At 45.0% G+C, this 287704-nt stretch overlaps 4 protein-coding genes, 1 long non-coding RNA gene and 3 other non-coding genes across 37 annotated transcripts; 6 read left to right on the forward strand and 2 right to left on the reverse strand.

Annotated features, from left to right (window-relative positions):
• The first annotated feature begins 8937 nt into the window (after positions 1-8937).
• On the forward strand, positions 8938-56882 carry CSE1L (chromosome segregation 1 like). Of its 6 annotated transcripts, none has more exons than XM_077948400.1 (27): positions 8942-9059; positions 18855-18939; positions 20046-20191; positions 21002-21097; positions 24241-24383; positions 27162-27263; positions 27335-27480; positions 28144-28234; positions 29461-29568; positions 30967-31059; positions 33048-33215; positions 33329-33458; positions 34857-34922; positions 35390-35592; positions 36700-36784; positions 38256-38317; positions 43401-43537; positions 44663-44766; positions 47339-47436; positions 48566-48716; positions 48857-49065; positions 50051-50148; positions 50243-50328; positions 51343-51424; positions 53748-53894; positions 54348-54579; positions 56274-56514. In XM_077948400.1, exons 4-27 carry the CDS (start codon positions 21013-21015, stop codon positions 56361-56363), a joined length of 2916 nt encoding a protein of 971 aa, XP_077804526.1. In that variant the 5' UTR covers positions 8942-9059; positions 18855-18939; positions 20046-20191; positions 21002-21012; the 3' UTR covers positions 56364-56514.
• Positions 56883-70667: 13785 nt separating this feature from the next.
• Positions 70668-152272, reverse strand: STAU1 (staufen double-stranded RNA binding protein 1; the record flags this gene model as incomplete). The annotated part of the gene is given in 14 exon segments (NM_001266308.1): positions 70668-72187; positions 73092-73177; positions 74746-74868; positions 75397-75716; positions 75953-76028; positions 77600-77746; positions 80647-80790; positions 81919-82131; positions 94113-94211; positions 110567-110732; positions 112541-112679; positions 124835-125123; positions 134042-134112; positions 152154-152272. Coding segments are annotated over 12 exon segments (1734 nt in total). The 3' UTR covers positions 70668-72171.
• A 44980-nt stretch (positions 152273-197252) lies between these two features.
• On the forward strand, positions 197253-221030 carry DDX27 (DEAD-box helicase 27). The gene is made up of 21 exons (XM_001099400.4): positions 197253-197378; positions 199082-199228; positions 200416-200475; positions 200730-200892; positions 202418-202458; positions 202579-202665; positions 203909-204014; positions 205890-206063; positions 207358-207508; positions 210175-210274; positions 210436-210577; positions 211805-211958; positions 212709-212790; positions 212896-213073; positions 216145-216251; positions 216432-216534; positions 219156-219250; positions 219346-219469; positions 219859-219946; positions 220584-220658; positions 220781-221030. Exons 1-21 carry the CDS (start codon positions 197286-197288, stop codon positions 220797-220799), a joined length of 2289 nt encoding a protein of 762 aa, XP_001099400.3. The 5' UTR covers positions 197253-197285; the 3' UTR covers positions 220800-221030.
• A 1781-nt stretch (positions 221031-222811) lies between these two features.
• ZNFX1 (zinc finger NFX1-type containing 1) lies at positions 222812-256051 on the reverse strand. 7 transcript variants are annotated; one of them, XM_077951976.1, is made up of 15 exons: positions 255509-256051; positions 253994-254112; positions 253296-253396; positions 247418-249226; positions 244026-244157; positions 242622-242770; positions 241016-241165; positions 238181-238295; positions 234501-234748; positions 232916-233055; positions 231983-232137; positions 230838-230983; positions 229590-229700; positions 228403-228498; positions 222812-226618 (listed from the first exon to the last, which is right to left on the reverse strand). In XM_077951976.1, exons 3-15 carry the CDS (start codon positions 253354-253356, stop codon positions 224174-224176), a joined length of 5757 nt encoding a protein of 1918 aa, XP_077808102.1. In that variant the 5' UTR covers positions 253357-253396; positions 253994-254112; positions 255509-256051; the 3' UTR covers positions 222812-224173. The 7 variants fall into 7 exon arrangements, with proteins under 7 accessions (XP_077808102.1, XP_077808104.1, XP_015004279.2 ...); XM_077951978.1 differs by having other exon boundaries at positions 247418-247872; positions 253296-253404; XM_015148793.3 differs by having other exon boundaries at positions 253296-253404.
• On the forward strand, positions 255815-265498 carry LOC107000371 (uncharacterized). 19 transcript variants are annotated; one of them, XR_013400021.1, is made up of 7 exons: positions 255815-256202; positions 256592-256696; positions 258260-258345; positions 258677-258725; positions 259798-259916; positions 262239-262333; positions 265279-265498. It is a non-coding gene; the product is annotated as an uncharacterized LOC107000371 (long non-coding RNA). The 19 variants fall into 19 exon arrangements; XR_013400023.1 differs by having other exon boundaries at positions 265226-265353; XR_013400031.1 differs by having other exon boundaries at positions 256128-256224.
• LOC114670685 (small nucleolar SNORD12/SNORD106) lies at positions 256426-256516 on the forward strand. The gene has a single exon (XR_003720381.1). It is a non-coding gene; the product is annotated as a small nucleolar SNORD12/SNORD106 (small nucleolar RNA).
• Positions 258092-258182, forward strand: LOC114670683 (small nucleolar SNORD12/SNORD106). Its single transcript, XR_003720378.1, has one exon. It is a non-coding gene; the product is annotated as a small nucleolar SNORD12/SNORD106 (small nucleolar RNA).
• LOC114670684 (small nucleolar SNORD12/SNORD106) lies at positions 258460-258549 on the forward strand. Its single transcript, XR_003720380.1, has one exon. It is a non-coding gene; the product is annotated as a small nucleolar SNORD12/SNORD106 (small nucleolar RNA).
• Positions 265499-287704: the final 22206 nt, after the last annotated feature.

Raw genomic sequence — 287704 nt, forward strand, 5'->3', positions numbered from 1 at the left:
ACCAGTGTTTAGGATCTACATAAATTTGATTCGGGACATAGTTCCATACACAAGAGTAAGAGACTAACAGTATAATTCCCCAATAATTAAACTAAAGGTATAATTTTCCAAATCACTTATAGTAACACAATAAATTCTAACTTTTTTAAAAAATAGAGATGGGGTCTCTCACTATGTTGGCCAACTTGGTCTTCAGCTCCTGGGCTCAAGTGATCCTCCCACCTCAACCTACCAATGTATTGGGATTACAGGCGTAAGCCACTACATCCAGCCAATTCTAATTTTTTAAGTCTAGGGTCTGGCATGGTGGGAGGATTGCTAGAAGCCAGGAGTTTGAGACCAGTCTGGGGAATGTAGTGAGACCCTACCTTTACAAATAATAATAATAATAATAGCCAAGCATGGTGGCACATGCCTGTAGTCCCAGCTACCCAGGAGACTGAGGTGGGAGGATTGCTTGAGCCCAGGAGGTCGAGGCTGCAGTGAGCTGTGTTTGTGCTACTGCACTCCAGCGTGGGTGACAGACAGCCTGTCTCAAAAACACAGAAACTAAAAAAACTTCTGGCCACAAAGCAAAAAGTTGCATAGCCACGGTAAAGATTTAGTTGGTTATAAAGTTGTGGTATTGCCAATTTAAGCTAATACTTCGTTTTGGAGGTTTTATACACAGTATTTTTGTTAGGGATCACAATTCTGCAACCTCTGCTCCAAAAAGAATAGAATGAGTGTTCTTAAAGGGAGCTTAACTTCTGAACTCTTAATGATTCATATCTGTGCATAGAATCTGTGATCCCACATCCCAGGTGGAAAGCAAGCAATCTTTCCACCTCAGCCTCCCAAAATGCTAGGATTACAGGCAAATGCCACCATGCCCAGCTAGGTTTTTGCTGAGGTAACAACCTCTTATCTCTTGTCCCTCCCTCCACCACAAAAACCACAAACAAAAAACACTTTTTTTTTTTTTTTTTTTTTTTGAGACGGAGTCTCGCTCTGTCGCCCAGGCTGGAGTGCAATGGCCGGATCTCAGCTCACTACAAGCTCCGCCTCCCGGGTTTACGCCATTCTCCTGCCTCAGCCTCCCGAGTAGCTGGGACTACAGGCGCTCGCCACCTCGCCTGGCTAGTTTTTTGTATTTTTTAGTAGAGAGGGGGTTTCACCGTGTTAGCCAGGATGGTCTCGATCTCCTGACCTCGTGATCCGCCCGTCTCGGCCTTCCAAAATGCTGGGATTACAGGCTTGAGCCACCGCGCCCGGCCCAAAAAACACTTCTAACAGCTTCCTTCTTCATGGCTGTCTTTGGCAATGTTTCCATTTTTTTTTTTTAAGAGACGTGATCTTGCTTTGTCACCCAGGCTGGGGTGAGTGGCCTCATTGCAGCTGACTGCAGCCTCAATTTCTCGTGCCCAAGCCATCCGAAGTTCTTTGTTCTATTACGTGGACAGACACAAAGGGCACGGCATTTATTAAGTTCTGTTAAAGTCTTCTCTGCCTCTCTCGTGTCTGTATTTATGTGGCCCATATCTTCTATGTGGTTGAGTTGTTCCCCTTGTTTATCCAGTATTGTGATGATCTTGATTCCTGCATATTGAGACTCAATGGCTAAACTGAGGATTCTCCTTGTACTTTCTAGAGACTCAGCAGCAACTTGGTGAAGCCTCAGATGAATTCTCTTTTGATTCAGGATCTTGCTGTGGCTCCCCCAGGCTGGAGTGCAGTGGCAGTGGCACCATCATAGCTTACTGCAGCCTCAAATTCTTGGGCTCAAGCAATCTTCCTGCCTCAGCCTCCCCAGTAGCTGGGACTACAGGCACACCTCACTATGCCCAGCTAATTTTTAAAAATTTATTGTACAGACAGGGTCTTGCTACATTGTCCCGGCTGGTCTCGAACTCCTAGGCCCAAGTGATCTTCCCACTTCAGCCTCCTAAAGTTCTGGAATTTACAGGTGTGAGCCACTGGGCTCAGCTCTGAATTTCTTCTAATGACAGATTATCCATGATGAATCAAAACTATCAGGCATGGGCCAGGTGCGGTAGCTTACACCTGTAATCCTAGCACTTTGGGAGGCTGAGGCAGGCAGATCACTAGAGGTCAAGAGTTCATAACCAGCCTGACCAACGTGGCAAAACCTGTCTCTACTAAAAAATACAAAAATTAGCTGGACACGGTGACACACACCTGTAGTCCCAGCTACTTGGAAGGCTAAGGAACAAGAATCACTTGAACCTGGGAGGCCGAGGTTGCAGTGAGCTGAGATCACACCACTGCACTCCAGCCTGGGCAACAGAGCAAGACTCCTCAAAAAAAAAAAATTACTTGGCTAATTTTTGTATTTTTAGTAGAGACTGGGTTTCACCATGTTGGCCAGGCTGGTCTCAAACTCCTGACCTCAGGTGATCTGCCCGCCTCTGCCTCCCAAAGTGCTGGGATTACAGGCATGAGACACTGTGCCCAGCCTCTGAAGACCCACTTCTGCCTACCTGTCACAGGCAGAAAGCAGCCCTAGGTTCCTGCTGCCCTCTGAGAGAGTCCTGGAAGGTACTCTGTCCTTGACCTTTGGGCCACATTCCATGGACTCCTGGTAAAGTCTCACTTCTCCCTTCCCTTCCACCAAAAGAGGAAAGAAGGAGAACTTAATGGCTGGGCACAGTAGCTCATGCCTATAATCCCAACACTTTGGGAGGCTAAGGCAGGAGGATCACTTGAGGCCAGAAGTTTGAGACCAGCCTGGGAAACAGTGAGACCCCATCTGTCCCCCTCCCCATCTCCCCACCAATGAACTTTCTCCTGCTAGCTTTCCATATTGATCATTTTTTGACTCTTGCTATTTCAACCATTCTTCAGCCTTTAACTCTCACAATAACCTGCATAAAGTAGGTACTATTATCATCATCACCAACACCCCTCCTTTTTATAGAGAGGTACGGGCTCAGAGAGGTTGACGAACTTGACTTAGGCCACTCAGCTGGATTCGAAGCCCGGCAGCCTGGCTCTAGAGCCTGCCTCTTAAACACTGCTTAGATCTAGCCTGGTACCATGCTTCACACCTATAACCCCAGCTCTCTGGGAAGCCAAGGCAGGCAGATTGCTTCAGCCCAAGAGTTTGAGACCAGCCTGGGCAACACAGTGACACTTTGTCTCTATTTATTTATTTTTTATTTATTTATATATTTTTTGAGATGGAGTCTGGCTCTCTCGCCCAGGCTGGAGTGCAGTAGTGCAATCTTGGCTCACTGCAACCTTGGCCTCCCAGGTTCAAGCAATTGTTGTGCCTCAGCCTCCTGAGTAGCTGGGACTACAGGTGCGTGTCACTATGCCCAGCTAATTTTTGTAGTTTTAGTAGAGATGGGATTGCGCCATGTTGACCAGGCTGGTCTCGAACTCCTGACCTCAGGTGATCTACCCACCTTGGCCTCCTAAAGTGCTGGGATTATAGGAGTGAGCCACCACATTCAGCCTTGTCTCTATTTAAATAAATAAATAAATAAATAAATAACTGCCCTGCTCCACTTCCAATGTATTTCTTCCACTTCAACCTTGATGCTCTTTTCAGTCTTGCCCTGGAGAGGAAGGGCTGCTCTGATGTGCTGGAGAGCAGATGGACAGTGGTAGATAATATGGGGCCCTGGCTCCTGTGTACAGAGAACACACTTAGCACAGGACTAACATTTGCAGGCTTTAGGGCAGAAATACAAATGTCAGCTCAGATGCTCTGAGGGTCAACGTTTTAAAGCTCTATGTAAAGCTTTTGAATAAGACATTCTGTCTTCCTTCCTTTATAAATGTACCTTTGAAAAGATCTGGAAGAGCAGGTCAAAGATGGAATTCTCAGGCTCCTCAGAGCTCCACACCAGAAAGCAGCAGCACCGGGTGGCTGGCCCAAGACCAGCACCTTGCTCTCTCCACCTCAGGCTTCACCCTGCACCACAAGGCTTTGCATGTGTGCATGAATGCCCAGCCCTGTCCAAACCCCCTGCAAACCCCTTTTTGACCCAAGTCACCCTTCCAGCATGCGAGTGCTCACAAGCTGCTGTGCAGCCCGCCTCTGAAGAAGTGACCCAGGCAAGGGTCTCCACAGGCCAGGGGCCTATGGGTCGGGAATTCCAGGGCCCTGTGCAACAGCAGCGTGGTCTCAAAGGGAGTGGCATGTGTTCTAGATGTGCACACCCATTCGGCTCACAGACAGGAGGGAGCAGCTGGAGGAGGGCCAGGATGAAGCCCTCTAAAGCAGGGGCATGGCAAAGGTCTGCAGGCTTGCCCAGGTCTAAGGCAGGTCTAAAAATCCCACTTCAAGAGATGGAAAAAATATAATTTCCCATCAAGAAGCGTGAAAAATACACTTTTAGGTCAGGCATGGTGCCTCACACCTGTAATCCCAGCACTTTGGGAGGCAGAGGCGGGTGGATCACCTGAGCAAAGGAGTTCAAGACCAGCTTGACCAACATGGTGAAACCCCGTCTCTACTAAAAGTACAAAAATTAGCTGGGTGTGGTGGTACATGCCTGTAGTCCCAACTATTTAGGAGGCTGAGGCAGGAGAATTGCTTGAACCTGGGAGGCGGAGGTTGCAGTGAGCCACTGTAATCCCAGCAATTTGGGAGGCCAAGGTGGGTGGATCACTTGAGCCCAGAGGTTTGAAACCAGCCTGGGCAACACAGAGAGACCCTATCTCTGCAAAAAAAATTTAAATATATACATTTAAAATTGTTTTAATTAAAAATATATAAAATAAGGAAATAGAGGACATAAATAATATATTAGCTACAACTTATATCCTAATAAAGGAGATTTCCTGTTTTGTATGAGTAGATTTTTTTGTGTTTTTGAGACGGAGTCTCGCTCTGTCACTCAGTTGGAGTGCAATGGCGCAATCTTGGCTCGCTGCAACCTCTGCCTCCTGGGTTCAAGCAATTCTCCTGCCTCAGCCTCCTGAGTAGCTGGGACTACAGGTACATGCTACCACGCCCAGCTAATTTTCATATTTTTAGTAGAGACGGGGTTTCACCACGTTGGTCAGGCTAGTCTCAAACGTGTAGATTTTTGTAACATGTAAACATATATTTAAACAGAAATAGGCCAGGCGCGGTGATTCACGCCTGTAATCCCAGCACTTTCGGAGGCCGAGGCAGGCAGATCACCTGAGGTCAGGAGTTTAAGACCAGCCTGGCTGACATGGTGAAACAATCTCTACTAAAAATACAAAAATTAGCTGAGCATGGTAGTCGGCGCCTGTAGTTCCAGCTACTTGGGAGGCTGAAGCAGGAGAATTGCTTGAACCTGGGAGGTGGAGGTTGTAGTGAGCCAAATTTTGCGCCACTATACTCCAGCCTGGGTGACAAAGCGACACTCCATCTCGGAAAAAAAAGAACAAAACAAATTAAAGTGCCTCCATTTTAAGAAAGATAAGAAACAACAATCAGATACTTCTCAATGTTTAGCTGTTAACACTCTTCTGCATCTCAGTTGGGCTTTAAAAGTGAGATTGAGACATAAGACTTGTTCTTTCCCAGCATAACCAAATGTGTCCATGCCTTTCTGGATCCAAAATAAAATGAAAAGTTATCTTCCTCAAGGAGCACATCATAAACAATGTGTCTTTTCAGAATGTCTTACATTAGACAGATTGGGATTTTTTTTTGTTTTTTCGGGGGGGGGGCGGTTCAGAATCTCGCTTTGTCGTCCAGGCTGGAGTACAGTGGCACGACCTCAGCTCACTGCAACCTCTACCTCCCAGGTTCAAGTGATTCTCCTGCCTCAGCCTCTCAAGTAGCTGGGATTACAGGCGCCCGCTATCACACCCGGCTAATTTTTGTATTTTTAGTAGAGATGGGGTTTCACCATGTTGGCCAGACTGGTCTCAAACTCCCGACCTCAGGTGACCCGTCCTGTCCTCCCAAAGTGCTGGGATTACAGGCATGAAGCACCGCGCCCGACCTAGACAGATTGTTTTATAAGGGTTTGGAAAGAAAGGAAACTACATGAATGAGTACTTAGTCTCCTGCTCCTTGAAGTGGATGAATTGTTTTCTTTGGTTTCCAACACAGTCTGTTAAGAGTTGTAGCAAACCCCAAGTGTATGTGTACGTAGTAGAGGTGGGGTGGGGAGGATTCCCAAGGGAATCTTTAGCTATCACCATGCAGAGCAGAGAAGGAGGACACTCAGCCTTTCCGTGGCTCTCACCTGCATCATTCTTCCAGTGGCTGCAAAGGGCGATAGGCATTAGGCGAAGACACCCCCTGACACCACGAGCGGTGTCCACAGACATGACTGTTTGGCACAGCTCGAGGGTTTTCTACAGAAACTGGCAGAGATGCTAGACAGACACAAGATGCCAGCCAGCCTCGTTTGTGACTGGCTCTTTTTTTTTTTTTTTTGACACAGAGTCTTGCACTGTCGCCCAGGCTGCAGTGCAGTGGCCCGATCTCCACTCACGGCAAGCTCCGCCTCTGGGTTCACACCATTCTCCTGCCTCAGCCTCCCGAGTAGCTGGGACTACAGGTGCCTGCCACCACACCCAGCCAATTTTTTGTATTTTTAGTAGAGATAGGGTTTCACCGTGTTAGCCAGGATGGTCTTGATCTCCTGACCTCATGATCCACCTGCCTTGGCCTCCCAAAGTGCTGAGATTACAGGCGTGAGCCACCGCGCCCGGCTGTGACTGGCTCTTAGAGGTAGAAAATAGTAAAGTCATCAGGCTCATTCTCCCTAGGACTAGAGGAACATGTTAATTATATTAAAGCATATTAGTGGGCTGGCGCCGGTGGCTCACACCTGTAATCCCAGCACTTTGGGAGGCTGAGGCGGGTGGATCATGAGGTCAGAAGATCAAGACCATCCTAGCTAACACGGTGAAACCCCGTCTCTCCTAAGAACACAAAAAATTAGCCGGGCGTGTTGGTGGGCGCCTGTAGTCCCAGCTGCTCAGGAGGCTGAGGCAGGAGAATGGTGTGAACCCGGGAGACGGAGCTTGCAGTGAGCCGAGATCGCACCACTGCACTCCAGCCTGGGTGACAGTGCGAGACTCCATCTCAAAAAAAAAAAAAAAAAAAAAAGCAGATTAGAATGATTAAGATGATTACTGGTACTATTGCTGCAATAGTAAAAATATATCTTTTTCACCAATGTCTCTCACTCATGTACCTTTCTCCATAGACTTCACTTATTTATATATGGTATTTCATTCAACATGCAACAAACATTTATTGAGCAGCTACTGTGTGCCTAGTGCTGGGGGTACAGCTGTGAATACCATCAATACGGGGTTGGTGCGGTGGCTCACCCCTGTAATCCCTTCTCTTTTTTTGAGATGGGAGTTTTGCTCTTGTTGCCCAGGCTGGAGTGCAATGGCGCGATCTCAGCTCACTGCAACCTCTGCCTCCTGAGTTCAAATGATTCTTCTGCCTCAGCCTCCCAAGTAGCTGGGATTACAGGCATGCGCCACCATGCCCGGCTAATTTTGTGTTTTTAGTAGAGATGGGATTTCTCCATGTTGGTCAGGTCTCAAACTCCCAACCTCAGGTGATCTGTGTGCCTTAGCCCCCCAAAGTGCTGGGATTACAGGCATGAGCCACCACGCCTGGCCCTATCCCAGTGCTTAAGGAGGCTGAGGTGGGAGGATCACTTGAGGCCAGGAGTTTGCCTGGGCAACATAGTGAGAGCTCATTTCTACAAAAAAAATTCAAAATTAGCCGGGTGTGGTGGCAGGCGCCTGTAGTCCTAGCTACTCAGGAGGCTGAGGTGGGAGGATTGCTTTAGCCCAGGAGGTCCAGGCTGCAGTGAGCTATGATTGTGCCATTGCACTGCAACCTGGGTGACAGAGCAAGACCCTGTCTCTTTAAAAAAAAAAAAAAAAAAAAAAGAAAAGCCCTTGCTGTATAGAATCCCTTAGGTTATGGATGGGGGGAGAAGGGCAGGGGTTTAAGAGGGGAGAGGCGGAAGGAGGAACGACAATAAACAAAGAAGAGACAATTAGTTGGGGAGTGATAAATACCATAATGATATCATGGAACTAGGGCTACCAGATCAAATACTGGGCACCCAGTTCAATGTGAATTTCAGATAAGCAATGCATGATTTTTAAGTATAAATATGTCCTATAAAATATTTATACTAGAAAATTATAAATTTTTTTCTAAAATTCACATTGACCTGGGCAGCCTGCATTTTATTTGCTAAAACTGGCAGCGCTAAATTGTGTTCTGGGTGATGCTGTGTGGGCAATTTCAGACAGGCCTCTTTGTGGAGGTGACATTTGCGCTGGAATCTAAACGTAAAGAAGGAGCCAATAATTCAGGGATCTAGAACATCCCAGCACAGGGAACAGCAAGTATAAACGCTCTAAAGTGGAAATAAGCTTGGAGCTTAGAGGAACAAGAAGAAAGTGGGGTGGCGGAGCTGAGTGAGGGTGAGGAGGAGGGAAGCAGAAGGTGATCAGGGCAGGCAGGGACCAGATTATGTAGGTTTGTCGGCTGTAATGAGTACCAAAAACTTACATACCAAGCCAGGCGCGGTGGCTCACGCCAGGAATCCCAGCATTTTGGGAGGTCAAGGTGTGCGGATGACTTGAGGCCAGGAGTTCGAGACCTGCCTGGCCGTGTCTCCCTCTAAAATAGAAGCTCCAAGAGGGACAGGAAGTTCTCCTGCGTCTGAGACCCTATGTGCATGACCTTGAATCGATCAGCATTGAACAATTCCTACGTGCCAAGCCCTGACATCAAAATAGGTCACAAGCCAGCAGCCGCTCGCTGAATCTGCGTTCCTCTTTGGAAAACGGAAACCGTGAAGCCTGTTGGAATGGTCAGAGCCAAAGGGCATTGTCACTTGTGACATCAGCGCAGAAACAGAGCGGGGTCCGGATTGGCCCTTAGAACTTGGGTGGGGACAGAGCATTCCTGGCCCCGCCCCCTGCAGCGGGCCGCTCGCGCATGCGATCTGGCCTCAGCCTGGCTGTCGCGCCATTTTGCCGGGGTTTGAATGTGAGGCGGAGCGGCTGCAGGAGCGGGTAGTGCCAGCTACAGTCCGCGGCTGGGGTTCCCTCCTCCGTTTCTGTATCCCCACGAGGTGAGGCGCGGGCCGTGCACGGCCTACCAGAGTGTCTCTTGGGCCCCAGCTGAGGAAGGGATGAGGCGCTCCCGGTACTTCCGAGCGCTAGGGAGTGAGAACCGCGCCTCTGGGCGAGAGCGGAATGTGGGCCCGGGGCTCGGGCGGTGCGCTGAGGCAAGGTCTTCGCCTCCCTAGGCAGCGCTCGCCGCGCCTCGCGCCGTCCTAGGTCTCTGACCCAGGCCCGACGGCTCCGGGGCCTGTGAGGGGTGAGGGCAGCTGAGGCGCGGCCTAACGCGAGCTTGCGGATTGCCCGCCCTTTCCTCTCCATCACGGCGCTGATTGGTTGCGCCGCCGCGTCTCCGCTCGGAAAGGCTGCTTCTTATTGGTCGCGCTCGCGTGTCCGTTCTCTGCGACGGGGGCTTCCAGCAGCGCGAGCTGAGTGTGCGGCTCCGAGGCCTGCCCAGGCGGGGACTGCGGACGCGTGGAGCTGCGGCTGCCGCGCGATCCCCCCTTGCCCGAACTCTAGTGAAGCCCCCGAACTCACCCTCTCTAACCTCTGTACTTGAATCCCTGACTGTAAAACGGGCATCGTGATCTCACTTTGCTGAATCGTTTGTGAGAATTCTAGTCGGTACACCCGGGACATAGAAATCCCCTGTAACAGGGGGGTTCCCTCATTCTGGGAGAAACGCTGTGCCGTGGTGGTTCGGAGCATAGACTTTGGAATTATATCGCCTGGGTTCATTCCAGACGTAGCCTCTCTCTAGGGGTGTAACTTGGGGCTGGTCACCTTAGCTCACTGAGCCTCCATTTCCTTAGCTGCAAAATGGGTTTAATAACGGAATCTACCTCGTAGAGTGGCTTTGAGGATGCTCTGAGTTATTTACCGGGGTTTACAAAGGTTGCCTGGGAGCTGATGGTTGTTTATTCATCTCTCCCACACATCTTTCTCCTTAGCCAGTATGGTTTTCTGTTTTCTTCCATATTCCAGGCTTATTCCGATTTAAAATTATTTGCACGTTCCTTTTGTTTGCTGGGGAATTACCAACATCATTTTTGCAAGGCAGGCCCCCTCCCAAGTTTCCCTCACCTTAGGCCTCCGCTAACCAACCTCTTTTCTTTTTCTTTTTTGTGAGAGGGAGTCTCGCTCTGCCTCCCAGGCTGGAGTGCAGTGGCGCGATTTCGGCTCACTGCAGCCTCCGCCTCCCGGATTCAAGCGATTCTCCTGCCTCAGCCTCCCGAGTAGCTGAGACTACAGGTGCATGCCACCACACCGGCTAATTTTTGTATTTTTATTAGAGACGGGGTTTCACCATGTTGGTCAAGCTGCCTAATCAACCTCTCTAGGACCCTTCTCTCATGGCTGTCCATCAACATCACCTGGTTTATTTACTTCATAGCATTTACTAACAATTACTTATTGCTTACTTGTTTATTATCTTTCTCAACTGCTAGAATGTAAGCTGTTTGAGAGCAACGACCTTGTCTGTCTTGCTTACTTCTCTCTCCCTGGTGGGTGCCACCTCCCCCTCGCCCCCACCGCCCCTGTGCTTGCCACATGGTAGATGCACAAGTATTATTCTTCCTTGGAGGCACAGAAGAGGACCCTTTACTCTTGGATTCCACCAATTGTTCTTTTTCGCCTCACCTTGGACCCACATCGTCAGATCTTTGGCCTTTCTTTGTATGTCTTTTTTTTTTCTTTTTGGCATGCTTTCAGAGGATCCTAATGGACCTAGTCGCTCCCCTCCTACAACCCTTTATCTTTCACTTCTTACCACCAGTGCAAGGGAAGTCTCTCTCCCCTTCTGATTACTTCTGCTGGTTGGGGTCTGGGATAGGATTGGATGGATGCAAGAGCAGTGCTCTAGTTTTGGAATTAATTTGTTTATTTAATAACTTTATTGAGCATCCACTTAATCTCTGGGAATATAGTGAAAAAGCAAAAATGGAGAGGGTCCCTTCCCTTGAGAACCATGTATTCTCGTGGGTGAAAGAAAAAACATTAGATAATTTCAGATAGTGACAGAATTATGTGACAGGTGAAGAAGGCTTTTCTGAGGAGGTGATATTTGGGTAGAGACCAGCCATTACAAGGTGAGGGGCAGAACATTCCAGGTAGAGAGAATAGAAGACTCAGGGATAGGAACCGGCTTGGAATATTGAAATATTTAAGGAATATCTTAGGTTCCTAGAGTGTTATGTGAAGAAGGGAGAAGTATCCAGGACCCGGATCATAGAAGGCTTTGTAGGCAATGTAAGGAGTTTGGATTTGATTCTAAGTGGTATATTCCTATGATTAGAAAGCAGAGGGTAGGTTGAGGTGTTGGGATATGTTCTTCATATATGGGTGCCAGATAGTTTTCATTCATTGGATCTCTTTCCGTATTCCCAAATTTAAGGCCTCGGGAATGGTTCTCTAATGTGTTGAGGACATATCTAAGAAAAAGGCAGATATCTTGGATCAGCTTATGTCACAGATGTCTGTGAGATGGCTTTGGAAAACAAGGCTTTTATTCCAGAAATCTCCACCTATAACTGAGGGCCTATGGGAAGATGCTAGACTTAGGTCTGGCCATTCATTCAACAAGAAGAACTTGGAAATTTAGATGTCAGGCATAACTGATTTATTGTGATGCTTTTTTAAATTTTTAAATTGTGTATTGATAGGGATTTCCAAAGATAGTTCCGTGGAGAAAGAAAAGTATCACCCTCTCATTTAAAGGTGATAAAAATGAATTATTCTCTCTCTCTTTTTTTTTTTTTAAAGACACCATCTTACTGTGTTGCCTGGGCTGACCTGGGCTCAGCCTATCCTACCTCAGCCTCCCAAGTAGCTAGGACTACAGGCATGCACCACCACACTCAACTAATTTTCATATTTTTTTGTAGAGATGGGGTTTCACCATGTTGCCCATGTTGGTTTCAAAATCCTGGACTCAACCAATCTGCTTACCTCGGCCTCCCAAAGAGCTGGGATTATAGGCATGAGCCACCCTACTTGGCCAAAATAATTTTTTGTTTCTAGTTTGAGTCATTTTTAGATCAGTAACACTTTTTGCATTTATATATTGCTAATATTTCAGAATGTCAAAGTACCTTTACTTGTGGTCACATAAGATTAGACCTTGATCTTGTTGATAATTATGAATACCTGCAGAATGTTCTCTAAAAGTCCCTGATTTCTCTCATTTTCTCAAATCAAAGATAAGCTTAGAATTTGGTTTTATAGACTTTATCAGTAAGGCGATATAAAAAGGATTTGTTGACAAATAGTTCCTTAAAGAAAATTTCCAAAGAATAAACTTTGGGAGGCCAAGGTGAGTGAATCACTTGAGCTCAGGAGTTCTGGACCACCCTGGGAAACATGGGAACCCCGTCTACAGAAAGAACACAAAAATTAGCCAGGTGTGGTGGTGCGTGCCTGTATTCCCAGCTACTTGGGAGGCTGAAGTAGAAGGATGGCTTGAGCCCAGGAGGCAGAGGTTTCAGTGGGTCAGAATTATACCGCTGCATTTCTCCAGTCTAGGCAACAGACCCAGACCCTGTCTTAAAAAAGAATATTAAGATTCTGGGATCTATGTAGTATTTTAACTTTGAGGGATTATAACATGCATATTTATGTAACCCCTCACTTTTTCTAAAACTTAAAAATAGTCCCACCCTAGCATCTCAACTTAATCATTTTAGGTTTCATTCTATTATGTGGTTTTATTTATTTATTTTTATTTTATTTTATTTTATTTTTAGAGACAGGATTTCACTCAGTCACCCAGACTGGACTGCAGTGGCAAGACTGCAGCTTATTGCAGCCTCGACCTCCCAGGCCTCAAGCGATCCTCCTGCCTCAACTTCCCTAGTAGCTAGGACCACAGGAGGGTACCACCGAGCCCAGCTAATTTTTAAAATTTTTGTAGAGACAGGATCTCACTATTGTTGCCAAATCTGGTCTTGAACGGTCCTTGGGGTCAAGTGATCGTCCCATCTCGGCCTCCCAAAGTGCTGGGATTACAGAAGTGATCCATCTTGCTCAGCCTGTTGTGGTTTTAGAATCTAAAAGGTCGTGTCCACCTCTTCCTGTTTGACACAGTCAACCAACCAAAATAAAGATGAAGAATAATATTTTTGATGGAAACATCAAAGGTATCTAGCTTTTTAAAATAGTACAACAAATATATAATAGGTGCTCATCACTATTGTAAGACTCTAGGGAGATAGCAGTGAACAAAGCACAAAGTCCCTGCTATCGATGGAGTTTGCAATCTAGTGAAGAAAGAAGCACAGTAAATGACAAAAGAAGTTAATATGCCTGATAAAATGTACTTGGAAAATAGTAGAGTAAGGGCATGGAGAGTAACTGAGGTGAATCCTCTTTTAGATAGGATGGTGCAGCAGGCATCTCTGAAAAAAAGATGACATTTGAAAAGAGTCCTTTCAGGCCAGGCACGGTGGCTCATGCCTGTAATTCCAGCACTTTGGGAGGCTGGGGCGGGCAGATCACCTGAGGTCAGGAGTTTGAGATTAGCCTGGCCAACATGTTGAAACCCCATCTCTACTATAAGTGCAAAAATTAGCCAAGCGTGGTGGCATGCACCTGTAGTCCCAGCTACTTGGGAGGTTGAGGCAGGAGAATCGCTTGAACCTGGGAGGCAGGGGCTGCAGTGAGCTGAGATCACGCCATTGCATTCCAGCCTGGGTGACAGAGCAAAGACCACTGTCTCCAAAAAAAAACAAGAGAGTCCTGAATGAGAATGAAGTAGGCAGTGAGAACCATGTAGCTTTCCATGGGCAAAGCTCTGCAGGCAGAGGGAACAGTAAGTACAGAACCCTGAAACAAAAGTGAAAGCACTGGCATGTTTGAACAGGTAATACAGGATAAATCTTTTTTCAGAGACAAGAGTCTCACTCTGTTGCCCAGATTAGAATGCAATGGCATGATCATAGCTCACTGCAGCCTTAAAATTCTGGGCTTAACCTATCCTTCTGCCTCAGCCTCCAGAGCAGCTGACACTACAAGTGCTCGCCACCATGCCTGGCTAATTTTTTTTATTTATTGTAGAGACAGGGTCTCACTTGTTGCCCATACTGGTCTTGAATTCCTAGCCTCAAGTGATCCTTCTGCCTCGGCCTCCCAAAGTGCTGGGATTACAGGCATGAGCCATTCTTCCAGGCCAGAACAAGTCTAAAAGTTCACTTTCTTGAGGTACTTTTGAATAAACACATTTAATTGTGGCAATTAAGTTGGTCATTTGTTCATCTGACATTCATGCAACTGAGTTCCCACATTATGTTGGGGCTGCTAATGATTGATCCTAAAGGAATAATCTCCAGTCTTGGCTGGAAGCTCACATTTTTCTGGGTGACTGACATGTTGTGACTTATGCTTTAGGTCATACAACAAATGCTTACAAAATATGTACTGTGTGCCAGATAATGCTGAAGGTCCTGAGCATACAGACAAAAGTCCCTGCCCTCAGGAGCTTGCAGTCTAGTATGTGTGTGAGACGACAAAGAAGTTAAAGATGATTTCAAATGAGGGTAATTGCTAACACAGTAAAACAAGGATGATGTAGATGGTAGTCGTAGAAGGCCTTTTTGAAGAGTTGACAGTGGGCTGAGTGCTGAATGGTGCCCATTATCAAATTAGAGGATGAGCATTATTATGGTCAGGGAGAACTCTTGTGGCCAGTTTGTAGAACAGAAGGCTTTTGTGCCTGGAATGTAGCAAGAGCCAGGAAGAGGTACGACATGAGGTCAATAGATGCCAGATTGCGTGGACTCTGCTGTGGTAAGGGATTTGGTGGTGGTGGTGGTGGTGGTGGTGGTGGTGGTGGTGGTGGTGGTGGTTTTGGAGACAGGGTCTCACTCCCATTGCCCAATCTGGAGTGCAGTGGCCTGATCACAACTCACAGCAGTCTCAACTTGCTGGATCTACAGGTGTGTGCCACGACACCTGGCTATTTTTTTGTATTTTTAGTAGAAACAGGGTCTTGCTGTGTTAGCTCAGGCTGGTCTCAAGCCGGCTCAAGCAATCCACCTGCCTTGTCCTCCCAAAGTGCTGGGCTTACAGGTGTCAGCCACTGCACCTGGCCAGGAATTTTGGTGTTTAATACAAGTAATTATGAGGAATCTAAGGAGTTTTAGTTGAGAAATAATACAAATGCTAGAGAAACATAACGAAGAAAGTGAAATGCAGATTTATTAAGAAGTGTGTTTTTAAAAATCAAGAAAATAAGCCCTGTGTGGTGGCATGTGCCTAGTCCCACCTATTCCAGAGGCTGAGGCAGGAGGTCTGCTTGAGCTCAGGAGTTAGAATCCAATCTGGACAATACAGTGAGTCTCTCTCTCTCTCTCTCTCTCTCTCTCTCTCTTTCTTTAAAAGACAGAGTAGATCTGTGAATCTCCCCCTGCACCCTCCCCAGGCAAGTTTCTAACAAGCTACCTTGCCTGAATCCCCAAAGGTAGAATAAATTTGCGTATGGCAAAGAAAGGCCAATTTTCTTTAACTCAGATACACTGATGTTAATGATTTAACCTGACCACAGCAAACTAACTTTTTTTTTTTTTTTTTTTTTTTTTTTTGGAGACTGAGTTTCTCTCTTGTTGTCCAGGCTGGAGTACAGTGGTGCAGTCTCACCTCACTGCAACCTCTGCCTCCCAGGTTCAAGTGATTCTCCTGTCTCAGCCTCCCGAGTAACTGGGATTACAGGCATGTGCTACCATGCGTGGCTAATTTTTAGTAGAGACAGGGTTTCATCGTGTTGGCCAGGCTGGTCTCAAACTCCTGACCTCAGGTGATCCGCTCCTCTCAGCCTCAGAGAGTGCTGGGATTATAGGTGTGAGCCGCCACACCTGGCCCAAACTTTCATGATTTCATAACCGATCCAACATTTCAACACAGAAAAAAGGAATAGGAAGATACATAGATTAAATCATTGCTTTCCAAAGTATGTTCTATTGAAAAGGGGTTCTGTAGCCAAATAATGGGAGAGACTAGGCAATCCTCCCACCTCAGCCTCCCAAGTAGCTAGGACTACAGGGCCCCACCACCATGTCCGGCTAATTTTTTGTGTTTTTAGTAGAGATGAGGTTTTGCCATGTTGCCTGGGCAGGTCTTGAACTCCTGGGCTCAAGCGATCCATCTGCCTCAGCCTTCCACCAATGGAGACTCTGAATTAATCTATGTAAACCAGTAACTTTGTGAGTTTAAAGTGCTTTGTATTGTGAGTCTCCAGAGTGGGGCAGGATATAATGTGTAGTATTTTCCAAACTTGTGACATAAAAAAACCATAAAGGGTGTAGCCTCTCAATAGATTGTATGTGTGGTTTAATGGGACTTGATTTTCACACCTATAGAGTGGTACACCCTGGATTAGAGGGAGTGATTAGGTAGGTGGTGGGCTCTACTCAGTCAGTCAGAACATTAGCTTCCTGTGATAAACACATTTTCTAATTAAGGGGAAGGACTGCAGCATGTAGAATACAGATAATTCTCTTTAGAAGGTTGGGGTTTCTGGCTGTTGGGGAGTGCCCTGCATAAGCACAGCATTAGATATATTTTCTTATTTTCTGGCTTCCTGCTGCTCAGTTGTCCTCTGGCTGCCCTCTTTTCACATCAGCCTTTCTATTGTGTTGTGAGTGCTTTCACTCTAGGTCAGTCCTCTGTCATTTCCACCTGAGAGGCAGCCTTGGGTAGTAGAAAGAGGGTAGACCTATAGAGTCGGACTGATTTGAATCTGATCTTTATTTATTAACCATGTGTGACTTAGTCAACCTGAGCGCCCTTCTTTGTGTGTAAAATGGTTGTGTGGAATAGATGATACAAAGCCTATGAAAACATCTAGCATCATGTGCCTAGTTCATACATGTGACACCTCCCCCATTCTGCAAACCATTAACAGCCCAAAGGTCCTCTACTCCACTTACTCCACTTTCATTACATTTTTACCCACTTCAGAAAACCTTCGTGGCTTCCCCATACATTAAATCATGGCACTCTTCAGCCAAGTATGGAGGAACCTATATGATCTGATCTTGATCTCCTAGTCCACTATTCTCTCTTCCCATCTCTGTTACTTTGCTCACACAATTTATTTTGGCAGGTGTGCCCTTGTCCTACTTTGCCTATTCAGATATACATATTTTTCAAGGTTCAGCTCAAGGCTTAGGCTCTGGGAAACTCTTGGATGGCCACATAACCCCGTGACTCCCTTCTTAACCTCCTAACATTTAAGGTGCTGTCTTTGTGATTCATTTGGCACTTCAGAGGACACATGTTTCAGAATTTTGGATTTTTTTTCGATGCACGTAGTGTGGATTACACAACATCCCCAGTGGGGCTTGGGGTAGCATCCTGTAATCAAACATATTGATATTTCTTTAGTGAAACAAATTTTCATACTAAGTGAGATAAATCTATGTTGATAGCCTCGGGCAGTTTAGGCTGGTTTTGCTGCCAAGTGAGTTTGCCACAAACTTTTTTAAAAAAACAAACTTTCAGTTTTTTGATTTTTGAATTTCATCACTCTAGTAAAGGGTGTATAGGCCTGCACTTGGCATTTCAGTTGTGTCTTGTCTTCCGAAGCTCCTTCCGTATACGAACAAGAACTTGATTGCATATTGTCATAGACATTTTAAAAATAAATGGGTCCTGGCATGGTGGCTCATGCCTGTAATCCCAATGCTTTGGGATGCCAAGGCAGGAAAATTGCTTGAGGTCAGGAGTTCAAGACCAGCCTGCACAACATGGTGAAACCCTGTCTCTACAAAAAATACAAAAATTAGCCAGGCATGGTTTATTGCGCCTGTAGTTCCAGCTACGCAAGAGGCTGAGGTGGGAGGTTGTGGCTTGAGCCCTGGAGGTTGAGGCTGTGGTGAGCTATGATCATGCCTCTGCACTCCAGTCTGGGCCACAGAGCAAAACTCTGTCTGAAAAAATAATAAAATTATTTAAATTCCTGACTGTGAATGTGTAATAGATATAAGTGATTGTAAGATCAGAAAAGTATGAAGAGAATAAAACTCTCCTTATATCCATCACCTAGATGTTATCACTGTTCTGCATTTTGGAGTGTATTTTTGTTTTCTTCTATATGTGAAGTTTTTTTGCATAAATCGAATTATGATATCCTTGAACTTCTTCCACTGACCTTTTTTACATTTTAAAAAAATTGTGTGTTTAATTTTTTTCTTCTTTTTCATAGAAGCCTCTGGTTAATTTGGTGCATGATTTCCCTGAAAGGGCTCCACTTTCCCATCTACATGTGGCTATGTATCTAAAAGCTGCCTAATAGGATCTAAGCATAAGTGGAGTTTTCTAAAATTTTGTTTGTTTGTTTGTTTTTTGTTTTTGAGACAGAGTCTCACTCTTTCCGAGGCTGGAGTGCAGTGGCACAATCTTGGTTCACTGCAGCTGCTGCCTCCAGGTTCAAGCGATTCTCCTGCCTCAGCCACCCAAGTAACTGGGATTACAGGTGCATGCCACCACGCCAGGCTAATTTTGTATTTTTAGTAGAGACAGGGTCCACCATGTTGGCCAGGCTGGTCTCAAACTCCTGACCTCAGGTGATCCACCCCCCTCAGCCTCCCAAAGTGTTGGGACTACAGGTGTGAGCCACTGCGCCCCCCCTAAAATAGCTTTATTGAAGTACAATTTACATACTATAAGATTTATCCATTTTAAGTGAACTGTTTGGGAAATTTTAGTAAATTTATGAAGGTTATGCATGTGTCACCACAGTCCAATTTTAGAACATTCTGTCACCCCCAAAAAGTTCCCTCAGTTTGCACCTAATTTTATCATCTCACCAACAGGTTGAAGACCGTAAAGCTCCATTGATAAGATTCCCAGGATTTGTGGTCTGTTGGTAATCATGCACATCTGACACTTGTACTTTGTGTATGTGCTGTTTCTATGGTTTTTTTTTTCCATTTTCCTTTTAATTGGGTGGGTTCAGACTCCTTTTTTTTCCATTTTTAATGACAAAATTGTATATATTTACGATATGCATGTTTTGAAATATATGTACACTGTAGAATGGCTAAATCATGCTAATTAACATATATATTACTTCACATGCTTGGGGGGGGCTGTGTGTGTGTGTGGTGAAAGCACTTAAAATATACCCAGTACTTTTCAAGTATACAATACATTTTTTTTTTTTTTTTTTTTTGAGACGGAGTCTCGCTCTGTCACCCAGGCTGGAGTGCAGTGGCCGGATCTCAGCTCACTGCAAGCTCCGCCTCCCGGGTTTACGCCATTCTCCTGCCTCAGCCTCCCGAGTAGCTGGGACTACAGGCGCCTGCCACCTTGCCCGGCTAAGTTTTTTGTATTTTTAGTAGAGACGGGGTTTCACTGTGTTAGCCAGGATGGTCTCGATCTCCTGACCTCGTGATCCGCCCGTCTCGGCCTCCCAAAGTGCTGGGATTACAGGCTTGAGCCACCGCGCCCGGCCTACAATACATTATTATAGTCACCTTGTTGCACAATAAATCTCTTGAACTATGTATTTCTTAGCCTACGTTTTACTAGTTAAATCGGCGTAGGCCATTTAGTCAGCTTAAAATTTGTGGACTGGGCACAGTGGCTCACGCCTGGCAGGCCAAGGCAGGAGGATCGCTTGAGTCCAGGAGTTTGAGACCAGCCTGGGCAACATAGTGAGACCATGTCTTTACAAAAAATTTTTTTTTAATTTGTCATCTGTTAGATGTGAAGTTTTTTGGTCACTTACAAGCATATTCTGTGATTTAGTTTTGTTTAAGCTTTATGAAAACTTCTAGAATCATAATCTTAGCTGTCATCTTCTGAACTCTAGAATTTATCTCCCTAGATGCAAATTCTTAGCACATTGTTTGTAGTATTTGCGATTACATGTTGTACATGAAGGAATTTATTGTTTCTTTAATCTCAGAACTTTACGTGGGATATTTATTTGCTGTTTAAAATTTTAATTTCTTATTGTGGGGCGTTTTTTTGTTTGTTTTTTGTTTTTTGTTTTGAGACAGGGTCTTGCTCCATCACCCAAGCTGGAGTGCAGTGGCACCATCTCAGCTCACTGCAACCTCCGCCCCCAGGCTCAAGACATCTTCCCACCTCAGCCTTCCGAGTAGCTGGGACCGAAGGTGCCCACCACAGCTGGCTAATTTTTTGGGTGGGTTTGTTTGTTTGTTTTGAGACGGAGTTTTGCTCTTACCGCCCAGGCTGTAGTGCAATGGTGCGATCTCAGCTCACTGAAACCTTGCCTCTCGGGTTCAAGCGATTCTCCTGCCTCAGCCCCCCCGAGTAGCTGAGATTACAGGCTCCTGCCACCATGTCTGACTAATTTTTGTATTTTTAGTAGAGACGGGATTTTACCATGTTGGCCAGGCTGGTCTCAAATTCTTGACCTCAGGTGATCCGCCTGCCTCAGCCTCCCAGAGTGCTAGGATTACAGGCATGAACCATCATGCCCAGCTTCAATTTTTTTGTAGTTTTGGTAGAGACGGGTCTCGCCCTGTTGCCCAGGCCGGTCTCTAACTGCTGAGCTCAAGCAATCCACCTGCCTCAGCCTCCCAAAGTGCTGGAATTTACAGACCTGAGCCACTGTGCCCAGGCTCCTAAGGTCCTCCAGTGATTTTTTTTTCTTAACCTTTGTAAGCCCTTTCCCATAGCATTGAATCGTATAAACTTCCTGATGGCTTCGAGCAGTCCTTCAGCTTTTTTTTCTTATGACTATCTTTTTGAAATTTTGGGATTTTTTTTCATCTCCCTTATCATAAAATTGTCTCACTGTTGTTTTGGGGGAAAAAGACACATCTCATTTGCTGGACTCTTGCCTCAATAAATAAACTCTTTATTGCCCATACAAGAAACAACAGATGGATGACTTTCAGAGGGACCCATAATATAAATGGATTTTTTTAAAATGTAAATCACTTTTTCCTTAAGTGACCAGTTACCCAAACCTCATTTTATATTTTAGATCCTATAGCAATGGAACTCAGCGATGCAAATTTGCAAACACTAACAGAATATTTAAAGAAAACCCTCGATCCTGATCCTGCCATCCGACGTCCAGGTAAAGAAAATAAACGTTTTTTGGTTGATTAATTCCTTCAGGAGAGGTGAGAGAAACCTATGTATTATCTGCCTCCTTATAAATACATTTAAAAAAAAGATTGGTTCTCAGCCATAGTTTATATGTGTTACAGCTGCTATACCATGGTGTGTTTCTTTTTTTGAGTAAAATAGCTTTTATTTGGCATCTTCTGGGATTAAAAAGTACTAGTTTAGGGATAAAAAGTACTGACATGTTTAGAATGCTTTGTCTTTGACCTTTCCAGAATACCCACTTAAAACCTGCCTGCTTTAGAGATAAAATAATTAGGGCATAGAAAGGAGAGTAATTGCCTAAAAAGTGATTAAGTGAATGAAACCAAATAATCAGTTACTGTCTTTTAGTTTTCTGTTGGGTTTGATTTAACTAACATATTTTAAGACCTGGAGCTTTTTTTTTTCTTTCTTGAATCTGACCAGATTCCATTAAAAACTTAGAAATAAAATTTTGATCTCAGGTGTTCACAGGACTCAGACGTTAAGTTAAATGAGGGAGATAGGCCAAATAGAGACTGGTAATATCAGGAGAATACATGCCCTGGTTAAGTGGCAAGTGTTTTTTGGAACTAGCTAATTTTGGGGATTCAGACAAGTTTTGCAAGATCAGATTTCCAATTTTGCTTGAAAAATAAGGATATTTATATGAAGTGCCCTCAGTTTTAAATATTAGCAAGTAACTTCAAAAGATTTTGGGGCCGGGCATGATGGTTCATACCTCTAATCCCAGCACTTTAGGAGGCCGAGGTGGGCGGATCACGAGGTCAGGAGATCAAGACCATCCTGGCTAACATGGTGAAACCCCGGTCTCTACTAAAAAATACAAAAACTTAACCAGGCGTGGTGGCGAGCGCCTATAATCCCAGCTACTTGGGAGGCTGAGGCACAAGAATCGCTTGAACCCAGGAGGCGGAGGTTGCAGTGAGCCAATATTGCCCCCACTGTACTCCAGCCTGGGTGGCAGAGTGAGACTTTGTCTCAAAAAAAAAAAAAAAAAGTGAAATACAGTGCAAACCAAACTACTTCTGGGCCAGATACGTCTTGTGAGCAGTCAGTTATTGATCCTTGATGTGGGCCATATTAAAATGCTCTTAACCTGTTTCTTCAAAACTTACCAATGTGCATGCTCATAGAGGATTTTGGAAGGGTTCCATGAGGAAGAGAATGTGTGTTATATATGATGAATAGAATCATGAACATGTTAATGCATCTGTCCTATTCTGGAAAAGTCTTCATGGTTTCTGAGACGGCAAATTAGTTTTTCTATTAGTGTGTAAAGAAGTAATGTGTTCCTGGATAAAGGGAAGTTAATGGCTCTAATCTTCTTAGACTTTCAAAGAAAGCCGTTGCCAACACTATTAATTTTTTTTTTTTTTTTTTTTTTTTTTTTTTTTTTTTTTGAGACGGTGTCTCACTCTGTCGCCCAGGCTGGAGTGCAGTGGCGCAATCTCCGCTCACTGCAAGCTCCGCCTCCTGGGTTCATACCATTCTCCTGCCTCAGCCTCCCAAGTAGCTGGGACTACAGGCACCCGCCACCACGCCTGCCTAATTTTTTGTATTTTTAGTAGAGATGGGGTTTCACCGTGTTAGCCAGGATGGTCTCCATCTCCTGACCTCATGATCTGCTCGTCTCGGCCTCCCAAAGTGCTGGGATTACAGGCGTGAGCCACTGCGCCCGGCCAGTTTTTTTTTTTTAAATAGTGTGTGAGGCAAGGGTACACTATTGTGAGGCAATAGTGTATGAATTCAGGACAGAGTGTAAAAATAATCTGGTGTTTCTGGGAAGTTGGGAACATAGCATTTCTCAGGGATTGAGACTGACTGACAAGACTGACTCAACTAGACTTTTTGAGACTCCTTGAGTGTGCAGAAACATATGCATATGAATATTGTGGTAAGTTGAAAGAAATGAACATAGAAAGGAACAGACTCAAACTCACTTCCTTGGTATTTATCACAATTTAGGAAAGAGACTTGGCAATTTACATGGGTTTTTCCTCAAATCATGTATGTAGTGTGTTGCCTTGTACAAAATGCTGGCTACTATGTGGAAGAAACAAATCGTTCTGTACTCATATAAAACGCTAGTATGTCCCCTCCTGAAGAACATTTTTCAGTTTAACAGTCCTCATCCTTCAAAAAAAACAAGATAAGCACAAAGCAGGGAGAGTTTGAAAATGTCAGTGAAACTCTTGGGACTCAATCAGAAAGAGGGAAGGTGTTAAATGATACATGAAATTAACTTTTCAAAAAATATTAGAATCTTTGGTGTTGCCTTATGAAGCTAAAGATAGAAAAAAATTAAGAGAAACACTGTACTGCCATCACACGTGATAAACCCAGGAAATTTATCCCAGAATGTAATCTGGGTTGAAAAAATATTGGTAAATTTTTTGGATAAATTCATTGCTGGTATTAAGAAATTTTTAGTTTTTTTTTTTTTTTACTTCGACAAAAAGGCTTAGGGCTGGTAACGTAGAATAAGGACTGCACTAAAACTTTTTCAGTGGTGAAGCCTAGCTGTGTGATCTTGAACAAGTTGCTTAACCTTAGTGCCTGGATTTTTTAAATGCTACCTACTTTTCTGGGTAATAGTGACGACGAGATGAAATTTTATATTTATATATATAAATAAATATAAATATATATAATATATACTTACATATATATGTAAATCACTGGACCCATATGGCTAATAATAATAGGATGAATTGACTCATTTGCTCTTCATCACTAGCCTATAGAAGAAATATTAGTACTAATAGTACTAATAATACTCCTTTCTGGAATAAAACATGGGTATATGAAGTCTTGAAGTCACTTAATCTCTCTGGGAAGCAGCTTCTCTTACAGATGAGATGATCATCCAATTAGGCCACTTTATAGGTTTGTGAGAATCATGTGAGTTAACGGATGGTAAAGTGATTTGAAAACTGAAGCATTATATAAGTTTAATGTAACATTATATAGAATCCATTTAATAGAAAAGTGAGGCCCTGTAGACCCACAAATAACCTAATCTTTTCTCTTTTTTTGATATGTATGTGATACATATATTAGGTGGAAAGATTTTTATCTTAGTCATCTAACATGAAAATTCTTTTACAGCTGAGAAATTTCTTGAATCTGTGGAAGGAAATCAGAATTACCCACTGTTGCTTTTAACATTACTGGAAAAGTCCCAGGATAATGTTATCAAAGTATGTGCTTCAGTAACATTCAAAAACTATATTAAAAGGAACTGGAGAATTGTAAGTATTTTGTGAATAATTTAATACCCTGTGTGTTTATAAGGTTTATATAAGCAGTGTTCTTCAAAGATAAGGCACGTGCTTGTAGTCCCAACTACTCTGGTGGCTAAGGCAGAAGGATCACTTGAGTCCAGGACTTCAAGGCTGCAATGAGCTATAGTTACACCACTGTACTCTAGCCTTTTAGTTATACAATGAGACATTGTTTCAAAAAAAGAAAGGATTCAGATATGGATCAAAGATAAAAGGTTCTGTTATTTCATTTGAATTTATATAAATTTGTCCAGCTTCATACCTCAGGTTGCTAGGGAGTGAGACTTGGTCTTAATCTCCATTATGTTTGGAATTTACACTTTACTCACTGCCTAGTGACGAGACATTGTGGGAAGACAGTCTGAATAAATGAAGTGATTTCTGATGTTGGAAAATTAAAGCTGAGAAGAAATCAGATACATAGAAAATTTGCAGAATTTAAAATAATTTAGATTTCAAATTTTTGATAAGGTATTTTGCCCTGTGTCTTGTGGGATATGTGTATGTATGTATTCTAATTTTGAGATTAAACCTATTTTATAACAGGTTTAATGATTAATAAATTATAAATTAAGAAACAGGCATTTTTTCCCTTAGCTTAGGACAGTGGTTCTCAATTGGGGGCAGTTTTGCTCACCAGGGGACATTTGGCAGTATATTTGGAGACATCATAGCTGGGGGATTGCTACTGGAATCTAGTGGGTAGAGGCCAGAGATGCTGCTGTGCATCCTACAGTGCACAAGATAGCTTCATACAACAAAGAATTATCTGAGCCAAAATGTCAGTGATGCTAAGGTTGAGTAGGCCTGGCTCATGATAGAGAAAAAGATGAGGCTTTTTTGTAGTGATAGCAGATGTTACAAAGTATTAGCAGTTGACAGAAATCATCAGTTTATCTAAAAAGTCAACTTTAAACCGCTCAAAAACTTCTTAGAGTCTTACTTTTTTTCTCATTCCATAAAAGAGAAAGTAAATATTGTTTTAAGCCTGTATAATTTCTCAAGTATCACCATGAGTGGTAAAGAAATCTTAGAGGCCAGGCGTGGTGGCCCATGCCTGTGATTTCAGCACTTTGGGAGGCTGAAGTGGGTGGACTGCTTGAGCTCAGCAATTCAGGACCAGCTTGGGCAATAAAGTGAGACCCCATCTTTACAAAAAATATAAAAGTTAGCGAGGCATATGGTGGTGCATGCCTGTAGTCCCAACTATTAGGGAGGCTGAGATGGGGGGATCGCTTGTGCCTGAGAGGCAGAGGTTGCGATGAACTGAGATCATGCCACTGCACTCCAGCTTGGGCAACAGAGCCACATACTGTCTTTTAAATCTCAGAATGTTTAAAAGTCCATCTCTACTGGTAGACATGCCAGCCCTCTCCCTCTATTTTGGTTTGTAAAACTAGTGAGACTTCTAGAATCTCTTTGGGTGATATAATCTAGGATGCATTCTAACTAGTAATGGTCAAGAAATTTTCATAGAGGACTGGATATGGTGGCTCACGCCTGTAATCCCAGCACTTTAGGAGGCTGAGATGGGAGGATTGCTTGAGGTCAGGAGTTTGAGACCAGCCTGGACAACAAAGTGAGACCCCCATCTCTACAAAAAATTTAAAATTAGCCGGGTGTGTCATGTGTGGTGTGCATCTATGGTCCTAGCTCCTTGGGAGGCTGAGGTGGGAGGGATTGCCTGAGTCTGGGAGGTGAAGGCTGCAGTGAGCCAAGGTTGCATGCTACACTCCAGCCTGGTTAACAGATGGAAACCCAGTCTCGGAAAAAAAAAAACAAAAAAAATTGGAAAGATTTTTGTTCTAAAGTGAGAGCTAAATTGAAGCTTTTGAGGATGTGTATGGATTAAGTAGCATATATCTATAAAGATTTTAATTATGTGTCCTGATTAGTTTACATATAAAATGAAAATTTTTTTTTTTTTTGAGACGGAGTCTTGCTATGTCGCCCAGGCTGGAATGCAATGGTGTGATCTTGGCTCATTGCAGCCTCTCCCTCCCAGGTTCAAATGATTCTCCTGCCTCAGCCTCCTAAGTAGCTAGTGTTACAGGTGCCCACCACCACATCCAGCTAATTCTGTATTTTTAGTAGAGATGGTTTCACCATGTTGGCCAGGCTGGTCTCGAACTCCTGACCTTGAGTGAGCCATCACACCTGGCCTAAAGTGGGAATTTTTTTGAGACAGAGTCACTCTTGTTGCCCAGGCTGGAGTGCTTGGCACCATCTCGGCTCACTGCAACCTCTGCCTCCCAGGTTCAAGTGATTCTCCCACCTCAGCCTCCCGAGTAACTGGGATTACAGGTGCCTGCCACCACGTCCGGCTAATTTTTGTATGTTTAGTAGAGACATAGTTTCACCATGTTGGCCAAGATGGTCTCAAACTCCTGACCTCAGGTGAGCCACCTGCCTCGGCCTCACAAAGTGTTGGGATTATAGGCGTGAGCCACTGCGCCCAGCCTAAAATAGAAATTCTTAATTGGCATCAAGGAGTAAGAGTTGTTCACTAATTTGTATGTAAAATATTTGCATTTGGGAGGGAATGTACATTTTTCTGGGGAAAGGGTTCACGCTGTCATCAGATTATTGAAGGAATCTGTGACCCATTCATGTAGAGGGAAACTAAAGACCAAACCTTCCTCTGTTTTCTTAGAAAATTAGGAAATAAAGTTATGTTTTACCTAAAATCATAAGGATATGAATATGGATTTTGGGTTACTTTCTCAGTTACTGCTTTGCTTTTAGGTTGAAGATGAACCAAACAAAATTTGTGAAGCCGATCGAGTGGCCATTAAAGCCAACATAGTGCACTTGATGCTTAGCAGCCCAGAGCAAATTCAGAAGCAGGTAACATCACTCTGCTTTTTACATGGGCTTCTCTGTAAAGCTCTCATCTAATTAATCTTTTCCTCTCCCAGTTAAGTGATGCAATTAGCATTATTGGCAGAGAAGATTTTCCACAGAAATGGCCTGACTTGCTGACAGAAATGGTGAATCGCTTTCAGAGTGGAGATTTCCATGTTATTAATGGAGTTCTCCGTACAGCACATTCATTATTTAAAAGGTATTAATGCATAGATTCATGTTTTTAAAATACTTTTTAAAGTTTTATTTGCTTGTGTAAACAGTTATGTTTTTGTGACTGTTGTCATTCCTTTGAATGTGATCATCCTGGAATGAGTCCTGAAGTTTCTGTATTGTGTTTGTTACTTCTCAACTAGGATATTTATTTCATACTGCTCTATTACCTATGAAATACTTAGTCTTAATAAACTGCTTGATTTCTTTAAAAAGAAAACTGGCTGGGCATGGTGGCTCACGCCTGTAATCCCAGCACTTTAGAAGGTCAAAGTGGGTGGATCACCTGAGGTCAGGAGTTCGAGACCAGCCTGGCCAACATGGTAAAACCCTGTCTCTACTAAAAATACAAAAAAAAAAAAAAAAAGGCCAGGCGTGGTAGTATGTGCCTGTCATCCCAGCTACTCGGGAGGCTGAGACAGGAGAATCACTTGAGCCTGGGAGGTGGAGGCTGCAGTGAGCCGAGATCAAACCACTGCACTCCAGCTTGAGCAACAGCGAGACTCCATCTCAACAAAAAACAAGAATTCCCTTTGAATTTCAGAAAACCATCTATCCGTAGATGTCCAATCAGCATCTATCCTTGAAGACCTAAAGTAAGTACATAAAAAAAACTTGTAAATGTATCTGTTTTACCTTGCTTTTCTAGATACCGTCATGAATTTAAGTCAAACGAGTTATGGACTGAAATTAAACTTGTTCTGGATGCCTTTGCCTTGCCTTTGACTAATCTTTTTAAGGTATGGAATGCATCTAATGCATCTTGATGGTATTTTTAAATTAATGTTTTAAATTGTTTGAATGTTTGTATACATGTTAACAGAATGCTTTGAAAGCTTATTTGATAGATAATGTTTAGAGCATTTCTTTTGAAAAATTTCAAACCTACACAGAAATAGAGATGCTATCGTGAACTCCCATCTATTATGACACAAATTTAATGGTTAGCAACGTTTTATTTTTTCTGTTCCCTTTCTTAGGAATATTGTAAAAGCAAATTCTAAGCATCATATCATTTCACCCAAGTATTTGAGTATGTGTCTCTAAACATATTTTTATTTGACTATGTTTGGAGTTTAATTAATTTATATATTTATACATTATTTTACAGTTTACAGGATGCTTTCCTGAATGTGTTCTTGGCGTTTGCAAGAATCCTATAAGATTTAAAGAAATACATAAATACTTTTTTTCTTTTTTAAAGACAGGGTCTCACTCTCATTGCCCAGGCTGGAGTGCAGTGGGGCATGATTATAGCTCACTGCAGCCTCAACTACCCAAGCTCAGGTGATTCTCCCACCTCAGCATTCCAAGTAGCTGGGACTACAGGTGCACACCACCACTCCTAGCTGCTTTTTCTCTTTTTTTTTTCTTTTTGAGATGGAGTTTCGCTCTTGCTCACTGCAACCTCCGCCTCCCAGGTTCAAGCAGTTCACCGAGTACGCTGGGATTAGAGCCTGCGCCACTGCGCTTGGTCAGTAAAACCTGTTAATTGCATTTAGAATGATAAAGACTCACAATCTCTTAAGTGACTGTATATTATTTAAAAGCCAAGGCCATGCATGGTGGCTCACGCATGTAATTCCAGCACTTTGAGAGGCTGAGGCGGGTGGATCATGAGGTCAGGAGATCGAGACCACCCTGGCTAACATGGTAAAACCCCGTCTCTACTAAAAATACAAAAAAATTGCCGGCCGTGGTGGCAGTCGCCTGTAGTCCCAGCTACTTGGGAGGCTGAGGCAGGAGGATGGCATGAACCCAAGAGGCGGAGCTTGCAGTGAGCCGAGATTGTGCCACTGCGCTCCATCCTGGGTGCAGAGCGAGACTCCGTCTCAAAAAAATAAATAAAAGCCAAATTTTGGAGAAGAAATATGAATAGTCTCAGCTTAGTGCAAGGCTGTTTCACTAAGATCAGCATGCTGGGTTTACGATGCACTAAAACGGTGTTGCTATATTCCTTTCCAAGGCCACTATTGAACTTTGCAGTACCCATGCAAATGATGCCTCTGCCCTGAGGATTCTGTTTTCTTCCCTGATCCTGATCTCAAAATTGTTCTATAGTTTAAACTTTCAGGTAAGTTAATTTGATTTCTTGCTTTTGGTTCTTACTCTTCGATGTTAGAGAGTTTTCTTTCTATTTGATAAGACTTTTTTGCCAGCATTGATTTTTCTAAAAGACAAGGTTTTTTCTGACTCCCCCTATTTATCTATAGTCTTCTGTTTTACGATATAGTTCCTACAGATGCTAATGAGATGTTTCATGGAAAAAAGCAGTATTCTTTTGTATCTGGTAGGTTAGCAAAACCCACCATCCTAACTTATTCTTGGAGAGTCACCCTGTACACTGTTTTACTGACGGCATTAAGAAGCTAGATTTCTGAGGCCTTCCTCTTTGGTTCATTTATATGGGTATTAACATTTGGGGAATCATGTTTTGGTTAGGGGTTGCTGTCCAGCTTATACAAAAGGACTTGTATTGGAAGCCATATGAGGGAGACAAAAGGCTTGAAGTACCAGACTTTGAAAGGGGTAAGAACTAGTAGTATTTCAGAGGAAACATAGCCACAGGGTTATAGCAGGGAATGCCTAGTTACCCTGTTGCTACTGAGATAGTGGCCTCCAATCATTTTTTCTGTTCTTAGCCATTAATTCAAGATTCAGGACCAAGAAAGGGGTGTTAATTGGTACAGATTGTTGCTATACTGCGATGCAAGGAGGACCTAGCCCATTCATTGTTTGTAGCCAGTACCTGGACTTATCTTCACAACATGAATAAACTCATAGTGGTAGGGAGAACATTCCCCAAAAGGAAATTGGGTTGTTTTAGCTAGAATAGGAGATGAACAGCCCAAAAGGACATGTTCCACATCAGTGTTCAGCTGGATAGCAGTTTGAGAAGTTCTTACTTAAATGAGTACTACTGTTATTTCTTGCACCTTTTGAATTCTGAGAAGTCAGGTTTAATGAAGCTCTTGATAACTTGTCTGGCAGGGAGACCAAGGAAAGAGGCATAATCTGCCCTCAGGGGACTTGTACCCTCATTAAGAAGGCAGTACTATGCCACAAGAAATCAATAACTATAAGACAATTAGTTTGTCTGCCTTGGTGGTCATCTTACAATAAATGTAGTTCAGAAAAGAAAGGGGATGTATTAGTATGCACTGAGCTTGAGCTTTGTAAGGAAAGTCTTCATATAGTCTTAGCTGAACCTTGAAGGAAGATTTAGATTAGGACAAGAACTAGAGGTGGCATCATTTATAGCATACAAACAGGCAGAAGTCAGAATGCTTTATACAGCTGCCAGATGTAGCTGGAGCAGAGAATTCTTGTCAGAATAGGTAATGCTCAGGCTGTGAAGCCTGTGTATAAAATGTTTTGTCCACATGGTGTTTGTCCACATGGTGAAGGAACTTATAAAAGTAGTGTTCTTAATATTTTAATCAAAAGTTTCAAGTCAGTGTTTATTCTGTAGGATCTCCCTGAATTTTTTGAAGATAATATGGAAACTTGGATGAATAATTTTCATACTCTCTTAACATTGGATAATAAGCTTTTACAAACTGATGTAAGTATTTAAAATGTTGCCTGAGTGGTCTTTTTCTTTCATTAAGAGTTATTTGGCTACAATCTAGAAACCTATTTACTCTTGCTTTGTTAAAAGATAAAATTTCAATACTATAATAATATTTGATTCTATTTGACGTTACATGTTTGGTATGTGCAGTATACAGAATTACTCTTACCATGGGCCTGGCTTAAGCCATAGTATACAGGTAAGGCTGTTTCATTACATTATTGAAAGTGAGGCTTTAAAGTAGTCACATTGTGGATATTTCATGAAATAAAATTATTTTTCATTGAAGATACTAAGAAAACTTAAAACTCTATAATGGTAGCCCCTTTTTAAAAATCGTCTGGCCAGGCATGGTGGTTCACACCTGTAATCCCAGCACTTTGGGAGGCCAATGTGGGAGGATCCCTTGAGCCCGGAAGTTCAAGACCAGCCTGGGCAACGTAAGGAGACCCCATTGCTACAAAAAATAAAAATAAAATTAGCCAGACGTGTTGGCTCATGCTAATGGTCACAGCTGCTGAGGAGGCTTAGTTGTGAGGATCCTTTGACCTTGAGCCCAGTAGGGCAAGCCTGCAAAGAGCTTTGACCATGCCACTACACTCCAGCCTGGGAGACACAGGGAGACCTCGTCTCAAAAAAAGAAAAAATTTTCCACAGCTCGAGAAAGAGAGAAAATGGTAAAAGGTTGTAATTTGTAAAGATTTCTGATACAGGTTTTATACTGTGTACTTTTAAACATACAACACTTATTCCGTGCTACTCATTTGTTAATATATTTATGACCTTTCCGAAGAGACAAAAGACAAAATATTAAGAATACTTCAATACCAAATAAACTAAAAATTGGTGATTCAAATCAGGTTTGATTTCTTTCTGCGGTACAGAAAGAAATCATTACTATAGTTGTACAACAGATTTTGTCTCAGAGTTTGACTATATTAATAGGAACTTTAAAAGATGTAGCTCTCATGAAATAATTATTTCAGTCCATTGGGGGAAAAACTTCAGAAAACAAAACTTTTCTTCACACAAAAGTCTCAAGGAAATTTTTTGGATAGAATTCTTACAAGGACCTTTTTGCCCAGTTAACTATGTGCTACCTTGTGTCGTTTTACATCCCTATTTATGCCTTGAGTAATCAGTGTGAGGGAGTTTTGGTTTTGGCTTTGGTTTTTGGTCTCCCTCTGATGTCTTCCCCTGTCTCACTCTGTCACCAAGGCTGGAGTGCAGTGGCGTGATCATGGCTTACTGCAGCTTCAACCACCCTGGGCTCAAGTGATCCTCCCACTTCAACCTCCCAACTAGCTGGGACTATGGGTATGCGCCACCATGCCCAGATGATTTTTTTTTATTTTGGGGGCTTGCTGTATTGCCCAGGCAAGACTCAAACTCCTGGGCTTGGCCGGGTGCAGTGGCCCATGCCTGTAATCCCAGCACTTTGGGAGGCCGAGGCCATCCTGGCTATCCTGGCTAACACGGTGAAACCCTGTCTCTACTAAAAAAATAAAAATAAAAAAATTACCCAGGCGTGATGGCAGGCATCTGTAGTCCCAGCTACTCGGGAGGCTGAGGCAGGAGAATGGTGTGAACCCGGGAGGCAGAGCTTGCAGTGAGCTGAGATCGCGTCACTGCACTCCAGCCTGGGTGACAGAGCAAGACTCCGTCTCAAAAAAAAAAAAACACTCCTGGCCTCATGCCATCCTCCCGCCTCAGCCTCCCAGAGGGCCGGGATTACCAGCGTGAACCACTACACTAGGCCAGAATATACTGTTTGAATCTAATACGGAAATATTTTGTAATTCAGCAACTTATTTGAAAGACTTGGTGAAAAGATTGATGGTGACATAGCTGTAGTTTACAATAACTGATTTGATTTGGATTTAATTGATAATGAGTCTAGTTCAGGAATTTCAGTTACTCCTCTTACTTATGTTAGCATTAGAGTTGTATGTTGGAGTTTTTGTTTTCTTTTATGTGAGGATGAAGAGGAAGCCGGCTTATTGGAGCTCTTAAAATCCCAGATTTGTGATAATGCTGCACTCTATGCACAAAAGTACGATGAAGAATTCCAGCGATACCTGCCTCGTTTTGTTACAGCCATCTGGAATTTACTAGTTACAACGGGTCAAGAGGTTAAATATGATTTGGTAAGATGACGGTGGAGAAAAATAATTAAAAGACATTCTCTCCCTATCTTCCCAAGAAATAAGCTGTTGAGTTTTGCTTTTAAAAATATTCTTGTTTTTGTGTTTTGTTCCAGTTGGTAAGTAATGCAATTCAATTTCTGGCTTCAGTTTGTGAGAGACCTCATTATAAGAATCTATTTGAAGACCAGAACACGCTGACGAGTATCTGTGAAAAGGTTATTGTGCCTAACATGGAATTTAGAGGTAATTACGGCAAAGGTATATTAGTATAAATTTACTAAGTCTTTGTTATTTGTAATATATTCAGTCTAATTAATTTATTACTGAATAAAACTTGTATATCATTTATTTCTTATTTTCTAAACCAAGACAGAAGATGTAGTATCTGTAATGAGTTTTCTTGTGCCATGTGAAGGTTTTCTCATGGAAATATTAAATAAGACTTCAAAAATTCCTTTACATTAAGACGATAAGCTACCTGGAATCTCTGTTTAGCGAAAGAATTTGATTTTGTTTCATTTATTGTTTCACTGAATTTTTAGCTGGCTTTGTGTATTTATTTATTTGAGGCAGGGGTCTTGCTCTGTCACCCAGGCTGGAGTGCTGAGTATGGTGCTGGGATTACAGGCATGAGCCACCATGCCTGGCCAGGATTGTGTTTTATATCAAAATAGTTATTAGATCAGTGGTTCTCAAATTATGTCTAGAACAAAATAAGGAAATTAAGGACAATATAGCATGAGATTTTATTTCCTGTTGTGTTTTCATAAAAATATGTTTAAAGGATAAATCTTCTGGCTGGGTGTGGTGGCCCATACCTTTAATCCCAGCACTTTGGGAGGCTGAGGTGGGAGGAACACTTGAGCCCAGGCCAAAATGGCAAAACCTTATCTCTACAAGAAATAAATTAGTTGGGTATAGTGGCATGTGCCTGTGGTCCCAGGTACTCAAGCGGCTTAGGTGGGAGTTTTGCTTGAGCCCAGGAGGTGGAGGCTGCAGTGAGACATGATCACACAACTGCACTCCAGCCTAGGTGACAGAGTGAGACCCCATCTCCAAAGTGTGTGTGTGTGTGTGGATAGATTTTTTTTTTTTTTTTAATTTATATGATAAAAATAGAGATGAGATCTCGCTGTGTTGACCAGGCTGGTCTCAAACTCCTGGCCTCAAGCGATCTTCCCATTTCAGCCTCCAAAAGTGCTGGGTTACACGCACGAGCCACCATGCCGGCCAGATCTGACATTGTCCACTCTACTTATTTGTTGTTGAAATGACTTTAATGAAATAATAGTGATTAAAATTAGGTTGTTGGTTTTTTAATCTTATTTGGTGAAATTTAAAGCTGGCATTCTGATATTGATCCCTAACATTTTTGACAGTTGCAGGTGTAATCCAATTCTGGGGAAATTGTCACATTAGAACAAGTGAGCCTGTCTCACAGTTGTGTGAATTACCTAATACCTCACCTTTCAGGGTAGCATTTGCTGCTCTAGATAATGATTAAGAGTATGTGAAGTAGTCATCTGATAGGAAAGAATTCTTTGCTGTAGAACAAGGCAGTTCTACATACTCTTCTGCATTCTCAGCTGTAAAGTACAGTGACGTCTTTTGGAGTGTTATCTGAAATATCTCTCTCTGTAGCTGCTGATGAAGAAGCATTTGAAGATAATTCTGAGGAGTACATAAGGAGAGATTTGGAAGGATCTGGTGTGTATCTTGGTTTTTTAGTTACTAGTCTTTTAGCAAGCCAGTTTTAAGGTGGTTCTCTTTCTAGTAAATGGGAGAAGTGGGATTGAGCATAAGTGTTTTTTCAGCTGGCTTTCGTTGAGAACTGTTGTCCTTCTTCAGCTTGTCTTAAAAAGCTCTTATATGTGACCTGCATGAAAGTATCAAAAGTTGAATCATTTGTCTATTCTTACATAGTTAGTATTTATCAAAATTCTGTGATTCTGTGACCTCTTTAGTTTCATTTTGATTTCGTATTTCTTGGGGGATTTTTTTTTCATTGTTTGTGTTGCTGATAGCTATTGGGTGGCCGTTTGTGTTTTGTTCTTTTTTTTTTCTTTCTACAATCATAGCCAAATTATTCCAGGCAATTTGTTTTCTTATAAATTGGGTCAGTTTGTTGTTAGTTGTTTTTTTTCCCCATAATATATTTTCTTTTCATTTCATAGATATTGATACTAGACGCAGGGCTGCTTGTGATCTGGTACGAGGATTATGCAAGTTTTTTGAGGGACCCGTGACAGGAATCTTCTCTGGTTATGTTAATTCCATGCTGCAGGAATATGCAAAAAATCCATCTGTCAACTGGAAACACAAAGATGCAGCCATCTACCTAGTGACATCTTTGGCATCAAAAGCCCAAACACAGAAGGTAAATATTTTTAATGTGGTTTTGTTTCTAAAACAGACATCAGTGACACCCACACAAGTCAAAAAGAAATAACGTCTCTGATAATAGAGCCTACTCTGCCAGATAACCTATTAATTCTGATTTAAGATTTATATAATCTCTGAAGATGGCTTTATGTTGATGTATTGAGCACTTAAGTTTCTTATAGACCAGAAAATTGATTATGCCCCACTTGTTACCTTAGCTGAGATCTGCTGTATAAAATATGCTTAACTTAGCTGTTCTTTAATTTTGGAAAGTTTATTGTCTATTAGTATAGTCTTATTTTACGTTTTTACTTTTTTGAGACAGAGTCTCGCTTTGTCACCAAGCTGGAGTGCAATGGCGCGATCTCAGCTCACTGCAACCTCCACCTCCTGAGTTCAAGTGACTCTCCTGCCTCAGCCTCCCAAGTAACTGGGATTATAAGTGTGCACCACCACACCTGGCTAATTTTTGTATTTTTTGTAGAGACAGGATTTTACCATATTGGCCAGGGTAGTCTCCAATTCCTGACTTCATGCGATCCTTACACCTCCGCCTCCCAGAGTGCTGGGAAACAGGTGTGAGCCACCATGTCTGGACAATATAGTCTTATTTTATATTTTATACATAAGCAATTTGTGTTTTGAAGTGTTCTTTTTCTTTTCTTTTCTTTTCTTTTTTTTTATTTGAGACATCATCCAGGCTGGAATGCATTGGCAAGATCTCAGCTTGCTGCAACCTCTGCCTCCCGGGTTCAAGCAATTCTTGTGCCTCAGCCTCCCGAGTAGCTAGAATTACAGGTGCATGTAACCACACTGGCTAATTTTTTGTATTTTTAGTAGAGATGGGGTTTTGCCATGTTGGCCAGGCTGGTCTTGAACTCCTGACTTCAAGTGATCCACCCGCCTCAGCCTCCCAAAGTGTTGAGATTACAGCCGTGAGCTCCTCTACCCAGCCAGTACAGTCTCATTTTATACATAAGCAGTTTGTGTTTTGAAGTGTTCATCTCCATTTTTAACGTGGTTTTCTAAACTTGCCTAAATTTCTAATGTAGATATATACAGGTATTTTGTTATCTTACCATGTTATGAATTTGCTTTTCAGCATGGAATTACACAAGCAAATGAACTTGTAAACCTAACTGAGTTCTTTGTGAATCACATCCTCCCTGATTTAAAATCAGCTAATGGTGAGTTGTGAAATTCTTGCTTTTTTTACAGCTTACCACACTATATCTGCAATTAAAAACATGGCTTCCTATCCTTGTTCCCATTCATTCTTTTTTTCTTTTCTTTTGAGATGGTGTCTCACTCTTACCCAGGCTGGAGTGCGGTGGCGTGGTCTCCACTCACTGCAACCCCTGCCTCCTGCGTTCAAATTATTCTCCTGCCTCAGCTTACCAAGCAGCTGGGACTACAGGCACATACCAGTATGCCTGGCTAATTTTTATATTTTTTGTAGAGACAGGGTTTCCCCTTGTTGGCCAGGCTGGTCTCGAACTCCTAACCTCAGGTGATCCACCTGCGTTGGCCTCCCAAAGTGCTGGGATTGCAGGCATGAGCCTCCATGCCCTGCCTATTATTTCTTTTATTAATAAAATCTCAAATGGTTTCCCCAGGTCTTGTCCATGTGAAATTAATTATTGATAAAATATTGCCTGATTAGGAAGAAAATAGGAATAAGTACAACTAAACTGTAACTCAGTTTTGCTACCTAGTGGATAAATAATTATACATTGGCTTCCTTTTTTATTTGAAAAATGAATTCTTAAAAATTGGAGTACAGTTCAAAGAACTAGAAAATTGATAAATATTAAGGATATCTTTTGGCTGGGCGCAGTGGCTCACCCTTGTAATCCCAGCACTTTGGGAGGCCAAGGTGGGCGGATCATGAGATCAAGAGATCGAGACCAACCTGGCCAAAATGGTGAAACCCCGTCTCTACTAAAAATAAAAAAACTAGCCGGACGTGGTGGCACATGCCTGTAAGCCCAGCTACTCGGGAGGCTGAGGCAGGAGAATCGCTTGAATCCAGGAGGCAGGGGTTGCAGTGAGCTGAGATCGTGCCACTGCACTGTAGCCTGGGAGGCAGAGCGAGACTCTGTCTCAAAAAAAAAAAAAAATTAAGGATAGTTTCTGATGTTTATGAATGTATTCCTCTAGATTCAGATATATTCTTTAAAAAAAAAAAAATTTTTAATGTGGGAAATTTATATACACCTAAAGGTGAAGAGAATATTGTAATACGCTCCTATGTGACTATCATCTAGCTTCAAGAATTATTAACATTTAGTGATCTATTCCTTTCATTTATTTCCCTACCACTGGAATAATGTAAAGCAAATTCCAGCTAGAGAGACATGTTTCTAATTCAGAATAGCTTCACTTCTGGGAATGTAGGTAGACATGCTCACCGATGCATGGTCCAGCTCATTTTTACTCAATTATATAATATGTGTTCCTTTGTCATGAAATAGGCATGAGGAAAAATAAAATTATTTATAATCCTACCAAAATTAATGGCTAAATAGTAAATCATTATATAATTAACTGTGCTTTAATTACTTGACATTTTATCATTTTTTTGTAACTCTGATGATATCACTAATTTGGAAGTAATGATCCTTACCACTTAACTATGGCTTTCTGTTTTTTTAATAGTGAATGAATTTCCTGTCCTTAAAGCTGATGGTATCAAATATATTATGATTTTTAGAAATCAAGTAAGTAGCTTTTTATTTGTTACATGCTGCTTAATCTCTTTAAGAGTTTTATTATGTACCACCTTCTTGTCTACTGTGCAGTCATTTTATATCCACATCTAACAAAATTAACAGTGATTTCTTTATAACTTAGAATTTCAGACCATGCTTAATTTTCCTCAGATGTCTTTTTGCAATTACAGTAATAGAATTGGAATCTAGATACTGTCCACACATTGCTTACAGTTGATTGTGTCTTAAGTCTCTTAATTTACAACAGAGAGGTCCTTCTTTCCCGCTTTTTGTTTGAGATAGAGTCTCATTCTGTCACCCAGGCTGGAGTGCAGTGGCTCCATCTTGGCTCACTGCAACCTCTGCCTCCTGAGTTCACGTGATTCTCCTGTCTCAGCTTCCCGAATAGCTGGGATTACAGACACCTGCCACCACACCTCGCTAATCTTTTGTATTTTTAGTAGAGACAGGGCTTCCCCATGTTGGCCAGGCTGGTCTCAAACTCCTGACCTCAGGCGATCTGCCCACCTCGGCCTCCCAAAGTGCTAGAATTACAGGCATGAGCCACTGCACCCAACTGCCTTCCTTTCCTTTATTTATTTATTTATTTTTGAGACGGATCTCGCTCTGTCATCCAAGCTGGAATGCAGTGGCTCGGCTCACTGTAACCTCTGCCTTCTGGGTTCAAGCAATTCTGCCTCAGCCTCCCTAGTAGCTGGGATTACAGGCATCTGTCACCACGCCTGGCTAACTTTTTGTATTTTTAGTAGAGATGGGGTTTCCCCATGTTGGCCAGGCTGGTCTCAAACTCCTGACCTCAGGTGATGCACCAGCCTTGGCTTCCCAAAGTGCTAGGATTACAGCCATGAGCCACTGCACCTGGCCTCTACTCTCTTATGCTTGTTGTTGGAGAAAACACTCATTTATCTTAGAGAGTTTCTCGCATTTTACTTTTGGCTGATTGCATCCTAATGGTATACAGTCATCCCTCAGTATGCAAGGGGTATTGGTTCCAGGACCCCTGAATATCCCAAAGTTCATGCATAGTTAGGTCCCACATTTGGCCCTGCAGAATCCTCATACATGAAAAGCCAGTCTCCCATATACAGATTTTGCATCCCAGGAATACCGTGTTTTCTGTTTGCATTTGGTCTAAAACAAATCCAGCCAGGCACGGCGGCTTGTGCCCGTAATCCCAGCACTTTGAGAGGCTGAGGCAGACAGATCATTTGAGGTCAGGAGTTTGAGACCACCTTGGCCAACGTGACAAAACCCCATCTCTACTAAAAATACAAAAATTAGCCGTGTGTGGTGGCACACGCCTGCAGTCCTAGCTACTCGGGAGGCTGAGGCATGAGAATCACTTGAACCCAGGAGGGGGAGGTTGCAGTGAGCCAAGATCGTGCCATTGCACTCCAGCCTGGACAACAGAGCAAGAGTCAAACCTGTGTTGTTCAAGGGTCTCCTGTAGTTTATGTTGTCCCTCTAATCCCCATATTTTCTATATCGGTAAATCTGGGGACTTGATTAGACTTAGATTCCTTGGTCGGGGGTGACACAAGAAAGCATCATAGGTATACTTTCTGTTTCATTTTATCAGGATATACACAATATCTGGTGGCCTTTTTTTTTTTTTTTTTTTTTTCATTTTGGCTCAATGCAAGCTCCACCTCTTGGGTTCACGCCATTCTCCTGCCTCAGCCTCCCAAGTAGCTGGGACTACAGGCGTCCGGCAACACACCTGGCCCTTGGTTATCCATTTCTAATGATGTTAAGAGTGATCAGTGGATTCAGATGAAGGAGAACGTTACATTGTCAACACTTTTTAAGTAGCATTTTAAAAATTGAGATATACTTTACATAATAGAAGTTTTGCCATTTTATTTATTTTTGTTTTATTCTAATTTTTTTTTTTTTTTTTTTTTTTTTGGAGACGGAGTTTCCCTCTCGTTGCCCAGTCTGGAGTGCAGTGGCACGATCTCGGCTCACTGCAACATCCGCCTCCTGGGTTCAAGCGATTCCCTTGCCTCAGCCTCCGAGTAGCTGGGATTATAGGCATCCGCCACCATGCCCGGCTAATTTTGTATTTTTAGTAGAGACGGGGTTTCTCCATGTTGGTCAGGCTGGTCTCAAACTCCCGATCTCAAGCAATTCACCTGCCTCAGCCCCCCAAAGTGCTAGGATTACAGGCGTTAGCCACCGTGCCCGGCTTTATTCATTTATTTTTGAGACAAGGTCTCACTGTCGCCCAGTGCACTACTACGATCATAGCTCACTGCAGCCTTGAACTTGTAGGTTCAAGCGACCCTTTTGCCTAAGCCTCCCTGAGTAGCCAAGACTATAGGTGTGTGCCACACCACCTGACTAATTTTTTATATTTTTTACTTAGTTTATTCTTTCCTTCTTTTCTTTTCTCTTTTCTTTATTTTTCTGTCTTCTGTCTTTTTTTTTTTTTTTTTTTTTTTTGAGAGGTAGTCTTGCTCTGTTGCCCAGGCTGGAGTGCAGTGGTATGATCTCGGCTCACTGCAGCCTCCGCCTGCCAGTTCACGCAATTCTTCTGCCTCAGCCTCCTGAGTAGCTGGGATTACAGGTTCCTGCCACCATGCCCAGCTAATTTTTGTATTGTTAGAAAAGACGGGGTTTTACCATATTGGCCAGGCTGTACTCAAACTCCTGACCTCAGGTGATCCACCACCACCTCAGCCTCCGAAAGTGCTGGAATTACAGGCGTGAGCTACCCATACCCGGCCCATTTCTTTATTTTTTGAAACACGGTCTCGTTCTGTCGCCCAGGCTGGAGTGCAGTGACATGACCACAGCTCACTGCAGCGTTGAACTCCTGGGCTCAAGCAGTCCTTCCACTTCAGCCTCCCAAGTAGCTGGAACCCAGGCATGTGCCGCCACGCCCAGCTAGGTGGCATTACTTTTAAAAAATGAATTGAGAAAAACAATAGAGAATACCTGCTTCCCCAGTTAGAGTGTGTTGGAATTTGCCAATCTTAAATGGTATCTATCTCATTGCAGTTTTAATTTATATTTGATTTATTTTGAGTTCAATTAAGCACCTTTCCATTTGAAGGGTCCATTTTCATTTCTTTTCTGTGAACTGTGAATTCATATTCTTTTGCCCATTTTTCTATCTGATTGTTGGTCTTAATTTTTAGAGAACGTGTAGTTTTTCTTCTGATTCTTAATGCCTAGGTCTGAGAAAAAAATCAAAATGTTTTTTCTGAGATGTACTGAGAAAAATGTACTGAGAAAAATGTACTGAGAAAAAAATGTACTGAGAAAAAAATCAAAATGTGCAGTCATTTTATTCCTTTGATGTCTTTGCCCAGTAAAAGTGGTGCCATCTTGCAAAATATTTTAAACACACAAGCAGGAATAAAACAATATGATGATTACTGAAATAATCCTCGAAAATCTTAAAACTCCAGGCCGTATTTATTTATACATACATATACAGTGGAGGTACTCCAGGTGCTCCCTGCCCAGTCAGTGCCTTTCTCTCTATAGGTAATTACTGTCATGAATTCAGTGTATTTTATACCCATGTAAGTGCTTTTCTTATACTTTCACTACGTGTTTATGTTTCTGCAAAAATTATTTAGTATTCTGTAGGTTTTAATTTTTTTTGTTTTTAGATGGAGTCTTGCTTTCTTGCCAAGGTTCAAGCCGTTCTCCTGCCTCAGCCTCCCAAGTAGCTGGGACTGCAGGTGCCCACCAATTTTTGATAGAGACAGGGTTTCGCTATCTTCACCAGGCTAGTCTCGAACTCCTGACCTCAGGTGATCCACCCGCCTCAGCCTCCCAAAGTGCTGGGATTACAGTCGTGATTCACTACGCCTGGCCTAGGTTTTAAATTTTTGTTTATATAAATGACATCATACCGTGGGTTTCATTTTTTGTTTTTGTTTTTTTTTTTTAAAGACAGAGTCTTCGCTCTGTCGCTCAGGCTGGAGTGCAGTGGCATGATCTCAGCTCACTGCAAGCTCTGCTTCCCTGGTTCACACCATTCTCCTGCCTCAGCCTCTTGAGTAGCTAGGACTACAGGCGACTGCCACCATGCCCGGCTAATTTTTTTTGTATTTTTTAGTAGAGACGGGGTCTCACCGTGTTAGCTAGGATGTTCTTGATCTCCTGACCTCGTGATCCACCCCCCTCGGACTCCCAAAGTGTTGGGATTACAGGCGAGAGCCACTGCGCCCAGCCTTTTCTGTTTTATTTTGAGAATGGGGTCTTGCTCTGTTGCCCAGGCTGGAGTGCAGTGGTGCGATCATAGCTTACCTCAGTCAGGAAATTCTGCACTCAAGCGATCCTCCTGCCTTAGCCTCCCTAGCTGATGGGATTACAGGCATGCTCCACCATACCCTGCTACATCATGACTGTTTGTGCTTAACATCGTTTTTGAGTTATTCATTTAGTGCCTAAAGTGAACCACCTACCTCAGCCTTTCAAGTAGTTGGGACTACAGGAATTCACTACCATGCCCAGCTAATTTTTTATTTTTTATTTTTTTAAATAGAGATGGGGTCTCGCTATGTTGCCCAGGCTGATCTTGAGCTCCTGAGCTTAAGCGATTGTTCTACCTTGGTTTCCCAAAGTATTGGGATTACAGACAGGAATGAACCATGATACCCAGCAGGCTTTTCTAGTTTAGACTAATGAATATTTCAAATTTAGAGGTTTTTAATGAAGATTGTTCTTATATTTGTTGCTTTTTGGGGGTGGGGAGAGAACAAAAAATGAGACACAAAAAGGTTAAATAAGTTTTTCAAGAAATATCTGCTACTGATAATTCTTAGGTTTGGTGAAATCTTAGTCTGCTTCTCTGTGATATTATTCTATGGTATGTTGATTTATCTACAAGATGTTATTTATCCTCATAGTTTTGTGCTCTGAAAAGGAGAATTTAGAAAGTGGAAACTGAACCATTATGTGCAAGTAAAAGTTTTGATCTGGGCAGCAGCATCATCTATTAGAGCTTAAAAATAGCAAATTGTTTAAATCAACAGGCCCTTCTCTTCCAATTGTTTTTTACTCAAATATGGAATCATTGCATTTAGAGCATGTATATTATTGTGTTTTTTAGGTGCCAAAAGAGCATCTTTTAGTCTCGATTCCTCTCTTGATTAATCATCTTCAAGCTGAAAGTATTGTTGTTCATACTTACGCAGCTCATGCTCTTGAACGACTCTTTACTATGCGAGGGCCTAACAATGCCACTCTGTGAGTATTTTATTCTAAAGTTTTTAAGCCTGGGATAGGGGCTGTACTGTGCTTCTCAAAGATATCTCTGAATGTTTTCATAATTTCACTAGCAGGAAAACAAATGTCTGCTTTTTATTCATTTATACTGTCTCATTCTAAAAGGATTTGAGGCTGCTTACCAGAATAGCTGCATTATGACAATACAATTAAATAAACTGGAGCCTAGGAAAGTAACTGGAATAAAGTTAACAAACAGAAATGTGTGTCAAAGGATCCTATATAGTAGTTAAAGAAACTCTAGATTTTATTTGGAGTCTCTTAGCAGCCAAGGCAAAGAGGGAAACTTGGGGAGTTAAAATTTTCACAGTGTCTATGAGATTAAAATTAAAGCAAGAGAATACTGTACAATAGTAGTAGTGGTGTTCTCAGCAACATCATGTAACGGTTATTTTCATGTGGCTGTTTGCCTAATGTCACTTATTTCTGAGATATGACCAAACCGAATGAAAGTAATTCACTAGGGGCCAAGAAAATAGCTCTTCTGGCCTGAACTAAGGATGAAATATAGAGGAATGGATGGTCTGCCTGTCTTTCAGGCCACTGTTCAACAGTATTATTTCTTGAAATTAAGCTTTGGGTAAGAGATGGAAAACAGTTCTAGGTTCTTTCCTTCATCAAGAACTTGAAGTACAGATACTCTCAGTGGCCAGTTAAGAGTAGAAAGGACATCCTTTGAGGTGAGTCAAGCCAGTACCTATCTTCAGGCCCAGAATTTATACAGAAAACAGTTCTGAATCTTGCTCCACCTCCAAAAAAAAATAAATAAATGATGGAGACTCCTGAGATTCTGAGTTCTGTTCTCAGTGGTAATAGTTACAAACCAGGGACAACTGTTGCAACATTAGATGTTGTTGGGTTTAGCTGGCTTTTTGGTTCAGTTGTATTTGGTTCTCGATGTGCCTTCTTAGGAGATTAACATGAGCACATGTAAAAAAGTTATTTTCCTAAACCATCTATCAATTGTCAGTGGTGGGAGATGGCTCAGTTTTATGCTGAGAAGGGTGACATAGTGGTTGCCAAGGGTAATCCACAGTGACAAGCTCAAGAGTTGGTAGTGACTGAAAGCTGTTTTTTCATCTATAGCTTTACAGCTGCAGAAATCGCACCGTTTGTTGAGATTCTGCTAACAAACCTTTTCAAAGCTCTCACACTTCCTGGCTCTTCAGAAAATGAATATATTATGAAAGGTAGGCTGTTTCCCTGGTGTGCAGACTACAGGTATCCAATCTCAGATTGTAAGGGTAAGTATAACCTGAGTTATACTTCAGGTTATACGGTCTATGAACCAGATAATGTTTACCAAGGAGTAAGTTAGTTTAGGTATTTCAAAATGAAAAACATTATCTTGTTTACTGTTGACAGTAATCTTTTTTTTTTTTTTTTGAGACGGAGTCTTGCTCCATTGCCCAGGCTGGAGTGCAATGGTTTGATCTCAGCTCACTGCCACCTCTCCCTTCTGGGTTCAAGTGATTCTCCTGCCTCAGCCTCCTAACTGGGATTACAGGCGCGCCCCACCATGCCCGCCTAATTTTTGTATTTTTAATAGAGACAGGGTTTTGCCATATTGGCCAGGCTGGTCTCAAACTCCTGATCTCAAATATCTGCCTGCCTCAGCCTCCCAAAGTGCTGGGATTAGAGGACACTGCACCTGGCCAACAGTAATCTTAATTTGATATGGAACCTCTCATTACAGAAAATGTAGCAAAGCCCTTTTTTTCTTCCCTAGGCTGAGTTTCTTTAAGGCAAAGAAGAGATCATGCAACATTTATTAACTACATGTTCATCTTGGTAGGGGCGAAATGTGGGTGCCTGTGGTAGACTATACAAACCGTCTTCTTACATACTGCCAAGGACACAGGCAGCTGTATGCATCCACAGTCCGGTGTATCCATCCACCAGGCACTACATTAGTTGGGTGTCCTGGTGCCAGCTCTGAATTTAGAGACAGTCTCAGTGTTTTTCACTGTTGAATCCCAAAAGCCTAGCACATTGGGTCATAGGAAGCACTTTTCACAGAAACTCCCTGATCCTTCCAGTCGGGATCAGAAATCCTAGAGTGGCTGTGTGTGTCTGGGTGTATGTTTCCAACACTGTCCTTCCCCCAACAATGATGTGTAATTACTGTTGTTTAATGTCTTTTTTTTTTTTTTTTTTGAGATAGAGTTTGACTCTTGTTGCCCAGGCTGGAGTGCAATGGCACAATCTCAGCTCACTGCAGCCTCACCCTCCTGGGTTCAAGCATTTCACCTTCTTCAGCCTCCCGAGTAGCTGGGATTACAGGCATATGCCACCATGCCCAGCTAATTTTGGATTTTTAGTAGAGATGGGGTTTCTGCATGTTGGTCAGGCTGGTCTCGAACTCCCAACCTCAGGTGATCCACCCGCCTCGGCCTCCCAAAGTGCTGGGATTTCAGGTGTGAGCCACTGCACCCAGCCTTAATGTCCATTTCTATAAGAGCAGCTAACTTTGTGGTCTTCATTACTGTGTTTTTAGGGTATGTAAGTATACACAGTATATAATACCTTCTCTGTACAGCTGTATGAGTGAATGAAATAATTATGTGCCAGCCTAGTGGAGGAGCACCAATTTATCCTCTACCCTTTTAACCCAGGTCAGGGAAAGATTTTCTCTAGGAAGTGATGTCTAAGCTGAGATACGACCTAACCGAATGTTAGGTGTGAGGGATAGGTAGCAATCTGTTGAAGGGTGGATGAGTCTTTGGCTCTGGTAAAAGAGGAAACATTATGTGCACAGTTCAGGAGGCAAGAGCAGATGGCCTTCTATCCTTTCTACCTGGCATGTATTTGGGGCTCTGCTTAGTAAACATTTATTTTGGAAATGTTATTTGTGGAAAGAGCTTTCATATATTTTTAGCTGACAAATTTCTTTTTCTCCCATGCTTCCTATTTTTAACCCATTTATGGTCTTACTTTTGAGCAATATTTTTGCAATTTGGACTCTCTGTGGCTTTACATGTATTTTTAGAATTTTTTAAGGCTCCTAATCTCCCTTTTTTTGAGTGAGGTGGGTAGGCAGTTTTCTCTTTCAGTTTCCTGTAGTGTGAGATCATGTTTCCTTTAGGCTAGGGCTAAACATTTTCTGATGCTGATTTCTTTTTTTTTTTTTGAGAGAGAGTCTCACTCTGTCTCCCAGGCTGGAGTGCAGTGGCATGATCTTGGCTCACTGCAACCTCCACTTCCCAGGTTCAGGTAATTCTCACACCTCAGCCTCCCGAGTAGCTGGGACTACAGACGTGCACCACATACCTGGTTAATTTTGCTATTTTTAATAGAGATGAGTTTCTCCATGTTGGCCAGGTTGGTCTCAAACTCTGGCCTCAAGTGATCCGCCAGCCTTGGCCTCCCAAAGTGCTGGGGTTACAGGTGTGAGCCACCAAGCATGACCTCTGCTACTGATTTCTAAGAGAAAGAGACCCCCAAACAGTTCTCTCAGACTCACCTGCTCCATTCATGTCAGCTCACTGTTTCTTCCTCTTAGCCTCTTTAGTTCATTATTTTTTAAACCTTGAGCCTTCTAGAAATACTTATTTCCCAGCTAAATTTTGTTGCCAACCCCTGTCCTAATTTTAAAAGGAAGGGAAATTTAGATTATTTTTAAATGTGGAGAGCTATCTTGGGGTCGTCTAAGCATCTTAAAATTTAGTTGATGAATTAGTGCGCTTTTTTTCCCCCCAGTCGCTCTCTTATTCTGAAGTTTAACTAAACTCTATTTGTTTTTGCTGTTTTTATATTTTACAGCTATCATGAGAAGTTTTTCTCTCCTACAAGAAGCCATAATCCCCTACATCCCTACTCTCATCACTCAGCTTACACAGAAGCTATTAGCTGTTAGTAAGGTAATAGAGCCAATTTTGAAAGTGGGGTTCCTTTTTTATTTGCTCCAAACTGTTTGGGCCTCAGAACTCTTTGGCATTACGTGAAGCTTTAGAGAAGGTCTATGAATTCTTACTGACGAGCCGCTAATGTACTTTTCTGAAACTGTGGGCATGCTGCTAGATTGGAGACATAATAGCAGTCACTTTTAAGTGTATGCTAGAAGCTTGAATACATTTTCATTCTCATTACAAAAGTAACATGTTTATTGTAGAAAAAGAAAGTGCAGATGATCCAGAATTACCTTAAATAGAGTTAAGTAGGCTTTGCACTAAGATATAAAAGAGGCTATCTGGACTTCCATGAAATGATTATTAAAATTCCTTTGTGTTTTCTTCCTTACTCTTACTTCTCAAAAGGAAAGTTTACTCTTCGATCAAAATTTTACAGATACTTAGATTCATGTTTATTAACACTGTTTTAGAAATAAAATATCAGTTTAAGGCTGACAATTCCTTTTTAGATGCTATTCTTGATCTTATGAGAATTACATCAATTCATAGGAAGTGTTGGAGGGATTTTGGAGAACAGAGTGATTATTGTTCAACTGAGTAAGGGTCTTTGGATTACTTAGGGCCTTGAGGGATGGAGGGGGAAGGGAACCCAAGTCTCCACTTCCCATACGTATACAATCTCATGTTTTGATTCAGATTTGTATGCTAATAGCCTTCCAAGAACCTATTTAAAGAAAAACGGGGTTTTGTTGCTTAAAAAGAACATAAAAAACTACTTGTTTGGGGGATTATCACTCAATAGACATAGACATTGCGGCCCACAGAAGTTAAGGCTAGTGGCATTACTAGGACTTAGTATTTCTTCTCTGCAAGGGCACATGGGTTTAAGACAAGTTACTTACAGCTCTGGGAGCTGAGGTTTGTATAAGCAACTCTGTAACTCTGAAGTATTTTTTTCATAGTGGACTTTGGGCCATTAAAAAAAATTCAGATGAACAAGTACTAGATTGTTGTAATTGGTGTTTTTTTCTTAATTTTGATTTTTAAAAAATAAGATGGCCTCTATTTTAAATGTGTTTTATAAAGGTTAAGTGTGGATTATTAGCATCATTGGCTTTTTTTTTTTTTTTAATTTCAGAACCCAAGCAAACCTCACTTTAATCACTACATGTTTGAAGCAATATGTTTATCCATAAGAATAACTTGCAAAGCTAACCCTGCTGCTGTTGTAAATTTTGAGGAGGCTTTGTTTTTGGTGTTTACTGAAATCTTACAAAATGATGTGCAAGGTAAGTTAACGAAAATTATTTTCTTTGTAATGGAATAAAATTAACATTGCTATAAAATGTAGCCTGCCTAAGCGATGTGGGCCTTTTGTGTCAGCCATTCCTTCTGAAGCTCACAGCTCTGTTTTTACTTTTATCAACAGAATTTATTCCATACGTCTTTCAAGTGATGTCTTTGCTTCTGGAAACACACAAAAATGACATCCCGTCTTCCTATATGGCCTTATTTCCTCATCTCCTTCAGCCAGTGCTTTGGGAAAGAACAGGAAATATTCCTGCTCTAGTGAGGCTTCTCCAAGCATTCTTAGAACGTGGTTCAAACACAATAGCAAGTGCTGCAGCTGACAAAATTGTGAGTCAGGTTTTGGTATAATTGTAATTTTATAAAGTAGCTTGGAGAAACTGGGGATGGCAGATGTTTGGAATTTTTTTATTTAAAATAAATTTAAGGCTGGGGGCAATGGCTCAAGCCCACCACTTTGGAAGCCTCTAGTGGAAGGATCCCTTGAGCCAAGGAGTTTAAGACCAGCCTGAGCAACATGGTGAGACCCATCTCTACAAAGAAAAAAAAGCTTTTTAATTAGCTGGACACAGTGGAGCATGCCTGTGGTCCCATCTACTTGGAGGGCTAAGGTGAGAGGGTTGCTTGAGCTCAGGAGTTTGAGGCTGCAGTGAGCCATGATCTCACCATTGCACTCCATCCTGGGCAACAGAGCTAGACCCTGTCTCTTAAAAAAATGTAATAATAAGGGAAATAATTCCTAGAAAATGTTATGGTATGTTTTATTAGAATTCTATATCCTTTAGTTATTTATATCCATGATGGAAAATTGTAAAAACAGAGCCAAACAGGTTGATTTTAAGAACTTAACTTTGGTCAGGCGTGCTGGCTCACACCTGTAATCTCAGCACTTTGGGAGACTGAGGTGGGCACATCACCCGAGGTCAGTTCAAGACCAGCCTGGCCAACATGGTGAAACCCTGTCTCTACTAAAAATAAAAATTAGCTGGGTGTGGTGGCGCGTGCCTGTAATCCCAGATACTTGGGAGGCTGAGGCAGGAGAATCATTTGAACCTGGGAAGCAGAGGCAGTGAGCCAAGATCACCCCATTGCACTCCAGCCTGGGCAACAGGAGTGAAACTCCATCTCAAAAAAAAAAAAAATTAATAGCTATGTGGGAGGAATTTTTCCCCATATGTTCCAGAAATAATTAAAGAGAAAAGGATAATTAGATTATTACGGTATGAACTCTGTTTTAAGACACACATCATGTTTAACTTTTTGAATAATTATTCCTGTTGGTTAACCATTTGCTCTTGGATCTCATTTCTTACAGCCTGGGTTACTAGGAGTCTTTCAGAAGCTGATTGCATCCAAAGCAAATGACCACCAAGGTTTTTATCTTCTAAACAGTATAATAGAGCACATGCCTCCGTGAGTATGACTGCTTTGTGCATTTATTCAGAAATTTTGTTAGGTGCTCAGAAAAGTGCTGAATTTATATTGTTGATTTTTTTAAATTCTTTAGTGAATCAGTTGACCAATATAGGAAACAAATCTTCATTCTGCTATTCCAGAGACTTCAGAATTCCAAAACAACCAAGTTTATCAAGAGTAAGTAAAATCATCTGGATGTTCTGCAGAAGTAATGAAAGAAAGTAGCTAAAACTCTTAGACTTTATGGTTGCAGATAAACTTTTTATCCATTTTAAACTTTATGCAAAAAATACTTGGCCACGTGTGGAGGTTCACGCCTGTAATTGCAGCACTTTGGGTGGCCAAGTGAGGCGGATCACCTGAGGTCAGGAGTTCAAGACCAGCCTGGGCAACATGGCGAAACCCTGTCCCTACGAAAAGTGCAAAAAAATTAGCCAGGCATGGTGGCATGTGCCTGTAGTCCCAGCTGCTTGGGAGGCTGAGGTGGGAGGATCACTTGAGTCCCAGAGGTTGAGGCTGCAGTGAGCCAAGATCATACCCACTGTACTCCATCCTGGGTGATAGAGTGAGACCCTGTTTCAAAAAAATATATATATTTTAAGGGCCTGGTGCGGTGGCTCTCATCTGTAATCCCAGTACTTTGGGAGGTGAAAGTGGGAGTATTCCTTGAGCCCAGGAGTTAAAGACCAGCCTGGGCAACATGGTAAGACCCTGTCTCTGCAAAATAGCCAAGCATGGTGGTGTGTGCCTATAGTCCCAGCTACTCAGGAGGCAGAGGTGGGAGGATCCCTTGAGCCTGGAAAGTTAAGGCTGCGTGAGCTGTGATCACCCTATTGCACCCAGCCTAGGTGACAGGGTGAAACCTTCTCACAAGAAAAAAGAAAATAGTTTAAGATGTTTGTGTTCTCCAAACATTTAGTGTCAGTCATATTGTGTTCCAGAGGTTGGTTTATGGTTGGATACCAAAACATTTTTTCAATAGAGAGAATGATATAAGGAAATATAAATCAAAGAGAGATGGCATGTAAAGGTCTAGGATAGAAAGGCAAGTTTGTATTTATTAGAAGGCAAGTATTGACGCCACAGCCTTTGGATGTTAATGATTATGCATTGGTTTATTTTGCAGACTTCTCAATTACCAGTTCAGTGTGTGAGTTCTCTGTGTTGATATTCTGCATCTTCTTTCAACAGGTTTTTTAGTCTTTATTAATTTGTATTGCATAAAATATGGGGCACTAGCACTACAAGAAATATTTGATGGTATACAACCAAAGTAAGTTTGTTTTTATTATTTTTTAAAGGAAGACAATGTTTTGACTTTTTTTTTTTAGTACAAATCAGTATCTCTGTCTTATAGATGACGTTGTGGTTCTTGGTATGGAGATAGTATCTGTGGTTTTCAAAATATTCTTAGGTATTGGGTGTAAAGAAAAAGTAGTCCTGGCCCGGCTCACGCTCGTAATCCCAGCACTCTGGGAGGCTAAGGAGGGAGGATTTAGCTCAGGAGTTTGAGACCGGCCTGGGCAATATAGTGAGACCCCATCGCAAAAAAAGAAAAAACATCCTGGAATCATTGTTCTAATCCTCTAGTTAGAGGCCCCTCTACACGCTGGCATTCTCCACAGCCAGTGTTCTGTATTATGTTAAATGGTCAGTGTTGTCTCCAGGAGCCTGCCTTATTCAAACTAACAGCAGAAAACACCACATGTTCTCACTCATAGGTGAGAATCGAACAGTGAGAACACTTGGACACAGGGCGGGGAACATCACACTCTGGGGCCTGTCATGAGGTGGGGGGCAGGGGGAGGGATAGCATTAGGAGAAATAAGTAATGTAAATGATGAGTTAATGGGTACCGCAAACCACCTTGGCACATGTATACATATGTAACAAACCTGCACGTTGAGTACATGTACTCTAGAACTTAAAGTATAATTTAAAAACCAAAAAAACCCTAACAGCAGAATTTTCCTTCCCCCTTTTTAAAAAAATCATGCTAATCTTCTCCATATTGTTCCAATTTTAGTATATGTACTACTAATGCAAACACAGCAGAATTTTTCAAATGAGAAATACTTAGGACCAATAAAACTTTGTTTTTGACTTATCTGTTAGATATGCAAAGAATGTATCTAGGTGGCATTTCCCATTAGGGAATAAAACAATTATAACGAAAATAAAAAGAACAACTATTAGGGAAAATTTCTTTGGAGACGGTTAGATCACTGTACCTCAGTTATGTCTCAAAAATTCTACATTGACTAAAAAATGAATTACTCTGGAAAGCAGACCAGAAAACATGGCTTCCGGCAGTAGGGGATTTTGAGGAAATCTCATGCACTGCTAGTGGGAGCCTGAATTAGCATGATCTTTCTGGAAAGCAAAACATAAGGACTTTTTATCCAGAGCATTAGAATTGCCATACTCTTTGAGCCATATTTCCACTTCAAATAATTGATTCTATTAACACATAAACTGAGGATTTTGCATCATTTAGAATTGTGGAAAGCTTCACTTCTAGCATGTTTGCAACAACATAGAATGATTGGCCAAATTATTTTAAACAGCCATTAGCATTTATATACCTGCAGGTATGTAAGCAAAGACAGTTGGGAAGCTTATAACCCAAAAATGTTAAAACTAGTTGTTTCTGGGTGGTGGGATGATGGGTGATTCTTTTTTCATTCTTTGCTCCTCTCTGCCTTTGTTTTGTTTTGTTTTGTTTTGTTTGAGACTGGCCAGGTGTAATTTTTTTTTTTTTTTTTTTTTTTTTGAGACGGAGTCTCGCTGTGTCTCCCAGGCTGGAGTGCAGTGGCGTGATCTCGGCTCACTGCAAGCTCCGCCTCCCGGGTTCATGCCATTCTCCCGCCTCAGCCTCCTGAGTAGCTGAGACTACAGGCGCCCGCCACCACGCCTGGCTAGTTTTTTTTTTGTATTTTTAGTAGAGACGGGGTTTCACCGTGTTAGCCAGGATAGTCTCGATCTCCTGACCTCGTGATCCACCCGCCTCAGCCTCCCAAAGTGCTGGGATTACAGGCTTGAGCCACCGCGCCCGGCCGCCAGGTGTAATTTTTAAAGAAAAAAGCAGAGAGGTCTAGGAATGGTGACTCACGCCTATAATCCCAGCACTTTGGGAGGCTGAGGCAGGTGGATCACTTGAGGTCAGGAGTTCGAGATCAGCCTGGCCAACATGGTGAAACCCCATCTCTACTAAAAATACAAAAAATCCGCCGGGCATGGTGGTAGGCGCCTGTAATCCCAACTACTCAGGGGGCTGAGGCAGGTGAATTGCTTGAACCCCAGAGGTGGAAATTGTAGTGAGCTGAGATCGTACCGTTCCACTCTAGCCTGGGCAACAGGAGCGAAACTCCGTCTCAAAAACAAAAAAAAGATTATGGCATTTGGCTTCAGGGTAGAGGTGTGATGGGATTTTTTTATGTTTTGACTTTCAGTCTCTTCAGCTGATCAAAAACAGCAGTCTTGTTATTTAGTAATTTATTATATTCATAAGAAGTAACTGAGTGTAAATAACATCTATTTTACTATTTCATTATAGTGATGGTCTAATATTGAGTGGATTTATTTTGCTTTAATAGAATGTTTGGAATGGTTTTGGAAAAAATTATTATTCCTGAAATTCAGAAAGTATCTGGAAACGTAGAGAAAAAGATCTGTGCGGTTGGCATAACCAAATTACTAACAGAATGTCCCCCAATGATGGACACTGAGTATACCAAGCTGTGGTAAGAACTTCGTTTTAATGTTTTTGTAAGTTATAGCTTCCTTCCCATATGACTGCAAAATTAACAAAGCTTAGTCTCTTGGGGGCCAAGAGAATTTTGGTCTGATCTCAGCTTATCCACAAGCTACCATCAATTCCAAGACATGATTTCTGGATCCTTCTGGGCCTAGAATGATCTTGTTTCCTGGTTCTTTTTCAGGGGGATTCATGGACCCCTTTAGGAGTCTGATCTAGGTTATCTCTAAGACAGTTTTATGACAGAAGCCCAACTAAACTGACTTATCTTTAAGGGGAAGAACTGAATAAGCCAAGAAAAGAACCATCTTAATTTCAAAGGTCCCTTTTTCTTGAGACTATGAGTCTGTAATTTTGTGTCTCTGAGTAATTGCTGCTTTTAAGTCTTCAGGGTATTTTCTTGACCTTTTTATCTCTTGCTTTCTTCCATCCAATCCAGGACTCCATTATTACAGTCTTTGATTGGCCTTTTTGAGTTACCCGAAGATGATACCATTCCTGATGAGGAACATTTTATTGACATAGAAGATACACCAGGATATCAGACTGCCTTCTCACAGTTGGCATTTGCTGGGAAAAAAGAGCATGATCCTGTAGGTCAAATGGTGAACAACCCCAAAATTCACCTGGCACAGTCACTTCACAAGTTGTCTACCGCCTGTCCAGGAAGGGTAAGTTCTACTCTGTGATAAATGAAGACTTTAATGGGAGGGCAAAAGGATAGTAGTTGTTCTGGTGTCTGTTTTCATTGGTGGGCATAATAAAACTAAATCTCATTGAGTTACAGCAAGCTTATTTTCTTTAATTAAAAACACTGAGCCCCTTTTTTTCTTGTATTATGTACTACAAATATATATATATATATATATATATATATATATATTTTTTTTTTTTTTTTTTTTTTTTTTTTTTTTTTTTGAGACAGAGTCTCGCTCTGCCGCCCAGGCTGGAGTGCAGTGGCATGATCTAGGCTCACTGCAAGCTCTGCCTCCTGGGTTCACGCCATTCTCCTGCCTCAGCCTCCTGAGTAGCTGGGACTACAGGCGCCCGCCACCTCGCCCGGCTAGTTTTTTTGTATTTTTTAGTAGAGACGGGGTTTCACCGTGTCAGCCAGGATGGTCTCGATCTCCTGACCTCGTGATCCGCCCATCTCGGCCTCCCAAAGTGCTGGGATTACAGGCTTGAGCCACCGCGCCCGGCCTACAAATATATTTTAAGTGAATGGATTTAGGAGTGAGAACAAAGGAGGAAAAATCCCTTCATTAGAAATGTGTTTATTTCCCAGATCGAAGTACTCCATCTGTTATTAAAATGTGGTACCATTTTTTCACTTTTATTTTATTTATTTATTTATTTTTGAGACAGGGTCCCTCTCTTATCCAGGCTGGAATGTAGTGGTACAATTATGGCTCACTGCAGCCTCAACCTCCCAGGTTCAAGTGATCCTCCTGCCTCTCAGCCTTCCAAGTAGCTAGGACCTACTGTACCCAGCTAATTTTTTATTTTTTTATGGAGACAGGGTCTCCCTGTGTTGTCCAGGTTGGTCTCAAACTCCTGGGCTCAAGCCATCCTTCTCCTTCAGCCTCCCAAAGTGCTGGGATTACAAGTGTGAGCCTGGCCACAGTTTTTTTTTTTTTAATTGCAGCATACTCAGAAATTAATAGATCACGGCATAAACCTAATAATGGCTGTATAGTTGCATTTTGTCAGCACTTATTATAGAGTTCTTACATGTTACCTGATAAAATATATATTTTTCAAGCCAGACACACTGATTTATGCCTGTAGTCCTAGTGCTTTGGGAAGCCAGGGCTGCAGTAAGCTATTATGGTGCCACTGCAATCCAGCCTGGGCAACAGAGCGAGGTCCTGTTTCTTAAAAAACGTGTGTGTGTGGTGTGTGTATATATATATATGTATATATATTTTTTCATTGTATTATTACGGAGACTTTCAAACATACATAGAAAGAGCAGAATGAAGCCTGCATGTACCCAGCTTCAATAATTACCAGTATCTTGCCAGTTTTGTTTCATTTGTTTCTCCTTTTATTCTCTGTATTGAGCAAGTCTTAGACATCATATCGTTTCACCTGTAAGTACCTCATTCTCCATCATTAACCAGTAAGGACTTTTTAATTAACCACAATACCACTATCACACCTAATAATAGTAATTCCTTATGGATCTATTCTTTAGACCTGTTTTTGAAGGCATTAAAGCAGTTGAGTTTCTGGAGAATCTTTGGATGGTGATTAATGATTGGCTGCTCTTCCCAGAGCTGTGGCAGCTTTCCCGTGGAAGATGGGGTTTGTATTGGTGCACCAAGATCTCCAACAGCCAGTGTTTGTTTCCCATCTCTTGTAGGTTCCGTCAATGGTGAGCACCAGCCTGAATGCAGAAGCGCTCCAGTATCTCCAAGGGTACCTTCAGGCAGCCAGTGTGACACTGCTTTAAAATGCATTTTTCTAATTGGCTAAACCCAGATGGGTTTCCCAGGAAATCACAGACATCTGAGCACAGCTGCATTAAAACAAAGCAAGTTTTCCTTTTGAACTTGTCACAAATTCCATCTTGTAAAGGATATTAAATGTTGCTTTAACCTGAACCTTGAGCAAATTAGTTGGTTTGTGTGATCATACATTTATGTGGGTGGCTTCTAGTTTGCAACTTCAAGGGACAAGTATTAATAGTTCAGTGTATGGCACTGGTTTGCGTTGAATATTTGCACGGTTTGGATAATCTTAAATTTTGACGGACACTGTGGAGACTTTCTGTTACTAAATCCTTTTGTTTTGAAGCTGTTGCTATTTGTATTTCTCTTGTCCTTTATATTTTTTGTCTGTTTCTTTACGCTTTTATTGGAAATGTGAGTAAAGAATTACTTGTGTTACTTGCCAAGCAGTGCACATTTCATAGTTTTAAATCTCTAACCAGCAATAAAAATCCTAAAATATGTACCTAAGAACATCTTAAGGACAGGTTTTCGGTGCTCTCTCATGCTTTTGTAAACATGAAGAATTTCTTTAAATTTCTCCCTTTTCCTTTCCTGGACTCTATAAAATCCTAATTTCTAAATCATATAAACTCAGATTATTTAGTCTTTTTTAATATGGGGGGAGGGGCATTAATATAGATTTGGGACTTATTTACTAGAATTTTCTATAGCAGTTCCTAGGTGGCAGTGTGAGTTTTGGGTAGGTGACTCCTCTGGGAGAAATGCTCTGCCTGGCTTAATGGGGTGGTGGTTGAGAGTACTTGAGACTGTGGATGTTTGATCTCTTTCATCTCTGCTCTTTCCTGGAGAGTGGAGGTTACTTGGAACTTTCCAAACCCAGACACCTTAGAACCATGTCGTCCAGTGGTGGATCTGGCAAGGATGCCTGGTGAGGTTGGTTGCACTGGCTCCCTCCCTTGGCCTGGCCTATGGAATTGTATAGCATTCGTTTTTGAGGAATGAAGAATCAGTATCTAAATTTTGTGAGGCACAGTTTATTTATGCTGGAATTGTTCATTGTCCATTCAGTGTAAACTGGAACTTTCGTCTTCCAGCTCAAGTGATTTCTCACAGGAGTTATCAATAACCCTCACTCCCCCCTCAAGATGGAGTCTTATTCTGCTGACCAGGCTGGAGTGCAGTGGCACAATCTCAGCTCACTGCAACCTCCATCTCCCAGGTTTGAGCAATTACCTTGCCTCAGCCTCTCAAGTAGCTGGGATTACAGGTATCCGCCACCACACCCAGCTAATTTTTGTATTTTTAGTAGAGATGGGGTTTCACCATGTTGGTCAGGCTAGTCTCGAACTCCTGACCTCATGATCCACCCGCCTCAGCCTCCCAAAGTGTTGGGATTACAGGCGTGAGCCACCGCGCCCGGTGATATCTTTAATTTTAGGCACTTCACTCGAATGGTTTTTCTTACTTTTTTTTTTTTTTTTTTTTGAGAGAGTCTCTGTTGCCCAGGCTGGAGTGCAGTGGCATGATCTCAGCTGATCGCAACCTCCACCTCCCAGGTTCAAGCAATTCTCCTGCCTCGGCCTCCTGAGCGGCTGGGATTACAGGCACACACTACCATGCCTGGCTAATTTTTGTATTTTTAGTAGAGACGGGGTTTCACCATGTTGGCCAGGCTGGTCTTGAACTCCTGACCTCGTGATCTGCCTGCCTCGACCTCCCAAAGTGCTGGGATTAAAGGCTTGAGCCACTGTGCCCGGCCACTTGTTGTTTCTGTAATGTTGCGTGAGAAATTTCAAGCTATCTTATGAACCATCTACTCATTTAAGTGCTTTGTTGTTGTCGTTGGTTTTGACACAGTAATGGGAATACTACATTTTACATTATTACTTTGGCTTAAGTGGTCGTTGGTGGAGATACTGAGATATTACTGGAATCCATTTTTAAGCCACAAACAACTTATGTGGAAAGTCTGGGATGGACAACAGGGAATTGCTGGTGATGGTTTCTGTATGTTTTTCACTCACGTGAGCTCCTTAAGTATTTGGCTTCGCTCTTGCTGAAGCTGCTTGTGAACAGTGAGTCAGTGCCCAGCAGATACCGTTCTGGAGGCTGCTTGATTCAGCATATTAAACTCAGATCGTGTTCCAGACGTTTTCCTTCTTCAGTTCAAAAGGCTGAGTAGTAGATGGTGTGCCTTTTAAAATAGTTACTGAACAGCAAGACTAGTACATTTACTTACTTTACCACAGTTCATTAATTACCATTTTTTTTAAATGCCTTCTACTGAAGTTGCTTATTCAATCATCCAAGACAGTTTTTATATCTGGCTTTAAAGATTTTAGGACATGGTGGACAGAAACTGCTGGAGTGGTTCTTTCACAAGCCTTAGTGACTGTAGCTCAGTGGTGATGCACACCACTGTGATCTTGAGCAAACCATTTGACCTCTATGCCTTTATTTTCCTCTTCTGAAAAATGAGCGTATTACTCACCTTCAAGGTGGTTGTTAAGAATGAGATGGTGCATGTAGAGTACTCAAGCAGAGAACTTATGCAGAGTAAGCACGCATCAGGAAAAGCTGCGGGGGGAGCGGAGGACTTGGCTGGGAGAAGCGTTTGTTAGGGAGCACACTTGCCAACGTGCTGCATCCCTGGGAGGTGAGAAGGCTTTGTGGGGAAGAGCCCGGGCATGGGGGGCCCCACCCACACCCCAGGATGTTTTTACAGAAGGGAAGTATTGCCAAGTTTCTCATCAGAGCTAGGTCCGTTCATTCTCCATGGTATTCAATCATGTCTTTTAACAAGCTGATTTTTAAATAACTGAGTTTTAAAATTATTTTTATGTATTTATTTTTTTGAGACGGATTCTTGCTCAGCCCAGGCTGGAGTGCAGTGGCGTGATCTTGGCTCACTGCAACCTCCGCCTCCTGGTTTCAAGTGATTCTCCTGCCTAAGCCCCGAGTAGCTGGAATTATAGGTACGCACAACCACGCCCAGTTAACTTGTGTATTTTTAGTAGAGACAAGGTTTCACCATGTTTGTTAGGCTGGTCTCAAACTCCTGACCTCAAGTGATCCGCCTGCCTCAGCCTCCCAAAGTGCTGGGAGTACAGGCGTGAGCCACTGCACCTGGCCACTGAGTTTTTATTTTAAATGTATTTTCTTTGTGGGAAACTTGGAAAATACAGAAAAAATATTTAAAAATTAAAAATCATTCATATTCCAACCTACATTAAGCATTTTGGTTCATTTGAGATCATTCTGTATATAGTTTTGTAATTTTTTTTTAACAGTAGTTACTTGGTAAACATTCAGTGGATATATGTGATTTATCATTAGGATATTTCATTACCAGATTATGTAATTGTAGCCATTGTTGAATGTCTTGGAGGTTTTCTTATTTTGTAGACAACTTGAGATGAACATCTTTATGCATCAATCTTTATTTCCTGAAGGTGGAATTACTGAGCCAATTTTCTTGTGCAAAGTTCATGTCAATTTCTTTAACACACCTTTACCTACACTGGGCATTATTTCTTTGGCTGCCATTTTGATAAGCAAAAATGGTATTTTTTCCTTACTTCTGAGGCATAATCAGATTGGCATTTAATCAAGCTATTACATACATGTGGTAAAATTCATTTTTTTCTTTAACTTTTTTGTTGTTGTTGAGAGGGAGTCTCGCTCTCCTGCCCAGGCTGGAGTACAGTGGTGCAATCTCAGCTCGCTGCAACCTCTGCCTCCAGGTTTCAAGCAATTCTCCTGCCTCAGCCTTCTGAGTAGCTGGGATTACAGGCACCTGCCACCATGCCTGGTTAATTTTTGTATTTTTAGTAGAGACAGGGTTTCATCATGTTGGCCACGTTGGTGGTACAGTGACAAGCATAGCTGCTTTCCAATTTACTTTATTTTTTTGTTTGTTTTTGAGACAGAGTTTCACTCTCCCACCCAGGCTGTAGTGCAGTGGCACGATCTCGGCTCACTGCAACTCTACCTCCCAGGTTCAAGCGATTCTCCTGTCTCAGCCTCCCAAGTAGCTGGGACTACAGGTGCGCACCACACACCCAGCTAATTTTTTGTATTTTTAGTAGAGGCGGGGTTTCACCATGTTGGTCAGGCTGGTCTCAAACTCCTGACCTCAGATGATCCACCTGCCTCGGCCGCCCGAAGTGCTGGGATTACAGGCATAAGTCACCAAGTCCAGCTGAGCCGGGTTTACTTATTTTTAATAAAGACAGCGCCTTGCTACATTGCCCACGCTGGTCTCAAACTTCTATCCTCAAGCAGTCTTCCCACCTTAGCCTCCCAAAGTGCTTGGATTACAGACGTGAGCCACAGCACCCAGCACGTGTGGTAAAATTGTCATAATAAACAGGGATTGTAACTGAGCAACAAGTTTCTACCCTACCCCTACTTTCGCTCTTGGAGGCACCACTTGCAACTAATGCTGTCCATAGTTCTCCTATGGGTTTCTTCCTTAATTCTTCACCATTACATTCATCTTAATAGGTGTCTTTTTTTTTTTTTTTTTTTGAGATGGAGTCTTTCTCCATCACCCAGGCTGGAGTGCAGTGGCATGATTCTGGCTCACTGCAGCCTCTGCCCCGGTCAAATGATTCTCCTGCCTCAGCCTCATGAATAGCTGGGATTACAGGCACCCACTACTATGCCCAGCAAATTTTTGTATTTTTAGTAGAGATGGGGTTTCACCACATTGGCCAGGCTGGTCCCGAACTCCTGACCTCAGGTAATCCACCCACCTTGGCCTCCCAAAATGCTGGGATTACAGGCGTGAGCCACTGCACCTGGCCTAAGACAACGGTTAATCCCTTGCTATGAAATTAAGGATTTAGTTTACATTACTACTCCTACCGTCCAGGTTTTAAAGTGTGGTCCCTGGCTTCAAATGTTGCAAGTTCCAGGGGCTTTTTCACTTTATGATAAGAAGGTGACACATCCTCAGCAGAAACTGTAAAGTACCCATATGACCATTCTGTTTTTCACCTTCAGTATTCAATACATGAAATATTCAACACTTTTTTCTTTTTTTGGACATAGTTTCGCCGTTGTCACTTAGACTGGGGTGCAGTGGCGCCATCTTGGCTCACTGCAACCTCCGCCTCCCGGTTTCAAGCGATTCTCCTGCCTCAGCCTCTCAAGTAGCTGGGATTACAGATGCCCTCCACCACACCCAGATAATTTTTGTATTTTTAGTAGCGATGGGGTTTCACCATCTTGGCCAGGCTGGTCTCGAACTCCTGACCTCAAGTGAGCCGCCTACCTGACTCTCCCAAAGTGCTGGGATTACTGGCTTGGCCTCAACTCTTCATTATTAAATTGGCTTTGTGTTAGATGATTTTGCCCAACTGTAGGTGAATGTAAGCATTCTGAGCGTGTTTGAAGTAGGACAGACTAGGATAGTGGGTCGGTTAAGTGTGTTAAATGCATTTTAACTTACGATATTTTCAGTTTATGGTGAGCTTATCAGGATGTGACCCCCATCATAAGTTGAGGAGCATCTGTAATAGCATTTTGTTTTTTAAAAATATTTAATCATCTTTGTCAATGTCTCTTGAATCCTCAGCATTGACAACGAAGATATGTCCCCACCCCTCTGCCTCTCAGGCTTGCTAACTGGTGGGTTCTGCTTTCACTTTCACATTGTTAAAGGAGATGGTGTTTCCAGTTTTCTGTGCATTATCTGTAGTTCCCTTTTAAAAGCTGAAGCTGATGAATACTTTTTATGACAGTGTAAACTGGGCTTAGTGCTGTGTCAAGCAGTGTGCGAAGATTACATTTCCCCTCCCCATGTCTTGACTTCTGCATCCCTCCAGAGAGAATGAATGTTCATAAGGTTAAGGTCAAATGGAATAGAGTTTGCCTCTCATATTTCATCAGTTGCTCAAAGGCATTCCCCATTTTAACTTGTGTTTGGATCCTTTCTCGTGGTGGTTTTTCTGGACTTTTATTAGCTTTGTCATCCTGGGTATTACATGCCCCTGGATGTTCTTTTTACAGTCCTGGCTCGTGAACCAAAACAGTTCTTGGTTTGGTAGGCTGCTAGGGCTCCCATTGGGGCCTCTCCATTCTGGTGTTCCTGGGCAGATGGGCTCCTATCCCTACTGGTCTGTCCCGCTGGTGTTTAGGGCCCTGACTTCCACTTTGCAAGGTCACCTTTCAGGATTCATGTGTATCCACTTTCCTGTGTCAGAAACTCCCTGCTGCTGACCTCCCCCTCCTCTTTGCTGTCATTAATGGCCTCTCATTGTAGGAGATAAACATATGCTCAGCCTAGAATACCACATGATGTTTGTTTTCTTGATTCATTGCTTTTTGCCTATTAGCCTTGTTGTTCTTAAGTAGTTCGTTTTTCTAGTGTGCTGCTTCTTTCCCCTCAATGACCCCTACCCCAAAACAGTGCCTAAATACCATTCATGCAGGCTTTGATTTGAGAATCAAACAGGTTCACACTCTTTATTCCTGAGAAGTACAGAAACTTACCGAATCTCACAGCTGGATAAAGCCGGGATTGAAACTCTGGCAGCTTTGCTTTTGCGCAAGAGGTGGCAGAAAAAAGATCAGCTGTGGTAATTAGGGCCCATGGGGCCGAGCATCATCACCCCGGGAACCGTGGGCCTCGCTGGGCCAAAAATAGTGTGGTCCCTGGGCTGCAAAAGTTCTAAGCATTTCCGGTTTTCTCAGCTGAAGTCTGATTCAGCCTTCAACCGTGTTTACATTTTTCTTGTTCATAAATCCAAGGAACCAGGAAAGAAACTTACTAAGACTCAGAATTTTCAGGCACACATTACAAAGTTGCCAGCACATTTTCAACCACCCACCAGGTGCGCATATTCTCTGCATACAGCGCAGACACCCATCAGAGGTTAGCACAGCAAAAGGGCCAAGTGACTTCCAAACTACAGAGAATCTCAGGCCATCTGCCTTGGGAGGTCTTCTGGCAGCCATCACAAATAGACTGAAAAAGGCAAATCCTACAAAGAACACAGTCTGAAGAAGTGACACACAGGATGCTGACAGACCCTTAGTAGAGATCCTTATTCGAAAGGGGCATCAGCTGCTTGCTAATCCATCCAGGGTCAGAAAGAGACTCCTAGTGAAGCCGCTACTGCATTCTAAGGAGTGGGGACAACCACCAGCCAGACTGGAGCAGCCCAGCTCTGAAGAGAAGGGGCTGTCACCTGATCCTGCCTGTGCCCCATCAAGCTCTGGGGACCAAGCAAAATCAGAGCTCCAGGCACACCTCAAAAATCAGAGCTCCAGGCACACCTCAAAGCTCGCCTGACAACTGATGGAGCCAGTGTGTGCACTGTAGGTAAGGTCGTGATAGAGCTACCTGGGGAAGGATGGAAGACACGTTAAGATTTATGATTGGGGCCGGGCACGGTGGCTCAAGCCTGTAATCCCAGCACTTTGGGAGGCCGAGACAGGCGGATCACGAGGTCAGGAGATCGAGACCATCCTGGCGAACACCGTGAAACCCCGTCTCTACTAAAAAATACAAAAAACTAGCCGGGCGAGGTGGCGGGCGCCTGTAGTCCCAGCTACTCGGGAGGCTGAGGCAGGAGAATGGCATAAACCTGGGAGGCGGAGCTTGCAGTGAGCTGAGATCCGGCCACTGCACTCCAGCCCGGGCTACAGAGCGAGACTCCGTCTCAAAAAAAAAAAAAAAAAAAAAAGGCCGGGCGCGGTGGCTCAAGCCTGTAATCCCAGCACTTTGGGAGGCCGAGACGGGCGGATCATGAGGTCAGGAGATCGAGACCATCCTGGCTAATACGGTGAAACCCCGTCTCTACTAAAAAAAAAATACAAAAAACTAGCCGGGCGAAGTGGCGGGTGCCTGTAGTCCCAGCTACTCGGGAGGCTGAGGCAGGAGAATTGCGCGAACCCGAGAGGAGGAGCTTGCAGTGAGCTGAGATCCGGCCACTGCACTCCAGCCTGGGTGACAGAGCAAGACTCCGTCTCAAAAAAAAAAAAATTATGATTGGATACGGGGCTTGTAGGCAACTTCCAAATTACTTTTAAATTAAAAAACCATCGTAGGCCAGGCACAGTGACCCATGCCTCCTCCTAGCACTCTAGGAGCCCAAGGTGAGAGGATTGCTTGACCTCAAGAGTTTGAGACCAGCCTGGGTACACAGTGAGACTACATCTCTATGAAAAAAAGTTCATAATTAGCTGGGCATAATGGCACATGCCTGTAGTCCCAGCTACTGAGTAGGCTGAGGCAGGAAGATCAGCCTGAGCTTGGGAAGTCAAGGCTGCAGTCAGCTGTGATAACACTGGTCTGAGCCTGGGTGACAGGGATCCTGTCTCCAAAAAGTCCCAAACAAAAAATAATTTTAAAAATTACTGACTGGACGTGGTGGCTCACACCTATAATCCCACGCTTTGGGAGGCCAAGATGGGTGTTAACCTGAGGCTAGGAGTTTGAGACCAGTCTGGCCAACATGATAAAATCCTGTCTCTACTAAAAATACAAAATTAACCTGGCATGAGGGCATGCACCTGTAATGATAGCTACTCGGGAGGCTGAGGCAGGAGAATCGCTTGAACCTGGGAGGCAGAAGTTGCAGTGAGCTGAGATTGTGCCATTGCACTCCAGCCTGGGGGAGGAGAGAAACTCTGTCTCAAAAAACAAAATTACTACTATACATAGACTGCTTTACTGTTGCCATTGCAGACCTGATGTCTGTAGGTTTCAGTGACTGTAAAAGAATGTGTGGATGAAGGGGTTTTTGTTGTTGTTTTTGAGACAGAGTTTCGCTCTTGTCGCCAAGGCTGGAGTGCCATGGTGAAGTCTCAGTTCACTGCAACCTCTGCCTGCCCAGTAGCTGGGATTACAGGTGCCCACCACCACGCCCGGCTACTTTTTAGTAGAGAAGGGGTTCCATCATGTTGGCTAGGCTGGTGGTCTTGAACTCCTGACTGCAGGTGAGCCACTGCACCCGGCCGGATGAATGCATTTTTTAAATATTAAACTTAGGTTAGAAGCACATAACAAAGCAGTACAAATCTCCTACAGTTTTTGCTAGTGAAAATTGGGATGCCATTTAAATTACAAAGTCTGAGGAGAATGTCCTACAGCCTAGTTTCACATGCTATACTTACATGCCTTGTATATATACATTAAACACGTCAGTACAGCACACAAAGTAACACATTCCAAGAACTCAGCACCATAGGAAAGGTTTACCAAAAAATCCAAGAAAACGGCTCTGCTGCCTCTTCAACAAACTCCACCTCCTGTCTCTGAGTTAGCCATTGCTGCTTAAAACAACATCTCTCTTTAAAAGCCCTATTTAAGAACATTGGCCAACTCCTCCACTCTTCCCTCTGCCAATCCTGCTCTGATTAAGTGCGTGACAAATCCAGTATCTATGGATTTGGAATTTCAAATAAGTTTTGTTTTTAAGACTTGCACACAGACATTTAAGCCCTTAAACCAGACGTAGTGATGAATACTGCTTTTTATTGAGGCCGGGTCTCTGACACCCAGGCTGTAGTTGCAGTAGCATGATCTCAGCTCACTGCAGCCTGGACTTTGGGCTCAAGTGATTCTTCCACGTCAGCCTCCCAAGTAGCTAGGACTCCAAGCCCACAGTACTGCCATGATACCATGCCGGGCTAGTTTTTTGTTTTGTAGAGAAGGGGGTCTCTATGTTGCTCAGGCTGGTTTCAAACTCCTGGGCTCAAGCAGTCCACTCACCGTGGCTTCCCAAAAGGCTGGGAATACAGGGATGAGCCACCGTGCCCGGCCAGTGGATGCTTCTGACATGTTACGTGCAAACAAAGCCAGACCTCTCAGGCCTCAGGTTTGCTTCCTGCGATGATCCTATTCTACTGAACTCACACTGATCCCTATAAAAGCAGGCAGCAGCATCATGCTTTTGGGAATGGCCAGTATCTTTTCCTGTTGATCACACCAATCCCAGGTGTCCTCCTAACCGGAGGGATCCAGACTGCTCAGTGTCTGTCACTGAGCATTCACCCAGCAAAGCCACCTAAAATAGCTCAGTGAGCCCTAGGAGGAAACCTAAATTCGAAAGTGATACTTGTTTCTAAACCTAGCCACATTACTCTGGCTTAAGGCGGCCTGAAGAACCAGAAAAACACCCAGCTATAGGTGAAAATACTTACAGGTGAATGTTTTTGTCTACGATTAGCATTAAGATACTTTAGGAAAAAATAATGAGGATGATGATACAAGAACAACAAACTCAAGAAAAGACAGCTATGAGGAAATAACCATTACCCATTAAATTTTCCCTTTAATGACCGTGAGGACAAAGTCATGACAATGCAGTCACCACCCACTTTCTGAAAAAAACAATGCCAATGTGGGAGTCCCAAGCTTGTCTGCCCTGATGACTGTAGGATCCAAGAGAGAGAGAGAGACAATCTCAGTGTTGGAGAATGCACTGAGAACACACAGACGGAAGGATACGAAGAACCCTGAGTATACAAATGCATACAGACAGATTTGTGTAGATACATACACACATAGATTTCCTGTCCGTTACAGGGGTCTGGAAACAACACCCCAGTAGCAGTAAGCCCTCAGAGCATCCAGATCTTGGTTTCTAAATGCTGTCTTCTACTAAAGGGAACCAAGGCTCCTTAGAAAAATGGCTGAATCAGGCCAGGCATACAGTGGGTCATGCCTGTAATCTCAGCACTTTGGGAGGCTGAAGCGGGCAGATCACTTGAGGTCAGGAGTTCAAGACCAGCCTGGCCAACATGGGGAAACCCGTCTCTACTAAAAATACAAAAATTAGCCAGGTGTGGTGGTGGGCCTCTGTAATCCCAGGTACTTGGGAGGCTGAGACAGGAGGATCACTTGACCCTGGGAGGTGGAGGCTGCAGTGAGCTGAGATGGCGCCACTGACCCCAGCCTGGGCAGCAAAGGGAGACCACGTCTCAAAAAAAAAAAAAATTATATGCAGCAATTCCACTTCTGAGTACATACCCCAGAGTTGAAACCAGGGTCTCAAAGATTTTGTATACCAATATTCACATGGGGAAGCAACCCAAATGCCTTTTTTAAATTAATTTATTTTTTTTGAGACAGAGTCTCGCTCTGTCGCCCAGGATGGAGTGCAGTGGCGCGATCTCAGCTCACTGCAAGCTCCGCCTTTCAGGTTCACGCCATTCTCCTGCCTCAGCCTCCCGCAGGCTGGTCTTGAACTCCTGATCTCAGATGATGTGGAGTGCTGGGATTACAGGTGTGAGTCAACCCCAAGTGTCTATTGACAATGTATTGATAAGCAAAACATGGAATACACAGAATGGAATATTACTCAGCCTTAACAAAGGAAGGATATTGACATATTACAGCATGGATAAACCTTAAGGACATTAGGCTGTGTAAGATAAACCAGCCACAGAAGGGCAAATACTGTCTGATTCCATTTACAGGAGGTTCCTAGAATGAAAATCATAGACAAGTGGTGGTTTCCAGGGGCCAGAGGGAGCATAGAAAGGGGAGTTTGTGTTTCATGGGGACAGTTTAAGTTTTACAAAATGAAAAGAGTTATGGAGTTGGATTGTGGTGGCTACACATTATGAATAAACTGTACACTTAAAAGTGGTTAGTCTGGGCAACATAGCCAGACCTCAACTGTACTAAAAATAAAAAAAATTAGCTGGGCATGGATGTGCACACCCGTAGTCCCGGCTACTCGGGCGGCTGAGGTAGGAGGAAAGCCCAGGAGATCAAGGTTGCAGTGAGCCAGGATCACACCACTGCACTCCAGCCTGGATGACAGATTGAGATGCTGTTTAAAAAAAAAAAAAAAAAGTAGTTAATAGGATGGTAAATTTTCTGTCTTACCACAATTTTTTAAACATGCTAAAAGGACACAAAAGTCACTTTGACAGGTCTTCTGATGTCCAAATTTGAGGTAATATGAACATCAAATAAATGGTTGCAATGGATTGCGACCCAAACTAGGAGTCCATTAGCTGACACAACGAATCAATGGGGAGGGAAGGCTTCTCCACACAGGGGCGGGGTGTCGGCAGAGGGAACAGTGGACATGGAGGCTCATGCATGGGCAGTGGTGGTGGATTCAGATGGGAGTTGTCAATGAAGGACAAGGATGGAGGGTAAAGGTTTGGAGAACAACAGGCTGGTCATGTGCTTTGAGGATGCCTCCCCACAAAACACTCCTTGATTAACAAGAGACATAGTGTGACCTGACAGTGGAGCCATCTGCCTGTGTCACCAACGTTAACAAACTGTGCCCCTGGAGTGACATACAAAGAATAGCGCAGCGTAATTTCTGTGGCTTTCCTGCCACAAAAGTGCTGCCTAGGTTTGGTCACCATCAGCCAGACCCAGGCTGAGGATGTACTACAGAGAGGCCTGGAGACTTCACCCCACTAGGAGTGAAACAGAAGCCGAGAGGACTGACGCAGACAGGAGAAAACTAAAGGAAACACACACCTCTTGACAGGGACCCTGGACCCGGAAAGGACAAGATACTGTTAGGAAAGCTGGCGAGATCTGCATGGGGTCCACAGACTGGACGCAGCGTGCACTCCCTGACTTGGGGGGGGTGGGAATATCTAAATTTCGAAGAGAGAGGGAGCCAGAGGGAGACAATAATTTCAGTAGAATGTACCTTTTCTCCATGAAATCACTTTGAAATAAAAATTTAAAAGTTAAAGGACTAGGTGCAGTGACTTACACCTGCACTTTGGGAGGCTGAGATGACAGGATCTCTTGAACCCAGTTGGACCGGCCTGGGCAATGTAGTGAGACCCTAACTCTCTCTTTAAAAAAAAAAAAAAAATTAGCCAGGAATGGTGTCATGTGCCTGTAGTCCCAGCTACTCAGGAAACTGAGGTGGGAGGATCACCTGAGCCCAGTCAAGGCTGCACTGAGCTGTGATCATGCCACTACACTCCAGTGTGGGCGACAACAGGACCCTGTCTTTTAAAAAAAAAATGTAGTAAAGAAAGGCTATATACTGCTGGGCGCAGTGGCTCACACCTGTAATCCCAACACTCTGGGAGGTCAAGGCAGGAGGATCACTTGAGGCCACTGCACCCCAGCCTGGATGACAGAGCAAGATATTGTCCCAAAAAGGGGGGAAAAAAAAAGCTATATTGTAATGTCTTACTATGCAAAGCTACTCATGGAAAAACTCATTAGGCCAGGCGCAGTGGCTCACTCCTGTAATCCCAGCACTTTGGGAAGCCAAGGCGGCCAGATCACTTGAGGTCAGTTCACGACCAGCCTGGCCAACATGGTGAAATCCCATCTCTACTAAAAATACAAAAATTGGCCAAGCACAGTGGCACATGCCTGTGATCCCAGCTACTTGGGGAGGGAGGCTGAGGCAGGAGAATTGCCTGAACCCAGGAGGAGGAGGTTGCAGTGATTCGAGATCTCACCACTGCACTCCAGCCTGAGCGACAAGAGCCAGACTCTGTCTCAAAAAATAAAAATTAAAGAAAAACTTACTGTTTTTGAACTATAATTTTTTTACTGTAATATTTTAAACTTAATGCTCAATTAATTTGAGTGTGTTACCAAAGTTGCCTCAGGCCACCCCTTCTTCAATGGAGTGCCCAGAATGAGTTTTTATAAACAAGTCAGAGACACAAAAGATCACACTGGTCGGCTTCCAGTGTCGCTGCCACCACGTACACTCCCTGCGAAAGTGCATCAAGTCAGGGCCCCAGGCTCAGCTGCTCGAAGAACCTTCAGTCTGGGGGAGGGTTGTGATGTGAGTCACAGGTCCATGAATCCTTTTTTTGTTGTTTCTAAAGATGTAAAGACACTTTTTCTCCTTTCATTGCTTTTATCCTCAAAATGTTGCATTTCCTTCTGCCCTTAGCGTTTTCCATAACCTTCTGATCACTTTCAATTATTCTGGCAGTACACTCATCGGCTGGATTTATAGTGAAACCTTTACAATCTTCTTCCACTTCTTCTAAAATTAAGAAACGAAAACCAACTAGCCCACCCCTCAACCAGGCTGGAACGCATGTCCTCCTCAGTACTCAGTATGGTGAGAGATGAGGGTGCCCTGGGAAGTGTCCGGCAGTCTCCCCTCAGATCCTTGGGGTCATTTCTTTGGGTAGCAATGTCAGGTCTGGACGGGGCCCAAGTCCCTACATCCAGGTACCCAACATGCCTGAGAGGCAGCAACGGTTCCCGCAGGGGCTGGCCCTGGTCCCCCACGACGAGCTTCCATCCCCTTACTCACATCTTCCCTTATTTTAGTTACTGCTCAACAGGACCAAACACTTCATTAGTAGCTGTTTATTGATCAATGGTTTGATATAAAGTTATTTCAGATCTTCAGATTTTTGCCCAGATGGAATCACAAGCATTACAAAGTTTTTTCTTAAAAATAAAAAAAGGATAGGGGCAAGTTGGGAGGGGACCAACCTAGCAGTAGTGGCATTTGAGAATAAATTAACAAAAAAAATTTAGTATTACCATTTATTGGTGACAAACACTAAGTTTTACTTACATTCCATGGGGAGAAAAATTCCAGCGTAAACAATGAATGGAAGCAGTACTTAACTCGCAGGGCTACCAGGCTTTCCATATGGACCACACGCAGAGCCTCAGTGCACACACTTCTGTGTACAATAACACAACATCAAAAGCAACACAGCTGTATAGAGAAATGTAGGTCATTCTTTTCAGCCCTAATGGAGATGTAATTAACAGTATCGAGCACTCTGGAAAATCAGTCTGCAGGTTTATATGGACTACATGGAGATCATATCCTGTAGTGTAGTGAAAGCTAAGTCCTCAAGAGCTGTATGTATAGATACACAATTTTTTTTAATAATCTTTAAAACAGAGATCAAAGTTCATTTAAGTCCTGTTTGCATTAACAAAAATAAAAAAGAAATAAAAATGGAACCAAATGATCATCTAAAGTTTAAAATTCCTAAATTGTCCAATTTATACAACTGTGGGAGACTTATTCAAGGTTTTTGAAAGTCCAGGACTGTTTCAGCAGAACCAGAGGGCACACAATTTGCATCACTGAAATTGTCCTGGGTTAGTCAATTAAATAAAAATATCTAACCACATACACATGGATATGATCTTTGTCGGTTAGATTATTGATAAAGTCAGTCTCAGACAAGTTTCCAAACTGTGCTATATAACTAGATACAATTGAGAAACTCTCAAATGAAAATTTTATATAGTGTCATATCAATCAAAAGAAAATAATGAAACTAAGAATACAGATCACTGTTGGAAGATAAAGCAGTGGTGATGGTGTGGGTACTGCAGGAGGTGGTGGGGCCATAGCACGCTAGAAAAGTTGGGTCACGCTGAGTAGGAAGCATTTGATTTTCTCTGGTGCTTTTAGCTCTGGGGCCGGTCAAAGGCCTCTCTCTGGCATGGCTGTCCAGGGTTTGTCCCAATGTGTCTGAGTGAGCCAGCCTGAGAAAGGGTCATGCTGTTTCTTCTTTCACACAGGGGGAAAAAAAGACCAAACACGGAGGTGCCCAGGGTGTGGATCTGCTGGTGTCCCGGGAGAACCAGCTGGCTGGGCAGCCCTTCTTCCCCACAGGCAGCTGCTATTGCATAGGGACCACCAGGTCACCGAGTGGCCGTCACAACCCCAGCACAGTCCAGCCCGGCCACAGCCGCCGCCTCGTGTCTGTTGTCTTCCCTGCTGCTGCCCACATCCTTTACCCACCGTGTCTCTCGGCCCACTGGAGGTATCAGAAATTCCAAATTTTCAAAGCAGTTTCAGTATTTTCAGTATATATGTTGGGATTTTTTAATGGTTCATGGCCAGAAAAGGTTCAGCACCTCCCACACCTTTAAGGAAGAAAAATGAAAATGATGCTAGTTTTGAAATGTAAGAGAATTAAAGTACTATTAAAAATGAAAAGAAATTGGCAAGCATCAGGAAGTACAATATACAATACTAAAAGCCCCAGTTTATGATAACAAAAGTTTTCCCAGGATATGCCAGTAAATAAAATAAGCAAGGAGAGTGTGTGTATTTGCTATCTCTGCGGGGGGAAAGGAAGAAAATGAGGGAAGAAATATATGTCTATATTTGCATAAAGAAACATACAGGAAAGATACAGGAGAAACTAGTAAAAATGTGATCTATGGGGGAGGCAGTGGGAAGAATAGGAGGGATGGGATGGGGGCTGTCTGAGGAGAAGATTGTACCTTGTAAAATAAAAGAGAGCTCTGACCATGTGAAGGTATGACTGACTCAAAAAGGTAAAAAGGTTTTTTTTGTTGTTGAGACAAAGAGTCTTGCTCTGTCGCCTAGGCTGGAGTGCAGTGGTGCTATCTTGGCTCACTGCAACCTCCACCTCCCAGGTTTTAAGTAGTTCTCTGCCTCAGCCTCCCGAGTAGCTGGGATTACAGGTATTTGCCACCACACCCAGCTAATTTTTGTATTTTTAGTAGAGACAGGGTTTCACCATCTTGGCCAGGCTGGTCTTGAACTCCTGACACCTCATGATCCACCCACCTCGGCCTCCCAAAGTGCTGGGATTACAGGCGTGAGCCACTGTGCCCAGCCTCAAAATGTTTTTTAAAAGTAGAGCTCTCTGCCCAGAGAATTTGGAAACCTTTCAGGCAAAAGGGCCAGAAAGTAACTCAGGCAAATATTTCCCCGCTGAGTCAGCAGATGGTGTGAACTCAACACAAACGAGGGGCAGCCTCCCCATCATCAGTGCCTCCCCTTCATCAGTGCACTCACACAGACATTGGTCCGTTTCCTGTTCTTGGCATCTCTGTACTTTGTTGGTCCAACTCAGACAGCAACTTTAAGATGTTCAGCGCAGCCTAGTGGGGATGGAAAGAAGAGTAAAGCCACAGCCATCACTTGGGACCACAGCATGATACACTGGTTAGGCAGGCAAGAGTTCCTGCTGCCCAGCAAACAGGTGGCAACTTCTTAAACTCTTGTACTACTAAATAAAACTTTGAATTTTTAATTTAAAATACAAATTTAAAAAATACTCAGTTACCTCATTGAATCATAACCTCTGAAAATGTTGTATTTTGCCTTCTAGTATTTTTAGCCTTGTGGTAACCAGACTGTATAAATGTTATATCCTGCTTTCTAACAAAAATCTATCATGTATTTTTCTTTCTACAGAGACAGGGTCTCACTAAGTTAAGTTGCCCAGGCTGGGCTCAAACTCCTAGGCTCAAGCGATCCTCCCAAAGTGCTGGGATTACAGGTGTAAGCCTCCACACCCGGCCTATCATGTATTTTTCTTATTACGTTATCTTCAGAGACACTGTTTTGTTGTTTTGTTTTGAAACAGAGTCTCACCCAGTTGCCCAGGCTGGAGTGCAGTAGTGCGATCTTAGCTCACTGCAACCTCCACCTCTTGGGTTCAAGCGATTCTCCTACCTTGTCTCCCAAGTAGCTGGGATTACAGGCGCCCACCACCACACCTGGCTAATTTTTTTGTATTTTTAGTAGAAATGGGGTCTCACCACATTGGCCAGGCTGGTCTCGAACTCCTGAGCTCAGGTGATCCGCCCGCCTCAGCCTCCCGCAGTGCTGGGATTATAGCGTGAGCCACCGCACCCCACCCAGAGACATTAATTTCATGCATGCATGATGTCCCATCAAGTAAATACACCACAGTTTGCTTAGATTTGTTAATCTGATCAATTCCTTTTCTGAGTTTTCTTTTTTTTTTTTTTTTTTGAGACTGAGTCTTGCTCTGTCGCCCAGGCTGGAGTGCAGTGGCCGGATCTCAGCTCACTGCAAGCTCCGCCTCCTAGGTTTACGCCATTCTCCTGCCTCAGCCTCCCAAGTAGCTGGGACTACAGGCGCCCGCCACCTCGCCCGGCTAGTTTTTTGTATTTTTTAGTAGAGACGGGGTTTCACCGGGTTAGCCAGGATGGTCTCGATCTCCTGACCTCGTGATTCACCCGTCTCGGCCTCCCAAAGTGCTGGGATTACAGGCTTGAGCCACCGCGCCCGGCCCCATCTCAGTTTTCTTATAACAGTAATTTCATCTGAATAGAACACCAAAGCAAGTGGTTTTTACAGCTGCCAGAACATGGACCTGCAGTTCCTTGTTCTGGTGAGAGAGGAAGTGAGTGCAGTCTCCAGGTGAGCTGCAGGATCCCAGTCGCCCCTCCAGACCAGCAGGGAAAAGGGAAAGGTGGACTAAAGCTGATGAGTTCTGATCAAGAGTGAGAAATCAATCCAAGCAGTTATGACAAAAAGTCTTAAAAAATATGAACACTATCAAAGAATTAATTGTTCTCAAAGTCTATGGGAGAATCTTTCTCCCACATTCCTCAGGCTAGTAACAAGCTGAACCAAGGCAGGCTCCACATAAACACACAACTTAACACCCTAATCCCTCACCCAAGGTGTGACATACCATATCATGGCAGGACTCCACATCCTTGCCGATACCATGGCTGATCAGAGGTGGCTGAGAGGAGCAATTGATAAGAGATACAAATTCGTTCTTGTTGTTTTTGGGGAAGTCTTTGTATTCAACCTAAGGAGGAAAAGAGAGCTGAGGTTAGGTAGGGTAGGGAACAGCAAGTATGAGTGGGCTGAAGGGCTACAGCTCCGGGCCCCACAAGCAAGGAGATCACCCGCTCTTCTCTCCAACTCAGCCTGACTGTGGCTATACCAAGACCTGCTCTGTCAGCCCAGAACCTTCCAGGAACCTAGGTGTCTGCTCAGAAGCCCTAGACTGGGAGAAGCCATATCCTTTCCCACCAGGCAGAAGGTGTCAGCATGATGAGTCCGTTCTTTGAAATCCAAATTTACAACACTGCAAGTGGTTAGAAGCTTTGTTTTTAGGGTTGGCTTGCATTTTGAAATATTACTAAAGGATAAAGATGTTTCTCTTACCACATATGCTTACAATACTTCTATACCTCCTTCCCTGCCACCCTTCCACCACTGCTCCCCAACCCATCCCTGATTTAAGAAACAAAGTCCAAAGTTCATTTTCTGAGAGAAGCCAAAGGATGACTGTCCTGAGGCACAGCCATCACAGCTCAAGCCTGACAGTTACCTGGAATCCCTGGACTCTGGAAAGATAGTCCAGTTGTTCAGAGGGTCTCGTGAGAGGTCCATGGGGTACGTGGCCTGAAGAGATGTTATTCTTTAAAATGGTCTCGGCTGTGGGCGAGGTGCCCCCATACAACAACTCTCGGGCTATCATGGCAGTTACCGTGGCCTTGGCAGGATTTGGAGCTGCCCTGGTAAAATCTTTGGTGTGATGTCCTTGACTAACTCCTACAGCCTGGGCGACCTCGGGCACCATGGGAAGAATTCCAGCAGGCAGCTGCTGATGACTTAGGTAAGGCATCCTGAACTCATCCTCTTTATTACCTGGGAGGGACACACACGGTAAACACGAATCCACATCCACAGCCTGGAAAAACGCGATGACACCATCAAACCCCACGCTGGCCCTCCCCTTGCCATGCATGGCGGCGCAGGGAATCGGGGAATGATACAGACACTTTGCATGCAGGACCTCACTGGCTGGACTCCTGCTGTCATTCAGGACCCATGCAAATCCCAGAATCACGTTCAGAGGAAGATGATATTAAGATCACACTTACTAGTCCCATTTTCATCCCCAGAGCCAGGTTCAAAAAAGGTTACTTTTCTTCCATCCCCTGGTTTCTTTATGGGTGTCTTAAAAAAGAAACAAACAAACAAACAAAAAAAAAGGCATGAGCATAAATCAGATCATTGAAAAATTAGCTCCTGCTGTCTAAACCTGCATAAAATCCAATCAGCAATAACTGAGGCAATCGGCAGAAAAACCCTGCCCCACCTGACCACTGGCACGCTGACAGACACCTGGGCAGAGCCTGCCTCCTTCTCCTAACGCACCCTCCTGCCCACACCCCTGCCCACAAAGAGCATCTAACAAAGTGCACTAACCTGTGAATGCTGAGCTGCACTCTGCACCCACAGGAAGACGGGAAGCATTTAACCAGAAAGAGCAGAGATGCTAGACGGTAGAGCCCACCAAAGTGGGGAAAGAAGCTTTCAGACTGAAGCTAAACAAATAAATCAAGAATATTTCCTGGAGCTGATATCCAATTAAAAAATAAGGTGACATTCCAAAATTAACACCCTTATGGGGAAAATGTTATTACCTAAGAATTCTGTCAAACACTACCTCACCTTTCTACGAAGTAACAAAGGACACTATGAATGTCCTATAAGATTCTGAAATGAAAAACTCAAAATCCAAGTCTAAGATCTATACTGGTGGTATCTGGGGTCTCAGTCAGTTATTAACTGGCCACGACTGAAGCTGTTTCTCACTGTCAATACGACTGGCAGACATCAATGAATTAGGCTTGATTTCAAGTTTATCTCACCAGGACCATACAGTGACGGGAAAGAAGATCAGCCTTGGCTTTTGCCGAGGTCCTGCTTACCACTTCTGGCAGACAAGAATTTTTCTTTTTACGTTCCTTTTTTGTTGTTGTTGAGACAGGGTCTGTCGCCCCGGCTGAGTGCAGTGGCATGATCATGGCTCACTGCAGCCTTGACCTTCCAAGGCTCAATCCTCCCACCTCAGCCTTGTAACTCAGACTACAGGCACAAGCCACCATACCTGGCTGATTTTTAATTTTTTGTAGAGACAGGGTTTCATGCTGCTCAGACTGGTCTTGAACTCCTGGATTCAAGGTCTCAGCCTCCCAAAGTGCTGCGATTACAGGTGTGAGCCACCACACCTGGCCGTGAATTTTCCACAGGGGATTATTTTCATCTGATATTTAACTCACATAGTAAAAAAGAAATCCCAAACCTAAACTTTGGATTTGGCCTGTCTCTGCTGTCATACCATCTTATTTTCCCAGAAAAAACTGTCTGTTCCACAATTAACGAAAGCCTAACAGTTATAAATCTTTCACACGGGCTTCATTTCTAGAGTGCAAATCACACTTAGTAACTTCAATCCTAATTACCATCCTACGAATGGAGAGGAGCAAGCTGCCCTCCACAAAGGGTCCCCAGACCACAAAAATACTGACACAATCACGATCTAACCAGAGCCTACTGGGGCCAGTGGACATGCGAGGCCCCTCTGAGCACCTTATGGTCCAAATGGATGAGACACTGCTCAGCAGGACTGCTTGAACTGCCGGGAGGATGAAGCCTTGCCTTGAAGCCTGCCCCTGAAGGTGCCCCAGTTCCCTAAGGTGAGGCGAGAGACCATTTCGCAATCAGAGAGCCCACACACTCACCTTCTCCTCTGACTTGAGTGCTGGTTTGGTGGGCTGCGCCTGCGGGACTTTGAAACCAAGGATCTCCAGCATGTTCTCGGCTGCATTGCGCTTGGCCACCTTCTTGTTGGTGCCCGCTCCTTCTGCAGTGTGGTTTCCAACCTTCACCTGCACAAAGAAGTCAAAACAGACCAGTGCTTAAACCTTCAGAACCACCACCAGGCAGGAATTGGTGTGTCAGCAAAATAACCCAACTATGGTCAGAAGCGAGATAACAGCAGTGCCCCGAACCTGGCCTCCTCGTCTGTGGGAGCTAATTATCAAACAGTCAGTAGTTTGGGAAGCTGGATGTTAAACATAGCTAGTATTAAACCTTTAATTACATAAGCTGATAATTATTTTAACAGAGGTAATTTTTGACTGCATTTTATAATTATCTGTGTTCGAGGGTCTTTCCGGCTATTGCATTTGTACGATGGAAACAGTCTGTGATGGTGAACTACTGCACATCTCTTCTGAGCACTGCGATCGAAAGTATCACGTTGAGAGCTTGAAATCAGCCATAGTGAGACTATTGATACCACAGAAACATACAAATGCTACATATCAAAGATTAAGTTGTTTACTGATTGTCTAAACCTACAATGATGAAAAGGCTAATAAAGCAGGTTAATCTTAAAAGCATGAGAAGTCTGTAGCCATTACATTGTAACTATTACAAAAAACTGAAATATCTTCCCATCTTTGAAAATTATTATCTAATTTAGCAGAGAAGCCACTCATATCATTTACAAATGAGTGATATTACATGTCTTCATTGTTTTTACTTTTTTTCTTTCTTGGGGGAGACAGGGTCTCACTTCATCACCCAGGATGGAGTGCAGTGGCATGATCTTGGATCAATCACTGCAACCTCCACTTCCCAGGTTCAAGCAACTCCCCTGCCTCAGCCACCCAAGTAGCTGGGATTACAAGCGTGTGCCACCATGCCTGGCTAACTTTTGTATTTTTATAGTAGAAACGAGGTTTCACCATGTTGGTCAGGCTGGTCTTGAACTCCTGACCTCAAGTGATCTGCCTGCCTCGGCCTCCCAAAATGCTGGGATTACAGGCGTAAGCCATCAAGCCCGGCCTGTTTTACTTTCTTTCATCTTACCTGTTAACATAAATAAAAAATATCAACCAGCCAGGCGTGGTGGCTCACGCCTGTAATCCCACCACTTTGGGAGGCTGAGGTGGGTGGATCACCTGAGGTCAGGAGTTTGACCTCCCTCCTCCGGGAGATGGAGGTTGCAGTGAGCCGAGATCGTGCCATTGCACTCCAGCCTGGACAACAAAGCAAGACTCCATTCACCCCCACCCCCCCCCCAAAAAAAATGGAGCAAGACTCCATTCACCGCCCCCCCAAAAAAAACTCTATATATTATATATATCTCAACCAGTATTCATGCTAGAACCAAAATCTTAAATCTAAAGTATAGATTTGTCAATGACATGAGCAACACCTTTGCTGAACTGGATAGTAATAAACCATTATGTGTTGTCTGATTTTACGAAACTATCGTTGGTGACTGTCACACTGAAATATGTATGAAATTTACAATAAAGTGTATTATATATGATTTATAAATTGTGCTACACATCCTGTCAGTAAAATTTATAAAACACATGTATACATGTCAGTATAATTTATAACACACATCCTTTGTGTCAGTAAAATTTATAACACACATGTATATATATAACATACATATATTCAGCTCCTTCCACCAAACCACCCTCCCCCAAGAGCTGGATGTTAAACATGTTCCAGCACATCACTGCTTACAACCCCCTTCCAAGTTGATTGTAATAACAGGCACCTGGCAAAACGAAAGCCCAGGTCACAAGACTCAGAGAGTCAAAGAAACCATTCCCTGGCCTGGGACTAAATTCCAACCTAGCCATCTACCAGCTATTTCATCTTGGGCAAATTACTGATGCTCTCAGCAAACTGCAATTTCCTTGATCATTCTTTTCCTACCTTCTGACTGCATAGGTAAAACATACAAGGTCAACTCTGTAAGTTATACATTGCTATACAAGAGATAAGAATTCTGTCTTACATCAGAAAGCACTTAAATTCAAATCACAATTAAGTTAAGCTGCCTATGTGAAATGACCACTTAGCTTTGAACTTAATAAGCTAAGTACAAAGAAATATTCCATACTAATCTGAAGTGTCACCCAATCTAAGGAAGAGGCAACCCTGGATTCCAGACTCCACAAGAATTAGGAGGAAGAGGAACGGATCTCTTGATACTACTTACAAAATTTACCTTTGGAAAAGAGCAATGTCATAAACCTTCAACGAGATGTAATGAAGAAAAACTTCACTCAGCACCCACCACCCCAGGACTCTCTTCTTCCAAATTTCGGTGCAACACACCTACATTCCCACCAGTGCACACAGCAGTAATGCTGGTGTGCAGACATTACATTCACATGTACTAAGTGTTTATTTTAAGCATTAAGATAAACAACTTAATCTTTGATATGTAGCCTTTACAGATTTCTGTGGTATGTTTAAGCTGTCAAATTATTGCAAGCCACAAGGTCTTAATAAGGATCACAGTTGGCTGGGTGCGGTGGCTCACGCGTGTAATCCCAGCACTTTGGGAGGCTGAGGTGGGAGGATCACAAGGTCAGGAGATCAAGACCATCCTGGACAACATGGCGAAACTCCATCTCTGCTAAAAATACAAAAAATTAGCTAAGCGTGGTGGCACGTGCCTGTAATCCCAGCTACTCAGGAGGCTGAGGCAGGAGAATCACTTGAATCAGGGAGTCGGAGGTTGCAGTAAGCTGAGACTGTACCACTGCACTCCAGCCTGGGCGACAGAGTGAGACTCTGTCTCATAAATAAATAAATAAAATAAATAAATAAATAAATAAGGACCACAGCTGCTGGCAGAACATGGCCACAGGATCCAGCCTCCTCATGAAGGTGTCCAGGCCTTGAACCGCCATCAGCCCCCAAGGCTGGACGTGGTCAGAGGAAGAGGCGCCCATCATCCATGCTGACCCACCTGCATCACAAACTCCCTGCGGCGCGGGAGGCCTCGCTCTGTGAGGAGCATGTACTCTGGCTCCTTCTCCTTTTTTGCCTGCTGGATCTGGGCCAGTCTGCTAATCGGATTGATCCCCTGGCCATATTCTGGGCTTGTCTGTGGCTGAGGAACAAACAAGGCAGAAACTCTGTAATGTTATTCATTCCATGAACTTGGTCAACTCAGAGATCAGGATAAGAGAGGAGATAAGAGATTTTGGGTTGACCTAATGGCTCAGAATTACATTTTTTTTAATTTAACATTTTGAAAATGAAAAGATGCTTTGATTTTGTATGATTGTTCTAGGTGGTTTTAAGTTCTTAACAAACCAACATCAACATTTCACTATAACGAAGCATCACTATTACTGCAACGGCTGCTTTTTAACATATTTCAACATATGACAGTAAATGGACAGCAAAAACATAAACCAATATTCCTACAACTCCCCAAAAGTCTGAGCTATGATGGGTTCCCAATTTTCTTGAAAAGAACTCAAAATCCAGAAACCATTTTTTAAAAAAAGCTCAAGCTGATGCCACATGGCAAGAAGAACCTCAGAATCCCAGTTACTTCCTTGTGGCCACCTTTTGTGCCAAGGAACCCTCATTCACTCTGCTGATCAGAGAAGTGACTTCCAGGCTATATTAAGCAAAAAAGGGAAACAAAAGGGTATACACAGTATGCTTTTATGTAAGAAAAATTTGGATCTTGATACAGCACGAAATTACATATACTGAAAATCACAAAGTCCCCCATGGAATTATGTCCCCTTTCTGGGGTTGGGAAAGGGGTCAATATAATGCTTTCACAGATCCATTAGTGTGGTTCAAAAATCCAAAAGAAAAGGCACACAGAAAAATGTCTCACTCCCACCCTCCCGCCATGGGCCTCCTGCCTGGCACAAATCTCCTCCACCTTCAGAACAGCACCATGGTCACTGAGACAGAGGCACTGTTATTTCACCACGTGCCCCACAGACGGGCATGGCGTTCCTGCCCAATACCCCACTGTGATTGCCGGGGCTGTGATGATGTGTGTGCCCATCTGCAGGTACCCCTACTGAACTGGCACAGTGTCCTTATCTTACCTGACAGGTGGCTCTTGCAGCACCTCTAAGGGGTCTGGCAGGCCTGGGGTGTGACACGTTGGTCTCATCCCCTTTCACCTCGGGGACAGCAACCAGCCTTCTAAACCCCCCAACCATCTATAGGTCATGAAAACACCTTCTGTGTTCAGAAAAGTTCTCACCTTGACGATGGGTTTTGTTTTCTTTTTGATTCTAGGCTTTACTCGTTCCACTGCAGGCAGGGGCGGTAACTTCTTCAGCTCCTCAAGAACAGCTATGGCGGCATTTTTCTTTGAAATCTTCTTGCTTTTCCCTTCACCTTCCCCCACAAACTCCCCAACCGAAACCTTGGTCACAAAGTTCTTCATGTGGGGTGGGCCACTCTCCCGGGCCACCTGTTTCAGAGGGAAAGACTGAGTGAAAGCGGACAGACACTTATTAAAAGCTGCAAGGCACACTGGCTGGCACACTTCACACAGACAAAGGGAAGGGGAATCAAGGACAAGGCCTACTAAATGAAATGAAGCAGGGATCATTTCAAATGCTTTCTCGCCTTTCTTCTTACTTCTCAAACTGGTTTATGCTCTTGAGTCTGGTGAGTCCCAAACAGTCAGGCATGAAAGAAGAAGACCTTTTTCCTCCCATGCCCCAGGCTCGCAGGCTGTCCTGAGTTTAGTGTGGTCCAGTGCAACTGGCAAAAAGAAAGCTTGCCCAGCAAAGCCCAGAAACAAATGCAGCACAAATGCTCAAGTTTAATATCTGCTCTGAGCCTCCAGCCAGGACTAGGCCTACTAAATACTGGCTGCTATGTGGCCACAAAAGAGAATGAGACAAATCTCTAAGCACTGATAAAGAGGGATTCCCCGCACACATTAAGTTAAAAAAAAAAAAAAACAAACTACAAAAGAGTGTATATGGTATGGTAGCTTTAGTTTAAGAAAAAAAAAGGACTTTATATAAATATCTACACATACATAACAGACACATGTTTATAAGCTCATTTATGAAAAAAAAAAAAAAAGACAGAGGAAGGATAAAGAAATCAATGGGCTGGACGTGGTAGCTCACACCTGTAATGCCAGCACTTTGGGAGACTGAAGCAGGTGGATCACTTGAGGTCAGGAGTTCAAGATCAGCCTGGCCAACATGGTGAAACCCCGTCTCTACTAAAAATACAAAAATTAGCTAGGGGTGGAGGTGCACCCCTGCAATCCCAGCTACTTGGGAGGCTGAGGCACAAGTATCCCTTGAACATGAGAGGCAGAGGTTGCAGTGATCCAAGATCACAACACTACACTCCAGCCTGAGTTGGACAGAGTAAGACCCTGTCTCAAAGGGGAAAAAAAAAAAAAGCAAGCATTGGGCCGGGCACGGTGGCTCCCGCCTGTAATCCCAGCACTTTGGGAGGCCAAGACGGGCGGATCACGAGGTCAGGAGATCAAGACCATCCTGGCTAGGACAGTGAAACCCCGTCTCTACTAAAAATACAAAAAAAATTAGCCAGGCATGGTGGTGGGCACCTGTAGTCCCAGCTACTCGGGAGGCTGAGGCAGGAGAATGGCATGAACCCGGGAGGTGGAGCTTGCAGTGAGCTGAGATTGCGCCACTGCACTCCAGCCTGGGCAAAAGGGTGACACTCCGTCTCAAAAAAAAAAAAAAAAGCAAGCAACGAAATTAGTTACCTACAACAGGTGTGAGGGATTAGGGTAGAGAGACAGGGGATGAGATGGGAATGCTAGTTTTGACTTCTGGAAGCATTTACTGTTTTACATATTAAATAAATAAAACTAAGTCAACAAAGATGGGAAAAGAACCTAAAACAGCTGCATATTAAAGCGATTACAATCTCAAAATGGACCAAAGACCTACACAGAGGCGCTAACATGCACAATTCTCAGAAGCAAACATGGGCGAATCTTCATGACTCTGGGTTTGGCAACTGTTTTTTAAGATATGAAACTAAAAGCACAGTCAACAAGAGGGAAAAAAAACAAGTCATGCTTAATCAAACTTTAAAACTTTTGTGTATCATGGACATTATCAGGAAAGTGATTACAATCACATAGACAGAAAAATCAGGCTGGGCAGGGTGGCTCGTGCCTGTAATCCCAACGCTCTGGGAGGCCAGGGTGGGAGGATCACTTCAGTTCAGAAGTTCAAGACAAGCCTGGCCAACATAGCAAGACCTTGACCTACAAAAATAAAAACAAAATTAGCCAGGTGTGGTGGTGTGCCCCTGTATGTAGTCCTAGCCACGTGGGAGGCTAAAGCAGGAGGATCACTTGAGCCCAGGAGATCAAGGCTACAGTGAGCTATGATCGCACCACTGCACCCCAGTCTAGGCAACAGAGCAAAACCTCGTCTCAAAAAGTAAAAAAAAAAAAAAAAAAAAAAAAAATCTAACTGACATTAGCCAAGACACTCAAAAAAAGAAAAACAAAGTTAGAAGACTTACACTACCAGATTTTAAAACTTCCTATAAAGTCACAACAGCTAGCGTATGGTTTCGTGTAAGGATAAACAGATCAACAAAACGGCATGAAAAAGACCTGCACATACAAGGTCACTCAATTTTTGGCAAACACACCAAAACAAATTAAAAATCTCTCTTAAAAAAATAGTACCAAAGCAACTAACTAGATACCTGCATGGAGCGGGGGGAAAAAGAAAAAAAGAAAAAGAAAAAAAAAAAATCAAACCATCATCTCTAACTCATACCACAAACAAAAATTAATTAGACCTAGGATCACTTAAATGTGATCCAAACTAAAACTACAAAGATTTTAGAACAGGAGAAAGCCTCAAGCTGTAAGGTTGACAAAGAGTTGAACACAAAATATATCCACCATAAAGACAAAAGAAAGAAATTCCTCAAAATTAAAAACCACTGGCCAGGTGTGGTCGCTCATGCCTGTAATCCCAGAACTTTGGGAGGCCAAGGTGGGCAGATCACGAGGTCAGGAGTTCGAGATCAGCCTGGCCAACATAGTGAAACCCCATTGCTACTAAAAATATAAAAAATTAGCTGAGTGTGGTGGCAGGCACCCGTAATCCCAGCTACTCAGGAGGCTGAGACAGGAGAACTGGTTGAACCCGAGAGACGGAGGTTGCAGTGAGCCGAGATAGCACCACTGCACTCCAGCCTGGGCAACAAGAGCGAAACTCCATCTCAAAAATAAATAAATAAAAAAAATAATAAAATAAAATAAAACAGCTCATCAAAAGACATTTAACAAGTAAAAAAGGGGGCCGGGCACAGTGACTCACACCTGTAATCCCAACACCTTAGGAGGCTAAGGCAGGTGGATCACCTGAGGTCAGGAGTTTGAGACCAGCCTGGCCAACATAGTGAAACCATGTCTCTACTAAAAATACAAAAAGTAGCTGGGTGTGGTGGCACGTGACTGTAATCCCAGCACTTTGGGAGGCTGAGACAGGAGAACTGCTTGAACCCAGGAGGCGGAGGTTGCAGCGAGCCAAGATCACGCCACTGCATTCCAGCCCGGGCGACAGAGCAAGACTCTATTTCAAAAAAAAAAAAAAAAAAAAAAAAGAGGGCTGGGCGCGGTGGCTCAAGCCTGTAATCCCAGCACTTTGGGAGGCCGAGACGGGCGGATCACGAGGTCAGGAGATCGAGACCATCCTGGCGAACACGGTGAAACCCCGTCTCCACTAAAAAATACAAAAAACTAGCCGGGCGAGGTGGCGGGCGCCTGTAGTCCCAGCTACTCGGGAGGCTGAGGCAGGAGAATGGCGTAAACCCGGGAGGCGGAGCTTGCAGTGAGCTGAGATCCGGCCATTGCACTCCAGCCTGGGCCACAGAGCGAGACTCCGTCTCAAAAAAAAAAAAAAAAAAAAAAAAAAAAAAAAGTAAAAAAAAAGTAAAAAAGGGGCCAGGCACAGTGGCTCACTCCTGTAATCCCAGAACTTTGAGAAGGCCAAGGCGGGCAGATGGCTTGAATCCAGGAGTTTGAGGCCAGCCTGGGCAACATGGCAAAACCTCGTCTCTACAAAAAAATACAAAAACTGGCCGGACTCGGTGGCTCACGCCTGTAATCCCAGCACTTTGGGAGGCCGAGGCGGGTGGATCACCTGAGGTCGGGAGTTTGAGACCAGCCTGACCAACATGGAGAAACCCTGTCTCTACTAAAAACACAAAACTGGCCAGGCGCGGTGGCTCAAGCCTGTAATCCCAGCACTTTGGGAGGCCGAGACGGGCGGATCACGAGGTCAGGAGATCGAGACCATCCTGGCTAACACGGTGAAACCCCGTCTCTACTAAAAAAAAAAAAAATACAAAAAACTAGCCGGGCGAGGTGGCGGGCGCCTGTAGTCCCAGCTACTCGGGAGGCTGAGGCAGGAGAATGGCGCAAACCCGGGAGGCGGAGCTTGCGGTGAGCTGAGATCCGGCCACTGCACTCCAGCCTGGGCGACAGAGCGAGACTCCATCTCAAAAAAAATAAATAAATAAAAAATAAAAAATAAAAACACAAAACTACCTGGGCGTGGTGGCGCATGCCTGTAATCCCAGCTACTAGGGAGGCTGAGGCAGAAGAATCACATGAACCCAGTAGGCAGAGGCTGCGGTGAGCCAAGGTCACTCCAGCCTGGGCAACAAGAGCAAAACTCTGTCTCAGAGGAAAAAATACAAATATTAGCCCAGCATGGTGGCATGTGCCTGTAGCCCCAGCTACTTGTGAGGCTGAGGTAGCAGGATCGCTTGAGCTGAGGAGGTCAAGGTTGCAGTGAGGTGAGATCGTGCCACAGAACTGCAGCCCGGGTACAAAGTGAGCTCTTTTCTCAAAAATCAAATAAAATAGTGATTTCAAAATATACATATTTCCTAGCTCTATTCCTAACAAGGCCTAGGAGCCATGGCTCTCCAACAGGAACAAGCATGCTAGCACTCTGTCCTGTCTCTACACACAACTCCCAATTAGAAGGAACCGGAACTTCTTGGAGGAATGGCCAAGACTGTTTCTATTAGAAATTTCTGTTTCCACTGGGGCTAAAGCTAAAGCAGGGAAAGTTCAAAGTGGGGCTAAAACATTTTATTGTATCAGAAAGCATGGAAGTTCTCAAAATGTGAAGAGGGGAGGTACAAAGATTATTTAATAAGGACTGTCTTGGCCAGGCGTGGCGGCTCAAGTCTGTAATCCCAGCCTCGGCGACAAGAGCAAAACTCTGTCTCAAAAGGAAAAAAAAAAAAAAAAAGGACTGTCTCTTCAATAAACAGTGCAGGCACAATCAGACATCCAAATACAAAAAAAAAAAAAAAAGTCCCTTATGTCACAGTACATATGAAAACTAACTTGAATCATAAACCTAAATTTAAGAGCTAAAACTAAAATATCTAAGGAAAATGACTTTAGGTTAGCCAAACATATCTTAGCACACAAAAATTTGATGGCCAGGCGTGGTGGCCCACGCCTGTAATCCCAGCACTTTGGGAGGCCGAAGCGGGTGGATCACGAGGTCAGGAAATGGAGACCATCCTGGCTAACATGGTGAAACCCCGTGTCTACTAAAAATACAAAAAAAAAAAAAATAAGCCGGGCGTGGTGGCGAGCGCCTATAGTCCCAGCTATTCGGGAGGCTGAAGCAGGAGAATCGCTTGAACCTAGAAGGCACTTGAATCCTGAGGTAGGAGAATGGCGTGAACCCAGGAGTGGAGGTTGCAGTGAGCCGAGATCGCGCCACTGCACTCCAGCCCGGGGGACAGAGCAAGACTCCGTCTCAAAAAAAAAAAATGGACAAACTACACCTCACCAAAATTCAGTACTTCCGCTCTTTGAAAGTCACTTAAAATCAAATGACAAGCCACAGACTTAGAGAAAATATCTGCAAAATACTTATCTGAGAAAAAACCTGAATTCAGAATATATATAGAACCTCCAAAACTCAGTAATAAAAAGACACTCAAAAAAACTGACAAGACACGAACCTACATTTCATCAAAGAAAATAGTAAAATAAAAACATGAAAAGAAGCTCAGTATTGCTAGTCTTTATGGAGACATATAAATTAAAACCACAACAAGATACTACTATCCACCTGCTAGAATGGATACTATCCACTCTGTCCACCCAGGCTGGAATGCAGTGGCGCGATCTCGGCTCACTGCAACCTCTGCCTCCTGGGTTCAAGCAATTCTCCTCCCTCAGCCTCCCAAGTACCTGGGACTACAGGTGCGCACAACCATGCCCAGCTAATTGTTGTATTTTTTGTAGAGAAGGAGTTACACCATGTTGGCCAGGCTGGAATGACTAAAATTTTAAAAGCTGACAATACCCAAGTGTTGGTGAGGATGTAGAGCAACTAAAACTCTCTCATATAGTGCAGGTGAAGTGCACAACGATACATGTGGTTTAGAAAACAGTTTGGCAACTTTTTTTTTTTTTTAAACAAAGTCTCGCTCTGTTGCCCAGGCTGGAGTGCAGTGGCATGATCTCGGGTCACCACCGCAACCTTTAACTCCCATGTTCAAGCGAATTCTCATGCCTCAGTCTCCTGAGTAGCTGGGATTACAGGCACATGCCACCATGCCTGACTAATTTTTTTATTTTCAGTAGAGACGAGGTTTCACTTTGTTGGCCAGGCTGGTCTCGAAATCCTGACCTCAAGTGATCTGCCCACCTTGGCTTCCCAAAGTGCAGGGATTACAGGCTTGAGCTCATGAACCCAGACAACTTCTTACAAAGATATTTATTTATCATGTAACTCAGTAAATCCACTCAAGTATTTATTCAAGAAAAATGAAAACATTGTCTCCATAGATGTATATGTTTACTGTAGATTTACTAACAATCACCAAAAATTCAAAACAATACAAATCTTCAACTGGTAAATAGATAAATACCTTGTAGTGTGTACACACCATGTAACACTCTTGGTGATAAAAAGGAACAAACTACTGAAACACAACAGCATGAATAATGACTCTAAGCTAAGTTAAAGAAGCCAGACAAAAGGCAATGTACTCTATTTTTTCATTTATGTAATATTCTTAAAAAGGCAACACTATAGGGACAGAATGAGATCAGTGCTTGCCAGAGCCTGAGGATAGAGGGGAGAGACTGACTGCAGAGGGACACAGGGAAATTTACTGGGTGAGAGATGTTCTATTTTGACTATGGTGCTGGTCACAGAATCATATACACTTATCAAAACACATCAAACTGTGCACTTACACAGGGTGACTTTCACTATAAATTATACCGCAAGAAGCCTGACCACCCCTTCATCCAAAAAAACAACTGATGGGGGCATGTTAAAGGGCACAAGAGCCAATTTAAAGGACAATTTGGACATCAAAATGGGTGACGATAACAATGGTGTAACACTTTGGGTAAAAAAAAAAACAGCAGCAATGCATCTATACTGATAAAATTAACTATAAGAGGGGAGGAAGGAAACTTTTTTCTTTACTGTAGAATGCCAGCCTGGAAATGCAAAAAATCATCATTTTGACATCTACCACAGTGACAATCAACGCCAGCAAGAATCATCAAGATCCCTGGGGCTGGGTGTGGTGGCTCACGCCTGTAATCCCAGCACTCTGGGAGGCCAAGGTGCATGCCTAATCCTAGCTACTTGGGAGGCTGAGGCAGGAGAATCGTCCGAACCCAGGAGGCAGATGTTGCAGTGAGCTGAGATCATATCACTGCACTCCAGCCTGGGCAACAGAGCGAGACTCTGTCCAAAAAAAAAAAAAAAAAGATTGCTGGAACCACCGGGGAGACCTGTGAAGGCCCAGCCTTCAGGAGTTAATTACAAAGTGACATGAAGTGACGCTCTGAGAAGGATCAATATCACTCCCATGGCGATCCTGCCAAAAATGCATAACTAGACCTAATTATGAGTAATCCATCAGAAATACCCAAATTGAGGGCCACTGTACAAAAATAACTGATCTTTAAACGTGTCAATGTCATGAAATACAGAGAAAGGCTGACAAAGTACTGCAGATACTAAAGATACTGCAGAGGCTAAAGAGAGACGTCAGCTAAGTGCAAGGTCTGAGTCTGCATCAGACACCAGAGCGGAAGAAACATTTCTATAAAGGACATCATTGAGACAACTGGTGAAATGTGAATATAGGATGTGTATTAGGTAACAGTACTATAGCAATGCTAAATTTCCTCTACTTAATAGATTGTGGTTAAGAGTATGTCCTTGCTCTTAAGAGATACATGTTGAAATATTAGGAGTTAAAGAGTATATCTGCCACTTTCTGTCAATCCAGCAAGTAAAAAACAGAAAATAAAATAATATGTATATTTATGGAAAAAGAAAAAGCAGGCTGGGTGCGGTGGCTCACGCCTATAATCCCAGCACTTTGGGAGGCCAAGGTGGGTAGATCACTTGAGGTCAGGAGTTCAAGACCAGCCTGGCCAACATGGTAAAATTCCATCTCTACTAAAAATAAAAAAATTAGCTGAGTGTGGTGGCATGCACCTGTAATCCCAGCTACTCAGGAGGCTGAGGCAGGAGAACTGCTTGAATCCGGGAGGCAGAGGTTGCAGTGAGCCAAGATCATGCCGCTGCACTCTAGCCTGGGCAACAGAGGGAGGCTCCAAGGAAGGAGCGAGCAAATATGGTAAAATGTCAACCACTGGTTAATCTAAGTGAAAGTTATACTCATTGTTCTATTCTTGTAACTTTTAGATAGATTTGAAATTTTTGAAGTGAAAAATTCAAAAAATGTCTAGTTAAGATTAAGTGAGCCTACGAAATGGATGTACCTGTTTTTCTTCTTGTTGGTTTTTTGTTTTTTGTTTTTTTTGGTGTCAGGGAGGGAGACAGCAGGGAATGGGGGTAGGAATTCAGCACAGTGGCCAGGAGCAGAGATGTGAGAAGGACCTGGCCTGCTCAAGCACCTGTGGACTGATTTTAAAGAACTCCCATAGGTGCCGTCCACACCCAAGGGTGGAGATTCTGAAACACTTCTTCCCACAACAGTGTTTTTCCTGTCCTCAGGTTAGACTTTGGAGGGACAGGCCAGCCACCCTGACGGCTCATTACAAATTCACCCAGACCCACCCTGGCCCTCTCCAACGGCTTGCATTGTCTGCCCACATCAAGATCCCAGCAATCTAAATCTGGAGGATCACCTGGATTGCATGTGGTATGAGCATGTCACAACTGCCTCCCAATGACCGTATCAATCAGCACCATTACATTTTCTAACTAAAACTGTATGTTATATCAAAAGTCAAATTGGTGGCTGGGCACAGTGGCTCATGCCTATAATCCCAGCACTTTGGGAGGCCAAGGTGAGTAGATCACCTGAGGTCAGGAGTTCAAGACCAGCCTGGCTAACATGGTGAAACCCTGTCTCTACTAAAAATACAAAAATTAGTCAGGCGTGGTGGCGTGCACCTGTAATCCCAGCTACTCAGGGGGCTGAGGCAGAAGAATTGCTTGAACCCAGGAGGCGGAGGATGCCGTAAGCCGAGATCGTGCCATTGTACTCCAGCCTGGGCAACAAGAGCAAAACTCCATCTCAAAAAAAAAAAAAAAAAAAAGTCAAGCTGTATATATTTTCCCAAAAAACCGGTTCCTGTCTTCCCCTATTAAAACACCTAACGCATCTTCCTATATGACAAATTTATTATCAAAAATTACCATGTTCATTTATTCAATAAATGTTTCCTAAACATCTAATACATGCCAGGCAATCTTTCAGCGGCAAGAGAAAGGAAAGACCGGCCGGGCGCGGTGGCTCAAGCCTGTAATCCCAGCACTTTGGGAGGTCGAGACGGGCGGATCACGAGGTCAGGAGATCGAGACCATCCTGGCTAACACGGTGAAACCCCGTCTCTACTAAAAAAATACAAAAAACTAGCCGGGCGAGGTGGCAGGCGCCTGTAGTCCCAGCTACTTGGGAGGCTGAGGCAGGAGAATGGCATGAACCCGGGAGGCGGAGCTTGCAGTGAGCTGAGATCCGGCCACTGCATTCCAGTCTGGGCGGCAGAGCAAGACTCCGTCTCAAAAAAAAAAAAAAAAAAAAAAAAAAGAGAAAGGAAAGACCTTGCTCATCATATTAATGCAAGCTAGTAAGAAATTCCTGATACGTGAGTTAATGAATATAAGTACTCATGCCGGCCAGGCGCGGTGGCTCAAGCCTGTAATCCCAGCACTTTGGGAGGCCGAGACGGGCGGATCACGAGGTCAGGAGATCGAGAGACGATCCCGGCTAACACGGTGAAACCCCGTCTCTACTAAAAAATACAAAAAAATAGCCGGGCGAGGTGGCGGGCGCCTGTAGTCCCAGCTACTCGGGAGGCTGAGGCAGGAGAATGGCGTAAACCCGGGAGGCGGAGCTTGCAGTGAGCTGAGATCCGGCCACTGCACTCCAGCCTGGGTGACAGAGCAAGACTCCGTCTCAAAAAAAAAAAAAAAAAAAAGTACTCATGCCACCAACTACATGCAAGCTGTGATAAATTACTTTAAAAGATCACCACCAGAGGGCACTCCTACAATTCTTTTATGTGACTACTGTTAAGATTCCTGAACACAGTTGAGAGCCAAATCTGAAACCTTAGCAAAAGTGAAGGTGGAGAGGAAGCACTCTGACCCCAAATACCCCAGAACAGAAACATAAAATAGCAATCTCTAAGTTTCCAGAAATCTCAGTGACTCTGGGTAGCAGCAAAAGTGGTAAGCTTCTCAGGAATCCAAGGCTCTGGCCCAAGCCATCAACTCTGAACATGAGGTGACCCGGGAAGCCAGCCAGGCATCTCCCACTCCCCACAGTCTTGGTAACCCTCCCCAACAACCTGTAAAAATCCACTCTCATGATAGACTAATCTGTCAGCAAGGGAGAAAAGCAACACTTCTCCCCTTTCCTGAATCAGGTGCCAGGGGAGACCTCATGATTCCTTGGGATGCAGCTCCCATCTCGTTCCCACTCAACAGTGAGCCCAAACAGCCATTCTGAATGTCACCTGTCTCATTCCCTCCCCAAGTGCATCCCAGCCTCCACTGATGGAGAGAGAAAGGCCAGGGAGGGAATGTAGGGCCAGGTGAGAAGATGCCAGCCCTAGATCCATGTGGGAGCTCTGGACTCCAAGAGAACAGTGTAAACCTGCTCTTGCCTGCTGAGGGTGGAGGGGCAGGAATGAGTGTCAGGGGAATGGAAAGGAACAAACAAGCCCTCACACCTAGGTGGGCCACAGGAGGGAGCCCTGGCAACTACCATCCCACTTCTGGCCCATGGCAGGCAGAAAGGCATCAGCAGGGTGAGGTGAGAAATCATCATCACTCGGCCGAAGGATGGAGCACTGAAGCTGGGTAAGTTTAGGGTGCTAGCACATAGGAGGAAAAGGTATATATCGCCTGTAACTGTAAAGAATACTTCAGAATTATTTTACAGGAATGTAAGCTTCAGATAGGCTTTTTAAGAAATAAGCCACAATCAAGTACATAAATCAAAAGAATCTGCAAAGAATCTGTTGTGGGTCAGATCTTATTTCTAAGGGAAACATTAAACATCCTCTCTTACTGGGCCGGGAACGGTGACTCACGCCTGTAATCCCAGCACTTTGGGAAGCCAAGGTGGGTGGATCATCTGAAGTTAGGGGTTCGAGACCAGCCTGACCAATATGGAGAAACCCCATTTCTACTAAAAATACAAAATTAGCTGGGCATGGTGGCACAAGTCTGTAATTCCAGCTACTCAGGAGGCTGAGGCAGGAGAATCGCTTGAACCTGGGAGGTGGAGGTTGCGGTGAGCTGAGAACATGCCACTGCACTCCAGCCTGGGCAACAAGAGTGAAACTCTATCTCCAAAAAAAAAAATCCGCTCTTACCTCCCTCATCAATTTGGATGGACTATATTGTCTTTTAAGGCAACATATATTAAAATGTATCTTATTTCCCACTTTGCACAGACAACTCATTGATTATTGTTTTTAGAACACAAGGTCTCAACAACAAATGAAGTTATTAAACAGGAATTGAGGGCAGACGCTAGACAATGACAAAAACTGAGTCCTTTTCAAAATTACTCTGAAGAGACCTTTAGGGATCACAAATGCTTCTGAGACTGATCTAAGTGATGAACCAGCCCCTCCAGCCCTCCCTGTCCAGAAGAATACACATGTGAACACTAACACAACCATCTTTAGGCCGCTCAAGAGGTACCCACACCAACTGAAGCCATCATCAACTCTCTACACATCCATGAATGCCCCTTAGTTAGGGGCTCCCAGAAGAAGAGAATAAACACTGCTTCACTGAAGTATGTATCTTAAATCTGGAGGTTCATATTATGTGAATATTACTCCAATGTTATTTAGGGAAAAAAATCACTCTTATGATAAATGCTAACAGGATTTTATAATACAAAGTCCTACATGTAAAATTAGCTTACCTCAAAATTCACAGGCAAGTTCCGTTTAAGTGCAATCTCAAACACTTGACTTATTTCAGATTTATTTAGATTTTCTTCTTCGGATTCTCTTCCATTCACCTGTAAGAATAATTGTTTAGTAGTTAGCTCTTATTAAAATCATCAATGGCCGGGTGAGGTGGTTCATGCTTATAATCCCAGCACTTTGGAAGGCCAAGGCAGGAGGACAGCTTGAGTCCAGGCGTTTGAGACCATCCTGAGTAACACGGCAGTTTGAGACCAGCCTGAGCAACCTTGTCTCTAAAACAAAAATAAAAACAAAAAAACAAAACTTAGGTGGATGTGGTGGTGGTACATGCCTGTAGTCCCAACTACTTGGAGGGCTGAGGCAGGAGAATTGCATGAGCCCAGGAGGTCAAGGCTGCAGTAAGCCATGACTGCGCACCACTGCCCTCCGGCTGGGGTGACAAAGCAAGACCCTATCCCCTGCAAAAAAAGCACCCATAGACATCCTAGCTGCAATGGTAAACCTTAAAAGCACTGAGTCTTGGCTTTATGAATTTAACCAAGGCCACACACACCTATCAAGTGTCACTGAATTTAAGAGGTTAAAAATATGTATGTCCTGTCAAGTTTGAGTCAAATTGTACCTCGTAAGTTCACCATAAACAATCCGCACATAACTGACCTTTGGATGTGAGTCAGCCTGACTGTGGTTCAGCAAGATGTCACTGCTGCTCGGAACAGTGACTTCCAAAAGTACTCCTCAAGTAATGGGAAGCCACACTTTGGAAAAGTCAAAGTACAGACAGATACATGTTGGACGTGGCAAATTCAGATTAAGGCTGTCCACCTGAGTATGCAGGCTTATTTGAACATGAATTCCCTGGAAAACCACTTTTTCTTTCTTCCTTTTTTTTTTTTTGGAGACGGAGTCTTGCCCTGTCGCCCAGGCTGGAGGGCAGTGGCGTGATTTCAGTTCACTGCCACCTCTGCCTCCCGGGTTCAAGCAATTCTCCTGCCTCAGACTCCTGAGTAGCTGGGATTGCAGGCATGCACCAACACGCCCGGCTAATTTTTGTATTTTTAGAGAGATGGGGTTTCACCATGTTGGTCAGGCTGGTCTTGAACTCCTGACCGCATGATCCGCCTATCTTGGCCTCCCAAAGTGCTGGGATTAAGGCGTGAGCCACTGCGCCCGGCAGGAAACCACTTATAAGAGAATGCAGCCAGGCATGGCAGTACACGACTGTTGCCCCAGTACTCAGCAAGCTGACAGTTGAGGATCAGTTGAGCCCAGCAGTTCAAGGCTAGAGTGAGCTGTGTTCATGCCTGTAAACAACCACTGAACTCCAGCATGGGCAACAAAGAGTCTCTATCCCTATAATTAAAAATAAAGAAATAAATAAGGATACGGTGAAACAAAGTACAAAACTGCCATGTATCTCATACTCAACTGCTGTTGGCAACAATACAAGGCACAAACTAATAAAGCCTCCTCAACAAAGGCAGAGATTCCATCTTTCAAACAAGGTTCACTGGTGTGGTGGCTCAAGCCTGTAGTCCCAGCACTTTGGGAGGCCGAGACGGGCGGATCACGAGGTCAGGAGATCGGACCATCCTGGCTAACACGGTGAAACCCTGTCTCTACTAAAAAATTAAAAAAAAAAAAAAAAACTAGCCGGGCGAGGTGGCGGACGCCTGTATTCCCAGCTACTCGGGAGGCTGAGGCAGGAGAATGGGGTAAACCCGGGAGGTGGAGCTTGCAGTGAGCTGTGATCCGGCCACTGCACTCCAGCCTGGGCGACAGAGGGAGACTCCGTCTCAAAAAAAAAAAAAAAAAAAAAAAAAAAAAAAAAAAGTCTTCCAATCATGGATGAGATTAAAGAGAAGCAAGGATCTTACTTCTGCGTGCTGATAACATGGATTTTTTTTTTTTTTGAGACGGAGTCTCGCTCTGTCACCCAGGCTGGAGTGCAGTGGCCGCATCTCAGCTCACTGCAAGCTCCGCCTCCCGGGTCTATGCCATTCTCCTGCCTCAGCCTCCCGAGTAGCTGGGACTACAGGCGCCCGCCACCTCACCCGGCTAGTTTTTTGTATTTTTTAGTAGAGACGGGGTTTCACCGTATTTAGCCAGGCTGGTCTCGATCTCCTGACCTTGTGATCTGCCCGTCTCGGCCTCCCAAAGTGCTGGGATTACAGGCTTGAGCCACCACGCCCGGCCTGATAACATGGATTTTATACTGTGCTGTAGTGATAATAAGAGGAACTAGATAAGCTCAAAACTTATCTAGCAAAGTCCCCCAAAACATGGCAAAAGAGCTGTTTTTCTTCACATTGTTGCTTATTTTGTCAAAGAATTTATAAAGTCCTGCTTCTAAGATTAGAACTATCTGAACAGGAACCCATGGCTGAAACTGCTAAATAGGCAAGGTATAGGACTATCCAAGATGTTACCTGTTGTGGATTTCCTTGTTTATCAGGTATATTCCACCTACAGTCAACTTTTTTTTTTTTTTGAGATGGAGTTTTGCTCTTGTGTCGCCCAGGCTGGAGTGCAATGACGTGATCTTGGCTCACTGCAACCTCTGCCTCCTGGGTTCAAGCGATTCTCCTGCCTCAGCCTCCCAAGTAGGTGGGATTACAGGCACCCACCACCACACCTGGTTTTTTTTTTTTTTTTTGTATTTTTAGTAGAGATGGGGTTTCACCATCTTGGCCAGGCTATTCTCGAACTCCTGACATCAGATGATCCGCCCACGTTGGTCTCCTGAAGTGCTGGGACTACAGGCATGAGCCACCATGTCTGGCCACTGAATATTAAAAGCTGTAATTGGCTGGGCATGGTGGCTAGTGCCTATGATCCCAAAACTTTTTAAGGACAACGTGGGCAGATTGCTTATGCCCAGGAGTTCGAGACCAGCCTGGGCAACATGGTGAAATCCCATCTTTACAAAAAAATACAAATATTAGCAGGTGTGGTGTCACACATCTGTGGTCCCAGCTACTTGGGAGGTTGAGAGGGCAGGATCACCTGAGCCTAGGGTGTTGAGGCTAAGGTAAGCTATGATCACAGCATTCTAGCCTCAGTGACTATGAGACTGTGTCACACACACCAAAAAATGCTATAATTAAAATTAAAATAAAACAAACTCTAGGTTAAATACATATACAACCAAGGGTATAATACTGGATAAATATATTTATTCCAGATGCTTTTTGTAATTCCTTCTATCTATCCTTCCATAATCTTTTCTTTCCAATCTGGTTTCAGTGTATCTCACCTTAGTCAAAACTATTTTCATAGCACTTGTGGTGGTTTGTTAACCTACACATATTTGTTTTGTTTTGTTTTTTGAGACAGTCTCTCACTCTATAGACCAGTCTGAAGTGCAGTGGTACAATCATAGCTCACTGCAGCCTCAAACTCCTCACCTCAAGCAATATTCCCATCTCACCCTCCTGAGTAGCTGGGACTACTGGCATAGGCATCACTCCCAGCTATTTTTTTCAATGTTTTGTAGAGATGGGGTCTCACGACGTTGTTCAGGCTGGTCTTGAACTGGGCTCAAGCAACCCTCCCACCTCAACCTCCCAAAGTGTTAGGATTATAGGTGTGAGCCACCATACCCAGCCCACACTTGTATTTTTGTTTAAATCCTAAGCAGAAAAAGGGTCTACTTCTTTATGAGTGAATCCTTAAAACTGGAAATTTCTTTTTTTTTTTTTTTTGAGACGGAGTCTCGCGCTGTCGCCCAGGCTGGAGTGCAGTGGCCGGATCTCAGCTCACTGCAAGTTCCGCCTCCCGGGTTTACGCCATTCTCCTGCCTCAGCCTCCCGAGTAGCTGGGACTACAGGCACCTGCTACCTCGCCCGGCTGGTTTTTTTGTATTTTTAGTAGAGACGGGGTTTCACCATGTTAGCCAGGATGGTCTCGATCTCCTGACCTCGTGATCCGCCTGTCTCGGCCTCCCAAAGTGCTGGGATTACAGGCTTGAGCCACCGTGCCGGGCCAAAACTGGAAATTTCAAGCAAGGTGCCTTAAAGGCTGGGGTTCTACAGAGGTTGGCTTGAAATTTATAGGTTGGTGCAAAAGTAATTAGCAATCTAATAGTTAAATAGATACTAAACTTAAAAAAAATAATAATACTGTAAACTTGTTCAACAAATGATGCTAGGAAAACTAGATATCCACATGCAAAATAATAAGGCAGGACCCTTACCCCACACCACTAAGAACTCAAAATGGATCAAATACTTAAACATAAGAGCTAAAACAGTAAAGCTCCTAGATGAAAACATAGGGGAAAAGTGTCATGACACTGTATTTGGTGATTTCTTACATATGACATGAAAACTGCAGAAAACAAAAGAAACAGATTAATATTAGACTTCATCAAAATTTAAAACACTCATGCATCAAAGGACACTATCAAGAGAGTGAAGACAAACCACAGAATGGGCTTTGCAAATCATTTATCTCATAAAGGATTAATATCCAGAATATATAAAGAACTACAACTCAACAATAAAACAACCCAATTAGAAAATGGGCAAAGGACTTACATAGGCATTTCTCTAAAGAAATACAAAAATACAAATAGCTGGCTTGGCGTGGTGGCTCACGCCCGTAATCCCAGCACTTTGGGAGGCCGAAGCAGGTGGATCACCTGAGGTCAGGAGTTCGAGACCAGCCTGGCTAACATGGTGAAACCCCATCGCCACTAAAAATACAAAAAATTAGCCAGGCGTGGTAGCAGATGCCTGTAATCCCAGCTACTTGGGAGGCTGAAGCAGGAGAATTGCTTGAACCCTGCAGGCGGAGATTGCAGTGAGCTGAGATTGTGCCATTACACTCCAGCTTGGGCAACAAGAGCGAAACTCCGTTTCAAAAAAAAAAAAAAAAAAAAAAAACCCACAGTAACACACCTCTCACACCCTTAAGGATGGCTGTTACCAAAAGAAATGGAAATAACAAGTTTTTGGATATGGAAAAACAAGAAGCTTCCAGCCACTTATGAAAATGCAAAATGGTTGTGCCAGATTTGGATTTTATTAAAAATAAAACACAAAATGGGCAGGGAGTGTGGTGGCTCACACCTGTAATCCCAGCACTTTGGGATGCCTAGGCGGGGGGATCACCTGAGATCAGGAGTTCGAGACCAGCCTGGCCAACATGGTGAAATCTCATCTCTATTAAAAATACAAAAATTAGCTGAGCATGGTAACGCGCACCTGTTGTCCCAGCTACTTGGTAGGCTGAGGCAGGAGAATTGCTTGAACCAGAGGCGGAGGTTGCAGTGAGCTGAGATCACACCACTGCATGCCAGTCCAGTGACACTCCGTCTCAAAAAAAAAAAAGTAATTTAACAGAAAATGTAAAATGGTACAGTTGCTGTGGAAAACAGTTTGGTAGTTCCTCAAGAAATTAAACATACAATTATTATATGATCCAGGAATTCCACTTCTAGATATACACCCAGAACATCTGAAAGTAGTAACCTGAACACATTTTTATACACCAGGGTTCATAGCAGCATTCATAATAGCCAAAAGGTAAAAACAACCCAAGTGTACATCAACAGATGACTGGAAAAACAAATGTTTACTATTCATACCATAAAACATTCACATTTAAAAAAGAAAGGAAATTCTGAAACATGCTATAACAGAGATGAACCTTGAAAACATTACAGTAAGTGACATAAGCCAGATATAAAAAAACAAATATCCATTTTTATGAAGTGCCTAGACCAGGCAAATGCATAGAAACAGAAAGCAGAGTAGAGATTACCGGGGATTGCGAGCAAGGGAGTGAGGAGTAACTCTTGAATGAGTCCAGAATTTCTATTTGGAATGATGGAAAGGTTCTGAAAATGAGTACTAGTGATAGTTGTGCAAAACTGAGAATATATTTTAATGCCACTGGTACACTTAAAAATGTTTAATACTAAAAAAAAAAAAAAAAAGTTTAATACTTTTAGATGTATATTTTGCTTGAATTTTTTAAAAAGCAGCAACAAAACTGTTTCACACCAAATATTAAGATACTAGAAAAACACAGTATTTGTGCTAACCCCAGATTAACTCATTTTTGTGCACAACAGAATAAAGCTTGAAAGCTGTTTCCTTAAAGAGCATCCAGAGTTTTTTTAAAATAGATGGTCTGTTTAAAAAAAAAAAAAAGGTCCACATGCTAAGAACTGTGCCAATGGGAATGCTCTCCTTATGTGCAGCCAGAACACAATTTGGAAATAAACTAGGTGCTCAGACTGTCATAAGACTTTGAACACCATGTACATGCCCCAGTTTTCAATGTTCTGCTCATTCTATCAGCCCAATTAGGTTTAACTTTTATTTTTATTTATAACCTATTTCAAACATACAGAAAAGTACAGATAATAACGTAACAGGCAATTTCCTGGATTTAACCAATGTCAACAGTTAGGTGCTACTGACATCAGACTGTTTTTTTCTGTTTTAAGAAAAACAATAAGCCATGCACAGTGGCTCACGCCTGTAGTACCAACACTTTTGGAGGCTGAGATGGGTGGTTTGTCTGAAGCCAGGAGTTCAAGATCAGCCTAAGCAACAAAGTGAGACCTTAATCTCTACAAAAAAATTTTAAAATTACCCAGGTACAGTGGAGTGTGCCTATAGTACCAGCTACTGGGGTGGCTGAGGCAAAAAGATCACTTGATTGATTGCCCAGGAGTTTAAGGCTGCAGTGAGCTATGATCGTGCCACTGCACTCCAGCCTGGGTGGCAAAGCAAGACTCCACCTCTTAAAAAATAAGGCAACAGGCCAGGCAAGGTGGCTCACGCCTGTAATCCCAGCACTCTGGGAGGCTGAGGCAGGCGGATCACTTGAGGTCAGGAGTTCAAGACCAGCCTGGCCAACCTGACGAAACCCCGTCTCTACTAAAAATACAAAAAGTAGCCGGGCGAGACTCCTGTCTCAAAAAAAGAGGCAATGGCTGGACGCGGGCGTGGTGGTTCATCACACCTGTAATCCCACCACTCTGGGAGGTCAAGGCGGGCGGATCACAAGGTCAGGAGATCGAAACCATCCTGGCTAACGCGGTGAAACCCCATTTCCACTAAAAATACAAAAAATTATCCAGGCATGGTGGCGGGCGCCTGTAGTCCCAGCTACTCTGGAGGCTGAGGCAGGAGAATGGCGTGAGCCCGGGAGGCGGAGCCTGAAGTGAGCCAAGATCGTGCCACTGCACTCCAGCCTGAGCGACAGAGCGAGACTCCGTCTCAAAAAAAAAAAAAAAAAAGGCAATGAAGTCCATCTCACTATCATTCCCAGGGCAGTTAATCACTATCCTAAAGTGAGACTGCATCTTTCCCAGCCGTGTTTTTAAATGAATATATTTTTGTGTTTTGAAAACTCACATACCTCATTCTCAGAAATTGCCTTTATCATTATTATAAATCCAAACTTATAAGTTTACACTAATGACTGTAATCCCAGCACTGTGGGAGGCCAAGGCAGGAGGGTCACTTGAACCCAGGAGTTTGAGACCAGCCTGGGCAACATAATAAGACCTTATCTCAACAACAACAACAACAAATATTTATTTTTGTTGTTGTTGAGATGAAGTCTCGTTCTGTTGCCCAGACTGGAGTGCAGTGGTATGATCTCGGCTCACTGCAACCTCCATCTCCTGGGTTCCACTGATTCAGCCTCCCAAGGAGCTGGGACTACAGGCACATGCCACCATGCCTGGCTAATTTTTGTATTTTTAGTAGAGATGGGGTTTCATCACATTGGCCAGGCTGGTCTCGAACTCCTGACCTCAGGTGATCCACCCGCCTCGGCCTCCCAAAGTGCTGGGATTACAGGCGTGAGCCACCGCGTCCAGCCAAAAAAAAATTTTTTTAGTAACAATTTATATTAATGAAATGGTCCTTTTCTATTTTATATACATGTATCAAGGTTCCACATACGACTGATAGAAAACTATGGGTCTACTGCTCAGTTCCACACCCTAAGCCAGTGGTTCTCAACCAGAGCAGCACTACAATCACTTGAGAGCTTCACAAGTTCAGATACTGGAGCCTGCTCCAGACAATTGAACTCAAATTTTTGAGGGCATGGCCTGGATAGCAGTTTTATTTATAGTATTTGTTTATTTTTTAAATAAGTCCCCAGGTGACTGGAGTTGCGATTCACTGCTCTAAGCCATTGCTTCCAGAGGAGTATCATTAGGAACAAAGCAGCCAGTAAAATAAAAATGCAAAAACCATATATTTGAAAATGAAATTATATTGCTCTTTTACATAGTTTTTGTTTGTTTTTTGAGACAGGGCCTCAGCTCTGCTGCCCCGTCAGCAGTGCAATGGCATAATCAGAGTTCACTGCAGCCTTGATCTCCCAGGCTCAAGCAATTCTCCTGCCTCAGCCTCCACAGTAGCTGAGACTACAGGTACTTGCCACCATTTTTTTTTTCCAAGTATTTTTGGTAGAGATGAAGTCTCTCCATCTTGTCCAGGCTGGTCTCAAACTCCCGGGCTCAAGTGATCCTCCCACCTCGGCCTCCCAAAGTGTTGAATTATAGGAATGAGCCACCACGCCTGGCTCATTAAAAATTTCCTATTATCCAGACTGAGAAAATGTTCCAACTAGGGAGGCAGCAAATGGTTCAAAACTAATCCACAAAAACCATTCCCACCCAGTAAAATAGGAAAGTTTAGTGAGCACCCAGTCTTGTCTTCACAACACAGGAATTACTGTTAACACTGATTCCATATGTCTAGTTCAGCAATAAAATCCAGGCAACATTAAGAAAGAGGCCAGGTGTGATAGCTCATCCCTATAATCTCTGCACTTTGAGAGGCCACGGTGGGCGGATCACTTGAGCCCAGGAGTTCAAAACCAGTATGGGCAACATGGCAAAACCCGCATCTCCACAAAAAATACAAAAATTAGCCAGGTGTGGTGGTGCACGGCTGTAGTCCCAGCTACGAGGGAGGCTGAGATGGGAAGATGACTTGAGGCCAAGAGGTCAAGGCTGCAGTGAGCCGCAATTGTGCCATTGCACTCCAGCTAGGGTGACAGAGGAAGACCCTATTTCAAAACAAAACAACAGAAAAGAAAGAAATGCTCTGAACCATACTTAACCCTCACAGTATGCTAGGAAAATCAGCCATCACCATTTAATAATGGCTCCAACACTCTTTTATTTTTCTATATCTAAAGCCATTTTACAAATAATTTACCAAATAAAAGGATGACAAAAGCCATTTTATCAGACATTTTAACAAGAACTTAAACACAGCAAACCCAGCTTCTTATCCCAATGTTTCTAATTTGGAAGGCATATATACCCCAAAAAAAAGCAAGGTCCTCTATATGCAACTAACTGCTCATCGCCTGCTGCACCTGCACCTGGGGCACAGCCCACCTGCAGAGATGTCAGATTCCAAGTCCATCTCCAACCGGTTCTAACTTATCAGGACCTCAGATTCTTCATGTACTGGCACTGTCAAAACATACTCCTTTTGAAACAGACTCATAATTCTATTGAAGGGAAAGCAGCCATTTCTTTGCTCTGTAAGTGCAAAATGCTTTCATTTTTGGATTTATAAACACCAACGGAAGGATCAATCCAGTGACTTTTGTCATTTTTATATCTACTTTCTTCCAATCACCTTTGGACACACACCTCCTTGTGCATTTGTTCACTTATTTTGTTAACAATAAGTGGTAAGAAATAAATGTTGGCGGCCAAACATAAAAGAATGTTGTCACGCGTATTTTTTTTTATGCAAACAGGATGGGGCAAGTTCTTGTTGAAAAATGTTGCATGATGAAGTCCTTTATGTTGAATGACTAGATGAGAATACCACATTTCCTTTCCATACATCAGAGAAATAATCACCAGCTGATTCGTGAGTATGGGAAAATTTATGCTAGCATCTGAAGACTCACAGTCTGAGATTTTGCTTAGACAATCTCACCATCATCATTAACGTCTGGAGTGCTGCCATCTATCTGTCTTTTTGTGTTCATCTTCTGATTTGTTAATCATCAGAAATGTCTTCCACTGTCAGTTCTCTTCTCCTTCACATTACAGATGAAAAACAGAAAAATTCTGGATTCTCACTTGGGTTCAATGAAAGCAAAAAGGAGACTCAAAAGATGGTGTCTCCAGTCTTCTTTTTTTAACTTCTTGAAAGATAACGCAATAGACTAGGCAAGGCCATAAGAATAAAAAAAGATGGGCCGGGCGCGGTGGCTCAAGCCTGTAATCCCAGCACTTTGGGAGGCCGAGACGGGCGGATCACGAGGTCAGGAGATCGAGACCATCCTGGCTAACACGGTGAAACCCCGTCTCTACTAAAAATACAAAAAACTAGCCGGGCGAGGTGGCGGGCGCCTGTAGTCCCAGCTACTCCGGAGGCTGAGGCAGGAGAATGGCGTAAACCCGGGATGCGGAGCTTGCAGTGAGCTGAGATCCGGCCACTGCACTCCAGCCCGGGCTACAGAGCAAGACTCCGTCTCAAAAAAAAAAAAAAAAAAAAAAAGAATAAAAAAAGATGGTGTCATCATGACAATTATTTCACTATTATATATCCACCCCAGAGGCTTTATCATTCTTCCATTTTCTTATGATTTTCATCTCATCTGGTATATTTGGGAGTAGATGATGAATAGTATTGAAATAATTACGTGGAATAACAAATAGCAAAATGTTCAAAACGCAGGAAAATTAAGATCCCTAAGATCCCATCATGTAAAGGTTTATAAAAAGGTCCAAAAGGCCCCTATGATAAATGTAAGAAAGAATGAGTTTTGCACTATTTAAAAAATATATATACTTTCTCTCAGTTCTTTATAATACCTCTAAAAAAGAATACAACTCATGTAATATCATTCCTTAAAGAGCTTAAAAAAGCAGCTTCAAAAACGAAAACCTGGCTGGGTGCAGTGGCTCATGCCTGTAATCCCAGCACTTTACGAGGCCAAGGCGGGCGGATTACGAGGTCAGGAGCTTGAGACCAGCCTGGCCAACATAGTGAAACCCTGTCTCTACTAAAAATACAAAAATTAGCTGGGCGTGGTGGTGCACACCTGTAGTCCCAGCTACTTGGGAGGCTGAGGCAGAAGAATTGCTTGAAGCTGGGAGGCAGAGGTTGCAGTGAGCCGAGATTGCGCCACTGCACTCCAGCCTGGGCAACAGAGTGAGACTCCATCTCAAAAAAAGAAAAAAAAAAAAGAGGCCAAGTGTGGTGGCTCACGCCTGTAATCCCAGCACTTTGGGAGGCCGAGGCAGGTGGATCACGAGGTCAGGAGATTGAGATCATCCTGGCCAACATGGTGAAACTCTGTCTCTACTAAAAACACAAAATTAGCTGGGCGTGGTGGCACATGCCTGTAATCCCAGCTACTCCGGAGGCTATGGCAGGAGAATAGCTTGAATCAGGGAGTCAGAGGTTGCAGTGAGCTGAGATCGCGCCACTGCACTCCAGCCTGGCAATAGAGCAAGACTCCATCTCAAAAAAAGAAAGAAAACCTGAGCCAGGCACAAGCATGCCTGTAGTCCCAGATAATCAAGAGGCAAAAGGATCACCTGAAGCCAGGACTTCAAGGCCACAGGGTACTATGATCATGTCTGTGTATAGCCACTGCACTCTAGCCTGGGCAACAATAGTGAGACCCATCTCTGTTAGAAAAAAAAAAGAATAAAAAGAAAACTAGGTCCAATGAACACTGAGGAAACAAGAGGGGTTAAAGTCTCCAATTTTAGGCCAGGTGCTATTGCTTATGCCAGTAATCCCAGCATTTTGGTAGGCCGAGGCAGGTAAGTGGTCACTTGAGCTCAGGAGTTCGACACCAGCCTGGGAAACATGGTGAAATCTCATCTCTACCAAAAATACAAAAATTAGACAGGTGTGGTGGCATGCACCTGTGGTCCCAGCTACTTGGGAGGCTGAGGAGGAAGGACTGCTTGAGTCCAGGAGGTGGAAGTTGCAGTGAGCCAAAATCACACCACTGCACTCTAGCCCAAGTGACAGAGTGAGGCCCCATCTCAAGAAAATAAATAAATTAAATACTTAAGTATGCACCTGTCCCAAGTGAAGATAAGGACTCAAAACCAGAAAGAGCTGCATTTATTCATTTTTACAAAAGTATAAAAAAGTATTTTAAAAACTTCAGGCTGTTTACAGTGGCTCATGCCTGTAATCCTGGTATTTTGGGAGGCCAAGGTGGGCAGATCATTTAAGCCTAGGAGTTTAAGACCAGCCAGGGCAACATGGCGAAACCCCATCTCTACAAAAAAATACAAAAATTAGCAGGGCGTGGTGGCATGAATCGATAGTCCCAGCTACTCAGGAGGCTGAGATGGGAGGATCACCTGAGCCCAGGGACGTCAAAGCTGCAGTAAGCCTGCATGCTGGGCCTCTGCGCTCCAACCTGGGCAACAGAGTGAGACCCTGTCTCCAAAACAAAAGAAAAGAAACAAACAAAAATACATACACACTTACAGCTGGCTCTACTGTTTTCTGAAACACCAACAGGATCACACTGTACACACAGTAACAGCTCTGCAACTTCATCCCCTTTCATGCCTGTGTATGAGATACCACACTCGTACTCATGGGATAAACATAGCCATTTTTTTAACCACTTCCCTAGTAATGGACATTTAAGCTAGCTCCTGTTTTTCTCTATTACAGATACTGTAGCTATGACCATACTGCTCCTAATAGCTCGGACACTGAGTAAAACTCATCCTTCGTTAGCACAAACCTTAGATTAAATAAACAAATAATCCATGCACTTTCTTAACTTGGGGCCTTTGCAGCTGCTGCTCCCTCTCTGGGCATACACTGTCCCTGCTCTTTGCTGATCTTTAGTCTCAGCCAAAATGTCTCTTCCTCTGAAAAGACTGCTCTGAACTCACCACCATTACTCCAACCTAAATGAAATACTTTACGTTCTTCTAATCCTTGTCACTTTTCCATCCTTGTACTAACTGCACTTTTTGCTGATATTGATGTTAATGTGTGGCAGCTCCATTTGACCAAGTTCACAGGAAAAGGGACGGCACTGGCTGTTTTCAACTCAGGGTCTAGGGCAGCGCCTGGCATAGAGGGCCCAGACTATACCTGTCCTGTAGACAGCAAGTGCTGGCTTTACTGCGTATCTTCTAGAGAAGATGCATTGATCCACCACACAATCACATGCTCCACAAATTTGCCACAGCTAACCTGACAATTTGTTTAAAATTATCATTTCCAATGCTGGCAGGCTGTGGACAGACAGGTTGCTTATGGCCTGTCAGCAGGTTGTAAAATGGCACCCTCTTCCTGTGGAGAACTTGGCCATATGTACCACTGTGCATACCCGCTGGTTCAGCAATTCTACTTCTAGGACTGTGGACAAAGACTTTACTGCAACAATGTTCTTCCCGACCCATTTCATAAGAGGGAAAACTACAAACAACCTAAATAATCAAGTCCCTGCTGGAAAACAAAGCAGTGCATTCACTTAGTGGAACACTTTGCAGCCATTAAAAAGTGCTTAGGTGTGTGCTGAATTTGAGTCCTCCAAGGAATTTTAAGTAAATGACGTAACATATTCAAAATATACACGTCAGTGAAAAAAGGTGTTTTTGTTGTTGTTGTTGTTTTTTCCCCAGCAAAGCTCCTCAGAGTTTTCACAGGACCCAGTGAGAAAACAGCCCAGGAGAACATGTCCACAACAACTGCTGCCCTCAGGACTGTGCCAACCAACGCTGCTCTAGTGAGTGAAGGTGGGAGACTCAGAAATACCAATAGGCACTTATCCTTTGTAGCAATACTCTCATCATTCTCATGGAGGAGTCAAGGGGAAGAACTGCTGGGGAAGTGCTGACAGCGCTTAGATCCGTGGTTCTCCAACCTTGACCATACCTCAGAATCACTCCAAGAGCTCACTAACAACATGGCTGGGTATGGTGGCTCATGCCCGTAATCCCAGCACTTTGGAAGGCCAAGGTGGTCAGATCACCTGAGCTCAGGAGCTTGAGACCAGCCTGGGCAGTACAGTGAAACTCCATCTCTACTAAACATACAAAATTTAGCTGGGCGTGGTGGTGAGCACCTGTAGTCCCAGCTACTCGGGCAGCTGAGGCACAAGAATCGCTTGAACCCAGGAGGTGGAGGTTGCAGTGAGCCAAGATCATGCCACTACACTCCAGCTTGGGTGACAGAGGGAGACTGTCTCAAAAAAAAAAAAAAAAAAAAAAAAAACCCAGCAAGAACAATAAAAGCAAAAGCCAGATTCCTGAGTCTTACCCTAGACCTACTGCATTAGAATCCCGGGGTTGGGCCTAGAATTTCTTTTTTTAACTTCTCAAGTGATTGTGATGCACAAAATCCATATAGCAGTGTCCAGCAATTGTTTATCAACTATTGGCTGGAAGTACTAGAAATACCTATTCCATCTGACTCCAATTAAGATTAGCACCAGTCAGGTAAAAAGCTGAAGAGCCTCCAAAATAACTCAAATTCCACTACCTTTTTGGTGTTTTAACAAATCTCACCACTGAAAAGCTCATCCTTTTAACTTCACTAAATCCTCCTCTTTTAGCTACAGCCTCATTTTCTTTGATTTGGTCCTTAGTGGGCCATGGAAACAGATCATCTACTAGAATAGGTGATTACAGTGGAAAATGGAAACGCAGCGTAACGAAAGAAAAACAAATCGTTCCTGTGCAGCCAGCCATGAAGCCCGAGCTGGGTCGCCCTGGGTGGCAGTTGGATACAACAGACCTCAGCAGGCACCCTGCCCAAGGTCCGCTTGGGTCTACACCTCTCATCACATACTTAGCCCACTGTTCTGTGCAGGATCTTCTTGTTCTTTGTGAACATGTTTCCTGGTGAAGAAAAGTCAAATGCTACCCAGAGATATTTTCAGGTGGCATTTCCTGCTGTGATTAAACAGAATTATGAAATCTCAATGTTTTCAATTCACTGGGCTTCTTCTGGCCTTTGTGACTCTACCTGTGATAAGATTCTGCCTGGCCAAAGATATTCACTAATGCTTTGACCCCCTCAATGGCATGGAGTTACTGATTCCCTAAGAATTATATTGCTATTGAGTCACAAAAATGTTAATAATCCTTTTCCTATCATGGTGGTTTTAAAGCATGGTCCCTAATTCTTTGACAATCCCTTCATCATCTGGAAATGGGATTCTCCATATTGTGAATGTACTAAAATCTACTGAATTGTACACTTACACTAGTCAATTTAGGTTATATAATTTTTACCCTCAATTTTTTTTTTTTTTTTTTTCTGAGATACAGTCTCGCTCTGTCCCCAAGGCTGGAGTGCAGTGGCACAATCTCGGCTCACTGCAAGCTCTGCCTCCTGAGTTCACATCATTCTCCTGCCTAAGCCTCTCGAATAGCTGGGACTACAGGCTCCCACCACCACGCCCAGCGAATTTTTTGTATTTTTAGTAGAGACAGGGTTTCACCGTCTTAGCCAGGATGGTCTCGATCTCCTGACCTCATGATCTGCCTGCCTTGGCCTCCCAAAGTGGTGGGATTACGGGCGTGAGCCACTGTGCCTGGCCACCTCAATTTTTTTTTTTAAGTGACATTTTATATCTCCTTCCTTTGAATCTGGGCTCTGTGCCTGCTTGACCTGTAGAACATGGCAGACACGATGCTGTGATTTCTGAGCCTAAGCCTTAAGAAACTGGCAGCTGCTTCCATTTCCCATCTTCTAGGATGCTTACTCTGGGCAACCAGCCACCATACCATGAGGAAGTGTAAGCAATCCTTCCATAGGTCACCCAGGGATGAACTGAGGTCCTGGGGCCAGAGACCCAGCTGAGCTCCTAGCTGACAGCAAGCACCAACTTACCAGCCACACGAGTGAGCCATCTTAAAAGCAGATCTTCCAGCCCCCTGCAGAGTCACCTCAACCAAAGCTGTGTAGAATGAAGACAAGCTACCCTTACCAAGCCCGGCCTCAGTTGCAGACTTATGAGCAAAATAAATGCCTGGAGATGTTTAAACCATCACTAAATTCTGTGACGGTTTGTTATGAGGCAATAGATAACAGGCGCTTCTATATAATCAAGAGTGGCTGGTCAAAAACAGCTTCAGAAAATTCTCTAACCTGGTACCATATATCACAAGCAAAATCTTCAGTACTGAAGACTTCATCCGTACATGTTCTTCACAACTCAATTGAATCGCAAACTTTCTAACGTGTTCACACCATGTCACTCAAAACCATGCCATAGACTGGAAAAGAAGGCAACTGACTTTCTTGTTAAGAAATTTTAAAACGAAAAAAGGGGTAAAAAGCAAGAAAGCTACAGAGCATAAAATCTTGGAGGCATTCAAATAAAAATTATGGACAGCTGTCAACATGCCTTCTTAGAAAAGATAACGTGCAGTGACATCTCCCCACTACCCTCCCACCCTGTCGAAGCGTCAGGGAGCCTGGGCTCCGCTCCTTACCTCCAGCCTCTCCGGTGGGGGCTCATTCTGCAGGATCCTCAATGCTTTGGCAGCAGCATCATGTTTCGCAGCCTGTCTTGTCTTTCCTTTCCCATTAAATTGCTGTCCTCCCACAGAAAGTTCCACTTGATAAAGTAAAGGTGGAACTGGAAATGGGTAAAAGTACCTAGAAATAAAAGGAGGTTAGGCAAATTACAGTCTCAAGTTGATAAGTCACCTATACACTCTCTGGCAAATGTTCCTTCATCACGATCCTACTCACATTAGTGTTTGATGCTAATCACTCTTCATCAATATATCCAGAGATTTCATAAAAGCTTAAACTGGATTAGAATTGCTACACAGTATAAGAAAAGAGTTTTTAGCAATCCAAACTTACATCTCAGGAAACACAATGGCTTAGAAATTATGAGTTTATCATGCTAACCTGCACTGACAAAATCTAAAATGAATTAGGCTTTGGCGGAGACAGACACTTGGTTTGCTCTGCCTTCTCAAACCTTAGCTTTAAATTTGCATGTCTCCAATAGAAGGCTGGGAATTTTAACGCACAAGTCTTTTAGAAAGGACCCTCATTTCAAGAAATCCCAACAAGCTGTAGCCTACCTAGCAGAACCCAGTTTCTCATTCATTTCCCTAGCAGAACCCAGTTTCTTATCCATTTCATAGCTTGTATTTTTAAAATGGCTTTATCCCCCAACAGAGAGCAGGGAAATGAAGAATTCCATTTTGTTCATCATCTATCCACTAATTTTTTTTTTTTTTTTGAGATGGAGTTTCTCTCGTTGCCCAGGCTGGAGTGCAGTGGCGTGATCTCAGCTCACTGCAATCTCTGCCTCTTGGATTCAAGTGATTCTCCTGCCTCAGCCTCCTGAGTAGCTGCGATTATAGGTGCCCACTACCAGGCCCAGCTAATTTTCATATTTTTAGTAGAGACAGGGTTTCACTGTGTTGGCCAGACTGGTCTCAAACTCCTGACCTCGTGATCCGCCCACCTCAGCCTCCCAAAGAGCTGGGATTACAGGCATGAGCCACCGCGCTCGGCCTCCACTAATGTCTTACTACTGCCGGCAAAAGATTTTTTAATCCATGGCATTTTCAGGTTTCAATTAATATTTTACTGCAACAAAGCTATTTACAAAGCGCACAAGTTCAAAAGTCAAAAAGTACCCAATTATCAGGTAATCTACAAATGCTGGGAATCACTGTCTTGCAGGAATCATGATGCTATGGGAATCATGTTTGAATAAGATTCAGTTACACAAAGCAGTTACAAGGGTGATCTTTAGCCAGGCTGCTAGAGGGCACAAGCCACACTGCCAGTGAGAAATATGCTCAGGCCCTTTCCAAGAGCAGTAAAGAAGCACAAAGGGCCGGGTATAGTGGCTCATGCCTTTAATCCTAGCACTGTGGCAGGCTGAGGCAGGAGGACTCCTTGAGCCCAGGAGTTCAAGACCAGTTGGGGCAACATAGGGAGACACTGTCTCAATGAATTAAAAAAAAAAAAAGAGGGGCGGCCGGGTGCTCTGTGAGTTTGGGACTCACTTTGGGAGGCCAAAGTGGGCAGATCATCTGAGGTCAGGAGTTCAAGACCAGCCTGGCGAACATCGCAGAACCCCGTCTGTACTAAAAAATACAAAAAAAACTTAGCCGGGCGTGGTGGCAGGCGCCTGCAATCCCAGCTACTCGGGAGGCTGAGACAGGGAGAAATCACTTGAATCCAGGAGGCTGAGGATGCAGTGAGCCGAGACAGCGCCACTGCACTTCAGCCTGGGCGACACAGCAAGACTCTGTCTCAAAAAAAAAAAAGGCAGGGGAGGGGCACAAGGCACAAGAGTAATTAAGACCGACTTCAACATTTGGCAGGCCCAAACCAAATCATTACTCCCTCCACAATCTAGAGGTACTAGTTTATGTAAAATATCACACATTTTCACCTGTATTTTATGGAGAAAAAAAAAAACTCACACATACCTCGGGGGATAAGCACCTCCTCTCATGTTGTAGTTATAGGTGGACTGCATCCGAGAGTAAGGGTCAACAGGCTTATACATTGGTTTTTTTCCAAGTTTCATGCACAGTGCATTTAGTTCTACAGTAGGAGTTATGCTTTCTACAAGAAAGAATCGACAAATAACTGTTTTGTTCTGATATGAGAATGATACTCACTAAAATAAAATGTAATAGCATGCTTTCTGCTAATCGGATTCATGATACATAAAAGGACCTGGGTCACTGCTAGGCATCAGACAAGGAAATCCAAGAATATGCTGTGATTTCTCGATATTTATATATAGTCAACAGCACAAAATCTACTCTGAGGGTTATCAGAGGAGCCACAATTTAACCCAAGACATTATCAGTGAAAGCTATATGGTACAGCTGTCAGAAATAAGTTCCAAAACACATCAAATTTCACGATTAAAAAATCCCATGTAAATGTCCAAATTATTTTAGTGTTTGAGAATATTTAATCAATATAACCTTGGTTGTACTGATTTACAGGATTATTGGCTTGCACTCAGAAGTATATCTGTACACACTATTGAATGATGCATTTATTACGTTACTAACTGGATGCAAAGCACTGTGCTAAGCTTAAGAAATACAATTCCTGGCCAGGCATGGTGGGTCACGCCTGTAATCCCAGCACTTTGGGAGGCCGAGGCAGGCGGATCACGAGGTCAGGATATCAAGACCATCCTGGTTAACATGGTGAAACTCCGTCTCTACTAAAAAATACAAAAAATTAGTCGGGCGTGGTGGTGGGCACCTGTAGTCCCAGCTACTCAGGAGACTGAGGCAGGAGAATGGCCTCAGGAGGCAGACCTTGCAGTGAGAGTGGCTCACGCCTGTAATCCCAGCACTTTGGAAGGCTGAGGCGGGCAGATCACCTGAGGTCAGGAGTTCAAGACCAGCCTGGCTAACATGGTGAAACCCCATTTCTACTAAAAATACAAAAAATTTGCCAGGCATGGTGGCACGCACTTGTAATCCCAGCTACTTGGGAGGCTGAAGCAGGAGAATCACTTGAACCCAGGAAGCGGAGGCTGCAGTGAGCCGAGATTGCCTCACTGCACTCCACATCGGGCAACAAGAGTGAAACTCTGTCTAAAAAAAAAAAAAAAGAAACAATTCCTGCCCCAGAGGAGTTCAAAGAACACAAAGCACACTTAAAGAGCTACAATACAACACGATGTGCAACTCAAGGTGAAAAATCACTGAGGCGACCGCAACCCAATTCTTTTTGGAGAAGTTACACAAGGCCCACAAAATATTCAGGTATTTCCATTCTTGATATTTCTAATGGAATTTGACCTGTGGTAATACTTGCTAGGAAAATGAGTTCCATTTTCATATACAACAAGTTATCTCAAAATGTATCAACTTCAGAAGATACATGCTATTCATTTTCCAATTTTTCTTTCTCTCAGTTCATCCAATCCATAAACTTTTAAAAACCATTTAAAAAGAAAACCAGCCTGGAAAGATTAGTGTCAGTGCACAATCATATTTAAAAACAACACTTTCATATCAAAAACAGAACACTAGAAATGGCAAAATCTAAATGCACACAAAAATCCACTTTAAAATGCCTCTTTAGGGTGTATATACAGAGAAATAAAAAAGACCTTATTCTGTACTATAATTGGTTCAACTAAATTTAATGCATGAATCAACTCTATAAGAATAACATTGGGGTTTGCACAGAGGGCCACATGAATTACAGATCTCTCTCTTTCTTGCATTAGAATTATATTTTTTACAGAATTCATATAATTGCATTTTAAGTACAGTCTGAATCATTTTAAGAGCAGTTCTGATCCACAGAATTTGTCTGCAATAGAGAATAACCATGAAGAAAGTATACTGCAAAGAAATCAAAAGTAACAAGAAAGATGTGACTGATAACTTCCCAGATTCCTTCCTACATACCAAGATCTGGGATGACTTCATGCATCTGAGGGGGTCTCTGCTAAAACAGCCATTAATGACACAGCCTCCAGGTCACTGATCCCCAACCCTTCACCAGCCACACCTTCTTGATTAGCATACTCCCCTTGCATGGGTCCCTTGTTTGAGGAGATACTACCTGCTGGCTTGTATTTAAGTAATATTTACATTTAATATTACATTTTCTCATTCTTTTTAATTAAGAGACATACAACTGACAATAAGCACTTCTGACCAACAAAATTACAATCGATATTACCACACTGACTTGATGTGACTCTAGATAAAATTTATATTATTGCTAATCTATACAATCTTATCAAAAATATATTTCATTAAATTTTTCGGAAATCTTTGAAATTATTTGGTCACCTGCCATCCTTCCTACGACCGCCTTGACCGCCTTTCCAGACTGTCAGGCGTTGAGGCATCACAGATTGGAAACCACTGCTTTACAATGAGGTTAAGATTCCCAAAAAATAAGCATTTGTCACTGGTTGTGTAGAATCTGTGCTTTCAAAATCGACAAGTTTGTTAAGAAACCATTCGTATACATATTAAATGGTAGTACCTCTAGATACACTTTTGAAAGGTACCTGTTTGGCCCATGCATAAGACCTGGATTCCTTCCTTCGCTACTAAAGGACAGACTGTGGGCTTAGGAAATTTTGTTCCCTCCAAAGCTTTAGCAGCAACTGTGTATTTGATCTTTTTAATACCAGTTCACTCAGCTCACCGGTGCTGATCTCCAAGTGTCAGCAGTACTGTAAATTCCTAGAAATGAAAAGTGTGAGCTCTCAATTCGTGAAACCTGACATTGACTGCAGTATGTCACTTGAACCTTGAACACTTTCTATGGTCACGGTTTAAGAGGCCTGGTCTTATCTTGATAATTCATCCTGTCATCCCCTTCTTATCCTTTTTTGTCGTTTTTATAAACAAACAAAAAAAAAGAGATTGTGTTGTGTATGCACTGCAATTCTTTTTTGTTTTTAGAGACACAGTCTCACTCTGTCCCCAGGTTGGAGTGCAGTGGTGTGATCTCGGCTCAATGCAACCTCCACCTCCTGGGTTCAAGAAATTCTCCTGCCTCAGTCTCCCAAGTAGTTGGGATTACAGGCACCTGCTACCATGCCCGGCTAATTTTTGTACTTTTAGTAGAGACGGGGTTTCACCATGTTGGCCAGGCTGGTCTCAAACTCCTGACCTCAAGTGATCCACCTGCCTCAGTCTCCCAAAGTGCTGGGATTACAGGCATGACCCACCATGTCCAGCCTCAAAATTCTCTTCCAATTACTTCTCATGAAAGAGATTTTGTACACTTGATTTAAACACATAGTAGTACTTCACACAAATTAAGACAATGTTTTGATGCTGCAATGTGTTTGTGGGCTCTTGTTTGAAAGCATAACCACCCTTTTTTTCAATTTTTGAGATGGGGTCATACTCTGCTGTCCAGGCTGGAGCTCAGTGGCACAATCATAGCTCACTGCAGCCTCCAGAGTAGCTGGGACTACAGGCACACACCACCATACCTGGCTTTTTTTTTTTTTTTTTTTTTTTTTTTTTAAAGACAAGAGTCTTGCTCTGTCGCCAGGCTGGAGTGTAGTGGCATGATCTCAGCTTACTGCAACCTCTGCCTCCCAGGTTCAAGCAATTCTCCTGCCTCAGCCTCCTGAGTAGCTGGGACTACAGGCATACACCACCACGCTCAACTAAGTTTTGAATTTTTAGTAGAGACGGGGTTTCACCATATTGGCCAGGATGGTCTCCGTCTCTTGACCTTGTGATCTGCCCGCCTCGGACTCTCAAAGTGCTGGGATTACAGGCGTGAGCCACCGTGCCCAGACCATACCTGGTTAATTTTTTAATTTTTGCAGAGGCAGCGTCTCCCTATGTTTCCTAGGCTGGTCTTAAACTCCTGGGCTCCAGTGATCCTCTTGCCTCAGCCTTCCAAAGTGATAGGATTTAAGGAATGAGGATTTGTATTTTTAACAAGTTCCCAAAGTAATTCTGATGCACCCCAAAGATCTGAGATTCGTTACTTCGGAATTTATCAAATCAACTGAAGCGGCCCGGCGTGGTGGCTCACACCTGTAATCCTAGCACGTTGGGAGGCCGAGGCGGGCCGATAACCTGAGGTCAGGAGTTCGAGACTCGCCTGGCCAACATGGTGAGACCCTGCCTCTACTAAAAATACAAAAATTAGCCAGGTGTAGTAGCACATGTCTGTAATCCCAGGTACTCAGGAGGCTGAGGCAAGAGAATCATTTGAACCCTGGAGGTGGAGGTTGCAGTGAGCTGAGAACACGCTACAGCACTCAAGCCTGGGTGACAGAGTAAGACTCCGTCTCAAAAAAAAAAAAAAAAAAAATTAATTGAAGCTTTTACTTTTCTGATGTTATCGCTGAATATCACTTTATCTCACTTACAAACAATTTACAGGGGAAATCTGGATTTCAGTATGTCTAGGTCATTTAAGTTTGGTGCCTTAAGGGGTGGGGCAACTTGCCTTCATAGCTGATTTTTCTTGTAGGTCTTACTTTTAGGATTCCCTCAGTGCACAGCTCCCACTAAAGGAAAAAAACATAAAGAATCCTTTATTGGCCAGGTGCAGTGGCTCACGCCTGTAATCCTAGCACTCTGGGAGGCCAAGTCAGGCAGATCACTTGAGGTCAGGAGTTCGAGACCAGCCTGGCCTAAATGGTGAAACCCCATCTCTACTAAAAATGCAAAAATTAGCCAGGTGTGGTGGCACGCGCCTGTAATTCCCGCTACTTGGGTAGCTGAGGCAGGACAATCACTTGAACCCAGGAGGCAGAGGTTGCAGTGAGCCAAGATTGCGCCAGTGCACTCCAGTATGGGCAACAGAGTGAGACTCCATCCCAAAAAAAAAAAAAAGAAAGCCAGGTACGGTGGCTCGTGCCTATAATCCCAGCAGGTCGCGCCACTACACTCCAGCCTAGGCCACAGAACGAGACTCCATCTCAAAAATAAATAAATAAATAAATAAATAAATAATCCTTTACTCCCCCCGCGCCCTTGACACTTGACACATCAGGACATCAGGGATCTCCTTTATATATTCTGCAGTTCACCGGGCTACTCATTTAAGAACAAATAACAGTATGACCTCAAAACCCTGGCAGGCAGGAAGGTCAAACGGCAGAAGCCTGCAACGCGGTACAACCCCTGGGTCATCTTGGTGATTGTCTCATGGATAAATGCTGAAGGAGAAAATGCTAAAAAAAAACCAAAAAAAACAAAAAAAACAAAAAAAAAAAACAAAAAAACCACACACACACACACACACACAGTTATTCTCATGAACAGTCTTGCCTTTCTCTAGGACTTCCCCATCCGGCGCTAGCTGCCACTCTGCTGCATGCTGTTGGTAGCGAGGTTAGAATCTTGGTTTTGACAGAACTAAAAGTACACCACATTTCTTGATTTTTCAAATAATCTAAATCACCCAAGAGAACAACTTCTCCTCTTTGAACAACTTGTGGGTAAAAAAATATGCGGTTAGAGATGAACACACAGCCAAACTACCTAAATTATTAAAAGTTAAAGTGAGAAAGTGCATAAGCCAAAATATAATAAAAAGTTAATAAAGGGAATCCCAAAGTTAAGGTCTGCAAAAAAATCCTGTAAATACAACAGTTACAGAAAAATTACTTACGGCCTTCTATTTCTATTTTAATTAATTGATTTTTTGATAAAGGGTCTCACTCTGTCACCCAGACTGGAATGCAGTGGTGCCATCTCAGCTCATTACAGCCCCCGCCTCCCAGGCTCAGGTGATTCTCCTGCCTCAGCCTCCTGAGTAGCTGGGACTACAGGCGTGCACCACCACATCCAGCTAATTTTTGTATTTCTTGGTAGATACGAGGTTTCACCATGTTGGCCAGTCTGGTCTCAAACTCCTGACCTCAAGTGATCTGCTGGCCTTGGCCTTCCAAACTGCTGTGAATACAGACATGAGCCACTGCTCCCAGCCCCTAATTGCCTAAAAGTGTCTATCAAGACACATTTCAAATAGAATTATGCTTTAAAACAACATTTTTAAGCTAGTTTTGTGTGAGTGGGAAATATTCGTTTTTCTTAAATGCTTAATCCTGCCTCAGCTACCCAAGTAGCCAGAATTACAGCTACCATTTCTCAAGCATTTACTAGGTGGCAGGCATTGTGCTCCACACGTTAACATACATGCTCTCATTTAATTCTCACAATAAATCTATTTGGTGGGTATTATTATCCCTATTTTACAGATGAGGAAACAACAACAAAGTAGTAACTTGCACAAGATCACACAGCTAGTAACACGCTGAGATTCAAACCCAGATCTGTCTGACTTCAAAGGCAACTCAACCGTGTTATGCTATGGTGACTATTCATGTTTGTGCCTGATGCTACTTTCAGTCAAATGAAAAGAAACACTTGATTTATTCAAGGCTTGAGGTTTGCATGTGAAGGAAAATGAGGCATAATGAGATAAACAGCTCATCCTTAATTAAATTATCTTTGCTGCAAGGTTATGATCAGAAACAGCGTTAATTCCTTATCTCTCATACTATATCATCTTATGCTACAACTGCAAAAGACAACTCCGTATCTCCGTGTCCTTAGATGGTTGGGAAAAAAGATAACTACAGATATGCTGTTAATACAGATAACAAACAAGTTTCAAAGACTGAATTCTTTTTCCTTTTTTCCACATGTTCTAAAAAGACTGAATTCTTGAATAATGATTAGCAATTTTAAAATTATAGTCAGACTTTCATTCTCTAAGATAAGGGGAATGACAAGGATAACTGAAACCGGAGACAATACAAAATACTCACTTTGAGACTACATGGTGAAACCCCATCTCTACTACAATGCAAAATTAGCCAGGCAATTGCATCTTCAAACCTTTTGCCTGGATTGCTAACAAGTGAAAAAACTGATTTCCCATCACCTCTTCTCCCTACCCTAAGGTCCTTGTGCAAACAAGCAGGAGAGGAGCCAGAAGTAAGCAGCAGACAAGAGGTGGCCCAGAGCTGGAAAACTTACAGGCAATCAATCACAGGTGCTTGAGAACTGTCTCTGTTCAGAATCCCAAACCACCACACACTATTTGGAGTTTTAAAAGCAAAATATGGCCAGGCGGGGTGGCTAACACCTGTAATCCCAGCATTTGGGGAGGCCAAGGCAGGCGGATTGTTTTGAGTCCAGCAACTCAAAACAAGCCTGGGCAACACAGTGAGACTTCACCGCCACAAAGAATTAAAAAAAAACTAGCTGGGCATGGTGGCATGCCCCAGCTACTCAGGAGGCCAAGGTGGGAGGATTGCTGAAGCCTGGGAGGTCGAGGATGCAGTGAGACATGATCACACCACATTGCACTCCAGCCCAGGCGGCAAAGAAAGACTCTAAAAAAAAATAAAATAAAACCCAAATATTCCAAAAAGAAACACAGATTTTCTTTGACCCATTGGCAAGGATGAAAAAAGAAGAAACTTCAAAAATCTATAATCTTGTCTAAGTATAGTTTTTGTTTAAGACAACCTCATCAGTTTGAAAATACGTATTTTGAATCACAGCACCACTTTCAGGAGTATAAAAAAAACAGAAAACATTCCAGGTGGGTTATAAATGCACTAGCAGTATGGATGCTATTTACCTTACAGTGGTGAGCCGGACCTTGCTCACACAAAAGCTTATACTCAAACTGGATCTTGCTGAAACAAACTCACTCATTCACAAGACACAGCTGGGATTTTTTTCTGTGGGGTTTGCCACACGAGAAGGAAGTGAAAAATAATGTAAGAGCACTGAAGTCAACTAGCAGTATGTAAGACTACTATTCTCCTAGGGATATGAAAATAGAGGAAAAACAAACGGAAGGCCTACAAATGTAGGCAGCCATGATACAAAACTGCAAATCATTCCAGGAGTACGTTCCCAGAGAAGACACAACTAGGGTCTTTTCTGAACCAGTTGAAGCCAGGTAATCTAGGAGAGGGTGTGTCTTCAAAAGACTGAAGTCAGGGGAATAACTAACCCATAATGGGCAAGCAAGATTTGAAATCAGATGAAGCACTGCTATTAAAACCAACTGGAATACAAGGTCTTCTGAGCACAGACTGGTTTCTGAAACAGTTGCCAGCTGTTTATGACAGTTGCCAGCTGCCCATTATTTCGCTAAACTCAACATACCACTACCATCTCTCAAACAACGGTTGTCATCTTTCATACAGTGAAACTCTCATTCCCGGGCATCCTCTAGTCTTTTCTCCAAAGGCTGCCATCCTAAGACCTTATCTATTTCTAACAATTATATAAGTAAAATAAAATGATGTTGGTGGGCAGGAGTTTTACAAAGGCAATAGGATTTGGACACCAGAACTCATTAGAAGAAAAAGCAATAAATCCCAGAGGACTGAAACAGTCTGTGCCTTTTCCTTTTCAGAGAGTTTCACATGACAAATATGGGGAAAACAACATCTCTACAGGACTATGAAAAATCAAGAATGTTATCTGGTGAACCAGTCCAAGGAACCGTGGGGGTGGCGTGGAAGATACCATGCAGCCCAGTGGGAGAAGCAAACGCTCTAAGAACAGATTCATAAAGTAAAGGAAATGAGAAGACAAAGGAGGAAATTGAAAGGAAATAGGCATAAGGAAGGGGAAGAAAAGACTCTGTTATGAGGTGACGCTGGTATAGAAATACCCACACTAGGCTGGGTGTGGTAGCTAATGCCTGTAATCCCAGCACTTCGGGAGGCTGAGGCGGGTGGATCACGAGGTCAAGAGATCGAGACCATCCTGGCCAACATGGTGAAACCCTGTCTCTACTAAAAATACAAAAATTAGCCGGGCACGGTGGCATGTGCTTATAGCCCCAACTACTAGGGAGGCTGAGGCAGGAATCACTCGAACCCAGGAGAAGGAAGTTGCAGTGAGCCAAGATGGTTCCACTGCACTCCAGGATGGTGACAGAGCGAGACTCCATCTCAAAAAAAAAAAACCCAACACTGACACTCCATTTATTTCACTGGTCTTGCCATGTAGCAGGGAGGGTGTTGGGAGGCAGAATATTGTTTTTATTTATTATCCCCCCCTCCCTTTTTTTTTTTTTTTTTGGTCAGACCCTGTCTCCTATTCATAAGAATATTGGTTTTGGCCGGGCGCGGTGGCTCAAGCCTGTAATCCCAGCACTTTGGGAGGCCGAGATGGGCGGATCACGAGGTCAGGAGATCGAGACCATCCTGGCTAACACGGTGAAACCCCGTCTCTACTAAGAAATACAAAAAATAGCCGGGCGAGGTGGCAGCGCCTGTAGTCCCAGCTACTCGGGAGGCTGAGGCCGGAGAATGGCGTGAACCCGGGAGGCAGAGCTTGCAGTGAGCTGAGATCCGGCCACTGCACTCCAGCCTGGGCTACAGAGCGAGACTCCGTCTCAAAAAAAAAAAAAAAGAATATTGGTTTTAAGTTTTCTTTCTTTAGCCTCAGTTTCTTGTCTATAATATTTTTAGGTATTTTTCAAAGGTTTTAAATCTTTTTTTTTTTTTTTTGAGATGGAATCTCACTGTTGCCCAGGCTGGAGTGCAGTCACGTGATCTCGGCTCGCTGCAGCCTCTGACTCCCAAGTTCAAGCGATTCTCCTGCCTCACCCTCCCAATTAGCTGGGAATACAGGCGCACACCACTACACCTGGCTAATTTTTGTATTTTTAGTAGAGACATGGTTTCACCACGTTGGCCAGGCTGGTCTCACACTCCAGACCTCAGGCGATCCACCTGCCTCAGCCTCCTAAAGTGCTGGGATTATGGGCATGAGCCCCTGTGTACAGTAAAGTACCTTTAGTTCATTTTCCTAATAATCAGATTTGAATGCTTCTAAACTTTGTTTTGAGTCAGACGTAGTCTGCTGCCCAGGTGGAGTAAGACAGCACTATCACAGTTCACTGCAGCCTTGAACTTCTGGGCTCAAGCAATCCTCCTGCCTCAGCCTTCCAAGTAGCTGGGACTACAGGTGCACACCACCAAGCCCAGCTAATTTTTAAATTGGCCTCCCAGTCTGGCACAATGACTCACACCTGTAATTCTAGCAATCTAGGAGGCCAAGGCAAGCTCATCACTTGAGGTCAGGAGTTGGAGACGAGCCTGGGCAACAAAGCGAAACCCCGTCTCTACTAAAAATACAAAACAGCCAAGTGTAGTGGCAGGCACCTGTAATCCCAGCTACTCAGGACGGCTGAGGCAGGAGAATTGCCTGAACCCAGGAGTCAAAGGTTGTAGTGAGCCGAGATCACACCACTGCGCTCCAGCCTAAGCAACAAAGTGAGACTCTATCTCATAAATAAATAAGCATACCAAAACACTGAAATTACAGGTGTAAACCACTGTGGCCAGCCAAGAAGGAGAATTTTTTATTTTTTTAATTTTTTTTTTGAGACAGGGTCTCACTCTGTCTCAAAATTTTTGTATTTTTTTGTATAGATGGGGTTTTACCATGTTGCCCAGGCTGGTCTCCAACTCCTGGGCTCAAGCAATCTCCCGCCTCGGCCTCCCAAAGTGCTGGGATTACAGGTGTGAACCACCATGCCTGGCCATGACGCAGAAAATTTTAACAAGAAAATAAATTTGGACATTGTAGCTCACACCTATAATCCAGCAGTTCAGGAGGCTGAGGCAGGAGGATCCACTTGAGCCCAGGAGGTTGAAGCTGCAGTGAACCATAATCACACTACTGTACTCCAGCCTAGGCAATAGAGTAGAGACCCTGTGAAACAAACGAAAGGAAAGGAAAGAAGAGAAAAAAACTCTGCTGCTTTATTCCATTTCTAATTGGTCCTCATTATGATTTCTGAACTACTTCTGGAACCTTCCAGACTTAAACTTACTTGTTCAAAACAGAAATAAAAATAAATAAATGTCAATGTACTTTTTTGCTTTCTAGTAAATCTGGCTGCCCCCTTGCTTGGGATAAAATCTTACAGACACTCAAAAAGAAGGCTTATGCAGATACAAGAGCTCTTCGTCAGTTGTTAGAAATTTATTTGGCCGGGCGCGGTGGCTCAAGCCTGTAATCCCAGCACTTTGGGAGGCCGAGACGGGCGGATCACGAGGTCAGGAGATCGAGACCATCCTGGCTAACACAGTGAAACCCCGTCTCTACTAAAAAATACAAAAAACTCGCCGGGCGAGGTGGCGGGTGCCTGTAGTCCCAGCTACTCGGGAGGCTGAGGCAGGAGAATGGCGTAAACCCGGGAGGCGGCGCTTGCAGTGAGCCAAGATGTGGCCACTGCACTCCAGCCTGGGTGACAGAGCGAGACTCCGTCACAAAAAAAAAAAAATTTTTTTTATTTATTTATGAAGCAGAGTCTCTTGCCCTGTCGCCCAGGATGGAGTGCGGTGGCGTGATCTCGGCTCACTGCAACCTCTGCCTCCTGGGTTCAAGCGATTCTTCTGCATCACCCTCCTGAATAGCTGGGACTACAGGCACGCACCACCATGGCCGTCTATTTTTTGTATTTTTAGTAGAGACAGAGTTTCACCATATTGGCCAGGCTGGTCTCGAACTCCTGACCTTGTGATCCACCCGCCTTGGCCTCTTGAAGTGCTGGGATTACAGGTGTGAGCCACTGCGCCCGGCCTAGTTTTTACTTTTTTCTTTTTTTGAGATGGAGTCTCCCTCTGTTGCCCAGGCTGGAGTGCAGCGGCACAATCTCAGCTCACTGCAACCTCCACCTCCCAGGTTCAAGCAGTTCTCCTGCCTCAGCCTCCTGAGTAGCTGGGATTACAGGTGTGTATCACCAAGCCCAGCTAGTTTTTGTATTTTTTGTAGAGGCAGGGTTTCACCATGTTGGCCAGGCTGGTCTCGAACTCCTGACCTCTGGTGATCCAACTGCCTCAGCCTCCCAAAGTGCTGGGATTACAGGCATGAGCCATGGCACCTGGCTTGTTCTGGGAAATAATTTTAAATGCAGAATTATCCCATACAACGATGAATATCAAAGGTGGTATTTACTGCTCAATTCTTTCTGCCAGCCACCACTCTTTAACAGAGGAGGCTTTATAGTCTGTGTAGTTTTCAGCTTTCAATTCTCTTTCTCACAACCTACAATGGTCTGTCAACTGAGGCCTCTGTCAATCCCCTACACAACCAGTGTTGTATAACTGGGATAAAGAAGTGTGGGTGGTGATATTTTCTTTTACTTTTTGAAGGTAAATGTGAGAGCTCCCTAAATCTGCAACCTACTTATCAGATCAGAAAACAGGGTAAGAAAACATTTGAAATAGAAGACACTTGGATTCATATGCTTACCTGCAGCTGCACTGGTGGATGTAATAGATGCAGAGGGTAAAGCAGAGTTTTGAATGGGTCTACCTGCATTTTCAGAGGGCAGAGAGCTAGTAGTAGAAGGAATACTCATCAAAGGCTGTGAGAGAAGAGACTGGTTCTTGTTCAGTATTTGGCTCCCTGAGAGAGCAGCAGATGGGTTCTGAACTTGCACTTGAACTTGAGACATGGTCACTTTCAACAAAAGTGAACAAATGCAGGTAAACAGCTTTCAGTGCAGGTTAATTCAGTGCTATGAAGTCTAAAGTTCTACCTAAAAGTTGTAAGGGAAAGAAAATAAAAAGGTAAATTATAGAGGAGATATGTAATTGCCAATATTCAGTCAAAATGGTGTCACCTACTCAGTTATGAAAATAGCTCCATTTAGCATGGAGCTATGTTCATTTATTCGAAATATGTTTCTCCTTGGTATACAGTAAGTTTCTTGGCCTTGTGACTTTCCCACAGTGTTTCTTAAATGATTTACAATACCCGTGTGCTCTGCATATTCATTATACAAAGAGAATCAGTAGGGTACAATATTTATTGGTGAATATTAAGAATTGCAAACTACAGCTTACATTCAAAAATGCAAATTAAAAAGTATGGAGAGGTTTCTATAGTAATTGGGGCATAGTAAAGGTTTCTTTCTGGTCTCAAAATTACGAGAAATTGAAAGCAAACTAGGTTTATAATACCAGGAACAAGTGAATGTGAACACTGCTTCCTCTTAAGGACCAAGGCTCAGGTTGGCAACCTTAAGGTTTTAAGTTGACAGAAGGAAGGTAGGATACTTCTGTTGTTTCTTTTTCCCTATGGTGATGACAGATGTATTGTTTTCCTAAAAGGCTTATTTGAGGTCTCATTTAATTACAAACCCCCAACAAGAAAACTATCCCACCCCTACCCAGGCTCACAGATCCTGAGAAGTGATGAGAGTAATGAAGAACATACTAGAGAATTTATACTATTAAAAGCAAAAGCGGAGATGAAGAAGACAGGAACGGATTTTAGACTGGCAATTTTACTGGTGTGGTGGTGGGGTGGGGAGCACTGGAGCTTGTTTACCTCATCTTGTAAATTAAGAGAATAATGAAGGCATTACATCTAAATACATTAAATTTCTTCACGAGTCAAAAATAAGGGCAGTTGTGCTCATCTTCGTGGCCATCCTTTAAAAGCCGAAAATGTTTTTAATGAGTCAAAGTACTTAAAAATAACCAGTGGCAACAAAGACAGAATGACAGGTCTCTCAGGAAATAGCCAACCAATGTAGACACTAGCAAACCAACTAACTAGAAGTTCTATTATAAAGAAACAGTTTGTTACTTTAATTTTTTTTTTGAGTATCAAAATGATTTTTTTTTCTTTTTCTTTTTTTTTTTTTTGAGACAGAGTCTTGCTCTGTCGCCCAGGCTGGAGCGCAGTGGCCGGATCTCGGCTCACTGCAAGCTCCGCCTCCCGGGTTTACGCCATTCTCCTGCCTCAGCCTCCCGAGTAGCTGGGACTACAGGCGCCCGCCCCCTCGCCCGGCTAGTTTTTTTTTTTTTGTATTTTTTAGTAGAGACGGGGTTTCACTGTGTTAGCCAGGATGGTCTCGATCTCCTGACCTCGTGATCCGCCCGTCTCGGCCTCCCAAAGTGCTGGGATTACAGGCTTGAGCCACCGCGCCCGGCCCAAAATGATTTTTAAAGCTGGTCCTCAAGAAAGAGACTAATGACCAGAGCAATTAAGCTACTTGAGGAGTCCTGGCACATTCTCTCTTACTGAGAACAAAAAGGACTGCAAAACTCAAAAGAAACTCAGTCGAAATGTGACTCTGGATAGCAGAGGCATAAGTATTACCTTATTCAACAAAATTCCCCAAGAGTGCAGTTGTTCCTTTTTACTTTTGGAATCAGAACAAAATAACAGAGGAGTTCCATTGAAGATCTACATAATGGTCTTAGAAGACAAGTCACCAGTGTCAAGAAACAAGTCCAGAACCATTCAGAAGTCAGCTATGACCTTATTTCATTGGGTATTTTTCCCCCGTCAGCTGCTAAAATAGAAACTTTTTTCCTCCTCTCTTCCCCTCTCTTCATTTACTCACTCACTCCTTCTCCTTTTCCTTTTTGTAAACTGTCTTAAGAAGAGCACTTTTCATAACAAAAAAGTCACTCGTAGTACATGTACGACTTCACAACACCAACCACAGGTCTCAAGGTCAAATAATAAGCTAGGAGTAAAGTATCTGCTCCAGAATGTACTCCCATCCCAGAAAGAGCAACCCAACTGTGTCCTGAGTGGCCCTTAGAGTTTGAGACTCTGAATGAATGCCTAAATTTAGAAAGGGTGTGGACCAAGAGATTTTTGGTTAATGCTCTCTAAAGCAGGCTGACTGCCAGGATTTCAAGTCAGTCATAAATCTTTAATTTTTTTTTGAGACAGAGCTCTGTCGCCCAGGCTGGAGTGCAGTGGTGCAAACTTGGCTCACTGCAACCTCCGCCTCCTGGGTTCAAGCAATTCTCCTGCCTCAGTCTCCCAAGTAGCTAGGATTACAGGCGTGAGCCACCACGCCTGGCTAGTTTTTGTATTTTTAGCAGAGACAGGGTTTCACCAGGTTGGCCAGGCTGGTCTCAAACTCCTGACCTCAGGTGATCTGCCCACCTTGGCCTCCCAAAGTCCTGGGATGACAAGCGTGAGGCACTGCACTCAGCTCAAGTCAGTCATAAATATGTAAGTTTTCTAGAAGCTGAGAAAGGAACAGGCTTTTTAAATTAAGACTGCCTCAAAAATGTTATCCTTAAATTCACCTAAAGGAGTTACGTCTAACAGTTGGTTGAAACATGTAGTTCAAAACAAAACAAAACAAAAAAAAGTTAAACTCTCCAAATAAGACTAGGTAAATTCAAATTTCCAACATGATAAATATGAAAATTCAACAAACAATACTCATAAATTATTAGTCACCTGCTAATTTAACATTTTTATGTGTCTTATTTAAGCCTGAACAGAGCATCTAAGGCAGTGATTCTCAAGACCCGGCAATTTTGTTCCCCCAGGAGACATCTGTCAACATCTGGAGACATTTTTTGGTTGTCACAACCAGTGTGCAGAATGGGGGATCTACTGACATCTAGTGGATAGAGGGGCCAGGGATACTGTTTCAAGCACACATATACTAACCCACAAAATACAATCTTACTAATGGAACAAGTAGCTTACAGTCCTATTTTTTTTGTTTTTGTTTGTTTGTTTGTTTGTTTTTTGAGATGGAGTCTCGCTCTGTCGCCCAGGCTGGAGTGCAGTGGTCGGATCTCAGCTCACTGCAAGCTCCGCCTCCCGGGTTCACGCCATTCTCCTGCCTCAGCCTCCCAAGTAGCTGGGACTACAGGCGCCTGCCACCTCGCCCGGCGAGTTTTTTGTATTTTTTAGTAGAGACGGGGTTTCACTGTGTCAGCCAGGATGGTCTCGATCTCCTGACCTCGTGATCCGCCCGTCTCAGCCTCCCAAAGTGCTGGGATTACAGGCTTGAGCCACCGCGCCCAGCCATAGTCTTTTTTTGTTTTGTTTTTTTGAGACGGAGTCTCACTCTGTCACCCAGGCTTGAGCGCAGTGGCATGATCTCGGCTTACTGTAAGCTCCGCCTCCCGGGTTCACGCCATTCTCCTGCCTCAGCATCCTGAGTAGCGGGGACTACAGGCGCCCACCACCATGCCCAGCTGAATTTTTGTATTTTTAGCAGAGACGGGGGTTTCACCATGTTAGCCAGGATGGTCTCAATCTCCTGACCTCGTGATCCACCCACCTCAGCCTCCCAAAGTGCTGGGATTACAGGCGTGAGTCACCACGCCAGGTCACAAGTAACTTATATTCTTAGACAGGAAAAGAAAATCCCCTTCCCATCTCAAAAGGCCCTAAAAAATAGATGCTAATTTTTTTTTTTTTTTTTTTGAGACAGAGTCTTGCTCTGTTGCCCAGGGTGGAGTGCAGTGGCACAATCTGGGCTCACTGCAAACTCCATCTTCTAGGTTCAAGCGATTTTCCTGCCTCAGCCTCCCGAGAAGTTAAGATTTTTTTTTTTTTTTTTGAGACGGAGTCTCGCTCTGTCGCCCAGGCTGGAGTGCAGTGGCCATATCTCAGCTCACTGCAAGCTCTGCCTCCCGGCTTTTCGACATTCTCCTGCCTCAGTCTACCGAGTAGCTGGGAGTACACGCGCCCGCCACCTCGTCCGGCTAGTTTTTTGTATTTTTTAGTAGAGACGGGGTTTCACCGTGTTAGCCAGGATGGTCTCGATCTCCTGACCTCGTGATCCGCCCGTCTTAGCCTCCCAAAGTGCTGGGATTACAGGCTTGAGCCACCGCGCCCAGCCCCGAGTAGTTAAGATTACAGATGTGTACCACCACACCCGGCTACTTTTGTATTTTCGGTAGAGACAGCGTTTCGCCATGTCGGCCGGGCTGATCTTCAACTCCTGACCTCAAGTGATCCTCCTGCCTCGGCCTCCCAAAGTGCTGGGATTACAGGCATGAGCCACCGTGCCCAGCCTGATGCTAGTATTTTAGCACCCAAGCAGATGCTCCTCTCCCAAAGAGAAGCCGGGACAGACATCACAGTTATGAATGGGGGAAAATATATCATTTGCCCACATAACTCAAAGAACAAATTAAGTTTTTCATTACTGATATTGATATAGTTAATAGCAGCCTTCAAGGAACTGTGGAACTTTAGAAATGCAACTTCTATATAAATTCTGAACCTGTTGCTCAACAGTACTGTCCTGAAGACTAAGTCCTTAAATGCAAACAAGTCTTCCTTTAAACCTGTCTTTAAGGATTGTTTTCCATCAGGTAAATTAAGGACTCGAGAGATCAAAATGCTTTGTTAGAGTCTTCTTAGAGACAAACACTATTTTATACACAGTAAAATTAGGTTGAAAAGTTTGAAACGCAAAGATTCTTCAGATCTTGCTGGTGCTGGAAAACACCTCTTACTGTGAATTGTGTCGTGCTGCCATTTCCCTGCCTCTCTGCCTCCCACACAGATTAGGACCTTTCATCTCCTGGTTTTTTCCCTATTTGAAGGGCTTCAGACACCAGATCAAGAAAACATACTCATCTTAGTCTCAAGCCCTAATTTTACATAGCATACATAAGCACCATAATAAAACGTGCAAAATGATGGAGTTACAGGTATTTCTTTTAAAAGATTCCTTAATTCCATGTCCTCCTGCGTCTTAAGATTGGCTTGGTAACACAAAAATCTTCTCATAAAAATAGAATCTTGCCTTGGCTGGCAGTTATCATTTTACAAGTGTCAAATAGCTTTTATGGGTTGTGGTGAAGAAGAATCTGGGCACATGAGCTCTACGAAAGTTTTTTTTAATTACACATGATGTACTAAAAAATGGTCACAAAATGTGTATTTGGCACTCAGCAGTGAACCTACCAAGACTAGACTGTACTGAGCACAATCTGAGTGATTTAATACACAAGAAGGCAGACCCTTCTAGAAATGGTTTACAGAACTATCTGCAATCGTGCTTAGTCTTTTTTTAATTATCTTGTGCTATGGCTAATACATGCTTAGTCTTATCCACTTTCAACTTACAGATTGTTAAATCTTTGCACTATGAAATATTTAAGCAATTATGGGAAAACATTTTTTTTTTTTAACGGAGTCTCGCTCTGTCACCCAGGCTGGAGTACAGAGGTGCAATCTTGGCTCACTGCAAGCTCCGCCTCCCGGGATCATGCCATTCTCCTGCCTCAGCCTCCTGAGTAGCTGGGACTACAGGCGCCCGCCACAGCGCCCAGCTAATATTTTGTATTTTTAGTAGAGACGGGGTTTCACCGTGGTCTCTATCTCCTGACCTTGTGATCCGCCCGCCTCGGCCTCCCAAAGTGCTGGGATTACAGGCATGAGCCACCATGCCCAGCCTGAGAAAACATTATTTTTTTTGGAGACAGTCTCACTCTGTCTCCCAGGCTGGAGTGCAGTGGCACGATCTTGGCTCACCGTAACCTCTGCCTCCTAGGTTCAAGTGATTCTCCTGTGTCAGCCTCCCGAGTAGTGGTAACTACAGGTGTGCACCACCACACCTGGCTAATTTTTTTGTGTTCTTAGTAGAAACAGGGTTTCACCATGTTGGTCAGGCTGGTCTTTAACTCGTGGCCTCAACTGATTCACCTGCCTTGGCCTCAACAAAGTGCTGGGATTATAGGCGTGAGCCACCGTGCCCAGTCAAAAAAACATTTTTAATAATCAATTTTTAAACTGGATTAACACAACTTATAATGTAGTAGCTGTACTTTTGTTTCATCAACATATCATTCCCCTTCATAGTAAGTGATATTTCCAAACAAGATGTGCCTGAAAAAAAAACAGAAGGAAAGAAGTGATCCCAATTTTGGAGAAGCCTCCTTTTCAGATCGTCACAAACATTTCACTAAATGTCTCCCCTTGGAAGTCTTTCGGTAAATCTGATGTAACACGGATGTACAGATACAAAGGAGCACTCCTGTGCCTCGCTGTTATAAAGCAAAAGCAATTCTAAAATATACTCACTTAATAGTCTACAAAAACTTATTAAGCATCTATTACATGTAAACCCACAAATGGCAGACTGCACATTCTTAAATGCTGGAAAGGATCTATGTGTTAAACTCTTCCTCAAAGACACAAGACGACACCTTTAAGCAATCACGTGTAAATCTATTATTCTGTTCTCTTTAGTTTTTTGAGAGGCTCCACTCCTACAGAAACTTGGTCAATTGAAAAACATTAAGTAATAAACCACTTTTTCTACAATATAAAGTCCTTTTCAATAGCCTTTAAATACATCTAAAATACCCACATCATTCCTTATACCGGTTATTTCTAAGATTCTTTTCTGACACATCTTTCTTGTTGCAATATGGTTGAATGTTTTCTGAAAGTAAACTCACTCTCCATTACTTCTCCCTCCCAGCCCCCCAAAACAGTAATTCATTGACTCCAAACATTATCCAAATACCTGTAGGCAGGGCAGACGCTAGTACACGAAGCATGTCAATCACTATCGTCCTATACGATCGTTTCCAAAATGACTGCTTTAAGGTCAATGTCAAGCAAATAATGTTCAATAGCAGGCCTATATATACTAAATAACCAATAATAAAAGGTTTTTTTAAAAGAAATATGACCAAACTACTTAAAAAAAAAAAAAAAAAGAAACAAATCACTATGTACCTGATGCTCAAGCACAAAGAGGAGATTAGCCCTGAGGAGGCACACTCACTTGCAAGACAATAAAATTAACCAAAAATAATGTCTGGAAACAACCCAGGTTGTTCAAGATCTTTGCACTTGCAATACAAGTGAGACTGAATGTAGTCCCTGTCTCACACTTGGCCCAATGCCATGGGCAATGGAGGACTTTCTTTCCACACAAATGTAACAGTTGGGAGGTCAGATGGTCTGCTTAAAGAAACACTTCCTAAAAGAGATTTTCATTATTAATTTTCATCCTAGAAAACCCATCACACCATGCTAAAGTGAAAAACAATTTACCTCTACAGCCTAAAAAACTATAAACCTTATTTTCTTTTCTAGTTTTAAAACTTTATCAAGCTTCCGTCTCTCCTTCTCTAGGAGATATTCTCAAAACTAACAAAATTCAAGCACATATATTTGTAAACAGTTTTTAATCTAAACTTATACAAACATAGAAAACTTTCAAGGCAATAAAAATGAATACCTGTTCATGATCTGCTGGAGACTTTTAAAAGTAGTACCGTGTGACATATTCTTGACTATGAAGGGGCTTGGTTCAACATAATGGTTAACAGGCTTTTCCTTTCAGAAAAGGGAAACTGTAATCTGTAACCATGTGCCACCTACCTAGAAACACAACTGCATTTACCAGCATCTTCATGCAAAACAGACCAGTGCCAAGACTCACTTTCTAAGAAATCACCCTTGCTGCTAAGTAGCAACCAACAATGTTAAATCAGATCAAACTTCTGAGTTGTAGCTTTCAATTCCACTCCCAGCTCTTGGCAACCCACTCCTCTGTGCCTCAGCTTCCCCAAAACACTTCATAATAGGATATTTGATAAAGCCTCAGTTGCAGCAATCAGACAGTCAAAACACTAAAGGAATCCTGAGGCATGATAAAACAATTATTTAAAAAGAAAAGCATTAGGCCGGGCATGGTGGCTCACGCCTGTAATCCCAACACTTTGGGAGGCCAAGGTGGGGGGATCACCTGATGTCAGGAGTTCAAGACCAGCTGACCAACATGGTGAAACCCCATCTCTACTAAAAATACAAAATTAGCCAGGCGTAGTGGCACATGACTGTAATCCCAGCTACTTGGGAGGCTGAGGCAGGAGAACTGCTTGAACCCGGGAGGCTGACGTGAGCCGACATGGCGCCATTGCACTCCAGCCTGGGCAACAAGAGCAAAACTCTGTTTCAAAAAGAAAGAAAGCAAAGCAAAGCATTATACAAATCCAGTGTGGTGAGTTTAAAACCATTCGCTGAGCTTTGTACAACTTCTATAATTTCCTTATGTTTCCACTTCCTCATTCTCAAAAAAAGTGGGTTAACTTGTCTCCTAATTACTGCCTCAGAGATATGGTATGGCAATGTGCTTTCAGCTTTTAGAGGGAAAGTGTTAAAAGCAGGAAGCAGTGCTAACCCACATAGTGTATTTGGCATTGCCCTGACAAAAGACCAGAAAATCTTGAACACTCTTAGAAAACTCCTTTTTCATCTGAATGTTCACAAGCTGCTAGTGGTAAACGAAGCTTGATTCATAACCCTATCTCACGATAGAAAACAATGCTAAATTTGTTCCACAATTTGAAAATCACATTTAACAAACAATCTGAGAAATCGAAGGGTTTTTTTTAAAAAACCAAACTACAAAAGATACTATGACCAAGAAGCTTATTGAGCCAGTCATGTTTAATGACAGCTTCAGTCATCAATTCTCATGTCTCTATATTTAAAGAACATAGGCTTTACATTCTTGCCAATAACTTTTCGTACTTACTTTCTAATTAAATCAAGAGTAAAGATGAAATTCAAACTGCATAAAATTTATTTTGCTTCTCTAATATTACAGCCAGAAGTAAAAATCATTCTCCACACAACTCATTAAAGAATTCAAAAGTACCACTGATTATCAACAGGCCAGAAATTATAAAGCCAAATTATATATACCTTAAAAAGAGGGCGTTCCAGGAACAATGTTGTTTTCATTCAGTTCTGAGAGGTTAAGTGGTTAATAAACTCTGGAAAATAAAAAATAGTAATTTAGTAGGGTAGGTCTTTTTTCTGAAACTGAAGACATACTGCTCAAGTTTTGGGGAAACCTATAATTTACAAGTAGGGAAGACTGAAGGCATGATGTCATAGTTTGAGGCAGCATGCAGTAGAGTCTTCAAAAGACACAAAAGACCTGGTGGCTCATGGCCTGTAATCCCAACACTTTGGGAGGCTGAGGCAGGCGGATCACCTGAGGCCAGGAGTTCGAGACCAGCCTGGCCAACATGATGAAACCCCATCTCTACTAAAAATACAAAAATTAGGCTGGGCACGGTGGCTCATGCCTGTAATCCCAGTACTTTGGGAGGCGGAGGTGGGCATATTGCAAGGTCAAGAGATTGAGACCATCCTGGCCAACACAGTGAAACCCCATCTCTACTAAAATACAAAAATTAGCCGGCATGATGGCATACCTGTAGTCCCAGCTACCTGGCAGGCTGAGGCAGGAGAATCCCTTGAACCTGGGAGGCGGAGGTTGCAGTGACTTGGGATCGCGCCACTGCACTCCAGCCTGGCAAAAGAGCAAGACTCTGTCTCAAAGAAAATAAATAAATAATACAAAAATTAGCGCAGGCATGTAATCCCAGCTACTTGGGAGGCTGACGCACAAAAATGGCTTGAATGCAGGAGGCAGAGGTTGCAGTGAGCCAAGATTATGCCACTGCACTCCGGCCTGGGCCACAGAGTAAGACTCTTAAAAAAAAAAAAAAAAAAAAAAAAAAAGACACGATTGCCTGGAAGCTGAGTGAAGAATATTTTGCAGACACATTTATAAGAGACAGCAGAACTTTCCTTTTCCAGTTCCAATTATTTCCTGATGAGAGTAATGTGAATATCTCATAATCTTTGGGGTTTTTTGTTTGTTTGGGTTATTTTGAGATGGAGCCTCACTCTGTCCCCCAGGCTGGAGTGCAGTGGCGTGATGTCGGCTCCCTGCAACCTCCGCCTCCTGGGTTCAAGCAATTCTCCTGCCTCAGACTCTCGAGTAGCTGAGGTTACAGGTGCCCGCTACCACGCCCGACTAATTTTTGTTTTTTGGGGTTTTTTAGTAGAAACGGCGGGGTTTTACCAAGTTGGCCAGGCTGGTCTCGAACACCTGACCTCAGGTGATCCACCCACCTCAGCCTCCCAAAGTGCTAAGATTACAGGCATAAGCCACCACACCCAGCCTCATAACTTATATTACATATTGTCCAACCACATAAGACTGATTTTCAAACCTGTGTTTTCTTTCCCTTTATACCTACTACTTTATTCATAAATGTCGTTAGCATATGCTTGGTGACCCAAATACAATTTCATGGAAAATTTTACCAATAGGCACTGGGTACATAAAATAGTGGTATATTAAATTGCAAAATATGAAAAAAGCACATTATCTCTAATAAGTACAAATCATAATCATTTTTAGAAGTGAACTTTAGATGACAGAATTTGAGTTTAATTCTCAAATTCTGCAGTCTATCTAGAGGTCCCCCAAGTTAAATGGTAGTCGTCAGTAGTAACACATAGAATTTCTTACCTTGAGATGCTTTTATACATTCTTACACTGTTTTTGCTTGTTTCAGTTTCTAACTGCTACTATGGCTTCACAGGCAATAAAAAATCGCTGTTCACTGTCTAACTGATTCCACAAATAAACCATGAGCTGTAGTTTATTTTCTGGTATTTTAACAGTTCAGGTTCTTTTCGTAGATAGTATATTATACTAACAACTTTCCAGTCTAGAGCCCAGTTGTTCTAATACCTCAGCTATTCAAAAGACTGGCATGAATGGGAACTGAAAAAGGCCTCTGAGCAGCCCAAATACCTAAGACCTTCTAACACAGCCCATGCTTTTTAACAACAGGGGCCTCACTCAAGCCAAGCTTTTCCATGTTGAACAATTATTCTAAGTTTGGGTGTCTAGTTTTTGTTTTGTTTCCAAATCCCCTATTCTGAGAAGCAGGGTGTCTAGTTTTCTTTTTTCTTTTATTTTTTTTTTGAGACGGAGTCTCATTCTGTTGCCCAGGCTGGAGTGCAATGGTGCGATCTCGGCTCACCGCAACCTCCGCCTCCCGGGTTCAAGCTATTCTCCTGCCTCAGGCTCCCGAGTAGCTGAGATTACAGGTGGGTGCCACCACACCTGGCTAATTTTTGTATTTTTAGTAGAGACGGGGTTTCATCGTGTTAGCCAGGCTATTCTCCATCTGTGACCTCGTGATCTGCCCATCTCGGCCTCCCAAGGTGCAGGGATCACAGGTGTGAGCAATCACACCCCGTCCAGGGTGTCTAGTTTTCTAGCCCAAAGCAGAAGTAAAAAATAAAAGACAGGTGTGATGGCTCATGCTTGTAACCCCAGCACTTTGGGAGGCTGAGGCAGGCGGATCGCTTGAGCTCAGGTGTTTGAGACCAGCCTGGGCAACATGGCGAGACCTTGTCTCTATTAAAATAAAATTTAAAAATTTAAGGGCCGGGCGCGGTGGCTCAGGCCTGTACTCCCAGTACTTTGGGAGGCCGAGGCAGGCAGATCACGAAGTCAGGAGTTGGAGACCATCCTGACTAACACGGTGAAACCCCGTCTCTATTAAAAATACAAAATAATTACGGCAGGCGCCTGCAGTCCCAGCTACTCAGGAGGTTGAGGCACAAGACTGGCGTGAACCTGGGAGGCGGAGCTTGCAGTGAGCCGACATCACACCACTGCACTCCAGCCTGGATGACAGAGCAAGACTCCATCTCAAAAAATAATAATAATAATAATAATTTAAAACACACACACAAAAAGTTAAATATAAGAACGGGAAGAGGGGCTATTAGAGTCAGACATAAAGATGATGCTAAAAAATAACGATCAACTTAGCAAAGAAAGAAGAGAGAGAGAGAGGAGAAATACAGCAGACTGCGCCCATATGGATCTCAAATACTTTTACACAGTGATAGCTGAGATTCATACAAACATTCACATTTTGGCCAGGTGTGGTGGCTCATGCCTGTAATCCCAACACTTTGGGAGGCCAAGACAGAACTTCTTGAGCCCAGGAGTTCGAGGCCAGTCTAGGAAACAGATGGAGACCCCATCTCTACAAAAAATTTTAAAACTAGCTAGGCATGGTAGTATGTGCCTGTAGTCTCAGCTACTTGGAAGGCTGAGATGGAAGGACTGCTTGAGACCAGAAGGTTGAAGCTGCAGTGAGCCCTGACTGCATCACTGCACTCCAGCCTAGGCAATAAAGCAAGACTCCATGTCAAAAAAACAACAAAAATTCATATTTCTTTTTTTTTTTTTTTGAGATGGAGTCTCACGCTGTTGCCCAGGCTGGAGTGCAGTGGCGCGATCTCGGCTCACTGCAAGCTCCGCCTCCTGGGTTCACGCCATTCTCCTGCCTCAGCCTCCTGAGTAGCTAGGACTACAGGCGCCCGCCACCGCGCCCGGCTAATTTTTTGTATTTTTAGTAGAGACGGGGTTTCACTGTGGTCTCGATCTCCTGAACTTGTGATCCGCCCGCCTCGGCCTCCCAAAGCGCTGGGATTACAGGCTTGAGCCACCGCGCCCGGCCTAAAAATTCATATTTCCATATGCAAATCTATTTTTTCAAATCCTCCAATTTCAAAAGATAATTCAAAGCCATCATGATCATTACCAATATATCTATATAGTGCACACTTACCACTGCAATTTTCCCCAGTCAAGAATGCATACTAAGCCGGGCACAGCGCTCACGCCTGTAATCCCAGCACTTTGGGAGGCCAAGGTGGGCCAATCACCTGAGGTCAGGAGTTCGAGGCTAGGCTGGCCAACATGGTGAAATCCCATCTCTACTAAAAATACAAAAATTAAGCCGGCGCAGTGACTCATGCCTGTAATCCCACCACTTTGGGAGGTCAAGGCAGGTGGATCACCTGAGGTCAGGAGTTCAAGACCAGCCTGGCTAACATGGTGAAACCCTCTCTACTAAAAATAAAAAAAATTAGTCTGGCATGGTGGCACATACTTGTAATCCCAGCTACTTGGAAGGCTGAGGCTGAAGAATCACTTGAACCCAGGAGGCAGAGGTTGCAGTGAACTGAGATTGGGCCACTGTATTCCAGCCTGGGTAAGAGAGCGAGACTCTGCCTCAAAAATAAAATAAAATAAAAATATAAAAATTAGTCAGGCATGGCCAGGTACAGTGGCTCATGCCTGTAATCCTAACACTTTGGGAGGCTGAGGCAGGCGGATCACAAGGTCAGGAGATTGAGACCATCCCGGCTAACACTGTGAAATCCCGTCTCTACTAAAAAATAAGAATAAAAAAATAGCCAGGCGTGGTGACAGGCACTCGTAGTCCCAGCTACTCCAGAGACTGAGGCAGAATAGCGTGAACCCGGGAGGCAGAGCTTGCAGTGAGTGGAGATCACACCACTGCACTCCAGCCTGGGCGACAGACCGAGACTCCATCTCAAAAAAAAAAAAAAAAAAATTAGCCAGGCATGGTGGCACACGCCTGTAATCTCAGCTTCTTGGGAGGCTGAGGTGGGAAAATCGCTTGAACCTGGAAGGTAGAGGCTGCAGTGAGCCGAGATCACGCCAGTGCACTCCAGCCTGGGTGACAGAGCAAGACTCCATCTCAAAGGAAAACAAAAGCATATTAGAATACAAGAGCATGAATTAAATTCACTACTTTATTCATTCAACAAATAATTATTCAACACCTATTTACAGGCACTATTCCAGGCACTGGGGAAAGGTATGCACAGTAAGACACAGTCACTGTCCGGATGGAATTCACATTCGTACACCCAACACAAATTTTTTAATAAATAACTCACAGTAGCCCTTTAGTAGTAACATAGCACTGGCCAGGCGCGGTGGCTCACGCCTGTAATCCCAGCACTTTGGGAGGCCAAGGTGGGCGGATCACAAGGTCAGGAGATCAAGACCATCCTGGCTAACACAGTGAAACTGCGTCTCTACTAAAAAATACAAAAAATTAGCTGGTCGTGGTCGTGGGCACCTGTAGTTCCAGCTACTCAGGAGGCTGAGGCAGGAGAATTGCTTGAACCCGGGAGGCAGAGCTTGCAGTGAGCCAAGATTACACCACTGCACTCCAGCCTCGGTGACAGAGCGAGACTCTGTCTCAAAGAGAAAAAAAAAAAACACAGCACCTCATAACTGAAAAAGACACATAAAAATGTAAAAGATAGGGCCGGGCGCGGTGGCTCACGCCTGTAATCCCAGCACTTTGGGAGGCTGAGGCGGGCGGATCACAAGGTCAGGAGATCGAGACCACGGTGAAACCCCGTCTCTACTAAAAATACAAAAAATTAGCCGGGCGCGGTGGCGGGTGCCTGTAGTCCCAGCTACTCAGGAGGCTGAGGCAGGAGAATGGCGTAAACCCAGGAGGCGGAGCTTGCAGTGAGCCGAGATCGCGCCACTGCACTCCAGCCTGGGCGACAGAGCGAGACTCCGTCTCAAAAAAAAAAAAAAAAAAATGTAAAAGATGGCTGGGTATGGTGGCCCACGCCTATAATCCCAACACTTTGGGAGGCCAAGGTGGGAGAAAGAGCCCAGGAGTTTGAGACTAGGCTGGGCAACATACTGAGACTCTGTCTCTACAAAAAATTTTTTAAAAGTAGCCAGATGTGGTGGCACACACACCTTGATCCCAGCTACTTGGGAGGCTGAGGTGGGAGGACTGCTTGAACCCAGGAGGTGGAGGCTGCAATGAAGGGTGATTGTGCCAGTGCACTCCAGCCTAGATGACAGAGTGAGACCCTGTGTCAAAATCAAACAAACGATGACAACAAAATACGTAAAAGGGTATTTAGGGTAAGGGCAAACCAGATGTTGGGTATGATGTAAAAAAACTCTCAACTGGGGATCTGAGTTTGGGTTGCAACTCTGCCACTCACCTGAATAACCCTAAACAAGTTACATCTGCAGGCCTCACCCTTTTAATATGTAAAATGGGGTTATGCCTGTAATCCCAGCACTTTGGGAGGCTGAGGCAGAAGGATCACTCGAGGCCAGGATTTCCAGACCAGCCTGGGCAACAAAGTGAGACCCCCATCTCTACAACAATTTAAAAATTAGCCAGGTGTGGTGCCATGTGCCTGTAGTCCCAGCTACTTGGGAGGCTGATGTGGGAGGATTGCTTGGGCCCATCAGGTTGAGGCTACAGAGAGCTATGATCGTACCACAGCACTCCAGCCTGGGGTGATGAAAAAAAAAAAAAAATGGGATACCATCACAATTTTTTAGGGTTTTTTTTTATTGTTTTTGAGACAGAGTCTCACTCTGTCACCCAGGCTGAAGTGCAGTGGCACCATCTCCACTCACTGCAACCTCCACCTCCCGGGTTCAAGCAACTATCCTGCCTCAGTCTCCCGCACAGCTGGAATTACAGGCACCCACCACCACACCTGGCTGATTTTTGTATTTTTAGTAGAAACAGGGTTTCACCATGTTGGCCAGGCTAGTCTTGAACTCCTGACCGCAAGTGATCTGCCTGATGGCCTCCCAAAGTGCTGGGATTACAGGGGTGAGGCACCGCGCCCAGCCTACCACAATGTCTGGTTTTTTTTTTTTTTTTTTTTTGAGACGGAGTCTCGCTCTGTCTCCTGGGCTGGAGTGCAGTGGCCGGATCTCAGCTCACTGCAAAAGCTCCACCTTCCGGGTTTATGCCATTCTCCTGCCTCAGCCTCCCAAGTAGCTGGGACTACAGGCGCCCGCCACCACGCCCGCCAATTTTTTTTTTTTTGTATTTTTTTTTAGTAGAGATGGGGTTTCACCGTGTTAGCCAGGATGGTCTCGACCTCCTGACCTCGTGATCCACCCATCTCGGCCTCCCAAAGTGCTGGAATTACAGGCTTGAGCCACCGCGCCCGGCCACAATTTCATATGATTAATAAAATGGTAATCATATGATTCTTGGGTGGATTAACTGGTAATGCAGGCGAAATGCTTGTAAACTATGACATGCCGGCTGGGTGTGGTGACTCATGCCTGTAATCTCAGCACTTTGGGAAGTCGAGGCAGGTGGAACACAAGGCCAGGAGTTTGAAACCAGCCTGGCCAACAGGGTGAAACCCTGTCTCTACTAAAAATACAAAAAAAAAAAAAAAAACCTAGCCGGGTACAGTGGCAGGCACCTGTAATCCCAGATACCCGGGAGCTGAGCCAGGACAATCGCTTGAACCCAGGAGGTGGTGGTTGCAGTGAGCAGAGACCACGCCACTGCACTCCAGCCTGGGCAACAGGGCAAGACTCCGTCTCAAAAACAAAAAAAAACAAAGTCCAGGCACAGTTGCTCACGCCGGTAATCCCAGCACTTTGGGAGGCCGCAGTGGGCGGATCACAAAGTCAGGAGTTCAAGACCAGCCTGACCAACATGGTGAAACCTCATCTCTACTAAAAATTAAAAATTTAGCCGGGCATGGTAACACGGACCTGTAGTCCCAGATACCTGAGAGGCTGAGGCAGGAAAATCACTTGAACCCAGGAGGTGGAGGTTGCAGTGAGCCAACATCACGTCACTGCACTCCAGCCTGGGCAACTCAGCCACACTCCTTCTCAAAAAACACAAAACAAACAAAACAGTATGACATGCCATGCCAAAGTCAGCTGTTAAACATTATTAGGGTAGACCATAACTTACATTATAAAATGATAATAAAAAGCCACATTCAAAACACCCTATTACGAAGATTAAAAAGGCCGAGGCCAAGGCGAGGGGATCGCCTCAGGTCAGGAGTTCGAAACCAGCCTGGCCAACATGGTGAAACCCTATCTCTACTAAAAATACAAAAATTAGTTGGGCATGGTGGTGGGTGCTTGTGATCCCAGCTACTCGGGAGGCTGAGGCAGGAGAATTGCTTGAACCCGGGAGGCAGAGGTTGCAGGGAGCTAAGATTGAGCCACTACACTTCAGCCTGGATGACAGAGTGAGACTCCATCTCAAACTATATATATATATATATAAATAAAAAGAAAAGCAAATCAAAAGGCCGGGCACAGTGGCTCACACCTGTAATCCCAGCACTTTGGAAGGCTGAGGCTGGCAGATTACGAGGTCAGGAGATCCAGACCATCCTGGCTAACATGGTGAAATCCCGTCTCTACTAAAAATACAAAAAATTAGCCGGGCGCGGTGGCGGGCGCCTGTAGTCCCTGCTGCTCAGGAGGCTGAGGCAGGAGAATGGTGTGAACCCGGGAGGCGGAGCTTGCAGTGAGCCAAGATCGTGCCACTGCACTCCAGCCTGGGCAACAGAGCAAGACTCCATCTCAAAAAAAAAAAAAAAAAAAAGGCTGGGCATGGTGGCCCACACCTGTAATCCCAGCACTTGGGAGGCCAAAGCAGATGGATCACCTGAGGTCAAGAGTTCGCGACCAGCCTGGCCAACATGGCGAAACCCCATCTTTACTAAAAATACAAAAATTAGCTGGGCACGGTGGTGCATGCCTGTAATCCCAGCTACTCAGGAGATTGAGGCAGGAGAATCGCTTGAACCTGGGAAGCAGACGTGGCAGCGAGCTGAGATCGCGCCACTGCACTCCAGCCTGGGCTACAAGAGAGAAACGCCATCTCAAAAAAAAAAAAAAAAAATGATAAAAAGTAGCAAATTATAGAAAGTCCCTCACGCAAAAGAAAGTTGATTTCACTTGTATTCTTTTTTATGTTTGGTGCTTGAATAAATTCTCAGCTAAAAGGAAAATTACTATACAGAAATAGTCACTTGCTAAACATTACAGGTTGCAAAGGTTTACTCAATGATAAACCAAAAGGAAACTTATTTGCCTAACTATATTTGAATGTCATCTAGGTAAAGGGTCATGGAGCTTTCATGAGCAGGTTGGTTCAATTGTGCAACAAGGAAAATAAGCTTCCAAGCATAATTAGACTTATCATTACACATAAATTGTTCTTTCTGACAGAGGAAAGGACTGCCCAACATTCTGCATAAAATCACAATGGCTTCAGCAAACAACGGCTCTATTTGTATCGGGGTGGAATCTGCAAGGGTAGAAAATTCATGCCTCAGTTAATTGTAATCTATAGAAGGCATAGACTTCAAAAAAGCAAAGACAGGAGAAAATCAGACAAGATCTAGTTAGATCCTAAAGCACATCTCTGAAAGGAGCTAATATAGTAACAATGTAAGCAGCATTATCTGCTCACTTCATCCCAAGGGGTATTTCCAACACCTTTTAGTGATTAGCGAGACATGCTATGTCATTACAGACTACACGGTAGCCTCAGTTGAAGTTAAACACAAAATGGAACTTCAGACACCATCTCACTAAAAGCTCAAATCCAAAGGCAGATTTAATTTCATTGATCCAGCCTTTTAAGACTAGCCATAAAAGACGACGACTGCCCGGGTGGAATACCAAAGAAGCTTCTGATTCAGATCACCAATTCAAAGAAAAGTAAAACAAAATTGTTCAGGAAGCAGCTCAATTCCAAACAGAAAGCTGCATTAAATACTCCCAACAGTATCAGCCACAAAAGGGATGTTAGAAAGGGCTAGGAAGCAAAGAGGACAACCAGCACCTATCCTATAAAGTTAATTGGAAGCTTAATTAACTCATTTCCACTAAAGCAGAACGTTAGAATTCAGAAGAAATGAATTTTTTAGCAACAATCTGGACTATTGGTTTTTTGTTTTTGTTTTTGTTTTTGTTTTTGAGACGGAGTCTCGCTGTGTCTCCCAGGCTGGAGTGCAGTGGCGTGATCTCGGCTCACTGCAAGCTCCGCCTCCCGGGTTCACGCCATTCTCCCGCCTCAGCCTCCCAAGTAGCTGAGACTACAGGCGCCCGCCACCACGCCCGGCTAGTTTTTTGTATTTTTAGCAGAGACGGGGTTTCACCATGTTAGCCAGGATAGTCTCGATCTCCTGACCTCGTGATCCACCCGCCTCGGCCTCCCAAAGTGCTGGGATTATAGGCTTGACCCACAGCGCCCGGCCATTGTTTTTGTTTTGTACATGGAGTTTTGTTCTGTCGCCCAGGCTGGAGTGCAGTGGCACAATGTCAGGTCACCGCAACCTCCACCTCCCAGGTTCAAGCCATTCTTCTGCTTCAGTCCCCCGAGTAGCTGGGATTACAGGCACACACCACCACACCCAGTTAATTTTTGTATTTTCAGTAGAGACAGGATTTCACCATGTTGGCCAGGCTGGTCTCGAACTCCTGACCTCAGGTGATGCGCCTGCCTTGGCCTCCCAAAATGATAGAATTACAGGCGTGGCCACCGTGCCAGCAATTTTTAACAAACTTGATGGCACATGATAGTAGTAATTTAGGAGCTGGCCTCCTTCAACACAAAGGTTAATAAGACAGCCCCTCCCCACACAAAAACCTGTGGATCAGTTTTAAGTTTTAGCTTAATTTGACAGAACAAATAAAAGCAAACTGGAAAGCTATTTCAAGGGTCCATTTAAAAGACTATTACTTAACCAGGCTTTCTTTCAAACTGATCTAAGGTTCTAATGAGCAAAATTCATCCTAGCTGCTGTGGTGGGGAGAGTCAGGGGAGGGCCGCTAGTGACAAGCAGAAACAATTATCCTAAACAAAAAGCACCTAAGCATAATTTAGAGACAAAGCATGGTTCAGTGGAAAGAGCACTGACTTTGGAGTCAGACCAGCCTATGCTCTAGAACTAATACTTGCTGTCTCAGGACTCTGAGCCAGTTATCTGGCCTCTCGGAAGTATCCTCAGCAATTATGACCTTTACGCTGCAAAGATGTTTGCATTAGAAATACAACATAAAGGGTCTAAGAAACCCTTTTATTTTGGTTCAAGGAAAGAGCTAAATGAACTGCAACTTTTATATTATTAGGTAAATTCAACTTGACCTTTTAGATTCCTTTTCTGCATAAAATAACCTTCATCCTGTAATTCTAACCTGGCCCATGGTTAGAATCACAGAGCTCAATAGTAGCGAATATTATTATCCAGCAAATTCACTAAACCTGTTCTTACACATGAACATCTATAAAACTTACAGCGACACTCCACTTGTAAAAAGTTTTAAATGGGATCAGAGAATATGCTGACTAAAACCAACCCACTCACTGAGCAACCAGTTCTGTAGCTACATCAAATACAGGGGTAAGGCCGGGCACAGTCGCTCAAGCCTGTAATCCTAGCACTTCTCGAGGCTGAGGCGGGCAGACTGCCTGAGCTCAAGAGTTCGAGACCGGCCTGGGCAACACAGCAAAACTCTGTCTCTACTAAAAATACAAAAAATTAGCTGGGTGTGGTGGTGCTCGCTTGTAGTCTCAGCTACTCGGGAGGCTGAGGCAGGAGAATTGCTTTAACCCAAGAAGTGGAGGTTGCAGTGAGCCGAGATCACACCACTGCACTCCAGCATGAGCAACAGGGCAAGATTGTCTCCAAAAAAAAAAAAAGAGGCCAGGCGCGGTGGCTCAAGCCTGTAATCCCAGCACTTTGGGAGGCCGAGACGGGCGGATCACGAGGTCAGGAGATCGAGACCATCCTGGCTAACACGGTGAAACCCCGTCTCTACTAAAAAGTACAAAAAACTAGCCGGGCGAGGTGGCGGGCGCCTGTAGTCCCAGCTACTCGGGAGGCTGAGGCAGGAGAATGGCGGGAACCCGGGAGGCGGAGCTTGCAGTGAGCTGAGATCTGGCCACTGCACTCCAGCCTGGGCGACAGAGCGAGACTCCGTCTCAAAAAAAAAAAAAAGCAGAGGCAATCTAATGAAGGTTTAACCCTCAGCAATCATTTTCACTCAGGGGAAAAGACCCCAATGTATTTAAATAGATTTTCTTAGTCTTTATTGTCTGGGAGACATGACACAAAATTTTTATCATAATAAAATGGCCAGTTTTGCTTCCATTACTTTTATAAACCCACGTAGTCATCACACTTCTTTCCCAAATTAGATTCCAGATTAAACAGAAGCCAGATGGGTTACAGATTTGATATTTAGAAGACTAATTTTTAATCGAAAGCAAACACTTTCTCAAATAGATTTTTCCACTTTTGCTTTCAGTAAATATACTTTGAGGGAGCTCCCTGAGTCTACTTCTTTAATAAACACATGTAATCCCAGAAAATATACAGTAATTAACAGCCTGAGGGATTTTTCTCTACTTCCATTTATCTGGTGACATAAATCACTGTTACATCAACCTTATTCACTAGTATGGGAATGTAAACATTTAAAAAATAAATTAAGCTATTTGCAGTAATTTCCATTTTACCACTTTAAAAATATTACTTTTCTTTTGGTAAGGTTTTCTAGTTCAGAGCATTAAGCTGTCAATAAGACAGATATCTAAGCCATCCATCCGGTGGCATTTGATAAGATAAACTTAGCTATATATTTATAATCCTATTATCTCCTTAGCAGGTGAGAACAATGGATTTAGCCAACATTATTCAAGCTTCATAATACTGTATGGTAAAATGTTAATGATAAAGAGTAGATGGTATTCACCACCATGAAACAGGGCAGAAATAAACAGAAAGTAGACAGTATCTAAAGAGATGTACAATAAAACTTCATAAACTTTGTTAATATGTTTGAAATTTTTCATAATAAAATGGTGGGGGTAAATAATCATAGCAACTAACATGCCCTCTCATAGTTCAACCGTTAACTGGCAATTTATACTTTTTGGAACAGCACAAATGGTATACAGCCTTGATTCTGGTGAAGTTTTATTTAAAGAAAACCTCATGTAGAAAATTACACGAGAAGCATTTCAACCACAAATGTCTCCATCACCAGAAGTCAAGGTAAAATAACCTGTTATAGGTCTAATGTGAAACAAATCTGTCATAAAATTCTCTAAATATTTTTGAAAGCTCTAAAAAAGCTACCTCAAAGCTCTTGAGAGGGGAGGAATTTATACTTCCTCAAACTGAACAATTCTGCATCACTAAATATGACATCAAATAGAAGCTCATGAAAACAAGGCCTCTGCCTATAATTGCAGCTACTAAGGAGGCTGAGGTGGGAGGATCACTTGAGCTCAGGAGTTCAAGATCAGCCTGGGCAACAAACTCTGGAACTGGCTTGTGGAATCCCACAAAAAGATACCTTTTTCATGAAAGTTTCATCTTTATGCTGAATTACACTCTTACTCAATCCAGTAAAAAGGCTCAAAGAAAGTTGCCCTACAGGCCAGGCGTGGTGGCTCACGCCTGTAACCCCAGCACTTTGGGAGGCCGAGGTGGGCGGGATCACAAGGTCAGGAGATGGAGACTATCCTAGCCAACACGGTGAAACCCCGTCTCTACTAAAAATACAAAAAATTAGCTGGGCGTGGTGGCGGGCGCCTGTAGTCCCAGCTACTCGGGAGGCTGAGGCGGGAGAATGGCTTCAACCCAGGAGGCGGAGCTTGCAGTTAGCTGAGACTACGCCATAGCACTCCAGCCTGGGTGACAGAGTGAGACTCGGTCTCACAAAAAAAAAAAAAAAAAAAAGAAAGAAAGCTGCCCTACAAACTAAGACTACCTTGTGGTATTGGGGAGAGAGACGGGATGAAGCAGCATCCAGTTTGATAACACCCAGAATGATATTAATGATCTGGACTTTAGAATGGGGGTGGAGGAGAGTTCCATGAGTCATGGCCATTTCTAAACTTAAAACACAGTAAATCCTCTCTTAATGTAAGGGATAGGTTCTGGGAAACTGAGACTTCCGACTAACACAGGCTAACTGATACAAAGAAGAGTTAGGTTCTAGGGCATATTTCTCATCAGAAAAACATCACCAAACTTTCAAATAAAGACCAAACACTTCTAATATTAAACACTGAAATAAATGTGAAGTAGATATAATTTTTTTTTTGAGACATACTTCCGCTCTTGTTGCCCAGGCTGGAGTGCAATGGCATGATAACCGCTCACTGCAACCTCTGCCTCCCAGGCTCAAGTGACTCTCCTGCCTCAGCCTCCTGACTAGCTGGGATTACAGGCGCCCACCAACAAGCCTGGCTAATTTTTTGTATTTTTAGTAGAGACAGGGTTTCGCCATGCTGGCCAGCTGGTCTCCAACTCCTGATCTCAGGTGATCTGCCCGCCTCAGCCTCCCAAAGTTCTGGGATTACAGGCGTGGGGCTGCAGTAAACCGAGATTGCACACAGCCTGGGCGACAAGAGTGAAACTCCATCTCAAAAAAAAAAAATTTACCACTTATTCCAGTTCAGGGTTGGGGTGGCTGGAGCCTATCCCAGCAGCTCAGAGTGCAAGGCCGGAACCAGCCCTGGACAGGACATCCACTGCAGAAAGCACTCACACATACACACACTGCTCCACACACCAGTGAACCTCATGTGCACAGCTTTGGGATGTGGGAGGAAATCAAGAGTACCCCGAGAAAACCCATGCAGGGATAGGGAGAACGTGCAAACTCCACAAACAGTTTTTTTCCTCACATTATCTTGAAACAACATTATTCAAGGATCTGCTGTAATCTGTATATACCTGGGCTTTCTGGCTGAAGCATAAAAGAGAGCAACTTATTCTGAAGAAACTCTATTTATGGTAACAATTCTCAATGCTTATAATTTTTACTTTAAGCTTAATGAGAAGCACTACACATTTTCTAAAATGTGTTGTGTCCTTTCCCAGATACTAAATTGGTGTTTCTTTCCTAAATCAATTTTAAGAGGTGTATCCTTCCCCATCTTCCAGGTAGTAATAACTAAAACGTAACATGTAACATTTCCACTGTACCAGATCAAGCTCAAAAGTAAACCTACAAACCTGAAATAACGTTACAGATATAAAAGCTGAAAACTATTCATGAATAGAAATTTGAAAGTTATGCAACAATGACAAACATTTATAATATTCCTGTCAAATTCCATTGTAAGAGAGATCTTTTAGACACAAGAAAGAAAAACGTGAACACTCATGCTGTGATTTCATACTATTCACAAAAATTAAGGTTTCATTCATATTTGCTAAATTTGTTATTTGGAAATAGAGCACATGGGGGCTCTTTGGAAAACAATTCTATGATAAAAGATTATCTTTTGCTTAATTCTTAACCTAAGGTAACAGCAGTATCTTTACACAACTACTGTAAAGAAACTTTTTAAGTTTTCGTTACGAATTATTAACTGTAGTTTAACGTTGACACAAAGTTATCTCTATTAAAGTGGGTTAACAGGCAGGTCTCTGCCAAACAGGACTAGGGAGATCTGTATTTCTGTTTGCTTTTCAATTACAGTCATTAATAGCTCAAGAATTTTTGCTTTTGTACACAACAAAGAAGCAAGGCTGTATTTTGACTTTGAGGAGCTGAAAGCATTGAATCAAGAGTTAATTTTCCTTTTCCTTTCTGCTGTACAGAAACCATTTATAAACAGAGAAGGGAAGCCCAACGAACAAAATGAGAACTATTATTCTACTAAAAGTAAATTTTGTGACATTAATCAAGAGCAATCTGGTAAAAGCCAAAATCGCTAATGTTGCTATACAACGTTTAAGATTTGTTTCAAAATAATCTAGTTTGTGTGGGGGGATACAACATGAAACAAAACCGACCTTGGCTATGAGTTAATAATTGTCAAAGCTGAGTGAGTGACTAATACATGGGGTTCTCCATACTATTCGAGTTTTACATATTTTCCAGAATAAAAAGATTTTTTTAAATGGTATTTAAAATACCATTTCCCTATTGCAATATGCCATAGCGATATGGCAGTATTAGACATGCTTTACACTGTTTGTATAGTTGTTTGCTTACGTGGTTTTTTTGGGTTTTTTGTTTGTTTGTTTGTTTGTTTGAGACAGTCTCGCTCTGTCGCACAGGCAACCTCCGCCTCCTGGGTTCAAGCGATTCTCCTGCCTCGGCCTCACGAGTAGCTGGGACTGCAGGCGCCCGACACCGCATCCGGCTACTTTTTGTATTTTCAGTGGCGACGGGGTTTCACCATGTTGGCCAGTATGGTCTCCGTCTCCTGACCTCGTGATCCACCCGCCTCGGCCTCCCAAAGTGCTGGGATTACAGACATGAGCCACCGCGCCTAACCTGCTTATGGAGGCCGAGGCGGGTGGATAACAAGGTTAGGAGTTCAAGATCAGTCTGGCCAACATGTCAAAACCCTGTCTCTATTAAAACTACAAAAATTAACACGGTGCGGCGGCGGGCGCCTGTAATCCCAGCTACTCGGTAGGCTGAGACAGGAGAATCGCTTGAACCCAGGCGGCAGAGGTTGCAATGAGCCGAGATCGTGCCACTGCACTCCAGCCTGGGCGATAGCGTGAGGCTATCTCAAAAAAAAAAAAAAAAAAAAAAAAAAAAATTCAAACAAATATTTTAAATTAGAAACAATGGTAAGACTGTCAGAAAATTCTAGGAAAATGTCAAAAACAAGGAGGCCACTTTGCCGCATGTGTGTTGAGAAGCGTATAAGTAAAAATATTTTCAGTCCACTAAAGAAATTTAATGCCTAAAACAATCCTAAGATACAGGAGGATCACTGAGGTAAACACACACTCCTTACTCGTATAAAATTGAACACCCATAAGTTGCATTTCCTTAGAGTACACCTATAAAACTAAGTACAGAATTTTTCAAAACCCAGTATGCTTTAATAAAGTTGCTGTACTAAAAATCCCACCTGTCACCAGGAAAACCGAAACTGCTCCCTCTACACTCCAACTGTATTTTTAGTTTTTACCTCAACAAGTAGCAATGTAATTTACATTTGGTAAGCACGGATTCCTGAAAGGCCAAAATCAACCAGGAACCTGACTGAACTCTTTCCACCACGCTCTTAACAATGAAAGCTACAAGCAGAAGAGAAGTGTGAACTTAAAAACGTCCACACAGCCGAAGAACAGTGGCAGAATAGACTGAAGCACGTATCTTCGCGGAACAGGAGAAAACTTCCACACAAGCAATACTGCAACACGGAGGCGGGGCAAGGGCTTAAAAGGAAAGCCAACAGGGAGGGGGGAATATAAGCAAAGCTTCAGCGAAAAAAACTTATCGAGGTGTAGAGAAAGAACAGACAGACAAATTTTTCCATCTTCGTACACCCCGCTTCAGAGCCTGATACACAGCAAGTGCTCCAGATAGGTTTGCTCAACTCAAGGGAAGCTTCTGCCAGCAACTTTCCCAGAAATGGAATGACAACAAGAAGCTGGCTGATGGCGGGGCGGGGGGAAATGGACAGGTTGCTCATCCTGCGTGAGATGGTGAATATCCTGCAGTTGGCTAAGCGGAGGACATGGAAAGAAATAGCATCCATCGTTTACAGACTGCAAACGACAATGTACCAATTAAGCGTACGCCCCTTTCAGATGTTAAGAACTCAAAACAATGCCCTGGCTCTGGACATGGGCACGCGGAACACTGCAGCCTCTAAGAAACCCAAACGGATAGGTAGGTCAACTTCTATCCACTCTGTCCATTAAATTATACCTTCATATCACGCTAATAAATTATGCAGACGGTTTATTGGGACACGCTCTGCGTCTGGCACTCTGATAAGCGCTTTACACGCCCCATTTCACTGAACCCTAACAGTCTTAAGAGGCAGGGACGGTATTAGCAGCCCCCTTTCCAACCAAGACACAAAGAGTTTAAGTGTCTTGCCTAATGGGGCAGAGCCGGGTTTGGCACCCGTTTTGGACACCTGGGCCGTGCTCTTAACCACTAAGCTACAGACCTGGGCCGGCGACACTGAGAGGCTCCAGCCCTAGGGGACCTGAAGCGGTCCACCCCCCAACCCGCGCCCCAGCCCCGGGAATAACTTCGGCATCCCCGCGCGCGCCATGCGGGACGAGGAAAGGCGGCCGCGGCACCTGTTTGTGACACCGGCGAGGGCTGGAGGAGATGGGGGCGCCCGAGGCCAGGCCTCAGGGCGCCCGGAGGCGGGGGGCGCAAGAGGACCCGCCTCCTCCGGGAAGGCCCCGCGGGCTACATAGGCCCGGGGGAAGGCGGCGGGGCGCGCGGGCCCGCCGAGGCCTAGGCCCCACCCGCCGCCCACCTCCCCACCACCGCGGCGCCCGCGCGGGCTCCGCCAGGCCCGGCTCGGCCCGGTCGCCTCACCTGGCTGCTGCCCCGCGCTCGTCCCCCGGCCGGCGGTCCTGGGCGGTGGCGGCGAGGAGGAGAAGGAGGAAGGAAAAAGGGAGAGGAAGAAGGGACGAAGGGAGGGAAGAGGCGGAGTGGCCGTGGAGGAGGCGGGCGCCGCCGGGCCGGGGGGTGGGGGGGCGGTCAAAGGAAGCAGGAGCCGAGAGAGACGCGGCGGTCGCCGGCGCAAACGCTGAAGAGCCGCTCCGGCGCCCGCAGCCCGGCAGGAAGTGACGGGGGAGGGGCAGGCGCCCGCCCCCGTCCCCCGCCCGCCTCCAGGCCTGGCCCCACCCCCCACCCGCGGCCCGGACCACAAGTTCCGGCGGGCGCTGCGGCGGAGCCTGCGCTCGCAAGGCACGCCGGGAGCTCAGCGGGAGTGGCGCCCTGTCCCGCCTAGGCTGCCGCGGGCCGCCCTGGGCCCCGGGGCCTGCCGGGAGTTGTAGTTGTGGGAGTTTCGTGCTGCCTGCTGGACTTGAAGCGTGTCTGGGAGAACCTAGCCTACCTTCTTTCCTCCTCCACTTCCTTTTTCCTTCCTTCTCTCGGTCTTTCCTCTTGTCTTGCCTCTGGCCCTCCTTTCTCTCCTTCCTGCAGTTGTTTCTTCCTTCATCTGTAAATGTTTATTAAATGCTTGCTGTATGCAAGGCATTGCTCCAAGGGCTAAGAATGTAGTGGTGAACAGACAAAAATCCGTGCCCTCGTAGAGCTTACATTCTTGTGTGAGTAAAACACACAATAAATAAAATCAGAAAATTTTACAGTGAGATAAAAGACAATAGCCCGGATGCGGTGGCTCACGCCTGTAATCCCAGCACTTTGGGAGGCCGAGGCGGGCAGATCACTAGGTCAAGCGATCGAGACCATCCTGGCTACCACGGTGAAACCCCCTCTCTACTAAAAGTACAAAAAATTAGCCGGGCGTGGTGGTGGGCGCCTGTAGTCCGAGCTACTCGGGAGGCTGAGGCAGGAGAACCGCACCCGGGAGGCGGAGATTGCAGCCGAGATCGCACCACTGCACTCCAGCCTTGGCGACAGAGTGATACTTGATCTCAAAAAAAAAAAAAAAAAAAAAAGACAAGAAGTGCTAGATTGCTATTTCTTTCACCCAGATCTAGATAAACTAAGTAAGTGGGTTTTAGCAGCCGTATTATATGGGAGGTTGGAGGAAGCGTGGCCAGTAAAGAATCAGTGGCTCACGCCTGTAATCCCAGCACTTTGGGAAGCCGAGGCCGACGGATCACCTGAGGTCAGGAGTTCAAGACCAGCCTGACTAACATGGGGAAACACCATCTCTACTAAAAATACAAAAAAAATTTAGCCGGGTGTAGTGGTGGGCGCCTGTAATCAGAGCTACTTGGGAGGCTGAGGCAGGAGAATCTTTTGAACCTCGGAGATGGAGGTTGCAGTGAGCCAAGATCATGCCGTTGCACTCCAACCTGGGCAACAGAGCAAGACTCCATCTCAAAAAAAAAAAAAAAGAAAAAGAAAAAAAGAATCTTGAACTTCTGAGATCAGACTCAGTGAAAATTATGCTCGTGTTGTAAGAGGTCCAGGAAACTGAGAATGAGTGAAGGAACTGCAAATACACAGAGCTTGTCTCTCCTGCTCACTCTAGGACTGCTTCCCCACTATTTAAAAATAATTTTCTCTCTCTTAAATATCTCTCAATCTAACAATTGCTCAGTCTCTCTTGCCAAGGGAATATAAATTCAAAATACGAGCTGCTGTGTCTGAAGGAGCCCCTCCAAGCGAGACTTTGGAGCCTTAGCCAAGCCTGGGAGGACACTGTTCTCTAGACAAGGCCTCCATACATTGCTTCTTGTGAAGTGCAAAGACACTGAATTTCAGAACACCAAAAATAGTCAAAGGACTTTCACCGTTCCTTTAGTGCCCATCCAAGACAGTACTAAGCAACAATCAGATATTGTCCAGCCCTCTGCTAAAAGTGATCTTTTTTTTCTTTCTAACTTCCAAGCAGTGTGGATCCCATACCTCCTTGGGTAAAGGAGCAGATGCAGAGAGGTCTCCCTAAACCCAAAGCTGTGCACAATCAGACAATCTCATCAAAGGTGATTTTGCAATCACCCATGGGGACAAAAGTGGTGGGTCTATGACTTCCAGCCCCAATTTTCTTTCTTCCCTCTTCCCTCCTTCCACATATCTTTTTTTTTTTTCTTGAGACTGGGTCTCGCCCTGTCACCTAACTAGAGTGCAGTGGCATGAACACAGCTCACTGCAGCCTCAACCTCCTGAGCTCAAGAAATCCTCCTACCTCAGCCTCCTGAGTGGCTGGGACCACAGGCATGCGCCACCACTCCCAGCTAATTTTTTACCTTTTTTATAGAGAAAGGGTTTTACTAAGTTGCCCAAGGTCTTACTAAGTTACTAAGTTGACCAGGCTGGTCTCAAACTTCTAGGCTCAAGCAATCCTTTTGCCTCGACCTTCCAAAGTACTGGGGGGATTATTCCAGGTGTGGGCCACCGTACCTGAACAGGAGTAGGTCACCTAGATTTGTTTTCTTCAAGAAACTGTCAGTCATTCTCTTCCCAGATCCTGAAGACTTCTTGACTCTTGCTAAGTAATTAAGGACTTATTTTTCTTTATCTTGAGAAAAAGATTGAAGCTATGTATTCTTAGTTCACAAGAAACTGTGAGCATTAAGTATGTTATGATAAATTCTGTGTGTTCCTTCTCACAAGATAAATTATATGCATTTGAACTAAGGAATGGAAACATGCAAAACTCATAAAAGCCTTTTGAGACATTGACTTTTTTTTTTTTTTCTTTTGAGACAGAGTCTCACTCTGTTGCCCAAGCTGAAGTGCAATGGTGTGATCTCGGCTCTCTGATGCAAAGCTCATAAAAGCCCTGTGAGATATTGATTTTAATTTTAATTTTTTATTTTTTTTGAGGCGGAGTCTCACTCCCAGGCTGGAGTGCAGTGGGGCGATCTCGCTCACTGCAAGCTCCGCCTCCCGGATTCACGCCATTCTCCTGCCTCAGCTTCCGAGTAGCTGGGGCTACAGGCGCCGGCCACTGAGCCCGGCTAATTTTTTTTGTATTTTTAGTAGAGACGGGGTTTCACCGTGTTAGCCAGGATGGTCTCAATCTCCTGACCTCGTGATCCACCCGTCTCGGCCTCCCAAAGTGCTGGGATTACAGGCGTGAGCCACCAGGCCCCGGCCTTTTTTTTTTTTTGAGACAGAGTCTCACTCAGTCACCCAGGCTAGAGTGCAGTGGCACGATCTCGGCTCATTGCAACCTCCACCTTCCAAGCTCAAGCAATTCTCCTGCCTCAGCCTCCTAAGTAGCTGAGACTACAGGCGCATGCCACTATGCCCTGTAATTTTTGTATTTTTAGTACAGATGGGGGTTTTGCCATGTTGGCCAGGCTGGTCTCGAACTCCTGACCTCAGGTGATCCACCCACTTCGGCCTCCCAAGGTGCTGGGATTACAAGTGTGAATGTTAACCTCTGATGAATTATCTCTGTTCCACTCTCATAGCCTCTTAGTAGAACTTTGTACCCTCATAATTTTTCTTTTTTTTTTTTTTTTGTTGAGACAGAGTCTCGCTTTGTCGCCCAGACTGGAGTGCAGTGGCCGGATCTCAGCTCACTGCAAGCTCCGCCTCCCGGGTTCACGCCATTCTCCGGCCTCAGCCTCCCGAGTAGCTGGGACTACAGGCGTCCGCCACCTCGCCTGGCTAGTTTTTGTATTTTTTAGTAGAGACGGGGTTTCACCGTGTTAGCCAGGATGGTCTCGATCTCCTGACCTTGTGATCAGCCCGTCTCGGCCTCCCAAAGTGCTGGGATTACAGGCTTGAGCCACCGCGCCCGGCCATAATTTTTCAATTATCTGTTGAGTATATTAGGCTAGGACTAAGAGATCAACTTCCATGACAGCAGAGACTCACCCTGTATTAAGTCATCATGATAGTCCCTGGCCCCTAACACAGTGTCAGGGACACAACAGGTACATGATAAATTTCCATAGACTGCTGAAAAACTACAGCCTTGCTTATCTCTGCGAAAGTCCCGAAGAAACAGGGAACACCTGTAGGGTTGACTGGTGTATGTCAGGGTCACCTGTAGTATGTGTAGCACAGGAAAACAAGGTTGAGAACTACTTGCTGGCCTAAATAAGTAATTCTCAAGCTTATTTGAGGTGGTCTGCACCCTGGGGATATGTCAGAATCTAAGAGCAACAATTAGAAGACATAAAAATATAATGGGGCCGAGCACAGTGGCTCATGCCTGCAATCCCAGCACTTTGGGAGGCCAAAGCGGGCAGATCTCTTGAGGTCAGGAGTTCAAGACCAGCCTGGCCAACATGGTGAAACCCCTCCATCTCTACTAAACATACAGAAATTAGCCAGGCGTGGTGGTACGCACCTGTAGTCCCAGCTACTCAGGCGTCTGAGGCAGGAGAATCACTTGAACCTGGGAGGCGGAGGTTACAGCGAGCTGAGATCACACCACTGTGCTCCAGCCCAGGCCACAGAGTGAGACTCCATCTCAAAAAACAAAACGAGGCCAGGCACGGTGGTTCACGCCTGTAATCCCAGCACTTTGGGAGTATGAGGCGGGCAGATCGCAAGGTCAGGAGATCGAGACCATCCTGGCTAACATGGTGAAACCCAGTCTCTACTAAAAATACCAAAAATTAGCTGGGCGAGGTGGCAGGCGCCTGTAGTCCCAGCTACTCGGGAGGCTGAGGCAGGAGAATGGTGTGAACCCAGGAGGCAGAGCTTGCAATGAGCTGAGATCATGTCACTGCACTCCAGCCTGGGCAACAGAGCGAGATTCCATCTCAAAAAAAAAAAGAAAAGAAAAGAGAAAAAAAACGAAACGAGAAAAAAGATATAATTTACAAAGCAGTAAAAACACCTAGAAATAAACTTTACAAGAAATATGCACAGTCTGTGTAAAGAAAAAATGTTTAATTCTGCAAAAGGATACAGAAAAAGACTTGAACAAAGAGAAATATAGGCTATGGTCTTGGCTAGGAAGGTTCAATGCAGATCATTAAGATATCAGTTGATCAAGACATTGAAGGACAGCCTGGCCATCATGGCAAAATCCCAACTCTACAAAAAAAGTACAAAAATAATTAACCGGGTGTGGTGGCGTGTGCCTGTGGCCCCAGCTACTTGGGAGGCTGAAGTGGGAGGATTGTGTGAGTCCAGGAGGTTGAGGCTGCAGTGAGCTGTGATTGCACCCCTGCACTCCAGGCTTGGAGTAAGACCCTGAATCAAAAAATACATTAAAATTTAAAAAGATGTTGAATGAGATCCCAAGAAAAATACAAACTTGATTTTGTTTTGGATCTCTATGAGCCATTTCTAAAGTCTTATGGAAAAATTAATAAGAAAAATAGCCAAGAACTTTCTGAAAACTCCTGACCAAATAGCAAACATGCTATAAAGCATTACCAATTAAAATAGTTAGATGCTAGTGCCTGATTAGTTCCACAGTCAATGAAAGAGATATTTCCAGATAGACACAAACACATGTATGAATTTAATACTCAGTAAAAGTGGTATTTCAAGGTTGGGCATGGTAGCTCACGCCTGTAATCCCAGCACTTTGGGAGGCCAAGGTGTGTGGATCACTTGAGATCAGGAGTTCGAGATCAGCCTGGCCAACATGGTGAAATCCCATCATTACTAAAAATACAAAAATTAGCTGGGGATGGTGGCAGGCACATGTAATCCCAGCTACTGGGGAGGCTGAAACAGGAGAATTGCTTGAACCCAGGAAGTGGAGGTTGTAGTGGGCCAAGATCACGCCACTGCAGCCTGGACAGCAGAACGAGGCTCTGTCTCAAAAAAAAACCAAAAAAGTGGTATTTCAAATTTGTGAGGAAAAGATAGATTTCATTTTATAAATGCTTTGAGACAACACGGTAGCTTCTGGGGCAGGGGGAATTAAATGTGTACTTCATATTATATACTAGGGAACATACCAAATTGATCAAATATTTAGATAGAAGAAAGGAAACTGGGCTGGGCGCGGTGGCTCACACCTGTAATCCCAGCACTTTGGGAGGCCGAGGCGGGCAGATCACCTGAGGTTGGGACTTCAAGACCAGCCTGAGAAACATGGAGAAACCCTATCTCTACTAAAAATACAAAATTAGCCAGGCATAGTGGTACACGCCTGTAATCCCAGCTACTCGGGACGCTGAGGCAGGAGAATCACTTGAACCTGGGAGGCAGAAGTTGCAGTGAGCCGAGATCATGCCATTGCACTCCAGCCAGGGTAACAAGAACGAAACTCCGTCTCGAAAAAAAAAAAAGAAAGAAAGAAAGAAAAAAGAAAGGAAACTGGCCAGGCATGGTCACCCATGTCTGTAATCCCAGCACTGTGGGAGGCCAAGATGGGAGGATTGCTTAAGCCCAGGAATTCGAGGCTGCAGAGAACTTAAATTATTGTTACTATTACTATTATTATTTTGAGACAGTCTTGCTCAGTCGCCCAGACTGCAGTGCAGTGGCATGATCTCAACTCACTGCAACCTCCACCTCCCGGGTTCAAAAACTTCCTCGTGCCTCAGCAGCCCAAGTAGCTGGGATTACAGGTGCACACCACTACACCTGGCTAATTTTCGCATTTTCAGCAGAGATGGGGTTTCACTCTGTTGGCCAGGCTGGTCTCCAACTCCTGACCTCGAGTGATCTGCCGACCTCGGCCACCCAAAGTGTTGTAATTACAGGCATGAGCCACCCTGTTGGCTTATAGTGAGCTATGATCTCACCACTGCACTCCAGCCTGGGCAACAGTGAAACCCTGTGTCAAAGTAAAAAAATAATAATAATAATAACGGGAAACCATAAAAGTAACAGAAGAATTCCTGCAAGAACGTTTGTATCACTCTGAAGTGGAGAAGACTCTTAACTATAACACAAAATTCAGAATCCTTAAAGGAAAAGATCAATTCATTGACTCAGGAAAATAAAAAATGTGGTAAGAGGCAATAAAAAGAAATGATAAACTGGAAAAAATTTGCATCTCAGTCAGAGAGGATGATTTCACAAATTTCATGACATATAAGGAACTCCTATGAATAACAAAATGATTAACAACCCAATGAAAAATGATTAAAAGATAGCAACAGGCCTGGCGCGGTGGCTCACGCCTCTAATTCCAGCACTTTGGGAGGCCGAGGCAGGTGGATCACGAAGTCAGGAGATCGAGACCATCCTGGCTAACACAGTGAAACCCCATCTCTACTAAAAATACAAAAAAATTAGCTGCGCGTGGTGGTAGGTGCCTGTAGTTCCAGCTACTCTGGAGGCTGAGGCAGCAGAATGGCGTGAACCCGGGAGGCGGAGGTTGCAGTGAGCTGAGATCGTGCCACGGCCCTCCAGCCTGGGCGACAGAGCAAGATTCCATCTCAAAAAAAAAAAAAAGATAGCAACAGACAGTTCATGGGAAAGGAAAAACAAATGGTTCTTAGAAATAACAACATAGGCTGGGCGTGGTGGCTCATGCCCGTAATCCCAGCACTTTGGGAGCCCAAGGTGGGCAGATCACCTGAGGTTGGGAATTTGATATTAGCCTGACCAACATGAAGAAACCCCTTCTCGGCCGGGTGCAGTGGCTCACACCTGTAATCCCAGCACTTTGGGAGGCCAAGGCGGGCGGATCACAAGGTCAGGAGATCGAGACCATCCTGGCTAACACGGTGAAACCCTGTCTCTACTAAAAATACAAAAAATTAGCTGGGCGTGGTGGCGGGCGCCTGTAGTCCCAGCTACTCGGGAGGCTGAGGCAGGAGAATGGCATGAACCTGGGTGGCAGAGCTTGCAGTGAGCTGAGATTGAGCCACTGCACTCCAGCCTGGGGGACAGAGCAAGACTCCGTCTCAAAAAAAAAAAAAAAGAAAAGAAAAAAGAAACCCCGTCTCTACTAAAAATACAAAATTAGCCGGGCATGGTGGCGCATGCCTGTAATCCCAGCTACTTGGGAGGCTGAGGCAGGAGAAGCACTTGAACCCAGGAGGCGGAGGTTGCAGTGAGCTGAGATAGCGCCACTGCACTCCAGCCTGGTCAACAAGAGTGAAACTCCCTCTCAAAAATAAAAATAAAAAGAAAAAGAAAAGAAAAGAAAAGAAAAACAAAGAAACAACTGGGCACGGTGGCTCACGCCTGTAATCCCAGCACTTTGGGAGGGCGAGGCGGATCACGAGGTCAGGAGATCGAGACCATCCTGGCTAACACAGTGAACCCCCGTCTGTACTAAAAAAGAAACAGGCCGGGCGCGGTGGCTCAAGCCTGTAATCCCAGCACTTTGGGAGGCCGAGATGGGAGGATCACGAGGTCAGGAGATCAAGACCATCCTGGCTAACACGATGAAACCCCCGTCTCTACTAAAAAATACAAAAAACTAGCCGGGCGAGGTGGCAGGCGCCTATAGTCCCAGCTACTCGGGAGGCTGAGGCAGGAGAATGGCATAAACCCAGGAGGTGGAGCTTGCAGTGAGCTGAGATTCGGCCACTGAACTCCAGCCCGGGCTACAGAGCGAGACTCCGTCTCAAAAAAAAAAAAAAGAAACAAAAAAGTAGCCGGGTGCGGTGGCAGGTGCCTGTAGTCCCAGCTACTCAGGAGGCTGAGGCAGGAGAATGGCGAGAACCCGGGAGGTGGAGTTTGCAGTGAGCCGAGATCGCGCCACTGCACTCCAGCCTGGGCGATAGAGGGAGACTCCATCTCAAACAAACAAACAAACAAACAAACAAAAAGAAAGAAACAACAACGTAATGGCCAGGCCCACTGGCTCATGCCTGTAATCCTGGCACTTTGGGAGGCCGAGGTGGGTGGATCACTTGAGGTCAGGAGAATAGCTTGAACCCAAGGAGGTGGAGGTTGCAGTGAGCCGAGATCAGACCACTGCACTCCAGCCTGGGTAGCAGAGTGAGACTCTGTCTCAATAAAATAAAATAAATAAAATAAAATAAAATAAAATAAAATAAAAACATCAATGTCTATCAACCTAAGATTGGCTAAATAAGTCATGACACATTCATACAATAGAATAATGATCAGTGGTTAAGAAAAAAAAATGAGGAAAGACACCGTAAAGAGAATGAAAAAGCAAGCTGCAGATTTAGAGAAAACATTTGTAAAATAAAAAGTTGTATTTAGAATACATATATATATACACACACATATTTTTTTTCTTTTTTTTTTTTCTTCTGAGATAGAGTCTCACTCTGTTGCCCAGACTAGAGTGCAGTGGTGCGATCTCAGCTCACCCCACCTCTGCCTGCTGGGTTCCACTGCTTCTCCTGCCTCAGCCTCCTGGGTAGCTGGGATTACAGGCATGTGCCTCCAGGCTCAGCTAATTTTTGTATTTTTAGTAGAGATGGGGTTTCGCCATGTTGGCCAGGCTGGTCTCGAACTCCTGACCTCAGGTGATCCAACCTCCTCGGCCTCCCAAAGTGCTAGAATTACAATCTTGAGCCACAGCACTGGGCCTATAATTTTTTTTTTCCAGTCAGAATCTTGTTCTGTTGTCCAGTCTGGATAGCTTGATCTTGGCTCACTGCAGCCTCAAACACCTAGGTTGAAGCAAACTTCCTGCCTCAGCCTCCCCGGTAGCTGGGAATACAGGTGCACACCACCACCGCCAAGTCATTTTTTTTTTCATTCTTATAAGAGATGGGGGGCTCACTATGTTGCTCAGGCTGGTCTCTAACTCCTGGCCTCAAGAAATCCTCTGGCCTCAATCTACCAAAAGTGCTGGGATTATAAGCGTGAGCCACTGTGCCCAGCCATATCTGGAATATATTAAGAACTCTTACAGCTTAGCAATAAAAACAAATGGGCAAAAGATCTGTACAGACATTTTGACAAATAAGTTTATAAAAGTATATGAGTGGCAAATAAGCATATGAAAAGATGTCATTAGGAAATGCAAATAAAACACACATATACATACATGTGGGAGATACCATTACACATTTATTAGAATGGCTAAAATTAAAAATAAAAATAGGCCGGGTGCGGTGGCTCACAACTGTAATCCCAGCACTTTGGGAGACTGACGTGGGCAGATTATGAGGTCAGGAGTTCGAAACCAGCCTGATCAACCTGGTGAAACCGCGTCTCTACTAAAAATAGAAAAATTAGCTGGGTGTGGTGGTGTGCGCCTGTAATCCCAGTTTACTTGGGAGCCTGAGTCAGGAGAATGACTTGAACCTGGGAGGTGGAGCTTGTAGTGAGCTGAGATCATGCACTGCACTCCAGCCTGGGCAACAAGACCATCTTACAAATAAAAAAAAAAAATGAAATAATAAATAAAAATAAAAATGGGATGGGTGTGGTGGCTCATGCCTGTAATCCCAGCACTTTGGTAGCCCAACACAGGCAGATCACTTGAGGTCACGAATTCAAGACCAGCCTGGCCAACATGGTAAAACCCCATCTCTACTAAAAATACAAAAATGGCCAGGCGCCATGGCTCCCACCTGTAATTTCAGCACTTTGGGAGGCCAAGGCAGGCAGATCACAAGGTCAGGAGATCGAGAACATCCTGGCTAACACTGTGAAACCTTGTCTCTACTAAAAATACAAAAAATTAGCCGGGCATGGTGGCATGTGCCTGTAGTCCCCGCTACTTGGGAGGCTGAGGCAGGAAAATCGCTTGAACCCAGGAGACAGAGGTTGCAGTGAGCCAAGATAATGCCACTGCACTCCAGCCTGGGTGACAGAACAAGATGAGACTCCATCACCCCCAACAACAACAACAACAAAAATACAAAAATTAGTTGGGCGTGGTGGTGGGCACCTGTAATCCCAGCCACATGGAAGGCTGAGGCGGGAGGATCACTTGAACCCGGGGGGCAGAGGTTGCAGTGAGCTGAGATCATGCCACTGCACTCCAGCCTAGGCAAGAGAGAGAGACTCTATCTCAAAACAAAACAAAACAGACAACACCAAATAGGAGAATGCAGAGCAACTGGAACTTTTTGGACTAAAGGTGCATACCACCATGACTGGCTGATTTTTTTTTAATTTTTATTTATTTTATTTTATTTTGAGATGAAGTCTTGCTCTGTTGCCAGGCTGAATTGCAGTGGTGCGGTCTCAGCTCACTGCAACCTCTGCCTCCTGGGTTCAAGTGATTCTCCTGCCTCAGCTTCCCAAGTAGCTGGGACTACAGGCATGCGCCACCACGCCCAGCTAAGTTTTGTATTATTAGTAGAGATGGGGTTTCACCATGTTAGCTGGGATGGTCTTGATCTCTTGACCTTGTGATCCGCCCACCTCGGCCTCCCAACATGCTGGGATTACAGGCCTGAGCCACCGCGCCCGACCATGTTTTTTTATTCTTTATTTTTATTTTATTTTTTTCTTTTATTTACTTACTTTTTTGAGACAGAGTCTTGGTCTGTTGCCCAGGCTGGAATGCAGTGGTGCGATCTTAGCTCACTGCAACTTCTGCCTCCCAGGTTCAAGTGATTCTCCTGCTTCGGACTCCCGAGTAGCTGGGATTACAGGCACCTGCCACCATGCCTGGCTAATTTTTTTATTTTTTAGTAGAGATGGGGTTTCACCATGTTGGCCAGGCTGGTCTTGAACTCCTGACCTCAGATGATCTGCCCACCTCGGCTTCCCAAAGTGTTGGGATTACAGGTGTCAGCCACTGAGCCTGGCCATATTTTTTATATTTCGTAGAGATGGGATCTCACTATATTGCCCAGGTTGGTCTGCAACTCGTGGCCTCAAGAGATCCTCCCACTTTGGCCTCCCAAAGTGTTGGGGTTACAGGTGTGAACTGCTGCACCCAGCCAGGAACTCTTATTCACTGCTGATGGGAATGCAAAATGGTACAGCCACCTGGTATGACAGTTTGGCAGTTTCTTACAATGCTTAACATACTCTTGTCATACAACCCAGCAGTCCCAGTCCTAGATGTTTACACGACTTAATTAAAAATTTACTTCACGGCCGGGCGCGGTGGCTCAAGCCTGTCATCCCAGCACTTTGGGAGGCCGAGACGGGTGGATCACGAGGTCAGGAGATCGAGACCATCCTGGCTAACCTGGTGAAACCCCGTCTCCACTAAAAAATACAAAAAAATAGCTGGGCGAGGTGGCAGGCGCCTGTAGTCCCAGCTACTGGGGAGGCTGAGGCAGGAGAATGGCATGAACCCAGGAGGCGGAGCTTGCAGTGAGCTGAGATCCGGCCACTGCACTCCAGCCTGGGCAACAGAGCGAGACTCCGTCTCCAAAAAAAAAAAAACAAAAAAACTTACATTCACACTAAAATTTTACACTCAAGTTTATAGTAGCTTAATTCATAACAGCCAAAACCTGGAGACAACCAAACTGTCCTTCAACATGTGACTGGACGAACAAACTGGTACATTTGTACAATGGAATCCAACTTAGTAATAATAAAGAACAGGAGCTGTGTCCATGAAACAATATGGATGAGCCTTAATTGCATCTCTCCAGGTGGAAAAAAATTAGACCCAAAAGCCCCCATATTGTTTGCTTCCATTTCTATGACATTCTGGAAAAGGTAAAATTATAGGGGCGGAAAATACATCAGGCCCGGTGCAGTGGTACTTTGGCAAGCCCAGGAGGGAGGATCACTTGAGCCCAGGAGTTTGAGGCTAGCCTGGGCAATATAGTGAGATGCTGTCTCTACCAAAAAACCCTCAAAAATTAGCCAGGTATGGTGGTGCACTCCTGCAGTCTCAGCTGCTCAGGAGACTGAGGCAGGAGGATCGCTTAAGCCCGGGAGATTGAAGCTGCAGTGAGCCGTGATCATGCCACTGCACTCTGCACTTCAGCCTGGGCACAGAGTAAGACCCAGTCTCAAAAAAAAAAAAAAAAAAAGAAAAGAAAAGAAAATAGATCAGTGAGATCAGTGGTTGTCAAGGGCTGGGGAAGGGAAAGGAAGTTGATTGAACTGTTCTCTATGCTACTAAAATGATAGGTACATGACTGCATATTTCAAAACCCTTATGCAGTAACCTTTAGTGTACACAAATATTTAAGAATCAACAAGGATGTCTGAGGATATGAGGATGGAATGAAAACTGTGACAAACTAATGTCACTGATGAGGAAGGGAGAAAAAAACCGTCACTGACTTAATTAACTTTGGAAAATGTGTTTTGACTGACTAAGGCAAAAGCCAAAAGAACTGCACATTGACACTGTACTCTAGTTGGTAAATTTGTCTCTCACAAAAATGGGGAATATTGGCCTGGGTGTGGTGGCTAATGCCTGTAATTGCAGCACTTTGGGAGGCTGAGGCGGGAGGATCACCTGAGATCAGGAGTTCAAGACCACACTGGCCAATATGGCAAAACCCCATCTCTACTAAAAATACAAAAATTAGCCGGGCATGGGGGCAGGTGCCTGTAATTCCAACTACTCAGGAAGCTGAGGCAGTAGAATTGCTTGAATCTGGGAGGCAGAGGTTGCAGTAAGTCGGGATAACACCACTGCACTCCAGCCTGGGGGACAGGGCAATACTCTGTCTCAAAAAAAAAAAAAAAAAAACAAAAACAAACAGTTGGTGGGGGAAGGACATTAAAATATTGTGAACTGAATGAAGACAAAATTACATGTCAGAAATTTGAGGATGCAGCTAAAGAAATACTTAGAGAGGGCCAGGCACAGTGGCTCACGCCTGTAATCTCAGCACTTTGGGAGGCGGAGGCTGGCATATCACAAGGTCAGGAGATCAAGACCATACTGGCTAACATGGTGAAACCCCATCTCTACTAAAAATACAAAAAATTAGCCGGGCGTGGTGGCGGGCGCCTGTACTCCCAGCTACTCGGGAGGTTGAGGCAGGAGGATGGTGTGAACCCGGGATGTGGAGCTTGCAGTGAGCCGAGATGGCGCCACTGCACTCCAGACTGGGTGACAGAGCAAGACTCCGTCTCAAAAAAAAAAAAAAGAAAGAAATACTTAGAGGGAAAGTTGTAGCATTAAATGCTTACATTAGAAAATAAGAAATGCCTCAAATCAGTAATCTAATTTTCTACCTTAAGAAACTAGAATAGGCTGGGACAAGGGGTGTGATGGCTCACACTGTAATCCCAGCACTTTAGGAGGCCGAGACAGGCGGATCTCTTGAGGTCAGGAGTTCGAGACCAGCCTGGCCAACATGGTAAAACTCCATCTCTACTATAAAACATAAAAATTTGCCAGGCTTGGTGGTGCATGCCTGTAATCCCAGCTACTGGGGAGGCTGAGGCAGGAGACTTGCTTGAACCCGGGAGGTGGAGGTTGCAGTGAGCCAAGATACACCACTGCACTCTAGCCTGGGTGACAGAGCAAGACTCTATCTCAAAAAATAAAAAAATAGAATAGGCTAAAACCGGTGGCTCACGCCTGTAATTCTAGCACTTTGGTAGGCTGAGGCAGGAGGATCGCTTTAGCTCAATAGTTCAAGACCAGTCTCAACAACATAGGGAAACCCCCGTCTCTACAAAAAAAAAAAAAAGAAGAAGAAGAAGAAGGACGAGGAGGACGAGGCGGCCAGGCTCCGTGGCTCACGCCTGTAGTCCCAGCACTTCTGGGAGGCTGAGGAGGGTAGATTGCTTGAGGCCAGGAGTTTGAGACCAGCCTGGCCAACATGGTGAAACCCTGTCTCTACTAAAAATACAAAAATTAGCCAGTATGGTGGTGCTCCTGCCTGTAGCCCCAACTACTCGGGAGGCTGAGGCATGAGAATCGCTTGAACCCAGGAGGTAGAGATTGCAGTGAGCTGAGATCACGCCACTGCACTCCAGCCTGGATGACAGAGGGAGGCTCTGTCTCAAAAAACAAAAAAAAGGAAAAAGAAATTAGAATAAGATCAAATTAAACCCAAAGTAAGTATAAGAAAATAAATAATAAAAGACAAGAGTACATATCAATGAGGGGCAGGCACAGTGGCTCACGCCTGTAATCCCAACACTTTAGGAGCCTGAGGAGGGCAGATCACCTGAAGTCAGGAGTTTGAGACCAGCCTGGCCAACATGGTGAAACTCCATCTCTACCAAAAATACAAAAATTACCCAGGCGTGATGGTGCATGCCTTTAGTCCCAGCTACTAGGGAGGGTGAGGCAGGAAGATCACTTGACCCGGGGAGGCAGAGGTTGCAGTGAACCAAGAACAATACAGAAAATCTGTGAAATCAAAAGTGATCTCTTTGATGAGGGAAAATCAATAAAATTGATAAGTTTCTAAGTAGGATGATCAAAAAAAAAAAAAAAAAGCCAGAATATTTGTGACAGGTCCAGAGCATACATATATGCTTGGTAATGAACATAGCTCCTCTGGATTTTAAGGCGACGATTCAAGAGGAAAGCTTGGGGATGAGAGAAGAAAGAACACTTTCACTGAAATACCTTTTAGTATTCTTTTAAATATGCATATATAATTACATATGCAATAATTATTCGGCTGGGCACGGTGGCTCACGTCTGTAATCCCAACACTTTGGGAGGCCGAGATGGGCGGATCATGAGGTCAGGAGTTCAAGACCATCCTGGCCAACATGGTGAAACCCTGTCTCTACTAAAAATACAAAAATCAGGGCCGGGCGCGGTGGCTCAAGCCTGTAATCCCAGCACTTTGGGAGGCCGAGACGGGCGGATCACAAGGTCAGGAGATCGAGACCATCCTGGCTAACACGGTGAAACCCCGTCTCTACTAAAAAATACAAAAACCTAGCCGGGCGAGGTGGCGGGCGTCTGTAGTCCCAGCTACTCGGGAGGCTGAGGCAGGAGAATGGCGTGAACCCGGGAGGCGGAGCTTGCAGTGAGCTGAGATCCGGCCACTGCACTCCAGTCTGGGCGACAAAGCGAGACTCTGTCTCAACAAAAAAAAAAAAAAAAAAAATACAAAAATCAGCTGGGCATGGTGGTGCGTGCCTGTAATCCCAGCTTCTTGGGAGACTGAGGCAGAAGAATTGCTTGAACCAGGACCCGGGAGGCAGAGGTGGCAGTGAACTGAGATCACGCCACTGCACTCCAGCCTGGGCTACAGAGCAAGACTCCATCTCAAAAAAAAAAAAATCACAAATAAAATGCTTTATATTTTTATTTATTTATTTAACTTTTTTTTTTTTGAGACAGAGTCTCGCTCTGTCTCCCAGGCTGGACTGCAGTGGCCGGATCTCAGCTCACTGCAAGCTCCGCCTCCTGGGTTTACGCCATTCTCCTGCCTCAGCCTCCCGAGTAGCTGGGACTACAGGCGCCCGCCACCTTGCCCGGCTAGTTTTTTGTATTTTTTAGTAGAGACGGGGTTTCACCGTGTTAGCCAGGATGGTCTCGATCTCCTGACCTCGTGATCCACCCGTCTCGGCCTCCCAAAGTGCTGGGATGACAGGCTTGAGCCACCGCGCCCGGCCTATATTTTTATTTATTTAATTTATTTTTTTGAGATGGAGTCTCGCTCTGTCACCCAGGATGGAAGGCAGTGACACAATCTCAGCTCACTGCAACCTCCACCTCCCTGGTTGAAGAAAATCCCCTGCTTCAACCTCTCGAGTAGCTGGGATTACAGGCCTGTGCCACCACGCCTGGCTAATTTTTGTATTTTTAGTAGAGACGGGGTTTTACCATGTTGGCCAGACTGGTCTCGAACTCCTGACCTCGTGATCCACCGCCTTGGCCTCCCAAGTGCCAGGAAAACAGGCGTGGGCCACCTCGCCTGGCCAGGGGGTAGTAGTTTTAAAAGGTATATTTATCCATTAATTTAATAACTGGTGTTTATTATTTCTATAACACACTTTTTTTATACTAACAGAGTACTGCAAATGAAGGTTTTCTAAAACAATATTGTCTTGTGTATTTACTTTTTTTTTTTTTGGACAGTCTTACTCTGTCACTCTGTTACCCAAGCTGGAGTGCGGTGGCATGATCTCTGCTCACTGAAACCTCCCAATCCCAGGCTCAAGCAATCCTCCCACCTCAGCCTCCTGAGTAGCTGGGGCCACGGGCCTGCACTACCACGCCGGACTAATTTTTGTATTTTTTGTTGTGTACTTTAAAATTTTATGTAAATGACATCATGTTATTTGAATTCTTCTAGACTTGCGTTTTTTCTCTTCAACATTACATTCTGAATGGTTCGCCTATATTTATACACATAGTTCTATTTTGTTCATTTTCAGTGCTGTGCAGTATTCCAACAAATGGGTATGTTATTTTATATTTACCTAGGCTTGTTCCGCGGGTCTTAGGTTGGTGTCCTTTGTTGCTATAGAAAACAATGTTGCTGTCAACATTCTTGTGTATCTCCTCATGCAATTGGTGGATTTTACATTTTACATATATATACATATATATATACACACACACACACATATATATATATATATATATTTCTTTCTTTCTTTCTTTTTCTTTTGAGATGGAGTCTCACTCAGTCACCCAGGCCGGAGTGCAGTGGCATGATCTTGGCTCACTGCAACCTCCACCTCCCAGGTTCAAGTGATTCTCCTGCCTTAGCCCCCGGAGTAGCTGGGATTACAGGCGCCCACCACCATGCCTGGCTAATTTTTGTATTTTTAAGTAGAGAGAGGGTTTCCCCATGTTGGCCAGGCTGGTCTTGAACTCCTGACCTCAGATGATCCACCCGCCTCGGCCTCCCAAAGTGCTGGGATTATAAGCATGAGCCACCAAGCCTGGCCCATTTTTTATATTTTTTATTGGCTTCTTCCCAAGGCACCCATGACGTACCTTTTAGTAAGGACTATCTTACCTGTTGATTTTTCATAGATCTGCTAATTATAGATATTACTTATGATAACTTTATTCACATCCTTAAAGACCTTGGGAAAGTGGGGCGTTACAGTCACTCACTTAGTCACATAGTAGGTAGATGTTACTGAGCCTTAACTATGTCAGGCACTAAGAATACTGAGACAACACAGACAGGACCTGTCAGGAGGTTACATGAAGAGCCTCTTTTTTACTCCTGGTCTTTTTCTTTCTTTCTTTTTTTTTTTTTTTTGAGATGGAGTCTCACTCTGTCACCCAGGCTGGAGTACAGTGGCACAATCTCGGCTCACCGCAACCTCTGCCTCCCAGGTTCAAGCCATTCTCCTGCGTCAGCCTCCTGAGTAGCTGGGATTACAGGCGCCCGCCACCATGCCTAGCTAATTTTTTGTATTTTTCGTAGAGACAGGGTTTCGCCATGTTGGCCAGGCTGGTCTCGAACTCCTGACCTCAGGTGATCCATCTGCCTCAACCTCCCAAAGTATTGGGATTACAGGCGTGAGCCACCATGCCCAGCCCACTTGTGGTCTTTTTCTCCACACACTGTCATAAAAAAAATTCACAAGATTTTGTACAGAAATATTATGGGCTCAAGGGTAATTGAGGAGAGAAGCAGTGATCATGAGTTCATTTTAGGTCAACGAGATAGCCCCTGTTGGCTTAACTGACCTGGTTATTTCTCAAATTTAATACCAAGTAACCCAATGGGAAAAGCAAATCTCTCGCTATATAAGTTTAAAACATATTTTCATATTATACTCGAGGTAGAAGGCTAAAGGGAATCATTCTCCTCATAATGATGGAGAGTGTTTTGGTCATGCAAAATAGCTTTTGGTGGCCTTGTGCAAGTTACTTCTCACTATGCACACAAGTGCTCTTGTTATATCCACATATTGCGTGGTCTCTAGATAATTTCTATGCTTTATGACAGTTTTTAAAATTAATTTTCTTTTTGAGATGGAGTCTAGCTCTGTCGCCAGGCTGGAGTGCAGTGGCGCCATCTTGACTCACTGCAACCCGCGCCTTCCGCGTTCAAGTGATTCTCCTGCCTCAGCCTCCACAGCTGGGATTACAGGCACATGCCACCAAGCCTAGCTAATTTTTGTATTTTTAGTAGAGATGGGGTTTCACCATGCTGGCCAGTATGGTCTGGATATCCTGACCTCCTGATCCGCCCACCTCGGCCTCCCAAAGTGCTGGGATTACAGGCGTGAGTCACCGCGCCCGGCCAAAATTAATTTTCTTTTTCTTTCTTTCTTTTTTGAGACGGAGTTTCACTCTTGTTGCTCAGTCTGGAATGCAAGGGTGCACAATCTTGGCTCACGGCAAGCTCCGCCTCCCAGGTTAAAACGATTCTCCTGCCTCAGCCTCCCAGGTAGCTGGGAATACAGGCATGCACCACCACACCCAGCTAATTTTGTATTTTCAGTAAAGATGGGGTTTCTCCATGTTGGTCAGGCTGGTCTCAAACTTCTGACCTCAGGTGATCCGCCTGCCTCAGCCTCCCAAAGTGCTGGGATTACAGGCACCCGGATCCTATCCTCCCCTCCCCTCCCCTCCCCTCCCCTCCCCTCCCCTCCCCTCCCCTCCCCTCCCCTCCCCTCCCCTCCCCTCCCCTCCCCTCCCCTCCCCTCCCCTCCCCTCCCCTTTTTTGAGGCAGAGTCTAGCTCTATCACCCAGGCTGGAGTGCAACTGCATGATCTCGGCTCACTGTAATCTTCGCCTCCCGGGTTCAAGCGATTCTTGTGCCTCAGCCCCTCAAGTAGCTGGGACTACAGGCACTCACCACCACACCCCCCTGATTTTTTGGGTATTTTTAGTTAGTACGGGGTTTCACCATGCTGGCTAGGCTGGTCTGGAACTCCCGACCTCAAGAGATCCACCCACCTCGGCCTCCCAAAGTGCTGGGATTACAGGCATGAGCCACCGCACCCGGCCAAAATTAATTTTCTTAATCAAAGTAATATGTTTCCATAGTTTAGAGAATCAAATAATTTTAAGAAGCTTATCATAAAAAACAATGTCCACTCAACTCTTCCTCTTAGCATCTTCCGTTTTTTTTGTTTGTTTGTTTGTTTGTTTTTTTGAGACTGAGTCTTGCTCTGTCGCCCAGGCTGCAGTGCAGTGGTGTGAAATTGGACTACCGCGCCTAGCCATCTTCCGTATTTTTTGAGACAGGGTCTCACTCTGTCACCCAGGCTGGAGTGCAGTGGCACGGTCATGGTTCACTGTAGCTTCGACCTCCTGGGCTCAAGTGATCTGCCAAAAGTACTGGGATTATAGGCATTAGCTACCATGCCTGGCCAACATAGCAAGACCCTGCCTCTATTTTTTAAAAAAATAAATATTTCAAATGAAATATATATTTCAAATATATATATATATATATATATATATATATTTTTTTTTTTTTTTTGAGACAGAGTCTTGCTCTGTCGCCCAGGCTGGGGTGCAGTGGCCGGATCTCAGCTCACTGCAAGCTCCGCCTCCCGGGTTTAGACCATTCTCCTGCCTCAGCCTCCCGAGTAGCTGGGACTACAGGCGCCCGCCACCTCGCCCGGCTAGTTTTTTGTATTTTTTTAGTAGAGACGGGGTTTCACCGTGTTAGCCAGGATGGTCTCGATCTCCTGACCTCGTGATCCGCCCGTCTCGGCCTCCCAAAGTGCTGGGATTACAGGCTTGAGCCACCGCGCCCGGCCAAAAAATATATATTTTTCGAGACAGAGTCTGGCTCTGTCACCAGGCTGGAGTGCAGTGGCATGATCTCAGCTCACTGAAATCTCTGCCTCCCGGGTTCAAGTGATTCTCCTGCCTCAGCTTCCCGAGTAACTGGGATTAAAGGCACAAGCCACCACACCCAGTTAATTTTTGTATTTTTAGTAGAGACGGGGTTTCACCATGTTGGCCAGGATAGTCTTGATCTCCTGACCTTGTGATCCACCCACCTTGGCCTTCCAAAGTGCCTGGATTACAGGTGTGAACCACCACACCTGGCCAAAAAAAATAATTTTTAAAAATTAGCTAGGCATGGTGGTGCATGTGCCTGTAGTCCAAGCTACTTAGGAGGCTGAGGTGGGAGGATCACTTAAGCCCTAGAATTTGAGGCTGTAGCCAGCTATGATTATATCACTGCATTCCAGCCTAGGCGACCAAGTGAGACCCTAAAAAAAAAAAAGAAGTCAAAAGTTCCCTGGGAGAGGAATAGTCCCTTATAAGCACCTACCAAGTCAGAGTGCCCACCCTGCCACTTTTCTCTCACCTCCACTGCCCACTTCTGTCCTGGAGGAGCCAGGGGCCGACTCGTGAGTGGAGCAGGGTTAGTAGAAGGCTTGGGTGGAAGAAACAGGAGCAGTCCTCCAGGCAGCCCTCTTTTTCTGTCTTCGTGTGGCCAGTCCAAGCAGGCTGAAGTGGAAGAAGGGAATTTAATTAAATTTAAATGAATTTTGAAGTTTTTTCGTTTGGTTGGTTTGTTTTTGAGACGGAGTCTTGCACCGTTGCCTGGGCTGGAGAGCAGTGGCGCAATCTCCGCTCACTGCAACCTCCGCCTCCCAGGTTCAAGCAATTCTCCTGCCTCACCCTCCTGAGTAGCTGGCATTACAGGCACCTGCCACCACACCTGGGTAATTTTTTGTATTTTTTTTTGTTTGTTTGTTTGTTTTTGTTTTTGTTTTTTTTGTTTAGTGGAGACAGGGTTTCACTATGTTGGCCAGGATGGTCTCAAACACCTGACCTCGTGATCTACCCATCTCGGCCTCCCAAAATGCTGGATTATAGGTGTGAGCCATCACGCCCGTCCCCAAATGGGCTTTTAAATTACTGAACCAAGACTGTTTGGGGGTTGTAAGCGACCAAGATAATTTTATTTTATTTATTTTGAGATGGAGTCTCTCTCTGTCACGCAGGCTGGAGTCCAGTGGCTTGATCTCAGCTCACTGTAACCGCTGCCTCCTGGGTTCAAATGACTCTCCCACCTCAGCCTCCCGAGTAGCTGGGATTACAGGTGTGCACCATCACACCCAGCTAATTTTTTGTTTGTTTGTTTGTTTGTTAGGCTGGAGTGCAGCCATCTCAGCTCACTGCAACCTCCGCTTCCCGGGTTCAAGCGATTCTCCTGCCTCAGCCTTCCAAGTAGCTGGGACTACAGGCATGTGCCACCAAGCCTAGCTAATTTTTGTATTTTTAGTAGAGACGGGGTTTCACTCTGTTGTCCAGGATGGTCTTGACCTTGTGATCTGCCCGCCTCGGTGTCCCAAAGTGCTAGGATTACAGGTGTGAGCCACTGTGTGCGGCCTATTTTGTTTGTTTGTTTGTTTTTGTATTTTTAGTGGAGATAGGGTTTCACCAAGTTGTCCAGGCTGGTCTTGAATTCCTGATCTCAAGTGATCCGCCTGCCTTGGCCTCTCAAAGTGCTGGTATTACAGGTGTAAGCCACTACGCCTGGCCCAAGAAAATTGTATTACCTGAGAGTCACTAAGAAAGCAATGGCTTTGGGAGGCCGAGGCAGGAGGATTGCTTGAGGCTAGGAGTTCAAAACCAACCTGGGCAACACAGTGAGATCCTGTCTCTTTTTTTTTTTTTTTTTTTTTTGAGATGGAGTCTCGCTCTGTTGCCCAGACTGGAGTGCAGTGGCATGATCTCGGCTCACTGCAAGCTCTGCGTCCCGGGTTCACACCATTCTCCTGCCTCAGCCTCCGGAGTAGCTGGGACTACAGGCACCCGCCACCACGCCCGGCTAATTTTTTTGTCTTTTTTAAATAGATACAGGGTTTCACCATGTTAGCTAGGATGGTCTCCATCTCCTGACCTCGTGATCTGCCTTTCTCAGCCTCCCAAAGCGCTGGGATTACAGGCGTGAGCCACCGCACCCAGCCGATCCTGTTTCTTTCTTTCTTTATTTAGAGAAAGTGTCTCACTCTGTCACCCATGCTGGAGTGCAGTGGCGTGATCTCGTCTCACTGCAACCTCTGCCTCCCAGGTTCAAGTGATTCTCCCACCTCAGCCTCCCAAGAAGCTGGAATTACAAGCACATACCGCCCCACCCAGCTAATTTGTGTATTTTTAGAAGAGACAGGTTTCACCATGTTGGTCAGGCTGGTCTCAAACTCCTTGGCTCAGGTGATCTGCCCGCCTCGGACTCCCAAAGTGCTGGGATTACAGGTGTGAGCCACCGTGCCAGGCCCCTGTCTCTATCTAAAAAAAAAAAAAAAAAAAAAAAAAGCCATGAGACTTTCCCTAGGTTTCATTCAAGGTATGAGGAAGAACTGGCTTCCCAGAGACAAACTGAACATGCAAAGAATAAACTTGTTTTCTGTCTACACCCTATGCATGAGTCCCACCTGATCAATAAATTGGCTGGACAACATAGTGAAACCGCATCTCTACAGTAAAAAAAAAAAAAAAAAAAAAAAAAAGAGGAAGGTCAGGCATGGCACCTCCCACCTGTAATCTCACACTTTGCATGAGGCCAAGTTGGGTGGATCACATGAGGTCGGGAGTTCAAGACCAGCCTGACCAACATAGTGAAACCCTGTCACTACTAAAAGTACAAAATTTAGCCGGGCAAGGTGGCAGATGCCTATAATCCCAGTTACTTGAAGGTTGAGGCAGGAGAATCACTTGAACCCAGGAGGCAGAGGTTGCAGTGAGCTGAGATCATACCATTATACTACAGCCTAGGCAACAAAAGCAAAACTCTGTCTCAAAAAATATATATAATAATAATTGGCCAGGTGGCTCATGCCTGTAATCCCAGCACTTTGGGAGGCTGAGGTGGGCAGATCACGAGGTCAGGAGATCAAGACCATCCTAGCCAACATGGTGAAACCCCATATCTACTAAAAATACAAAAAAATTAGCCGGACGTGGTGGCAGGTGCCTGTAGTCCTAGCTACTCAGGAGGCTGAGGTACAAGAATCCCTTGAACCCAGAAGGCAGAGGTTGCAGAGAGCCGAGATAGTGCCATTGCACTCCAGCCTGGGCGGCAGGGAGAGACTCTATCTCAAAAAATAATAATAGGCCGGGCGCGGTGGCTCAAGCCTGTAATCCCAGCACTTTGGGAGGCCGAGATGGGCGGATCACGAGGTCAGGAGATCGAGACCATCCTGGCTAACACGGTGAAACCCTGTCTCTACCAAGAAATACAAAAAATAGCCGGGCGAGGTGGCAGCGCCTGTAGTCCCAGCTACTCGGGAGGCTGAGGCCAGAGAATGGCGTGAACCCGGGAGGCGGAGCTTGCAGTGAGCTGAGATCCGGCCACTGCACTCCAGCCTGGGCTACAGAGCGAGACTCCGTCTCAAAAAAAAAAAAAAATAATAATAATAAATAAATAAATAAATAAATAAATAGGCTATGCTTAGTTTTCTGTATACTTATCTCTGATTGGCATGGTTTCCTCTCCAGACCAGTTGGGCAGCTGTGGCATTGTGTCTAGCTTTAACCTCTTTCCTGGGCTGGATCTCCTATTTCCTCAATTCCATGAGTTCCTTTTGCATAGTTTTCTGTCTCATGCTCCACTCATTTCCTGTCAAAGGGGTGGACACTACATATCTGGAAATGTCTTTCTGTTCTCACACTTCATGGATAATTTAGCTGGGTATACAATGCTAGGTTAGAAATCACTGTCCTTCAGGAATGGTGTTCTTTCTCATTCCAGGGGGCAAATGTGTTTCTTAGCTACTTTACACATGGATGGGAAACCAACTTTTTTCTTCCTCCTCTTCTCTCTCTCCTTTTTTTCTTCCTTCTCCATGTTTCTGGTAGTGGTGGGGGAAAATTCTACATCATTAGGTTTTCAAACTCTAGAGCTGTCAAAAAGCACACAGCTGTTTTCCTAACACAGATTTTATTTACATAGCAGAAAAAGGACTTGGCACTTACACTTTGCATATTGTTTGAATTACTGTTAACAGGGAGAGCAGGCTTATGTAATCATGTCTGGCTTTTCTTGGTAGAAAAACTTGTGCTTGTATCTTCATAAATGGTAAAAATGACTTTTCTATCATCCCCAATACTGCAACTCTTCCTTTTAATTTTTTCTTTTTAGAAATTATATATTGAGATGAATTCACATAATATAAAATTAGCCATTTCACAGTGAACAATTCAGTGACATTTAGTACATTCACAATGTTATGCAACCATAATCTCTATGTAGTTCCAAAACATTTTAATCACTCCAAAAGGAAACCTGCATTCATTAAGCAGTTAGTCCCCATCTCCCAATTCCCTAATCCCCCACATTTCTGGCAACTACCAATCTGCTTCCTGTTTACCTAAATAGGATTTACCTATTCTAAATAATCAATATGAAGGGAATAAAATAATATGTAACTTTTGGTGTCTGGCTTCTTCTATTTAGCATAATGTTTTTGAGGTTCATCCACAATGTTGCATGTATCTCATTTCATTCATTTTTATAACTGAATAATATGCCATTATATGGATATACCCCAAATTGTTTATCCATTCATGTATTACCATGCTTGGCTAATTTTTGTAATTTTGTATTTTTTGTAGAGATGGGGGTCTCATTATGTTGCCCAGGCTCATTTCTCTCTTTTTTTTTTTAGACAGAGTCTTGCTCTGTCACCCAGGCTAGAGTGCCATGGCGCAATCTCGGCTCATTGCAAACTCCGTCTCCTGGATTCAAGCAATTCTCCTGCCTCAGCCTCCTGAGTAGCTGGGATTACAGGCGTGTGCCACCACACCCAGCTAATTTTTGTATTTTTTTTTTTTTTTTTTTTTTTTTTTTTGAGACGGAGTCTTGCTCTGTCACCCAGGCTGGAGTGCAGTGGCCGGATCTCGGCTCACTGCAAGCTCCGCCTCCCGGGTTCACGCCATTCTCCTGCCTCAGCCTCCCGAGTAGCTGGGACTACAGGCGCCCGCCACCGCGCCCGGCTAGTTTTTTGTATTTTTTAGTAGAGACGGGGTTTCACCGTGTTAGCCAGGATGGTCTTGATCTCCTGACCTCGTGATCCGCCCGTCTCGGCCTCCCAAAGTGCTGGGATTACAGGCTTGAGCCACCGCGCCCGGCCCTAATTTTTGTATTTTTAGTAGAGATGGGGTTTCACCATGTTCGTCAGGCTAGTCTCAAACTCCTGACCTTGTGATCCACCCGTCTTGGCCTCCCAAAGTGCCGGGATTACAGGCATGAGCCACCGCACCCGGCCTCAATTTTTTTTTTTTTTTTGAGATGGAGTCTCGCTCTGTTGCCCAGGCTGGAGTGCAGTGGCCAGATCTCAGCTCACTGCAAGCTCCGCCTCCCGGGTTTACACCATTCTCCTGCCTCAGCCTCCTGAGTACCTGGGACTACAGGTGCCCGCCACCTCGCCCGGCTAGTTTTTTGTATTTTTTAGTAGAGATGCGGTTTCACCGTGTTAGCCAGGATGGTCTCGATCTCCAGACCTCGTGATCCACCCGTCTCGGCCTCCCAAAGTGCTGGGATTACAGGCTTGAGCCACCACGCCCGGCCCCGGCCTCAATTTTTAAATTGTAATAGACTCCTTTACTTTTTGAAAATCATGTGTCCATATAAAAAATAAAAATAGCCTGGCATGGTGGCTCACACCTGTAATCCCAGCACTATGGGAGGTCAAGATGGGCAGATCACCTGAGGTCAGGAGTTCAACACCAGCCTGGTCAACATGGTGAAACTCCGTCTCCAGTAAAAATACAAAAACTAGCCCAGCATGGTGGCATGTGCCTGTAATCCCAGCTACTCATTCCGCTCTGACCCTGCTGTCCTCTTCCTACTGCCTTCATGTATTTTGGCGTCTGACTCACATAATTCCCTTCCATCCATCATTCTTGTGACCTCAACATTCACACAGACAGCCAATCCAAGACCTGGCCATTCAGTTGTAGGCCGCAATCCTTCCACATTCAATGACTCACGAAAACCCTTCTTCTAGCTCATTAGATCTCCAGTCAATTTTCTTATCTAGGCCAGATACAGTGGCTGATACTTGGAATCCCACCCACTTGGGAGGCTGAGGTGGGAGGATAGCTTGAGCCCAGGAGTATGAGTTCGAGACCAGCCTGGGTGACACGGCAAGACACTGTCTCAAAAAAAAAAAAAAAAAAGAGGGCCAGGTACAGCCGCTCACGCCTGTAATCCCAGCACTTTGGGAGGCCGAGGTGGGCCGATCACGAGGTCAGGAGATCGAGACCATCTTGGCTAACACGGTGAAACCCCATCTCTACTAAAAATACAAAAAATTAGCCGGCCATGGTGGTGGGCGCCTGTAGTCCCAGCTACTCAGGAGGCTGAGGCAGGAGAATGGCGTCAACCCGGGAGGCGGAGCTTGCAGTGAGCTGAGATCGCGCCACTGCACTCCAGCCTGGGCGACAGAGCGAGACTCCGTCTCAAAAAAAATAAAAAATAAATAAAAAATAATAAAAAATAAATAAAAATAAATAAAAATAAATTGAGATGGGGTCTCGCTATGTTGACCAGACTGGTCTTGAACTCCTAGCCTCAAGCAGTCCTCCCATCTCGGCCTCCCAAACTGCTAGGATTAAAGACATGAGCCACCGCATCCAGTCAATTCATAATACCTGTTCTAAGACTGTAAATGTCGGATATGGTATTTAAAAGTTGGTGCAGCTACAGGAGGAACTGACAACAAGACTTGGAAGAAGGACGTTTATTATATTCACAGGTCCCAGAGAGGGGATCTCTGCATGCCCTGAAGGACAACAGGGGAAGCACCAGATTTTGGTCAGGTGGCAGAAAATAGGAGTAAGGGGGAAAGCCTGAGCCAGACTCTTATTGGGGTTAACTTGGGAATGTCAAAACATCATAAAATACCTTTTTTTTTTTTTTTGGAGACAGGGTCTTACTCCGTTACCCAGACTAGAGTGCAGTGGTATGATCTTGGCTCACTGCAGCCTCCAAATTCTGGGCTCAAGTGATCCTCCTGCCTCAGCCTCCCGAGTAGCTAGGACTACAGGAATGCATCACCACCCCTGGCTAATTTTATATATATTTTTTTGTAGCGGTGAGGTCTCTCTATGTTGTCCAGGCTAGTGTCGAACTCCTGGCCTCAAATGATCCTCCCTGCTCGGCCTCCCAAAATGTGAGATTAGAGAAATGAGCTGCTGTGTCTGGTGCAGAAAAAAAAAATAAAAAACATGACTAATGCAACACCTTCCAGGGAATGGCATTACTCTTTCACATATTCATATGTTGTCCTGATATTTTCCATTAAATATTAGAAGGATGGCTCATGCTTAGGGACCGACATTGCATGAAGCAAGCACATTACATCACAGCTACAGCGGTTGAATGCCTAGATCAAAGAGCAGGGATGGTATTACTTAGATTAAATATCCTTCATACTTAAAAGAATAGTACAATCCAAGGCAAACAGAGTAGACCCGTGAAGCAAAAGCTTTTGGATGGTGTAGGCATGAACTGGGCTTCTGAAAGGAGCAGCTGGCTTGACAAGTTTTTGTTTTATAAGCCTTAGAAGAACACAAAAGGAAGTAACTACTGGTAGGTGAGTAAAGGAACATCCCTTGGTTTTCATCAGCACTTAGGAGAAAAGAGGGAGAACCATGACTCAGTTACTGTTATGATAAAGGGTTGCCATAATGAGGAGCTCAGGTTTTGGTTTCAGATGAACTTGGGTTCAAATCCTGAATTGACCACTCATTATTTTCTTTGGACAATTCCAAATGCTAATACATAATATTTATGGAGCATTAAGTATGCGTCTGGCACTGTTTTTGCTTTGTTTTGTTCTGTTTTGTTTTGTTTGTTTGTTTTGTAACAGGCATCTCGCTCTGTTGCCCAAGCTGGAGTACAGTGGCTTGATCATGGCTTATTTGCAGCCTTAACCTCCTGGGCTCAAGCCATCCTCTCACCTCAGCCTCCTGAGTAGCTGGAACTACAGGCACGAGCCACCACCCCTGACTAATTTTTGTATTTTTGGTAGACACAGGGTTTTGCCATGTAGGCCAGACTGGTCTCAAACTTCGGGTCTTACTCCATCTTCCTGCATCAGCCTCCAGAATGGCTGGGACTACAGACATAAGCCACTGCAACTGGCTTAACACGAACCTTCTACATGATACGGCCATCAAAATAAATATTAATATGATACTTTACTATCATCTAGTCTTTGGACTTCTTTCTTCTTCTTCTTTTTTTTTTTTATTATTATTATTTTTGAGATAGAGTCTCACTCTGTTGCCTAGGCTGGAGTGCAGTGGCGTGATCTTGGCTCACTTTAACCTCTGTCTCCTGGGTTCAAGCGATTCTTGTGTCTCAGTCTCCTGAGTAGCTGGGATTGCAGGCGCATGCCACCACACCTGACTAATTTTTGTATTTTTAGTAAAGACAGGGTTTTGTCATGTTGGCCAGGCTGGTCTTGAACTCCTGACCTCAGGTGATCCACCCACTTCGGCCTCCCAAAGTGGTAGGATTACAGGCATAAGCCACCATGCTTAGCCCTTTTTTTTGTTTTAGATAGAAGTTCACTCTATAGTCCAGGCTGAAGTGCAGTGGCACAATCCAGGCTCACTGAAGACTCAACTTCACAGGCTCAAGTCATTCTCCTATCTCAGCTTCCAAAGTAGCTGGGACTACAGGCATGTGCCACCATGCCCAGCTCTTTTGGGGGGCTAGTCTCAAACTCCCGGGCTCAGGTGATCATCCTGCCTCGGCCTCCCAAAATGCTAGAATTATAGGTATGAGCCATCCTGCCCAGCCAGAACATTTTCATCACCCCGAATACAAAATCATGCCCATGAAGAGTCACTCTGCTTTCTTCTCTCTCCCAAGCCCTTGGCAACCACTAATCCACTTTCTGCTTCTATATATTTGCCTCCTGTACATTTCACATAAACAGAATCATACAGTATGTCACTGACTTCTTTCACTTAGCACAATGTTTTCAAGATCCATTTTGTAGCATGTGGCAGCAGTACTTAATTCCTTTTTATTGCTAAATAATATTTCATTGTATGGCTATATATCACATTTCCGTTATCCACTTATCAATTGATGGACATTAGGGTTGTTTCCACTTTTTGCCTATTATGAATTATGCTGCCATGAATATTCATGTACAATATTTTGTGTGGGCCGGGCGCGGTGGCTCAAGCCTGTAATCCCAGCACTTTGGGAGGCCGAGGCGGGCGGATCACAAGGTCAGGAGATCGAGACCACAGTGAAACCCCGTCTCTACTAAAAATACAAAAAATTAGCCGGGCGCGGTGGCGGGCGCCTGTAGTCCCAGCTACTCAGGAGGCTGAGGCAGGAGAATGGCGGGAACCCGGGAGGCGGAGCTTGCAGTGAGCCGAGATCGCGCCACTGCACTCCAGCCTGGGCAACAGCGTGAGACTCCGTCTCAAAAAAAAAAAAAAAAAAAAAACAAGAAAAAAAAACAAAAAAAACCACAATATTTTGTGTGGAGATATATATATGCTTATTTTCTTTATTTATTTTTTTTTTGAGACTCGGTTTTACTCTGTCACCCAGGCACCCAGGCACCCGGGCCCAGCCTGATTTTCATATAAAGTAGAAAGTATGGGTCGAGGCCAGGTCTGGTGGCTCACACCTGTAATCCAGGCACTTTGGGAGGCTGAGGTGGGAGGATCACCTGAGGTCAAAAGTTCAAAACCAGCCTGACCAATAAGGTGAAATCCCTTTTCTAGTAAAAACAAACAAACAAACAAACAAAAAAACACAAAAATCAGCTGGACATGAAGCCGCGCGCATGTAGTCCCAGCTACTCAGGAGGCTGAGGCAGGAGAATCATTTGAACCTAGGGGACAGAGATTGCAGTGAGCCAAGATCGAGCCACTTCACTCTAGCCTGGAGAACAGAGTGAGACTCTGTCTCAAAAATAATATAAAATAGGCCAGGCATGGTGGTTCACGCCTGTAATCCTAGCACTTTGTGGGGGCTGACGCAGGCAGATCACGAGGTCAGGAGTTCAAGACCAGCCTGGCCAAGACGGTGAAATCCTGTCTTTACAAAAAATTCAAAAATTAGCTGAGCACAATGGTGGGCGCCTGTAATTTCAGCTACTCAGGAGGCTGAGGCAGAGAATATCTTTTTTTTTTTTTTTTTTTTTTTTTGACGTGGAGTCTTGCTCTGTGCCCCAGGCTGGAGTGCAGTGGCGCGATCTCGGCTCACTGCAAGCTCCGCTCCCCCGGGTTCACGCCATTCTCCTGCCTCAGCCTCCCAAGTAGCTGGGACTACAGGCGCCCGCCACCTCGCTCGGCTAATTTTCTTGTATTTTTAGTAGAGACGGGGTTTCACCGTGTTAGCCAGGATGGTCTCGATCTCCTGACCTCATGATCCGCCCGTCTCGGCCTCCCAAAGTGCTGGGATTACAGGCTTGAGCCACCGCGCCCAGCCTGAGGCAGAGAATATCTTGAACCCAGGAGTCAGAGGCTGAGATCGAGCCACTGCACTCCAGCCTGGGTGACAGAGTGAGGCTCTGTCTTAAAAAATAAAACACAAAATAAATAAAGTAGGTGTCCTATTTCAATTTTTTTTTTTTTTTTTTGCACATAGATTTCCAGTTTTCCCAACACCATTTGTTGAAAAGACTGCTCTTTCCCTGTTGAATGGCCTTGGAACCCTTGTAGAAAATCAGTTGACCGTGTGTGTGTGTGTGTGTGTGTGTGTGTGTGTGTGTGTGTATATATATATATATGTATATGAAGGTAAATGTCTGTACTCTCTTTTCTGTTTCATTAGTCTATATGTCCACTTTATGCCAGTACCACACTATTTTGATCATGATATCTTTGTGGTATGTTGTGAAATCAGGAAATATGAGACCTCCAATTTTGTTCCTTCTTTTTCAAGATTATTTTGTTTGTTTGGGGTTCCCTTGAATTTTAGCGTAAATTTTAGGATGGATTTTTTTATTTCTAGAAAAAAGAAGTCATTGGAATTTTGAGAGAAATTGCATTGAATCTGTAGATCTCTTTTGGTAGTGTGTGTGTATATATATATATATATATATATATTTTTTTTTTTCCCCCCAAATACCCAGACTTCAAGGAGAGGGTAATATAGACATCTTAACAATATTAATTGCTCCAACCCATGAACATGAGATGTTTTTCTGTTTATTTATATCTTTTAAAATTTCTTTCAAAGGCGGGTGGGTGTGGTGGCTCACGCCATAATCCCAGCACTTTGGGAGGCTGAGCTGGGGCAGATCACTTGAGGTCAGGAGTTCGAGACCAGCCTGGCCAACATGGTGAAACCCATCTCTACTAAAAATACAAAAATTAGCAGGACGTGCTCGCTTGATCCAGGAGGTGGAGGTTACAGTGAGCTGAGATCATGCCACTGCACTCCAGCCTGGGCAAAAGAGAGACTCTGTCTTAAAAAAAAAAAGAAAAAAGAAAAAAAATTATTTCATGAACATTTTGTAATTTTTATTGTATAACTCTCTTTCTTCCTTGGTTACATTTAGTCCTAAGTATTTTATTCTTTTTCATGCTATTATAAATGGAATTCCCTTTTCAGGTTGTTCATTGTTAGTGTACGAAAATGTAGCTGATATATGTATGTTCATTTGGTATCCTGCAACTTTACTAAATTCATTTATTAGTTCTAACAGGTAGGGTTTTTTTTGGTGGAATCTTAGGGTTTTCTACATATCTAATCATGTGATCTGTGAACAGAGAAACAGAGATAAGTTTTTCTCTGTTTTTTTTTTTTTTTTGAGACAGGTTCTCACTCTGTTGCTCAGGCTAGAGTGCAGTAGCACAATCATGGCTCAATGCAGCCTCAACCTACTGGGTTCAAGTATCCTCCTGCCTCAGCCTCCTGAGTAGCTGGGAGTACAGGTGCTCACCACTACACCCAACTAATTTTTAATTTTATGTGGAGATGGGGTCTCACTACGTTACCCAGGCTGGTCTCAAACTCCTGAGCTCAAGTGATCCTCCTGCTTAGGCCTCCAAAATTACTGGGATTGCAGGCATGAGCCACCGTGCCTGGGCTAGTTTTACTTCTTTCTTTCCAATCTTAATGCCTTTTCTTTCTTATTTCTCTTTCTCTTTCCTTCCTTTCTTTTTTCTTTTCTTTTTTTTTTTTTTTTTTGGACGGAGTCTCTCTCTGTCACCACCCAGGCTAAAGTGCAAGAGTGCAGTGGTGTGATCTCGGCTCTCTGCAACCCCCGCCTCCCAGGTTCAAGCAATTCTCCTACCTCAGCCTCCCAAGTAGTTGGGACTACAGGCATGTGCCACCACACCCGGCTACTTTTTTGTATTTTTAGTAGAGATGGGGTTTCACCGTGTTAGCCAGGATGGTCTCGATTTCCTGACCTCATGATCCACCTGTTTCGGCCTCCCAAAGTGCTGAGATTACAGGCATGAGCCATCGCGCCCGGCTCTCTTTCCTTTTCTTTTTTTTGAGACAGAGTTTCTCTTTGTCACCCAGGCTGGAGTGCAGTGGCACGATCTCGGCTCACTGCAACCTCCACCTCCTGGGTTCAAGCAAGTCTTGTGCCTCAGCCTCCCGAGTAGCTGGGATTACAGATGTGCACCACCACGCACGGCTATTTTTCGTAAAGACCGGGTTTCACCATATTGGCCAGGCTGGTCTCGAACTCCTGGCCTCATCTGATCCAATCACCTTGGCCTCCCAAAGTGCTGAGATTACAGGAGTGAGCCACTGTGCCTGGCCTTATTTCTCTTTCATGCCTAATTGCTCTGGCTAGGACTTCCAGTACTGTATTGAAGAGCAGTAGCAAAAGCAAATATCTTTGTTTTGTTCCTGATCTTAGATTTCCTCTAAGGATTTCTTCGAAGGATCTTAGATTTAGAGGAAATCTAAGATCAGGAACAAGACAAGGTTTTGGTTTTGTTTTATTTGTTTTGCATATCCCATCATACTTTGAGCACTTCCTTGCTTTCTGGCCCAACAAGATGTTCCAGAATAATCATGCACTTTTCCTGTCCCAACCCCGGAATTAGTCATTTCTCCAAGTGACTCTGGTTCCTGTTAGTGTAGAATGGTATTTTAAAAGCCAAGATCTAGACGCCAGACAGGTTCATTGCTACTGAGTCACTATTTCCAGATCCTCTAAGAAAACATGCCTTCAGTGGTGTGCTAGGGAAGCTAGGCAGTGATGTGCTGACAAATGTAATTTATCAGGGAAATGGGCAGGGGGAATTTGTAGTGTTTGGTAATGTTTGCTGATTTCTATGGTATAAATACTTGCATCACGGCTAACTCAGACTACCAACATGGTGTCACTGAACATGACATTGGGGAGACACTCCCATGATGACTCTCTTAAGCAGTATGATCTGATTCCAGCACATCACTGAATGTATTACACCCACACACACGCACACAGACACATATTCACACATATGCATTTGCATCTACACTTATTTCCCTATATACTGAAAGCCATAAGTGAGCAGCAATACATCTGATCCCTACCTAACACCACAAAGTTCTTTCCAGTTTTCTCCCTTTTCTTTTTTTTTTTTTTTTTTTTTTTGAGACAGAGTCTCGCTCTGCCGCTGGGGCTGGAGTGCAGTGGCCGGATCTCAGCTCACTGCAAGCTCTGCCTCTCGGGTTTACGCCATTCTCCTGCCTCAGCCTCCCGAGTAGCTGGGACTACAGGCGCCCGCCACCTCGCCCGGCTAGTTTTTTGTATTTTTAGTAGAGACGGGGTTTCACTGTGTTAGCCAGGATGGTCTCGATCTCCTGACCTCGTGATCTGCCCGTCTCAGCCTCCCAAAGTGCTGGGATTACAGGCTTGAGCCACCGCGCCCGGCCTTCTCCCTTTTCATATGTTTTTTTAAAAAGTTTTCTTTTATTATCTTTATTTTAAATTTGATTTACTTATTTATTTATTTATTATTTTTTGAGACGGAGTCTCACTCTGTCACCAGGCTACAGTGCAATGGTGTGATCTCAGCTCACTGCAACTTCCGCCTCCCAGGTTCAAGTGATTCTCCTGCCACTGCCCCAGCCTCCCGAGTAGCTGGGATTACAGGTACGTACCATCACGCCCGGCTAATTTTTTGTATTTTTAGTAGAGACAGGGTTTCACTGTGTTAGCCAGGATAGTCTCGATCTCCTGACCCCGTGATCTACCCGCCTTAGCCTCCCAAAGTGCTGGGATTATAGGCATGAGCCACCGCGCCCGCCTCCTTTTAAAGTTTTTAAAGAGACAGGCCGTTAGTTCAGTGGCTCAGTCATACCTGTTGCCCAGGCTGGAGTGCAGTGGCATAATCATAGCTAACTGTAGCCTCAACTTGCTGGTCTCAAGTGATCCTCCTACCTCAGCCTCCTAAGTAGCTAGGACTACAGGCACATGCAACCACACCCGGCTAGCATGTGTGTGTGTGCCTGTGTGTGTGTGTGTAGATGGGATCTCACTGCGTTGCCCAGGCTGGTCTCAAACTCCTGGTCTCAAGTGATCTTCCTGCTTTGGCCTCCCAAGGTGCTGGGATTATAGGTATGAGCCACTGTGGTAGGCCTATGGTAAACTTTTCTTAATGAAAAGCCTCCTCCTTGTAGAAAAATTTGAAAATAAAGATAAATTTAAAAGAGAAAACAAAATTTTCTTTTATTTAAAAACTTTTAGTACACAAATAATGAATGTTGATTAGAACAAAATTTTAAAATGTGGAATAGTTGGCTGGGCGCAGTGACTCACGCCTGTAATCCCAGCACTTTAGGAGGCCTAGCTGGGCAGATCACTTGAGGTCAGGAGTTGGAGACCAGCCTGGCCAACATGGTGAAACCCCGTATCTACTACAAATACAAAAATTAGCCAGCTTGTAATACCAGCTACTCAGGAGGCTGAGGCATAAGAATTGATTGAATTCAGGAGGCAGAGGTTGCAATAAGTCAAGATCACACCACTGCCCTCCAGCCTGGTGACAGAATGAGACTCCATCTCAAAAAAAAAGAAAAAAAAAAAAGAAAAAAAAGATATTACCTTGCCAGGTGCGGTGGCTCATACCTGTAATCCCAGCACTCTGGGAGGCGGAGGCAGGTCAATCACCTGAGGTCAGGAGTTTAATACCAGCCTTGCCAACATGGTGAAACCCTGTTTCTACTAAAAATACAAAAAATTAGCTGGGCATGGTGGTGCACACCTGCAATCCCAGTTACTTGGGAGGCTGAGGCAGGTGAATAGCTTGAACCCAGGAGGTGGAGGTTGCAGTCAGCAGAGATTGTGCCACTGCATTCCAGCCTGGGCAACAGAGCTAGACTCCATCACAAAACAAAACCAAACAAAAAGAAGGGCTGGCGTGATGGCTCACGCCTGTAATCCCAGCACTTTGGGAGGCCAAGATGGATGGATTACCTGAGGGCAGGAACTGGACACTATCCTGGCCAACATGTCGAAACCCCATCTCTGCTAAAAATACAAAAATTAGCTGGGCGTGGTGGCGGGTGCCTGTAATCCCAGATACTAGGGAGGCTGAGGCAGGAGAATTGTTGAACCCAGGGCATGGAGGTTGCAGTGAGCCGAGATTGAGCCACTGCACTCCAGTCTGGGTGACACAGAAAAACTCCTTCTCAAAAAAAGAAAAAAAAGAAAAGAAAAAGAAAATAAACCAAAGACAACAACAACAACAACACAAGATATTACCTCTAATGCACAACCAGAGATAAGTTCTATTAACATTTTATGGCATATCCAAGCAGACTTTTTTTTTTTTTTTTTTTTTTTTTAGACGGAGTCTCGCTATGTCGCCCAGGGTGGAGTACAGTGGCCGGATCTCAGCTCACTGCAAGCTCCGCCTCCCGGGTTTTTACGCCATTCTCCTGCCTCAGCCTCCCGAGTAGCCGGGACTACAGGCGCCCACCACCTCGCCCGGCTAGTTTTTTGTATTTTTTAGTAGAGACGGGGTTTCACCGTGTTAGCCAGGATGGTCTCGAACTCCTGACCTCGTGATCCGCCCGTCTCGGCCTCCCAAAGTGCTGGGATTACAGGCTTGAGCCACCGCGCCCGGCCCCAAGCAGACTTTTATATGAATATTTCATTGCTGGAAAAATGGCATTATGCTGCTCATATTGTTCTGTTACTTTATGTTTTCATTGAACAGTATGTTGCAAATATATTTACAAGTCAATAAATACACTTTTACAATACCACTGTCAGCTGCTGAGTGTATTTTATTGTATCTAGTCTTTCCTTTTTTTTTAAGTGAAGTCAAGTTTACTAAGAAAGTAAATGAACAGGCTGTGTGTGGTGGCTTACTCCTGTACCCCAGGAGTGCAGTGGCACAATCTTGGCTCACTGCAACCTCTGCCTCCCAGGTTCAAGCAATTCTCTTGCCTTAGCCTCCCAAGTAGCTGGGACTACAGGTGCCCACCACCACGCCCAGCTATTTTTTGTATTTTTAGTAGAGACGGGGTTTCACCATGTTGGTCAGGCTCATGTTGAACTCCTAATCTCGTGATCCACCCACCTTGACCTCCTAAAGTGCTGGGATTACAGACATGAGCTACCGCGCCTGGCCTGCTAATTTTTTTTATTTTTATTTTTTGTGGAGATGGGATCTCACTATGTTGTCTAGGCTGGTCTCAAACTCTTGGGCTCAAGTGATCCTCCTGCCTTGGCTTCCTGCAGTGCTGGGATGACATGTGTGAGCCACTCCACAAGGTCAACAATGCCTTTTAAGGGTGACGAATTGTTAATCAGGTGAATTTGCCCTGTTTATTTCTATAAAACAAATTATGTGAAGCTTAGTGGCTTCAAATAAACATTTTAATACTATTATCATGATTTTGAGACAGGGTCTCACTCTGTCACCCAGGCTGGAATGCAGTGGTGCTACCAAAGCTCACTGTAGCCTTGACCTCCTGGGCTCAAGTGATCCTCACACTTCAACTCCCAAGTAGCTAGGACCATAGGTGGGTACCACCACACCTGGCTAATTTATCTGTTTGTGTAGAGATGGGGTCTCACCATCTTGCTTAGGCTGGTCTAGCACTCCTTGACTCAAGCTATCTACCCACCTCGGCTTTCCAAAGTGTTGGGATTACAGGCGTGAGTCACCACATGGTAAAATAAACATTTAAAAAGAAAACAAATACTTATCATCTGTTTTTGTGGGTGAGGAATTCAGAAATAGTGGAGCTGAGTGCAGGATTCTATTCAGTGTCTCTCATGAGGTTGTGGCTAAGATGGCGGCAGGGGCCGCAGTCATCTGAAGGTGTGACTGGGGCTGAGGGATTCCCTTTCAAGGTGGCTTCCTCATGAGGCTGTTAACAGAGGCCTCAGTTTCCTGCTGGCTGTCAGCAGGGGGCCCCAATTCCTCATTACATAGGCCTCTTGTATGTTGTTTGAGTGTCCTTAAGACAAGGCAGCTAACTTCTCCCACAGCATGTGATTCAAGAAAGAGAGCAAGGTAAAAGCCAGTTTTTTATGATCTACCCACAGAATTCAAACTCTGCCATATTCTTTCGAAGCAAGTCACTAAGTACAGCAAACACTCAAGAAGAGAATTAAGTTCTACCTGTTTTATTTTATATTTTATTTTGAGACAGTGTCTTGCTCAGTTGCCCAGGTTGAAGTACAGGGACATTATTATGGGTCACTGCAGCCTTGACCTCCTGAGGTCTTCACAAATGATCTTCACACGTCCACCTGCTGAGTAGCTGGGACCACAGGTGCAAGCCACCAAGCTCAGCTAATTTTTTTTTTTTTTTTGAGATGGAGTCTCGCTCTGTCACCCAGGCTGGAGTGTAATGGCGCGATCTCAGCTCACTGCAACCTCCGCTTCCCAGGTTCAAGAGATTCTCTTGTCTCAGCCTCCCAAGCAGCTGGGATTACAGGCGTGTACCACCACACCTGGCTAATTTTGGTATTTTTAGCAGAGATGGGGTTTCACCATGTTGGCTAGCCTGGTCTCGATCTCCTGACCTCAGGTGATCTGCTTGCCTCAGCCTCCCAAAGTGCTGGGATTACAGGCGTGAGCCACCGCACCCGGCCTCAGCTAATTTTTTTTTTTTTTTTTTTTTTTTGAGACGGAGTCTCGCTCTGTCTCCCATGCTGGAGTGCAGTGGCACCATCTCAGCTCGCTGTAAGCTCCGCTTCCTGGGTTCACGCCATTCTCCTGCCTCAGCCTCCCGAGTAGGTGGGACTACAGGCGCCCACCACCGCGCCCAGCTAATTTTTTGAAGTTTTTAGTAGAGACAGGGTTTCACCGTGTTAGCCAGGATGGATTAGCCAATTTTTTTAATTTCATGTAGAGATGGATTTTGCCATGTTTCCCAGGCTTGTCTCAAACTGCTGGGCTCAAGGGATTCTCCCTCCTTGGTCTCTGAAAGTGCTCAGATTATAAGCATGAGTCAACGTGCCCGGGCTTAAGTTCCACCCCTTGAAGGGAGAATATCAAATAATCTGCAGACATATTATAATATGTCTTGCATAATATGTCTTATATAATATGTCTTGCATAATAGGGCCAGTTGCGGTGGCTCACACCTGTAATCCCAGCACTTTGAGAGGCTGAGACTGGAGGATCACCTGAGGTCAGGAGTTCGAGACCAGCCTGGCCAACATGGCAAAACCGCATTTCCACTAAAAATACAAAAATTAGCCGGGCGTAGTGGTGGGCACCTGTAGTCACAGCTACTTGGGAGACTGAAGCAGGAGAATTGCTTGAACCCAGGAGGCGGAGGTTGCAGTCAGCCAGGGTTGCACCACTGCACTCCAGCCTGGGCAACAGAGTAAGACTCTATCTTAAAAAATTAAAATGAAATAAAACTAAGTAGTTTAGAGAAAGGATCCTATGTGGAAGGAGCTCAGATCTTCAAAGAGATGGTGCTGATATCTCAGCCCAGAGGTTCCCATGGCGCTGGGACCCAAACCTTGGAGAAGGAGGCGCTGCTCAGCTGTTGCTGGTGCTCTGCCTGGGTACAGAAAAGCTGGTTCTGTGAGTGTTAAAAAGAAAAACAAACAAAATCCCCCCGCGCTGCCAACTGGAATGAATCGCTGCTTCCAGGCAGAAGTGCTGCTGGAGTGACACAGGAATGCGAAATAGAACAAGACCAAGTTTCCACTTCCTACTCCAGCGCTCCGTTCTCTCTCACACGCGCCCCCTGCTGGCAGATCCTAACAAGGAACTTGACGGCAAAAGACAAACATGGTTCCCGGAGTCCCGCCCCAGGCACCTGAGCCAGGTATAGAAGGGTTAGTTTGAAGCTGACAGTACCTTAATAACGGGCACAGCTTATTAATTTGAAAAGTATTAGATGAAACTACACAAAGAACCAAGAACAAAAACTTGTGTTCCCCAATACCATTTTGCATCCTTTGTATCCAGAGTTTTTCTTTAGCTGTTGTATATCCTTCCTAACAGTGTCCTTATTTTATAAATAAGCAAACTGGAATAGAAACTAGGAAGTTACCCAAGTCCACACAGTAAGGAGCAGAAGCAGATTTGAATCAAGGCTGTGTGACTCCAAAGCCCATCCTTTTTTTTTTTTTTCCTTTTAAAATATATATATATATTTTTAGGCCAGGAGCAGTGGCTCATGCCTGTAATCCCAGCTACTCAGGAGGCTGAGGCAGGAGAGTCGATTGAACCCCGGAGGTGGAGGCTGCCGTGAACTGAGATCGTGCCACTGCACTCTCACCTTGGCGACAGAGTAAGACCCTGTCTCAAAAAAAAAATTAAATAAATAAAATAAAATAATTTTTTTTTTTTTTTTTTGAGACGGAGTTTTGCTCTTGTGCCCAGACTGGAGTGCAATGGTGTGATCTCAGCTCACTGCAACTTCTGCCTCCTGGGTTCAAGCAATTCTCCTGCCTCAGCCTCCCGAGTAGCTGGGCTTACAGGCACACACCACCATGCCCAGCTAATTTTTTGTATTTTTAGTACAGAGTTTCATCATGTTGGTCAGACTGGTCTTAAAACTCCTGACCTCAGGTGATCCACCTGCCTCGGCCTCCCAAAGTGCTGGGATTACAGGCGCAAGTCACCGTGCCCAGCTGGCAATATATTTTTTTAATTCACATTTTCCATCACTCTTACAAAGCCCAATCTTTTAACCACTATGCTGTAGTTCCTATGTACACAAATCATAGCTCCTATTCTATGGACACATCTTTCTGCAACTCCTTTTTCACTCATAATCATGTTTTTGAGATCTATCCATGTTGATATCTATATTTTTAGTTATATCATGTAAACTGCTACTCACATTCTAATATTAACCACATTTTATTTATCTACTGTCCTATTAGTGGACATTAGATTTATTTATTTAGAAACAGGGTCTCACTCTGTTGTCCAGGCTGGAGTGCAATGGTGCGATCATAGCTCACCGCAGTCTTGCACTTCTGGGCTCAAGCCTCATAGGATTCTCCTGTCTCAGCCTCCTGAGTAGCTGGGACTACAGGCATGAGCCACCATGTCTGGCTGATTTTTTTTTTTTTTTTTAAGTGATGGGGTCTATGTTGTCTGGACTGGTCTCAAACTTCTGGCCTCAAGTGATCCTCCCACCTCAGGATGAAAATGTTTTTAAATTATACTGTGATGATGACTGCACAACTCTGAATACACTAAAACCATGAAACTGTCCACTTTAAATCAGTGAACTGTATGACATGTAAATTATATCCCAATAAAGCTTTTTAAAACATTCATTTGAGATGGAGTCTCACTCTGTTACCCAGGCTAGAGTACAGTGGCACGATCTCATCTCATGGCAACCTCTGCCTCTCAGATTCTAGCGATTCTCCCGCCTCAGCTTCCTGAATAGCTGGGCACCTGCCACCACTAATTTTTGTATTTTTAGAAGAGATGGGGTTTTATCATGTTGGCCAGGCTGGTCTCGAACTCCTGACCTCAAGTGATCTGCCCACCTTGGGCTCCTAAAGTGCTGGGGTTGCAGGCGTGAGCCACTGTGCCCAGCCTAAAGCCTTTTTTTTTTTTTTTTTTAAGTAAACCTTTTTTTTTTTTTTTTGAGGCGGAGTCTCGCTCTCTCGCCCAGGCTGGAGTGCAGTGGCGCGATCTCGGCTCACTGCAAGCTCCGCCTCCCGGGTTCCCGCCATTCTCCTGCCTCAGCCTCCCGAGTAGCTGGGACTACAGGCGCCGCCACCACGCCCGGCTAATTTTTTTGTATTTTTAGTGGAGACGGGGTTTCATTGTGTTAGCCAGGATGGTCTCGATCTCCTGACCTCGTGATCCGCCCGCCTCGGCCTCCCAAAGTGCTGGGATTACAGGCTTGAGCCACCGCGCCCGGCCTAAGTAAACCTTTTATTAGGATACAGTGAGGCTGATGCATTAGAATGGAGTAGGAGTAGCAAGTTGATAAGGACGGAATTGTTTGTCCCCAAAATTCACACATTGAAGTCCTAACTCCCAGCACCTCCGACTGTAACCATATGTGGAGATAGAGCTTTTAAAAAGGTAAGTAAATTAAAATGAGGTCATTAATGGGGTGCTAAGCCAATATGGCTGATGTCTTGATAAGAAGAACTTAGGGTTTGGTGAGGTGGCTCACACCCGTAATCCCAGGGCTTCAAGAGATGGGAGGACCTCTTGAGCCCTAGAGTTCTAGAGTAGCTTGATAGCAAGATCCTATCTCTACAAAAAACTTAAAAAAAATTAGCTAGGCATGGTGTCGTGCACCTATAGTCCCAGCTGCTCAGGAGGCTGAGGTGGGAGGATTGCTTAAATCTAGGAGATTGAGGCTGCAGTGAGCTGTGATTGTGCCACTGCATTCCAGCCTCGGTGACAGAGCAAGACCGTGTCACACACACCAAAAAAAAAAAAAAATAAAAAAATAAAAATAAAAAAGAAAAGGACTTAGGTCTTATGCACATAGAGAACACCAAGTGAAGACATAGAGGGAAGATGGCCATCTCCAAGTGGAGGGGGAGCCCTGGGAAAACCAACCCTGCTGATACCTTGATCTCAGACTTCTAGACTACCAAACTGTGAGAAAATACATGTCTATTGTTTAAGCTACCCAAACAAACTAAAATGTTTCTAGGGCCCGCAGGAAGCATAAATGTGTGAAGAGTGTGGTGCTCCCAGGGTGCAGAGAGATCTAGGATGAGAGGATGAGCTGAGCGTGTGGATTCTACTTAAAGCAGCAGGTTCTCAACCGTGATAATTAGGAGACAATTTAGGTTATCACAATGGGTGAGAGGGGTGCCTCTGGCATTTAGTGGGTGCAGGCCAGGGATGCTGCCTACCATCCTACCATGCACAGGGCAGCCCCCACAGCCAAGACGGAGAAATTCCTGATTTAAAGGAATTAAAATTGTTTTGATGTCCCTGATTCTACATTGGTCTTTGATGTTGTGATCCTTAAACTAGATTTTAAATAAAGGAGTGGTTGGATCTCATTTGCATTTTATTATTATTTTTTTGTATTTTGTATTTTAGTAGTTTTTTTTGTACTTAGTAGAGATGGGTTTTCATCATGTTGCCCAAGCTCGTCTCAAACTCCTGAGCTCAGACAATCCTCCTACCTTGGCCTCCTTAAGTTTACAGGCATGAGGATCCTCCTTACGAGGATCAATCCTCCTAAGGATTACAGGCATGAGCCCCCGCACTTTTTGCATTTTAAAGACTTTGTTCTGGCTGCTTCGAGGAGAGGAAAGTGGAGGGGATAAGTCTAGAAGACCTGTGTGGTAGTTACTGGCCGATCGAGAAAGGAAGGACGGCAGTGAGGGTGGTGGGGAGGTCTCCATGTATTCAATACAACACATAGTCATTCATTCTTCATTTTTTGAAATAAAGGGTCTCGCTCAGTCACCCAGGTTGGAGGGCAGTGGCGCGATCATAGTTCACTGCAGCCTTAACCTGGGCTCTGGGGATCCACCTGCTTCAGCCTCCTGAGGAGCTGGGACTACAGGCGTGTGCCACCATGCCCAACCATGCTCTGTCACCAGGCTGGAGTGCAGTGGCACCATCTTGGCTCACTGCAACTTCCAACTCCTTGGTTAAAGCAATTCTCCTGCCTCAGCCTCCCATAAGCTGGGATTACAGGCACGTGCCACCATGCCCAGCTAGTTTTTGTATTTTTAGTAGAGACGGGGTTTCACCATATTGGCCAGGATGGTCTCGATCTCTTGACCCCGTGATCCGTCTGCCTTGGCCTCCCAAAGAGTTGGGATTACAGGCATGAGCCATCGCGCCCAGCCAACATTATTTTTAATTTAAAAAAAAAAAAAAAAATATATATATATATATATATATATATATATATATATGAGATGGGGTCTTGCCATGTTGCCCAGTGTTGTCTGGAACTCCTGAGCACAAGCCATGCACCCACCTGGCCTCCTCAAGTGCTGTGACTAAAGGTGTGAGCCACTTTGTCTGGTCTTGATTTTTATTTTATTTTATTTTATTTTTTTTTGAGACGGAGTCTTGCTGTGTCTCCCAGGCTGGAGTGCAGTGGGTGATCTCGGCTCACTGCAAGCTCCGCCTCCCGGGTTCACGCCATTCTCCCGCCTCAGCCTCCCAAGTAGCTGAGACTACAGGCGCCCACCACCACGCCCGGCTAGTTTTTTGTATTTTTAGTAGAGACGGGGTTTCACCATGTTAGCCAGGATAGTCTCGATCTCCTGACCTCGTGATCCACCCGCCTCGGCCTCCCAAAGTGCTGGGATTACAGGCTTGAGCCACCGCGCCCGGCCTTGATTTTTATTTTCTTCTGAGATTTTTTTTTCCCCTATAATAAACATTAATTTTCATTAAAAAGTTTCGGGCTGGGCGCAGTGGCTCATACCTGTAATCCCAGAAGTTTGGGAGGCTGAGGCAGGAGGATTGCTTGAACCCAGGAGTTCGACACCAGCCTGGGCAACATGGTGAAACTCCGCCGGGCATGGTGGTGGCGCCCGTACTTCCAGCTACTCAGAAGGCTGAGGCGGGAGGATCGCTTAAGCCCGGGAAGTCGAGGTTGCAGTGAGCCATTATCTCCACTGCACTCCAGCCTGGGGGACAGAGCCAAACCCTGCCTCAAAAAAAAAGAAAAGAAAAGAAAAAAAAGAAAAAAAAATTACTTAGAATTTTACCACCCAGAAACAATCACAGCTAACTGCTTATTGTATTTTCTTCTACATTTTTTTAATATAAATATCCACATCTAGAGTTTATAAATGCAACTCTTTAGCCTCTCTCACCCCTTGCACTTTCCTCAAACATTTCCACCATCTTGAGGCCGGAGACCGTGGAATTTGCTTACCGAAAAAATCCCCTCCCCTTGATGTCGTCATACGAAACTACGCCCCAGATTGCCGCATGCGCACTCTTAAGAGGTCGAAACGGGGAGATGGGCAGGGGCTCTCGAACGGAAGTGACGCATGGTACATGCGCAATGACGACGAGGAGGTGGTAAAAAGTCAAGTGCTGGCCCGCACGCTGTGCTCGCTTCCGGAAGTGGCTTCTGCGACAACATGCTTGCAGACCTCGGCTTAATCGGGACCATAGGCGAGGATGACGAGGTGCCGGTGGAGCCCGAGTCTGACTCTGGTGACGAGGAAGAAGAGGTATGAGGACGGTTCTGGTCTTTGGGCTTCCTTGACTGCTTCTCTTCCCCGCGATTCCTCAGGTCCCTGTCCCCGAATCCTCATCATCGCCTGCCAGCCCGGGAAGTTTCCCTAAAAGGATCTCGCCGGGACCCCAAGATCTTCCTCAGTTTTCCGGCGACTAGGTTTTCTCTACGTCCGCCTGCTTCTTTGGCCGTGTCGTTCCCTGTCTCCTTGCTGAACTCAGTATCCATTCACTGAATTGATATTTAACCACGCACTGTGTAAGAGACATGCAGGTCTCTTACACCTTGTAAGAGGTGAAGTCAGCCCTGGTTCCTGCTCAAGGAGCCGTGGTTAGCTGTCCATTCATATGTTCATCGAGCCAGTGTTTGTTGTATACTTATGTGTGCTAGACCTAGTGTTAAGCGTTGGGGACGTAGCAATGAACAAGGTGAGTGCCACTCTTCTGAAGCGTATGGTGGTGTGGGGGCTTGCAGATATTAAGCAGTATGGCAATTAAAGAGGGATCGGTGTTCTGAAAAGGATGCTTGCCCTTCAAACATTCAGCCCAGATGTTGTCCCCTCTGCAGTCTCATCTGTCCGCTTGATACATTTATTCAGATGTCCCATGGCCTCTACAAATTCAACTCCTCCAAAGTTGAACTTGTGTTCGCTCTCATCCTGTTCCCTTCTCAAGCCAGCAACCTTAGAGTTATTCTTGACAGTTTTTTCTTCCTCAGCGCCGCCAGTGCTCTGCAAGCTAGCTCATGAATCTCTCTTAAGCTCCCGCCTCTCTCCATTCACACTGTACCCACCCTAGCTCCAGCCACTGCTGTCTCATGCCTGCACACCAGCACACCAGCACACCACCAGTCCAAACATACTTCATTTCTTTATCTTGAGCACTTCCAGTGTATTCTTCGCTTAGCAGCAGAAGGATCTCTTTGTGATACAGTCACGTTAGAGACCTCCCTTGCTTAAAACTCTCCAGCCTGCTGGTAGAGAGCCCCAGGCCTGTCCACTCTGCAGAGACTCCTCAGGCAGCCTGTGGGTCCTGCACACTGCCCCCATTTCCCTGATGTCCCCTGTGGGCGCAGGCGGCCTACTGGCTGGTGCAATCTTGGCTCACCACAACCTCTGCCTCCTGGGCTCAAGCAATTCTCCTGCCTCAGCCTCCTGAGTAACTGGGATTACAGGTATGCGCTACCACGCCCAGCTAATTTTTCTGTATTATTATTTTTTTTGAGATGGAGTCTTACTCTGTTGCTCAGGCAGGAGTGCAATGGTATAGTCTTGGCTCACTGCACCTTCTGCCTCCCGTGTTCAAGCAATTCTCCTGCCTCAGCCTCCCGAGTAGCTGGGACTACCAGTGCGTGCCACCACACCTGGCTAATTTTTGTATTTTTAGTAGAAACGGGGTTTCACCATATTGGCCAGGCTGGTCTTGAGCTCCTGACCTCGTGATCCGCCCACCTTGGCCTCCCAAAGTGTTGGGATTACAGGCGTGAGCCACCATGCCTGTCTTTTTTGTATTTTTAGTAGAGACTGCATTTCATCATGTTGGTCAGGCTGGTCTGGAACTCCTGACCTCAAATGATCCACATGCCTTGGCTTCTTAATGTGCTGGGATTACAGGTGTGAGCCACTGTGCCTGTCCCCTTCTTCCTTTCTATTGTTCTTTATCTCAGCCCCAAAGTCACTCTGTCTCTTACTCTTCCCAGGGGCCTATTGTGCTGGGCAGACGACAAAAAGCCTTGGGGAAGAACCGCAGTGCTGATTTCAATCCTGACTTTGTTTTCACTGAGAAGGAGGGGACTTATGATGGCAGCTGGGCCCTGGCTGATGTCATGAGCCAACTAAAGAAGAAGGTGAGTCTGACAGTGATGGACAGTTCCAGACCTTGGACTACTAAGATTGGACTGTGGGTTTCAGGGCCTAGTCCTGACCTGACTGACCATCTGTTTACATTCAGCAGATACTAGAACTCCTTTGAAAATAACTGGTTTAAAAAAAAAAAAAAAAAGAAAGTATCTGGTATACTTTTGATGAGATCACAAATGACTCACTGTCTTTTTTTTTTTTTTTTTTTTTTTTGAGTCTGCTTGCTGGGGAAGACTCGTCTTGATTAATACCAAATGAAGTATGAGCACTTGCCAGGTGTCTCCTGTGGTGTCACTGTGCAGTGTCCCTGCCCACACAGCACAGCCAAAGCTACCACAGATGTCATTGTCATCTGCTTGTTTGCCAAGATCCCATGCCTTTCTGTGAATCTGGTTAAACTAGAAGATGCATCCAAGTTATTTACCATTTCATGTGCATCAGAGAGAAAGATTGCCTGTCCAGAACAGTGTAATCCAGGCTTTGCTGGTCCTTATTCTGATTGAAATAAATCAGCATTGCCTTTTCTTTTTTTTGAGACAGAGTCTCTCTCCGTTTCCCAGGCTGGAGTGTAATGGCGCTATCTCGGCTCACTGCAACCTCTGCCTCCTGGCTTTAAGTGATTCTTGTGCCTTAGCCTCCTGAGTTGCTGGGATGACAGGTGCCCACCACCACGCCCAGCTAATTTTTTGTGTTTTTTTTTGTTTGTTTTTGAGATGGAGTCTCACTCTGTCACCCAGGCTGGAGTGCAATGGTGCGATCTTGGCTCACTGCAACCTCTGCCTCCTGGATTCAAGGGATTCTCCTGCCTCAGCCTCCTGAGTAGCTGGGATTACAGGCATGTGCCACCATGTCCAGCTAATTTTGTATTTTTAGTAGAGATGGGGTTTCTCCATGTTGGTCAGGCTGGTCTCGAACTCCCGACCTTAGGTGATCTGCCTGCTTTAGCCTCCCAAAGTGCTGGGATTACAGGCGTGAGCGACTGCGCTCAGCCTTACCAGCATTGCCTTTTCAAGATCATCTGGAGAGGATTTTAAAATTTTTGTATATATAATATGTATATATATTTTCAGAGAATGCCAACATTTTTTCTTTTTCAAATTAATTATGAAGAATTTGTTCTCTTATTCGATGTTTCAATGAAAATTTCTTTTCACCTCTTTATTTTTATCTGCAGAGGGCAGCCACTACATTAGATGAGAAGATTGAGAAAGTTCGAAAGAAAAGGAAAACAGAGGTGAGAGGAAAAGTGGCTATTTCTCGTTGTTATGCCCCACACTTTACTCTCACCGCGACCCCAGCATCTCTCTGGAAGCCCTTACAGAGCGGGGCATGGCTGGGGCAGGCACGCTCTTCTGTGCGTTTGCTGTGCATCAGTACTGAGAATCCCCACAGCCGTCTGTTCAGGCCGGAGAGCTTCCTGTTGCTTTACTTAAGTTCTGGATCTGTAGAAGTTTGTCATCACCATCGCTTTAATTTTTTTTTTCCCAGGTTAAAGAAGCCAAGTCTGGGAAGTTGGAGGAGAAGGAAACAAAGGAGGGCTCTGAACCAAAAGAGCAGGAAGACCTTGAAGGGAATGATGAGGAAGGCTCAGAAGATGAAGCCTCAGAGACCGACTACTCATCAGCTGATGAGAACATCCTCACCAAAGCAGGTAGACGTTACGGCGGAGGTGTCAGCAACGGGGACAGGAGATCAGAAGGCATCCTCCTTTATTTTGTAGGGTTTCCTTCACTCTTCTGCACAGTTTAAGATATTCTGCCTACTACATTGAACTCCATTGAACTCCTTTCTGTTTTTTTTTTTTTTTTTTTTAAGAGATGTTGGCTGGGCACGGTGGCTCATGCCTGTAACCCCAGCACTTTGGGAGGCCAAGATGGGTGTATCGCTTGAAGCCAGGAGTTTGAGACCAGCCTGGGCAACATGGTAAAACCCCGTCTCTACTAAAAATACAAAAATTAGCTTGATGTGGTGGCATGGACTTGTAATCCCAGCCACTCAGGTGGCTGAGGCATGAGAATCACTTGAACCTGGGAGGTGGAGATTTCAGTGAGCCGAGATTGTCCCATTGTACTTAAGTCTGGGCCACAGAATGAGACCCTGTCTCAAAAAACAAAACAAAGCAAAACAAAAGAGATGTGGTCTCACTCCATCCACAGGCTGGAGTGCAGTGGTGCCATCATACCTCACTGGAAGGCTTGAACTCCCTGGTTCAAGTGATCTTCCTGCCTTAGCTTCCCAAGTAGCTGGGCCTACAGGTGCATGCCCCTGCGCCTGGCTAATTTTTTTTTCATAGGGATGGGCTCTTGCTTTGTTGTTCAGGCTAGTCTCAAACTTCTAGGCTCAAGCAGTCCTCCCGCCTCGACCTCCAAAAGTGCTGGGATTACAGGAATGATGAGCCACTGTGCCCACTGAATCCTTTCTTTTAGGTTCTCTTTTCTCTTGGGGTTTTGTTTGGGTTGTTGTACTTTGTAGGTAGTTTACTCTTTTCCCATTTAGCCCCGTGCAGCTGCCGGATGCCTCTGTGATACAAACTCATTTGGGGTGACATACTCAGATGGGTCCAGCCACATAGTGGGTGCTCAATATATATATATATATATATTTTTTCCTTTGAGATAGAATCTCACTCTGTTACCCAGGCTGGAGTGCAGTGGTATAATTTTGGCTCACTGCAACTTCTGCCTCCCGGGTGCAAGCAATTCTCCTGTCTTAGCCTCCCAAGTAGCTGGGACTACAGGCACACACCACCACACCTGGCTGATTTTTGTATTTTTAGTAGAGATGGGGTTTCACCATATTGGTCAGGCTGATCCTGAACTCCTGACCTCAGGTGATCCATCTGCCTCGGCCTCCCAAAGTGCTGGGATTTTAGGTGTGGGCCACCGCTTCTGCCCTCACTAAGTATTTCTTGCAGAAATGTGTGCTAAAGCATCATAATGCAGTGTAGTGATCGAGAGCCTGGTCTCTGGACCAGAGACACTGGGTTAGCTTTCTCTCTGACTTTAGGCAAGTTACTTCACCATGCTGCCACAAAGTGTCCTCATCTGTGAAATGAGGTTGATGATGGTCACCCCTCAGAGGCTGATGTGTGGTATTGGCACTTAGGACAGTGTCCAGCAGAATGCAAGTGCTTTGTAAGTCTGAGCCGTGGTCATCAGCTAAGTTTTTCTCCATAGATACACTCAAAGTAAAGGATCGGAAGAAGAAGAAAGGACAGGTGAGCTCGGGGCTGCAAGATAGTGTGCGGCTCGCTGGCAATCTGAAAGGAGTTTAAGGTCGTTTGGGTTTCTTGGCCCTTTTGTTGAATTCTCATCTCTCTTTTGGTTTTCTGGCATAGGAAGCAGGAGGATTTTTTGAAGATGCATCTCAGTACGATGAAAACCTCTCATTCCAGGACATGAACCTTTCCCGCCCTCTTCTGAAGGTAGCAGCTTCTTGTAAAAAATTTTCTTTGCAGAAGCAGGGTCTTGCTATGTTGCCCAGGCTGGTCTCAAATTCCTGGCATCAAGCAATCCTCTTGCCTCAACCTCCCAGAGTGCTGGGGTTTGAGCCACTGCGCCTGGCCAGTAGTGGCTTATTTTGGCAACCATGGGATTATTGCAGCCACCCCTAACTGGACTTTCTGCTTATCTGTTTGCCTTCCTCAACTCTCTTGTCCACACAGTTGCCAGAGAACTCTCTTAAGCAATGAGTTCCATCATGTCCCTCTTCTTCTGTAAGCCCTTCACTACTTTATAGTCTCACTCAGCTTAAAAGCCCAAGTCCTTATATTGACCTACAAGGCTCTGCCCCTTCTGGCCCTCTCTGATGACACTTCTGCACTCATTCTGCTCTGGCCACACTGGCCTCCTTGCTGGCCCTCAAACAGGTCAGGCCTCCTCTTCCTCAGGACCCTTGCACTTGCTGTTCCCTCTGCCTGGAAGCCTCTTCCAGAAACCTTTTTTTTTTTTTTTTTTTTTTTTTTTTTGAGACGGAGTCTCGCTCTGTCGCCCAGGCTGGGGTGCAGTGGCCAGATCTCAGCTCACTGCAAGCTCTGCCTCCCGGGTTTACGCCATTCTCCTGCCTCAGCCTCCCAAGTAGCTGGAACTACAGGCGCCCGCCACCTCGCCTGGCTAGTTTTTTGTATTTTTTAGTAGAGACGGGGTTTCACTGTGTTAGCCAGGATGGTCTCGATCTCCTGACCTCGTGATCTGCCCATCTCGGCCTCCCAAAGTGCTGGGATTACAGGCTTGAGCCACCACGCCCGGCCCTCTTCCAGAAATCTTTTGGGGTGCTCTCTAGCTTCCTTCAGGGTTCAACTCAGTATCCCTTGCTCAGTGACACCTTCCCTGGCAGCCCTACTGTGAACAGCACTCCCCCGCTGCCCCTCTGACCACTGCATTGTTTTCCGCAGCATATCTCCATATGACATGTGTTTGGTTTTGGTCTGTTTCTACCAGACTGTAAGTTTCCTGAGGGCAGGGTTTTTATTTCTTTTATTTACTGCTGTGTCCCCAGTGTCTAGAACACCACCTCACACGTAGTAGGCGCTCAGTTCAGTGAATGTTTATGGAATGAGTGATTGGTGGGGATTGGTGTGGTCCCCACTTGTATGGAAACCTGCCCTGTTTGCGTCGTGCTGAGACTTCCCCTGCTCAACCCTGTCTGACTCAGTCTTTTTTCCTCAGGCCATTACAGCCATGGGCTTCAAGCAGCCCACCCCAATCCAGAAGGCGTGCATACCTGTGGGTCTGTTGGGGAAGGACATCTGTGCCTGTGCAGCCACTGGGACAGGTGAAAAGGATAGGGACCCGGGGTAGGCGGAAGGGTGTTACAGCCAGGGCTGGGCTCTAGGTTGACTTACCAAAAGTCTGTTTTGCTAAATAAATACTCTTGGTTTTTTGAACTATTTTGTTTTTATTTTTTATTTCATAGAGATAGGGGTCTCACTTTATTGTCCAGGCTGGTCTCGAATTCCTAGGTTCAGGTTCAAGTGATCGATCTTCCCATCTTGGCTTCCCAAAGTGCTGGGATTACAGGCATGAGCCACTGTGCCTGGCCATAAAATTTTTTTTAACACAAAAAAGATATACTGGTGCAATTGAGAGAGTAAAGGACTTTTAAATTTTTAAGCATTTTATTTTGAAGTATTTGTAGATCAATGGCAAGTTGCAAAAATAGTGTGTAGGGTCTCTCGAATCCTTCATCAGTGGTGACATGCCACATAACTGTAGGACAAAATCAAAACCAGGAAATTGACACTGATATAACAGTGTTTCCTAGACTGCAGAGCTTATTCAGTTTACTGAAGGATTAATGTTTTGTTTTGAAATGGAGTCTCACTCTGTCCCCCAGGCTGGAGTGCAGTAGCACAATCTCAGCTCACTACAACCTCCGCCTCCTGTGTTGAAGTGATTCTCCTGCCTCAGCCTCCCCAGTAGCTGGGTTTACAGGTGCCTGCCACCACACCTGGCTGATTTTTGTATTTTTAGTAGAGACAGAGTTTCACTGTGTTGGCCAGGCTGGTCTCGAATTCCTGACCTCAAGTGATATACCCGCCTCAGCCTCTCAGAGTGCTGGGATTACAGGTATGAGCCACCGTGCCTGGCCTACTGAAGGATTAATTTTGTAAGATAAACAGTGCATGAGAGGATGTTTGGGCCTAGTAATGGGCCCGGTCTAGTAATGGGCCACAAATTTCAAAGGGTCTGGTGAAGGTCATTTTCATTTAATGCTCTTGCGGTATCCTTGATCTCTGTGACCATGGCTTCCTGGCCCTGTCATGTCAGAGGAGTAAAGTTTTTTTTTGAGACAGAGTCTTGCTCTGTTGCCCAGGCTGGAGTGCAGTGGTGCAATCTCGGCTCACTGCAACTCCACCTCCCGGGTTCAAGCGATTCTTCTACCTCAGCCTCCTGAGGAGCTGGGATTACAGGTACACACCACCATGTCCAGCTAATTTTTGTATTTTTAGTAGAGATGGGGTTTTACCATCTTGGCCAGGCTGTCTTGAACTCCTGACCTCGTGATCCACCTGCCTCAGCCTCCCAAAGTGCTGGGATTATAGGCATGAGCCACTGTGCCCGGCCATATTATTATTATTATTTTTTTGAGGCAGAGTTTTGCTGTTGTCACGCAGGCTAGAGTGCAGTGGCGCGTTCTCAGCTCACTGCAACTCTGCCTTCCAGTTTCAAGCGAATCTCCTTCCTCAGCCTCCTGAGTAGCTAGGATTACAGGCGCCTACCACCATGCCTGGCTAATTTTTATGTATTTAGTAGAGATGGGATTTCACCGTATTGGCCAGGCTGTTCTCGAACTCCTGACCTCAGGTGATTTGCCTGCCTTGGCCTCACAAAGTGCTGGGATTACAGGCTTCTGCCACCATGCCCAGCTAAGTTTTTTGTATTTTTAGTAGCACTGGGGCTTCACTATGTTGGTCAGGCTGGTCTTGAACTCCTGACCTCAGGTGATGCACCTGCCTCGGTGTCCCAAGGTGCTGGGATTACATATGTGAGCCTGACCATATGATTTGAAAGCAGAAAAAATATTCTATGAAAAATTAATTCCTTTATTTTCCCCGACCAGACGTGGTTTTTCTGTGCTCTGGTGAAAACCTAACCCTGGAGGGAACTGAACGTCTTCTCATTGCTTCCTTGCTGCCCTTCCCTCCAGGTAAAACTGCCGCCTTTGCCCTGCCTGTCTTGGAGCGTCTGATTTACAAACCCCGCCAGGCTCCAGTCACCCGCGTGCTGGTGCTGGTGCCCACCCGAGAGCTGGGCATCCAGGTGCACTCTGTCACCAGACAGCTGGCCCAGTTCTGCAACATCACCACCTGCCTGGCTGTGGGTGAGTTTCTGGCCAAGGGTTGCCAGCCCCTCAGAGACTGTGGTGGGGTGGAGGATGGATGTGCCCTGCCATCTGTTGGTGTTGGTGCCAGGTGCCAGGATAGGCCTTTGTGTTGATTGAATTCACTTAAAACCTGGAAGACATGTTTTTTTGTTTTTTGAGATGGAGTCTTGCTTTGTCACCCAGGCTGGAGTGCAGTGGCGCGATCTGGGCTCACTGCAAGCTCCTCCTCCCAGTTCACACCATTCTCCTGCCTCAGCCTCCCAAGTAGCTGGGACTACAGGTGCCCGCCACCACGCCCAGCTAATGTTTTATATTTTTAGTAGAGATGGGGTTTCACTGTGTTAGCCAGGATGGTCTCGATCTCCTGACCTTGTGATGATCCGCCTGCCTTTGTCTCCCAAAGTGCTGGGATTACAGGTGTGAGCCACTGTGCCCAGCCGACGTGTTTTCATAGTGCTTTAGGCAGGTGGGATTTGATTGAAATTTAACCAACCTTGACAAATGAAACCTGACAACTATGAACATTTTTTTCTTGGTACTGAACAAATTTGGAATATAATTTTTGCTTTGTGAGAATAATAAATATTATTTTGGACAGCGTTTTTCCAATGAAGTTATATGATAGTGTTATCTAGCCTGCATTTTGTCCTCCTTGTGCAATTGGAAGTCAGAAGTGATCTTTGTCTCCCTGTAACAGAGACTTCATCACTTTCCGCAGCTGCTTCTCTTAGTCCTTGGATGTTTCAGGCATTCTCTTTTTTTTTTTTTGAGAGGAAGTCTCACTCTTTTGCCCAGGCGGGAATGCAATGGCATGATCTCGGCTCACTGCAACCTCTGCCTCCTGGGTTCAAGCGATTCTCCCACCGCTTTCAAGTAGCTGGGATTATAGGCGTGCACCACCACGCCCAAATAATTTACATATTTTTACTAGAGATGGGGTTTTGCCATGTTGGGTGGGCTGGTCTCGAATTCCTGACCCCAAGTGATCCACCTGCCTTGGCCTCCCAAAGTGCTGGGATTACAGGCGTGAGCCACCGCGCCTAGCCCATGCATTCTCTTCTGAAATGCTTTTGTGTCATCATCATTGTTGATTTTTGCACTTAGCACAATTTTAATGACATGATCTGTCTTTCCCAGTGTGTTGGGAAACCCATGTGCTTGGGCCTTTGTTAGTCTTACTCTCTCAGTGGTTTCCTCTGCATCTGGCCTGAGGCCTGGTGAGTGGCTGGTGCTCAGTCAACACCCATGAGCAGCTGACCTGGCCGCCTGGTGGGGCTCTTCCTCTTTGCAGGCGGCTTGGACGTGAAGTCTCAGGAAGCAGCTCTTCGGGCAGCGCCTGACATCCTCATCGCCACCCCAGGCCGGCTCATCGATCACCTCCACAACTGCCCTTCCTTCCACCTGAGCAGCATCGAGGTGCTCATCCTGGATGAGGCTGACAGGTGCTCCTCCCAGCGTGGGGCCCAGGGCACTGTGGGGTTCCAAGGCCGACAATCAGGATGTGGACCTGCTACACTGCGTTGTTCTTTGCAGCTCTGGGCCATGGCCTTTGGTGTGCGATACCAGATCAGCCACTGGTGCTGGGGCCTCTGTCCAGCCTTAGCCTGTGTTTTCCTGTTTTTTCTCTTTCTCTCTCTATTATGGTGGTTAAGTGATGAGGCCGGTCAAATGTTGGCCCTGCCACTTCCTAAGGGAGATCTGGAAACATTTAGATTCTCAAAACAAAATCTTTTCTCGTTTGTAAATGGGAGATAAGGACATACGCACATCACAGTGTCGAGGAGCTGAGGAGGGAGGAAGAGGAAGTGCCAGCGCGGCTCCCACAGGGCCTCTGTGACTGCAGCCGGGACTCCCTCTCCCCCCACCCTGCCCCCCAGCTCTGTTCCTCTCTTACGTGTGCCGTCTGCTCACCTCTTTGCTCTGGGACTGAACAGAAGGAACTCTTCCTGAACTCTGGACTGAGGCTGGAGGCGGGGCAGGGGGAGGAGCTCTCAAACAGCCCCAGGGCATGCTAAGGTTACAGGCCCTTAAACCGCTTCTGATCCTGACACCCCTCCCTGAATCTTCACCAGCTTGGGGAATGGCAGCTCCGTCCTTCCGGCTGTTCTGAGTTCTCTGCGTGTTCTCCTGTTTTCACACCCCACAGCCCGCCTGTCGGCACAGACTGTCCACACGCCCCCACTTTGTGTCTTCTATGTTTGCCTTTTCCTCAGCCTGGAGCCATCTCCTGCCCCTTCGGGTTTCTGTTCCAGTTGTCACCTTGTTAGTGGAGCCTTTGCTGGCCGCCCTGTGATGGTCCTGCCCTAACTTGCTCCTCCCGTCCTGCCTGCATTGTCACTGAGGGTTCATGGAGTGCCATGTCTCCCGTCTCCCTAGGATACAGTATTCATGAAGGGGCTACATGCATAGGGGCGTGTCTAGTATATAGCAGGCACTCAGTAAATACTTGTTGAATAACCGATTGGCTGACTCCCTCAGAACAAAAGACCCATTCCTGAGGCCTAAAGGATGAAAAGGAGATCATTTTAAGTCAAGGGGACTTGATCTGGTTTAGGTTTTAAAGGGGGAGGGAAACTATTCAAGTATGTATCTCAAAAGACCAAAAAAGGCGGAGGAAGTATTTGAGATTTGGAAGATCAGTAGACAGCTCTGTGTGACACCTGGACCTAGACTGCAGCCTGCACTGGGGGAAAATGCTGTAAGGGGTTGGGCTTGCTGAAAATATGGAATCCAAGGAATCTCACAGATTACTATTATATATAAAGAGAAAAAGGATCCTTTACAGTGGAGCGATCTGGCAGACACTATAGCCAGTGACCAACCTCACATCCCCGGTTCTAGAACAAACCGGCTGTCAGTGTCTGGTGATGGAGCATGAATACAGGGCACAGCTGCGCCCAGCAGTGCTGTCCCCTTGAGAATTTCTCTGAATCCAGTTACTGGGAAATAATTAGATGAATCCAGAGTGCGAGAAGGATGAGGGGACTTTTTGTTCTTTTTTTTTTTTTTTGAGTCAGGGTCTTGCTTTGTCACCCAGGCTGGAGTGCCATGGTGCGAACACTAGCTCATTGCAGCCTCTACTTCCTAGACTCAGGTGATCCTCCCGCCTCAGTCCCCCCACGTAGCTGGGACTACAGGCACACGCCACCATGCCTGGCTTATTTTATATTAAATAAGTAGAGACAAGGTCTTGCTGTGTTGTCCAGGCTGGTCTTGAACTCCTGGGCTTAAGCGACCCTCCCGCCTCAGCCTCCCAAAGTTCTGGGATTACAGGCATGAGCCACCTTGCCCGGCCCCAGCTCATTTTTGTATTTTTTGTGGAGACGGGGTTTTGCCGTGCTGCCCAGGCTGAGGGGGCTTTTCTAGATGCAAGAAGACTAGAGATGTGGCAGCCAGTTGCAAGGCAGGAACTTTGGTTCTTGTACTAAAACAAAAGGTAACTATAAAATAACACTTGGCCTGGCATGGTGGCTCATGCCTGTAACTTCAGCACTTTGGGAGGCTGAGGCAGGCGGATCACCTGAGGTCGGGAGTTTGAGACCAGCCTGACCAACATGGAGAAACCCCATCTCTACTAAAAATACACAGTTAGCTGGGCGTGATGGTGCATGCCTGTAATCCCTGCTATTCAGGGGGCTGAGGCAGGAGAATTGCTTGAACCTGGGAGGCGGAGGTTGCAGTGAGCCAAGATTGCGCCATTGCACTCCAGCCTGGGCAACAAGAGTGAAACTGCATCTCAAAAAAAAAAAAAGACACCTGGAGGCAGCTGAAGGAATGTGAATGTGGCCTGTACTTTAGATATTCACCCACTTGAAAGTCTTGGGCGTGTTGATGAAGTTGTGTTTCTGTAAGAGAAGGCCCTAGTCCTTAGGAGTTGTGTGCTGAAATATTTGGGGTCAGGTGTTACGACATCTGCGACTGACTTGCCACAAAAAGACAAAGCAAATGTGGCAAAATGATAATTCTTGGTGAAAAGATAAAATAATAAAATAGATGAGTCCTAAATGTAACCAATGACAACAAACAGCAGCCGGTATGCGATCCTATGCCCCTCACTGTGACCGAAGGGCACTCTCCCCAGTTCTGACATGTCTTTCTTTGCTCCCAGGATGCTGGATGAGTACTTTGAGGAGCAGATGAAGGAGATCATCCGAATGTGTTCCCACCACCGCCAGACCATGCTCTTCTCAGCCACCATGACAGACGAGGTGGGCCGAGGGACTTCTCTGTGGCGGGTGGCAGGTGTGCGCGGAGGGGGCTGTGCAGAGGACCCTGACTGGGGTTGGGGGGTTTTCCGGGGGTGAGCATTGCTGCCTCCTTCCCCACTACCCGGTTGCCAGCTGAGCAAACCCGGCTTTGCGCTTGGCAGGTGAAAGATCTGGCTTCTGTCTCCTTGAAGAATCCTGTCCGGATATTTGTGAACAGCAACACGGATGTGGCTCCCTTCCTGCGGCAGGAGTTCATCCGGATCCGGCCTAATCGGGAAGGAGACCGGGAAGCCATCGTGGCAGGTGGCAGCTGAGGGCGAGCCTGGGCAGGGTGGGCTGGTCAGCTTCCTTGAGCTCGTGGTGTCCATGCCGAAGTGTTTGGTTTTTCCCCCGCGCCTCTGCCATCCAGTCTTCCCCAGCGCAGAGGCTGCACTGCACTAACGATGATCCACTGCCTCACTTCTCCATGGGTCCTTCCCCCCTTTGCCTTATCGCCTCACCAATCCTCTTTGTGTCCTGTTCAACTCCCAACCACTTGGCATCAGCTGTGGTTGTACGCATCGGTCCAGACCACTGGTCTCTGTCGCCTGGATCGTTGTGCAGCCTCTTGCTCGAGCTCCCCGCTTCCACTCGGCCCTTTGTGACTGCATTGCAGAGCATTTATGATGATTGCTTGCAGAAGACATTTGTACTTGTTACATCCTTATTTGAACACCCTGCGGTGGCTTCCATTGGTTTTAGACTAAAATCCAAACATCTTAGTGAGTCTTTTAGGACTCCTCGGGCCTGGCCCTTGCCTGCCCGGGGTCCCCAGCCATGTAGGCTTGCTCATGGCTCCAGCCACATTCGCCTGCTTGCACTTTTTTTTTTTTTCCTTTGAGGCAGAGTCTTGCTGTGTCGCCCAGGCTGGAGTACAATGGCACGATCTTGGCTCAATGCAGCCTTTGCCTCCTGGGTTCAAACGAGTCTCGTGCCTCAGCCTCCCAAGTAGCTGGGATTACAGGCACTCGCCACCACTTCTGGCTAATTTTTGTATTTTTAGTAGAGACACGGTTTTACCATGTTTGCCAGGCTGGTCTTGCACTCCTGGCCTCAAGTGATCTGTCCTTCTTGGTCTCCTAAAGTGCTAGGATTACAGGCGTGAGCCACTACATCCGGCTGCCTGCTTGCACTTCTCACTATAAGCTCGTTCCTGCCTCTGGGCCTTCATGTTTGCCATTTCCTCTGTCTAGAATCTTCCCCTGGATCTTCCCATGGATCATCTGCCTTGTCATTCAACCTAATGTCACCTCTTCAGAGAGGCCAGCCCTTAGCTGCTTCCCCTCCTCCCTGCACTCTCTCTTACAACATTTTTCACCCCCCAGGAATTGGTTTCTCTGTATCCACCCTGGAATTTGAGTTCCACAGGATAGGGACAATGCCTGTCTATCCAGTGCCAGGCACAGTGACCATACTTTGTGGATGAGGAGGGGGTACATGTTGAATAAGAGCCTAGAAACAGCTGCCAGCTCAGTCCTCTCTTCCTGCCAGCCTTGTTGACGAGGACCTTCACTGACCATGTGATGCTGTTCACGCAGACCAAGAAGCAGGCCCACCGCATGCACATCCTCCTGGGGCTCATGGGACTGCAGGTGGGCGAGCTCCATGGCAACTTGTCACAGACGCAGCGGCTGGAGGCCCTCCGGTAACATTTGGGGTGGGGACTCAGGCTGCCACCATCCTTCTGGGGCAGAGCAGATAGAGGGAAGAAGAGGACCCTGAGCATTCTATTAGAGCATTAGCAGGGGACACATAGGATGATCTTGGCCTTGAACATTTTAACCCAACCACTGTGAGGTCATGTCTTAGATGCATGTAGAACTCCAACTTCATAGTCAGAGATGACCCTCATGCCCTTGGGTGCTTGTCCCTAGCATGGGAGCTGTTGTGTGGGGCGACAGAGGAAGCCGGCTTGGAAAGGCAGCACATGGTCCCTTCTCTGAAGCTTTCTGAGAGTGGTGAACATTCCTGGGTCTGATTGAACAAGATTTAGAGTCAAAGTCAGCAGCCATTACTTGAGCATCTACTTTGCCAGGCACTGTGCTGTGTGCTTTCCACGTGATTTCTTGTTTAATCCTCAGAGAACGGCATCAAGGTGGTTGGCAAGGAGGAACCCTTTAGAACTCTCCACCCTGTTCATCAGAGGGTGCCGAAAGGTGTTTGTTAAAGATAGGCTGATTTAAACTGAGACAATTGCCCATGCTGTTAGCAGACACAGAACTACGCTTGCTCTGTGTGATGGGTTGTTGAAGGGTGGGTGTAAACATCCCATGTGCTCACATTTAGAATCTATCCCCATTTTAATGCCCTGTTCTGTCCTCTGCTGGCTCAGGCTCTTGTGGAACATTATTAGGGGAGGGTGTCTGGATGAACAGCTGTTTGTGATTGTTTCTAGGCGTTTTAAGGATGAACAGATTGACATCCTCGTGGCCACTGATGTGGCAGCCCGTGGACTTGATATTGAGGGGGTCAAAACGGTGAGCAGACCCTATCTTCCTTGGACTTTTGGTGGAAGTCTTTTTGCCTCTTCGCACCCCCCTTCCCTTGCCAGGCCTGACTGATGTTCATTTTTGACCTTCTAGGTAATCAACTTCACAATGCCTAATACTATCAAGCATTATGTCCACCGGGTGGGGCGAACAGCGCGTGCTGGCAGGGCTGGGCGCTCAGTCTCTCTGGTGGGAGAAGATGAGCGGAAGATGCTGAAGGAGATTGTAAAAGCTGCCAAGGCCCCTGTGAAGGCCAGGATACTTCCCCAAGGTGAGCAGGCAGCCCTGTGGCAGTGCAGAATGGCTTGGGTGGGTGGGGCAAGGGCAGAGTGTAAGGGCTTTGCAGTTCAGAGCCAGATTTGAATTCCAGCCCTGCTGCTTCCTTGCCGAGTGACCATGTACAGGTTTTGCCTCACCTCTCTGAGCTTGCCTCCTGTGTGTAGAAGGGAATTATGACAGAATTGTAAACACAGTGCCCCATTTAGGTGGAAAATTAGGAAGAGAGGGTCGCTTGGGGCAAAATTCTCACTAACCTCCTCTTTCCCTTACTATTGGTGAGGGGAAGAGAGAGATCAGTACTCATTCCTTTTGGGTCCTTTCATTGCTTTTGTTCCTCTGATCTGTGGGGGTCCTATAAAGCACAACCTCTTTAAAGTCTTTTTTAGTTTTGTTTTGTTCTTGAATTCCTAGGCTGAAGCAATCCACCCACCTTCTGCCCCCAAAGTGTTGGGATTACAGTAATGAGCCACCATGCCCAGCCTTAAAAATTTTTAAGTTATAAAAATAATACATATTTGGCCGGGCGCGGTGGCTCAAGCCTGTAATCCCAGCACTTTGGGAGGCCGAGGCGGGCGGATCACGAGGTCAGGAGATCGAGACCATCCTGGCTGACACGGTGAAACCCCGTCTCTACTAAGAAATACAAAAAACTAGCCGGGCGAGGTGGTGGGCGCCTGTAGTCCCAGCTACTGGGGAGGCTGAGGCAGGAGAATGGCGGGTACCCGGGAGGCGGAGCTTGCAGTGAGCTGAGATCCGGCCACTGCACTCCAGCCTGGGCGGCAGAGCGAGACTCCATCTCAAAAAAAAAAAACATATTTAGTCTGAGCATGGTAGCTCTTGCCTTTGTAACGCAAAGTAACCCAGCACTTTGGGAGGCCAAGGCAGGAAGATTGCTAGAGGCCAGGAGTTCAAGACCAACCTAAGCAATGTAGTGAGATGCCTGTCTCTTAAAAAAAAAAAAAAAAAAAAAAAATTAGCTGGGCGTGGTGGTGTGTGCCTGTAGTCCCAGCTTTTCAGGAGGCTGAGGCAGGAGGATCGCTTAAATCCAGGAGGTTGAGGCTGCAGTGAGCTATGATTGCGCCACTGCACTACAGCCTGGGCAAAAGTGCAAGACCGTCTCTAAAAAATGAAATAAAAAGTATATATTGATTGATGGAAATTAGTAAATAAAAAAACAAAAATGTAATTCTGTGTCAAAGAGCTCACCACTGGTAGCATTTAGGTGTATGTCCTTTCAAACCATTTTTCCTTTCTTAAATGTCCCTTTTATTTTTTTCATTTTCATAGTCTTTATTTAATCAATGACTAGTTATTGAGTCCTGCTGTGGGCCTAGTGCTATTTATTATGTTCTAGGTGCTGGGGATACAGCAGGGAACAAAGCAGGGCTGTCGTTGTGGTGGGAGAAAGAGACAATAAATAAGCTAACAGTAGATGTGATTGAGAACAACAGGAAGAGAGTGCCTCATTAAGCTGTTAAGGAAAGACCTCTGCACAGCTGGCATTGGAGCTGAGTCCTGGATGATCGGAATGAGGCAGCCAGGAGAGGTCTGAGGGCAAAGTGCTGAGCTGAGAGAACAAGGGCAAAGGCTATGAGGTAGGAACGAGCTTAGTGTGTGAGAACAAGAGAAAGGGCAGGAGGCTCAGGCGTGGTGAGCAGGGACACACAGAAGATCAGAGCAGTAGGCAGGGGCCACTCTGACTTTGGGGGGTATGAAGCAGAGAAGGCACACATTACAAACACCATTTCCTATGTCAGTAAATGCACAGCTAAATTATTTTCATCAGCTACATAGTATTAGTAGTCACCCGTATTTTATTTATTTATTTTTGAGATGGAGTCTTGCTCTATCACCAGGCTGGAGTGCAGTGGTGCGATCTCGACTCATTGCAACCTCCGCATCTCGGGTTCAAGCGATTCTCCTGCCTCAGCCTCCCAAGTAGCTGGGACTATAGGCGTGTGCCACGATGCCCAGCTAATTTTTATATTTTTAGTAGAGACGGGGTTTCACCATGTTGTCCAGGATGGTCTCGATCTCTTGACCTCGTGATCCACCCGCCTCGGCCTCCCAAAGTGCTGGGATTACAGGCTTGAGCCACCGCCTTATTTTTTTTTATTTTAAGATAAGGTCTTGCTTTGTTGCCCAGGTACAGTGGTGCGATCATAGCTTACTGTTGCCTCGAACTCCTGGGTTCAAGCAGTTCTTCTCCTCAGCCTTCTGAGTAGGTGGGACTACAGGTGCGTGCCACCATGATGGCTAATTTTTTTTTTTTTTTTTTTTTTTTTGAGACGGAGTCTTGCTCTGTCACTCAGGCTGGAGTGCAGTGGCCGGATCTCAGCTCACTGCAAGCTCCGCCTCCCGGGTTTACGCCATTCTCCTCCCTCAGCCTCCCGAGTAGCTGGGACTACAGGCGCCCGCCACCTCGCCCGGCTAGTTTTTTGTATTTTTTTTTTTTTAGTAGAGACGGGGTTTCACCGTGTTAGCCAGGATGGTCTCGATCTCCTGACTTCGTGATCCGCCCGCCTCGGCCTCCCAAAGTGCTGGGATTACAGGCTTGAGCCACCGCGCCCGGCAATTTTTTTTTTTTAAGATGGAGTCTCACTCTGTCGCCCAGCATGGAGTGTAGTGGTGTCATCTTGGCTCACTGCAACCTCCGCCTCGTGGGTTCAAGCAATTCTCCTGCCTCAGTCTTTTGAGTAGTAGCTGGGATTACAGGTGTGTGCCCCCACACCCAGCTAATTTTTGTATTTTTAATAGAGACCAGGTTTCACAGTGTTGGCCAAGCTGGTCTCGAACTCCTGACCTCAGATGATCCACCTGCCTCGGACTCCCAAAGCGTGCGATTACAAGCGGGAGCCACTGAGCCACTGTGCCTGGCGTTTTTTTTTTTTTTTTTTTTTTTTTGGTAGAGACACAGTCTGGCCATGTTGCCCAGGCTGGCCTCAACTTCCTGGGCTCAAGCAGTCCTCCCACCTCAATCTCCCAGAGTGCCGGGTTACAGTTGTGAGCCACCATGCCCGGCCTACCCTTATTTTTAAATCCTTTTTATTTTCTCCCGTTGAGATGTCATCCTCAAATTCCGGGACAAGATTGAGAAAATGGAGAAAGATGTGTATGCAGTTCTGCAGCTAGAGGCGGAGGAGAAAGAGATGCAGCAGTCGGAAGCCCAGGTGAGGGTGCAAGGTGGGATCTTGTTCACGAGGCTGCTCAGTGAGCAAGCTGCTGCATCCCTGCCAGTGCTGCCCTTCTGAAATGTTTCTCCCATCAGAGCCACAGGCATTTGCAGGCCATGGCTTCCTGTGTTAGTAGATACAGGTTTCACAGCAGGCATCCTTTTGTTATCTCTACAGATCAATACAGCAAAGCGGCTCCTGGAGAAGGGGAAGGAGGCAGTGGTCCAAGAGCCCGAGAGGAACTGGTTCCAGACCAAAGAAGAGAGGAAGAAGGAGAAAAGTAAGTCAGGGAGGTTCTGCAGAAATCTCAATACAGAATTACCCCACAGGACTCAGCAGTTCCCTTCCTAGTTCTATACTGTAAAGCAGCGGTCCCCAACCTTTTTGGCACCAAGGACCAGTATTGTGGAAGACAGTGTTTCCACATTTGGCGTGTTGGGGGGTGCATTAGATTCTCATAAGGAGCACACGCCCTAGATCCCTCGCATGCGCACTTCACAATAGCGTTCATGCGCCTATGAGAATCTAATGCTGCTGCTGATCTGACAGGAGGCCGAGCGCAGGTGGCAATGCTTGATTGCCCACCGCTCACCTCCTGCTGTGCAGCCTGGTTCCTAATAGGCCATGGACTGGAACCGGTACGTCAGCCTGGGGATTGGAGACCACTGTCGTAAAGGACTGTAAACAGGGACTCAGACAGATACTTAGATGCCAGTGTTCTTTGAAGTACTGTTCATAATAGCAAAAAGGTGGAAACAAACTATGTCCATCAACAAGTGAATGGATAAACGAAATTTGGGGTGTGTGTATATATACACACAATGGAATATTATTCAGCCATGAAGTTCTGATACATTCCATAAGGATGAACCTTGAAAATATTAAGCTGAATGAAATGATCCGGACACAAAGGGACAGATACTGTCTGATTCCACTTACCTGAGGTACCTAGCTGGGCAAATTCACAGAGATAGAAGTAGATTATGGATTACTTGGGGCTAGGGGAAGGAGGGTAATAGGAAATTATTAGTGGTTGTAGAGCTTCTGTTTTCGATGATGGCAGTGAGTAGCCTCCTGGTAGGAGTTTTGGAAACAGTTAGTGGTGATGGTTATACAATGTTGTGAATTTAAGTAATGCCACTGAATTGTATACTTAAGATTGGGTAAAATGGCAACCTTTGTTTTATATATGTATATATAACCACAATAAAAATAATTTTTTAAAGGTCAGGATATATTTAATATAGATTTCCTCTCCATCTTCCTTTAAAAAACACCCAAAACACTTATAAGTTCATATTGTTCTATGCCTTGCCTTTTCACTTAATTTTGAAGCTTAGAGATATGTTTTATATAGGCCCACACATGGCTGCCCTTTTTGTTTTTTGTTTTGAGACGGAGTCCTGCTCTGTCACCCAGGCTGGAGTGCAGTGGCACAATCTCGGCTCACTGCAAGCTCTGCCTCCTGGGTTCACCCCATTCTCCTGCCTCAGCCTCCCAAGTAGGTGGGACTACAGGTGCCCGCCACCACACCTGGCTAATTTTTTGTATTTTTAGTAGAGACGGGATTTCACCATGTTAGCCAGGATGGTCTTGATCTCCTGACTTTGTGATCCGCCTGCCTCCGCCTCCCAAAGTGCTGGGATTACAGGCATGAACCACTGCACCTGGCCCCCTATTAGTTTTTTTGAGGCCTCCCAAAGTGCTGGGATTACAGGCGTGAGCCGCCACGCCCGGCCCCCTGTTGGTTTTTTTTAATGGCTTCACGTTCCTCCATCATATGAGTAGATTGCTGAGGGACACTGAGGTTGTTTACAATCATTTGCCATCCAGCCTGGGCAACATGGCAAAACCCCATCTCTACTAAAAATAAAAAAATTAGCCAGACGTAGTGACACATGCCTGTAGTCCAACTACTTGAGAGGCTGAGGTAGGAGGATCATCTGAGCCTAGGCAGGTCAAGGTTGCAGTGAGCTAAGATTCTGCCACTGCACTGCAGCCTGGGCAGCTGAATGAGAACCTGTCTCAAAAGAAACCACCATCACCAACAACAAAAAACCCAAAAAACAATCATTTGTTATTATAAACAAGTGATGTAGTGAATAACCTTGTACATATGCCCTTTTACAATTAAGCAAGTATATATTTGCCTTGCAGGATTCATTCCTAAAAGTGGAATAGTGGGTCAGAGGATATTTGTATTTCTAGTTATGTTAGAGGTTGCAAAATTACCCTCCTAGAGGGTATACCAGCAGTTTTAGAAATACTGTCTATATTTGATGGGACAAAAAAGGCTGTTTATAAGTTAAATTTCTGATAAAAATAGAGTCATAACTGTATTGGTGGTAAAGTAGTGTGACCTAAATCTTCATCTTTCATAGCAGGAGGTTTGTAATGAGTATCTTAAATGGATTGAGAAATAGTCAGAAAAGCATGTTATTTAGTGAGATGGAGGTAGTCAGTGGAAGAAGTGCTTGCGGCTTTTTTTTTTTTTTTTGGAGGCAGGGTCTTGCTCTGTCGCCCAGGCTGGAGTGCAGTGGCGCGATCTCAGCTCACTGCAGCCTCCTCCCAGGTTCAAGCAATTCTGTCACCCCAGCCTCCCGAGTAGCTGGGATTACAGGTGTACCACCATGCCCGGCTAATTTTTGTATTTTTAGTAGAGTCAGGGTTTCACCATGTTGGCCAGGCTGGTCTCAAACTCCTGACCTCAGGTGATTCACCCACCTCAGCCTCCCAAAGTGCTGGGACTACAGGCACAAGCCACTGCACCCGGCCAAGAAGTGCTTGCCACTTTTCATTTTAATTGGCTAACTTACCAATTTAAAACATGTGTACTTCTTATCATAAGCTTAAAAAAAGATAAAATCATCCCTGAAATCTTATGCTTTCTTCTCATCCCAGTTGCCAAAGCTCTGCAGGAATTTGACTTGGCCTTAAGAGGAAAGAAGAAAAGGAAGAAGTTTATGAAGGATGCCAAAAAAAAGGGGGAGATGACAGTGAGTGGCCTCCCTTTTGGAGTTTGGACCCACTTGGTGGGGTGGGTCAGAGTGGCCTGGTGTGTTCCACACTCACACCTCCCCACTCCCCCTAGGCAGAGGAAAGGTCCCAGTTTGAAATCCTCAAGGCGCAGATGTTTGCTGAACGGCTAGCGAAGAGGAATCGCAGAGCCAAGCGGGCCCGAGCAATGCCTGAGGAGGAGCCAGTGAGAGGTCCTGGTAGGTGAATGGGGAGCCCAAAGGAGCTTGTACGAAGGTTTTCCCTGAAACCTGTGCTTTGGGTCAGGGAGAAAATCTGAGGGATGACGACGATAGCCCACATGATTTGAGTAATTAGTATGTACCAATGTGTACAGCTATCCCTCCATTGGTGTAAGGGGTGCAGTGATCTTGTGGTTGGTAAGAACTAGGATTTGAACGCCAGCTTTTCTGACTCCGGAGCCTAAGGCCTTACCAGCTGCTACTTGGAGGATCTGGTGAGGACAGAATGAAGATAGTCTTTGGATGCCAGAGCATCCACTGAACTTGGAATCATTACCTTGAACTTAAGGGGATTTAGGAGCTTGGGCCAAAGACAACCATATGTAACCCATTCTCTCTGTGCACAGCCAAGAAGCAAAAGCAGGGGAAGAAATCTGTATTTGATGAAGAACTCACCAACACAAGCAAGAAGGCCCTGAAACAGTATCGAGCTGGGTAGGATTTTAAGTCATCATGGAGCCCTTGGTATTCTAATGGAAGCTATGAGTCTTCTCCCTCCTTCCCTGTTCCCAGTTCTCACATACCTATAGCTTTATACTATGTAAATTCAGGGTACCTGTCTGTTCTTCACCCCCCACCCCTCTCAGGGCCACCTGAGGATCCCGAGATGAGACCAGGAGACGGGTGTTCAGTTAGCACTGTTCCTGCCTTGGAGGAGAAATAGTACATTGTTGGGTTCAGAAATGGAGCTTTCCTTCAGGGGAGTGATAACTCTTTCATCTCAAGTTCCATCCTACAGAACCCCAAACAGAGAGTCCTGGCTTGCTCTTAGGCATATGTTGTCCCACGCCACTTTCCCCAGCCCAAGGTTGGGATGGGGCAGACTAAGCTTCCCAAGTAGTTGTATATACTTAAGAAGGGCCTCTTTCAACCTTGTTTTAAAGTTGGGCCCTGACTTCCAGAAACACACGTTATCAGGTGGAAACACATAAAGGCTTAGAACTTAGGGCCTGAAAATGATGCATCCCAGAGATGCTGCTGCTTCATGTAGGAGCTGGGTAGGGTGGGGGTGAGACAACACCCATTTGTTCAACAGCTTGCTCATTTCAGCATCTCATCTTCTCTTTCACAGCCCTTCTTTTGAAGAAAGGAAACAGTTGGGCTTGCCCCACCAGAGACGAGGAGGAAACTTTAAATCTAAATCCAGGTGATACTGGCTGTTTTGGAGGGGCATAGGTTATGGCTGTTTGGGATTAGAGGTAAAAACCTTTCATGGAAAAGGAGCTTCTCCATCCTCATTCTGGTCTTCACTCTCTGATTTTCTTACAGATACAAGAGGAGGAAGTAGCTGTTGTGGCCTGAAGAAATTCATGGGGGCAGCCCTTAAATCCCTTCCCTGTGGGAAGTCATCCTGGCTGGTCTGTCTTTTCTCCGTTTGTTCAAAAAACAAAAAAAAAGTTTGGTGTGGTGGTATGGTATGTAGCTATTTTCCTAAGCATGTCTATCAATCTCCTTTCTTGCTGATTAGCTTTCACATAATGACTATATTAAATGGAACTATTTTTGGAAGAGAAACCAATCCAAGTGTATATCTTATTACTATCTCGTTCTCAATGGCAAAGTGTGCCCACAGTCTACTAGCTTGGTATCACCATATACCACTGGAATGCATCATCTTTATGCTTAGAGAGGAACTGGGTATGGAGTGAGGAAATTCTTGGTAGAAGTTCTCTTCTAGCCTGGGGAACATAGCGAGACCCTGTCTCTTAAAAAAAAAAAAAAAAAAGTTCTCTTCTGTTGATATTCTAGAACTAAGAGCTAAATGATAGCTGAAGATAGCTAAATGATAACTCTTAGTTCTAAAACATCAACAGAAGAGAACGTTAGCATGAATGCCAACCATGCACCAGATATTCTGTGTGCTGAATAGAATCCAATCAACTCACTGCACTCCTGTGAGGCAGGCAGTGATATCCTCATTTTCCAATAAACAGGCTTGGAAAGAGTAACTTTCCAGAGTTGCACAGCTAGGAATTCAGGTTTTCAACCAACATCTACTTGAACCCACACCCTACCTCTTGCTGCTGTACTGTGGAAATGCTGCTGGAGAAATGGAAGCCCAAAAAGGACAGGAGTCTTGACACCATAAATTAGTTACTTGCTGCAAAAACCAGAGTCTCTTGTCCCCCAGGCTGGAGTGCAGTGACACAATCTTGGCTCATTGCAACCTCTACCTCCTGGGTTCAATTGAGTCTCCTGCCTCAGCCTCCGAATACCTGTGATTACAGGCGTCCGCTACCACGCCTGGCTAATTTTTGTATTTTTAGGAGAGACAGGGTTTCACCATGTTGGCCAGGCTGGTCTTGAACTCCTGACCTCAGGTGATTCACCTACCTCGGCCTCCCAAAGTGCTGGGATTACAGGCATGAGCCACTGTACGTGGCCAAAAACCAGTTTTGATCCTGTAAGAATGTCGGTTCTCATCCTTTTCTGACTCAGAATGAGATGAAAGCTGTAGGGCCCCACCTGGGAAAACTGTATAGTTTGTTATAATTTCAGGGAGTACTTAACCACCCTACCCCCAGCTTAAAAATTATAAGTTATCCAGTAGCACATACCCTAGATACTAAAGAGTGTGTTCAAAGCTATTCATTCAGGCTGCACCTAAGTCACCAACAGAGGGTCCAATTCAGAAAATGATGGCACAACTGTGGGATAGGAGTACAGTTCAGACTACTGTCTTACTGGATTTTACAGAAAGTAGGTTATTAAGCTAAAAAAACCAAGTGCAGAACTGTGTACTTTTTCTTTTCCTTTTTTTGAACCTTTTTTCTCACTCAGTGGCTTCACTGCTCACTGCAACCTCGACCTCCCCAGGCTCAGGTGATCCTTCCACCTCAGCCTTTGGAGTAGCTAGGACCACAGGTGTGAGCAAGCACAACTGGCTTATTTTTGTATTTTTTTTGTGGAGATGGTTTCGCCATGTTGCCCAGGCTGGTCTTGAACTCCTGGGCTCAGGCGATCTGCCCACTGTGGCCTCCCAAAGTGCTGGGATTACAGATGTGAGCCACCATGCCTGGCCTAAGGGATATGTATTACATGTGCATAAGCTCTCTCTGGGAGGACTCAGGAAGTGCAGGGTTTGCCTCTGGGGAAGGAAACTTCAAGTATACCCTTTGTACAGGTTGAAAAATGTTCTTTTTACCATGGGTAAAAATGATTCATTCACCAGGTAAATAAAAATCCTGTATCACAAAAACAAAATCACAGCCTCATTGTGGACAGTGCCTGCCTTGTCCCTGTCTTCACTGTCTTTGGCTGAGTTGCTTCTGAAAATTGAGGATACACATGGACCACTGATTTTCTCAATCATCGTTTTTAATTGGCTTTATAAGCTAAAGTGCATAGTAAAGACAAAAAAAGGAAATGCATACACAGGAAAGGGACACTTAGAAAGGACCTGAGATACCTAAATGTCTGTTCTAAGGAACACTGGAAGGAGGGAATGCAGATGCAGGCAGCAGGCCTGGGTCTGGCTTCTGGCCTGGGTTTGGAGCCTGCAGAAGCTGCTGGCATGCTAGCCCTACCCAGGCAAAAGCTCCAAGAGGGAGTGTTGGGATGAAGGATCACACTTGGGATAGGTGCTGCTGGTACCAAATGTGACTTTAGCTCCACTCAGGGCCCAGGGGTAACCAGCAGTGCCACCAAACCTGTCAGACAGCAGGTAAAGAAATTTCCACCATCCCAAAGTGCAGGTTACAGGAAAGGGGTCACTCCTTAATGACGACCTGGGCCTGCTGCATAAAGCCCATCTTATGCAGCATGTGGGCTGTCCCATCTTCCCCACTCTCGGTGACTATGTAACTGGGTCAGGGTGAGTTGGTGCAGTCTTTGTCTTATTACATGCCTCCATCTCCTGGAGGCAGGGTGCCCAAGGAGGGCAGGAGGGGTTCTTGTGCTCCTTTTAAGAGATAAGCAGTTCATAAACAACTCTGGGCCTCTGTTTATTATGAGAGTTAGTTTGCAAATTAGGGCCTGGCAGTTAGAATCAGTCTGCATCAATGAGCTCATACTCTGTTCCTGGGGAACATAGAATAAACATTTGACCAAGTAAAGACCCAGAGATACCACTAGGTGGCCCTAGGTGGAAGCCCCAAACATATTCCAGGAGTCTGTCCACTAATTTGCAGGAGAGAAGAGGTGAGATTTGTTAACTTTGCTCTCAGTTCTGGAGATAAAGTGCTTACTCTAGCGCAGGGATAAATCTAGAAACAAATGTGGGCGAGCCCTAAAAGTGGATCCTTAAATAGGTGCTAAGACTAAAAAGGATGATTTTTTTTGTTTTGTTTTTGAGACAGAGTCTTGCTCTTGTTGCCCAGACTGGAGTGCAATGGCATGATCTTAGCTCACTGCAACCTCCGCCTCTGGGGGTTAAGCAATTCTCCTACCTCAACCTCCCAAGTAGCTGGGATTACAGGCGCCCACCACAACGCCCAGCTAATTTTTGCATTTTTAGTAGAGACAGGGTTTCACCATGTTGGTCAGGCTGGTCTCGAACTCCTGACCTCGTGATCCGCCTGCCTCGGCCTCCCAAAGTGCTGGGATTACAGGCGTAAGCCACCGCGCCTGGCCTAAAATAAAAAACAAACTTCGGTTCCTTCATAAGGGAGCTGGCCCCAGTCATTCGGTGGCAAGGGCAAAAGGCAGTGGTATACCATCTTCCTACATCATTCTCTGGATCTCCTCAAAGTTCATCAGGTTGTTGGCTGTGTCAGACCAGGCAGCATGCTGGGCTCCATCCATTTCAGAAGCAAGCTGGTTGCTTCTTTCCAGAGTATGATTTGTGCCACCAATCACTTCCTTACAGTCAGGACACGTGCCCCTCTCCATGGCTCCCCCACAATCGCCAATCACATAGATATGGCCATTGCGGCACTTGAACCAGTGACCACGAGGATAACCTATGGCGCTGACAATCTGCACTCGCTCTTCCTCTGAGATGCCCAGGCCAGAGCAGGGAAGGGTGGCTTTCAGAGCTTCCATCTTTTCCTGCACAAGTTGTTCATCCTCTTGGGTGAACTTACATGTTTTCTCAAGGATATTCTGGATACTATAGACCTCTACTGCTATGCTATCTTTCACCTTCTTCTCTGCTATCTTGTAGCGGGTCAGAAGGTTCACCAGGTACGTGAGCCTCTGGATTTCGCTTCGGAGGTCACTTAGTTCCTGGCTAGTGAAGCTCAAGCGCTTCTTGGCCAGCCACTCATGGACCTGGTCTAGTCGAGTCCTCACTCTTTTCTGTTCTAAGACATGCATCTTTTTCAGGGAATCCCACAGGCTGGCCAGGTGGTCATAGAAGCTGATGTAATTCTCAACCAGACCCAGGTCCTTCACTGACAAATTTTTCTGGGCCAGCTTCTCCTTTATCATCAGGAAGTCTTCAGGAAGCAGCTGGTGGAGGAGGCTCTTCCTCTCCAGCAGGGCCTTAAGCCGTTCCTGGCTGGTTGCTATTTCCCCTGCTGAACCCTGGATCTTTTCCTTGATGATTTCAATCTCTTCTAGCCGCTGTTTTATGCTAGTTCCATACCTCAGGTTTTTGCGGATGGGCACCTGGCAGATAGGGCAGACTTTCAACCTGATGGCGACTTCATCATCCTTCTGTTCATTCATGTAGCGGTCTAGGGCTTGCACCTCAAAGATGTGGCTGCAGTCTTCCAGCTGCACAAAGCGGGCATCAGGCTCATCCTCAAAGCCAAAGAATATTTGAGTGACCTCATCCATGTGGCAGATCCGGCATTTCTTGGGGCATGGCTCCCCACAGAGACCAATGCAGGGGTGGCCACAAACTAGCAGCTTAGTACAAGGCACATAGCATGGGGGTCGGTTGCAGGGCTCAGAGCAGAGTTTGGTGCACTGGTAGTGCTGGCAGCGCCAGACACAGGGTTCCACGCAGGGGCTACACAGCTCCCCACATTTCTTCTTGCACTGGCTGTGGACACAGCGGTTCTGACAGGTCCGTTGGCAGGGTGGGCACTCACCAGTGCATGGTTCCTGGCACTTGTGTGAGCAGATAAGCAGGCGCTTGCAGGGCTGCTGACAGCGTTCATGGAAACGCCCTTCAAAGCAGCTGTGGCAGGAGCCTGGGCAAGGATGCCCACAGTCCAAGACAGTGCCACACTTTGTGGTACACTTGACTGGCAGACCACCATACATGAGGTCTTCCACATGACCACATTTTACCTGCTGACTGTGCCCACACTTGAGTTTTACGGTGACCATTTCTGAACACAACTGCACACAGTCCTCACCACATGGGTGGCTGCATCTGTGCCCACATCTCAGAGACTTGGAGCAAGGCTCCTGGCAGCAGAAATCTGACTCAGGCACGGAACAAGGGACCATTTGTTCATGGCCGCACCGAGGAATGGTTTTGGGCACCTTCACCTGACAAGGCTGACACTCCTGGAAGCAAACAAGGGGACACCGGTGCCCATCCTGACAGATGACCTTCTGGCATGGCTTCATGCACTGGAACTCCTTGTGTGAAGAGTCATAAGGGTGGCAGGCACGGGTGCAGACATGCCCACAGCCCAGGCGGAACTCACAGGGCAGGCTGCAGCCTCCTTCGGGTACTTTTTGGAAGTCAGAAGCTTTGGATACTAAGGTGTGGGTATCAGGGTGGTTCTGGCAGCAGAGCCGGAGCATGGGGCCTATTTGATTGTTCTCTCGAAGCGTATGAATGATCTTGCTCCACAGGGGCACCTTGGCCAGCATCTGCATGTTTCCGATGCAGTACATTCCCTTCTTGGCTCGGGACAAGGCCACACAGATGCGGTTGGATATCTGCAGAAAACCCACCTTGCCTTCTTGGTTGCTCCGCACTAGGGAGAGGAGGATGATGTCATTCTCTTCCCCTTGGTATTTGTCCACAACATGGACCCTGACGCCAGCAAATGTCTTGGCAGGCATCAGTTTGCGCAGGCAGAAGAGCTGCCCGGTATAGGTAGTGAGGATGGTGATCTGGGAAGGTAGGTATTCCTGGCACAGGAAGTACTTGCACAGCTCTACCACAAAGTGAGCCTCGTGCTGGTTCTGATGGCTTTTGCCCTCTTGGATTTCCTGTTCAGGAAAGCTGTGTTCTACAAAGAAAAGGTTGGAAGACACCCCCTGACAGGGAAAAGAAGTGACATGTTAAAAGGTTCACTCATGGCACTTGTTTTTTTCTTCCTCTCTTCACATGCACTGGCCACTGACTGCTCCAGAGAGAGACCTTGGAAGGCTTTTTGTACCCTCAACATCACTATCTTTAGTTAGTCACTGTGTGCTTTGGGGCCACAGCAAGTTATGAAAATAAAAGATTATGTCTCTTTCAGTTTTCAAAGTACTTGTTTGATGTTAATATTTAAAACAGCTGGCCGGGTACAGTGGCTCACGCCTATAATCCCAGCACTTTGAGAGGCCAAGGTGGGTGGATCACCTGAGGTCAGGAGTTTGAGACCAGCCTGGCCCACATGGCGAAACCCCGTCCCTACTAAAAATACAAAAATTAGCTGGGCGTGGCAGTGGGCGCCTATAATCCCAGCCATTCAGGAGGCTGAGACGGGAGAATAGTTTGAACCCAGGATGCAGAGATTGCAGTGAGCTGAGATCATGCCACTGCACTCCAGCCTGGGTGACAGAGTGAGACTCCATCTCAAAAAAAATAAAAAAACAGCCATCCACAACCCAACCATTATAGCTGAGAGAACAAGCAGTGCTGTGATGATGACAGAGCAGCTAACTTACTGAGCACTCCACTGTGCTGACTGCTTTATATACATTACCTCCTTCCATACAGTAATGGGATATGGCAGGAGCCATTATTCTTATTGTCCAGAAGAACCTGATACTCAGAATTTATTTATTTTTAAAATAGAAACAGTCTTGCTATGTTCCCCAGCCTGGTTTTGAACTCTTGGCCTCAGCTGACAATTTTTTTTTTTTTTTTTTTTTTTTTTTGAGACAGAGTTTCACTCTTGTTGCATAGGCTGGAGTACAATGGCACGGTCTTGGCTCACCGCAACCTCCACCTCCCAGGTTCAAGCAATCCTCTTGCCTCAGCCTCCCAAATAGTTGGGATTACAGGCACCCACCACCATGCCCAGTTAATTTTTGTATTTTTAGTAGAGACGGGGTTTCACCATGTTGGCCAGGCTAGTCTCAAACTCCTGACCTCAGGTGATCTGCCCATCTTTGCCTCCCAAAGTACTGGGATTATAGGCAGGAGCCACCACACCCAGCCAAGCACACGCCACCACACCCAGCTAATTTTTATATTTTTAGTAGAGACGGGGTTTCACCATGTTGGCCAGGATGGTCTCGATCTCTTGACCTCGTGATTCGCCTGCCTTGGCCTCACAAAGTTCTGGGATTACGGGCATTAGCCACCGCACCTGGCCAGAATTCTTATATAACTTGCTTAAGGTTACATGGCTACTAACAGGCAGAGTTGGGATTAAAAACCCCTGGTATTTCAATTTCCTCCCAGTAACCAGCTTTTAAAAAGCTGGCTCTACTCCCTTCTGAAAGGCTTTCTTTTTGAGAGGGAGTCTCTCTCCGCTGCCCAGCCTGGAGTGCAGTGGTGTGGCACGATCTCAGCTCACTGCAACCTCCACCTTGCGGGTTCAAGCAATTCTCCTGCCTCAGCCTTCTGAGTAGCTAGGATTACAAGTGCTTGCCACCATGCCCGGCTAATTTTTGTATTTTAGTAGAGACAGGGTTTCACCATGTTAGTTAGGCTGGTCTTGAACTCCTGACCTCAAGTGATCTGCCCACCTCGGCCTCCCAAAGTGCTGGGATTACAGGTGTGAGCCACTGTGCCCAGATGCTGAAAAGCTTTTTCATCTTGAGAAAATTACAGCCTTTTTAGGTTGCTGACACCATCCAAGAAAGATCGGGTAAGAGAGACTCACCTTAATCTTCTCATAGTTAAGAACAGATGGATGATTCTCCAGATCCTGGTAAATGTGGGGGGTCAAAAGGCGGGCAATTTCAGGGCACATACGGTGCTGAAAAAACACATGCATGTCATTACAAACATGGGCAGAGCACACACGGACAATTTCTTTAAAGATGAGGTTGCTGTTAGAAAATTTAGGGAGGGCCAGTTGTGATGGCTCATATCTGTAATCCCATCACTTTGGGAGGCCAAGGCAGGAGGATCACTTGAGCTCAGGAGTTCGAGACCAGCCTGGCAACATAGTGAGCCCTCGTCTCTATTTTTATTTCTTTTTTTTTTTTGAGACGTGTCGCCAAGGCTGGGGTGCAATGGCACAATCTCAGCTCACTGCAACCTCTGCCTCCCAGGTTCTAGTGATTCTCCTGCCTCAGCCTTCCAAAAGTAGCTGGGACTACAGGCATGAGGCACAACACCTGGCTAATTTTTTGTATTTTTAGCAAAGACAGTGTTTCGCCACGTTGGCCAGGCTGCTCACGAACTCCTGACCTCAGGTGATTCGCCCGCCTTGGCGTCCCAAAGTGCTGGGATTACAGGCGTATGCCACCACACCTGGCCTCTATTTTTTTTTTTTTTTGAGATGGAATCTCACTCTATCACCAGGCTGCAGTGCAGTGGCATGATCTCGGCTCACTGCAATCTCTGCCTCCCGGGTTTAAGCGATTCTCCTGCCTCAGCCTCCCGAGTAGCTGGGATTACAGGCGCCCACCACCACGCCAGGCTAATTTTTGTATTTTTAGTAGAGACAGGGTTTCACCATGTTGGCCAGGCTGATCTCGAATGCCTGACCTCATGATCGACCCGCCTCGGCCTCCCAAAGTGCTAGGATTACAGGTGTGAGCCACCACACCTGGCCTCTATTTTTCTTAAAAAAAAAAAAAAAGGAAAGAAAATCTAGAGATATAGAGATTATCATTTGAAAAAAATAATAAGGAGAAGGCATAACATAAACAGATCCTTTGTCCAACAAAAACTCAACACAGGGTCATCTTGTGGTGTTTTAAAACAGAAAATGTGAGGTTGACAGAGTCATTTCAGTATTACATTATTTTTATTTATATGAGACCTCTTTTGCGGGCAACTGGCAGCTTCCCAAGAGCTTTCTCCTGGGCATTTGGTAATAACAGAGGCCCAGCTTCTCACCTGGTAGTTCAGACGGACAAAGGGAATGTTTACTTTCACTAGACGTTCAAAAAGGGACACCTCAAGGTTGAAGTTCTTGGCCAGATCATACACGTTGGCACTGGGGCGCAGCTGAGAAGAGAAACATGGCTGAAGATTCTCTACTGATAAAGTCATTTAACCATCCATACTTCCATCCATCCAACCAACCATCAAATGTTTTTCAAGTGCTATGTGCCAGGTACTCTTCTACATATTCACAGTTTAAAGATTAATAATGACAAGGGTTAAGGATTAGTAGAACTAAAGGTGGTATGACAGAGTGCCCCATGGTGGGTTTTTTCTAGTTAGGCCTCTGAACAGTGACATCTGAGTAGACACTAGCATGGCAGAGGTTGCCAGTTCTTCATTCATTTGAAAAGCAAGATCCATAATGGGGAGCGGAAAGGACAGAGAGGGACACCATAAGCAAATGGGATGAAGTCAGAGAAATAAGCTGAAACCTGATCACACAAGCCTTTGCGGGCCACTTTAAGAAGCTTGATTTTTATTCAAGTGCAATGGGAAACCACTGGAGGGTTTTTAGCTGGAAAGTGATATTATCTATCTACCTTTTTCTTTTTTTTTTTTTTTTTTTTTGAGACGGAGTCTCGCTCTGTCGCCCAGGCTGGAGTGCAGTGGCCGGATCTCAGCTCACTGCAAGCTCCGCCTCCCGGGTTCACGCCATTCTCCTGCCTCAGCCTCCCGAGTAGCTGGGACTACAGGCGCCCGCCACCTTGCCCGGCTAGTTTTTTGTATTTCTTAATAGAGACGGGGTTTCACCGTGTTAGCCAGGATGGTTTCGATCTCCTGACCTCGTGATCCGCCCGTCTCGGCCTCCCAAAGTGCTGGGATTACAGGCTTGAGCCACCGCGCCCGTTTTTTTTTTTTTAATTCACTTTGGCTCCTTTATGTAGAGTGCATTAGAGGGTAGCAAAAATGGAAGCAGGGAGACTGAGGAGCATGCTATTATAATACAGTCCACTCGAGAGACCATGGTGGACTAGGTAAATAGCAGAAAGAATGGATGAAATAAATGATGTTGCCACTAAAATATACCCCAAATCTAATAGCACCTGCTCTTAGACTGAATGTGGGAGGTGAAGGCAAGAGGAATCACAAAAAGCTAATAATAAGCTTGAGGACTGTTGAAGCAGAGGCCAGGGTCTTCCTTTATGATCTCACCCCCAAAGAGAGCCAGCCCATCTTCTAGGGGGGCTCCTGTTTTACCTGCTGGTGGTCCCCAATCAGAATGAGATGCTGGCAAGCTTTGCTCAATGTGGCAATGGTATGGGCCTCAAGGACTTCCGCAGCTTCTTCCACTATGACAATCCTCGGCTCCACCTTCTGTAGGATCTGGCGGTATTTGGCAGCACCTCAAGTGAGGAAAGAAGAGAAAGGCTCCTCTGGGCTGAGGCACAGGACCCACAGGGCCACTGAGCCTCTGGGAATCCGCTTTGGTATCTTCCCTGAACCTGGATCAGCGACAAGTAGTCCTTATAGCGTTCTGGGTGGTCTCCAGAACATTAAAGCTGTGTTGGTCACTGTTAGAGTTTCAAACCCAGTAGGAGAAAGTGAGTGAATTTCTTTTCTTTTCTTTTGTTTTTTGAGACAAAGTCTCATTCTGTCACCCAGGCTGGAGTGCACAGTGGTGCAATCTTGGCTCACTGCAACCTCCGCCTCCCAGGTTCAAGTGATTCTTTTTTTTTTTTTTTTTTTTGAGACGGAGTCTCGCTCTGTCGCCCAGACTGGAGTGCAGTGGCCGGATCTCAGCTCACTGCAAGCTCCACCTCCCGGGTTTACACCATTCTCCTGCCTCAGCCTCCCGAGTAGCTGGGACTACAGGCGCCAGCCACCTCGCCCGGCTAGTTTTTTGTATTTTTTTTAGTAGAGACGGGGTTTCACCGTGTTAGCCAGGATGGTCTCGATCTCCTGACCTCGTGATCCGCCCGTCTCGGCCTCCCAAAGTGCTGGGATTACAGGCTTGAGCCACCGCGCCCGGCCTCAAGTGATTCTTGTGCCCCAGCCTCCCGAGTAGCTAGGATTACAGGTGCCCACCACTACGCCTGGCCAGTTTTTGTATTTTTAGTAGAGATGAGATTTCACCATGATGACTAGGCTGATTGCAAACTCATGACCTCAGGTGATCCACCTGCCTTGGCCTCCCAAAGTGCTGGGATTACAGGCGTGAGCCACTGCGCCTGGCGAAAGTGAGTGAATTTCACCAAAAGTTCTCAAAATATGGGTGCTTTCAGTAGCTTTTCATGTTATTTTCCTCTAACCTACCAAAGAAGTTCCTCTTTACCTGTCCTTAGATAATCTGGCACCAGAAGTGAACTTAGATGCAACAGGTAAATTTCTCCACAGTTTCTCACCTGTGGTTGTCATTCCTACAACCTGGGCATCTTTAAGAATGTGCAGGTCTTCCTGGAGTCTCAGCTCAGCCATTCTTTCTGCTGATGTGCGGTACTGGCGTTCATAGCTGAGGATCTTCCGGCGGGTGTCAGCCTGGTACAACTGTAGCCAGAGCCTGGAGAATGGGAAGAACCAAGGAAAGAAAGCCACATGCTCTTTAAGAAGGTGGAAGAACCCCCTTCAGTGTGCCCAGTATATGAACTGAACCTTGGACCTTTGGAGCATAGTGACAAACAGATATATTCAGGGAACCAAGAATCCAAAATGCCCAACAGAAAGATGTCCAGAGTGGTCAGGAGCTAAGGAAAGGGGTGAGATAAAGAACAAAGGTTAACTATGGGAAGAGAATAAGAGACTTTAAAAGTGATGATGTCACTAATCGCTGTAAAACTTTCCAACGGCTTTCTACTACTCTTTTTTTTTTTCCCCCTGTAGAGATGAGGTCTCACTATGTTGCCCAGGCTGGTCTTGAACCCTGGGCCTCAAGTGATTCTCTAGCCTCAGCCTCCCAAAGTGCTGGGATTACAGGTGTGAGTCACTGTGCCTGTTACCGCTCTGTTCTTTTCTGAGTTTTTATACCCATTTGTAACTTTTTATTTATGGAATTATGTGATTAATTTGTTACCCTGGATAGACTCCATAGGCTCCATGAAGGTAATAATTAATTTGTTACCCTGGATAGACTCCATAGGCTCCATGAAGGTAGAGCAAAGTGTCAATTCTATCCCATGGCTGTATCCCTATCACTCAGCTCAGTGGTTCGTTGAAGGTCTTGGAGGTGGAGAATGTTTGAACGGAGGTGGAGAATGTTCCAGGAACAGAAAAGGAAAATGTTCCAGGAACAGAACTTCCTGGGGAAATTACATGGGTTGGCTGGATGTGGAACACAGTACCTATAAAGCTGCCAGCGAGAACTGAGGTCCAGCTGCCAAACATCCTCGATCTCATTGGCCTCGGCTGCAGTCATGGTGTTCAGTTTGCGAAGCTCATCCTTCACTCTTTTTTTCATTTTCTTTTTCTGGTTGCGCTGGGTCTGCAGACATCAATACCAGCAGAGGCAGGCTTGGTTTTAAGCCCAAGGCAGGGGCCACAGCACAAGAAAAAGGGCTGGCATCCCTGATTAATGTCAAGTGTCTTACATTCTCCCAACAGCTCTTCCACTGTAGAGTGGCTAAACAAGGACTCTGGAGCCAGTTTGCCTGACTTCAAAGCCCTACTCTACCTCTTACTAGGTTGTGGAACCTAAGGTAAATGACCTACCCTCTGTGTCCCTCAGTATCACCTTCTATAAAATGGGAATAATGATAGTATCTCTTTATAGGATTGTTGGCTTGTCAGGAATAAATACATGGAAAGCATTTATACTACTGCTAGCACTAGTTATCATTAAACATCTTTGACCATAGCTTGTTTCTTGTTCCTAAAATGTATGCCATGAAAGTCATGGGGGTGGTATTTTCTTGTTGAATGCTACACAACCAGTGCCCAGCAACTGGTGCTTCACACAGGACTTGGCACAGTGCCTGCTAAAATGGTCCTACTGCCATCGTATCAACACAGTACCTTTAACAAGTGGGTAGAAAGCAGTTTATGAGAAAGTGCTCTCTTCTGTCACTGAGTCTGAGGCTATGAGCCTTTAGAAGGACTCGCAAGTCAAACAGATGTCACTAAATAAAGATCTCCCTGCTGCTTCAAAATGAAACAAATCAACCTTTCCTGATGCCTCCTGGGAGAGATGCTGAAACCATGCTTCTAAGAATTGAGATCATGACTCTGCTCACCACATATAGTGATACTGAACTGAACTAGGAGATCAGGTGCAAACCCAGCACTCAGGTGAAAACAGCATCCAAAGTTGCCCTTCAAAGTTCTCGAATCATTGGTAAGGTTTACAAATTCTTATTTTGAGTATCTAATCCTCGATCATCGTAGTTATGCATGGTAAATAGTGAGGGCTACTAGGCTCCACCAAAAGGAGCAGAGGGAAAGCTACATGAAGACACCTGGGCATTCATACAATTCTGGCTTTAAGAGAAGTGTCAAATTCCAGGGTGAATGAAGGAGGAATAGTCCATCCAGCCTGGAGGTCTCATTTCATTGCTTACTTTAATCCTCTAAAATCTTAGTACATGTTTACAAACTCATTTGAAATGAGAAGACAACACTCCTGAAGGCATTAAGTGCTGAGACCGTGTTTGACCTGACTCATATGTGCTACATTCTTCCACAAGTTCTACAAAAGCACTTGGCTACCTGCTACCTGTCTTTCTAAGCTGGCATTTCTTGCCAGAGGCCCTCTGAAGAACTGTAGTATTTATATCCATGGGAATTAGTACACCCATCTTATACCAGGGTAGGCTGTAATACAGGTACTTAGTTAATTGCAATGATGAAGTGAATATACTGTTATCAGAAGTGGGGGAAAACAAATGGTCAGAACACTCTCAGGCCTGTTTCAACCCAAGGAAGTGAGTTTACCTGCCACTCTCCCGTGGCTTGCTCCTGTCCACCTGCTGTCCCAGGGCCACAATGGTCTAGCCTCATGGCCAGAAGCATTTTAGCCAACTCCTGGTCTGCCCCACTCTCTTCCTTCTTCCGTCGCTGGGGCCTCACCACCTCTTCCTCCTCAATCACTCGGTCTGCTTGAATCAGGTCAGCTTCCTCTGCGATCTCAATCAGCGAACTCTCCTCCTCCCCTTCTTCCTCCTCATACCCTTCTGCCTGGGCTAAGAGAAACAGATAGAGATGAAAACTCTTTTTTTTTTTTTTTTTGAGACGAAGTCTCGCTCTGTTGCCCAGGATGGAGTGTGGTGGTGTGATCTTGGCTCACTGCAACCTCTGCCTCCTGGGTTCAAGTGATTCTCTGGCCTCAGCCTCCCGAGTAGCTGGGATTACAGGCACCCAGCACCACGCCTGGCTAATTTTGGTATTTTTAGTAGAGATGGGGTTTCACCATGTTGGCCAGGCTGGTCTCGAACCCCTGACCTTGTGATCTGTCTGCCTCGGCTTCCCAAAGTGCTGGGATTACAGGCGTGAGCCACTGTGCCTGGCCAGAGATAGAAACTCTTGAAGCTAAGGGACAGAAGAGGGCACCTACACGAGCTCAGATGCATGAAGACATTATCAAGGGTTTATGTGATTTTTTTTTTTTTTTTTTTGAGATGGAGTTTCGCTCTTGTGGCCCAGGATGGAGTGCAATGGCACAATCTTGGCTCACCACAACCTCCACCTCCTGGCTTCAAGTGATTCTCCTGCCTCAGCCTCCCAAGTAGTTGGGATTACAGGCATGCACGACCATGCCCAGCTAATTTTGAATTTTTAGTAGAGACAGGGTTTCTCCATGTTGGTCAGGCTGGTCTCAAACTCCCGACCTCAGGTGATGTGCCTGCCTTGGCCTCCCAAAGTGCTGGGATTACAGGCGTGAGCCACTGCACCGGGTCCTGTATGATTATTTTTGAGACAAGAAACTAGAAGGAATGAGAGGAGAGTTAGGAAAGGCTTAGGTCTCCTTATATACTTTTTGTTACATGTTTTACATTTTAAAAAATCATATGAATGTATGCCTTTTAAAGAAAGGTTTTGGCTGTGCGTGGGGCTTAGGCCTGCATCCCAGCACTCTGGGAGGCTGAGGCGGGTGGATCACCTGATGTCAGGAGTTCGAGACCAGCCTGGCCAACACGGTGAAACCCTGTCTCAGCCGGGTGCAGTGGCTCATGCCTGTAATCCCAGCACTTTGGGAGGCCAAGGCGGGTGGATCACGAGGTCAGGAGATCAGGACCATCCTGGCTAACACAGTGAAACCCTGTCTCTACTAAAAATACAAAAAAAAAATTAGCCGGGCATGGTGACGGGCACCTGTAGTCCCAGCTACTCGGGAGGCTGAGGCAGGAGAATGGCGTGAACCCGGAGGTGGCGGAGCTTGCAGTGAGTGGAGATCGCGCCACTGTACTCCAGCCTGGGCGACAGAGCGAGACTCGGTCTCAAAAAAAAAAAAAAAGAAACTCTGTCTCTACTAAAAATACAAAAATTAGCCAGTTAGCCAGGTGTGGTGGTGCATGCCTGTAGTTCCAGCTACTTGGGAGGCTGAGGCAGGAGAATCGCTTGAATCCAGGAGGTGGAAGTTGCAGTGAGTTGAGATCATGCCATTGCGCTCCAGCCTGGGCAACAGAGCAAGACTCCATCTCAAAAATAAATAAATAAGGCTGGGCGCGGTGGCTCATGCCTGTAATCCCAGCACTTTGGGAGGCCGAGGCGGGCAGATCATCTGAGGTGAGAGCTCAAGACCAGCCTGGCCAACAGGGGGAAACCCCATCTTTACTAAAAATACAAAATAAGCTGGGCATGGTGACTGTGCCTGTAATCCCAGCTACTTGGGAGGCTGAGGCAGGAGAATTGCTCAAACCTGGGAGGCAGAGGTTGCAGTGAGCCAAGATCACGGCTTTGCACTCCAGCCTGGGGGACAGAGTGAGACTGTGAGACTTAGTCTCAAAAAAATAAATAAATAAAAATAAAAAAATAAAATAAATAAATACAAAATAAATAAATAAATAAAAGGTTTTACTTATACCAAATACATATACAATGGAGGGCATTCAATGTAAATACGTAATATAAAGGATAATAAAAATATATAAAATGAATACCCACGTACCCTCCACCCAATTTAAGTAGAAAACTGCCAAGTTTTTTGAAGACCTTTGTGAGCCTTCCTAACCCGAATTTTATATTACTCATTTCCTTTCTAAAAGATAATGTTACCACATTTATACCGTATCAAAGTAACACACTGTCTAGTATATATGTTTCCATAACTTGTCTTTTTTTTTTTTTTTTTTTTTTGAGACGGAGTCTCGCTATGTCGCCCAGGGTGGAGTGCAGTGGCCGGATCTCAGCTCACTGCAAGCTCCGCCTCCCGGGTTTTTACGCCATTCTCCTGCCTCAGCCTCCCGAGTAGCCGGGACTACAGGCGCCCACCACCTCGCCCGGCTAGTTTTTTGTATTTTTTAGTAGAGACGGGGTTTCACCGTGTTAGCCAGAATGGTCTCGAACTCCTGACCTCGTGATCCGCCCGTCTCGGCCTCCCAAAGTGCTGGGATTACAGGCTTGAGCCACCGTGCCCGGCCTTTTTTTTTTTTTTTTTTTTTTAGACTATGTCTGTCACTCAGGCTGTAGTACAGCATTGCAGTCCTGGCTTACTGCAGCCTCAACCTCCTGAGCTCAAGCCATCCCCTTGCCTCAGCCACCTATGTAGCTGGGACTACAGGCACGCACCACCACAACCAGCTATTTTTTGTTTTGTTTTTTTTTTGATAAAGACAGGGTCTCATTATGTTGCCCAGGCTGGTCTCCAACTTCTGGGCTCAAACGATCCTCCTGCCTTGTACTTGCAAAGTGCTGGGATTACAGGCATGCGCCACCATGCCTGGCTAACTTGCCTTTTTCATTCAGCATGTTTTTGAGATTCATATGTGTTACTGTATATGCTGTGATTCATTCCTTTTCACTGCTGTACAGTATTTCACTATCTGAGTTGACTTAATTGATCCATCCATTGAAGAAATGTTGATGAACATTTGAGTTCTGATTTTCTGGTATGATAAAGTGGTTATATAAATTTAAATATCCCCAGCAGCAGTGCACAGAGTTTCCATTGCTTCAAATTCTCATCAACATGGGGTTATATCAAACTTTAATTGTTGCCAAACTGGCGCGTATGTAATAGTATCTCATTGTGGTTTTAATTCCTCTAGTTTTTAATGAGTACTTTTCATATATCTATTGAACAGTAAGATTTCCTATTTTGTGATGTGCCTGTTAGAAGTCTTTTATCTCATTAACTGGGCATGGTGGCACATGCCTGTAATCCCAGCTACTTGGGAGGCTGAGGCAGGAGAGGAGAATCACTTGAACTCAGGAGGCAGAGGTTGCGGTGAGCCGAGATCGCGCCATTGCACTCCAGTCTGAGCAACAAGAGTGAAACTCCATCTCAAAAAAAAAAAAAAAAGTATTTTCTCTTTTCCTTATTTTAAGCTATTTGTCTTTCTCTGACTGACTTATAGCTCTTTATTTATTCTGGGAATTATTTTTAAGTCTCCCTGTTCTGGTATTTACTATATTCTACCTTAAGATTTGATTCTAGTAAGACATGCACTTCTTACCTGTATTCTCAGGTCCTGCTGGAGAAACACTTTGGGTGAAAGAACCGACACCAAGACCTAGCCACTCCAGCATCATGGAATGCTTCCAGTGCTGGAAGCAAATCCATTCACTATCCTAAGGAAAGAAGAAAGATCATTTGTGAGGATTCTATGACAACCAATGTGAAGGCAGGGTCTCCTCAAAGAATCAAAAGCAGATTGGGGCATGGTAGCTCATGCCTCTAATCCCAGCAATTTGGAAGGCCAAGGCAGGAGGACTGCCTGAGCCCAGAAATTCAAGACCAGCCTGGGCAATATGGTGAGACCCCATGTCTTAAAAAAAAAAAAAAAAAAAGACTGGGCGTGGTGGCTTGCGCCTGTAATCCCAACACTTTGGGAGGCCAAGGCAAGGCAGATCACCTGAGGTCAGGAGTTGGAGACCAGCCTGGCCAACATGGAGAAACCCTGTTTCTATTAAAAATTCAAAAATTAGGCTGGGCGCGGTGGCTCATGCCTGTAATCCCAGCACTTTGGGAGGCCGAGAAGGGCAGATCACAAGGTCAGGAGATCGAGACCACAGTGAAACTCCGTCTCTACTAAAAATACAAAAGAAACATTAGCTGGGCACGGTGGCGGGCGCCTGTAGTCCCAGCTACTCAGGAGGCTGAGGCAGGAGAATGGCGTGAACCCGGGAGGCGGAGCTTGCAGTGAGCCGAGATCCCGCCATTGCACTCCAACCTGAGGGACAGAGTGAGACCCCGTCTCAAAAAAAAAAAAAAATACAAAAATTAGCCAGGCATAGTGGTGCATGCCTGTAGTCCCAGCTACTCAGGAGGTTGAGGCAGGACAACTGCTTGAACCTGGGAGGCGGAGGTTGCAGTGAGTGGAGATTGTGCCACTACACTCCGGCCTGAGTGACAAAGCAAGACTCTCTTAAAAAAGCTGGGTGTGATGGCATGTGCATATAATCCCAGTTACTCAGGAGGCTGAGGTGGGAGGACTGCTTGAGCCCAGGAGGCCGAGGCCGCAGTGAGCTATGATTATGCCACTGCCCTCCAGCCTGGGCTCAAGACCCTATCTCAAAAGAAAAAAGAATCAAAAGTAATTCCCTTAAAGTTTATAGGCTGTACTATTCACAACAGCAAAGACATCTAATCAACCTAAATGCCCATCAATAAAGGACTGGATAAAGAAAACGTGGTACATATACACCATGGAATACTATGCAGCCATAAAAAAAGAATGAGATCATGTCCTTTGCAAGGACATGAATGCAGTTTGAGGGCATTATCTTTAGCAAACTAACACAAGAACAGAAAACCAAATACTGCATGTTCTCACTTATAAGTGGGAGTTAAATGATGAGAACACATGGTCGCATAGAGCGGATCAACACACTGGGGCCTATCGAAGGGTGGAGGGTGGGAGGAGGGAAGGGAGCAGGAAAAATAACTGATGAGTACTAGGCTTAGTATCTAGGTGACGTACAACAAACTGCCATGACACAAGTTTACCTATGTAACAAACCTGCACATGTACCACTGAATATAAGTTAAAAAAAAAAAGAAACATTATATCGCTAAAAAACAAAACAAAACAAAACAAAACAAAAAAAAAACAGTTCATAGGCTGCAAACTGGCATCTCCTTGGACAACTGGAACATTTAACATGACTTGCATAGAATTTTAAAAATCAAAGGGCTGGGCACGGTGGCTCATGCCTATAATCCCAGCACTTTGGAAGGCCGAGGTGGGTGGGTCACCTGAGGTCAGAAGTTCAAGACCAGCCTGGCCAACGTGGTGAAACCCAGTCTCTACAAAAATTAGCCAGGCATGATGGCAGGTGCCTGTAATCCTAGCTACTCAAGAGGCCGAGGCAAGAGAATCGCTTGAAACCAGGAGGCGGAGGTTGTAGTGAGCCAAGATTGCACCATTGCACTCCAGCCTGGGGTGAGAGAGTGAGATTCTGTCTTGGGGGAAAAAAAAAAAAGAGAATTTAAAAAATTTTCCAGCCTATTTTGACAAAATCAGGAGCTATGGCAACAAATGGCTGGAGCTGGGTTGCTACCACATATGTTCCAGTTTGCCACAGTCCTCTCTGCTTCTTAATATTTCAAATCTAGATTGCTTCACTTATTTGTAAGACCTGAATGACCTCTGTAAGCTTTTGGATTTGTAATCCTATAAATCAGCAACCTAATGATAATAAAGCTACCATTTCACTGGGTTCCTGGCCCGCCACATTACACAGACTGTCTCAGTTATTTCTTACAATATCTTTTGAAGGCAGGCATTATTATCATCCATGTTTGATCACTGAGGATCACATGAGCCCAAGTCACATAGTCAGTCTGCATGACTATATCTATCAACTCCCAAGTTCTCTATCTGTGCTAGTTTGCCTCTGGTTATGATTTTGTTCATTTAACAAACACATAGTACAGTTACTAAATTAATAAGCTTACAAATACTACCTTGCTCATCTAAATAACAATCCTGTAAGAACAAATATCTGTAAGAAATTGCCTTTTTGCAAATCAATATTATAGATATTGGCAATTTCATATGGTTCAACTTAATGCTTATTATTATCCCCATTTTATAAAAGAGGAAACAGCCACAGGAAATTAAGTAACTTGTCCAGAGCCAAGCCCAGATTAAAACCCAGCAGGCTGGTTCCAGAGTTTTGTTCCTGACCAGCATATTCAGCTGCCTCTCATCACAAAAGGTAACTTTGCACATTGTGGCAGCATCAGATTATCAAACAGCTAAAGTTTTGGACTGATGATTCTCCTGGAGGCTACCTCAAAGTACTGAGGCCAGAGACATATTTGTGTCCCCCAGGATGACCCCTACCTGCACTGGTCCATTCATGAGACTTTCCCAGTGCTGAGGTGAGATGTACTTCTGCAGGTACTGTTCCCGTAGGACACCGCGCATGGTGCACTCCAGGGTCTTGGCTCCTTCATGAAGCTCTTGCTCTGACTCCTTCATCTGTGTCATGATCTGCCAAGAAGAGAGGGAAAGAAATGATGAGGAAATATCATCATCCCCCAAACTCAGTCCTCACCTTGAGGGAAAACAAAGCTAAGACAGGACAGTAAGGAGGGAGAATAAATAGACTGGTCAACAAACCGATTTCCCAAGGCACATTATTGTGGTCTTGAAACCAAAGAACTAGTATCGGCTGGGCGTGGTGGCTCATGCCTGTAATCCCAGCACTTTGGGAGGCTGAGGCAGGTGGATCACTTGCGGTCTGGAGTTCAAGACCAGCCTGGCCAACATGGCAAAACACCGTCTCTACTAAAAATGCAAAAATTAGCCGGGCGTAGTGGTGAGTACCTGTAATCCCAGTTACTTGGGAGGCTGAGGCACAAGAATTGCTTGAACCCGGGAGGTAGAGGTTGCAGTGAGCTGAGATGGTGCCACTGCACTCCAGCCTAGGTGACAGAGTGAGACTCCGTCTCAAAAAAAAAAAAAGAAAAAAAAAAAAACCAAAATCTCTGAAAGATTCCTACCAATCAGTAAAAAAAGAAAACAAGGAATGCAGGTTGAATATCCCTTATCCAAAATTCTTGGGACTAGAACTGTTTCAGATTTTGGAATATTTGCATTTATACTTACTGGTTGAGCATCCCAAATCTGAAAATCCAAAATGTGAAATAATGTTGGGCAGGGCGCAGTGGCTCACACCTGTAATCCCAGCACTTTGGGAGGCTGAGGCGGGCAGATCACCTGACGTCAGGAGTTCGAGACCAACCTGGGCAACATAGTGAAATCCTGTCTCTACTAACAATACAAAAATTAGACAGGTGTGATGGCAGGTGCCTGTAATCCCAGCTACTCAGGAGGCTGAGGCAACAGAATGACTTGAACCCAGGAGGTGGAGGTTGCAGTGAGCTGAGACTGTGCCACTGCACTCCAGCCTGGGCAACTGGGCAAGACCCTGTCTCAAAAAAAAAAAAAAAGGAAAAAAGAAAAAAAATAATGTTGGCATTCAGAAAGTTTTGGTTTTGGATTTTCTGATTTGAGATTCTCAACCTACACAACAGAAAAACAAACAGGCCAAGAATACTGTGGCAGAGACTTCAAGCTTCACAATATCTGTTCTCTCTCTTTTCCTTAGTAATAAGAATCCAGATTTTGATTGGGGACATTGCTGCCCAGCTAAAAGATGACATTTCCCTGGTCAGTTGGCTCTACACAGAGGTGCTGTGGGTGGTATGGGGGAAAGAGCCTTAAGGGAGGGTGGGATGGGCAGTGTGTCCTTGTCTTTTCTCCATCTTGGATTGCGAAGGCAAAGGTCATACCAAAGGATTAGCAGAATACAATGCTGAAAGGAACCTGGGTCCTCCAGAGCTTTGAGGAGCCTCTACATCTACCCTGGGCTGCCTACGCAGAAAGCCACTGCTATCTTGTTTAGGTCCCTCGTTACCTCAGATATTTCAGAGCTGGGACTTACACTCATGTAGGCCCTTCGGAGGTGCATGGGGAGGTTGCGGCGGAATTCCCGCTTGTTCCTCAGCTCCCTTAGGGTGAACTGCTTCAGGATTTCACTGTTGCTCCTTCCACCCACCCGCACAATGCTGGTCTTCTGACACTTGTAGATGCCTGTGGAGCAAAGTGGAGCACGGCAGAGTTGAAAGGAGCTATGCTAGGTTCTCTCAGGTGAGAGCTGTGTGTATTTGGGATCTAGTCTGGTTCCTTAGAGAACACACTTGTGCTTAAAGGAAATTTACCCCATTAATGAGTGAGAAGGTCCCCGAGAAGATGTGACCTGCAGAGCAGTAAAGTATAGCGCTTAAAGAGTACAAGTTCTGCAATCATACAACTAGGGATCTAACTCTTAGCTCTACCACTTATTGCTGTGTAACCTGGGGCAAGTTACTTGAGTCTCAGTTTCTCTGTCTGTGATTTAGAGATGGCAACATCTCCCACATAGGGCTACAGTCTGGATAAATGAAAGAAAATCTTTAAAGCTCCTAGCTAGGGTCCAGCACAAAGCAAGCATCCAGGAGATGTTACATATTTTTCACTCTGCAGATTTACTGATTGTTCGTATGTTCTAGGCATGTGCCAAGTTCTGAAGATATAGCAGTAGAAAAACAGGCCCAGTTTCTGATTTGTTATCATTTCTTTGTCTCTGGCAAGAAGTTACTCATTAAATAATCAATACGACAGCAATAAATGTAGTGAGTACTGGTAGCAGGGGACATCACCTAGTCTGGGTGGCGTAGGGATCTATTCTTAAGAATCTAATATTTAAATTCAGACTCTAAGAATAAAGATTTATCTAGGTGAAAGGGCAGTATAGAAGAATGAAAAATACAGGAAAAGCATATTCATTCATCCATTAATGTTACTTAGTAGTTTTTGAGTGCCTAATATGTGCCAGGATATGTGAATACAGCAAGAAAAGGACCAATCCTCATCTAGGGTAGAGATACATAAAATAGATTATAAAAAAATAAAAAATGCAAAAGAGACTTCACTTCAGGGCTACAGAAAAAGTCCACCTGAGAAGAGAGATTTAAAGTGGGACTAGAAGAATGAGTAGGGCCAGCCAGGTTGAATAAGCTCAAGATGGAGAGGGAAAAACTATTCCAGGCATGAGGACGGCATGGGCCAATGGAGGACGTAGAGGCTTTCAAGGAACTGAAGATAACCAGTGTTGCTGGAGTTAGGGAGAACAAGGTTAAGAAGTAGGAGCTGTGGTTCACAGTCCAGCTGGGACAGATCACAAACGGCCATGTAAGTGATGATAAGGACTGTCAACTTTGTTCGAAGAGCAATAGAAAGCTACTGGGTTGCTGATGGTTCAATCATCAACATCTTGATAGAGAGCAAATTTGCCTATAAATATTACCTTCCAGAAACTGGTCCAAAGCATGATTAGTATAACACACAACCAAGATGGGGAACTTCTGGAGGCTAATTTGCCAAACAGACTCGTTGGTTAGGAGGGCCTGAACAATTTTTAGACCCACATAGGTTTTGCCTAGAAAATAAGGAAAAAGGAATTTAATAATTTAGATATTTTCTAAATAAAGTAATTAATTACTTAGAGCAAAATCTTGTTTTTTTAATTTAATACATTAAGATAGTTTAAAATCTAAGAAGCATACATGGTATATTGTGAAAAGTCCCTCTTGTACTCTGTCACCCAGTTCTCTGGGTGGAAGCAACCAATGTTACCAGTTTCTTTTGTAACTTTACAGTGGTAGTATATCCATGTATATACAAACAAATACAAATGTATATTCTTTTTCTAGCCTTCCCCTTTTCTCCTTAAAATAGTAATAGTAACAGACTATTTTCACCATTCTACATCTTGATTTTTTTTCACTTAACTATCTTTTTTTTTTTTTTTTTTTTTTTTGAGACGGAGTCTCGCTCTGTCGCCCAGGCTGGAGCGCAGTGGCCAGATCTCAGCTTACTACAAGCTCCGCCTCCCGGGTTCACGCCATTCTCCTGCCTCAGCCTCCCGAGTAGCTGGGACTACAGGCGCCCGCCACCTCGCCAAGCTAGTTTTTTATATTTTTTAGTAGAGACGGGGTTTCACCGTGTTAGCCAGGATGGTCTCGATCTCCTGACCTCGTGATCCGCCTGTCTCGGCCTCCCAAAGTGCAGGGATTACAGGATTGAGCCACTGTGACCGGCCACTTAACGTATCTTGAAAAAGGTTGTTCTCTATCAATACACAGGAGAATCTCGTCCCGTCCCCCGTTTTCTTTTTACAGCTGTAAGGTAGTTTTAGTCAGTTTTCTATTGATGACATATATGTTGTTTCCAATCTTGCAGCAAATTCTTTAGAAATACTTTTTATATACATGGTAGATTTGCTTTTGTGATGGGAGGGGAAAACTTGTAGAAATCAACATTGGAATGAGTTACAGGCTCATTAGTAAATAGCCATTCATTAATTAATTAGACTAAAAACTGCTGCATTCTTTTTTTTTTTTTTTTTTTTGAGATGGAGTTTCACTCTTGTTGCCCAGGTTGGAGTGCAATGGTGTGATCTTGGCTCACCACAACCTCTGCCTCCTGGGCTCAAGCGATTCTCCTGCCTCAGACTTTCAAGTAGCTGGGACTACAGGCGCGTGCCACCATGCCCAGCTAATTTTTGTATTTTTAGTAGAGACAGGGTCTCACAATGTTGGCCAGGATGGTCTTGATCTCTTGACCCTGTGATCTGCCCGCTTCGGCCTCCCAAAGTGCTGGGATCACAGGCGTGAGCCACCATGCCTCGCCTGCTAAATTCTCACATTGTGTCAGGCTGGTAAGGTAGACACTGTCCTCAAAAATCTCCTGCCTCATTCTCCTGCCTTAGCCTCCCGAGTAGCTGGGACTACAGGCGCCTGCCACCTGGCCCGGCTAATTTTTTATATTTTTAGTAGAGATGGGGTTTCACTGTGTCAGCCAGGATGGTCTCGATCTCCTGACCTTGTGATCCACCTGCCTCGGCATCCCAAAGTGCTGAGATTACAGGCGTGAGCCACCGCACCCAGCCAACTGTAAAATGGTTTTAGTAATGGTTTCTATTTCACATGGTTGTGAGGATGCAATTAGTTAACATATGTAAAGCAAGCAAAATGTTGCTTCACACATAGTGCTATTATATATTTGATACTATTTACTTTAATATAAAATAGAACCAATTATATAAAGCAGAGATCACACATCTCACTACATTTGACCTCTAGCAGTCCTGTATCTATTACTATGCATGATGATGGGTTCCTATTGGAAAATCCCTATAACCAGCTACTTTATAAACAATTTTTATGCCCATTTCGGGAGGAATGTTATTAACTAGACATTCTATTGCAACAAAACCAAAAATGGACAAGTGGTACCTAATTAAACTAAAAAGCTTCTGCACAGCAAAAGAAACTATCAACAGAATAAACAGACAAGCTACAGAATGAGAGAAAATATTTGCAAACTCTGCATCCATCTAAGGTCTAATATCTGGAATTAAATAACCCCATTAAAAAATGAGCAAAGGACATGAACAGACACATCTCAAAAGAAGACATACACATGGCCAACAAGCATAAGAAAAAAATGCTCAACATCAACATCATTAATTATTAGAGAAATGCAAATCAAAACCACAATGAGATACCATCTCACACTAGTCAGAATGGCTACTATAAAAAGTCAAAAAATAACAGATGCTGGCGAGGTTGCAGAGAAAAGGGAAAGTTTATATACTGCTGGTGGGAATGTACATTAGTGCAGCCACTGTGGAAAGCAGTTTGGAGATTTCTCAAGCAACTTAAAACAGAAATGCCATTTGACGTAGCAGTCCCAATATTGGGTAATAACGGGAAGGAATATAAATCATTCTCCCATAAAGACACATGCATATGCATGTTCATCGTAGCACTATTCACAATAGCAAAGATATAGACTCAACCTAGATGCCCAACAATGGTGGACTGATTAAAGAAAATGTGGCATATATACACCATGAATACTATGCAGCTATGAAAAAGAACAAAATCATGTCCTTTGCAGCAAAGTGGATGGAGTTGGAGGCCATTATCCTAAGCAAATTAATTAAGGAACACAAAACTAAATACCACATGTTCTCACTCATAAGTGGGAGCTAAACATTGAGTACACATGGACACAAAGAAGGGAACAGGCACCAGGGCCTACTTCAGGGTAGGGTGGGACGAGGGTGAGGATCTAAAAACTACCTATCAAGAGCTGAGTGCAGTGGCTCACACCTGTAATCCCAGCACTTTGGGAGACCAAAGTGGGTGGATTACCTGAGGTCGGGAGTTCAAGATCAGCCTGGCTAACATGGTGAAACCCCGTCTCTACTAAAAATACAAAATTAGCTGGGCGTGGTGGCGCACGCCTGTAATCCCAGCTACTCAGGAGGCTGAGGCAGGAGAACTGCTTGAACCCAGGAGGCGGAGGTTGCAGTGAGCCGGAATCGTGCCACTGCACGCCAGCCTGGGTGACAGAGTGAGACTCTGTCTCCAAAAACAACAACAACAAAAAACTACCTATCAGGTGCTATACTCATTACCTGGATGACAAAATAATCTGTACACCAAACCTCTGCAACACACAATTTACACATGTAACAAACCTGCACAGGTACCCCTAAACCTGAAATAAAAGTTGGAAAATAAAATAAATAAGTAAATAAGAAGACATTCTAGAAATCTAGAGTCAAGGCTCTGTCCCTTGCTTATCTTACAAAGCAGACCTTATGTACTCTGAAACATTTTGTCTTACCTGTTCCAGGAGGTCCTTGAATAATAGCCAGTTCCCTTGTGAGAGCAAACTGCAAGGCTTCCATCTGGGAGTCATCCAGCTTCAGGGCTTCTTTTGAGGGCCACTGGCTAGGATCTAAGACATTAATTCTGGGATGTCTCAAGCCCTCGACATTTCTTAGAAATTCCCCAGTGGCTGAGGGATTCTCTATTAAGGGGGTAAAGTCATATCTGCCCCCCATTAGCAAGTACCTTGGCTCCTTCACATGAGAGTCACACTCCACGATATTCCTCTGAAAAGGGACATCTTCTTCCTGGACCTCCTGGAGTCCTTCCAGGACATGCCTGTAAGCCTCAAAGTATGCAGTTGTCTCCACCATGAGGAAAGAGTCAGAGGGCTGGACTTCTGCTAGCAGCTGTTGGCTCTGCTCATTGAAGCAGAGCTGGACAATTCCTCGACAGAGATCTTCCTGCTCCCTGTTAGATACAGTGGCAAAAAGAAATGTCTCAAAGTTGTCCTTGGACATGCATACCAAAGACCCATAGAGCAATCGTTTGGAATTCTGCCAGCGAACAAACTTCAGTGGTTTTGTGTCAAACTGCACCTTGTAGACTATGCCTGATGATGAACACATGGGGGTGATAATCCTGGTGTCAAAGTAGATTCGGATGTCATCAAACTTTCTCTTTCTCAGGCCCTGGTCTTCAAAGCTTTGGAGAAGTTCCAAAATGCCTTCCCGTAAAGGTCTGACGAAATCTTCTCGCAGGAGCCGGAAATGGGTATCCAGATAGATAGCAGTGCTGTCATATTTTCCAGAAATGATATTGGGGCGAAGGAAGGGCCTCTCATCCAAGTGCACTTCATTGTAGGTAGGGTAAACGGGCATGGTTCGGTAGCTCTCAACATGGTCTTCTGCCTCAGGCTGCACTAGAGTGTAAGTATCCACTCTCAAAGTGCCCTCTCGCCTCTTTTCCTGCAGATGTTCAATGATAGTCTGTACCTTTTCCAGGTTCTTCTCTGTCTCCTCTTCTATGTCAACACCAGAGGCTCTCAGAGCATTAAGAGAGGTTGGTAGGAGGGAAACCAGCATGGAAGTTTCCTGCACAGAGCTGGCAGGGAAGACACTTACAAGGTCCTGGAGGAGGGAGATGATGTTGCTTATGTGCTCTGGATACTGGTTTCGGATGTCAGGGATGGGTTCAGTGATCATCCCTACCACATAAGCAGGCAGGCAGACTTTGAGAAATTTGGAGTTTTTCAATATGCCCAGTACGTGGAGAACACTCTGACGATCCATTTTGGAGCTGCAAGCCTTCCGAAGAACCTGGCATATGAGCTCAAGGAAGTTAGATTTCATGGAAGAATGAGAAAGGAGTTCTTTCAGCCCTAAACTTGTGGCAAGTGTGATGACCACCTCAGAAGGGTCTTTCTGCAGAAGACTTTCTAAGAACTTGTAGCCCAGTTTCTTTGCCTGCTGTGGCTGTTCTGTAGGCTTCTGGTGGGGAGTCCGCCACTGCTGGAAGTTGTCATTGGACCATGGTGGTCTGCGGTTCCTACACTCCTGGTTGCCATTTCTCCACCTGGTGTCATTCTCCTGATCATGTCTTTGGTCTCTAGCTTCGTCACTGGCATGCCCCTCCTGGTTTCTTCTTCCTTGATGTGGGTTCCTGCCCATGGCCCTAAATCTCTCTTCCCTCTGCCAGTAAGCAGCAGGATGGTTGTTGGCCCTAGGATGCCTTCCAGGATGGCTGACTCCTCCTCGGAGAGCACTGGCTGGTGGGTTACTGGCCTGATTTCTAGCTCTTGGTGGTAACTCTCCATCCATAGGGCCTAAACACAATGAAATACTGAGTAACCACAAGAACCAAGTTCTGTTGGAAACCCAATAGAACAACAACGAACATGTTTTCATTTTCCAAAATAACTGAAGAGCTCAGGTTTTATATGATGAGAAAAATGGTTTCTACCAAGTCATATGATAAATGAAAGACAATTATTGTTGCTGTAGAGGTTAGGAAAATATTATTTTTCCAAAAGATGCGAAAGGGAAAAGGAATAAACATTTGTTGAGTATCTGATATGTGTTAGAAAATAAATACATAGGCCGGGTGCGGTGGCTCACGCCTGTAATCCCAGCACTTTGGGAGGCTGACGCGGGTGGATCACGAGGTCAGGGGATCGAGACCATCCTGGCTAACATGGTGAAACCCCGTTTCTACTAAAAATACAAAAAAATTAGCTGGGCGTGGTGGCAGGCGCCTGTAGTCCCAGCTACTCGGGAGGCTGAGGCAGGAGAACAGCGTGAACCTGGGAGGCAGAGCTTGCAGTAAGCTGAGATTGTGCCACTGCACTCCAGCCTGGGTGACAGAGCAAGACTCCGCCTCAAAAAAAAAAAAGAAAATAAATACATACAGTATGTCTCATTGCTTCTAATCTCACCCCAGTACCAAATAACACTCAGAACATGAGTTTAGAGGCCAAACTGACTTGGTTCAAACCTTGGCCTGGCCACTTCCTTACTATATAACCTTCACCAAGTTGTATAATTTCTCTAAGTCTCAGTTTCTGCGTTTTTTTTTTTTTTTAGATGGAGTCTCGCTCTGTCTCCCAGGCTGGAGTGCAGTGGCGTGATCTCGGCTCACTGCAACCTCTGCCTCCCAGGTTGGAGTGCAGTGGCGTGATCTCGGCTCACTGCAACCTCTGCCTCCCAGGTTCAAGCGATTCTCCTGCCTCGGCTCCCAATTAGCTGGGATTACAGACGTCCGCCACCGCGCCCGGCTAATTTTTATATTTTTAGTAGAGATGGGGTTTCACTATCTTGGCCAGGCTGGTCTTGAACTCCTGACATTGTGATCCACCCACCTCAGCCTCCCAAAGGGCTGGAAGTGCTGGGATTACTGGCATAAGCCACCGTGCCTGGCCGGGTTTTTATAAAGATTAAATGTTTATAAAGTGCTTAATATAGTACTGGACACATTAAAAACTCTCAATAAATGTTAGTTATTACTAGTAGCAGTAATTGGGAATATCCTATTGATTCTAAGGGGGCCACTGGTTCTACCACTAAACAATTATCACAGCCAACAGAGACATCAAGTGAAATAATATTACAAAGGGAAGTACTACCTGAATGCTGTCCAGCATCAGCAAATGCACTTTGAATGGGAAAGAGAAAGGTGGGGTTTCCTTTACTAAGATGTTTTTGAGCTAACGGACTGTGAAAGAAACTGAAAAATGAAACTCAAGTTTTCCTCCTTTCTGTAGCATGAACTTCACCCTCATAGTACTTACCAATGACCAACCCTTATACAGGAAGCCCAGCATACCCAAGTCCAGTATTTTTCACTTTCCTTTTTGCTAAAACTGATTCAGGGGCTGACCTAACTTAGCAGAATGACATGGAGATTTTAAAAACAAATAAAATATGACTGTATACAATGATTTGATTAAAAAGTTATAAAAGCTCTAAATGCATGTTATATTTGAGATGATTATACCATTTCCTGACATCAGATACTAAATCCATTTATGTACACTTTCCCTTGTTTTGCATTTTGTAGAGAATTTTTTTTTTTAATTTTTTTTTTTTTTTGACAGGGAGTCTGGCTCTGTCACCCAGGCTAGAGTCCAGTGGCACGATCTCGGCTCACTACAACCTCCGCCTCCCAGGTTCACACCATTCTCCTACCTCAGCCTCCCGAGTAGCTGGGACTACAGGCATCCGCCACCACACCCGGCTAATTTTTTGTATTTTTAGTAGAGATTGGGTTTCACTGTGTTAGCCTGGATGGTCTCAATCTCCTGACCTCATGATCCGCCTGCCTTGGCCTCCCAAAGTGCTGGGATTACAGGTGTGAGCCACCGTGCCCGGCTGAGATTTTAATGTGACAACATAAAGCAATATTCAGTAAAATATAAATGATCTACAACTGAACCCTAAATTTGTACAATTGTTACTCACATATTTACTTTTCAAACTACCCCTAAAATCAGAAGAAAGTACTACTTTTAATATTTTTATCTGATTAGAAGACGCTATGTCGTGGAAGAATGGAAAATCGTATTATTTATTCTTTTAGCATTCATGGCTGGGTGTGGTGGCTCATGCCTGTAATCCCAGCACTTTGGGAGGCTAAGGCAGGCAGATAGCTTGAGCTCAGGAGTTTCAGACCAGCCTGGGCAACATGGAGAAACTCTGTCTCTACTAAAAACACAAAAATGAGCCACACATGACGGTGCATGCCTGTGGTCCCAGCTATTTGGGAGGCTGAGGTGGAATGACTGCTTGAGCCCAGGAGGTTGGGGCTGCAATAAGCCAAGATTGTGCCATGGCAATCCAGCCCGGGCAACAGAGCAAGACCCTGTCTCAAAACAAAAAAACAAACCATTCACATAGCTCATAAGAGCCCATAGTTCTTCCTCACTTGTTGCACAACTAAAACTCTTTGGAAAACACATTGCAAACTTCCGGAAAAACAGGAATCCATTTGGTTGTTCAGTTTTAGAAAGTGTTGAGCAAGCAGAGTAATTCCTTTAGTAGAGTGATGCTCTTGGAACTAATTTAGCTTTGGTGACTAGGATTCATGATCTGCACTATCCAATACAAAGCCATTAGCCACATGTGGCTGCTATGTTTGTGAAATGTAACTACTTTGAATTAAGACGTGTAAAACACACAGGAGATTTTGAAGGCTAGTACCAAAGACTGTTAAGCATTACATTAAAAATTTTTATGTTGATAGTATCTTAAAATGAGTATTTGAGGGAAATAAATATATGTGAATTATTAAAGTATGATAATAAACTATAGTCAATTATTACAATCAAATGATAATATTTTGGTTATACTGGGTTAAATAAGACATTATTAAATTACTAAATTTTATTAAATTGTCATCAAATTTAAAAAATAAATTCCAAGGCCGGGCGCGGTGGCTCACGCCTGTAATGCTAGTACTTTGGGAGGCCGAGGCGGGTGGGATCACCTGAGGTTAGGAGTTTGAGACCATCCTGGTCCAACATGGTGAAACCCTGTCTCTACTAACAATACAAAAATTAGCCGGGCATGGTGGCAGGTGCCTGTAATCCCAGCTACTCAGGAGGCTGAGGCAGGAAAATCGCTTAAACCTGGGAGGTGGAGGTTGTAGTGAGCCGAAATCGTGCCACGGCACTCCAGCCTGGGCAACAGAGCAAGACTCCATCTCAAAATAAATAAATAAATAAATAAATTTCATCTGTTTCTTCTTACGTTTTAAAATGATGTTTCTAGAAAATAAAAAATTATGCTCTTGGCTTACGTTGTTTCTGTTGGATGCTGCTCTACACCAAACATTACTTCCCTTTCTGAAACTCTATCACTGTTTTTGTTACAGTGAACTGCATCCATTCATCAGTTCTCTTAGGAAAAGCGGAGGGTTGGCTATTTTTCACAGTAATTCATGCTGTAATTAAGAAATAAGTTATTCTTTTTTTTTTGAGACAAGGTCTCTGTCACCCAAGCTGGAGTGCAGGGGCCAGATCATAGTCCAGAGCAACCTCTGCCCTCTGCACCCACCCCTTCCTGAGGTTCAAGGGATCCTCCCACTTCAGCCTCCCCAGTAGCCTAAGTAGCTGGGACTACAGGCACACAGCACCATGTGGCTAATTTTTATATGTTTTGTAGAGAAAGGCTATTACCATGTTGCTCAGGCTGGTCTCAATCGCCTGGGCTCAAACAATCCTCCTGCCTCAGGCTCCCAAAGTGCTAGGATTATAGACTTTAGCCACTGCATCCAGCCATAGTCATCCTTTACTTGAGAGATGCAGATAATCTTAGGTAGGCCTGCTCATTCATAGAGAGCCCGATTTCCTTTTCTTATTACTAGAATTTCCTTCTCATTAGGTAGGAAACCTTGCTTACCTCTGTGGTTGGTATGGGAATTCCTGGGCCTGGCATCCAGACGAGGTCTTCTCTCCTCCATGTCTGAGTCACCTGAATTCCTCCACGTTACTTTCTGTTATCTGGAAAACTGTAAATGTTGAGTTATCAGTGTCCTCGAAACACAGCATCTAGCAGCAAAAACCCCAACATCATCAAGCCAGTCCTTCTGCCTTTGTTAACATTTTAATGATTTGTTAACTAAGGGTTAAATACAGATTTTAATCTAGAGCACAAGTGCTCAACTCTGCAAATGCCCAATTATGATATAAAATATTAAATTCACAATTTAGCTAATTTCAAGAGATAGAATTCCCCTTTCTTTTACCCTTGCACTTTCTTGGGGTAGAGGGAATGTCATCAATTCCCATTCAAAACTGCTGTTTCGTTTATGCCTTTAGCCAAGTTACTTAATCAGTTGCTAGGTTTCATTTTCCTTTCCTAAGAAGCAGATAATATTGTTGCCAGGGCAAAAAGGAGTACATTTTTGTTAATCCAAAATCATGTAGTCACCACCCTATCTGGCATTTACAAATATGCCACTTACATAGTACCCAAATAGCTTGCAGTACCCTATAGTTTATAAATAATTAGTGAGCAGTTATCCCCTTAGCCTACTCTTTGGAATGGAGCCAAATGATTAAGCTCTCTGCTCTACTGAATCAAGAGAAAGAAATTACATGTTTCAATAACCAGGAGGCTTGGCAACTACGAGGTGCTGTTTCCTCAGGACCAACTGGAAATCTGATATTCTTTCTTCCTCCTCGTTCTTCTACTTTGATGATTTTTGACACTGCTCCTATAAGAGGAAGAGGAAGCCCCTTTAAGGGAACTTCTCAACCCAACTCATACACATTGTGTGGGCTGGGTCTAAGGAAAGAGTGGGTGACTCAGAGTCCTCAGCAAAGGGATTTTTGAGACGGTCTTCACCGAGTTTTAAAATATTCATACTTGGAAACTGTGACTACATTTGGCATTATATGAGGGGCAGCTTTTATCCTCATCTGAAAAAGGAGTCTCTTTTCTTCCCCATGGGAATATCTCTGGTAACTCCCCTCCCTCATCTTATCAAACCCAGCCCTCCTGGCGCAGGCTCAGTATTTAGAGTTTGTTTGTTTATTTTCAATTCTCCGAGGGGAAAATTCCTTCTTCCCCTGGTTGAAAAATGCTAAAATAGAAACTCCAGAAAATTTAAAGAAACGGAAGAAAAAAAGAAATGTTAAAAAGAAAAGGCAAGGAAAGGAAGGGAGGAGTAGATATGAACAGGAAATGCTGGGATCGAAAACAGACTGAAGTGTTTTTTTGGGGGGTGAATCAAGGCCTAAAGGGCACGAAGAAGAAAATCAGTGATGATCAAGCTGGCCTGGGGTCAGAATGAGAGGGGCTGGTCATCACCAGGGTGGGACGCAGGAGGCTGAGGCCGGAGGCAGAGCTGGGTTTGGGGAAAGTCTCCAGGCTCCTGGGGAATCCCACTGTCCCTAATGGAAATGTTATGGGGTCAGGGAGCGCCAAGGCTGTGAGGTGGCGGGGTTATGGGGGCCTCCCGGAGAGGGTGGCAGGGAGCAGCTGGGGGTTCTTGCTGAGGACGGAGGTGGGGGGCAGGGAGCAGGCTGAAGGGGGTGCCGAGGTGCTTTGTAGAAGAGGGGGATTGATAAGGTGACAGGTGGTGAGGCCGGAGGAATGAGGGGGTGCGAGTGGCAGAAGGGAGGGCACAGGCAGGGATGGGGGTAGAGGAGATCGAAGTGTTGAGGGCAGAAGCGGTGATGGTGTCGGGGGTGCTGGGGAGAGCGACGGGCCAGCTGAGAGGGGATGGGGACACTAAAGAGAGTACAGGGGAGCCGAAGGGGCGACGGGGCGCTGAGATGGGCCAGGGGCTGAGTGGGTGACGGGGCGCTGAGTGGGTGATGGAGGTCTGGGTCTGAGGAGGCGACGGGCGCTGAGAGGCGCTCTGAGTGGGTGCTGAAGCCCCCGGGGGCTAAGGAGGTGACAAGGCTGAGTGGGTGACGGGGGTCTGGGGGTTGAGGGGGCGACGGGGCGCTGAGGGGCCAGGGGCTCTGAGCGGGTGACGGGGGCGCTGGGGGCTTGAGAGGGTGACAGGTCTTCTGGGCAGAAGCAGTGGCCGGGCGGCGCGGGCGCCGGGGGTCGCGGCGGGGCAAGGAAGAGGCAGGGGCAGGGGCAGTTGCGGGGCCACTCACCCGGCTCCGGCGCGTCCTTTCACTGCCGCCGGCGAGTACTGGGGCTTCGGCCCAGGCAGGTCGGTGGCCCCGCCCGGCGCCGCGCACTTTCGGTTTCCGTTCCCCGCAGACCCTGGGCGGAGCCGGGCGGGCGGCCCAGAGGAGGAAAAGGAGGAGGTGGGGGCCCCGGGTGGAGAGCGCGAGGGCCTGGCCCAGGCACAGCCTGCGCCTCCGCCCTCGAGGAGGGCGTCACCTCAGCTCCCCCGGGCGGCGGAGCCGGCGGGCTCAGGCGGGCGCGGTGGAGGGAAGCGGACCGCAGGGGGCGGGATGACTGCGCCCAGAGCCTTTGCGGGCCTCAGCCGGCCCCAGAGGAAGGGGGACCCGTCGAGCGGTTTGGTGCGTGTGAAGCGCGACATGGCGGGGAAGCAGACGAGCCCGGGTGGCCCAGCGTGTACAAGGAAGGGGGCGGGGCTAGATGCGGCCTTGACATCTACTAGAGCGCCTCGGGCTGTGCGGCTCGAGACTACATTTCCCAGGGGGTCCCGCGCGGAGCGGGCGGAAAAGAGAACGCCTCGGATCCAGTGCGCAGGTGCGAGAGCCATCCTTGGTTATATAAGGGAGGTTTAGGCGACCGTTCGTTCCTTTGCGTTGGGGGCGCTCGTAGTGTGGTGGTTGTACGGCTTACAGCCAGGCTTCATACGCTATCGTCCTGCCCGTGAGTTCCCGTTTTGTGGGTGGTGAGTGGAAACTCCATGTTCTTCGTTGGAGACCCCTGGTCCTCCCTTCCCTTCTTTGTGCCATGGTCTCCGCGGCCAGCCGTAATCTCCCTCTCGTGGCTTCTCCGGCTCTGATCCCAAACAGGCCTTAAGGGCGTGGGAGAAATGAGTTTATAGAGCTGGAAAAGCCAGTGCCTTCTGCACGGGCCTGAGAAGCCCTTGGCTGGTGTAAATGATGACTTTTCACTTTTTTCCCCATCAGATCGACAATGCTGACGTCTTATATTTTGCCAGTTAGTTCTGATACATCGGCCTCTAAAGGCTTGGTCTTGTTCATTTCTGACCGTGGGAAGATGGCGGTTGACGCCCTTTATTTGTTGGTTCACAGGTTAGAGCAGCCAGCGGGTATAGAATGGATTTTGGACGAGGGAGTCACCACTGGGCCTCCAAGGAAGCCACGTGCAGACATCTACAACCTTCGATCTCCTGACGAGTAAGACTTTGTCTCCTATGGGCCTACTGTAGAAAACACGTGCTTTGAGAAGCTTTAGCTTCCTGGGAAAACGTGGGATTTAATAAAGCAGTTTTTATCGAGTACCCGTTAGGTATTTATTTATTTATTTATTTATTTATTTTTTGAGACGGAGTCTCGCTCTGTCACCCGGGCTGGAGTGCAGTGGCCGGATCTCAGCTCACTGCAAGCTCCGCCTTCCGGGTTCACGCCATTCTCCTGCCTCAGCCTCCCGAGTAGCTGGGACTACAGGCGCCCGCCACCTCGCCCGGCTAGCTTTTTGTATTTTTTTAGTAGAGACGGGGTTTCACCGTGTTAGCCAGGATGGTCTCGATCTCCTGACCTTGTGATCCGCCCGTCTCAGCCTCCCAAAGTGCTGGGATTACAGGCCCCGTTAGGTATTTAAAGTGTTCTGACGGCCGGGCGCTGTGGCTCACCCCTGTAATCCCAGCACTTGGGGAGGCTGAGGCAGGTGGGTCACCTGAGGTCAAGATTTCGAGACCAGCCTGGCCAACGTGTTGAAACCCCGTCTCTATTAAAAATACAGAAATTAGCTGGGCGTGGTGGTGGGCCCTTGTAATCCCAGCAACTCGGAAAGCTGAGGCAGGAGAGTTGCCTGAACCCGGGCGGCGGAGGTTGTAGTGAGCCGAGATTGCGCCACTGCACTACAGCCGGGGCAACAGAGTCAGACTCCGTCTCAAAAAAAAAAAAATGTTCTGAATGTTTTATTCTCACAACTTAACTATTGGACCTAGGTTTCTGGTGAAGAAACAGGTTTAAGAGAAATGCCTAAAGTGGAAGAACCTTGTTAATGAAAAGGCGTTTAACATTTTAATGCCACTTAAACATCTTTTTGGATTCCATTCTTCCTGTGTGTGGGGCACTTAAATTTCCAAGTGGAGGGGTGATTTATTGACATATTTTGGAAAGCCAAATGTGTTTTTCTGTTGAACTAGCCCCTCAAACCAGTGCCCGACTACATAACTAATATTTTTGCTGGAGTCCAGGAGTGAGGCATTTATAAAGTCTGGGCTTCATGGGAACACATGTGAAGCTTATTGTTCCAGATTGTTCTTTTGTAAAGTAACTTGTGTTAAAATGCAACCTCTTGGCACTCGTTCACTTCCCAACTCAGTAAATGCCAACTACTTCCTCAACTCTTCCAGCCACACTGGCTTCTATCATGGGCCTATATACTCAAATAGAGTGGAAGCACCGAAGACAGGGGTGTTTGTTTTGTCTACTAAATTATTGCCAGTTACAGGATACAACACAGTAGTGCTTAAACCCTGCATGCAGATTTGCAGATACCAAACATACCAACTAAATCTTACTCCTCATGGCTTTCAAATCTTACTCCTCACTCAAGAACTTCCTGCTGGCATATATGATGACTTAGCTTTTTTCCCCGACAGATCGACCATGTTGATCTAACTTTTCTAAGCCAGTTTCTGTCTGATATGCCAGCTTGAGTAGCTCCTTTGTCCCATCTCCCCTGGGCATCTAACTGATGGGAGCTCATTTTTCTGTTTTTTTTAATTTCAGGTTTATTGTTGGCCAAAACCAGGCTTTGACTGAACCAGGATGAATGCGGGTGTTGGGAATAGAATATATATATACATATAAAACCGGTAAGTGGTGCCAACATGTCTTCCTTGGCTGAGTAGACATAGGCTCTATGGAGGGGGTTGTAGCTGCTTTTCAGTGTGGGTTTGTCACCCTACTTCCTGTATGACTCAAATGTGGCCTTTGCAGCTGATGATACAGCTTCTTTCCCCATCAGATCGACCCTGTTGATCTCTACACTATTGGCCAGTTTTGTCTGATGCATTGGCCCCAGTAATAACTCATATCTTTGTTTTCTGCTTATCTTTATCAGAGATTATTGCTTGTTCATGGGAATTGGGCTTCTCTTTTTTCCAGCATTCAGATGGCTTATTTTGATCTATTAACTTTCTATAGGTTGGGAGCCACGTGCACCAGTGTGTTGATCTTGGCTTGATTCAGTCAGGTGAGGTTTCTGCTTTCTAGCTGTCAAACCCCACAGCAAAATTTGTCCAACTGGGCCTAACTTCAGGACCCATTTCCAAGTTGGGTGTAAAACTGGAAGAATAAGTCATTAGGACTGACTTTCTCAGCAAGGCAAATTTACTTCTGCTGGAGGGTGTTGCTAGCATTCCTGGCAAGAGCACACCGAACAAAACAAGAGAGACATTTTTTATCCCTAATGCAAGTAGTCCCGGTTTCTGTGTTCTATCCCCATTGGCTGGAGTCTACAGCACAATCTAAACTAGTCCTGATTGGCTATTTTAAACAGGAGGGGTGTAGGTTACAGCTGTGGGAAGGGCAGGAAACTTGTTTACAGAGTGGGTTGCTAGGAGTGAAGGGGACTTTTCCAAATAAGGAACAGGATACAGGTTGAGATTGGCCAGAGAAGTTGTTTATAGAATGGGTAACTAGGAGCAGGCAGGTATGAGGAAGTTGACCTTAAGAATAAGGAAGAAACCCATTGTATCTAACAATTTCCCCCTTTTGATTTTTATAATTCTTTCTCTTGAGACTTTTTTAGCATGTCTTTGTTCCTCTTGGTCCTCAAATTAGAAACTTACCTGAATAAGGCGAGGAAGGATTGAGGAAGATTTTGGTGATAGCTGTTCAAATAAGCTTTTGTATTAATCCTGAGATACAGGGTATGATACAGCCTCCTGCAAGAATGAGCTGATGGCAAGAGAGGTGATGATTGAGGACGTAAATCCTTTCCCTTTGCCAAACGATTTTTCCATTAAATTCGTGAAGAGGTCGTTTATTCCAGAATTTTTAGCTAGCTTATTGGATAAAGTAGTAAGTTCTTGTGCCTTTGTTATGGTTCCATCAGGAGCAGTATTATTAGGGATAAAAGTACAACCCTGGGTTCCAATCATGACACAAACTACACCTTTCTCTGCTAGTGTCATGTCTAATGCTATTGTGTTTTCCCGGGCCATTTGACTGGTGGGCCCTAATTGTTCAGCTATTCCCTTAATAGCATCCCTAGTATAATTAATGAAATGTTGCTGGCTTACCTTTTTTTTTTTTCTTTTGAGTTGGAGTCTCAATGTCGCCCAGGCTGGAGTGCAATGGTGCAATCTCGGTTCACTGCAACCTCTACCTCCCGGGTTCAAGCTACTCTCCGTCCTCAGCCTCCTGAGTAGCTGGGCTACAGGTGTGTGCCATCACGCCTGGCTAATTTATTGTATTTTTAGTAGACATGGGTTGTCACTATGTTGGTCGGGCTGGTCTCAAACTCCTGTCCTCGTGATCCACCCGCCTCGGCCTCCTAAAGTGCTGGGATTACAGGCGTGTGCCACTGCTCCCGGCCCAATCAATTTTTATTTAGAGTTGGCCACCAGAACAACATGGATTCAAACCTTGTAGCTATTTGATTTAGGGCCTTAAGTTTATCTGGTATCTATATAAACATGAGAGTCACGAGGGACATCCATTGTTTTATGATGTTTTGTTTTTATGTTTTATGTTTTCTGGTTGAAATGCCAGGGTGAAAGGGAGTAGCCAATTGGATTAGAGCACAAGTGCCACTCCAAGTTACTTGGCATAGTATTCAGTAATGGTCCACCACAATACCACCATACATCTGCTAGAGGATGAATAAGGGACGACTGATTGGTAAGCTCCTGGAAGGGCTTAAGCTCACTGCGTCTCGTTAGGTCTCCAAGGAATGCCAAGTTCTCCCCCTGTGAGAGAGACAGGTAAAATTGGCATTGGAAAGAGGGATGCTGGATGACCCTCGGGGGCTGACCTGCAGTGTGTTGGACTTCAGGGAACAGCAGCGAGTTTGGCATAGCTTATTGCCCCAGGCTGTGTGGTCTTGGAAGAGAGCTACCATGCAACTCATGCCTCAGCGGCTGGAGGGCCATCTGAGTGGAAAGGGGACAATCTGGGGCTCTGGTTTACCATGTGCATAAGCATAACAATCGCTTTGTTTAGAGAGTGGACAGAATATTTAATCCATTTCACCCAGGCATTTGCATCTTGGTACCCTGTTACAGTTGGTAGAGTTTGCTTTAGATCTTTAACCTCTACAGTGGTCACTTTGGTTTTGTCATTGGGTGTTTGTTTAGAAGAAGGGGATGGAGGAGCAATGAAGCGCATTTCGAAAGATCTCATGGGGTCTATCCCTAATGTTGCAGCTCCCATGCAAGGGTCGTGTGAGGATTTAGAATTTATCTTGGAACGGCAGATATACTTTTCTGAGGAGGCCAGCTGCCTCTGGTTTTGGAGATCCCCACAGGGTATGACAAGACAGGCATCAAACGTGATTGAGGTGAGCTTGATCTAGTTACATTAATGATAAGGTGGCTGACAGTAGAGAGAGGAAAAAAGAAGGCAGTATAAGAGGGTTAAAGTTTTCTTAGCTTTAGGTTGGTAGAAATTGGTCCTGGAACAATAGCGCATGACTCTGAAGATGGCGATCCTCTTTTGACTCAGGTATGATGGGTCCACCCCTTTTCGGCGGTTCGGGCTGTTGTTTCAGTTGTTAGGAGTACTAGGTATGGTCCTTTCCAAGCTGGCTCAAGTTTTCCCTCCTTCCAGCTCTTGATGAGGATGTGATCTCCAGGCTGGTATTGATGTGCCAGGAATGTAAAGGTGGCATCTGTGCTAAAAGACCTTTAGTTCTGAGGGAAGAGAAAGTGGAAGATAAACCAAGTATATAATTTGATCCTTTGTTTCAAAGGTAGGAATGTCAGTAGTAGAGTGTAAATAAGGCAGTCCTCTCATAGAGAGGCCAGTATCTTTCCGAGGGGCAGTCCTGATTTAATTAGGTGAATCTGTAAACCCTTGGGGTAGGACTCTGCGTTGGTATTGCTGCTTCCATCCAGAATGAGGATTTTTCCCACTCAAAAGTACATCTCTTGTCTTCAGCCAAGGGGCATGCCCAGAAGGCATCTTTTAAATCTATTACTCTGAACCATTCTGCTGAGGATGGTGTAAGGATTGGGGACAACAGGGTGGGTAGTCTGGACTATTTGGTTGGTAGCCCAGAGATCTTGTGCTAGTCGATATGACCTGTCTGATTTCTTTACAGGTAATATTGGGGTGTTATAGGGGGACATAGGGTTCAGGGAGTCGTCCTGAATGAGACCTTCAACTCCAGGCTTTAAGCCTATTCTGCCCTCTAGGGGAATGGGATATTGCCTTTTTCTTACTATTTCCCCTGGGGTCTTTAGCTTTATATGCATTGGAGTGACTTGAAGTCTTTCCTGATTTTTTTTTTTTTTTTTTTGAGTTGGAGTCTCGCTCTGTCACCCAAGCTGGAGAGCAATGGTGTGATCTTAAGCTCGCTGCAACCTCTGCCTCCTGGGTTCAAGCAATTCTCCTGCCTCAGCTTCCTGAGTAGCTGGGATTACAGGCGCCTGCCACTGCGCCCAGCTAATTTTTGTATTTTTAGTAGAGATGGAGTTTCACCATATTGGCCAGGCTGGTCTCAAACTCCTGACCTCATGATCTGCCCATGTTGGACTCCCAGGTGCTGGTATTTCAAGCGTGAGCCAGCACGCCCAGCCTCCCTGATTTCTTTTTCCTGCCTGTACATCAAGACAAATGTATTTTTCTTCTGTGGTGGTAAGTAGATTTAATGAGATGAGGAATCTCTCTGGGCCAACATGTGAGCCTATACCTAGTTTTAGCATTAAGTCTCTTCCTAATAAGTTAGTTCCAGCCTCAGGGACTAACAGGAATTTAACATGGGCTGATCGAGTTTTGTATTTGATCTCTGTCTTTTTAAGATTTTTGCTTTAAATCTTTTATCCCTGAGATAGAAAGTTCTTCTGAAGAATAGGTGATAGATGGGAGGGAACAGCGCGAGTTGCAGCTGAATCTGTTAAAAAGGTTGTAAGTTCACATTTGGGTCCCACCTCTAAATTTATCAAGGGCTCTTGGTGGGACGCAAGGTAAAAGAGACAGAGCCCCTGACCTCCCTGTTCTTCCTCAAAGGCTGTAAGTGGAATGATATTTTTCCTCTTTTTCCCATTTGGGGCATTTTGAAGTGACCTACTCTTCCACATTTGAAACATTGTTTTCCCCTCTTCCCTGTCCTGCACTGTGACTTCCAGGTTTTATTCCCTTACTCCTTGTATAGAGTTTGGTTGCTGGTGGCCTAGAGGGTTTATAAGTTTTACTTCCTTGTGTCTCCTATTGCAGAGCTCCCTGTCGTAAGGTAGACAGCATGATTTTTGCCTTTTGTTTCTGCTGTTCTTCGTCCCTATTTACATGCTTCTCTAAGAAGTTTGTCTCTGGGACGATCTTTCCAATTCTCTATCTTTTGTAGTTTTTTTAGGGATGTCTGGCCAAATCTTAGTAGCTTTAGCATCCCTTGTCGCAGTGGGTCTTCCATTTCTAAACCTGCATATTGTCTCATCTGTTCTTTAAGCCTATTTAGGAATTCCATGGGTCCTTCACCCATCCCTTGTATGTTGAATGCTCAGGAAATATTCTCAGTTCAGGATACTGACTCCCAAACTCCCCTGACTATCATATCCCTAAGGTCTCTCATTTTCTCGGTGAGCTGCGTTGTTACTCCACTGGGATTTTGGGCTGGGAATTTTTGCTCTGCAGCAGGAACCTTTTGACCAGTAGGGTGTTCATGTTCCCAGACTACCATAGCAACCCTATGGATCATAGTTCTTTTAAGAAGGAAATGCCTAAAATGGACATAAGCTTGGCCCAACCATACAATTGGGGCCCTAAAAATTGATCAATTTGATTTTCTACCTCATAAGGGTCATCTTAACAAGGGCTTGAGTGTTTTTTTAGATTTGGGACTTCTGAGCTGGTTAAGGGGGCATTTATGACGCTGCCTCCTCCCAAGGGGAAGAGTGTTGGGGCCGATTGGCTATGTTAAACAGGAGGGGTGTGGGTTACAGCGGTGGGAAGAGCAGTTTACAGAGCTGGTTGCTAGGAGTAAGGGGGACTTTTCCAAATAAGGAACAGATGCGGGTTACAGGTTGGAATTGGTGGGAGAAATGTTTACAGAATGGGTAATTAGGAGTGGGAACGTATGAGGAAGTTGACCAAAGAACAAGGAAGTTAAACTTTGAAGAGAAACCCATCATACCTAACAGTCTTGTAAGAAAGGATGACAAAGTGATTGAACATTGGGTGGAGCTAATTTTCCCTGGCCAATGCACTTAGATAAGGAGCTCCAAGTTGTATTTAAGTTGGGAGTCAATTTACTTAATTCTTGTGAGGTTCAGGTGTAAGATTCCTCATACTACTGCCATGAGCCACCCTAGCTCCTTGTTACATGGGCCTGTTAACATGGCAGCTTTGTCAATGAGCGAACCCGGGAGAGACAGACATAGCAGAGACAGATGTTTGAAGTCTACACCTTCCACCCCCTTTAAAGAGAAAGTAACACCACTCCTTTTCTGTGTCCCTTGGGGACACTGCCTCCATGTCTGGTCACATGGCTGGAATTTACAGCAGATAAGCATACTGCGGTCTGAGACATGATTGTATGCTTTCCTTCTGCTGACCTTTACAATCACTCAATAAATTGCATTAACACAGGGAAGTTCTTTCACCAAATACCTGTGTTGCAAAGCTTGCCATCATAGATGAGGAGTGGCTCGTGATAATTCTCCAACTTTTACATAAAAAAACCAAAACCTCAAAAAGAAATTGTAGTTCATGTCAGTTAGTGATGATTCATCTTAGAAGTATTTTGTTTATGGATGTATGAATGTGCATAGTTCACTAAAGTCCAACATTCATGTAATAAGAATTCTTGCATATAAAATGACCCTCTAAGATGTTAAATAGATCCTAAGCCTGGTATAACTTTATTAAAGTATCCTTATTTGCCCCTAAAATGTCTTTAGTACACATTACTTTTAGGTTGTCTCTTGAATGAACACAAAGGTATCTTTGTGTCTCTCATTTCTTTTAAGAAAATGGGGTCTCTCCAGCACCCAGGCTGGAGTGCAATGGTGCAGTCATGGCATACTGCGTCCTTGATCCTCCTGCCTCAGCCTCCCAAGTAGCTGGGACTAAAGGCACACACTGCCATGCCTGGCTAATGTTTTACTTTTTTGTAGAGTTGCAGCCTTGCTACGTTTACCCAGGCTGGAGTGTAGTAGCTATTCACAGGCATGACTGCTTGAAACTCAAGGCCTCAAGGGAAACTCCCACCTCAATATCCTCCGTAGCTGCAACTACAGCCACACACCCCACTGCTCAGCTTCTCATCCTTTAAAAGATTTTTACTGGTAGTGTCCTCATTCTGGGTTTCTGTCTTCTGTGTTTACTGTGACATGAAGTCATTTTTAGATGAAGGTTAAACGTTTTGCCAACACAGGTACAATATGGGATTCAATAAAAGTACAGAATTAGTTGTCTTATTAGAGACTGGGAAGTTTCCCTGCTCCTTTTATCAGTACTTGGCTATACCGATAAAGGGGATGGGCTTGGAGTGACCAGGTCTTAGTCACATACATATTTTCATACCCTCAACAGGAAGCACTATAGACCAGAATGGAGCATTGATTGTAATCCACCTTCTTTCTTAGAAACTGGCGAAGGAATATGAGAGGAGTCCTCTGGAAAGAAAAGAACAGACCCTGTGCTTTCATGAAAGTGAAGATCTGGCTGAACCAGTTCCACAAGGTTATTGTATACATAGCCTGGGTTTAAAAGGCTGTGCCCACTTTGAAGAATGTCATTGTTAGACTTTGCTGAAATTTCTAACTGCCTACCTGGATAGAGAAAATAAAATCTTTTAAATCAAAATGCTGTTTGTTTGGCCATTGGAGATAACCATTGAACAGGAATAACAAGTAGTAGTTGGGTATTTGCAGTTTCATTTGGTTTTAGTTTTTTGAGGGGAAAATCACCCTAGTGGGCAGTTGGTTTCTGTGGGCAAAGCATGGCTTTCCACAGGTGTTAAGTGCCTCATGATTGGCTTCTGCATTGGAAACCTAAGAATAAGCAAGCACACTTGGGCCAGAATTCGAACTCCAGGGGCAGAGAAGCAGAGGGTCAATACAAAGGTATCTCACTTGTATGCTTATACCTGTGCAAGATTGTATATGTTAAATCGTGGGTATTGGGCCTTAATGGTTGCATGAGATGAGTAAGGATGATTTGGGCTATGGTATTTGTGTTTATAAACTTCATAGAAAATTGCAAATATAGGCTGTATCATTTATCAACGATGATTTTTTTAAATTTAAAATAATACACACTGAATAATTTTTAAGTATCTTAAAATATCACCTCAAAGATGGGACCTCTAAATTTTTTTTTTTTTTTGAGGCGGAGTCTCGCTCTGTCTCCCAGGCTGGAGTGCAGTGGAGTGATCTCGACTCACTGCAAACTCCGCCTCCCAGGTTCACACCATTCTCCTTCCTCAGCCTCCTGAGGAGCTGGGACTATAGGTGCCTGCCACCACACCTGGCTAATTTTTTTGTATTTTTAGTAGAGATGGGGTTTCACTGTGTTAGCCAGGATGGTCTCCATCTCCTGACCTTGTGATCTGCCCACCTCGGCCTCCCAAACTGCTGGGATTACAGGCGTGAGCCACTGCGCCTGGCCTGGGACCTCTAGATTTCTAAAATGGCTCCTGGTATTGACTCAGAATCCCCTCCCCTTGACTAGGCTGGACCTAGTGTAACTTCTGAGTCTTACTAGCTCTTTTTCTTATTCTCCTTAGCTTGCTCACTTTTTTTTTTTTTTTTTTTTTTTTTTGAGATCTCAGCTCACTGCAACCTCTGCCCCCTGGGTTTAAGCAAATTCTCCTGCCTCACCCTCCCAAGTAGCTTGGATTACCACGCCTGGCTAATTTTTACATAGTTAGTAGAGGGGGTTCACCATTTTGGCCAGGCTGGTCTTGAACTCCTGACCCCAAGTGATCTGCAGACCTCTGCCTCCCAAAGTGTTGGGATTACAGGCATGAGCCACCACGCCTGGCCTAGCTTGCTCACTTTTAAATAAGCTGCCATGTTGGGAGAGGCCAATGTAGCAATCAACTGAGGGTGAACCATTAGTGTGGGAGGAGTAATCCAACAACCATGTAAGTTTGTAAGTACACATGGTTGTTGGATTACTTTCTATAGCGGAGGCTTGATGTCTGCCACCCCAGCAGACTTCTCAGAGATGCTTGTGAGAAACCTTGAAACAGGACCCACCCAGATTGTGCGTGGATTTCTGACCTATGGGAAATGTACTTCAAGCCACTAGGTTTTGAGATAACTTGCTACAAAGCAGTAAATTCACAACTCTGTAATGCCCACTCTAAAGGTCCTGACATGGGCATCTCCATTACCTTAGTCATTACCTAAGTCATCTCCATTACCTAAGTCTACTTCAGTTTCTCTGCACAGCATTTGAAGCGTTTATGTCTGGCCCCAATCTGCATTTTCATACTTAACATGCATTTGACTTAACATGTCCAAAACTAGATGCCTGATGCTTCACTCCCCTAACCCCATTCCCTACAAGTCTGTGCTTCCTATAATCTTCCCTTCCCAGGTATTTGCAACACCAGCAGTCCAGCTGGTCAGGAGCTATGGAATCAACCTCATGTACCCTGTGAATCCCCTCAGCAAATCCTATTGGTTCTACCTTCAAAATACGTCTGAAACCCACCCCCTCTTAGCATCTTCATTGCTACCACCTTGGTACAGACCATCAAACAAGCTTGGAATACCGGTCTCTACTTCAACCTTTGCTCCCTACAGTCAATTCAGATGGAACCAGAGCGATCTGTGAAAACCTGAATTAGGTATGGAGCTCTTTGCTCAGAAGCCTCCAGTGTCTCCCCACCTCACACAGTAAAAGCCAAAGTCCATTAGGGCCTACATGACCTTCCCCTTCCCTTAACCTCCCAACTTTATCTCTTCCCTTTCAATCTTAGCCACGTGGGCCCCCTGACTTCTCCATTCCTTTAGGATTATTCCAACCTCAGTATCTTAGCACTTGTTTTTCCCTCTGCCTGGAATGACCAGCCCTAGACCTGCAGAGCTTTGCATGGCTGTCTGCCTTGCGTCTTTCAGGTATTTGCTCAAATATCCCCTCTGGGGAACCAATCATCTTCCTTATCACTTTCTATTCCCTTACCTGGTTTTTAATTTTTTTAAATAGAGACTATGTTGCTCAGGCTGGTTTCAAACTCCTGGGCTCAAGGGATCCTCCCTATTTGGCCTCCCAAAGTGCTAGAACTACAGGCATGAGCCACCATGCCTGGCCATGTTTTTACCTACTGCCTAACACATACTGCCTATGCGTATGGTATATACATACATGTGTATATACATCTGTATATGTGTATAGTGTGTTATACAGCTGGTAAGTGGCAGAGCATGCATTTGGTTCTGCCAGTCTGGCTCTTGTATTTCTGGGGTTTTTGTAGACGGAGTCTTGCTCTGTCCCCCAGGCTGGAGTGCAATCTCGGCTCCCTGCAACCTTCGCCTCTTGTGTTCACACAATTCTCCTGTTTCAGCCTCCTGAGTAGCTGGGATTACAGACACCCGCGCAGTGTGTCTTAATTTTTGTATTTTTAGTAGAGGTGAGTTTTCACCATGTTGGCCAGGCTGGTCTCGAACTCCTGTCCTCAAATGATCCACCTGCCTAGGCCTCCCAAAGTGCTGGGATTACAGGAGTGATCCACTGTGCCTGGCCTGGCACTTGTATTTGTAACCCTTGGCTTAATTGCAGCATGTTACTTAAATGCAGTCTAATGGATACAGGGAAGAGATAATTTCTGGCTCTTAAAAGCTCAAATGCTTTTGCTGGATTTCTGTGTTGATGAGATACCACTGAGGTCAGAAATGGCCCCAAATACCTGCCAGCCAAGGGCCAGCTTCCTGGAGAACTCCCAGCCACACCTATAGTCTCAGCTTTGCTGTTGCTTTTTTGAGCTCCAAGGTAGTTGTAGGCCTCTAATGATCAAACTATTTGCAACCCGTCTCTAGCTTTAGCTCCCACGAGTCCCACCAAACATTTGATGCTTCAGTCTAGTTTTAGCTCTTCGTCTTCTTGACTGAGGAGTCCTTTCCTTCTATAAGCTTCAGTTTCCTCATCTGTGAAATGAGGTTTATTGGGGGCTTGCCACGTGCTGATATTGTGCTATTACCTTATTTAATCTATACCCCAACTCTGTTATTACCCTATTTTATAGATAGGAAAACAGGCTCAGGGAGGTTTGGTGAGTTCATACACCTTGAAGGTGGTTCTTGGAAGCTGGGATGTGAACCAGTACTATCCTAGGCCCCTAATTTGCCAGGGCCTTTGCTTAAGACCCTCACCAACTGCATGGGTAAAAGCACAAGCATGGCCAGGCGCAGTGGCTCACGCCTGTAATCCCAGCACTTTGGGAGGCCAAGGTGGGCAGATCACGAGGTCAAGAGATCGAGACCATCCTGGCCAACATGGTGAAAACCCGTCTGTACTAAAAATAAAAAATTAGCTGGGCGTGGTAGCATGTGCCTGTAGTCCCAGCTACTTGGGAGGTTGAGGCAGGGGAATCACTTGAACCCTGAAGGTGGAGGTTACAGTGAGCTGAGATTGCACCACTGCACTGCAGCCTGACAACAGAGTGAGACTCCATCTCAAAACAAAAACAAACAAAAAAACCCACACAAGCATTTCTGGGAAGCTGTGGGAAAAAATAAGAGATTCACAATGTCTTCCAGAATTTTAGCTGAGAGGTGGTGGTATTATATCCCCCGTACCTCACTATACGTTTTCTGGGAACAGAGCAGTTTTACAAACGATTTGGAGCTTGGGCTTGCTTATTCCCAGCTCCTGGCAGACAGCAGTAACTTCCCCAGATCTCCTGTCTATAAAGTGGGCATAACATGTCTTTCCTCCTGGAGTTACTGTGAGGATCAAATGAAAATGTGTCCTCTAAATGCTTGGCCACAGGGTTAGGTCAGTAATAGTCATCTTCATCAGAGTGAAAAGGAATAAACTAGTGATTGTGCAACAACTTGGATGAACCCGGGAGACGTGACGCTGAGTGAGGGAAGCCAGCCTCAAATCTCAAATGGTCACATGCTGTGTGATTCCATTTGACATTCTGGAAAAGACAAAGGTATGATGATTGGGAAGAGATGATGGTGTTGCCAGAAGTTAGGATGGGTGGCGGATATGGATGTGAAGGGATCACACAAGGAAGTCTTTGGGGTATCATGAGTGCGGTAGTGGTTACATGAATGTGTACATGTGTTAAGATTCATAGTACTGGGCCAGGCATGGTGGCTTACGCCTGTAATCCCAGCACTTGGGGAGGCCAACCCCTAAGGTAGGTGGATCACCTTAGGTTAGGAATTTGAGACCACCCCGGCTAACGTCATGAAACCCCATCTCTACTAAAAATACAAAAATTAGCTGGGCGTGGTGGTGCATGCCTGTAATCCCAGCCACTTGGGAGGCTGAGGCAGGAGAATCGCTTGAACCTGGAAGGTGGAGGCTGCAGTGAGCTGAGATTGCGCGATTTCACTCTAGCCTGGGCAATAGAGTGAGACTCCGTCTCAAAACAAAACAAAAACCCAGATTTATAGAACTGTACAGCAAAATAAAAAATAGTTTTATTGTATGGCAATTTTTTTTATTATTTATTTTTGAGACAGGGTCTTGCTCTGTCACCCAGGCTAGAGTGCAGTGGTACAACCACAGCTCACTGCAGCCTTGACTTCCCAGGCTCAAGCAATCCTCCTACCTCAGCGTCCTGAGTAGCTGGGACTACAGGTGTGTGTTACCACACTCAGCTAATTTTTAAATTTTTTGTAGAGATAGGGGTCTCACTATATTGCTGGAGTTGATCTCGAACTCCTGGCCACAAGCGATCCTCCTGCCTCACCCTCCCAAAGTGCTTTTAAAAATGTTAACATGCCGGGCGCGGTGGCTCAAGCCTGTAATCCCAGCACTTTGGGAGGCCGAGGCGGGCGGATCACAAGGTCAGGAGATCGAGACCACAGTGAAACCCCGTCTCTACTAAAAATACAAAAAATTAGCCGGGCGCGGTGGCGGGCGCCTGTAGTCCTAGCTACTCAGGAGGCTGAGGCAGGAGAATGGCGTGAACCCAGGAGGCGGAGCTTGCAGTGAGCCGAGATCGCGCCACTGCACTCCAGCCTGGGCAACAGCGTGAGACTCCGTCTCAAAAAAAAAATAATAATAAAAATAAAAAAAAAAATAAAATAAAATAAAAATAAAAATGTTAACAAACAGGCCGGGCGCGGTGGCTCAAGCCTGTAATCCCAGCACTTTGGGAGGCCGAGACGGGCGGATCACGAGGTCAGGAGATCGAGACCATCCTGGCTAACACGGTGAAACCCCGTCTCTACTAAAAAAAAATACAAAAAACTAGCCGGGCGAGGTGGCGGGCGCCTGGAGTCCCAGCTACTCGGGAGGCTGAGGCAGGAGAATGGCGTGAACCCAGGAGGCGGAGCTTGCAGTGAGCTGAGATCCGGCCACTGCACTCCAGTCTGGGCGACAGAGCGAGACTCCGTCTCAAAAAAAAATAAAAAAATAAAAAAAAATAAAAATGTTAACAAACATAGTCTCTGGAGTTAGACTTGGGTTCAAATCCTGGATTTGCTATGTATTAGCCATTGGCTCAATCTTCTTTTTCTTTTCTTAGATTTTGCCTGCCTGAGTTCCTCTAGTAGTGGCCATGATTGCCAGAGAAGATAGAGCAGGTCCCTCCCAGGACTTGCAACTCCAGCCTGTGTCTGCAGGGGGTGCTGTAGGGACTGATTTCTCCAGCCCATGGCAAGAGGCCTTCATCTTGTGCCTGGAAAGAGGGAAGTCCAAGTCTGTCTGGCAGAGATGGTGCAGATGGGCAAGTTTTTCAGACACTGCAGCCAGCACTTCTGGGACCGCAGCAGTGGAGCCTGCAGAGGGCCAGTTCCCCAGGCGTGGGCTATTGCCACTGTCACTTACAGACTCCTCATGTGATAAACAACCCCTAAACAGATTTATCCACAGTCTCTCCATCCTAACAAGTCAGTGATCAGTTTTCACTTTTCCATGTTCCCTTCTGTCTCCATTATGTTCCCATAGTGGGGCAGCTTCTACCTGCATGGTTGGAGCTTCCCATTTTTAAAGAGGCCAGAAATCCTTTAAAGTTCTTTAAAATGTTTGTAGCCTGTTCCAATTTTGTAAACTGAAGACTGAGCAACACACATGCATGGGCCTCATATGGCCTGGAGGCCACCAGCTGGAGACCTCTGTAGCTTGTGTCCCTTTCAGCACTGTTCTTGTCATTCCTGAGCTGGGATGCCAGCTGAAACATAGGATGCTCAGTTAAATTTGAATTTCTTTCTTTCTTTCTTTCTTTTTTTTCTTGAAATGGAGTCTCGCTCTGTCGCCAGGCTGGAGTGCAGTGGCGTGATCTCAGCTCTCTGCAACCTCTGCCTCCCTAGTTCAAGCAATTCTCCTGCCTCAGCCTCCCGAGTAGCTGGGATTACAGGTGCGCACCACCACATCCAGCTAATTTTTGTATTTTTAGTAGAGACGGGGTTTCACCATGTTGGCCAGGATGGTCTTGATCTCCTAACCTCATGATCCACCCGCCTCGGCCTCCCCAAGTGCTGGGATTACAGGTGTGAACCACCACGCCTGGTCGATGGCATTCATTCTTTAAGATGCAGCCTCCGTGGACCTCGTACCTTCTCAGTAATTTCCATATTCTTTGCTGACTTGGGTTTTTCCTCCAAAATTGTCTGGGAGAAATTGAGGTTTGTGGAGTTTCCCAATGGCTAGTTTCCAAACTGGCTTCAAAGCCTGGGCTTGTGGAATTGGCAGGGTCTGCAGCCAGCCTAACCCATCCTTCGGTCGCAGCCTCCCATGGTCCTGATATTAATTCATCACAGGTCTGTTTAGAAGGTGGCAGAAACAGACCGTCTTGGGCTTATTTATATCTGTGACTTTTTTTAAAAGACAGAAAAGGAGAAATCTGGATCCTTTCCCTTGTCAGCCTCCTTTAACTAAATGGTCTTTTGCTAAAATAGACTGGCCCTACTGTGTGGGTAGGAAGGGTTGAGATGGGAGTGGGCCGAGTGGGCGAGAACTTTTTTTTTTTGCCCTGATATTAAAATGGCAGCATGTGCAGTCTTCTGCCTCTGCCCAGGTTGGCCTGATGTTTTCATAGGGAGAGAGGCCGCTTGTTGAGTGTGGTGGTGTTTATCATAGTGTATGTTAGGCTGCCTGAAACATCCCTCGCTGTCGTACCTTTCAGCCAACTCTAACATACCTCTCTCAGCCTGATTTCTCCCCACTTGAGTTATAATAACAACAACTGCCTTTTAAAAAATTTCCTACTGGGCTTCATGCTAGGTACTTTCCATGTTTTATTTTTATTTATTTAGTTTTTGAGGCAGAGTCTCACTCTGTCCCCCATGCTGGAGTCCAGTGGTGTGATCGCAGCTCACTGCAGCCTCAAACTCCGGGGCTCAAGCGAGCCTCCTGCCTCAGCCTCCTGAATAGCTGGGACTACAGGCGTGTGCTACCACACCCGGCTGATTTTTCTATTTTTTTGTACAGACAGTGTCTCCCTTTGTTGCCCAGGCTGATCTCTCCTGGGCTCAAGCAATCCTCCTGCCTCAACCTCCCAAAGTATTGGGATTACTGGTGTGAGCCACCATGGTATGTTTTAAATAATTTATTCTTGGCCGGGCGCGGTGGCTCACGCCTGTAATCCCAGCACTTTGGAAGGCCGAGGCGGGCGGATCACAAGGTCAGGAGACCGAGACCATGGTGAAACCCCGTCTCTACTAAAAATAGAAAAAAAAAAAATTAGCCGGGCGCAGTGGCAGGCGCCTGTAGTCCCAACTACTCGGGAGGCTGAGGCCGGAGAATGGCGTGAACCCGGGAGGCGGAGCTTGCAGTGAGCCGAGATTGCGCCACTGCACTCCAGCCTGGGTGACAGAGCGAGACTCCGTCTCAAAAAAAAAAAAAATAAAATAAAATAAAATAAAATAAAATAATTTATTCTTCACCTCAGGTGAGTGAGGTAATATCCCAGTTTTACAGATAAGGAAACAGATTGGGCAGGGGAAGTGACTTGCCTCAGATGCACAATAAATGGCTCCGCCAGTGTCTTCCTTGGCGCCTCCAGATCCCCTTGTCACCCTTGTCCCCTCTGCTCCTCTCTGCTCCATGCTTCTGGAGCATGAACTGCATTAACAGCTCCTTGTCTGGTGGCCTCAAGGTTCCCCAGGAGGCAGGGAGGGTGAGGCTGAGATGTGTGTTCCCCTAAGGCACATGCCTCAGCCTGGCCGCCTCTGTTTAAGGCCACAGGCCCTCAAGTGCTTCCCCACCTGACTTTCCAGGCTCGGGTAACTGCTTCCTGCCTGCCCCGTCAGGTGTAGGGGGTGCTTCATGGGTCAACACTAGCTTATGTGGTTTCCTTATATCCTGGGCACACCTTTGTTATTCTCAAATTACACTCTGCTTGAACTATTCTCTATCCAGCGGGTTGTGACTATCCAGAGGCGGAGTTGGGATTTGAACCCCAGGACTTCAAAATAAGCTCTGTGCAAATGGCCTCCCAGAGCTGCCTGCTGGTTTCTTCTGCCAGGCCCGGCTTCTCCATTCTGGCTTGGACCATGGTCTGCTGTTATTTCCACAACAATTGCAGGAAGTTGCCAAATGCGTTCTCTGTGACTGCCAGGCTGATGACCCTGTTTAAAAGCAAAACAACAACAAAAAAAGCAATTTCTTCAATTAAAATTACAAAACAGAAAAAAAAAGATGTCACACTTGGGGGAAGCTGGGTGAAGTGTACTTGATATTCTACATACTATTTTTGCAGTTCTCTGTGAATCAATGTTATTTCCAACTGAAATGTTAAAAAAACTTCATTACTAAATCAGAAAAAATAAACAACAAACAACAACAAAAACCAGAGGAGAATATGTGGTGCACTATTGAGGGAAATATAAAAGGATAAAAACAAGAAAATACTGACACAACTCAGACTCCGTTGTTGAACCCTATTTTATTTTATATACTTCTAGGTCTTTTTTTTTTTTTTTTTGAAAAGAGCCTCAGCTCACTGCAACCTCTACCTCCCGGGTTCAAGCGATTCTCCTGCTTCAGCCTCCCGAGTAGCTGGGATTACAGGTGCCCGCCACCACGCCTGGCTAATTTTTGTATTTTTAGTAGAGACAGGGTTTCACCATGTTGTCCAGGCTGGTCTCGAACTCCTGATTCAGGTGATCCGCCCGCCTCGGCCTCCCAAAGTGCTGGGATTACAGGTGTGAGCCCCTGCGTCAGGCCACTTCTAGGTCTTTTTCTACATGTTTATATATACACTATATGTATTTTTTACCAAAGTGGGATCATACCATAATGCTGTTTTTTGTTTGTTTGTTTGTTTTTGTTTTTAAGACAGTCTTACTCTGTTGCCCAGGCTGGAATGCAGTGGTGTGATCTTGGCTCACTGCAACCTCTGCCTCCCAGGTTCAAGTGATTCTCCTGCCTCAGCCTCCTGAGTAGCTGGGACTACAGCTGCCCGCCACCACGCCCAGCTAATTTTTTGTATTTTTAGTAGGGATGGGGTTTCGCTATGTTGGCAACACTGGTCTCGAACTCCCAACCTCAAGTGATCCACCTGCCTTGGCCTCCCATAGTGCTGGGATTACAGGTGTAAGCCACTGTGCCCGGCCAATAATGCTGTTTTGTAACCTCTGTCAGTTAACCATCTCCATTTTTTCACATCAATAAATTTCCCATTTGTCCACAAAAGTCCTGTACAGCTGGCAGAGGGTATATGTGACTGGAGGCCATTAGGTCCTTCAGGTTCTTCCAACCTAGCACCACCCTTTCTTCCCCTTTACCATAGAAGCTTGTCCTGGAGAACGTCTCACCTTCTGGATTCATCTGAGTGTTGCCTTCTGGGGGTGTCATTTCATTTGTTCCTCTGTATCCTGCATCCTCTGTAAACTGGAGAGTCATTCTAAAGTTTTGATAAGATCAAGTTAAATATTTTGGCAAGAAAGCATCATAGATGATGATGCTGTGCACATCAGGTGACATCACATTTTATATTTAATGGACAAATAAAAGTTGTATATGTTTACAGTGTACAACACGATGTTTTGAAATATGTGTATGTTGTGGAATGGCTAACTCAGGCCAATTAAAATATGTATTACTTCACTTTTTTTTTTTTTTTTTTTAAAGAGGCAGAGTTTTGCTCTTGTTGCCCAGGCTGGAGTACAGTGGCACAATCTCAGCTCACTGCTACCTCCGTCTCTCAGGTTTAAGCGAGTCTCCTGCTTCAGCCTCCCAAGTAGCTGGGATTACAGACATCTGCCACCATGCCCGGCTAATTTTTTGTGTTTAGTAGAGACGGGTTTCACCATTTTGCTCAGACTGGTCTCAAACTCCTGACTTCAGGTGATCTGCCCACTTCAGCCTCTCAAAGTGCTGTGATAACAGGCATGATACTTCACATTTTTTTGTGATGAGAACACAAAATCTCTTGAGCAATTTTTAAGTACACAGCGTATTCTTATTGACTATAGTCACCATGATGTACAATAGAGCTCTTGAAGTTATTCCTCCTGTTTAACTGGAATTTTGTACCCTTTGATCAATATCTCCTGAACACAGTTTTCTTTTTTTTTTTTTTTTTTGAGACGGAGTCTCGCTCTGTCACCCAGGCTGGAGTGCAGTGGCTGGATCTCAGCTCACTGCAAGCTCCACCTCCCGGGTTCACGCCATTCTCCTGCCTCAGCCTCCCGAGTAGCTGGGACTACAGGTGCCTGCCACCTCACCCGGCTAAGTTTTTTGTATTTTTAGTAGAGACGGGGTTTCACTGTGTTAGCCAGGATGGTCTCGATCTCCTGACCTCGTGATCCGCCCATCTCGGCCTCCCAAAGTGCTGGGATTACAGGCTTGAGCCACCGCGCCCGGCCCCTGAACACAGTTTTCTCTGCTTCTCTCCTATGACTTTGACTTTTATGTGTAGATGCCACATAGAGGTGATATCTTCCAGCCTGGGCAACAGAGTGAGATTCTGGTTTTGTTTCTTTCTTTCTTTTTTTTCTTTTTTTGGAGACAGTCTCACTCTGTGGCCCAGGATGATCTCGGCTCACTGCAATTCTGCCTCCTGGGCTCAAGTGATCCTCCCACTTCAGCCTCCCGAGTAGCTGGGACTACAGGCATGCACCACTACACCTGGTTAATTTTTGTATTTTTTTGTAGAGATGGGTTTCGCCAAGTTGCCCAGGCTGATCTTGAACTCCTGGGTTCAAGCGATCTCCGCCTGCCTCGGCCTCCCAAAGTGCTGGGATTTCAGGCATGAGCCACCATGCTTGGCTGAGACTGTTTCTAAGACAGTCTCACTCTGTTGCCCAGGCTGGAGTGCAGTGGCGCGATCTTGGCTCACTGCAGCCTCCGCCTCCCAGGTTTAAGTGATTCTCCTGCCTCAGCCTCCTGAGCGTCTGGGACTACAAGTGCCCACCACCACACCCAGCTAATTTTTGTATTTTTAGTAGAGACAGGGTTTCGCCATGTTAGCCAGGCTGGTCTTCAACTCTCGACCTCAAGTGATCCACCTGCCTCGGCCTCCCAAAGTGTTAGGATTGCAGGCGTGAGCCACCGTGTCCGACCTCACACAGAATTTTAAAAACACATTTTAAAAGTGTATTCAAGGGTTGACATGCAATAAAATTAGCAATTTGTACTGCTTTATCAAGGACATTCCTAAGTGAAACTGGCTGTCTTTTCTTGTTACTGTGGGCTTGTAGAGGTGAAGAATACAGTGATTACTAATAGAATTAGGTGCCACTACTTTGATTCATGCTAAGGAGCTAGCAGCTTTGCCCTCTTTTGTTTTTATATCATTTAATGCAAATGTCACACAGGGGAATGTTAAAAGATAAAGTCTTACTATCATTATGAAAATTCTTTTGACCTTGTACCCCCCTGAAAGGGTCTTAAACACCATACTTTAAGAATTACCAATCTGTTCTATAGACTTCATTCAAATGTTGCCAATTTTCCTACTAATATCCTTGTTATGGTCTAAGATCTAACCCAAGAGCACATTAAAAAAAAAAAATCAACTTTTACTTTAGATTCAGGGGGTACACGTGCAGGATTGTTACAAGGATATATTTCGTGGTGCTGAGGTTTGGGTATGATTGAGCCTGTCATCCAGCTAGTGAGCAAGGTACCTAGTAGGGGGTTTTTCACCCCCTGCCCCATCCCTCTCTTCCCCCTCTTGTAGTCCCTGGTGTCTAATGTTTCATCTGTATGTGTCCACGTGTACCTAATGTTTAGCTCCCATATATATGTGAGAACATATGGTATTTGCTTTTCTGTTTCTGTGGTAATTCGCTTATGATAGTGGCCTCCAGCTGCATCCATGTTGCTACAAAGGGCATGATTTCCTTCTTTTTTTTTTTTGAGACGCAGTCTTGCTCTGTCACCACGCTGGAGTGCAGTGGGGTGATCTCAGCTTACTGCAACCTCCGCTTCCCGGGGTCAAGCAATTCTCCTGCCTCAGCCTCCCAAGTAGCTGGAATTACAGGGGTGTGTCACCATACCCGGCTAATTGTATTTTTAGTAGAGATGAACGTTTACCATGTTGGCCAGGCTGGTCTCGAACTTCTGGCCTCAAGTGATCCACCAACCTCGGCCTCCCAAAGTGCTGGGATTATAGGTGTGAGCCACTGTGCCTGGTCTATAAATCTCTTTAATGCCTGGGAAGCTGAAACACAAGAATTGCTTGAACCCGGGAGGCAGAGGTTGCAGTGAGCTGAGATCACACCACCACACTACAGCCTGGGCAACAGAGTGAGACTCTGTCTCAAAAAGAGAGAGAGCAAGCCTAAGGAGAGAGGACATCTAAATAGAACATGTTTCAACATTAGCTCTTCATGCACACATATGTTCATCACAGCACTGTTCACAATAGCAAAGACATGGAATCAACCTAGGTGCCCATCAGCACTGGAATAAAGAAAATGTGGTACATATACACAACAGAATACTACACAGCCATGAAAAAAAGAATGAAATCCCCGGGCACAGTGGTTCATGCCTGTAATCCCAGCACTTTGGGAGGCCGAGGTGGGTGGATCACCTGAGGTTGGGAGTTCCCAGCTACTTGGGAGGCTAAGGCAGGAGAATTGCTTGAACCCGAGAGGCAGAAGTTGCAGTGAGCTGAGATTGCACCACTGCACTCCAGCCTGGGCAACAAAGCAAGACCCTATCTCCAAAAAAAAAAAAAAAAAAAAGGATGGGAAAGAAAATTACTAGAGGGTTACTTTGATTACAATATTCAGGAAAGGCCTCTCTGAGGGTGTGACATGTGAGCCAAGATCTGAAGGATGAATAGGAGCTGGGCACAAGAAAATCTGAAAGGGAAGAGCATTCTGGGAGCGGGGACAGAAAGTGCAAAGGCTCAGAGATGAGAATGAACTTGGCAACACTACACAGAATTGTGTCCAACGTTCTTCAGCTGCTGAAAAACTTGTTCATGATAAATTTGGGCCCCAGACACATACGACAGCCATCAGTTAAACACTTATCAGAGCTAGACTCAAAAGTAGAATAAAAATGTCAAACTCCAGACATTTCCATAAACACTCAGCATGTTTCGTTTGCTTAGGAGGAGTTTTCCTCATCTCTAAATCACGGGGCTCCAGTTTCTCAAACCCTCTGCCAGGAAGGGAAATTGAGCTGGAAAGTGAACCATCAGGGAAAGTTAAGCACCCGGCTCCACCCTGAGCTTTATCATTTATCAGTGGAGACAGCTAGACATTTGGCAGAAAACGGTGAAACTAAGATTTGCCTGTGTGTCTAATGGTTCCATATGCATTTTGGGTTGGGTGGCATCCAGAAGCAGCTGGGAAAATTCCAGTTGTATCAGGCATTCACCTCTTCTCTCTGACTGTGGCTAGCCACTCAGGAAGTCACATAGGTACCTTACTGCTCCCTGATTTAGCTCTGTCTTTAAAAAAAAATTCTTTTTTTTTTTTTTTTTTTTTGAGATGGAGTCTTGCTCTTGTTGCCCAGGCTGGAGTGCAATGGCGCCATCTTGGCTCACTGCAACCTCTGCCTCTCGGGTTCAAGCAATTCTCCTGCCTTAGCCTCCCAAGTAGCTGGGATTACAGGTGCCCACCACCATGCTCAGCTAATTTTTTGGTAAAAGTGGGGTTTCACCACGTTACAGGCGTGAGCCACTGTGCCCAGCCAAAAAAATCTTTCTTAAGATATAAACACACACAAAAGGCAAAAGGAACGCAACTTGAGGAAGTGGCTAGATCACTATATTGGACTTTACAGAATCTGGGTTCAAGGCCCATTTCACACACTAACTGACTCAGCCCTCTCATTTGTAAACATTTACACCAGGCCGGGCACGGTGGCTCACGCCTGTAATCCCAGCACTTTAGGAGGCCGAGGTGGGTGGATCATGAGGTCAGGAGATCGAGACCATCCTGGCTAATACGTTGAAACCCCGTCTCTACCAAAAATACAAAAAAAAAAATTAGCCGGGCGCGGTGGTGGGTGCCTGTAGTCCCAGCTACTGGGGAGGCTGAGGCAGGAGAATGGCGTAAACCCGGGAGGCGGAGCTTGCAGTGAGCCGAGATCGCGCCACTGCACTCTAGCCTGGGCGACAGAGCAAGACTCTGTCTCAAAAAAAAAAAAAAGTTACACCAGTTTCTTACAAAGTGGCAGGTACTTTTTAGCTGTGTGATCTTAGGCAAGTGACTTCACACCTCTGAGCCTTGTCTTAACCTCTGAAAATGGGCATTAATAATATTTATTTGTGGTAGACACTGATGGTTTCTACCCAACAGCTGTTTTCCCCTCTTGGGTCTTTGCTTCCTTCTCCCATGACAGAAGCAGATGAGGCCAGACCCTCACCTTCCCAACTTCCTCTGCAGCTGATGAATGCAACCTAGTTCTGGCCAATGAGATGCATGGAAAAATTGGCTAGGGAGCTTCTGTATGTAGTGCCTGTGATTTTTTGTTTTCACGTGGTTAATAATATGATTTCATGCTATTAGTAGATGGGGCCAGGCGTGGTGGCTCATTCCTGTAACCCTAGCACTTTGAGAGGCCAAGGCAGGTGAATCACCTGAGGTCAGGAGTTCAAGACCACCCTGGGCAACATTGTGAAACCCTGTTTGTGCTAAAAATACAAAAATTAGTGAAGCATGGTGGCACACGCTTGTAATCCCAGCTGCTCAGGAGCTGAGGCAGGAGAATCGCTTGTGTCTGGGAGGTGGAGGTTGCAGTGACCTGAGATCAGGCCACTGCACTCCAGCCTGGGTGACAGAGTAAGACTCTGTCTCAAAAAAAAAAAAAAAAAAAAAAAAAAAAAAAAAAGTACGTGGGGCTAAATAGAAAGGCCCAGAAAATCCAAAGCATGTGTGCTGCTGTATAAATTGGAGCAGTGCTTTTGGATGGTTCCCAGCTAAAATGCAGATTCTGGTTCAGTGGGTCTGTGGTGGCGCTTGAGAGATGTGCCTAAGGAGGACCATTTAGGGTTGGCTGATCCACCATTTCAACAAGTTCTTCAAGGGCCCGAGATCTCTCCCACTTTTCTGCCTGCCATCCTGGATGGTTGGTGTGTTGTCCCCAGGCTTGTTGCCTGAAGGTTACAAGGTCAAGGACACAATACCAGCGACCACACCCAGACATCACTGAACTTTCTTTTTTTTTTTTTTTTTTTTTTAGACGGAGTCTCGCTCTGCCGCCCAGGCTGGAGTGCAGTGGCCGGATCTCAGCTCACTGCAAGCTCCGCCTCCCGGGTTCACGCCATTCTCCTGCCTCAGCCTCCCGAGTAGTTGGGACCACAGGCGCCCGCCACCGCGCCCGGCTAGTTTTTTGTATTTTTTTTTAGTAGAGACGGGGTTTCACCGTGTTAGCCAGGATGGTCTCGATCTCCTGACCTCGTGATCCGCCCGTCTCGGCCTCCGAAAGTGCTGGGATTACAGGCTTGAGCCACCGCGCCCGGCCTGTGACTGAACTTTCAAAGGAAGAGGAGCACGTACCCTTCCAGGCATCTCTCTATCAGTGGGGAAATCTTTCCCAGGAGCCCCTTTGTCCAACCCCCATCACTCATCCCAGCCAATGGCTGCCGTGTGGCACAAGCCAGGAGTACCATTTTAATAGAGTCTCTGGGAATGTTGCCCCAGAAGTCGCAGCAGCCTTCTTACATCTCATTAGCCAGATGTGTGTCATGTACTTCAAGCTTAAGCCAGTCATAGCTAGGGGAGTAGAATGACTGTGATTGGCTCAGGCCAGAAGTCTCAAACTGAAGTGCTGGGACCACCTGCACCTGCATCACATCGCCTGGGAAGCTTGTTAGAAATACATATTTTGGGCTGGGCGTGGTGGCTCATGCCTGTAATCCCAGCACTTTGGGAGGCCGAGGCGGGCGGATCACAAGGTCTGCAGTTCGAGACCAGCCAGGCCAACACAGTGAAACCCCGTCTCTACTAAAAATACAAAAGTTAGCCAGGCATGGTGATGCATGCCTGTAGTCTCAGCTACTCGGGAGGCTGAGACAGGAGAATCGCTTGAACCTGGGAGGCGGAGGTTGTGGCGAGCCTAGATCATGTTACTGCACTCCAGCCTGGGCAACAGAGCAAGACTCTTATCTCAAAAAAAAAAAAAAAAAAAAAAAAGAAAAAGAGAAAAAGAAATACATATTTTGGGGCTGCACCCCAGACCTACTGAATTAGAAAGTCTAGGGGTAGGGCCCAGCAATGGATTCTAACAAGGGCTCCAGATAATTGTGATACACACTAGAATTGGCCCTGGCTGCGCATTGGAATTATCCAGGGAACTCTTAAAGCTACTGCTACATAGACATCGGAATGGTGGTTACCTCTGTAGGCTGCATTGGAGTATAGACCCTGAAGTAGTGTGACCAACTTGTGGTTTGCTTGGGAGTTTCCTGGTTTTAGTACTGAAAGTCCTCTGTCCCGGAAAATCCCCTCAATCCTGGGCAAATTGGGATGGTTTGCCACCTTACCTTGATGGAGCAAGAGGGAACTTTCTGGGGTGTTGGAAATGTTCTATCCCATCATCTGGGTGGTGGTTGCATGTGTGTACGCATGTGTAAAAAATATCAAGCTGAGCTGGGCACTGCGGCTTGAGCCTGTAATCCCAGCACTTTGGGAGGACAAGGCAGGAGGATTGTTTGAGCTCAGGAGTTTGAGATCAGCCTGCCTGGGCAACATGGCAAGACTCCCTCTGTACTAAAAATAAATTTTAAAAAACTTTAGCATTAACCAGGCATGGCAATGTATGCCTGTAGTCCCAGCTACTAGGGAGGCTGAGGCAGGAGGATCGTTTGAGCCCAGGAGGTTGAGGCTGTAGTGAGCTATGATCGTGTCACTGTGCTTCAGCCTGGACAACAGAGTGAGACTGTCTAAAAAAAAAAAAATCAAGCTATCCATTTAAAGTTTGTGCACCTTACACATGCTACTAAACGTACATCACAACTTAAAAAAATACTGATGTCCAGGTTGTATTCCAGACTGATTAAGTCAAAATATGTAGCAGAAGATCCCGGGCACTGATATCATGGAAAACTCTCCAGGTGTTTCTCACGTTCAGCCAGGTTTGTGAATGAGTATGATCAAATCTCCAGGGAGTTAAAGTGAAGGTTCTGATTCAGCAGGTCTGGATGGGCCTGAAATTGGGCATTTCCACTACACTTCCGGGGATGCTGATGCTGGACCACGCTCTAGGGAGCGAGGGCCAGGCCTGGTCAACATCTACCTTCTCGGGCAGGCAGAGGGGCGCTCCCCTGAAACATCTTGGTGGTCTTAGTGAGGAAGGAAGAAAGTGGGGCTCATGGAGGACTAGCTGTGGGGTAGGCAACTCCCGTGGCATTCAAAGAATTAAAGGTTAGGGTGAGGTTAGAAGCTTACACCTGGGCAACCACATGAATGCAAAAGTTCAGACATCTGTTCCCAACTCCCTGATGTGCCAGGAGGGCCATGTTTGCCTAGGTCTTGGCTCTCCTTCCTAGCCAGAGTCAGGCCTGAATACCCCAGTGTGGGCTTAGTTTGCTTCTCCTAAGTTTACCCAGGAACCTGCCTTTCTGGAGAAGCCAGTGCCATGTCCAGAGGCGCCCTCCTCCTCTGCCCTGCAGACACCGCAGAGACTGATAACAGGGCTGCCAGCTGGTTTAATTACCCAGATGGGAAGCTGGCAGGCAGGAGCCTAACCTTGAGAGAGATTAATGACTCCATTATCTTCCTAGGCTATCATCCCGTGCGGGCCCCGGTCCGGAATGTAGATATAAGGTATAAATAAAGTCCTTCTTCTGAGGGAGCACAGTTTTCATTGTCTTCAGATGGGAACTTGCCCCCAGAAACCCTTGACTCAAATCCAGGAAGTATCTTTGTTTGGCAGAATGACCTGGTTGGTTTCCGGATATGTGACGGTCTCCTAAAGGCTGGGCTGAGGCTTGTGGGCAAAACCAGTATTGCTTTTTTCCTTAAACTCATAAGTAATACATGCCTGTTGTAAACAACTTAAAGTGACAGCTCTTGTCCCCTTTCCCACTCTTCGAAGGTAATTATTATACTTAACTCTTTGGTGTATAGTCTTCCAAATATATTTCTTTTTCTGTTTGTTTTCTTCTCCAGACAAAGTTTACCCCCAAACTTTATTGGGGTATAATTAAAGTACAGTACATGGCATATATTTATTTATTTATTTTTTGAGATGGAGTCACTCTGTCACCCAGACTGGAGTGCAGTGGCACAATCTTGGCTCACTGCAACCTTCGCCTCCTGGGTTCAGGTGATTCTCCTGACTCAGCCTCCTGAGTAGCTGGGATTACAGGCACCTGCCACCACTCCTGGCTAATTTTTGTATTTTTAGTAGAGACTGGGTTTCACCATGTTGGCCAGGCTGGTCTTGAACTACTGGCCTGAAGTGATCAGCCCTCCTCGCCCTCCCAAAATGTTGGGATTACAGGCCTTGAGACACTGTACCTGGATGGTGGCACATATTTAAAGTATATGACTTGATTGGTCTTTAAAATTTTTTTATTTTATTATTTGTAGAGATAATAAATCTTCCGTAATAAATAAAACAATCTTCCTTCCTCACTTTGTTGCCTAGGGCTGGTCTGGAACTCCTGGGCTCAAGCAGTCCTCCTGCCTTGGCTTCCCAAGGTGTTGGTATTATACACATGAACCTCCAAGCCCAGCCCCAATTTAATTACTCTTGACATAGACCCATTAAACCATCTCCCCAACTAGGGTAGAGCACATATCCATCACCCCCAAAAGTTTCCATGTGTCCCTTTGTGATTCCTTCCCCCCTGCATCCCCTCCACTACTGAACAACTTCTGTCACTATAAATTAGTTTGCATTTTCTAGATTTTATGTAAATGGAATCATGCAGCATGCATATATATGCTTTTGCCTGGCTTCTTTCACTCAACATGATAATTTTGAGATTCATCTATGTTGTAGGAATCAATAATTTGTTGCTTTTTATTGCTGAGTATATCCCATGGTGTGGATATATCACAATTTGTCTATCCATTCATCTGTGGATGGACTTTTTAAGTTGCTTCTAATTTATGGTGATTACAAATAAGGCTGCTGTGAACATTTGTGTACAAATCTTTGTGTGGACAAATATTTTAGTTTCTGTTGGGCAGACACCTAGGAGTGGAATGACTGAGTCATGTCACATGGTAGGTACATTTCACTTTTCAAGAAACTACCGAACTGTTTTCCAAAGTGATTTATCTCATTTTGTGTTCCCACCAGCCCCGGGTGAGAGTTTTATGCACTCCACATCCTCACCAACCCTGTGATGATCACTCTTTCTAATGTTTGCCATTCTAATGAATACGAAGTGGTATCTCATTATGATTTTAATATGCATTTCCCTAATGCCTAATGCTATTGAGTATCTTTTTATGTGCTTATTGGCCATTTGCGTGTATTATTTTGTGAAGTGTCTGTTGAAAATTTTGTTGCTTTTTCTTTTATTGGGCTGTTTTCTTATTGTTGAGTAGTAAAGGTTCTTTACATATGTTAAATGTCTAAAATGCTACATTTTAATATAGTGGTGTCCTCAAAGTGGGATTGATGAATTTTATCTAATTTTATCATCGTCAGGGGAGGAGTTGGGCTCTGGAAGCCCATCCATGGGGAAGGTGAAGTTCAAACTCTAAGATTAAAAACTCTAGATAAAATTTTAAGTCCTGCTGTGGATGGCTGTTGTTTCTTTCTGCCCAGTATTTACACCTTTTCTGATAACAACTCACCCCAGTGTTTTCCAGGGAGAATCATTCTTCCACCACTTTTAGTACCTGTGATTTGGGTGAAGCTGACCCTAAACCCTGGCTCCTGGGGAGGGGCATGACCTAGGCCTGGCCAATCAGCATTTTCATCTTCCTGGCTCCAGAATGTGCAGGTAACCCAGATGGATCCAGTGGGATTCAACTTTAGCACTTTTGCAGGAGTGACTCTCTGTATTGGTCTCAGCTTTCTCCTCAGCCACCTCCTTCCTCAGCCACCTCCTCAGAGAAGCCCTCCCTGACTTGCAGAAGAGATGAGGCACCTCTGATGTGCTCACATAGCTCGCTGATCTTTCATGCACAGCACTTATCACAGCTATTAACTAAATATTTGTGTGATTATCTGTGTAATATATTTCTGCCCTTCAGACTGCAAGCTCCATGAAACCAGGGGCTGCATCTGTTTTGTTCACTCTTGAGTCCCCAACATTGGTATAGCCTATCTGTATATTTTGAAGGTGAAGATGACAGGATTTGCTGAGGAATTGGATGCATGCTGGATGTGATAAAAATAGAAAGTTGAGACTTAATACATACTTATTGAGTGAATGTAGGAAGCTATATTTGTACATGAGAAAACTGAGGTCCAGAGAGGTGAAATGACTCTCCCCAAATCACACAGCAAGTCAGGAGCAGAGCTGGAATGTGAATTCAGGGCTGTCCAACTTCAGAGCTTGTGCTCTTCCTCACCACGCTAAATGCTTCCTTGCAAACTGAACATAACTTTTCCACAACAAACACAGCTTAGGCATGGCAGATACCTCTGAAATAAACTGTGTTAGTTATCTATTGCTTCATAACAAATTACTTCCCAATCTTAGTGGCTTGAAACAACATTTATTCATTCATGATTTCTGTAGGTTGGGATCCAGGTGTGGCTTAGCTAGGTCCTCTGCTTTGGGGCCTCTCATAGGCAACAGTCCAGCTGTTGGGTGGGGCTGCATTCTCATCTTAAGGCTTGACTGGGGAAGGATCTGCTTAGGGAAGGGTTTGCTTCCAACCTCTCCGTCTGTTTCATTGGAGGGATTCCGTTCTAAGGGTTCTTGGGTGAGGTCCGTTCCTTGCCACATGTGCCTCTCCCTTGGGCAGCTCACAGCATGCCACCTGGTTTTATCAAAGGAGTGAGTGAGTGGGGAAAAAGTGAGCAGAAAGGAAGTCCTCATGGTATCTGGTAGCCTCCTCATGGAAGTGACATCCCATCATGTTTGCCTTATTCTATTCATTGGAAGTGAGTCACTAGGTCCAGCCCACACTTCAGGGAAATAAATTACATAAGTGAAAACACAGGTGTGAACGCCTAGGTCAGTGGGAGTCATCTGAGAAGTCTGCCTACCATTTAAACTAAGTCTCTTTCTCATGTAGCTTAACTTCTGGTCAGGGGAAGTGCACAAAAAACAAACAAATAAATAAAAACATAACACGTTAGATGATGCTAAAATGCAGAAAATCATGTGGAGGAGGTTACGCAGGGCTGGGGGCAGGAGGAGACTAAGCATTCTTACTTTATATCAGGTGGTCTGCAGAGACCTCGGTGAGAGGGAGACATCTGAATAGAGAGCTGAAGGAAATGAAACAAGCCAAGAGGATACGGGAAAGAGCATTCCAGCAGCAAGAACAGCAAGAGCAAAGGCCCTGGGGCACAAACCTGCCTGAAGTGTTCTAAGAACAGCCAAGGTAGTGTGGC

Source organism: Macaca mulatta, chromosome 10, assembly GCF_049350105.2.
Source record: "Macaca mulatta isolate MMU2019108-1 chromosome 10, T2T-MMU8v2.0, whole genome shotgun sequence".
NCBI lineage: Eukaryota > Metazoa > Chordata > Mammalia > Primates > Cercopithecidae > Macaca > Macaca mulatta.

Coding starts and splice junctions, on each gene's coding strand:
- ZNFX1 (XM_015148792.3), bottom strand. CDS start 253,356: ATGGAGGAGAGAAGACCTCGTCTGGATGCCAGGCCCAGGAATTCCCAT. Junction 249,227..253,295: donor TTCCCATACCAACCACAGAG/GTAAGCAAGGTT, acceptor CATTGTGTTTAG/GCCCTATGGATGGAGAGTTA. Junction 244,158..247,417: donor TCAAGGACCTCCTGGAACAG/GTAAGACAAAAT, acceptor CTTATTTTCTAG/GCAAAACCTATGTGGGTCTA.
- CSE1L (XM_077948400.1), top strand. CDS start 21,013: ATGGAACTCAGCGATGCAAATTTGCAAACACTAACAGAATATTTAAAG. Junction 36,785..38,255: donor TGATTTAAAATCAGCTAATG/GTGAGTTGTGAA, acceptor TTTTTTTAATAG/TGAATGAATTTCCTGTCCTT. Junction 50,329..51,342: donor AACAACCAAGTTTATCAAGA/GTAAGTAAAATC, acceptor TTCTTTCAACAG/GTTTTTTAGTCTTTATTAAT.
- DDX27 (XM_001099400.4), top strand. CDS start 197,286: ATGCTTGCAGACCTCGGCTTAATCGGGACCATAGGCGAGGATGACGAG. Junction 199,229..200,415: donor TGAGCCAACTAAAGAAGAAG/GTGAGTCTGACA, acceptor TTTTATCTGCAG/AGGGCAGCCACTACATTAGA. Junction 210,275..210,435: donor CAGCCACCATGACAGACGAG/GTGGGCCGAGGG, acceptor TGCGCTTGGCAG/GTGAAAGATCTGGCTTCTGT.